This window comes from Pongo pygmaeus, chromosome 4, assembly GCF_028885625.2.
Source record: "Pongo pygmaeus isolate AG05252 chromosome 4, NHGRI_mPonPyg2-v2.0_pri, whole genome shotgun sequence".
Lineage (NCBI taxonomy): Eukaryota > Metazoa > Chordata > Mammalia > Primates > Hominidae > Pongo > Pongo pygmaeus.
This window is the reverse complement of record NC_072377.2, coordinates 96,347,501-96,584,544: the sequence shown is the minus strand read 5'-3', so window position 1 is coordinate 96,584,544 and position 237,044 is coordinate 96,347,501. Positions and strand designations below refer to the sequence as shown.

The following is a 237,044-nucleotide window of genomic DNA, read 5'->3' as shown; positions in this document are numbered from 1 at the left end:
AGTAAATATTAGCAAGAGATGATTTCAAAATGAAGAAACCAACTCAGAAGAGTAAAGAGTCATAACTTGCTGAAGAACCAGGTTTCCCCCAGTCCAGAGAAAAATAGTTTCCCTAATTTTCCTATAGATTTTTAGGGGTATCATTTCTAATGGTAGCCAGATTTAGTAGGCACAACTATGATTTAGTAGACATGTATCTTCTTGGGAAACATTCATGTTTCCCTTTTCATAAAATCAACCTCATTCTGCAGAGTAAGAAAGAAAGTAATAAACTTATGTCCTTGTTAGTCACTTTCATCATTTTTCCTTTCCAAACAAAATATAAATACATAGGTGTTGAGTTTCTGTTTATAATACCACCCCTTTAAAAGTTCAGTTATTCAGTTAGGAGCAAAAAGAGAGAAAACAGCAGCAGGCAAACCTGCTATTTAGTAATATGCCATAAGCAAAAGATCAAGTATATGGCTAAAATATCTTCACAATGAACACAAGCCAAGCATTCCTATTAAATCAGGTAAGCCTTGTATATAGGCCTGAAGGGGGAAAAATTGCAATGTCTTTTCAAAAATTCAAGTTGTAATGTGTAGTATTATGAGATTGTTAAAATTTGTATGCATAGCTAAATCCACTCCTTTCTATGAGTAGAACAATCAAGGTAATTTGGAATGTAAAATGGAGACCCTGTTGCCAAAGCACTGTTTCTGCGTGTGATGTGGAATATACCATGTTTCTAGCCATTTTAGTACTTTGCACATAGTGAATGCCAAATAAATGCTTGCTGAACCACTGAAGAAAACCATTTCTCCCTATACACGTAACTGCCCACAAATTATTGATTTCTGAAAGATTTTAGGTTAGTCCCTAAATATATACCATCCTTAGTAACATAGTCTATTGGCTTAAAACATGATAATGTAATAAAATGAAAATACCTGGCAGAGAGTTAACATAGATGTTACCTATGCCATAGATGGTTTCCCTGAACATTACAAGAATAAATGTAAGAAGGTCAGTAATGAGACCATTAAGTTACTAAGCATCTGGAGATGGAAGTGGTGTCACCAAGATAAGAAAATAATTTTTTAAAATGCAGAAACTGGTGACATCAAAGGAAAACTTTACTTATTTCTCACTTTTGGTCTGCATTGTTGATGTTCTCATTTAAAGACTAGATAGTGACTACAATCAATGATTTCAAACTTCAAAGTTCATCCTGAGAAAATTAATATCTGCATTATGCTATTGTAGGGAGGTGTATAGAGGAGTTAATATTAACCGACACAGTAGAAGGATAGCTATGAAAGCAGTGATTGTAGCCATGAAAAATACAGAGACTGCTAAAAAGTACCCTTTTCTTTGCTTATAGTATTGCTAAAGTAAAACTCTACTCAAAAATACAAATTATATAGCAATGCAGATGCAAAGCAAATTTAGGTGGTGTTTTCCCCAAAGTGTGAGTGCATTCTTAAAATATTGTAAATAATAATATTATGTGTAATGATAAAATAATATAGTAAGTGACAATGTTATACAAAAACTTTTCAGTGAAATTAACAAAAATATGCATTAAAAATCAAAAATTGTGAAAAAATTCTAAACTTAAGAATTATATAGCTGTAACATAAAACTACTAGGATATATCTAGAAATGAAATCATACTTAACACCCAATTTGCCTTGCTCCACTTTTATTCTTATAATCTTATCATCTACCATGCTCAAACAATGTGCCCAAGGCTAGTGGTTCTCTGAGATAGTATTTCTGGGAATGACCTTATAATACTATCAGACATATTATTGCTGCCAACTCTTGGTAATAGTGCATCGAGAAAGGGCTACAACTTTATTGTAGGAGCTGGGCAAAACTATTGGAAATGTTAAAATCTGGAGACCCTAGAACTTTTACTTCTCTATTTTTTATATACGTGTGTATGTACACATATACATAAACACAAACATATATAGCTACATATGTGACTCAACGAAAATAAACTTCCAGAGGTCAAGTACTCTATTATATACATGGCAATACAATTCTTTAAATAATTCCTATATAAAAAGTGTTTTATGCATTATATGTGCCTCATGGTACTCAGAACTCTGTAAATTCTCTAAAAATTTAACACCAATGATAATCCACCAAAGTTGGTGTTATAGGATATCCTTATATATATTTTTCCTAGTTTCTGATTTCTAAAGGGCTCCACAGGTCCTTTTGAATTCCCCTTCCTTTAAGCTCATGGATGATTACAACAATATCTTAAAAGTTGATGAGTCACTTAGAATCTGAAGAAGAAATTGATCTACTCAACATTTTTCATAACCAGCCTTGGGTCAGAAATTTGAAAAAGTAACAGAGACAATGGATATTTGGGTATTTTTGAGGGATGTCATTCACTAGACAGAGGAAACTAATACCAATTTATTTAGTTAATAAAAAAATCCAGACGAATTAAAATCTTTATTTTTTTCAGTTTTTTATTGATACATAATATTGTACATATTTATGGGGTACGTGTGATATTTTGTCATGCATGAATATGTAATGATCAAATCGGGTTATTTGGATACTCATACAAATACTCAAGATACTTACACAAATGCTCAATACTCATATAAATACTTAAGGTTATGGATATTTCAAGTCAGATTATTTGGGATATCCATGACCTTCAGTATTTATCATTTCTATATTAGAATGATATCCCAAATAACCTGACTTGATCATTACAAGTTGAGAACATTTCAAGCCCTCTCTTCTAGCTACTTTGAAATACACAATACATTATTGCTAACTATAGTCACTCTACTCTGCTATAATATTAAGACTTATACCTTCTATTTCACTGTATGTTTGTACCCATTGACCAATCTCTCTTTTTCTCCCTGATTATTGAAAATCATAAGAAAAAATTTGGACTAGAAAAATTTCTTCAAGTTCAAATGAAGTATGATAATTGCCCATTTCCTTCTTGGAATTAGGCTACAAGTTCCTTTTTTGCAGGAACTTTGTCTTTTTAATGATTATATCCCTTGCATCTGAGACACAATATTCAGTTGATATCAGCTGAAATGATGAATGAATGAATGATTGAAAAGCAATTGATATACTTGCTTAGTTCATCATCAAGTTGTAAATACTTGAAAGTTTTGCCCAGCCAGAACACATTCCATTATACAACAAATTGTGGGAATAAAATGGATAAGGTCATAATATTGTGAATGTAATATTTTTATATGGTGTTCATTCAAAATAAAATCTTTGCCTCAGGGGAAAATATGAATCAAATTATTTTTATCTTTTCACAATGTTATAATGCATATATAGACTCAAATGTTTTCATTTATTAGGGGGACAATTTTATTTTACTTAACCTTTCTCCAAATTTGTGTTAAAATTAAACATGGAGTATATTTTATAAGAAAACTCTTAAGTCAAACTTAAAAAAAAAAAAACTCAGATTTTCTGGTGAAAGAGAAAAACTTCCATGCTTGAACATTTATTTTGTAGCTTATGTTAAACGAGCATGAGATAATTGTGTGCTTAGAAAGAATGAATCAAGTAAACCCACTTGACTGTGACTTACAGATTACATGGTTTTCCTTCTTAGAGGAAAAAAACCTCCTCACAAACCACAGTCCAATTATTCAATTTCCCTTACTAATTATGGAAACTACTCATTTCTTGGCCTTAAGCAGTAGATGATACATCTATTAAGAGTGACACAAAATTTGTCACCATCTATGGCTCATTTTATTCAATATAAATGTTTTTGGAAAACAAAAATAAATAGTCTAGAAATTTCTGCATTCAATGTGTTTAAGATATGCATAATTTCTGCTGTGTGAATCTTGGTTCATGCGCTCCTCTAAACAAGGTTGTGGGGTATTCCTTTTGTCCTCTGGAACAGTAAAAATACAGAAAGACAGCAATTAAAACATATCTATAAACATGTTTTTTTCCATAATAAAAACTGATGTTTAAGACATCAATTAAGTGTAATTAAATTAAGCCCATATTTCATGTTTTTACAACTATCATTTGAAAATTATATTAATTTCTTTTCTATATCATACAACAGGAATATTGCAGAATTACAGAATGAAAAAAGTCTCTTTCACACCTTTTCAAATGTCCTCTGAAGTAGCTGAAGATTCAGGGTTAAATTAAGCTCTTCAAAAAATACATTTAAAATAGTTTTAAAAATTATATGGAGAACTAATGAGATGGTATATGTGGTATGCTTGCTTTGCATTCATGGAATCCTGTGCTAAATATAGTTACTAAAATTTCAAATGAGTTTTTCTGGCAACCAAAGCTTATAAGATATGGAGCTCCTGAATGCAGAATTATTGGGTAGGAAATAAATATTTTAGGAATGTGTTCCCTTTAAATTAGATATTTACCTAGAAAACTAGCCCTTAAAAAGCAGCTGTTCTTGATACATTTGCTTCTTTTTCCAGTAGTCATAACTGAATTGTTTCAAAGAGAATCTTGAGAAGTTATAGGCTTACTAACTTAGCTCATGAAAATAAATTGGTGTACTTTGAAAGTAGTAGTTACAAATCATGACAATCATACTTTTTATTTAACTACATAAGCTACTTAAGGAGTATGAGTTAAAAAATGGTGACAGTTAATAAATCTATTTATTTATTAATCATTTTCCTTTTGGTGGATTATGTTGAAGACAATTTGATACGATTTAATTCCTAGAATATTTTTATCACCCTCATCCATATATTAGTAAAACAAAACAAAACAAAAAACAAAACAAATTTTGTGAAATCAAGCAGTGCAATACTACTTTGAGAATAATGTTTAATTTGAAACAATGGGTCATTTTAAAGGTTTGAATGTAAAGATAAAGCTACTACTAATAAAGTAACTAAAATTCAGAAATAAATTCCTCACTGGGCCTTTTTGGAAACTAAGACTCACCCACATTTTAACAGCGATTTTAGTAATCACCAAACTAAACAGAGCACATGGATCAATACTATTCTAATAAATTCATTGCTTTGTAATGGTGTATTCAACAATATAGCAATAAAAGAGACTCAAGGGTAAGAATGTTAACTTGTTTGATCACATAATGTTTTGTGGAGTATAAATCACAATTACTTAAAGAATAGCAGGCACCAAAATGACCATTTATATAACGGGAAATGTACATGTAAATTAAATTCCTTCTTATAATTATGTCCAGTATGTGTTAGTTGAAGTGGAATCTTAATGTTTTATCATTAGGAACTATTTTAGGTCATAGAACATCAATCACTTTCCCTGGCTAAAATTCCCTTGTTATTTCCTTCCACTTTATATTCTAGGCAAAACAAAATTCACCCTTACTGAGCTGGAGACTTGTTACGAGAGCAAACCCAACTGGAGAAAGACCATTATATTAATATTTGTTGGATCATAAAGTTAATCATGGGTGCACTACATTCTCCTTCTATTCTTGTGCCCTGCCTTCATCTTATTCATATAATTTATCAATAACAGATATATAATAATCATTTATCTGTTTAATATATATCTCCTCTCACTAGAATGTAAGCTCTATGGGAATAGGAACTTCATCTGTTTTGTTCATTTCTGGATCCTCAGAACCTGGTCAGTAAATATTGAATAAATATTTGTGGGATTAAATAATTAACATCAAATTCATATGGATACATTTATAAAAACAGCTATTCTCTTATAAGAATAGAGGAAAGACATTTATTACTCTCAATGTGTGCCACAGGATCATGTTTCCTCCTGTTAGTTTACATTTATGAGTATATATACATGATTGGTGTATACAGATATTTTACAAAGAAATCACAGACATTATTTATAGGAAGCTCACAGAATATTAAAATTATAACTAGCTATTTGAAATCTAGAGTAAGGGATAGAAAAGGCATACCCAACACTAACAGGAACATATTTATTTTTGATAGAATTTGAGGTGGCTAATAATAGTGCATGCCCAAAATTATAAACTCGTATCTAGGGTATGTGGTTCCTGAGAGTGCTAGTTCTGTACAGAACAATATATAGCCTTTCAAAATATAACCAAGGATTACATTTAGTCTAGGTACTCCAGGTTAGCATAAAATACTTTTTTAGATATGAAGAAGAAAAAGAAATGCCTAAAAGCACATTTCTAAAAGGGATAGAAAGGGTTGGAACACTAAAAAATAAAAATTTTATTTGATTTTAATACTTGTAATACACAAAAGAACATTTTTATAACTTAATTTACTAACCATATCATTGATATTTAACATTTGTTTATAAATAACTGAAGCCTGTGTACTAAAAAATACCTTTCTAATGTCTGAATTTCTTACACTTTGTGGTATAATCATGTGTTCCTGCCGGTATTTAGAACACCATCAGATAATGTTATTTGACTTTTTACAATAGGCAAAGAAACTCCATAAATTCAGCTTATTGCTAGACTAAAATCACATATTGTTATATCACCTTATTTCATAATTTTAAAAAGACAAATTTTTGTTACCTCAAAAAATATGAATTCTCAAGAATTTCTCTAGAATTGGTTTCACCAAAAAGATACATTAGATAATAGTAAAAGTGCAATATTGACTTTTCTGTATGGAAGTTTTCAGTTTCTTAAAATTCTGCTCTAGTTAAAGAACTTTGAAAGTACACACAAAATGCTTTCATAATCCCCTAAAACAAAATGTTTCATTTAATGTTCTATGAAAGATTTGACTATTATTTTACTAAATTTAAATGAGTCTTTATGTCAAATTGATCAGATACTTTGATGTCATGAAGATATATCCTAAATCAGTAATTTTTATGAAGAAGTATAAGTAAAATCAAAATGGTAATTATTAGGTCTTTGTAATTATTGTCTGAGTATCTAGGCTAAAAGTGGTATTTTTTTTTTACCGTAGTTATTTTGACAGGTAACTCAATTATTTTATTTATTTTGAACATAAATCTAATGTAAGTAAATGTATAAAACTTTCTGTAGCTACAATTCAATTAATTTATCCCACATCACTGGAGTGAGATGCCATCTTATCATAGACATCATCATGATAAATCTATTTGGTCTGTAATTTTCAAATCTCACATGTGGTTAAAATCCACTGTTCTAAATATTTTATTTTCTTATACTGTGTAAGCGGAATGGGTATCTAAGTTATTACCTGTGGAACTTAAGCACCCACCCCTTTTGTCAACAAACACATTCTAGCTTAAAATATTTGTATGACTTCTTTACTTTACTGATCACTATTGTTATTATTTTTTGTTTAGGTATTTCTATACCAAGTTTAGAATTTACATTTCATACGTAGCTATTTGGGCATAAACTGCAACCTTCAGAAACGTCAGAAATCCATAGATCATTGAAAACATTGGAAGCAAACAAAGCAATGGGGGTGCTCTGTGCTGATTTTCAATATTTGACACACATTTAGCTGATGGTTAATTTAATATATATAAAAAAAGATGAGGTAGAAAGTTATTCACCAGGAGATAAGTGAAGACTACCAGGAATCAGCTAATAACTTGTTCTTAGATTAGACTGAACCTAGGTCACAAAGGTAAGCATCTAGCTATTATACGGCCAACTTTATATCATTTAAGTCAAGCTTGAAAAAAGCACGTTTCAGATGTTGACTTTTGCTTTCCCCAGATGTATGTGATCTTTGGAGGAGAAAAGGACAGCGTTAGGCCCTTGGTGCCTGCATTTTCATGTCTTTCTCAATACTGCAACCATGCTGTGTTCTTTGGAGATGTTCTTTTACTGGACTGTTCCCCAATGAAACTGGGTCTTGAAGTGTCAATGGTATCAAGAGAGATCATAGGGTACCCCTCTAAATCTGCCTCTGGTTGATGTCAGTCCTGCTAGCCCTGTGGATTCTGGTCATAGCTGCCAACTTTCTCTTTGAAACTTCTTCCTTTTCATTATGTTTAGGTGCCTCTCAAGTCACCGAGCTTTGGTCCAGACTCAAAATCAAATTTCTTTCTTCTCGTCTCTCCCTGACTGATCTCAGAGATATTACAAAGCACATTAAATCTCCAAAGAGAGACAGCACTTAAAAGTGCGATTTCACTTTTGTGTTAACTCACAAAAGTCAGTATCTCTGACTGATCACATATGAAAGAACCCTTAAAAAGAACAGTATCACATTTAAAAAAATTAAAGCATTTTAAACTGCTCTTTTGGGTCTATCTTCTTTTAGACTCTTCAACCTGATATAATGGTGGGGGTAGGTGGGTGGAAACTTGGTCTAAAAAATAATGATTAGCAAATTTAGGAAATTCTTTAACTTTGGCTGGATACTTTTTGCTTTGTCAGTGCTACTGGCGGTGTGTATATTTGATTTCTCATTTGACCAGTTCCAATTACTCTATAACAGTTTCTATTTTTGAAAAACTAGTCTCTTTTCTTCTCTTTTGGATAAAAAAATTCATAGTGACAATACTGGAGAGAGAAACAGAATTATATGTTTTCACAAATATACAATTAAGGAGTATTACTTTAGAAAAGGTATGCCAGCTTAAAAATTAAACTATGGTGGAATTTTATTAAAGAAAGAGAAGTTAACCAGGTTGGCTAAAACATGGAAATGATCTCAGACCTGTGATTATGACTTATTTTGCTTTTAGAGAAGAGGCCATTAATTTTAACATATTTACCAAGGATCTTGAACATCTTGCCAAATAGATAGAATAAAGCTTAGAAAAAATAAGTTGGTCCAACTTTTCCAAAGCAGTATTTGTTTGTAATACATAAATTGTAAGGATGGAATCCAGAAATCTTCAAGTAGCTCTTATAGCACAATGTGGAATACCAAGCAAAGGTATGTGATTAATAACTGCTTTTATTCTATCAAGGGAAAACTAGGTAATTGTCAATCTCACATGCCATTAAGAATCATCAATGGCTGGGAAGTCATATATAGATTTGATTTCCATAAAACATTTCTTATTACTTAAATCTCTCCAAACTTCAGAAATTTTTAATTTGATTTTAACATTTCATTATGGTGTGTGTGTGTGTGCGTGTGCGCGTGTGTGTGTGTGTGTGATTTTAAATTTCTGGTGTTTGTTAAGATGATATTACCAAGAAAAGAAGTGAAAATGTAGAGACCAAATTTTAGAATATCTGGTACACTTAATGTGAATTATCACTATTGCTTCTCAATTAAGATTGTATTATGCATCATTTTTCACACAGGAAAGGCAAGCTATGACTACAAATATTCTTTCTTCAATAGATTTTATGACTGGTGTCAAATTGTATTTTCTTCTTCTTACGTGTTAAGTAACTGTTAGAAACTTTTATATTTTAAACCTTGAGGCAAGATGCTTACAAGTATTTCCATCCTATGGAACAACTTTTAAACTTTTTATGCTATTGGACAGAATAGATATAATATGGGAGTTTAAGAACCCTCTTGGAGTTTACTGAATTCTTATCCATGTATATAGTGTGAGGGTTTAGTTGGTAACTCAATTTTCTCCAAGTCAGAGTAGTTGACATTTTGATTTTGACTGTCACATATTGAAAAGCTGTTCCAGATTCTACTTTCTAGCTGGTTCACTTGCATTGACTTTTTTAGATGAACAAGAGCACGCTTCATTGACAGGCTTTCCAAGACTTTAGGTAGGGTAAATTCAAGATCAAACTCAAATTTATGTTATTATAATCTCAGTCCAATAGATTATATATAATCTATATATGTAATACATATAATCTAGATATATAATCTATTGGACTGAGAGCACAATGGAGCACAAATATTATCACATCATATTATAGATGAATTACAATATCAGGGTCCACTAAATAAATAGTATCACTGGATAAATAATTTTTCTGGCCTTATAAGCTCAAAAACGTCTACCTATATGGTATTTAAGACACAAGGATCTCACATATACCATGGCCATCATGATAGAAAAATAAATAAACAGCACTAAATCAAAGTTTTTATGTAATTCGAAACTGGCAGACTGTGTGTCAAGTCTTCAATTTAAAAGATTTGTAAAATAGGATTTATTTCTAAAGCATTGTCCTCTTGGTTATTCTTAAAAGGTGATATATCTTACAAAATAGCTAAGATTAGTCTTCTGGAATTAAATATTCTATCTTACATAAAAATATATATTTTAATTTTTGGAAAAATAACAGTGACTTCTTTCAGATATATCAAGTTAACTATTGTTACCTATATTTGTAGCAAAATAGCTGTTCTCACCAAAATTAACCCGGTAATAGCCAATGTTTTTTTTTTGAGCAACTGTTACATTCCAGATACTGTTTTATGCACTGACAAATATAAACTCATTTCATACTCACAAGTGCTCTATGTGGTAAATATCATTATGAGATCATTTCAAAGATAAGGAAAGTGGAGTATAGAGGTGTGAAAAAAAATTCCCAGTGGTACACAGCTCATATATGTTGATTCAGAACCTATTCCTTTACCCAGTGATTGATATTGCCTATAAAATTTTTTGGTATTTTTCTTTCCTGTCTTGGATGCCTCTTTCCCTCAGTTCACATTACTTCTCCAGATGACAAATATTGAGATGTAAGTGAAAAATGTAGTTTATAATTTAAGATTTCTGATATTTTTTACTAAACAAGATAAAAATGAGAAGCTGATTTTATAATGTGTTTTGTTTTTGTTTATTGCATTTCAACAAGATTTGTGGTCCTATACCAACATAACTTAAACAGTTTAAATGGAGGCAGGAATACCTTCGAGAGAAAAGGATTGGTTGTACACACTTCATGACTGTGTATATTTGTTCTCTGGGAAGTTGGCTTCCTTTAAAAAAAAATTCTTAAAATGTCCTTTAAAAATATATTAGAAAATATTTTTGTCAGGAAGCTATGTTAAAATATGTGAAATATTGAGGTAACCAACTTAAATGATTAGTTACAATCTTAATATTTATTATCATAGAAACAGAATCCAATATGCCTGGTAAAATAGAGAGGAAAACAGCATTATTTTGTTATTTCAGTTTAGGAACCTACAAAGGAAGAAGTTAGGCCTGATGAGAACTAAAGATGAAAATCAGCTCCAGAGGGGAAAAGTGCTGAAATGAACAAAAGTTTTTATCAGGTAGCACATTAAGTTTTATGCAATAAACTAATTAACTAAAAAAAAAAAAAGCAATTTACACAGATGCCCCGTCAAACACTACAGGGGAAGCACAGATGGGACACTATCAAGTAGCATAATGCTCTAGTACTCATTTATAAAATCTGCATAATTCTTCCAAACATCTGAAACCGTGTAAAGAAACACATGCTGAATTAAAAAAAAAATATATATATATATATATAGCTCTAAATTCAAGCACTCTTTTACATGCTGCAATATATTTGAGTGGGTGAAGTGCTATTTGTGGTTAGTATTTGCCTTAAAAAACTAGAAATGGAAACAAACGTATACATACAGGGAATTCCCTTGAATAAACGATATATTTGCCTTATATTACAACGTGCACTATACTTTTGTACATTGCTTTTCCTAATTGGATCAAGATAGATTATCTTCCATAGTTGAACTATTCACTTATTCACAAAGAGGTATAAAATTCAGGAAACTTTATCTACTCTGTAGTGAAGATTTATTTTCTTCTTTTAAATTATTTTGTTTTTCAGGATTCAAAAGCTCATTTTATTCAATTCATACTGATGTTGTGGTATAATGTTTTTTGGCGCAATGTTTGGAGCAAAAGTTCTTAAATTTAATAATCACTGCTAACTGCACCCATGCATTTTCCTCTAATGATATTAGTGGACAAATTTATATTGTTTGCCTTTATGTGTATCTTTTAAAAATGTGTCTTTGAAAATGACTCTAGTGCCCTGAGCAGCATGTAAAACAAACATTAAATGCCTCACTCCTCTTTCTCAGACTTACGCCTTATCGTCTTTCTTGCCACGATTTTTGGTGATCCTTTTTCATTTTATTCTTTTGCTTTTTTGTTTTCTTAATGATCTAAGACAACACCAAAAAAGCAAAAATTGGGGGCAGGGCATAAAAAAGCTCCATCAGCATTGCTTTATTTTTCCCCCAATCTCTCAGCTACCTCTATTTAAAACATACAATATGCAGTCTCATTGCCTTTGACCTTATTGGTTTCCCTTTCAAATGGGCACTAATAATTAATACAGAGGCATTGAGTGATGCGAATATATTCTCCGTTGTATTGTTGAGCATGCTAAATAATTTAAAATGCCAGAAGACTCTCTAATGCTTTGTGGGGGAGGTAAAAATTATACCCATTTGGAGGGGTCAGGGGGTTGGGGGGGTCTTTGCTTTTTTGTTTCTATTGAATGCATTTCGGCTGTACAGCTGGAAAGGGCATTCCTATAGGACTTTAAAGGCAAAGTAGAAAAATGACATAAAAGCCTTGCTTGGATTTGATTGATGCACTCTCATATTTGAAGTTCACTCAGAGCTTTGTGCTAGAAGGCCTGGGTCACTCTATCCAGTGCTCTAATGAGACTGTGTGTGAACACTTCCAGCTTTGTAGACCTTGCTTTAATCAGAGATTGGAAAACACTCCTGACTGATAGGCTCCAGAATCAGATCTAAACAGAAAATAACATGCTCGATTTGGCCTCTGAAGGTGGGTTGAGCAAATCTTTGTGATGTATTGGAGCATTTGCTGAGTGCAAGTGCACGTGGGGTGGTTCCTATTTCTGTCGGCAAATACAAATTTTTCACTCAGCAGGCATAATCAGAGCTAACTCGAGAGGAGAAATAACAAAAACTCAACAGCCCTTAGCAACTCAGCATGGTATAGAGGGATTTAAGACTTTAGCATTTTATCTCCATCAGTATGAAAATGTATGAGGAAATCTGAACTTTGAAAGTGCAAATAAACACATTTAACACTTTGCAAGCCACTGATTTCACTGGGTCTTTTGCTGGGCACCTTCATTTCTTTCTTTATCATTTTCACTTAAGATTTTCAAATTTCATAAAACTTGCTTCCTAATTTGCACCATTTAACCAAGTGAGCTCATTTGGATGAGCTGAGGATAATGTGAGTACAAGCTCCCAATGGTTTACTAGTGCAAAACGATATTCCAAAGTTAAAAGTTTTGTGCAGAATGACAAAAGATAGTGTGCTGATAGTCAAACATTAATCTTACCTTTTATAAGACTAGAAATCCCTAATACTCACCATTCATGGAGACCTGAGTCAGAGAAACTTTTGGATCTTACTTTTTCATAATTTTAAAAATGTAATGCAATCATGAAAATAACCAGTAAAGGTTATGTAGCCAAAGGTTTATTTTCACCAGTTACACAAAGCATACATACTTAGTGCCTTGTTCACACAATTTTTACAAAATTTCATTACCTTAGGATTTTATCTTTATTAATATCATTTTTAGAAGCAGTTGAATATCAAAATATATCATGTCATCATTTGATATTGAGCCCTATGTCATTTTATCATGTCTGAAAATAGGAGGTTCACCTTAGAATACTATATGCCCATATTGCCCAAGCATCTATGATCCTAAAGTCCTGTTAGTAGGGTAACCATGTGTTTTATCATCCAAACTTAGACTGCTTTTGAACAAAATGGTACTATTATTAATAAAACCAAGAAACAGGAAAGATGTTGTGAAACATACTGGAAAAGTGAGGACATATAGTATCTTACCTATAAGGAACTTTCTTTATAATATATAAGTTGTTCTAATAAATGTTAGAATGATAATTCCTCCACAAGACAAATTTTATGTATTATATTTTTCATAGCCAGTAGTCTCCAGTTAACTTTTTTCCTACCAGCACTCTAGAGATACTTGGCTCCATATTTTAGAAATATTTATCAATTACAATTTCAGATGTGATTATATTTGAGAGTCTTAAAAAAATGTCAACAACTGGCCAACTAGCAAGTCCATGGTACACCCCACCTGCCCATATTCATCTTGATTCCTGGAAGATCTAGGGTGACACAAGTGGTTCAAAGGATATTGATTTTGCTCTGACTTTAGAGCACTTAAAACATTTTTTAATTCAGAAAAGTATCTATTAGACACCCAATTCAAGAGCAGGAAATTAACAAAATTCCACACTCTCATCCTGCCCTATGCTCTACTCCTACTTTTTGCTTAAACCACTGGGATGTTTATTATGAAACCAAAGAAACTGCCAGATCAGTGGATTCTGACCTCACTTTTCTTCTCACAGAACCAAAAGCATACTGCTACCAAAACTGTAAATGTTGGGATCAAATGTTCTAGGCAAATGTCTACATTCACTATTGCCTGGTTATTCTCCTCTTTTCCCCAGGTCAGAATGGAGGTGAATTATTTGATGCTAACTAAATTGTTTCTTTGTCTCTGTCTCTCTTTTTCTCTCTCCAAAAATGTGTTAAAATAGTAAACCTAGAATGAGGGAATGTTGTAAGCCTGTAATTCCCTTGATTTTTATAATTTCATATAAAATTTGCATAAATGTTTATATTTCATAAAATGATAGTTTGTTGAATGAGTCAATAGATAAATAGAACCAAATTAAAAGATTAATGCGCTCATTTTATTGTATGCTTATTAATAATTATACAAACAACATTTCTAAATATTATAATATCTCTCCATAAAGTGTTGTTTTTGGTTTGACCCTGTCATTATTAAGACTGGGAAAAAAGTTTATTTGTAAGTTATTGGGTATTTTCTATGTAATTGATCATTTGGCAAGTATTGATGATGCCACACAGGCCATAATTTTTCTTATTTTTGGACATTTTTGTTTTATGTAATTTTATAGAAAACAGCAATCTTCTTTAAACTTGAAAATTATTAGTAAAAAGTAAAACAGTTAAGAAAAAATTATGCTCCCAGAAAAATGAGAAAAATTGATTGCATGTCAAAGTATCATCATGGTGTTTGAGATTACATAAAATATTTAGATAAATTAACTTCTGTTTATGACACCTTCTTCTTTATGCTATCATTTCCTTATATTTGGGTACATAGTGGATTAGCACATGTAAGGAAATTAAATGTTGCATTTAAATAATTTGGTAGGATTTATATACTGCTTATATCTTTGACTACCACTTCTCCCTTTTCTCTCACAACCAAGCCAAGACTAACCTCTGTCCATTCTACCTTGTAAATAGCTGTCAGATAGGGCTGCTTCTATCTATAATCACCGTCACTGTGTTAGTTTAGACTACAATCATCTCTCCTGTATGAACTCCTTGCCTTAAATTTTGTCCCTCTTCATTCCCCACATGGTTGTGAGAAGATTCCTGAAATGCAAATCTGGTTTGATCATTCTGCTGTTTAAAACCATTCAATAGCTCTCCATTACCTCTGGATAAAGTCAAACTCATAACGTGACTAACAACTTCCTTTTATATTATGGCCTTTGGGGACCTATTACTTTCACCCCATTCCTTCTTCTTTCCTCTATTGCATTCTCACATTGATTTTTCCTTTAATAATAGTCTTTTTTTTTTTCAAATCCCTTCCTCTTTCTTTCTACATTATTATTTTTTCACTCATTCAGGCCAGTTTTACCACTTATCCTGACCGTCTTCCAAGATTAATGAATCTGGGTGAAGGGGTTCCTACTATATGCAATAGTAACCTTCTCTTGCTTTATCATACTTGTGGATTTGTTTACCTAAACCTCTACTATGGTATAAAATTGCTCACTTTTCTTGCCATGTTCACAAAAATAAGCCAGACTTGAATACAGCGCTTGCTACATAGTAGTTGTTCAACATTTATTTATTTCAAACATTTCAAACATTTATTTATTTATTTATTGAATTATTTATTCATTTATTGAATCAAAAAAATTTATTTATTTATTGAATCAATCAATGAAATACGTATTGACCTCTGTGAGAACAATTTGCTATTAAAGACATATGTGTTTCCACTTTGTCAACCACATTTCCTAACACAATTCTATGTAAAGAAACAAACTCATCATTTGATTTCAAATCTTTAGTAATTTTTTTTTAATATTTATATTCTTTTTTTATATACTTTAAATTCTGGGATACATGTGCAGAACGTGCAGGTTTGTTACACAGGTATACATGTGCCATAGTGGTTTGCTGCACCCATCAACCCGTCATCTACAATAGGTATTTCACCTAATGCTATCCCTTCTCTAGCCCCCATCCCCTGACAGACCCTAATGTGTGATGTTCCCCTCCCTGTGTCCATGTGTTCTCATTGTTCAACTCCCACTTATGGGTGAGAACATGTGGTGTTTGGGTTTTTGTTGCTGTTTTAGTTTGCTGAGAATGATGGTTTCCAGCTTCATTCATGTCACTACAAAGGACATGAACTCATCCTTTTTTATGGCTGCGCAGTATTCCATGGTGTATATGTGCCACATTTTCTTTATCCAGTCTGTCATTCATGGGCATTTGGGTTGGTTCCAAGTCTTTGCTATAGTGAACAGTGCTGCAATAAACATACATGTGCATATATTTTTATAGTAGAATGATTATAATCCTTTGGGTATATACCCAGTAATGGGCTTGCTGGGTCAAATGGTATTTCTGGTTCTAGATCCTTGAGGAATTGCCACACTGTCTTCCAGAATGGTTGAACTAATTTACACTTCCACCAACAGTGTAAAAGTGTTCCTATTTCTCCACATGCTCTCCAGCATCTGTTGTTTCTTGACTTTTTAATGATCGCCATTCTAACTGGTGCGAGATGGTATCTCATTGTGATTTTGATTTGCATTTCTCTAATCACCAGTGATGATGAGCTTTTTTTCATATATTTGTTGGCCACATAAGTGTCTTCTTTTGAGAAGTGTCTGCTCATATCCTTCACCTACTTTTTGATGGGGTTGGTTGTTTTTTCTTATAAATTTAAGTTATTCGTAGATTCTGGATATTTTCATTACTTTATACATACATGCTCACCTCTCTCTCTCTTTCATTTTATGTTTCAAAGTAAAATATGCCCTAAGTAGGCCACAGAAAAAAAAAACCCAGAAGGCTGTTTTTATGAAATATTTGGGAATGATATTTCAAAAACCTTAAAGAAAGAACGTTGAATGGATTCTCATTCTGGATTGGTAGTCATTATCAGAGACATTTACACTAATCTATTCTTCTAAATAAAAACTGTAGGAAAATATATTACTTTTTCTTTGTCAAGTAACCATAATACTTGGTTAATTTTCTATTAAACAATTTATAAGAACAACAATCATTTTGTGTTTTCTCTGTTTCATACCTGTAGGTGTCAAACTTATTTCTGTGTCTAAAATGATGTTTAGAGACTTAACTAATAATTTGGTTGTAATATTTTCATCTCTGCAATTTTGGCACAATAAAATTAATGGGAGAAACACAGCTCACTGCAACCTCCACCTCCCGGGTTCAAGCGATTTTCCTCTCTCAGTCTCCCGAGTAGCTGGGATTGCTGGCCCATACCACCATGCTCAATTAATTTTTGTGTATTTAGTAGAGACAGGGTTTCACCATGTTGGCAAGGCCAGTCTCGAACTCCTGACCTCAAGTGATCCACTAGCCTCAACCTCCCAAAATGCTGGGATTACAGGCGTGAGCTACCATGCCCAGGAGATATCTTGTTTTCTATATTAATTTTATTTTCACCTTCCAAAAATAAAATGAAAATGGAGAAATTGATATTGAATAAGAAAAAAATCTTATCTTACTAAGCATAAAGTTAGAATAAGAGAAAAATTCTAAATTTAGGTACATTCAATTTTAAAAATTAAAAGAAAAAATGTTTCATGTATTAAAGGAAATAATTGGTCTGAAAGAGTTCAAGCACTGAACAGGCCAAGGGACACAGGAAAAATGTGATTAATGTTGGATATAATTTCTAAGCTTATTATGTTTACTCATAGGCCCTGTCCCCTTTCTCTTTCTCTTCTATTTTTGGATCTGACTTAAGGAATTGAAATGTTCCAGTACAGTTTAATTAATACTCACAGGTGATTTAGAAGTTTTTTTTTTTTTTTTTTCAGGCAGGCTTTTTTATCTTTGATGGGACCAAAATTATTAGCTAGACATTTTTTATTTATTTATTTTTTTGAGATGGAGTCTTTCTCTGTCGCATAGGCTGGAGTCCAGTGGCGCGATTTCCTCTCACTGCAAGCTCCGTCTCCCGGGTTCACGCCATTCTCCTGCCTCAGCCTCCCGCATAGCGGGGATGAGAGGTGCCCACTACCACACCCGGCTAATTTTTTGTATTTTTAGGTGAGACAGGGTTTCACCGTTAGCCAGGATGGTCTCGATCTCCTGAGCTCGTGATCCGCCCGCTTCGGCCTCCCAAAGTTCTGGGATGACAGGCGTGAGCCACAGCGCCCGGCCTAGCTAGACATTTTTATTGGGTGAGCAAAATGGCTCTAGTTCCAATGATACAAAGGAAACGTTACATTTACTTGGCCAGCTCCTGCTTCCCCCAAATTGCTTAACCCCAAAACTGCATACTCCAGGCTCAAGGTATGTCTCCATTGCTTGGCCACCTACACAAATTTCAGGTACCTGTGGGCAGAGCATGAAGGATGCATTCGAGGGCCAGATCAGCAGCTTCAAAATAGATTTTTATTAGTAGTTCAACAGTTGGCTTCCATGATATAAACCCTAGAAACTTAGAATAACTACATTTAATTCATACTTCCTCTGCTCTCTTATTTAGTTATGTAAATAAAAACTGTTTAAGTAATTGTTGCTATCCAGGTCTGTGGGAAATGACTACTAGTTTTTGACTAACCTCTGGGGATTGCACTACTAGAATCTGAAGAAAATTCTAAAGATCTGGTCATCACAGTTCTAAAAAATCTCTTGGAAAGCAAAGACAAATCCACATTTTTATGTATTGCTGGGGAAAAATTTCATCAAACCACATTATTTTGTTCGTATAATTCAAGTAATTGTAGGTAAAGTCAGGTGGTCAGTTATCAGGCCATCTATACAGAGCTCACTTTCTAAAGTCAGGTGACTTCTTTCCACTTTTAGTAGTTGGAGTCTGACAAAGTTAAAATCACGCTAAACATATTTCTTAAAAAAGTCTTTATTTCCTCTTCTTGTTTTTTTTTTTTTTTTTACAGAAATATCTGTTTTCTAACAGTACTAATAGTACATAGTTTTGAAATGCCACAGACTCCATTAATTTTTAACTAGAAGTTCAGGATGTTTCCAAAGAGCAGATTAATTGAATTATCTTTTTTAAGCCAAACATTTCTAGTAAATAATATAAACATAATAATTTGGATTTCTCATGTGGCTTAAAGAGATAGATTATTTGAAAGAGAAGTTTATATTTGGTAAATAAGTAGAGGTGACTGGCATCAGAAAAAATCAATGTTGTTTTTGGTTTAATCACTTTTATTGCTTTATTGCTTTTTGAAAAGTATAGTTTGTTCTTCTAAATCAATACATCCTATCTACTGTGTTGTAAGATGATACAGAAAAAAATAGCCTAATAACAAATGAAAGAACAACTTATATTTCTTATATTTTTTCTACCAAATTTATACTAAATATCTCTACTTAAATATTCTACTGCTTTCAAGTTATGTTCTTTTTTTTTTAAATTTAGGCAAATTGCGGAAAGCATTGGACTATGGTTACAAGGGATGGAAATGTATAATTGGTGTAATAGGATTCATAATCGTTAAGCTAGGGAGAAGAGAAACTGAAATAAGTTAATTCCTTTCCAAAGAAAAGGATCCCAGTGTTTTTAAACCAAGGGGAAAAAAGCAAAGGTCTGTCTAACTGCCATGTAAACTCATTTTAAATGTTATGTCTTATTACAGCCTAATAATCGGAATGCCTATTTCCCCCTTTTGTTTGAGCCATCAAATTTGTCAAAATTTTATGATAATTCATTCCATCATTCCTTAGACATTTAAATGACAGAGAGTCCTAGTCAAAGGGGGGAAAGCCTCTGTAATCCTACTCCTCATAGTATAGCTGCCTCCAGAGAGATTTTTAAAATATTCCATATCATGGTATAAGCAGCAGCTAAATTTCTCAATTTCACTGTGATTTCTTGCCGTTTTGGAAAGTGACAATAAGTTGGCTACCTACCATTCTTGACCTTTTGACTTCAGAACCACTGCTGACCAAATCCTAGCTTGCCTTGTTTAAGTCAGTAGTTCTGTTATCACTCTGATCCTCTCCCAGAGGGTCTGAAGCTTTCACTCACGCTCCTGAACGGGTAAGCTCCCCCTCTAGTGTTCACTGCTCATCAGATTATTCCTCCAACAAATAAGACAGAGAACTGCCTGTTTTTTTGGTTCCCTATCGAAGGACGGAGCTTGGGCCAACACTTATAACGGTTTAATGACACAAAGAGTAAAAGGTAAGTATAAATCCTACATTAAAAAAAAAGTTCCTTCCTTTTGATTCCTTTGAGAGCATTGCTACTGTTTGGTTATGAAACTAAGAAATGTTGCTTGTGCTGCCTTGCAGGCAGAATGCATGGCTGAATAGATAGGATGAGTTTGAAAGATGTAAGATGATCTTGGAAAAAACAATCCTTTCTGTTGGGAAGCTGAATGTCTGGTTATGAATAAATGACTTTTCATTGGAAGCTGACACTCAGGAGCTCTTTATTTGTAGACCAATTACCAGCAGAGGAGGAGGATAGGGGAGGGGGTTGTTCTAGGGAACCCCAGCATATTTTTCTTCCAGAATTTTAAAAAAGACCAGTAAAAAATGAAATGCCTTCCATTTGTTTTTACAAAGAGCTTGAGTAAATAGTCCCCCACACTAAAAGACCCTCACTATATTTGACACAGAACTACAGAAAAAAGCGCAATAGATATTGGTGGTAGTTTTCAAGTGTGTTGAACTCAAAGGTTAAAAGTTCAACAACTTCATTAAATGTAGTGTTGAAGCCTTAGTGAGGCATAATCCAGAATTTATCATGCAATTGAAAGTAAGAAAAAGAAAAAAGAAAGAAAGAGCAAAAGAAGGAAAAAAAATGAAACAAAAAGCTGATACAGTTCTGAGAGGTTAATCTTCACAGTTGGTTACTAAACTAAAATCTAGAAGTTTTATTTATTAATTTTCAATCATGGGCATAATTTTAAACTAAAAAAAAAAAGTGTACACCAGATTCTACAAAGAAGGCACAGATAAACTTTCTATTTAATTGTCTCAAAGTGTGTTTGAAACAATTGTGTATGTCTTGAAATAGGTCATATAATTTATTTGAAATTCAGGTTAGAAATAATATGACCACATTAAATTACAATTGGTTTTAATCTTCTGAATTTTGAAGAATAAAATAAGCCCTCAACTAAGTTTTTCTTCATATTGATGATTCTGAAAATTAGGTTAGTTTTATTCTGGTATTCTAAGTTAACATGTCTTTCTTAATTAAAATACTAGCATTTTTAAAATGTGGTAAATAAGTATGACCACATAAACAGAAGGGAAGAACTTCCTTTTGCCGTATTGTTTTCATATTCTTTAATAATCAAAATGATCACTATTCTCATCATTCTCACTAAGCATGTATTAAGTACCTACAAATTATACAAACCTACACCCTGTCAGAACTCAACTTACATTATTAAATGTAAAGTTTGTTATGGCATTAAAACTGAATTATTCTGTTTTGGTCTAATAAAGACCTCAAAACATTTTCTAAAGTACAGTAACCCATTCCATAAAAATATTCATTACCTTATCATTGTTATTTTTCTCTTTACTGGGTTAAAACTAGGTTGCTTGATATGGCAGAAGAAAAGTAATGCTTTCTAGTCCTGTAATATTAGAATACCTTAACTTTTTCCTGTTTTCAATTTTCTAGGTTCTGTGGTGTTTTATTAAATTCCATTTTAGTGCCCTACTTTAAAGCTGACTTCAGGGTGTTGTTAAAAAGGTCATCATTCATGAACTAATGGGACCAGGTGACTAGGACCTATCTTTAATCACAAAGCAGTGGCCCCTTTGAAGGTTCAAAGGATTAATATTGTCTGAATGTCCATTCAGTTTTGAGCTTCTTGGATGACACAACAACACATAGGATGGCCATTTCTACTAGGTTGAGAGATTTCCAGGTGGACAACTGTCTTTTCTGAACTGGACTCAGATCATACATACTTCCCTCTGAGCAGTTGTTTCACAGGAGTATCCTTCAATCACATGTCTTATGCTAAGACTCACTGTGAGACACACAGTTTGAGTTGGAGGCCAGCACAAATATGAATGTCACCTTCTTTAATTTTATTTTTTTAGAGGCTGCTCTAAATTGCTGGTTCAGGCAAAGTCTAAACCACTAGAAAAATTCTAAAGTAAATAGATTGCCATTTATAATGGAAAAATTGAATTGTATGAAACTTTCATAGCCCACGTTTCTAGTTGTACAAATTTCACATAAAAATTTCTAGTAGGAAGGAAGTCATGATTTATATCAGTTTGACTAACTTAATTGCTAAAGATTATGCAGCATTGCAAAGGACAGGTAAAGAGGCTTCTGTCAATCAAAGTGGTTATAGAAAAACACACAGAAAAAAATGACAACAAAAATTTAAAGCACAACGTACATTTACACAGAACCCTTAAGATCTTTGTAATATAAAGTGATTTATTATAGGATTATAAAATATAAGAATGATAGGGTCTTTAGAGATGATCTCACCTACTTTTCTCATTGGTCAATGGTCAAGCCCCAGGCCCAGGAAAACTTGGAAAAATAGTTTGTCTGTTTAATGGCATATGGCGAAAAAATAGAGAACAAGGCATTGGATCTTGGCCTGTGGGTTTCAATTGCAGTGCACTTTATGCCAAGTGAGCTTCAGTCATGCTTTCGAGGTAACTATGAGTGCTTTCATAGAAATAGGAAGAAAAATACATCTTTGGAAAGTTTGGAGGAAACATGAGTTATTTTAGGAGATAGTACTTTTTTTTTTTTTTTTTTTTGAGACGGCCTCTTGCACTGTTGCCCGGGCTGGAGTGCAGTGGCGCGATCTCAGCTTACTGCAACCTCTGCCTCCCAGGTTCAAGCGATTCTCCTGCCTCAGCCTCTTGAGTAGCTGGGATTACAGGCACCCACCACCGGAGTTTCACTCTGTTGGCCAGGCTTGTCTCAAACGCTTGACCTCATGATCCACCTGCCTCAGCCTTCCAAAGTGCTGCGATTACAGGTGTGAACCACCACGCCCAGCCCAAATTAATAAACACAATTTTTATACACATGATGAAAAGTGGTCATGTGGGCTTACTTATTTTTCAGAAGAAATTAAGCATTCATTGATTAATCAACAACAATTCCAATGATTATGAGACAAGAGTAGGTGGTTAATGGCTTTTAAATTATAACAGCAAGTTAAAAAATTTTTTTGAAAGTAGGTGCACTATTTTCTTTGTTAACCCTATCATCCTAAGCGGGAAGGATAAATTAATGTCTTGCTTTATCTTTGTTATGGATTGTTTGTGCCCACCCCACCCAAATTTCATATCTTGAAATATAATCCCCAAAGTGATGCTTTTTGGAGGTAGGGCCTATTGGAGGTGATTAGGTCATGAGGGTGGAGCCCTCATGAATGGGATTAGTGCCGTTAAAAAAAGAGGCCAGAGAACTAGCGGAAGGATTTAAGGTGAAGTTGGCTTTCTGCAGCGGGGAAGATGGCCCTCACTGCCAGATGATGCTAGCGCCCTGATCTCAGATTTTCAGCTTCCAGAACTGTGAGAAATAAATGTTTGTTGTTTAAACTACTCAGCCTAGGGTAATTTGTTATAGTAACCTGAACTAACTAAGCCTTTCTGAGACAGCCTCTCAAATCAATTTTCAGATTTCTAAAGTGATTAATGAGGATTCATACATCTTACCAGGAAAGTTAGGTAAAGTAACCAGATTTTAATGTCTTTACAAGCTTAATTAACAAGGTTAAAATGGATCTTTTATTAATCTCACTTAGCATGTGAAAAAGTATGTCTCTTTCTTTGATCTCAGTTGAACTTTTCTGTATTCACCATTTATTCTATCATGTTCCTAACTGTATATCTGTGATCTAATTAAATATTAATCCAATCTATACACATAGATAAAAACCCTGAAACTATACATATATTCACATATAAACAGTAGTTTTACCTTGGTAGAGTGAAATTATACATGTTTTATTTCTAAATTTTTTGCAATGAACATGTATTTCTATCCTAATGTTAAATAATCTTTCTCATATAATGTCATTGAAAAAAGAAATTGACGTCTAGTGAAAAGGACAGAAAGAATTAAAAATACATTGTTCATGTTTTTAGTAGTCTCTACCTGTTTTCCCACAAAGTGGGAAGTTAACAATGTATTGTTTTCAAGTATTTATTGAGTGCCTATATGCCACTGGCACTGTTTCAGAGTTTGGGATATGTCAGTGAACAAAACAAGTGAGAACACTGCTTTCTTAGAGCTTAAATTCTAGTGAGAATCAATTAGAAAACATTAGGAAAACAAGAAAGTTTATAAAGGTAAGGCTATAAAAATTGTCCATGAGGAGATTGTGGTCAACTGTGTGTGGCAGCAAGGGAAGTCATAAAAATAGGAAAATGTGGAGGAATATTGAATCTCCTTTGAGTACAATTTTGGTGGCTACGTTGATAACAGTTTATATAGGAAAAAGTCTGAATTTAGCCAAAGGAAACTGGTCATAAGGAATACAGATGACACTTTTGCGGGTTTGAAATCATTAAGGAAATAAAGAGGAAAACCTTTACCTGTAGGGAGCAGAGGCTTCAAAATATGGTTCATTGATCTCATTGTGCTGCCGAAATATTTACATGAACTAAATAAGAAGCAAGAGTATTATTTGCATTTGCACTTAAAGTTCGTGAGTTGCAGGTAGTTCTTTAGTATAGGAGCAAAGAACACATACATTAATCCTGAATTAAATTGCTTGAATCAACATTAATTCATGGAAAGTATTAGTCCACATGATAAAAGCATTATTGTGAGCATGTTGGAATTTCATCATTTTGAACATCCTGCCTTACTTCTCTTTACTTTTTAAAAATTCAATTCATTAATTGTCTCCATTTGGAGACTTACTTTGATTCTTTTTCTTCCCTTGCTCCAATCTCTGTTAGGAGCATAATTCTGTGCTATATTTAGTTAGATGCTAGTCCTTCATACATTCTGATTCAATTGTAAGTTTTCTTATCCTATTTTGCCAGAGAATGCTCAAGAGCAATGATTGCACCTTTTTCTTTTCTGCATCTACATCTCTATTCTCAGTGCCATAACCTTCCACCCATGAATAAATAAAATAATTGTTGTAAAGATGGTATGAAAGAAAACTTGAGCTTCCTAGTCTTCATTCTACAGCTTGATCATTATTTTACAGATATAGCAATAAATTTTCCATGATAGTAAACATTTTTTCAAGGCGAAAAGATGTATTCTAAATTAGAGCCACATATGGAAATTAGGACTCTTGCCTCCAACTCTAAACTCATGCAATTGTAAAATCTCTTTGGTCTAGAATGCCAGTATCATATCTGTTTTAGAAAGTGTCTCTCCAAAAGAGATATGATATTGGCATTTTCTAGCAAAGGAGTTTTACAATTGCATAAGTTTAGAGTTGGAGGAGGCAAGAATCCTAATTTCCATATGTGGCTCTAATTTAGAATACAACTTTTCGCCTTGAAAAAAATATCTCTCCAGCCGGGCGCAGAGGCTCATGCCTGTAATCACAGCAGTTTGGGAGGCTGAGGTGGGCAGATCACAAGGTCAGGAGGTCAAGATCAGCCTGGCCAACATAGTGAAACCCCGTCTCTATTAAAAATACAAAAATTAGCTGGGCATGGTGGCGTGCTCCTGTAATCCCAGCTACTCAGGAGGCTGAGGCAGGAAAATTCCTTGAACCTGGGAGACGGAGTTTGCAGTGAGCTGAGATCGCACCACTGCACTCCAGCCTGGGCAACAGTGCAAGACTCTCTCAAAAAAAAAAAAAAAATGGTGTCTCTCCAAATACTATATGATACTAACTAAAGCATTTAAATCTTACTATATTTTCTGTGCTATATTACCAGTTCATATCATTCATTCTTATTTGAGGAACATCATGATAACACAATAGTTACCAAACTTTCTTCTCTTCATGAAACTTACATACTAGGATAGAGGCAGGTGATAATTAAAAGAATGTGGTATAAATGCACTGAAAGAAAAGAATAACAGAATATTGGAAATAGAGAATGCTAGAAAAGGTCAACACTTGAAGCCTTCTTTGTGTCATCTGTAAGTTTGACTGTGGTAGTTTGCCATCAAAGCTCTGTCTTTGCTTATGTAAAGTTATTCCCAACAGGCAACAGTGTGCCAAATTTTCTACCTTAATTCTTTACAGAGGTTCAACCCAAGGATATCATGGTTGAAGTTCCAGTGTGTCTTCAAGTGTGTGTTAATGTGTCTCACATTACAGCTTCTTGAGTATTCTGCTGTATGTATCCAAACATATTCAGGTCAATGTGATATGTATTAAAAATATTACTTTAATATAAGGTTTTTCTGGGGGAATGCCCAGATAATACTATTAGATACTTTGATTAACAAAGGTTATGATGAAGAAAAAATAAAAGGGGTTATAGGAGGTCCCCAAAAATTATTAGAAAAAAATAGGGAAAATGATCTGTTACAAAATTTACGTTTCCAGCTAGGTATCAGGTAAACTGGCCACACTGAAAACATTATATTATGTACAAACCTGACCTATTGTAAAGGATGCAAAGTGATACTGGTTGCAAATTAGGCATTCTATTTCCAATAAATTCTGAAAACCTTAGTGAGGAAATGTAGTCAATGTCATTTAAGTAAGAATTAAAAAAGAGAACCAACCATGACACAATTATAGATGCATGGCATTTCAGAGAAGAAATGAATCTTATAAGGACATTTAGGTAACTTTACAGATGAAACCAAATGTAAGGGGCTGTTGAGTATAGATCACCTTAGCAGACAGAAGATCTGGATAATATTGTCTCTATTCAGATTTTAATATAAACTTAGCTCCCTTGTTTATTTCTCTCATACCACTATCACTATATGAATGTGAACTTCTAGATTGCTCTCATGTATCTCTGAATCACTGTTTAGCACAGAGTCTGGCATAATAATTCTATTATGTGTGCTTGCTTGCTGCCTTACTTGCTAAATAAATGAGTGAATGAATGATGAATGAATATATGGCAGACTCTATGCAGACTATGGTAAGTCATGGAACTAAACACAGAGCATCTGACAAAATGACTCAACTTTTGGGAAAAAAATCTCTCTCAAACGTCTATGGAAAAATAAAAAGAATCACAAGTTCGATCTCAATTCTAAGTAAACATAAAGTCAAAATTATTGAGTGCAAAGCATGTGCCAAACTGTTTTACTTGTGTTAAGTTGATTCCCATAGCAATCCCCCAAAACAGATATTATCCTTAATGAGAAGAAAAAGTAACTGAGCCTAAGGGAAATTAAATAAATTGCCCAAAGTGACATAGCTAAGACAAAAGAGCTAGATTTGAATGCAACCCTAGCTGACTGCAGAGCCCATGCCCTTTCTACTCTGCCATTCTTCCTGCTATTGAAGCATGATTTGGAAAAGTGGTGTTTGGAAATGCGAGATGTTGTGATATTATTAACACAGAATTTGTAACAACTATGGCAACAAACACTGAACATAATTTAACCTGCACCCTAGACTTTAGGGTAACACTTTAAAAATGTTGAGAGAAAAAGAGTCTTGATTCCATGGCCATTCATTTATAATGGAAGACAGATTCAGTGCTATAAAGACTCTGAAATATGAAGTTAAGAGTAATATCACTGAACTGGCTTCTTCTAAATATCCTGGCTTTATCACTTACTGAAGGTATTATTTTGGGGACATGATCTCTCTGTACCTCATTTTTCTAATTTGTAAAATGGTGATAACAGCAGTACTTTTTCTTGTATGTCAATTGGAGGATTACATGAGATGCAATTGTAAAGAAATGCATATTTAGAATAGTGGTAGACACATAGGAAATGTTTAGTGAATGGTAGCTATAATATTGAAGATGAAGAAATGCAAGGAACCAAAGGGTTCCTTCATAAAACAGAATCAGTCGAGTAACACAGGAGAAAAAGGGGCAAGTCAAGACAGCATGGGACAAAGGCCAGTAGATCCAATTGGCACCAAAAATTCTCTTTAGGGTGAGGGTTGAAGTAGCGTTCAAAATCTCTTAAGAATAAAGTTTACCTGGAAAAGGTGAGTACAATTTGGCATGGGTCTGCTTAACATAAATGGTATGGTCTGCCTGGCCATACCTTTTCAGTGAATGAAAATATCAGGAATCAAAAAGAAGTTAAAGTATAAGAAAAACTGACTAAAATGTACAGAATTAAATAGAACAAAATGTAAAAGTCCAAATTTAGGCTCAAAAAGTCAAAATAATCTGGAAAAATTCAGCATTAGTTTGTGAACAAATTTATTTAACAGTTAATTATAAAATATCTTAAACTCCTTTATATAATTATCAGTATATTGTATATTTACTTACCTATTTATCTACATGTGTATGACATCTCTTCCCTTACTAGGATGTACGTTTCTAGACAGCAGGGAGCTCATGTGTCTTGTCCACAGCTGCCCACAATGTGATTCTCACAATGGCTGGTACATTGCAGTTACTCCATACATATTTTTCAACAAATATGTTGATTTTTAAAATAAATCCCCTTTAGTTAACTTTTGTGGAGTATATTACTTAATCTGTCTTAGCTGCTGAGTGCTTATCTTCAAAATTGCTATAATTAATGAGACAATATATGTAAAGTGCTTGGCCTGATGCCTGGCATTTTGCAGCTTTTCATAAATGTTAATTCTACTCTTCCTGCTCAGTTCTTCTGTGTAGAGGATAAATTCCACAGATGGTAGAGGTGTTTCCTGGTATGGAATGACACAAGACTGATCTTTAGATAGCATGCTTCAACAGATTGTCCTATCTTTTACATATTTTATCTTTTACAGAAATTCCTAAATTATTGGTACTATGAAAGTTTATACTTACCCCTATATCTAGTAAAATATTAATAAAATTCAAAGAAATTTAATTTTATGAAATTTCATAAACACTATTGATCTTTATTATATTATATAAATATCATATCATCTCTGTTTTCAAAAGACTGTATGACTGAGCTGAGTGAACTTAGATTAAATAGCCATATTACAAGGAATACGGAGAAACCATTTTTTCAGTATAAATTTTTAAGTAAAATTAACATTGAACTCTTGGAGACATCAGTTTTAATACTAATAATTGTATATTTAGAGTTTCTTATAGTTAGACAAAAGCACTGCACAGCAGTAGAACAAATCACAAAGGGTTATTTCACTGCTTTTACTTTTTATACATTAACTCCAAATGAAGACAATTGTATTTGAGATGTGCATTTAAGAATCGGGTGAATCATAAGGTCAAATGATCTTTAAACTAAAATCAAATGACCATTGAAATCTCTTACAAAAGACATTTGGCTTAGGAAAATTGTTTTCTTTTACTTGAGAGTTGGCATTTATACATTTGCTGCTTTAAAATTACTTCTAAAGATTACATTTGTATTATAATGGAATTGTTGTGCAAATCTGGCTTAATACATAAAATGAACGCTATTATAGTGTCCCTGATTGTTCCATCATGATCCATGAAGAGTTCTGACCATTCTCACAGGTCTCTGTACAGTCTGCCCTCTGGTGCCCTAGGCCTGTGCTGCCAGTCGCATTCTCCAGCTCATCAACTCTGAAATAAAAAGCAAGTTCCTAGCTCAAAAGGAGACTTGATAGAAGTAGCCTGAATTCAATTTCAGAAAATCAAATACTGTCAAAGACTGATTTTGAAAGGTTTTCTACCATTAAACAAGAAGCAAAAAACAAAACAAAACAAAACAAAAAACCCTCTTAAAATGCCAGTTGAGCATAGCTCTAATTATCAGGAAAAAGGTATAATGTGAAGGAAACATTTTCAGCATACTATAGTTGACATTCCACAAGGTTTATAAATTGATTTTAGATTTTCAGAAACTAAGTTTCTATTGGGAAAATGATCTATACATGGAATGCAGTTATTAATGAAAGTCATCTTCATTATTTCACATATTCCTTCCTAGGAAAATAAGTTATCACCAAGTTATTTTTTCTCCTCACAGTATCTTTAAAAGTTAAGCAGAGATTCAGATAAAGTCTACTTACTGACCCTTACATGCAACATTTCTTTTTTAAGCTTGGTGTCCCAAACTCTTCTATAAATAAGATTGGAAATAAATTTGAGGAAAGGAAAAGCATATACTAAAACTTTAAAATACAGTTAAGAGTTTATAAGTCATATGATGAAAATTTATTTTGTTAATTTTAAAAAGCTGCTAGTCTTTATGGAAAACATTTATATTCTAAAAATTGATTTTTAAAATATAATAAGTATACAGTCTTATATTAACCTATAATGATAACATTCAGGCTACTTAATAATTAATTGTAATCAATTGAAAAAGATCACTAAATTTGGAATCCACCAGTTGAAAAGGGGATAACAGCAAACATTTTTGTGGCATTAACAGTTTATAATAAATGACTTTCACACATACAATATTATTTATATGAATAGCACTCTTTGAAATGCATAGCAAAGTTTTTATCTTGTAGAAGAATAGTCAGCATTTAAAAAATAAGCACTGGAGAAACTACAAATCTGAAAATTTTGCATTAATTAAAGTATTATGAATTCATTTGTTAAAGGGAAAGTAGAGTTACAGCTGATTTTAATGATGAGCTATATTGAATTGCTTGCACAATAGCACACATGTCTTTGATGATACCAACCTCAGAAATAGATCATTTTAAGCAGCAAAGGCAGCAATTATAGAACTATGTCAGGTTACAAAACCTGAGCAATTAGACAAGAATTTATCAGGGCATGATTCAATGTAGGTATGGTTTTTTAATATTAATTTCTGTTATATCTTTTTATAATAAAATATTTTAATCTCTCTCAAGATCTCTCCAGTTTAACTAAATCCTCCCACCAGATATGCAAAATAAAACCATGCTAGTCATTTTGGAATTGTGAAAAAAAAAAGGAGGTAATAGCGTGTTGTGTTCAACTCTACTGCTCCAATTCATTTCAATGAGAATCAGTCAATAAAAAGTCCCTGTTTCAGCAAAGGCGGGAGAAGAAACAAAAGGACTTAATGAAATGATCTGTTTACAAAATGCTAAGTGAGGGTTCTATGAGAAAACAGCATTAAATCCAATTTTGGTTTCCTAATGCAATTTAGGAAGTCTTATATGCTCCCAGTTTTTGCTTGTCTTTTTTTTTGTGAATGGACTGAGGCACATGTGGTCTTTTTTCTTTCCTTAACATTAATTTTTTTAAAGCTATTTAACTTTCTTTCTCTTCAACTTTGCTACAGTATTTCTAAGTAGCCCAGAAAAGATAAATCAATGCCTGAACTGCAACCTTACACTTATATACTTGTTAAATGACTTTTTTTTTTTACAGTCTGTTATTGTAGAAATTGGATTGCTTTTAAACTAATGCTGTCTGGCGGGCAAAAGTGAGTGAAACCGCAAAGCCTGGAGGAACACTAATTACTTGTTTTAATTAGCAGCAACTTTCACTAGAGTATAATCTCCCTACAGGCCACTTTTCGGTAGGTGTAGAAAAAAAATCATGTAGGAACAAACTGATAATCTCTTACTTGCCCCTAAATGAGAGCAGAACTCTGATTCTAGTATAGACATATCATTTGTACAAGCCTCTAAGCCCTCAGGAAACAGGGCCTACCAGGCTAGGCTACCCAATTCAAAGATCTTTAGCAATCAGTTGTACAATAGAGCCCTTATTTTATGCTGCTACATCATAAAAGTGGTCCTTTTGTTACATTTCCATCCTTAAAAGGGTCTTAATCCCTTTCTTTTCAGACCAGTCTATGGCAAATTCCACTGGGACATCCCATTCGCCACAAGGACTGAAATGACCCACTCCGAAAGCAGCATGTGAAGCTTTGAGTCTTTCTTCCCCCCGCCACTCTCCAGAGAACATTAAATCGTACTTTTCATTCCCCTCACCATAGGGGGAACCCCCTTAATGATGACAGAGAAAGAAAAATTCCATCACACTGTCCTATGATACCATTCGGCTGTCAAGCAGGCGTTTCCCTGGTCAGAGAATCAAACATGGCTTCCAGCAGGTGGATGTTGCTGAAGGTCACAGACAGCAAAATGCAGAGGTTACACATGGAGGAAGCACAGGTTCCCACAGCAAATTAAGTCATCTATGAAGCCTTCTCATTTCCCAGCAACTAAATTTATGACTGCTTTTAAGGGTCATCATCGCTTGCATGCACATGCACTTTATTGAAAGTATTTGAGATTTTGGAAAAGCAGGGTTGTCCCAATTAAAAATACATACATGAGCTACAGGTTTAAAGAAAATGGGGAAATTTAAAAATGTGTTTATGTAACTCTTTTAGTAATTTTAAAACAAAAGTGTAAATGGTAGATTGAACATGAGCATTTTTTTTAGAAAATCTTTAATAATGATTTATTACTTATTTCTTGTTTTTAATTATACTTAAAGTTCTAGGGTACATGTGCAAATGTGCAGGTTTGTTACATATGTATTCATGTGCCATGTTGGTGTGCTGCACCTATTAACTCGTCATTTACATTAAGTGTATATCCTAATGCTATCCCTCCCCCAACCCCACGACAGGCCCCGGTGTGTCATGTTCCCTTCTAAAGTAAAGGTGGTAGTCTGGGAAATAGTAACATTTCGCCTTGATAGGAGAAAATTATTTTAACTTTTTACATCAAAGGGCCTGAAAAAAATCCACAGTATTAAATTTGTATAATGTTGTTATAAATCTTGATTACTATGATATGGATTCCTGTAAGGCTTGAAATATGCCTTTTATTAAAACAAATTTAAACTAGCAAGTTTTTTATAAAATAAAAATATGGAATAGTAAGTCAGTAATTTTTACTAGATTCAATGACCTGTAATTTAATCCAAATTAAAAATGAAGTTTTCTCATAGGTTTTACCACTATTTAGTTTTCTTATTATTTAGTATGTATTTTAAATTATACTGCAGTTTCTTCTCAAATGTTGAGAATGAATAGAATCTATTCTATTTTATATAAATGTCTCAGAGAATTGTGTAATAAATCTTTGCAAATGTTGACATTTCCCACTGTAAATGGCAATAGCATTGTAAATATTTTTTTGACCAGATGATGATATTTTTCAAAAAATTAGAAATTCATTGTTTTATTGGTTTTTTTATTAATAACTTAGAAGAAGCTTTAATTTAAAAGCTACACCCCACTCATTTTCAGATATAACTTTATATATAAACCACATATTCTAGGAAGATATCATATGTACAAATAACTCTATAGGGTAATATCATATACACACATTCATTTATTTCACATTCAAAGATTTAAAAATTTTGAAATTACAGAAACAAAAACCTAACAATCAAGCTCAAAACCAAACATAGCAATTTTATAACATGACAAATATTGGCTCTACCATTCTTAATATTACTCAGGTGGTAATATTTGCCCATATGTGATTATTTGAAATATTAAGATGAAAGAATCCTCTAAATGCTTATACTATAACTTTAACTTGTTATTACAGTAGATTTCTCTCCAAGAGCTTTATTTTAGCTTGCACAAGGGTGCGTTTGGTTATTGTTTTGTAAAAAGTGAAAAATTCACAAAGCATTTATGCAAAATTATTGAATCTGTCTCGAGATTTGTTTTCTTCTATGGCAGCCTTTGTGGGTAGCTTGTGTTTGGGGTCCAGTCTGCTGGAGGGTTAGAAATGCAATGCATGAGATAGCAAAAAGAGACCTGAATCAGAAAAAGTAAACATCTAGAATAAAGGACAGTTGAAAGGGGCTTTGTGAACAAGGGGTGTTGCAGTAGAGAATGGGTTAGGGTGAGGCTGCCCCGGTTCTTTGTTCCTCTTCACAGTGGTGGCTCTGAGGGACATGCATTGTCCCCTGAATGAACTAACCATCTCTCAAACAGCCTAATAGCCACCCCTGTAAGCACACTTAAACTATCAAGCCTAAATATTTAGAGTTATTTAGGGCTCTTTTTTCATTAATTAGTGGCTACCTACCTACCATTCCTTGATTTTTCTGTACATTCTCTTTCCCTAGTACTTTCTACAAGAAGCATTCTGAAATCCAAGACTAAATACTATGGCTGAAACTTGATTCTCTTTAATTAAGTCTGAAGAAAAACTGTTTATTTTATAAGACTCATGTTGTGTAGAGAACATGTGCATCACGTGAGATGCAAACTCAAACACAGTTTACTCCGACTTTAAGATTCTAGGCAGAATATCTTTTTTGCGTATCATTTTGTTTTCCTTGCTCTTATGTGTAAAAAGAAAATCCAGGTCTGTAGAGGTATCATTCAGAATCTATACACTACAGGAGGAGAAAAAACTTTACCAAATGCGGGTTGGAAAGAGGAACTATTAAAAAAAGAAAGAAAAAAACATAATTTTTTTTTCCCCACTAAATATCAAGGTACGTGTGTTTTATAATCTTGAAGATTCTCTAGGTAGATGTCTTGATGGGAAATAAAACTTGAATGTCCATGAGGGATTCAACCACAATTTCAAAGTGTCATTTAAATTCCATTATTAACTTTTTCAGTGTTGTGAGTGGTGATTAGCCTCTTAGGGAAACACTATTAATACAATGAGTGGATTTAATTACTGAAAATCCAAGTGTAGAATATAAGCATATTTTTATCATTATTTATATTACTATATGTTAATACATGTGTTATATAGCTTACAGTTTATTTTATAAGGTCTTATAGAGGTGGTAGATTTTTCTTCTGAGATAACAAGTGATAAATCTTAAAAAGATTTTAGTCATTGACTTCTAAAGCAAACACTTAACTCTGACACAAAGCACCTTTCCCAATTATGCATTTGGCAAGACTATGAAAGTGCAGGTATACTTACTATATTTTAGCAATTTAATTATTTTGCCTTTGAAGAGCATTTGCTTTTGACTTTAAAATATAAATGCCAAAACAAAGGTAATTTTACACTTGAAAAGATGTGTTAATACAAATAAATATTTTAATTATAAAATAATTTTATCAATATATAATATGGATTCTGATTACACAACTGCGTTCAAATTATAAAAATTAGTCTAGGTGATATTTATTATTTGTGCCTTTTTCAGTATGTATATTTTATTTTAATGAATATCCTATTCAAAATTGTATAGAATTCCCAGAAACACAGAATTTCAGAAATTACTTGGGAAATTATTTATATAGATTTCCCAAAAGGTTATTAGTTTCGAATGGATAACTTTATATTCAGATCTCATCCTGACAAGGTGGAAACATTTGACCACTCCTTTAAGCATCTTTAAAAAGGGTATAAATGATAAACATGAAAAAACTCTGTAAACCAAATGCAAATTGTAATTATAAAGTATTGTAAAAATGTTATAGGGGATAGCAAGTTGCATGAGACAAGATTGCTGACTTCTAAGATCTCAAAGTACAGAAAATAGTCCGGCATATTCATATCTAAGCGTGCCAATTGTTCTGATTGAAATACAAAGAACCATGAGGTTTATTTGATAAACGCTTACCGTGTGCCAGTTATTGCTCTAAGAGTTTGTTTGTTTGAAGACAAGGTCTCGTAGTAGCATGATCATAGCTCACTGCAGCCTCAAATGCCTGGGCTCAAGTGATTCTCCTGCCTCAGCCTCCTGAGTTTCTGAGACTACAGGTGCAAGCCACCACACCTGGCTAATTTGTTTTATTTTCTAGAGACAGTCTCACTATGTTGCACAGGCTGGTCTCAAACTCCTGGTATTGCTGTTATAAATATACTCTGTAGTTCACAAAAATCTGTTCAACTGATGGTTCAGATTTCTGGCAAAACTTATGGATCATATTTGCTGTGTTTTATGTTTTATGAAGTACTCATTATTTTCACTTCTATCTCTTGGTTCTTAAAAAAAAACTTTAAAAAGAAGTACTCATTATTGAATATCCATTTATTGAGTATGTATTCTACCACATCAAAAGCTTGCACTATGATTATTAGGCACACACAGTCTAGCAGAAAAAATATGGAATCATTGAATATATGATGATAAATCATATAGTAAATATACTTTCATAGTATTCTAGGAGAAGAATAGAAAGGTAGATTTGTTCTCACTAACAGATTTAGGAAAGACTTCAAATTAAAAATGTTACTATTTAATCTGAATTGATGATTAATTTTGATTACAAGATTGACATTTAATCTGGAATCTAAAGATGAATAAGATTTTATGAGTAGACAAGAGAGGGAAAGAGATGCTCTTTCTTGAATGTTCCGAATATCCATGTAAAGCTGTATTTACACTCTGTGGTATATGTTTTTCTTTCTTGAACTGTAACTGTTATGGGACAATTCCCCATTATTCTTATATACCCCTTAGGAGTAAGGCTGTGATTTCCAATTCTCTTTTATCCAGAACTCAATTAGCATAGCATTTGAGAATGTGAATACTATTGAGGTTTTAATACATGGTTGCAAATTCTTTGACACTTTTCAATGGAGAGGTAGGGTCAGTTCCCCTCCCTTTCAATCTGGCTGGGTTTTCAACTACTATGAACAATTGAGTATGCTAGAAATGACACTTAGGACTTCCAAAGCTAGTTTACAACAAGCCGTGATGCTTCTGTCTTGTTTGCCGGAACACTTGTTCTTGGATGCTTGAGCTACCATATAAAAAGCCTGACAAACTAGAGGCCTCTGTGTTAAAGAGGACCCAGTGACCAAGCCCAGCTGAGCCTTGTCCTCCATCTTCTATTCCCAATCTAGGTGCTACAGCCCATCCATCAGCTGAATGCTGCCAAGTAACAGCCATCCATGGAACATGGAAAAACGAATTCACCCAGCCAGGCTCCATCCAAATTGTCGACCCACAGACCATGAGGTATAATAAAGTGGTTGTTGTTTTCAGCCACTAATTTATGAGATAATTTATTACATAACAGTACAGAGCTGGAAAAAAACTAGAACAAATATGTTCAATTTTTTTTTACATATATTAAAATGCTTGACTTTTCAGATCTAATTATAATCTTATCCTTCTCATTCCTTCTCTAGATTTGTTTAATGAGTGAATATAAGATTGAATTAATAGTACAAGCTTTTACATTAAACAAGCAAAATAAATATATTATAATAAAATTTGATAAATACTATGAAGTAACCTAAAAGAGTGTTAAGAAACACATATACTAGAAGAATCTAGTGCTCAGGGAAGATTTCTCTTCAGAAGTGAAATTTAAGCCAGACCTGAAAGATGGGAAGGAACAGGCAAGGGAAGATTGAAAGAGTGAACTTTCCAAGAAAAAGGAGCAGCTATGTGATAAGTCCCCGAAGTGAAAAGAGCTTGGAAACTCTAGAATTCATAGGAAAATGAAACAAAACAACCACTACAACTAAAGCAAAATAAGAAAATGAGAGAACAACTCAAAGCAAATTTGGAGATACGGCTCAAGAGCCATATTAAACAGAAAAATTCCTTTTAAAGAGTTTAGATTTAATTCCAAATTCAAAGGGAAACTACACAGATGTTTTATAGGAATTAGTCATTATTATTTCTATTTATACATAAAATATTCATCAGGTCTCCTTCTACTAAAATATTATATTTATGAGAGTAATACAGCAGATTAACTTTTATTTTAACCTTTATTTCTTTGTGGGAATTAACTTTGAATTTTTACTTGTAAAACAAAAGCATGTTCTCAGCAGGAAAAATTGTGACATTCTTTTTTTACAATTTGTCTCCAAATAATAACTCTCCAAAGAAGTCTCTATAAGCTACAGTGGAATGAGGAGTTAAGTGGAGAAAGGAAAAAGGCTCAAGTAGAATACAGAGTTGAAGTTCTGTCTGTTCCCAACATTGAAAAAAAAGTACGTTTCCAACTGTCATAGTAAAGACTAAAACAGTATTTCTCATGGCAGTTGTAAGGCTTAAGTAAAATAATCCATATGCTTCATTCATGACATGGTGTGTCATATAGTGAAGTTTCAATAAGTGTTATTATTGTTATATTGTTATATATGTAAAAATTTGGCTAGGTGACTTTTTCCTGAAATGATATTAAGGATGCTTGCAAGTTGGACTTTCACAAGTTGAGTAGTCCTTGTCAGTAGCACCCATGTATTTAGAGAGGCGAACTCTTCTAAATTACATGGAATACACCTGGCAACCACTGAATAGAACCCTTGTTTCGAAAACAAGCTAATTAACCAAATTATAAGCCATGATAATAAAAAACTATTCCTTAAAATAGGAAGTTTAAAACATTTCTCTTATAGCTCATAGTACAGTGATACAAATATTACTTGGGATTGTGTCACACAAACTTGGATATTTAATATAATCAAAAAAGACTGAAGCAGTATGGGCTTTTTCTTCTTTACTTTCCCACTTGAACGTGCCACAGGTATTTGAATTTTGCTACTTTTCTTTCTCACTCTCTTCTTCCATCTGCAAGCAGATGCAGAAGCTCTAACCAAGGATTCCCAGAGAGAAAGAGTAGAGCCATGAGATGAAGGGAGCCTGGGTCCCTAAATCACCATATCAGAGCTCTTCAGCCAAAAGCTGACATTGAGCTGCTATGTGAGCAAGAAAGAGACATCTTGCCCAGTAAGACATTTATTGAGCTTTTTAGATTGTGTTTTACCAGTTGGAGTAACATAATTAATATGATCACATATTCTCCATCCACTGCAAAAAAATCTCTATTCTCTTAAAAAATAAGCACGTTATTTAAAAAATGTCACTGAAAATTACCATCTTTTTCTCAAGAAATCCCGCTCCTTAGTTGCCTCTTTCTTTCTTTTAACAGTAAGGCCATTTTCCCAGTGTCTCAGCCTCGAAGTCTTGGTGCTCGTTGTCACTGGCTCCATCTTGCCCCTCATCTGTAGTCAGCTACCATCTTCAGTAAAGCCTGAATTCTCAATGATCCTCACATCTAGCCCTTCCAGCTGACTTAGCAGTTTAGACTTTTAGCACCTTTCAATGATCATTATGTCAGACATCTAACCCCAATTTACTTGGCTCTCAATCCATACTCAGCATTGTGCCAAGAAATATATTAGTCAGAGTCCAGCCAGGAGATGAAAGCCACACCTGTAATTTGAACAGGGTATATATAAAATAAAGAATTGTTAACTAATAAATACAATTAAAAAAGGACTCCAAGTCAAGTGAAATAGTAAATGCAGAAAGCAGCTACTATATCTAAGGCTAAGGGAGAGGGAACAAGAAGAAACTAAGAACGAACTTAAAAGAGGAATTCTCTCTTAACGCCAAGACTCAGAGCTTATGGGAGAAAGTATGACTGTCACAAAAACAAATGGCTTGCTGATGGTTAAGAAACTTGCTGAAGAAAAAAGTGATCCATAGAGGGGTTGAGAAACCTGTGGGGTAGTGTGTCACTCAGCATTAGGAATGTCCCATTGAGTGACTGAGAGACTTGCTGGAGGGCACAGGCCCGACCTGTTCCCTACAATAGGCTTCCCAAGTGGCCAAGAAAACAGTCGGAGGATATGGGTGGGCTGGTCCCTGAGGAAAGTCTGTTTCTAATATTTGCTTATGTTCCTGCAGAGCTCTCTACTAGCAGGTCTAACACCGAGTCACTGGGCAAAGGAGAAAGGTTGACATGGTCCGGCTATATATAGTATTACAAAGCAGGGAAAGAAAAATGGATTTGGAACTGAGAAAGAATAACATAATAAGTAGCACAGAAAATGAGAGAAGAACAGCAAAGTCCCCATTTTCCATTAGCTCAGAAACAACTAGAACTGAGATTAAAAAGTAAATATTTGTAATAGATTTAGGTAAGTGCTATGATGGAGTATACAAAATGTTCGTAGGAATATAGAGATATACATAATTCAGGTTAAAGAAATAAAAGAATGATTATGGAAGAGCCAACGCTGAGTTTCAAAGAGTGAGTTGGCATTAGCTACATGGGAAAGAAATCATAAGGAGAAAGCTTTTCAGATAGAGGAAATAGCAAAGGCAAAGGTTAAGACTGGGCCAGAGCATTGCTCATATGTGAATTACAAGTTACATAAATTGCAAAATATGGCCAAAAAAAAAAAAAAAAGATCTTAGCAGGTAAGCATGGGCTAGATCACTTATTTGTCCTGGTTTTGAAAAGGTTGTTCTAAGAAGTTTGAATTTTCTCCTGAAGACATTGGCGAGCAAATTAAGGATTAGAAAGTTAGTAGAGGAGAGTCAAGATCAGAATTACCATACTGAAAATCCATTGGCTGTGTGAATTCAGTGTCATTTTAGAAGGACTGATCTGTCTGTCTGCTGGTGAAGCCCCAGTACTAATACCTTCACCTGGCACATAGCTCAAAATACAAGCTCAGAAACTATTTGTGGAATAAGTGAATAAATGAGAGTTCATTTTAAAGATGGTGACTAATCTACTTGAGTTAGAGGTGTTTGAATATTCAATTGTGGAAATTTAAGAGCCAGGTGAAGGCAAATCTCTAGGTCAAAAGAGCGTTCTGCAAAGATATTTAGTGTTGGGAATTGCCAAGATATAGACAGGATTTGAAGCCTTGATTCAGATAAATGTATGTAAAGAGAGTGTAAATGGAATGATATAAAAGGAGGCTAATGAAGAACTTTGGAGACATCGATAGTTAAACAGGAGTAGAGAAAAAGGTGTCAGAAATAAGACTGAAAAATAACCGAGGATTTTTGACAAGAACTTGAGAGACAGGTAACTTTTTAAAAAAATTTTATTATTATTATACTTTAAGTTTTAGGGTACATGTGCACAATGTGCAGGTTTGTTACATATGTATACATGTGCCATGTTGGTGTGCTGCACCCATTAACTCGTCATTTAGCATTAGGTATATCTCCTAATGCTATCCCTCCCCACTTCCCCCTTCCCCCACCCCACAACAGTCTCCAGAGTGTGATGTTCCCTTCCTGTGTCCATGTGTTCTCATTGTTCAATTCCCACCTATGAGTGAGAACATGCAGTGTTTGGCTTTTTGTCCTTGCGATAGTTTGCTGAGAATGATCGTTTCCAGTTTCATCCATGTCCCTACAAAGGACATGAACTCATCATTTTTTATGGCTGCAGAGAGAGGTAACTTGAAGAAAAAAGAAGAGAATGGGAACTCGATCAAAAAAGAAGTAATGATCAATAGCTTCAAATGCAGCTGAGGAGTCAAGTAAGAGAAAAATGCAATTTGAATGCATTTTTAACTGCCTTTCTCTTCCTAAACCTATGATATAACCCACATGTTTCTCTGTCGAGTTTTATTAAAGTCTAGCTCTAATCATTTAACTCCCTCTTTAAAAATTTTCACCAATTCCCCTGAAATCAATTGCCCTTAAGTCCCTTTCAAGAACAATCAACTAGTGCCTATCCTCAAGACTGGTGTGACCTCTCCATGCTTTGAATCCCATTGCATTTCACTGGGATTTATTACGTTCAGCTTTTTGTATTAATACATGTGCATTTTTCTTATCACATCGATAATCTCTCTCAACTGGGCTGTAAGTTTTCTGACAATAGTTGTGCCTCACTCTTTGTAATTCTGTAGATTTAGCATGATGATTAAATTTTTTGAATTGTATTAAGCACTCATCATATTCTGAACACTGAACTAGATTGCTTTTACCAATAATTTTGTTAACATTAAAACATAATCCAGTTACAAATATTACCATTTTACCTACTTGGTGAACTTAAAATACCTTTTCAAATAACTGCTAAGTGAAAATCTAGAATTTTAAACCAGTCCTATATCCCTGGCAAGACTGTGAAATACTTTTGTCACACTGTACTACCTTGAAGAAGGAAGGAAACATATAAATATTTATTTTATTAAGTTGGTTGAAATGATATCAGTCTTGCAAATGGTTTCAAACTATGTGGGACAAATAGTTTACTCCATCTTATTGCATATTTTTAAATTATATAATTTGGAAAACAATATAGAAAGCAATGGTAAGGGATACAGTGAGGGAGTGATAATAAGTTGTAGATGACAGAATTAGCATTTGCAATGATACTGACAGATTGAAATGATGAGTTAAAATAAATGAGATGAAATTCGACAGGAAGAATTCTGGAGGATGCATTATTATGGGGGTGGTAAAGAGGTGAAAGAGCAGGTAGGATGGTTTTAAACAGTTCAGGAGAAAAGGAATGAGGACTCAAACTCCGTTAATGGAAATGGATGTGAGTGACACAGAGCATTTAGAATCTACATAAACCTTGACAAGTGAATGGGTGTAAGGATGAGGCAGAAGGAATGAAATAGGGCTGTAAATATTTGAGCCTGTGTAACCCAGAAAGGTGAAGACATTGAGAGAGAGGTCAGGAGGACCTGGTTTGGGAGTCAAGTAGAAAGAAAGCATAGTTACTTCAACGTTGAGTATGCATGTTATTCAAGTGAAGATAATGCCATCTTCTTTTTGAAAACTGGGAAACTGTTGATTCATTTCCACTCTTTATTTTAGGCAAGGTATTCAGTCATTCATTATTTTTAGAGCTACCTAGTATTGAACAAGTGCTTTGTGTCAAAAACAAAGCAGGGTGCTTTATATGTATTATCTTGGTTAATTGTCATAACCTGTCCTGAAAGTCCATTTATAGCTGAGAAAACTGAAGCTGACAAATAGAAAAGACAACTTAAGATATCCAAAGGCGTTTGAAGACATCCAAATACATTTGTGGAGATCACTAAAACTCAAATTAGATTCATTACCTAATTGCTCTATTTTTTGTGACGTTTCTACCTAATATGAAGGGTCACTTATCCCTTGTTTTCAGCTCACTGGACTTGATGTGTGAATTTGTCTCCCATTTTGTCCCTATTTTGGCATTTACTCATGTGCTAGATCTACCTATTTCTGGCCTCCTTGCTTAGGAGGAGCTCTGGCATATGGAACTAAAATTCTGAGTTTGACCTATCTGGCTAACTTAGCTCAACTGACCCTATCCCACCCCTGTGTAAGAATGATCGTGGATCTCATCTCACAGGAGTGTCATCTTGAAACTCTCTCACTCACTCTGAGCTTTCTAGAATTGTTTGAACTATTTCTTGAAGGTTGTGTGGGAGTTAACTGAGTGAAGAAGATAAGAAAGGTATTCCAGACTGGAGAAACAGCATGTGCAAAGCACCATGCAGGAAAGGCACAATAGGTACATGTAACTGTCTTGATGATGTTTGTTATGCTCTTCTCAATATCAAGAGTCTTTATATTGGAGGTTAAAGATAAAGAATAAGAGATGGGTAGTTGTGGGTTTCACCTCCATCTTCCCAAACCAAGTGATTCTCTCTTTTTGCTCATCTTTGTATATCAAGCACAGCTAAAGCTGACTTTCCTGTTTTCAATATTATCCCTAAAACTTATCTCTCCTTTGACGTTCATTTCTTAGTGTTAGTCTTAGAGGTCTATGAAATTATCTTTTATTTATAAAGATGAGCTCTTCAAAAAATCCATATGATTTCTATAGATATTCCTTCTTTATTTATTCCCTTAGATATTTCTTCTTTATTTATATATAGATTTCATTTTTGTTTTGTTTATCCTTTCTTCTCTTAAAAATATTTTTGGTGGTGGAAAGGCAAAGGAGGAGATTCTAGACATCACATCATGTGTATACATTGCCTCTTTTTAAATAAATGCTCTCCTAAAAACCTACATGTCTGTCTGAGAATCTCCAATAGACAATTTTTATACTTTTATGAACTCCTAGGTAACATGGCAGAAACTGCTGCTTATGTCTTCCCAGTATTTAATATTTTTCTTTATTTTCTGAGTGAAAAAGTCCACAGATTTTACCAGAACACATAATAAAGACCATATTTTCAGTCTCTTGTAGCGAAGCATGTTCTTGGGCCTAAATTTTGACAAATTTAATGTAAATAGAGATTATGTGTATGCAGAAAGTGTCCTTAAAGGAAGATGACATAAGCTTCTTTAATGAGGATGAAATGATTGGAGCTTTAGCAGCCATCTTGGACTAGGTTGAAGAGGAACACATCAGAAACGCAGTAGTAATAAAGAAGATAAAGACTAATAGCAGGCAGTATATTTAGTACTTACTATGTAGCAAGAATGATTCTTCACATTTTATATGTATTAATTTATACATGCTTCACAACAATCATATAAACTAGGAATCTCAATTTCTTCACCCTAAATAGTACTTAAGAGCAGGAATCATGCAGACACATTGCCTGGGCTGGCGTTTTGATCTTGCATTATACAATTGGTACCTTATTTAGCAAGTAAGGAGTTAAGAATAGAGTCTGAAAATGAGAAGCACTCATTAAACATTAGCTACTATTACTTTTGAGTAGTTATTGCAAATTACTATCCACAGTTCCAATTAACAATTTTCATTAAAGTAATTTATAGTTAGTGATTATAAATCTATTTACAGATGTAGAAATCGAGGCAGAGGGAGATGAAGTGACTTGCCAAAGATTAAATAACTAGGAAGTGGTGAAGTTGGGCTATCTGTGCTCTTAACCTGTTCTGTTCTGAATGAAAAGCTGAAAGGAGCCTGGGACCTGCACTAATTTGTGATCTTGCTACATGAAACCTGGAGAGCTGACCTCTGGACCTTTTTAGCAAAGAGTGAAATCTCATGCACTAAACTAGTTAATTTGGGTTTTCTGTTGCATGCAGCTAAACTTAATTCTAACTATAAGATGTCTTAATTTCCCCCAAGATTGCTGTCACTGCTAGATCATTAAGCAATTCTTCCTTATATCTCAAAGTGAAGTTCAGAGTAACAATTCTTGTTACCCCTTCTATGTTTTGTGAGATAAAATTATGAGCAACATTAGTGAAGAATCTCACAGGAAGTTTGTTTGAGTTTTAACAGAGTTGGTGTTCCCACAGCTATGTGGATAGATCCAGGCCCCACAGCTGTATCAGCATCTTTCCCAGCCCATTTTATCAGCTGTATTAGGAAATAATCATTCACATTCCCTACAGGCTCAGACATTCAATAGTACACTTCTCTCAGTGTAGCACTAGAGTTCTCTCACTTTTTATTTTCAATCAGTTTTAAGAATATTTTTATCTTTTTTAACATAGGTACCTGACTAGTTTATGTCCAGGGCTTCTTGTTGCTAAACTCATGCCTTAGAATTCAGTGTGTTTTGAGAAATGATGGACCTCTTCATTTAACATAAATGCTTAGTTCTTCACCAATTCTGCTGGGATTATCTAATAAAATATGATTGGATTTGAGTCTTGCTTTTCAATTTTAGGTGTCAGGTCCTGTTGAAAAATGTTTAGTATAAAATAGCATAAGTAAAAAAATAGAGTAAATTTAGAGGTATAGTGAAATCTAATCTATTACTTTTTATTTGTTCCATCTGATGATGCTATTAGATAATGATCTTTAGCTGTAGCATAGAAATTCATCTATAGCTGTTATAATTTTAGGCAGTTTAAATGATCTAAGCTAGATATAGAAATTCACATTAGCGCATTTTAATAATTTGCTTCTTAATTTTATTTTTATAACTCTTCTCAGAAATGTGAAGCTGGGAAATTCATTGTCAGCACTTGAACATGAGGTAAAAATGAAAAAGAACTATTTGGTGTACACTTTATTTCAGAATAACCAAATAGAGTATCTTTTGAAAGCTCATCTGTTTTCTGTTACTGCTTCTTAGGCAGATAACCACAAGTATGATTTGATTTAAAGTAGAATCTTCTCAGATATACTCTGAGGTGTGACACTAACACACTAAAGTAAATACCACAAAAAATCTTTTGCCTTTGAAACGTAACTGCTGTCATAATGACCATCTGCTGGATGTAGGTTTTGAACACCCAGTGACCTCTGACATTTATGACAAATTATGTACCAAAGTGCTAGCGATGCCTTGTTAAAATGAAGCCAGAGGCCCTCAAGTTCTCAACCCCTCTTGTCTTTAAAAGCATAGGTTAAACGGCAGCAAGAGGCAGATTGGACAGAAAACAGACATGGCAAAAGCTAAAAGGAAATAAAATCCTCATCCTCTAGCCTTTGACTTTTGCAGCTAACTGCACTGCAATGTGCTTTCAACCATTAAACTACCTTAACCTTCGGAAGAGCCAAGCCAGTTAAAATTGACTGAAAATTTGTACATTGCCACACAAGATTTGATTGATTCTTATTTGAAAATTGCATGGAGGACAGTCACTTACTGTAATATTCTTAACCAACAAAATATGTTTCTCAGTCACCTCTGGTGCACAATGAAATTGATGTCATATAAAAAGCAACATGAAGAACACTTTTCAAAGTCAGAAAGTTAGTCTTGCTGCAAAACACAGTAGCACCAGTTGAATTTAGGCAGAGCAGGCTAAAGTGTAAATGTTTTTTATAAAATACATTAAAAATTTATGTTTTGGACCACAATTCCAAAGATACACACACTAATTGTATGCACATGAGATAAACCAAAGTTAGTTTGCATTTAGCATAAAAATATCTGTATTTTTTGTAAAGGTAATTATTTTATTGCTATCTAGTCAGAAAAAAATGATGTAAGATAAGGAGGGAAAGGATGGATTTGATTCTCTTCCCACTAAAAAAAATTACTTGTAGGAAAATTAGGGGTTCTAAGAATAGAACATCTCACCTTTTTGTTTTACTTATTCATGTAAAACAGACTGTATGGCCCTTGGCATCAAAAATTAGAATCTGAGCAAGAAAACCATGGAAAACTAAGGCATTTACTTATGCAATGCAAAAACCTACATCATACCTCCAGGCTTGTCTAAAAAGTAGTTTACCTATTTTTTTAAATGAGAAAACTTTTGTAACTTTGTTTTGTTGGAGATATCATTTATAGCTTTCAGAACTGCTTTAGATAAAATGCTGGCTTGTTCAAAGGAGGAGAATTCATTAACAAGAAAAGCCAACTTATAATTAAGTTTAATACTGTGTATGGGGAGGAAAAGTCAAACCTCAGTCAACAGGTTTGACTTTTCAGATTGGATTAAATGATAAATAAAATGAATACTAGAATTACCCCCACAATCATGATTCTTTTGGGTATGTATTTTAAGCTGTATTTTTCTTATCTTTTGTCTGGACTACTTTTAGAGGGCATGTACCACGCATTTAGATAAGTTTTCACTATTATCTCTTAATATAATTTTATAAGTCATGGGTGCCTGTATAAAACATGCACATAAATATATGACTATGTCTGTATAGATGTAGACATATTTCATAATTATAACTTCATCGTGTTTTATTTGGCTGTTCTAATGGGCATTTCAGAGACAAAATGTTATCTTAGGCAGCTTGCCTGCGATATGTTTCCACTTCCTTTCTGCCTTTAAGTTTCAGCAAATTATCTTACTCTCATCCAATGCCTTTGTCTACTTTGTCCCTACAAAGACCACTGCTTCCTTTTGCCCTTTTCTCACTATCTATCTTCAAAATTGGCATCTGTGATGCAGTCCCCAGGACACATTTTCGGTTTGGATCACACCAATGAGTACAATGGGCCCTTAGAGACTTTCCATGGAATTGTTTGATAGGACTTTTAGAGATCGTGTAAAACAGTGATTTTCCACATATGAATTTTTTAAATTAATGGAACTCCTTTTACTTTTCCAAAGATATCTGTGGTTGAAATATAAGTGAGAGTATTAAGGCTCTGATCGTTCATCTTGACTTCCTTCTTCATGAAGTTCTCTCCAGCTAATGTGGCTTACAAAGAAATCTATGAAAAGAGTTTGAAAAGCCCTGATATAGTCCAACTGTACAGACAGAAGACTAAATTTACAAAGAGTGAAAGGACTTTGGCTTCTTGTCTGAAATTTCCCCCTTACTCAACCTCATTATATTTTAACACTCCTTTTCTGGGACTCCTGCTCCGTCGTGACCTCACTGACTCCTCTTAGATAAAGTCGTTGAATACTAGTGTGTTGTCATACACTTTTTCTCAGAGTTTTTAAAGAATACTTCACTGAAATGATGCCATCAGGAAAGAGATATTTTTACCTCTATCACCTATCAATGTGAGACCATAGCAGGTACCCATTAAATGTTAACATAAATCATTATTTTCTTTAGAATTGACAAGAATTACTATACAGCCTGAGACTGGCAGAAATAGAACTAAAGTGAGCAGTTTTCCAATCTTTATTGTAACAATTTATTATGTGATTTTACTTGAGACACCTTTCCAATAAGACTTGTGAATCAAGAGCTTTATGTCAGTACCCAACTCAGTAAGGTTGTATGAGAATTTCAAATGTGAAATAAAATAAAATAAAATAAAATAGATTTACCTATGCTAAAGAAGTTACATTGTACCTTGCTTTGTGGCTAAATTTGTCTGTTAACACTTGTGACTGCCAAAACTATCTTTTCTCCTGGGGATTTTGTTTTCCTACGTTAGTATTTTCCAATCTTAGTCTTGGCTGATGGATTAGAATATTTGTCCTACCCTCCTCATCTGCTATAACTGCTGTTTCTTATTCTGTAACAAATGTGCCTCTACCATCCATTCCTAAGACTTTACACCTGTATTGTCTACCCATTGGCTCAATACTATGGAGAAAAAATTGTGGTACCCTAGGACTGTCTGAAATAGAATGGGTTCTTTTAAAATATAAAAATTCCTTCTTGTTGGTGGGTTCAAGTAGAAGGTGGCTATCCACTGTCTGGATAGGAATTTATTCTTCAAGTCAAGAGGCAAGCACACGTTTCCACTATTAAATGTACCAATATATTCACATCTATATCTAAAAGCTCTGCCTTTCCCTGTTAAAACAGATAAAATCTGTATTCCTAAGGTAAAACTCTGCACTTGCACCCACATCATATCTCTCACCTATTCAAAGATATCACTCCAGCAATTCTCCCTCTATCTTCTGCATCTTTACTGTTCCCTTCAACTGTACAAATGCAGTGTAACATCCTCTGCCTTTAACACAAATCCTTCCTTTGAACTGTCTTCACTGCCTATCTCTGTCTACTTACCATGCCATTTCTTTCCTCTGCCTTGCAGCAAAACTCCTAGAAATAGATCCAAGAGGCATCTCAATTTCCTCTCTTTTCTTTCCATTATTTTTCCTTGAATCAACTCCAGTCAGCCTTTTTGTTATTCTGAAACTGCTTACAGCAAAATCACCAGGATTGTTTATGGGCTAAGCCAATCTCATAATTATCTTGCCAAAGAATAGGAGACTGAGGCCTTTGTAATCCCTGTATCCCATCTTCTCTTTACCAAAAATTACCTCTGTGGTCTTTGATTCCATACACCACCACAAGAGCTGAGTGAGCTTTTCTACTTTGGAAGAAATCTGGAGGCAGTAAAGCAGAAAAACTTGGAAGGTTGTTAGCATGTACTGAAACTGTCCACCACAGCTCAGCTGAGCCTAAAACTTGCTCAAGGAGATACGATAGGACACAAAAGGTACCTGCTTAGACCCTTTTTCTGTTTGCCTTTTTTTCTCTTTTCATCAAACTTCCTTCTCTCCTAACCTTTAAATTAGTGTGTGCCAGGAGTGAATCTTTAGACTTTTTCTCTTTTCTAATTGCATTCACTATTTATGTTACCTTACTCAGCCCAATGACTTTAAAATCATGTTTATGATGTTAAATTCCAATTTTACATTTTCATTTTTTTCTGAACTCTAGATCCATATGGCAGGTACCCACTCAAAATCTCTACTGGAGATTAGTTAAAAACCAAACTATTGGCATAAATTTACCTTATAACCCAGAAATTTTCCTCCAAGGAATCTACCCAGGAGAAGTAAATACATACATCTATATGCAGCCTTGTACATGAATGTTCAATGTTGCATTATTTATAATAGTTGTAAACTGGAAACAATCCAATTAGTGATATATCCATACAATAGAATACAATTCTGCAATAACAAGGTACCAAGAGTTGATATATGCTATAACATGGATGAACCTCAAAACATGATACTTAGTAGAAGAAACTAGGCACAAAAGACAATATATTGTAGATTCCATTTACATGGGATGTTCAAGAAAGACAAATCTGTAAAGATAGAAAGTAATTTTGTAGTTGCCAAGGGGCTGATGTGGATATACAGAATCACTGCAAATGGGCTAAAAGAATTTTTTTTCGAGAGGGGGCTGGAAATATTCTGCAATTAGATTGTATTGGTGGTTGCACAACTCTAAATTTACTAAAAATCATGAAATGCTATTCTTAAAATGGATGAAATTTATGGCAGGGAAAATATACATCAATAAAAAATCTTAACTCTTCATCTTATGCATCAGTTTTTTTCCTTCTCTAATCTTCTCTATTTCTGGAAATGTCAGCTCTGTTTTCCTAGTTACTTAGGCAATAAATCTTGGAATAATTTTTGACTCTGTTCTTTCTTTTTCATCACAAATCTAATCTGTCACCTCGACTACTAGTAACTTCCTCACTACTTTATACTGCTACCCTCTCTTCTCCACTACCGCTCTGGCAAGCTTGCCTTGACTGTAACAATAGCCCCCTCACCAGTCTTCGTGTGATTATCCTTACCACTTTATTATTTATTTGCCATAAAAGCAATTATTCTACTTCTTCATTCAAAATACTTCAGCACAATTCCTTGTCAGAGTAAAATGCAAAGATGTCACCATGATAAAGTTTCCAGATAAAATACAGGACACCTTGTTAAATATGAATTTCAAATGAACAACAAATACATTTTTAATGCCTGTGTGTGATACAATATGAGAGACATAGATGTATGAAAAATATTTGCTGTTTATCTAAAATTCAAATTTAACTGTACACTCTGTGTCTTTATTTCCTAAATCTAGCAAACCTACATCTTGGTCAAAATGGCACATGATCTGGGCTTCCATTTTCTCTCTGGTCTCATTTTCCTCCTCAAGCCTCTTAATCAAGCTAACATTGGTTTTCAGACAGGCGAAGTATATTCTTACTGTTGGACTTTTACATTCGGTCTTCCCTGTACCTGCAAAACTCTTCCCCCAAGTATCAAGTGTAGTTTGTTCTCCCATTTCATTTAGTTTTAGGCACAAATGTCAGCTATTCATGGAGGTCTTTCCTGATCAACCAATAGAAAATAGCTCCTGCAGTCTACAATTCTCAATGGTCTCATTAAGCATTATTGATCTTCTTAGCATTTATTACAAATGAATATGCAATATACTTTTTGTATATATCTGGCAGTAAAGGCAGAAAAGTTATTTCTTTTTCATTCCCATGTAAGAAAGGACTAGAATGGTATCCATCCATTCATTTGTTCATTGATCCATTCAACATTTTTCCTTTTCTAGGTTCTAGGTTTCAAATCACATGCAGTGACACTGTCAATGCATTAAGTCATGTATTTTTGGGAGGCAAGTGTGAAAAGAAAAGTACGTGTATGGTGAAGCTAACAGAGACAAATTGGCAGACAGAAAAAGATGTGTGTCTGTAGACTAATAATAGAATGAGTTGGATAGGAACATGGTTGCATCACTTGTGGTGTTTCCCTGAGTGACAAGCCCACCCACTCAACTGGAATTCAGGGAAGAGGTCAAGTCAAGAGACAGTATTTGGGACTCATCTGCCTAGGGGTGCTAGTTAAAACTGACATATCCTGAGCTCCTGTCAGCAGCTGCTCCTACATACTCAGGAACTCTCCATTAACATTTAAACTGACTGTCAAGTCCATAATTTTGTCCTTTCTCCTCCATCAATTACCCTCTTCCTTCTACAATGTTGAAGTCCTCCCTAACCACTGAACATTTACCATTGTCTACATAGTTCTCCAGTATTGTCCATTTTTAAAAGGATTTCACTTTACTATGCAGTCTTGCTCCATCTTATTTCTCTTTTCCTTAATTCCTTTACTTCCTAAGTGTATTATCTCACCTCAACAATTGTATTGAATTAAGGTCACCAATCACAAGTCCATTTATATTTTTTCAATATTCATTCCTCTAGACTTCACAATAGAATCTGAGACCATTGGCCACTACCATTTTCTTTGCATTTTTCGTGCTTTGTTTTTTTCCAATGCTACTTAACAATGTTTCATTTTTCTTCCTATTGCGTATATGTCTTAGTTTTTCTCTAAATAACAACTTTTTCCTCTATGTTTTTGTCATCAAATGTGAATACTTGCCCAAGTTCTGTTATTAACTCCCTGTCAATCTTTCTATAGTCTCTTGTCTTTGAAAACTTCATATAACCTCATGACTTTGAATTTCAACACTAGATATATGCCTCCCTAACCTACATCACCTGCTTTGTTTTCTTATTCCTCCAGCTCTGATAATGCATCACTATCTGCTTATTATGTGTATTTATTTAAATGTACTGCAGATATTTAAATTTCATCATATTTAAAATATAACTTAAAAAATGATATATCCTGTCTCCTCTAACAGCTTTTTATGTCACTTAGTAGACAAAGCTCTGACCTACACTTCTTTCCAAAAACTGTTTTTAAATATTTGATAATTAGGCAAATATTGTTTTAGATACAGAGAAAGCTGAAAGGTTTTATTTATTTATAAACAAAATGTTAAAGAACATGCATAAAAATATACCAAGGTATTTTCCTTTATTATTAGTCAGCTTATTCTTACCAGTTTGAGACTTAAAGTATCAGTGATACTTCAGAAAGCGGGATGGTAAAACTGTAGATATATATACACATTTACATCCATACTCACATTTTTCTCTTTGTTCCTTTAGCTGTACTAAATATCATATTACCTTCATATATTCTAGAACGCCCATCAAATCACATTCTAAACCTGTGTCGTATGCTCTCTTCTTATTCTGTCCAATTCCAAAGAGAGCAATTGAGCAGCCAGGTTGGTTGGGGGAACTCTGATTATTGTCTCTGGTCAAAACCAATCTCCCTCATTTCTGGCAATTCCCCTCTGTGTTTCAATATCTAATAACCTCTCCATAGGTAGCAGGATTTCCATGCAATAGAAGTTTGCTACAGTTGACCATATGTTTCTTTTAAAATGTTTAGCATTTGTATTTGTTTAAAAAGTTTCAGATTTCAGAGAACATAAACATGTTGAAAAAATTATTTATAGAACTTTATAAGGAAAGATACAGTTAAGTATGGGATGAACAAAAATTAGTTCTTAATCAATAAATATGTTTTAATCTTAACTATCTAAAAATGCAAGTTAGAAATAAATGCATGTTCATTGGATTTATAGTCTGGAGTAAGAGAAGAAACCTTAGAATTTTGAAGAGAGATGATGAAAAGGTGAGAAGGGAGTTCCATTTTTTTTTTTAAAAGGCAAAATTAAACAGAAGACATGGAGAATAAAGGGAAGAGGGAAATGAGCAAATTAGGAAAGAGGAGAATTATCAGAGAAATTAATAAATCCACAGATTCATAAGGTCTGACAGTCTCATTGTAGGGCTGTGCTGTAACTAAAGCAATGCAGTTTTGAATTATGATAAAAGAGAAAAATCACATAGAAAGAAAAGCATAATGACCAAATACTCAAAAATACGTTAGTGATACAGATAATTGATTTCATTTATGTGAGGACAAATAAAATAATTTCAAAAAGTGACATGACACGAAATAGTTCTATAGCTGCCTAGATCCTTAGGTGAAGATATTTATGTGTGCACAAACAGCACATGCAAAGTTAGATAGAAAACCATCAAGAATGACAGCTAGTGATTTATAGTAAAGTTAGGTGTTTAATGTCACTTAGACATAATTTGACAATTTGATGGAGGTTTCAAAAGAGAGAAACTATGTATATATGAATACATATTTACCTGTTAGATGTTTATATAGTTTGGCTGTGTCCCCAACCAAATCTCATCTTGAATTGTAGTTCCCATAATCTCCACATGTCGTGAGAGGGACCTGGTGGGAGGTAATTAAAGCATGGGGGCGGTTACCTCCATGCTGTTCTTGTGATAGTGAGTGAGTTCTCACAAGATCTGACGGTTCTGTGGGGGGCTTTTTCCCCTCTCTGCTCTACACTTCTCCTTGCTGCCACCACGTGATGAAGGACATGTTTGCTTCCCCTTCCACCATGATTGTAAGTCTCCTGAGGCCTCCCTAGCCATGCTGAACTGTGAGTTAATTAAACCTCTTTCCTTTGTAAATTACTCAGTCTTGGATATGTCTTTATTAGCTGCCTGAGAACAGACAAATGCACATATGCATATATTATATAGGTCTAAAACATATGCATATATATAATATATGCATATATGTTATATAATTATATCACTATATATCATTTTACATTTTTGGAGAATAGTTTTATATACTAGAAAATATCTTACATAATTGGTATCTTTTTAATGCTTATACAATTTATGAAATGTGTTTATTATGATTTTCACTTTAACAATGAGGAAAATAAAATTAAGAGATGTTAAGCAACTTCTAGATTACACAGTGCATGTTAAAACAAGGTCTCAGTGAATCATAAACGTCATGTTCTTTGTATTATAATATATTGCCTCCCTATATATATGAATGGAAATGAGGCTATAATTTGCATGAATTAAGTGTCTGTATATTTCAAAATGTAGCCTGCAATTATACTTAAAAACACACTGTAAAAGACTGGTTTATTTGGGCTAAAATTTGTGAATCTAGGGTTCCACAGTTAAAATGCAAATATTGTTAAAATGCTAACGTGGTTATCTTTGACTATCAAATTTCCTAGCCCACAGTAATTTACCAGACCAATATCTAACAGTGGCAATAAAGAGGGAAGAAGTTATATGGAAAACTCAGGAGTACTGGCCCTACCTGGAATAGGAAGCTCAGAAAGGACTGTCTGCAGGCAGGACTGTGTGAGTATGGAGAGGGCTAGAAGGTGGTGTGGGGTGAAAATAAGGAGGAAACATTGAGCTCCTTAGCTAAGAAAACAGACATCAAAATGAAAATGAAAATGTGAGAGCACAAAAACAACATTTTTAAAATTTCTTTAAGTGCTTTATATTTTATATTTTATTTTAAGACATAAAGCCAAAATTCAAGTTTGTATAACCACCATACTTTATTGATTTGAACATGCATATGTTTTCACATTTTAAACTCTTTGAAATCAGGGGTTTATATTATATTTTAGCATTATTTCATAGTTAAATTGGCGGCATTTTTAATTTCTTAATGGCGGTGTATTTTATAATTAATGGCACCTTAGATTTGATGAAGGATAGTAATAAGGTTCATCTAAGGATCAGAAGAAAACGTGTGTGAGTCTAAGGTCTTCCACTGATACCCAGCATTACTTCTGGTACAAATGCTGTTCTGATCTAAATTTTCTTAGTCTTTAATTACAAGACTAATATCTTTTCTAAGTATGACAGTCAAGTTCCTTGTCTGCACCATTTTCCTATGAAGATGGTATGATAGTAATTGAGAAAAATAGTTAAAACATCCCATTTATATAAACAGTATATATAAAATCAATGAAGTCCTCATGGCATTTAAAACAGAATATTAACCTAAAGTATAATAATAATAATAATAATAATAATTACAATAAAAGAAAAAAAAAGAAAAAAAAAAAAAGTGTTTACAATTAACTAATTATGAATCAGCTGTCAATTAGCATTCATTGCATAATGTAAAGCCAAATGTCTCCAGTGCAATTCTTCAAATTATGAGAAACTTTAACAAATTTTAAGCTAAAGTACAAAAGAGAATATGAACGTCAATATAAAATGAGACTTCAAGTAAAAATAGGAAAAAAAGTAGGCAGTATATGTTTAAGCTTCTTTTGGAAAATAAATTCATGCTGAATAAAAAAAAAAAAAAAAAAAAAAAAAAAAAAAACAGAATATTAAAAATCTCACAGGATTCAAGGCACTTTTAAACAGTTTTGAAAATTATGCAAGATGTTTGATTTTTGTAACCTTCTGTAGTCAAAGGAAATATTTTTATTTAAGTAGCTGGTCTGAGATGTAAAGTTTCTGTTCAATCTAAAAGAAAGTCTTTAGTCCAATAAATTGAGTGTTGTTAAGCTTTGAAACCAAAAGCTCTGAACTGTATGTTTCTAGCTGAATTCTCAGTTTTTGTTTTGTTTTTTAATAAGGCATAGTTTCCTATGCAGTAACATATGGTTTCAATATTTGAGCATTCTCAGCCATTTTCCCCATATGTTTGTTGTAATCAACTAACCACACATGGCCAAATCCTGCCCTTAGACAAGCATAGAGAATGCTCACTGAGGTCCAGGAAAACAAGCACACTCCATGCAACAACCCATGGTCCTAAATCAGACTTTTTTGACTATTTGCACAATATTTAATGGTACAAATAAATGGTTATTAATATATTTTGGAAGTGACTTGGATTGTAGAGGTTTCTTTAATCTGAGAATGTCCAAGATTAATCTTGACAAAGGAGTTGCTGAACGACTTGGAGAACGTTGTGTGCAAAGATATGCATGTGTTAGGTAGTGGGGTGGGGAGCATCAAACCTAATGTCAGAGTTATCCAAGGCATTATTCATGTATTTTATTCATTCCACAACTTTAGCATTCTTCAAGGCACATAGTATACATCATCTGCTCTCATATGCCTCTATTCTAGAGGCATAATATTAATGCCAACAATAAACAAGTAAACTAATAAATAACCCAGGAAATTTATGTAAATAAATTAATCTGATTAAACAGTATAATGTTATTTAAAGTAATAGGAGTATTTTTCCTGGCATTGTTAGAGAAAATTCTTTCCCTGAAGAGGTGTTACTTGACCTGAGATCACAAAGGTGAGACCCAAGCATGTGAAATCTGGAGTGAAGGTAACAATGTACTAGAAAAGGGATGACTCTAAGGCTTGAATGAGCTCATGATTCTGGAGGAAAGTAAGATCAGAAGTACAGACAGGAGCCAGAACATACAGATTTGTGTAGACCATGTTAATTTTTATGGATATTAGTCTAAGCACGTGGAAGTGTTTTAAGCAAACGAGTGATGCAAACTGATTTATCTGCAAATTTGTATTTAAATATCTCATTACAGTTGCTTTTTCAAACAAATGACTACAACAACAATAATTTAGGATACTAATGGCAGATATAGAAAATTTTATTATTTATTGAGAATAAAAATTGTGACACTAGCAAAGCCATTTCAAGGATATATGAAAAATCTGGGACATAATTTTGGTCTTGATGCATAGAATCCTCATCTACATATACACCATCCAAGAAGAAATCTTCCTGTGAGCCTTAAGGGGGAAGTTAAGCTACAAAATCAATCTCATGTGAACGTCACATAATTAACATAAACACACTTACATCTTTGATAATTCTTAGAAAAATTTAAACAAATAGTGTGTTAATAGTACTATTGTGACAGGTAAAGATTTTGGAAGTAGGAAAAAGGATATATTTTTGAAATTATAAAGTGATTTGCAAAAATGAAGTTTGGCAGATGCATATATAGTAAGCCTTTCACCAACCTGCTGCAATTTCAATTTGCACGAATTTTATTCACTTTAAATGTGACACAGTGATATTCATACATCAATATTAAGGATATTAGGATTATTTGAAAGGTTTACTTTTCAAAATAGCAAAAGGAAATGATTTGATGTATAAGAAGGTAGTTGCCCAGTATCTAACCTTTCTCTTTTGGTCCTCTAAGATGATGAGAAAAGTAAAGTCAAAGGAAAATAAATAAGTAAATAAAAGTTTAGAAACATCTAACAAATATTTCCTTATAGATTTGTTTTCCAAATATCTAATTGTTTTTTGGTTTTACAGTCTTCAATAAGTTCTATGGCATTTTTAAATAGTTCCATATGTTCAATGACATATAGAGTTGATCTCAAACCAGGATTGCCCTTTAAAAGGCTAAAGAAATTGGTAGTCATATATTCTCAGGTGATTGGACTTTGGAGATTTTAACACAGCATGAATTTATTTTTTTTGTTTTGATGCTTTTGTATCTCACTCCGTCTCCCAGGCTGCAGTGCAGTGGAGCAATCTCAGCTCACTGCAACCTCTGCCTCCCGGGTTGAAGCGATTCTCCTGCTTCAGCCTCCCAAGTAGCTGGGATGACATGCGCACACAACCAATGGCATGGATTTCTAAAGTAATTTGTAGACATTTCCTACTCATTAGCTGCATTAGTAAGGTAAACTGATTTATGCTGTGGTAACACAACAACTCCAAATTTCAGTGGCTCAAAACAAATTCAATTTCCCCTTTATTCTCTATGTGGTTGACAAGAATATTCTGCTTTTCATAGTCACTTGGGAATCCAGGTGGATGGAGGCTCCATAATTCCTTTTCAATCGTTTTTATTGAGGAAACATTCATATAATATGGAATTCACCATTTTAAACTATACAATTCAGTGGATTTTAGTGTATTTGTAATGTTGTGCAACCATTACCACTGATTCTTTCACCCCTAAAAGATACACTATATCCATTAACAATGACAACCAATTCCCATTCCCCTCTCCCCTGTCAAACAATTCTTTACTTTCTGTCTCTACGGATTTACTTATTCTGAACATTTCATATCAATGGAATTATATAGTAGGTAGTCTTTTGTGACTAATTTAGTACAATACATTCAAATTTCTTTCATGTTGTACCATGTATCAGTACTTCATTAATTTTGTCCAAATAATATTCCATTGCATGGATATGCCACATTTTATTTATTCATTAATTAGTTGATGGAGATTTGGATTGTTTCCACTTTTTGCATATTGGAAATAATGCTGCTGCCAGCATTTGTATACATATTTTGTGTGCATATGTTTTTAATTCTCTTGGGTATATACATAGAGAAAAAGAATAGCTGTGACATAGGGTAATTCTGCTTAACTTTTTGAGGAATTACCAAACTGTTTTCCACAGCTGCACCATTTTACATTCCCACCTGCAATGATGGTTCCAACTTTATATCCTCACCAACACTTTTTATTTCTTTCTCTTTTAAAATAATCATCCTTGGAGGTGTATGGTGGTACCTCACTGTGGCTTTGATTTGCATTTCCAAAATGACTAATGCTGTTAAGCACTTTTGTGTTATTGACTATTTGCATATCTTCATTGAATCAAGGCCTATTCAAGTCCTTCACCAATTTTATAATTGGGCTATTTCTCTTTCTGTTGTAAGAGTTATTTTTATATTTTGGATATTAGACTGTTATCTGATAGATGACTTACAAATATTTTCACTAATTCTATGGTCATTTTGCTTTACTAATCGTGTCTTCTGATGCACAAAATTTTTATATTTAGGTAGAAGTCTAATTTATCTATTTTTTCTTTAGTCTGTTGTGCTTTTGGTGTCATATCTAAGAAATCTTTGCCAAATCTGTAGTCCTGTAGATTTATACCTATTAATTCTAAAAATTTTTATAGCATTAAGCCTTACATTTAGGTATGTGATTTTTTTGAGGTAATTTTTGTTTATTATCTTAGGTTTTCGTACAAATTCATTCTTTTGCACAAGAGTATCCAATTTTTCCAACACCTTTTGTTGAAAATTTATTTTTCTTCATTGAATACTCTTGGTACCTTTGTTGAAAATTGATTAAATATAGAAGAATGGGTTCATTTTTTGAATCTCAATTTTATTCTATTGATTTATATGTCTAATCTTATGCCTGCACCACAATATTGATTACTGTAGCTTTGCAGTAAGTTTCAAAATATGGAAGTGTGAGTCTTCCAACAGTTCTTGTTTTTCAAGGTTGTCTTAGCTATCTAGCATCACTTGGAATTTTTTATAAATTTTCAGATCACTTGTCCTTTCTGGAAAAAAAAGCACTTGGAATTTTGGTAAGGATTGCATGGAATCTGTATATCATTTGGGAAGTACTGCCATCTTAATAATAGTAAGCCTTATAATTTACTAACAAAGGGCATCCTTCCGTATGTTTTATAAATTTCAGTGTACAGATCTTGCACTTATTTGGTTGAAGTTTTTCCTAAGTATATTTTTCCTTTTGATGCTATTATAAATGGAATTGGGCTGGGTTCTATGGCTCATAATTGTAATACCAGCATTTTGGGAGTCCAAGGCAGGAGGATCGCTTGAGACCAGGAGTTCAAGATCCACCTGGGTTCTACCAAAAATTAAAATTTAGCTCGGTGTGGTGGTGTACACCTGTACTCCCAGCTATTTAGCAGGTTGAGGTGGGAGGATTGTTTGATCCCAGAAGTTCAAGGTTGCAGTAAGTTGTGTTCAAGCCACTGCACTCTAACCAGGGCAAGAGCGAGAGAGTCTATTATACTAATAATTAATAAATTGAATTGTTTTCTTAATTTTATTTTCAGATTGTTCATTGCTGTCACATAGAAGTACATCTAAATTTTGAATATCAATATTGTATCACATAATTTTGCTGAAGGATTTACAAAAAAAATACATTAATACTGTCTTTTATATATTATATTCTTTTATATTTACCCGTGCTGGTTGCCTTACCAGTGTTCATTTCTTCATATAGATGCAAGTTATTGTCTATTGTCCTTTTATTTAAGCCTGAAGAACAGTTCGTAAGGCACATATACTAGCAACAAACTCAGTTTTAGTTTATTTGGGAATGTTTAAATTTCTTCACAATTTTTGAAGAAGAGTTTTGCTGTGTATAAAATTCTTGATTGATGGGTTTTTTTCTTTTGATTCCTTGAGTATGTTACTCCATTGTCTTCTAGCCTCCATGGTTTCTGATGAGAAATCAGTTCTTAATCTTATTGATAATCCTTTGTATGTGTTGAATCACCTTTCTGTCGCTGCTCTTAAGATTCTTTCTTTCTTTTTGTCTTTAAGAGTTTGATTATTATATGAGATTCTTTTTCAATTTATCCCATTTGGAATTTGTTAGGCTTCTTGGATGTGTAGATTAATGTTTTTCATCAGTCATTTTTTTCAAATACTCTGTCCCTTTTCTTTCATATCTGGGACTCACATTATATATAAGTTGTTATGCGTGGTGATGTCCCACAGGTATCTTAACCTCTTTTCATATTTTTAAAAATCATTTTTTCTATTTTTCAGACTGGATAATTTCAATTGACCTATCTTCCAGTTCACTGATTTATTATTCTGCTGGCTTTAATCTGCTATTCAGCACTGGTAAACAATTTTTCATTTCAATCTTTGTAATTTTTAACTCTAGAATTTCTTTCTGTATGTATTATATATGTGTATATATATATGCATATGTATGCATATATATATTACATCATCTCTTTTATATTCTTTACTTGGTGAAATGTGATTCTTAAACTTTTATTAAATTCTTAGACATGGTTTCCTTTGGATCTTTGAAAATATTTAAAATAGCTTATTTAAAGTCTTTGTCTAGTAAATCCAATGCATGGACTTTCTTGAGGGAGAGTTTCTATTAATTGCTTTTTTTCCTGTCCATAAGCCACACTTTTCTGTTTCTTTGCATGCCTTTTAATTTTTTGGGGGGGCTGAAAACTGAACATATTTAGTATAATAATATTATGCTGTAACCCCGGGAATAAGATACCTTGCCCTATCTCCCCCTGCCAGAGTTTTTCTAAATTGCTTTAGTACATTTACATTGTACATAGAGTATTAAGTAGAACCTTATCATTTTTCCCAAACTCTCATAGCTTTTCATAACATAGAAATACTCTGTACAAAAGAGTAAATTATTTCTAGTTATTGCTTTACTTTTAAAGGTAGCTTAGTGGTTTTGTGCCTCTAAGAACAGAAATACTTTCTGAAGGTATTCAACTTTACAACAATAATTTTGTCACAAGGTAGAAAAAAGTAATATTTATATGAAATGATTTATTGGTACCCTATGTAAAATGTGTCATGGTTAAGTACACATTCCTAGGTAAAGGTTATAATTTTGATCCAATTCAGATGACATCTGGTTGAGGTTTAGAAACAGGTGATGTGACATGTTGGACTGAGTTCTAAGATAGATGCAGAAAGTGTTCTCAGCTCTGGCATTGGATTGTTAGAGGAGTTTTGGAGTTTGGTCTCTTTGAGTCAATTTTCTTAATTGTATAATGAACATAGATAATTTCTAACACTCTAAAATTTGAATCTACAAACCCCTAAATTATCTGGAGTGCTGACTATTGGCCAAATTATGCCTAAGAATTTATTTCTCATAGAGTAGATTTCTCTGTTCACAGTGGAGCTTGTTCAATACCTGACCACATCTCAAATTTTATAGCTATTAAAATAGAATTCTCACATCCCTGTTTTGTCCTTTCAGGTCTATATTTCTAACTCTGAAGATAAATGAAAACTGTCTATTTCCTGCTTTCCTCTAAATATCATATTTATTGTGTCCCCTTTCCATGTACATGACATGTCTTGTTCTTGCACACTGTGATGATTCAGCATTGAAGGAAGAGTTAGCTCTTAAGTGATAAGAGGGTTAAATGATCAACCTAGTAGTTATCAGGGATACTGACAAGCATTTTGTACAATAGAGATCTTCAAAGGGGGAAAAGCAGCAAGATCTGTGAAGCTGATATCTGCAGCTCTAGCAAGACCCTGTCCAACCCCCATCACTACCATCCTGCATCCTCTTTATTCTGTCCCCATATCCTGTGAAGATAGTGTAACAAGAGGTTATTTGAGGGGAAGGATAAAAGTGAAGATGGTGCCTGCTCTAATTTTTCTGTCAAATGCCACTACAGACAGGAAAACACATTCTCTAATGTCTATACCTCCATTCCAGCAGGTTATATCTTTACTTCTCCACTGTCCCGCACCTCCCTAGCTCCAGTCTCTGCTGTCAGGCCCTGGTGAATGAGAAGAGTAAAACATAGATACTGCCTATAAAAGTGTAGAGTGATTGAGTAGAGGGATTTTAGTTGAGTCTCCCTTTCTCTCCATTGTCATAACATGTAATTGTAAGACTTTCTTCATCAATAAGTGAGGACCATGTGCAAGTGGGTAAATCTCCCATTTCTAAAGATTTACAAAAGATGAAATTCCAAATTAATTTTTAATTTAATTTTTTCCTCTCTTTATTTATTAATGGAAAAATAATATTTTCCTTAAGCAAAATAATTCACAAGAACATCAGTTTTGCATAGAAACCAGTCATCATTTTCATGATCTCTTCAATGTATGTTCTTTCCACTAATGCTTACAGTTCAATATTTTGCTGTCACAAAGCAGCATAAATAACCCTGACGATGAATCTATCGAGAAAGTTCCAAGAATACAAGAATAAAACCTATTTAATTTAGCAAACCTGACTGGGTGCCATGCACGCCCTGAGCATAAAGTTAATGTTACTCAAAATCTGTACTCCCTCGTCCTAATAGTTATCGTAGAGATGAGGGTTTTATTTATTTATTTAAGAAAAATCAGTCTTCACAAATAAAGTTAAAAAAATGGCAACTGTGGATACTTCACAATCAATTATGCAAACATTCTCACTAAAGCTTTTATGATAGTTTCTGTGCTATAGGATGCCATGCCCCAGTCCAACTGCCACCGCAGCATGGCCCCAACATGTACCAAAGTGACATCTTTAATATTCAACATAATGAAAAGGGCCAAGCTATATATATTAAAGTAAGGTGACTTAACACATATTCATTATATTTTTCAGACTAAGCTACTTTTGCAGATGAAATGAACTTAATAAGTAATATTATATTTTAGTTTTTATAGAAAACTTTAGGGGCCAATGGTTTCCAAAGCATCTACACAAATTCTTGAGGTAGTAACTTTGGTACTGAGGGGTGTGGATGTACTCATGTCATAATACTTGGGAAAGTTTATGAAAAGTATATATAGAGAGCACAGACTATGATCCATAATGGTACTAAATCAAAAGTTGATGTGTTGCACAACAGGTGGGAACTCCTGCATGCTAATAATGATTGCAAAGGGTTAAAGCGAACCTCACTTAATGCACAGAAAAGAGTTAATCCTGTAGATAGGGATGAAAGTCCTTCCATAATTTGATGCTTTGTACACAATGGTCATTAACTGAATATTGTGGCTGCCTGAAATATAGTGAAAAATATGAGGAAAAAGTGACAGGATTTTTAAAAAATCTGTTTTGGCCCTGACAAACAAACAAACAAACAAACAAAAATCTTGATCACTCTTGCTATGCCAGGCTTTATAATAATTCTTTCATACATTTTAAAGATAGAAACACTTTAAAAAATCTGTATTTAAGAGACAAGCAAAGGAAAGCAACCAGGCAAAGTTCCCAGAGAAGGAATGTGCAAAGCAGTTTGAGAAAAAGTATAGCATTTAGAAAAGCCTGGGAGAAAGGGGGAGAAAGGGGAAGAATATGTTTCGATAACAATGGAGTCCTTGCACGTGTCAACTTACACAGAGGTCAAATAAGAGAAAGACTAAACCTTATCCATGTGCAGCCTTGGTGACAGCAATTTTGGTCGAGTAATGAAAGTTGCAGGAGAGAGGGGAAAGGACTTGGCATAGGTATCTGCTGGATGTCAGCGAGTGAAAGGAGTTGACTCTTGATGACTTTTATTTTCCTTACTGAGTGGGAGTAAAGGTTATGTCCTGAGGCTGAGGGATTGGGGTTAGGGTAAATTGTTTGGAGAGAGGGAACTGAGTTTGAAACATTTGTTGTAAAGAATGGGTGAGAGAGCTGACCAGAAAAATCAAAGAACTTTCAGGCAGCCTTGTGGACCTGATTGGGATTGCAGACCCTGACAACAGAGGGTTATAAACGCTTTAGTGGGACTCCAGGAACTGCTGTGAATTTTCCTGGTTAAACTCTAAGTTTCTCTTGAAGACAAGGACTATATCTTACTTAGCTTGCTGAACTCAGCAGAGAAAATAATACCTGAACTCTAATTAATGAGCTACAACTATTTACTATATGAAGAAATATTCATCTATGTGATAGGATGGCAGCAGAAATTATTGATTTTTATTCACAAGTATGAGCAGATAAATAAACTTCCCTGTTTTCTGATTGTGCCAGCCATATCCCCAAATTCTCACACGTAGTTTTCCCTTCTGGTATCTCTTTCTTTCTGGCCCAATATTTGTTCTGTCACATGATAGCAATCATAGAATGCTAATTATTCACCGAATTAACAACTGCAAAATCTTTACAGTGGAGATTTTTGGTATAGCTGTATTAAGGGAAATATCCAAAAAATCTATTTTCTATCACATCAATGTAATATTTCCTAATGGTAAACAATTAGAAATTCAGTTTCAGTTTGTGAAATCAATATCTCTAATGCTAAATAAATGGTATTAGAACTTTATATTAAATATCTTTTGCTGACCAAATGGTGAAATTCTAAGTAGAGTTAATTCACAGCTAAAACTTGAATTAAAATTCTAAACCAATTCTGTTAAAGGAAACCAGTGGTTAGGAATGTTATGTTTCTCACTGTTTCTGTTTCCTTAACACCTAGTGATAACCTTTTTTTTTTCCATGTGTGATTAGAAGTAAGCAATGATACTTACAAAAAGGTAGAAGAAAGAGTGAGGGTTTGTCAGTAGACTAATATGAAGGGATGAATCTGGATACATGATGGCCAATCTCAGTCAAGCCATAAGACAGCTAGGACCAGGCATTTTTCACATCAATTCAGAATAATCTTTGTGCTTTTCCATTAATGTTAGCGATATTAATGAATAGAACAGGCTGGCACTCAGGAACATCATATAGATGATAGCTTTCAAAAGGAGACTGTATGGGATGTATGAGAACGTCAAGCCTTCATCCTAAATTGTGCAGACACTAGTCTTCACTTAAAAAGTATGCCAGAAAAAAAAATGCCTGATCACAGTCATGTTTTAAGATCTTTAATGCTTGTCTATGATTAGGGGTAAAATACCTTTAAAAACTTTTTTTTTATAGAAATTCTGGCTTTTCTGTGAAGATCAGCCTCTTCCTAAGCTGCATCAACTTCAAATATTCTGCTGGCAGTGTCTGTACAAGAGGCTGCTAGGCTTCAGTCTGCCACAGGCCCTAGGATTCTACAGGGTCTAGAATCCTATGGTGTATGTCTATTCATTTCAAATGGTTTTCAAAAATAGAAAAATGTGAGAGGATGAATGCTTAATATTAAATAAAAGGGATCCTGTGCTACAAAGCATACATTCTACCTCTGTTGTACAGAATCATAATTTTGAGGTTGAAATTTATATTCTTAATGTAATTTGAAAGTGGAACATAGCTTTTAAAACAGTAAAACAATAAAGGTGGCCATGCATAGCTTACAGATAGCGCTGTGCTGATAATGCCTGCACAGAGGTGTCAGAGTTCTCCATGAACAGGTTACTTTAAAAACCAGTCAAGATACCAAGATAAGTATTAAAACACTTGAACCGTAGTCTGAAAAAATAAGGAGTGAGAAAGAGAGAAAGAGAGAAAGAGAGAGAGAGAGAACTACAAGTTTTGCATCAACACTCTTGTAATATTGAGACTTAAATTCTCATTTTGTTTCTGCCTGGGTACTCCAGGCACTCTATAATGTTAATTATATTTTACAACTCCAGAATATCATTAAGAATATGTGAAATCCTCATTTATATTATTTTGAATTTGCATGTATTCTTATATATCTTTAGGGCTTGAATAATACTAACAGGTAAAAATAAAAAAGTCAAACAAAAATCTCATTATGAATGACAATGATGAAAATAGAATATGTACTTGCTAGTACCCTGTACCCATTTAATAGAATTTGGTGTTTATAACTATAGTCACCATGTGTTTTATTTTCTAACCACAGGATGGAAGACTATTTATGGATTTTTATTTTCAAAAGAGGTATTTTTGCAAATCAAAGAGAGTCAGAGAATGCAAATGAAAATTGCAGTAACTGATTATCCAACAGAATGCTTGCCTTAAAGGTGAGAGGCGGTTTTGGAAATCAGTTACATCAAATTTCATCATTCTTTACCTGGGCAATATTTTCAAGTGCATTAATTTCCAATTTAGGTTATTAAGTGTATGACAAATCTGAATATACATTGTATGTTTCCTCTCATATTTTAAATTTTGTATCCAATTACACAAAGAGGCAGATGCAGAATACTTTTATTTTAGGATCAATTATACCATATTGATAAATGAAAATGACATTGCACCTTATTATAATTATTAATAAAACTATTTCTTCAATGGAAAAATTCTATCATTTTTCTCAAAGGCTCAGGATTTTCCTTACTAAAATACGTCATGGGTCTTTCAGGGAACAACAACAACAAAAACGACAGAGAAATAGTTTACCCTATAACTTTTACCACTCCCTCCTACCATACCCGTCCCCTCTTGGCGCCAAAGCAAAAACACCAAAAAATTACTTGAACTTGCCGGACAGACTTTGCTGTGATTAATTGTCTCACTAGTGTATGTTCCACACTTCATTTTATGATTAAGATTTCTGACTCAAGAAATTGTGAGCAAAAGACAATCTATCAAAGTTTAAATATCAGCAATAAAACAGTACAAGAGATATTCTGTGACTACTTAGAACTGAAAGTATTTTACTGAAAAAGGTTTGTTTTCTTTGGCAGGCTTCCATGACCGCCTACTGTTGACAAAACCAGCAGCCTGTCCTGTTTGAAGTGTAACTGCACGGCAGAAGCCGCGGCTTCAGAGCACTTACAGGATTTATCTCTAAATTAATATTTTCATCGAACACACTCACGATATACCTTACATAATCTTTAAATTATAGGAAAACGCTAGAAGGAGGTTCTGAAAGTCAGTGGCTGAAGTCATGCCAGAGATTTATGAATCTCTCAAGTCGACATTTCTGACTGACCTACAGCACACCAGGGCTGCTATTTCCTTTTCCTGATTCATGATAAGTGCAACTGTCTCCAAATAAGCCTCCCGAGCCCATTAATGCTCAGTCCAGTTCCTTATGGTAAATATGCACATCTCCACTCTCACTTTTAACGTTCAGCTGTGATGACGTTGCATAGAAAATCAGTTTACAACCCTTTTGAGTGTATTTTCACTATAGTGTGGGCACCCCAAAGTCCAACTTACCTCTGGTTCTAATGAAAGGTGCTGCTTTCTCATGTATTTTGCTTATAAAGAATAGTAAAATTGTTTTTCCCTTACAACATGGGTTTTAAGGTCCTGGACTGTGATTGTGATGCTTTCCATTTTTCTGATGTCAGCACCATGGCCAATTAACAAAATTACATAAAGATTGATATGAAGGTAAATATTAAAGGCACAAAAGGGAAGGGAGGGCAGATTATTTAAAATGTCAGAAAAGCCAAGACATTCATCTTCCCTGCTGCAATTTGTTTTTCATTAGTAAAATGTACATTGTTTTCCGCTTAGAAAAGTTATTAGTGGCAACACAGTCTGCATGAAGCTTTGTCTCTTCTGAAATGAAGTCTTTGTTTAGACATCGGTGATGGGGGTTTTGTGCCATTGTCTAATCTGTCAGATTAGATGAGCAAGTGTATTTAGGGGTGCAAAGATGTGCAGCCACACCTGCTGTGCAAAGCTGTGAATTCACAACTCTTCTGACTATTAAAATGTGTTATGCTGGGAGCTCTTTTGTTGTAATGGAACTGTTGGTGGTTGCATGTTTGAAGTGGCGCAAGTGTCAGGCCTTATCACCATCATAATAATCACTCCAAAAATAACCTCATATTTTGACCATTTAATGTTAATATGCAGCAAATTAAAGGCTAAGCACCTAATAGGTTTGAGAACATTAAATTGATTTTACACTCAAATTTTCCTAAGCAAAAACAGAAGTCTATTAATGAAATAATATTCATGGTTCAGAGAAACTGTAGTCATTTAAGAGAGTTTTGAAATCATACAGAAAGCAAACAAAGAATGCACACCAAAATATGAAGCCAATATTGTGACAATAAAGTTATCATCAGGAGAATGATATTAACTTCAGTGCTCTTTAAAGAATGCTAATTATCATTTCTTTATTTGTTGATGTTTGTGTTTTTCATATGAATGTACCATGATATTTTATTCTTCCAACTAAATATTGAGTTCTGCCTAAATAGAGATAATGGATAATGCTCCTGCTTATCCCTGATTAAACAGGCCAGTTTGTTTAAGGTTTCTACTATTTTAATTTGCTAAAATTTAGCTGCTTTTAATACAAAACAAGATATTAACTGCCTCATTTACTAAGTTACCACGCAGTTTCTTAAATGTGCTTTTCTACCTAATTTTTATTTTTATTATTTTCTTGTTTGGAGTTTTGATGTTCTTAAAAGATTTGTTAAGTGTCTAATAAATCTATAGCAATTTCATCCTATAAGAATGCAAATTTTTGTAAGTTAGTAAAGTGTTTACTATAGAATGGGAAACTATTTTTTTCAATATTAAAAAAATGAAAAAAGAAAAGAAAAGAATGCTAAACCAAAGAGCCTCTGTTGTCACTTTTATAACACTAAGCAGCTTGTGGCAGGTTTAATAGACCCTAATCTAGAGAGGCCTTTTTCAAGACCTTAGACCTGTATGGCCTCATTAATTCAAATGGTACGTGACAGTTCAGAGGTATCCTAAACCAGCCATTACCTGCATAAACAGCTTCTGATGCCAGTGTGGCACGTACATTGTCCTCAGATCAGAATTCCTCAGACTCAATAGCTATGATAAGAGAAAACCTCAGAAATATAAGAATTCTTTTTCTGTTAAGTACTAATTAAATCTGATCACAAGTTATAGCCAAGTCTCTTCCAAAATAGATTTTTAAATATTATTAATATTATCCTAGGAGAAAATATTGCAAAATTAACATGAGAAAGATATTGGTTTGAAATATTAAAAGCTATTGGCATCCTTCAACTCTCCAAAAATTGTCATTTTACCAAGACTCAGGCATATGATTAGGTTGTTCTCCGTTGACAATCATCATGATGCTGAGCCCCAGATTTAATATTGTGTAACATCTGGATTGTCCTGCCGATATAGCAGGGTGACAGCTTCACACATTCCTTGAAAAGAGGTGTCCACACACTGACAGTTACTCATCATTCAGAAAGTGAAAAAAATAATAAAATGGAAAAAAGATGTTCTTCCTGATCTTAATTTAGGCTAATCTATGTAAAATACATTATCTAATAGCAGCCAGCTATTAGATAATACCAGAACAGTTTTCTGGCACAATTGCAAATTGCAGCTGTCTGAATTATAGCAAGAAATGTTTACCTGTGATACAAAAGGCAAAAAGTTTTTACTAAAGGCCAAACTTCCCACAAAAAAGAAAATTAAGAATAATTAAAGATTTGGTTTAATTTAATTAATGTTCTACTAATCTTAAATTACTTCTCTTTTTTACCCCTATATAAGTGCCTTATGAAGACATTATATCTGAAAATGTTAAATCTGTAAACCTAATATTTTAATTAAATCAGTGTCAAATTAATTTTTAATCATCACTTGTCTAAAGAAGTCTCCTTGATAAGAGGATTGTTGATCTTAAATCTTTATGAAAAAATAATAAATATTTCTTTTTAAGATGTGCTAAAAATTTTCTCCAAATCATTTATATCCACTTTTGCACTCATTCTCTTTGAAAATATTGTTTTTTTGATCTTCTATATTTTCCTCAGAACTCTATGTCCTTGTTTTTAGCTCCAATTTTGATCTGGATAGGCAAAATACTGATGCTTTTTAAAACTTTCCTACACAGACAACATTTAAGGAAAGGCAGATACACAAAGATTGGTTTCCATATCCTGAAATTAATGAAAGTCACTGTATGCAGTGGGTCCTTAGGAGAGAAAATACATTATTTTAGGGGCGATATTAAAACAATGTTATGCAGACTTCTTTTGCTCTGCAGTATATCCAGTCCAGCTAAAAAGATTTGGTAGTCTGACTTACATTTTTACGTGCTGGATTAGTCTTTATATTTGTTTTGATAGAAAAGCAGGCAACAGCCTATTTCATGGACAATAAATTCAAGATAGTAATGATGAGATAGTATTGCCTCAGCTAAGTGAGCCCAGATTGGAGGGTCACATATTTGACCTCGATCTAGTATGGTCCTTAATGAATCTATATACTTGATTAGAGTTACTGTCTTTTTATGGCCCAAAATAGCTTTGCATGGAAAACTACCTCATTTTAAGTAGAGTGGGGAGAATCATTTTGCTTCCATCACATCCCTGAAACTTTTCCAAAGACTTTTAAGTACCTGTTCTAAAATGTCCACCTTACAGAAAGCTGTTCTTCTCGTTGCCAATTCTGGTTTTGTTTTACAACCTTCATTACACAGGCAAGACATACCTCTTTGTCACCTTTGAAAAAATTCTGATTTCTTAAATAATCAGCAGAATTAATGAGATGTTGTATTAAAGTGCCAGTCTAGCAGCTATTTCAGAATTTTTCAAAGCTTCCTTGCCTATCCCATTTTATAGAAAAGAATAGAAGAATTGATGTTGGCATGTTATCTTGAGATTTGTATAAATAACAGTAAAAAATCAGTAGTGAGGATTAGAACTCAGAGCCATTACATGTCTTTTATTTTTATTTTCTTTGCTTCTTTCATTCAATTATTTTTGTTAGTATTCTATCGGCTTCAAAATAACTGAGATTTTTATGGGTTCAAGTCACAGATAGCACCATGAATGTTCCCTTTTACATGCAATGTGCCCTCTTTATTAAGCAATGTGCTTTTACAGTCTCTCTGTTTGATGGTGTAGCTCTCTCCTTATCTGTGCAGAAAACTCCATCTATCTGTCTCTCTGCTTCTTCGACTACATCGCTCACTCTTAATTCAAGGAAGTGATTCCTTACTTCTTGTCACTCTCTTTCTTTCTCCCACTCACTCTCAATCTATCAGAATTCGTTTTCTGTTCTGTGATTACTCTGGCCTCGTGTATCTCTCTCTCTCCATTCCTCTTTGAAAAATATGACCAAGAGTTTTCTTTCCTGTCTCTTTTTTTTCTTTAAATGCATCTCTAGGAAACTCTTCTTTTCCCTCTTTATCTTTTCTTTACCTTTTAGGGCTTGGAGAGCAGATAAAATTAGATAGTAAAAATACCAATTCTACAGCACTATGTATTCCCCTGAAGAAATAAATATTTGGCGGGGGGGAGGTTTCCAAAAGTATTAAATGGTAGGCTTCTATGCTATTTAGCTCATTAACAAATACAGTGAAGGTTTTAAATCCATGATATTTACAGAAGAGCTACTAGATGTGAGGTATTGTATCTAAAAACCAAAAATTAGAATACAAATAGGCTGGCTCTTTATATTTCCAGCTATGTTTCTTATTGTTGGACTCAGGTTTCAATCTACAAAGACGAAAAGTATTGGAGTTTTAAGTTTCTTAGTGTACCACTTCATACACTTAGAATGCTTTCTTATTGTTACTCCTCCATATCTAAAATGAGTTGGTTAGATATTTCTTAATATATGATTTTGAGTGGAGGTATTTATTTCTGAATTATAGCACCAGAATAGGTAGGTCTTTTTAATAATAATAGAGTGTCACATGGAATTTAATAGCTAAAGGAGGATATTGTAAAGCATTATATTTTCCTCAGCACTTTACAATGAATGTAGTATAGGTCAATTAGTTTATCCTAAGTTTTAAAGGTAAAATAAAAGACAACTTAAACAGGGTTTAGTGCATCTACTCTAGAACTTCTTTCTTACTGGGATTACAAATAAGGTAAATTTTAAATGATATATCACCCAAGCGAACATTTCAGAAATAATCATTTTTACAGATATTTCAATTCCATATAATTCCAATTTTGAAGGTGAAATGTTAAGTAACTTTGTCAAATGAACTTTGCCTTTAAAAAGGCCAAAAACTATTGGCATAGAGATCTCCAAATATTCATGAAAATAAAAAAAACAAACAAACAAACTAGGAAACAGAAATTTAGGAGAAAAACAATCCTCACAGTTTAAACTAAATTAAGGACTCTACAGGAAACCCTACCATCTCTGTAATGTAATTTGTATTATCTTTTTCCTCAATGAAATAATAACTCATGCACCCTTCCAATAATTACTAAGGGGGAAACCCTGAATGATAGAAATGTAATTCAAAAGGAAATACATTGATTTTCCTTTGCTTCATGTAACTGTCACACAAGTAGGCCATAAGCTATAATGGAAGCAACCTCCATGGCTTATTGTAAGTGAGCTCACATTTCCATAGTCCATTTCCACCTACCCAAATAGATTGAAATATTTAACATGATGGTAAAGCTCAGTTTTTTTCCACCTCTTCTTGACAATAATTCTATAGTTCAATATCCTGTGCATTTTTCCTTGAAGAGGATGAAGCATTATTCTTTTTGAGTGATATTAATCTATTTTGCTATCTTTGCAAGGATACATTAACCAGGCCAAACTCTGAACATTTTTTTTTTCTTATCATAGAGAAGACAGCCTGATAGCTCATTAAAATATATGAATGAATAATAACTTCTTTCTTTAAATGAACTAATATCTATTTTAATGAAGCTTGGTTTATAGTGATTTGCTGGCTGACGTGCTCTTCTTTTTGCCTAATTATGTGCACAGCTTTCAGACAACAAGGAGTGTCTTTAACATTAGATAAGAACCTGGGCTTTTATCTCAATCAATAGTCTTTAGCCTTTGAACTCGTGTCAGTGGAAGACCAGTCCGTCACGTTCAGTTCTACCTGACCTCTTTTTCTTCTTTATGCATGCTGCCATTTACAAAAGAAACACACACACACACACACACACGCACACACACTCAAACATGCTCAAACACACCCACACACACACCTAAGATACAAGCAGGCAAAGTGTTTAGATTATTTGTGTGCCTGTGTGTGTATATGCATGCGCACAAGCACGCGTGGACAGGATCCTTTATAGCTGTAAAGATGTGTGACTGTAATGATGATGTTAAAATTTTCTTGTTTCCTTTCACTGGGCTTTGTGTATCTCAAAGGAGCCCCATATGGTGCTCTTTGTCCGTGTCATTACCTCGTTACAGCCACTGTCTGCCAGCCAAAGGTAGACCGAGCGCTGCAGCTGTAGACAGCGATACAACTGGAATTGTCTAAGGTCAACAGTGCCGTAATTACTTTAAAATGTCAGCGTACAATAAAATACAACAGTTCATCTGGCAGAAAGCAAATTAGCTTTGACCATAGCGTAATTACCCTTTTCTCAGCACCATTAGAAGAGATCAAATCTCCACATTCAGTGTTTGAGGAAAGGCCATCAGAGTACACTCTACCTGACAAGGATGCACATTTGCCATTTTGAGATGTAATTAATTGTCCCTATAATAGAAATTTTTATATTTGACTCTGGAATTGAAATGTGTAATAACCTGGCTTCTTCATTTTAACCATTTTGATGCTGGAAAAAAATATATGTTTTGCCAAGTACAAATAGGTAGTATCAGTAACACCCAGAACACATTTTTCATTTTGATAACAATTAGCTCTACTGCAGGAGTGATTTTTCTGAAGTGACTTGCACACATACTGAGAATGATACTAATGTCTAGATCCTACATCAGAGGAAACAAATTAAGAAATTAACATCATTACACTCTTCCTTTCATAGCTTCTTTTTCTTCTTTGCATGTGTATTTCCTGTCTGGCTGGGATAACGTAACCCGAAGTGTCTTTTAGACTTATTAAATTGATTTCCGCCACTGATCTTCATCTATACCTCTACCTCACACAGGAGGGCAATCTGGGCAAAAGAGTAATCCCGCTCCAATCTCCCACAGGATTAATGTGCCATTATGCCAAGAACATCCTCTTTCTTTCAGACACTGATCATTAATGATGAAGGGTACAACTGCACCAATGATACAGTAATTTGATTAACTCAGAAACAAACAGCAAGAAGCTGACCAGTGACAGCCCCTGTAGGGCAAAGTCTTCACTGATTGTTGACTTTCATTAATATTTAAGGGCGCCAAAGATGCTTTAAACTGATTTGAAATGACTTAGGCGTCTGAAGCAGCCTTTCTCCTTGTGCCTGGTTGTAGATACAGATGAAACAGCTGTTTTGTATCAGAAGAGCCTTGCACTGCATTTAGGGAATTCCACCACCATAAAGATGTTTACATTTTCTTGATGTTTCAGTCACTGTGTTGTGGGCTGCTTCATAATATTTCAAATGAAAGAGTGTTCTTCTTGAGGTCAGAAATTTCCCTTTTGAGCACAGATTTCCTGGGGGGAAAACTATCTAGGCAACCAACAAGGAACTTTATAGTTGGTAAGAAAATTCTTAACATGACCCCTTTTTATTGAATCATTGCTAGTTTTAATGTGCTAAAGCTAAAACAACAAACACGCTATCTGGCAAAATCACCACAGCATGTCATTGATCAGTTTATCTCTTCAGAGCAGAAAATTATAGCACATACTGGGCTTGCTCCCCAATCACTGGGTTGCTTTTTCTTCTTCAATGTATGCACAGCTCTTAGAATGTAAGAAATAATCATAGTAGAGAAACATTTTAAAAACAAAATGGTCAGATAAAACTCTTCAGTGTAATAGAGGTGAACATTTAGGAAGAAAGGAAAATTCTTTCTTTGAGGTCCATCTAGTCCTAGATTAAATCAAGATGCCTGTAAATAATATATTTAATGGATAATTTGTGGAATTCAGGGAAGTAAATATCACATGGTGAACTTGGAGGGACCAAGTTGGGCTAATACTTTTAAGTTGGCAAGACTAACCAAACTAGGACTTCTGGCTGCCCCTGAGCGTAAATTAATGACTTGCTGTTACTTTGAAAAAGAAGTAATTTTCTTTCACCCACTAATTCTCGGAAGAGTCCCTGGCAGGCCAGTCACATGTCATCTGGAACAGTCTGAAGTTTGCATTAGCCCAGAGTTTAAGGTTTTTTTGCAATCTTATCTAAATTCACCTTTTCTCTTACCTTTTCCCAATCCAAATTCTGTATTCCAGCTAAACTAACCTTCCCTCAAGCCATGCCCCTCCAGGTAACAATAGGTCTTTCCACCTCATTGCCCCAATGCCTTTTCTTCTGCTTACTACCTCTCCATGATTTTTATATTATACTTATTTTTTTTCTCACCAGCATGTCTATAATGAGGCTGTCCTTTTCCCTTTCACAATTATTTTCTTCTGAATATCTAAAAATTTTATCATCTGTTAAAATGATCTAGCAAGTAGATTGTTTGTTTTTAAATATTCTTCCTTTTATTTCATTTGCATAAATCTTGTTTTAATAACAAAAATTATTTTTTCATAATGTCAGGAATCATATATTATGATATTACTTGTTGTTGCTTTCATCACTGGTCTGCCTTGACATAATAGAATTTGGAAAATTCCACTTTTATGTGGAATGTAAAATAGTTGAACTCATACAGGTAGAAAGTAGAATGGTGGTTACCTGAGTTGGAAGGGGTGAAGGTAAGGAGACATCCATCAAAGGATACAAAATTTTAATTATACAGGAGGAATAAGTTTGTGAGATTTATTGCATAGCATGATGACCACACTATAGTTAATAACAATGTATGTTAGTGTGTCCAGAATTGGTGGGTTCTTGGTCTCACTGACTTCAAGAATGAAGCCATGGACCCTCGCGGTGAGTGTTACAGCTCTTAAGGTGGCGCGTCTGGAGTTTGTTCCTTTCGATGTTCGGATGTGTTCGGAGTTTCTTCCTTCTGGTCGGTTCGTGGTCTCGCTGGCTCAGGAGTGAAGCTGCAGACCTTCACGGTGAGTGTTACAGCTCATAAAAGCAGTGTGGACCCAAAGAGTGAGCAGTAGCAAGATTTATTGCAAAGAGCAAAACAACAAAGCTTCCACAGTGTGGAAAGGGACCCCAGCCGGTTGCCACTGCTGGCTGGGGCAGCCTGCTTTTATTCTCTTATCTGGCCCCACCCACATCCTGCTGATTGGTAGAGACCAGTGGTCTGTTTTGACAGGGCGCTGATTGGTGCATTTACAATCCCTGAGCTAGACACAAAGGTTCTCCAAGTCCCCACCAGATTAGCTAGATACAGAGTGTGGCCACAAAGGTTCTCCAAGGCCCCACCAGAGTATCTAGATACAGAGTGTCAATTGGTGCATTCACAAACCCTGAGCTAGACACAGGGTGCCGATTGGTGTATTTACAAACCTTGAGCTAGATGCAGAGTGCGGATTGGTGTATTTACAATCCCTGAGCTAGACATAAACGTTTTCCAAGGCCCCACCAGAATAGCTAGATACAAAGTGTGGATTGGTGCATTCACAAACCCTGAGCTAGACACAGGGTGCTGATTGGTGTGTTTACAAACCTTGAGCTAAATACATAGTGCCGATTGGTGTATTTACAATCCCTGGGCTAGACATAAAGGTTCTCCACCTCCCCACCAGCCTCAGGAGCCCAGCTGGCTTCACCCAGTGGATCCCACACGGAGGCTGCAGGTGGAGCTGCCTGCCAGTCCTGCACCCTGTGCCCCCACTCCTCAGCCCTTGGGTGGTCGATGGGACTGGGCACCATGGAGCAGGGGGTGGCGCTCATTGGGGAGGCTCCGGCCGCACAGGAGCCCATGGAGGGGGTGGGAGGCTCAGGCATGGCAGGCTGCAGGTCCCGAGCCCTGCCCTGCGGGAAGGCAGCTAAGAGCCGGTGAGAAATCGAGCGCAGCGCCAGGGGGCTGGCACTGCTGGGGGACCCAGTACACTCTCCGCAGCCGCTGGCCCGGGTGCTAAGGCCCTCATTGCCCAGGGCCGGCAGGGCCCGCCTGCTGCTCCGAGTGTGGGGCCCGCCAAGCCCACACCCAACCGGAACTCCAGCTGGCCCGCAAGCGCGGCGAGCAGCCCCGGTTCCCGCTCGCGCCTCTCCCTCCACACCTCCCTGCAAGCTGAGGGAGCCCGCTCCGGCCTTGGCCAGCCCAGAAAGGGGCTCCCACAGTGCAGCAGTGGGCTGAAGGGCTCCTCAAGTGCCGCCAAAGTGGGAGCCCAGGCAGAGGAGGCGCCGAGAGCGAGCGAGGGCTGTGAGGACTGCCAGCACGCAGTCACCTCTCATTAAGGTATTTCATATTTCAAAATGGCTAAAATAGTAAATTTCAAATGCTTTCACCACAAAAAATAAGTAGGTGAGGTAATGGGTATGATAATTAGCTTGCTTTAATTATTCCATATTGTGTAGCTATATCATAATACCATGTTGTACCCATAAATACATACTACAATAATTTGTCAGTTAAAAATAAATACATAAAAAGTTTAGAAAATTTAGAAGAAATATAAAGGTATCAGTCCCTATACAAAATTAGTGAATATGTATTACATATGTTGAAAACAATTAAGAAAAAACAAGATGTGACAGTCTTACACCCAAACACTTTCTCAAGTTCAATTTTTTTCCTTTAATTCAATGGTATAAAATAAATAACTCAAAGTGAAAATGTTGTCTACAAATACTACAAATGACACTAAAACAAAGAAAATGTAAATTGAGGGCTAATATAGGTTGCTGTGTTAGTATATTTGGTGTCTGGATAAAATAAAAGCAATTCATAAGGAAATCACAAAATAAATTGATCAAAAGATATTGTAAAGACAAGATAGAGATAAATCTTGCAAAAAAAGAGATCAATATTATGTGCAACAGTTAGAGTCAACATATTTCTTACAGAATTCAGCCTGCATTACAGAAAGGCAAAGAACCTGAATAGAAAACAATATACATCAGTTTTTTATAATCAACTTAGCAGGCAATCATTGTAAAGCCATCCATTTTATTTAATACTTCCTTTACATTAGTAACTCAAATAGTTGAAGTTCTATTTTTATCATAAAATATTTGTTAAAACTATCAGCTCCCTTGACTTTTTCCTTTAAATGCTGACATCTAAAAGCATTTGTTTTTAAGTAATTGAAGTCATTAAGTCTGTTTTCATTTAAACTTTGAGTGAAATTGGACATGCAAGGCCGAGTACTGGGCTTCAGATTAAAAAATACAGATAGGTATCATGAGTGAGTCAGGTTGTTGTAATCTATATATATTTATCTTTTAATTATTTCCACAAAACCCCTTATTTTGAAGCTAAGTAATTTGATAAGAAATGCCTAGAAATTTTAATAGTTTTAGGAGTCAATTCGTTCACTACTCTCCAAGATAACTATTTCATATCTTTACTACTCTTGTTAAACCTCAAGACCTCCACTTCCTCTAATTCTCAGCTGATGACCTTGCTTTTATTCCACTGACAAACGCAAAACAAAACAAATAAAATGGGACTTCTGCCTCTGGCCAAGATGAAATAATGGAGACCAGCTTTACTTTCCAGACCCAAATAACTAAGAAACAGGCAAAATATATTTTTTAAAAAATTTCAAAAGAATGTAATGAATCTAGCAGCACAGGACAGTGAGAAACTGGAAATCAGTGAGGTAAGCCCTACTCTTGACACAGTTTACTGCCTTGAGAGATGGCTGGACTGCTACAGGGAGAAAAAACACAAGGGAATCCAGGCAGAAACCAGCATACACCCTGCATTGAGCAGACAGAGCTGAGAGTCTGGAGAGATTAAGGTGGGTAGATTTTCCAGGCTGAAGTTCCAGAAAAAAGGCGATCTGCGTGAAGAGAGAGCCCCAGAGAGCTACAAAAACTATCCAGTGTCAATGATGAGAACTTGCATGTGAAGAAACAACCCAAGGCAAGAGAAAGAATCAAACAGAAGGGATTGAAGGAAACCATGCCAAGGAGCACATACCTTTGAGAATAATGCCCGATTCCACTAGCTAGACTGGAAAAACTCATAATTCATGGGACACTCCAAAGATGACTCAGGAAGGTCTCGATTCAGTAGTGAGGAATAATTAGCCCTAGACTAAGCACTGTTCCATATCTGCCTTAAAAGTTATAATAGAATATCTAAAAGGGTCAAACTGTTTCCAAGTAACATAATTTTATTCCAGTGTAAAACTCATGAATACTTAAAGGAATACAAAATATTCAGCATACAACAAGGTAAAATGAACAATGTCTAGCATCCAGTAAAAGATTACAAGGCATACAAAGAAGCAGGAAAGCAAAATAAATAATGAGTAATCAATTTATCAAAACCGACCCAGAACTGACATAGACATTAGAATGGCAGACAAAAATATTTAAACAGTTATTATGATTATTTTATAAGTTTAAGAAAGTTAAGGGGAGACATGAAGTATATAAAATGACCATTAACCAAACAAGACACCCAAAGCAAACTTTTATGAATGAAAGCTAAAATATCTGACATAAAAATTACACTAGATGAGATTAGTGGCAGATCAGACTTTGTAGAAGTTAGAGTTAGTGAAATTGAATAAAAAATAGCAACAGAAACTATCCAAAAGGAAACATACAGAAGAAAACAGTTTTTAAAACTGAAAATGACTTCTGAAAGCTGCGAGACAACTTTAAGTGAGAAAATAAACATGCAATTTGAAACCTTAAAGATGAGTGGGTGGGAGATATTTGAAGATGTTGTGGCTGAAAATTTTTCCAATTTTATGGAAACTGTAAACCTACAGATCTAAAAAGTTTAATGAACCCCGAGCACAAGAAAAGAAATGTAAAGAAAACTATACCAACAAACATCATTAAAAAATTGATCAAAACCAGTGAGAAAGAGAAAATCATAAATGCAGTCAGATAAAAAGACATATTACCAACAAAGGAACAAAGAATAGGATGACAGCAGATTTTTTTTTGTTGTTGGAAATAATGCAAGCAAGATGCCAGAAAAGCACTATTTTCTAATTACTGAAGGAAAAAAAAATTCTGACAACCTAAAATTTTAGACACAGTGAAAATACATTTTCAAAACAAAAGTAAAATACAAAATTTCAGATGAACAAAGCTAAAAGCATTCGTCAGCAACATACTTGCACTCCAAAATAGTAAAGGAAGCCCTTCAGGAAGTAAGAAAATAATACCAGATTGAAGTAAGGGTCTACACAAAGGAATGAAGAATATAGACAATTTTAGCTACATAAGTAAATATGTAAGTTTTTTTCCTCTTAAGATTTTTCTTATATTTCTTACATGTCTTATTTTAAAGGTAATGACTGATTAAACAAAAATAACAATGTATTTTGGGGTATATGGCATCTAAGAGCAACATATATAACAATAAAAGTATGAAGGTCAGAAGGGGAGAAATGGAAGTACACTGCTTCAAGGTTCTTATACTATATGTAAAGTGAAAATATATCATTTGAAGGTAAACTGTAATAAATTAAATACGTATACTCTAAAACCTAAATCAACCATTAAAATAAAAAAACAAGAAGTCACGAAAAAAAACCCAACAAAGGAGATTAAATAGTCATAAAAATATTCAATTCAAAATAATGCAGAATGGAAAATCTGTATTTTACTAGTCAATAAAAACAGCTAAAGTGACTATATTAATATCAGACAAAGTGGATTTCAGAACAAATGATATTCTAATGATAATAAAATGGGTCCTTTCATAATGATAAAAGAGAAAATTAATCAAGATGATAGAAGAATCTTAAAATTTTCTGCACTTAACAGAACGTTAAACACATGAATTAAAAATGTAGCCGTAAGGTGAAATCGGTAAATCCACAATTATAGTCAGATTTCAGTCTCACTCTTGCCATACCTGATAGGACAGACTGACAGAAAATAGACAAGGAGATAATAATTTGAACAATATTATCAACCAGTATGACCTAATTGACTTCATAAAACATCCCATCTGAAGAAACAGAATGTACTTTCTTCTCATGTGCCCATAGAACACTTATCAAGACAGATGATATACCGGACCATAAAACAAGTCTCAATAAATTCAGAAGGATTTCATTCATAAAAAGTTTGTTCTCAAACCACAAAGGAATTACCTTTCAAATCAATAACAATACAATTTCAGAAAACTCTCCAAATATTTGGAAACTAAATAGCACACTTCTAAATAAAGTATGAATCAAAGAAGAAATCCAAATGGAGATTAGAAAGTATTATTTAAATGAATGAAAACACATATCAGAATTTGTAGGAAGCAGCTAAAGCAGTTCTTAGGGAAAATTTATAGCACAAATTTTCACATAGAAAGTCAAATTAGTCACTTAGACTTCCAACTTAAAAAACTAGAAAAAAGAACAAACAAACTCCACAAAGTAATTAGAAAAATAGATAATAAAGATGAAAGAAAAATACTGAGAAACATTAGAAAAAATCAGTGCAACCAGAATGTGTTTAAGAAAAAAGTAAACCTCTTGTTAGGTTGTTCAGAGAAAGTAAAAAATAGAGAAGAAACAAATTATCACTGCCAAGAATGAGAAAGATGACACTATAGATTTTAAAGGTATTAAAAGGAAAATGAAATAATATAGTGACCAAATTTATTCCTATAGTGACAAATCATATGAAAGAAATATTACTTAGGCTCACTTAGTAACAAATAGCTTTAATAGCTCTCTATCTATTAAAGAAATTTAAATTGTGTCTTAAAGTTTTTCAAAAATGGAACTCAAGACCTAGATGATTTCACTGGTAAATTCTACCTGAAAGAAAAAAAATACTAATTAGGCAGAAAATATTCTAGAAAATTAAAAATGAGAGAATGCTTTCCAAAATTGCTCTGCTATAAAAACCAAAAACATAACAAGAAAGGAAAATTACAGACCAATATTTCTCATGAACATAAATATTCTAAACATAATTTCAACATACATCCAACAATATATTAAAAAGATAATACATCATAATCAAGTGGGGTTTATCCCAGGAACATAGAATTGATTTATTATTTAAATATTAAATAATACAATTCACTATATTAACAAACTAACAAGAAAAAATAATAATAATCTCAATAGATGAAGAAAAAGCAGTTGACAAAATTCAATATTCACTTATAAAAAACAAACCAACAAACAAACTCTTCACAGACTAGGATTGAAAGGGAACTTCTTCAACCTGGCAAAGAGCATCTTTAAACTTATAGCTAACAACTCATTTCATGGTGAAAGACTAAATACTTTCCTCATAAGAACAAGAGGTGGCTCTCCATGCACCCCTTCTACTCACCATTTTCTGGAAGTGCTAGACAGTGAAGTCAGGCAAGAAAAATAGAAGGTGTTCAGATTGGAATAGAAGTAAAATTGCTGTAATTTATAGATTACATGAGCATCAAAGTAGAAAATTCCATGAAAACTAAAAAAAAAAAATGCTACAAGTACTAGTGAGTTTGACAACACAGTCTATATACTTTGCTCACATATAGAAATGTAATTGATTTTGTGAGATTTGTAAAATAAAACTATAAAACATTTCTGAGAGATTATAAAGAATGCCTAAAAGAATGGAAATATTTAAATTGTTATAGACTGGAAGATTCAATATTGTTTATACATAAATTATTTCCAAATTGTCTATAGATTCAATGCAATCCCAATAAAAATACTAGCAGATTTTTTTTGTAAAACTGGTAAGATTATTCTAAAATCATATGGAAGTGCAAAGGACCTAGAATTGCCAAAGTTACTGAAAAAGATAAACAAAAAGTTGTGTGGCTAACACTACCTAATCTCAAAAAATCTTTTTGATCATCTGTTAGCCCAAAATTTCATAGATATGACGTTAAAAATACGACACATTAAATAATACTTTGATGAATTAGACTTAAAATTTAAAACATCTGCTTTTTAAAAAACACTGTTAAGACAATGAAAAGTCAAGCCACAGAGTGAGAGAACATAATTGCAAGTAATATATCCAGTGAAGGACTTGCATCCAGAATATATAAAAAATTCTAAAAACTCAATAGTAAGGAAAGAAATCATTCATTTTTAAAATATGGGCAAAATATTTGAACTTTACCAAATAGGTAGATTAAAAAGATATATGCTCAATATTATCAATCATTAGGGAAATGTGAATTAAAACCAAAATTAAAAAACACTACAAACCCATTAGTACAACTAAAATCAACAAACATGATCATACCAATCACTGGGGAGAATGTTGAGGAACTGAAACTCTCATATACTGCTGATGGAAATATAAAATGGCATAACCGTTTTGGAAAACAGTTCATTTCCTTAAATGTTAAAATACATCTATCATCTGATTTATCTAGTCCACTTCTAAGTGACTAGATAAATTTTTCCAGGAGAGAAAAATAAGTATACAGGTATACAAATATTTATATAGGAACGTTTATAGTAGCTTTATTTGTACTAGTAAAAAACTGGAAACAATCCAAACATCTATCAACAAGTGATTAGGTAAACAAATTGTGTTATATCCATATAGTGGAATACTACAAAGGAATATAAAGGAATGAACTATAGATATATACAACAACATGGATGATTTTTCAGAAGAACTATGCTGAGAGCAAGAAGCCAGACAAATCATATATTTACCATATGGTTCTATTTGTACAGAACTCTAGAAAGTACAAAATAATTTATAGTGACAGAAATTTGATCAGTGGCTGACTGGGGAGAGCAAAGATGGAGACACAGAAGTTCAGGGAGAGATTATAAAGGGTCATAAGTAAACTTGTGGGAGTGATAGATTTATTTACAGTCTTGATTTTCGTGATGGCTTCACTGAGGAATGCGTTTGCCAAAACATAACAAATAGTACACTTATATGTAGTGTGTAGTGTAGTATATGTGTAGTGTATCCCAACTATATGCCAACTATACCTTACTAACTGTGGAAAAAAATAGAAACAATTATAAGAGAAATAAATCACCTTTTCACCATGGAATAAATCAGACTACCTGCATCTTTACCTGATACTCAGTCTAGTCTTCACTTACTATGGATGAACTGCTCTGCTACTATCTGTGGCTACTCTTTCATATTTGTTTACTTATCCCTCTCCACCTAATCAAGGTAATCATTCTTGTAATTTTTTCCTCTATTTCACCAATTTTCTCTCTCTACTGAAGAAATCTATTTGCATACAAACATTCTCTGATAGCTCCCATACTACAAAATAAACCCCTTTGACCCCACATCTATCTATTTTGTTGTTCCTTTTTTTTTTCAGCAAAACAGCTTAAGGAGTTATTTTCCCCCATTTTCTTACTTTCTCTAGCCCATATGAATTGGAGTTTAACACCCATTACTCCACTGACACAGCACTTTCTAGGGGCATTATCAGTTCCCATCATGCCAATCCAGGGTTCAGCTCTGTGTTTTCAAGCTAATTCATTTCTGAGCAGCTTATAATGTAGTTAATATCTTTTCCTTCTTGAAACACTTCATTTGGCGTCCCATGTTATCCTTCAACCTCACTGAAACTTGTCATTCTCTTTTGCTGACTCCTTTCCTTCTTCTAAACCTCTAAATGTTGCAATTCCCTAACATTTAGATATTAACCGTAATTCTAATTATACTCTCTCTGAGTGATTTCATCCAGTCCCATGTTTTAAACATCATCTATTTGCTGGTGACTTCCAAATGGGTACTTTCAGCTGTCACCTCTTCCCTGAGCTTCAGACTCATTAATTGAACTTTGAGATTTAATAATCTGTTTAGACTAACAAATCCAAAACAAATTCTTAGCTTTATGACTCCTAAAGTCATCCTGTTCTTTGACTCCATGATACTATCACCTTTCATCCAGTTGCTCAGGCCAAATCCTAGAAGTCATTCTTGTTTTCTCTCTTTTGGTCAAATTTGATCCTTCTTCAAATTATTTCAACAGTACTTTCCAAATATATCCCAAATACAATTATTTTTCAGTTTCCAGCACTAGCACCCTAGTTTCATACTTTGTTATCTCTCACTTGGATTATGATGGTTTCCTAACTAGTCTCCTTATTTTTTTCTTCTGTCCCAATACTGCCAATTAGAAAGATCATTTTTAATAAGGTAAATCATATCATGTTTCTTCTATGCTTAGAACATCTCATAGCTTCCTGCTTATCTTGGAATAAAATTCAGCCTCCTTACCATGGTCTTTGATGTCCTAGATAATTTGGGCCTGTGCCTACTTTCCTGTACTCATTCCTCTCCATGCTAGAGTTTACTCAGTATGCTCCAGCCACACTGGGTTATTCTGTGTTTCACAAAACACTATGTTTTTCATAGCCTTAAAAATTTGTACTTGCTTTTCTCTGTAGAAGCACTTTTGTACTGTATCATGGCTAATTATTGTACTATCCATATCTCAGCAGAAATGTCACCTCCACTGAGAACTCATTCCTTATCTCCTGTCTAGAATAGCCACCACCACCATCCCCTGTCACTTTCTACTCTCACTAGAATTATCTTCTTCAAAGCTCAATTACTGTCTATTTATTTATTTTTATCTCTTCCACAAGATGGCAAGCTCCATGAGAGTAGAGACTTCATTCATTTTGTTCAATGCTGGTGTCCCAGTATCTAGAATAGATTCGGAGCTAGTAAGCACTCAACAAATAGAAAATATGTACTTGTGTTAAGTGAATAAATGAATGTCTATTTTATATTATTTGGATAGCATACTTAATGCTCAATAGTTCCATTTCAAGGTATTAGTCAATTTTAAAAGAGTTTGGCTTCCTGTCTTGAGATTTTTCTTAAAAAATGTATTCCCCAAATAGACTCAAACACGGGCAGTTCTTACTTATCTCTATGGCGTCAGATAATGAGATAGTATCCTAATATTTCCTGATTATGGTCTAATCACATAGTGGGGTAAAAATGGGGGCTCCAGGAAATGTGTTTACCACCACAGTGAAGAATTCTGTACTGCATGTATGCCTTATACTGGCTAGTTTTTTTTTAATGCTATCTCATTTATTCAGAAATACAACCATAAGTATTTACTTATTCTTACCATTTATATTTTACAGACAGAGAAACCCAACTCTTAAAGTAAAAGATAATTAACTTACCCATTATAACAGAGAAGTGTATGAATTACCTGGGGCAGATTTGGGGGTCAATGAGACCTGAGTTTTACCTAGCAAATTTTCACTATAACCTCATAGGTTTTGGGAGATGAAATAATAAAAATATTAATTGGATATTGCTCTCCATATTTAAAGATAAGTTGTCTTTAGTCAGTCTTCTATTTTTATGTCTTTGTCTTTTTCTCTTTTTTATTCTCTTTTACTCATTCACTCAAAATATAAAATGATTCCCAGTAAAGGCCAACAGAAAAATTTTACCTGATAACACGACCAGATTATTCAGGGATCGACTTTTTTTTTTTCTAAGAAGAACCAATATAGGACTACAAAGATCAGGATGACTGTGTTGATTAGAGACCTAGAATGAAGGAAGTGATGTTTCTGATTCATTATTATTTTACACAAAATGTTTCTTCTGTTTCACTTATGGCCTACTGCATCCATGCAACCATGCCACCGATATATGCAACTGTCCACAAACTACATTGAGTAAGAGATGGTGAATAGCTGTAGATCTCTAAGGGTAGTCATCAGCCTCAACTTCCTTTGCAAAATACTTTTGAAGTCTTTGTGCTGAGTACCATTTTAAAAACTAGGCAATTTTCTCATGGATAGAAAGAATCAATATCATTAAAATAGCCATACTTCCCAAAGTAATTTATAGATTTAATGCTATTGCTATCAAACTACCAATGACATTCTTCATATAATTAGAAAAAAACTATTCTAAAATTCATATGGAACCAAAAAAGACCCTGAATAGCCAAAGCAATCCCTAACCAAAAAGAACAAGCATCACATTACCTGATTTCAAACTATACTACAAGACTACAGTAACCAAAACAGCATGGTGCCGGTACAAAAACAGACACATAGACCAATGGAAGAAACTAGAGAGCCCAGAGATAAAGCCATATACCTACAACCATCTGATCTTTGACAAAGTCAACAATAACAAGCAATTGGAAAGGACTTCCTATTCAATAAATGGTGCTGGGATAATTGGCCAGCCATATGCAGAAGATTGAAACAGGACTCCTTCCTTACACCATATAGAGATTTAAATGTAAAGATTTAAAAATTTAAATATAAAGCCTACAACCATTTAAAGATTTAAATGTAAAGTCTAAAACTATAAAAACCCTTGAAGAAAACCTAGGAAATACCATTCCGGACATAGGTCCTGGCAAAGATTTCATAATGAAAATGCCAAAAGCAATTGCAAGAAAAACAAAAATAGCCAAATGGGACCTAATTAAACTAAAGAGCTTCTGCACAGCAAAAGACACTATCAGAGTAAATAGACAACCTACAGAATGGGAGAAAATATTTCCAAACTATGCATCCAACAAAGATCTAATATCTAGAATCTGTTAAAAAATTAAATAAACTGACAAGCAATAAAACAAACAACCCCAAAAAGTGGGAAAAGGACATCAAGAGACACTTCTCAAAAGCATATGAAAAAATGCTTAACTCACTAATCATTAGAGAAATGCAAATCAAAACCACAATGAAATACCACTCCACACCAGTCATAATGGCAATTATTAAAAAGTCAAAAGATAACAGATGTTGGTGAGGTTTCAGACAAAAGGGAACACTTATACCCTGTTGGTGGGAGTGTAAGTTAGTACAGCTACCATGGAAAGCAACTTGGTGATTTCTCCAAGAACTTAAAATAGAATTACCATTTGAACCAGCAACCCCATTATTGGATATATACCCAAGGGAATATAAATCATTCTACCATAAAGACACATGCACATGTATGCTAAACGCATCATTATTCACAATAGCAAAGACATGGAATCAACCTAGATGTCCATCAATGGTAGACTGCATAATGAAAATGTGGTACGTATACACCATGGAATACAACACAGCCATAAAACAGAATGAGATCATGTCCTTTGCAGGAATATGGATGGAGCTGGAAACCATTATCTTAAGCAAACTAACACAAGAACAGAAAATCAAATACCACAAAACTACCATCAGATAATACTATAAACAACTCAATGCAAATAAACTAGAAAAGCTAGAAGAAATGGATAAATTCCTAGACACATACACCCTCCCAAGACAACCAGGAAGAAATCGAGTCTGTGAATAGACAAATAACAAGTTCTTAAATTGAGGCAGTAATTAATAGCCTACCAACCAAAAATGGCCCAGGATCAGATGGATTCACAGATGAATTCTATTATAAGTACAAAGAGGAGCTGGTACCATTTCTTCTGAAACTTTTCCAAACAATTGAAAAGGAGGGACTATTCCCTAACTCATTTTATGAGGCTAGCATCATCCTGATACCAAAACCTGGCAGAGACACAACAAAAAAGAAAACTTCAGGCTAATTTCCCTGATGAACATAAATGCGAAAATCCTCTATAAAATACTGGCAAACTGAATCCAGCAGTACCTCAAAAAGCTTACTCACCACTATCAAGTCGGCTTCATCCCTGAGGTGCAAGGCTGGTTCAAAATACACAGATCCATAAACATCCTCCATCAGATAAACAGAACCAATGACAAAAACTGCATGATTATCTCAATATATGCAGAAAAGGCCTTTGATAAAATTCAACATTCCTTCATGTTAAAAACTCTCAATAAACTAGGTATTGATGGAGCACATCTCAAAATAATAAGAGCTATCTATGACAAACCCACAGCTAATATCCTACTGAATGGGCAAAAGCTGGAAGCATTCCCTTTGAAAACCAGCATAAGACAAGGATGTCCTCTCTCACCACTTCTATTCAACATGGTTTTGGAAGTTCTGGCCAGGGCAATCAGGCAAGAGAAAGAAATAAAGGGCATTCACATGGGAAGAGAGAAAGTCAAATGGTCCCTGTTTGCAGAAGATGATTCTATATTTAGAAAACCCCATTGTCTCAGTCCAAAATCTCCTTAAGCTGATAAGCAACTTCAGCAAAATCTCAGGATACAAAGTCAATGTGCAGAATCACAAGCATTCCTATACACCAACAACAGACAAACCAAGAGCCAAATCATAAATGAACTCCCATTCATAATCACTACAAAGAGAATAAAATACCTAGGAATACAGACAACAAGGGATGTGAAGGACCTCTTTGAGGAGAACTATAAACCACTGCTCAAGGAAATAGGAGAGGACACAAACAAATGGAAAAACATTACATCCTCATTGACAGAAAGAATTAATATCATGAAAATGGCCATATTGCCCAAAGTAATTTATAGATTCAATGCTATTCCCATCAAACTACCATTGACATTCTTCACAGAATTAGAAAAAAACTACTTTAAATTTCATGTGGAACCAAAAAAGAGCCTGTATAGCCAAGACAATCCTAAGCAAAAAACAAAGCTGGAGACATTACACTACCTGGCTTTAAACTATACTACAAGGCTACAGGAACCAAAATAGCACGACACTGGTAGCAAAACGGACATGTAGACCAAATGGAACAGAACAGAGAACTCAGAAATAATAACACACATCTACAGCCATCTGATCTTCAACAAACCTGACAAAAACAAGCAATGGGGAAAGGATTCCCTATTTAATAAATGGTATTGAGAAAACTGGCTAGCCGTATGCAGAAAACTGAAACTGGGCCCCTTCCTTACACCTTATACAAAAACTAACTCAGGATGGATTGAAGACTTAAATGTAAAACCCAAAACCATAAAAATACTAGAAGAAAACCTAGGCAATACCATTCAGGAACTAGGCATGGGCAAAGACTTCATAAGAAAACACCAAAAGCAACTGCAACAAAGGCCAAAATTGACAAATGGAATCTAATTTAACTAAAGAGCTTCTGTACAGCAAAAGACACTATCATAAGAGTGAACAGTCAACCTACAGAATGAGAGAAAACTTTTGCAATCTATCCTCTGACAAAGGTATATTATCCAGAATATACAAGGAACTCAAATTTACAAGAAACAACCAACCAACCCCATTAGAAAGTGGGCAGGGGATATGAACAGACACTTCTAAAAATAAGACATTTATGCAGCCAAGAAACATATGAAAAAAGCTCAACATCATTGATAATTAGAGCAGTGCAAGTCATAACCACAATGAGATACCATCTCATACCAGTCTGAATGGCAATTATTACAAAGTCAAGAAACAATAGGTGATGGTGAGGGTGTGAAGAAATACGAATGCTTTTACACCATTGGTGGGAATGTAAATTAGTTCAACCATGGTAGAAGACTGTGATGATTCCTCAAAGACCTAGAACCAGAAATACCATTTGACCCAGCAATCCCATTACTGGGTATATACCAAAAGGAATATATATCATTTTACTATAAAGAAACATGCACGTGTATATTTATTGCAGCACTATTTACAATAGTAAAGACATGGAACCAACTCAAATGCCCATCAGTGATAGACTGGATAAGGAAAATGTGGTACATGTACACCATGGAATACTGTGCAGCCATAAAAAGGAATGAGATCATGTCCTTTGCAGGGACATGGTTGAAGCTGGAAGCCATTATCCTCAGGAAACTAACACAGGAACAGAAAACCAAACACCGCATGTGTTTACTCATAAGTGAGAGTTGAAGAATGAGAACACATGGACACAGGGAAGGACACACTGGGGCCAACTGGGGGCTGGAGGGTGAGGGGAGGGAGAGCATTAGGACAAATAGCTAATGCACGTGGGGCTTAAAATTTAGACAAGAGGTTGATAGGTGCAGCAAACCTCCATGGCACACGTATACCTGTGTACTTGTATCCCAGAATTTGAAGTAAAATGAAGTAAAATAAAACAAACAAACAAACTCTTAGGGTTGTCAAGTGCAAGGAAAGTCTAAGAAACTGCCACAGCCAGGGGAAGCCTAAGAATAAATGACAATTAATGGAATGTGGAATATTGAAAAACAAAAAGAACTTCAGGAAAAAAACAAAACAAAGACAGCTGAACAAAGTGAGGACTTTAGTTAAAAAAAGAAAAAAGAAAATCAAATACCACATGTACTCATTTTTAAGTGGGAGCTAAACATTGATTACACAGGGACTCAAAGAAGGGAATAATAGAAACCAGGGCTTACTTGTGGGTAGAAGGTGGGAAGAAGGTGAGGACTGGTAAACTACCTATCAGATACCATGCTTATTACCTGGGTGATGAAATAATCTGTACACCAAACACCCATGGCATGTAGTTTACCTATATAACAAACCTGCACATGTACCCCTGAAATTTTAATAGAAGTCTGAAAGGAAAAAACAAAAACTAGGCAACTTTTTATTTATATTTTTTTCCAAATTAGAAAAAAATTGAGCAATGTTTTTCTTATCACTATTCCAGAAAAGATGGAAATACCATTTACTCAAATATATGTGCTTAATGTACATTTGTTCCTAAATGATACTATTCTCTTGTTTTAAAAGCCAATCCTTGTACATATCCTGAAATGGAGGTATGTGTTAGCAAAAGACCAATGGAAAAAATCAGGTGCATATACTTAAGTGAAAAAACTATGTCAGAATACATTTCATACTGATAGAAGGTAATAGAGATGGGCAAAGGAAAGCCAAGCACCACATGGAGCCCATTTGTTCCTTCAAAGCAAGATGCAGATTTGGACCTTCAGATAAAAATGTACAAGCTGCCAACTTCAAAGGAAAGAATCAAAAAATAAAAAGCAACAATTGAGAATTATACTTTGCATACATAAACACTTAGTGTGCACATGTGTGTTGGTACCTCACAATCATAGAGTATATCTGATGTCAAACCATATTATCCTAATAGCTGAATTAGAAGATAACTGTTAAAAACTCTGAATTCATAAGGCTTGGCATTCATAAAAAAATTCGTAAGGTTCTGCAGAAATCCTGGCATATACAACATTTAACATTATTTACATTTAATTAGGCAAAATCAAATCCTACAAAGTCAGTTTATTAGATTTCTCCAAGGCCAGTTGTTTATGTAAGTATTGAATCATTAACATGCAGCTTCTTCCATAATTATCAGGCTGTCAGATAAGAAACCTGCTGCCTAGGACAGATAAAGAAACTTGGAGATAGTCACAGATATAAACCCCAATTCACACACTAGAGCATTTGGAAAAGGCTTACATGAAAATGTGAATTACTTTATAGAGGCAAACTACAGGGACTCAAATGGAGCAGTGAAAACCAAATTAATGTTGCTTTGTTTTCTTCCTCTTTTTTACATGGAGAATTAAGTAAGAAAATCAAATAGTGAAATTATTTACTAGATGGAGCATTGTTTTTATTTAAAGAGTTATTGCAATGCTGAAAAATGTTTTTTTAACATAGATATTTAGATGAAAATGGACCCAAGTTATATTATACTTCCATGGATGATAACGATGGGTTAAAATGTTACCACCCTGTTATTTTGAGTACTATTCCTAGTGTAAGTTTTGGAATGATTTAGAAATAGGCATATCTGCAGATTTATTGAATTCTTTAATGAGAAGTTAATTATGATGAGTCTATTTTCTATAATGTCTCATTTATGTAAATTCCAAACAATCATACTTTCAATGACACCATTTTCAGACCTGTGTGTTGATTCTCATACAGCTTCTTCCCAATCTCCTTTCTTTATTACTGATGGACTTCAACCAGCTTTCACATCTAATGCTTTCTTCCATACCATTTCAGTCAAACCCAGCTCAGCCCCCTGGGTTCCTCAGACTCTCTTGTCAAGCAGGCCCTCCACTATGTCTTTCTTCTTTGCCTGGTGACAAAAATCGTGCCACTAGAACAAAATCTTCTTTGTTGCTTCACCTTTTCCTATATATCTCCACTTGATTTAGTATTAAACTCCCTATGGTCCAGGTCATTGAAGCCTTAATTCTATTCTCTTTTACAGAGGATGCAGTCAAACTTTGACCTCTCCAGGGCAACTTGAGCAATATTTTAACAGTTCCTTGAGAGGTTCTAGGGAAGAAAAAGATTATATTTCTTAAATAAAATATATCATATACCTCTCTCTCTTAGGGTTTCACAATGTTAATTAATTAAAAGTGCTGAGAGTACAGAGAAAAAGAAACCTGATTTTCTTTGTTAACCTACTGTTTTCTAATATATTAGAAAATATAAATTATTTTCATATGATACCTAAGAAAAATTGGGAGAAATGGATTTTAAAATTATTGCTCTTATTGTTTTACACCGTGAATGTTCTCTTTAATAATAACTTTAGGAAATACATCATCTTTTATTTTTTTCCTATGCAGTCCCATCATCATCCGTAATTTTCACATATATTCAAGTTGTTCATGTAGTAATTAAGCCTCACCATATCCCACTCTCTTTAATTCAATTTTTATTTTCATTCCACATCAACTTTGTCAACAGCATGACTACACCCTTTACTTCTCTACCTGAAAACGATACTTTCATTTCCCAGTCTCCTTATCTTCAATTCTGATTCCTTTGCCTGACATACCTCCATTCATAATATACAACTGCCAGCACCTTATCTACTTCAGAAACTCTGGATTTGTAATTCTTCTTAGCTAGCCCAATGCATTCAGTCCTTTCTCACTATGCTGCCAGAGTTGAGCTCTACCATCAGTAATTTCAGGTCTGCCCATCCTCTCTCCTAGGGTGCTATTGTTCCCTTAACTTTTCATGACTAATCTTCAACTCTTATTTCTTCTGCCACTCTTTATTTTTAACTTGCTCCTGCCCCAAATTAATTCTAGAATAATTTAAAGAAACTTCTAGATATGGTCATTTTAACATGACTGCACCAGGTATTACTGGTATAGTAACTTCACAGCATTCAGCAGGATATTAGACATTTGTTATTCTAGTGTTGGCTTTGGCTTGCCTGAATAATGGTTTTGGAGGAGAGATTTCCAACTCAAAGATACATCCATCAGAATTCACGAATTAGAGATACTCCTAGATTAGTGAAAGTATCCCTATATCTTCTGGAGATGATTTAAATTACCAGTTTCTCTCAGTTTCCTGAACTTTAATTTGAGAACCAGATTATCTCCCTCTTTGGCTAGAATGAGGAAAGAGAAAAAAAGAGAATAAATTTTAGCATTTTTGAAGGATTGACAGAAACTCAAGACTTAATGAAGATCTGCAGAAATGGATTGGGTGATCAGAGATCAATATATGCACATTAGTCTGAAGGGTAGAAATAATATGTCTCAGAAATAAAAGCAGTCAAAGGTAACTTCCCCTAATCTACAATTCTGGCAGCTATTTTTTATATTAACTGTCCTACCCACATGTTACAGAAAAAAATATCTCCTGTTCCTGGTTATCTAGTAGTTAGGATTAAAAAACAATTACCTGCTGGATGTTTGTAGGCTCTCTCACAGGAAGTGCCAGTGTTTGCATACTCTTTCATCCTCTTTCTAACTCTCTGATATTTTCTTCCCATTTATCCCCATAGCATTTCTCCAAGATTCAGGTCTCCTTGTTCGACTCTTCTCACTCTTTCTTTTAGTGATTTTCTTTAGTCTCATGGCTGCAGATAGTACGTTTATCATGATGATTCATAATAAACTGGCCTGGTCACCCCTTCCAGTTCTAGTCTCTGGTTTCCAGATCCAACTCCAGGCTCTAATTCTTACCTCAAGTTAAACAGATCAAAAGCAAGTTCATCTGACCCCAATTTTGTCTTTCTTCCCATTATACCTTTCTTCTCAATATCAATGCCATGGTCTTATTTTTGATTCTGATTATCTCATATTTGTAGTATATCAATAACAGCCTAAATAATTACCCCACTCATTCTTTTTATTGTACTCTATCATTTATCACATTGTTTGATTTATCTGTCTTAAACATCCCATACCACTTTCCCCCTTGTACATTTTCAAAGATATGGGACATAAAACTAAAGCCTTTAACCCTGCACTTGGGCCCTTTGTAACTTGGCTTTCTCCTAAGTTTTCAAATGTATAATCATTATTCTTTACCCATAGACTTCCTTTCAGCTAATTCCATCTAGTCAGTCTCCTTCAACTATGCCTTGCTCATTGCTACCTTGCTATGCCTTTGCTCCTCACTGACCCTGTTCAATAGCCTAGTCCTACCTTTTCTTAAATTTTTAGCCCAAGCATCAACCACTTCATGAGCCTTCCATGACTTTTCCAGGCCACAGTGGACTCTCATTCTATGAATTCTAAAACATTTATGGCTTATACCATTTGTTCATCATTAAATATATAGGGCTTTTATGGATATTTGTGTTTTCCTTGTATGGATATTTGCATTTTACATATGTGTATATGGTACTTTAAGAATTAATTTGCGTTCTCCAAAGCTTATGCACATGTTACATATAAAATAAATGTCAGTTAAACGGATTAATAATATTAAATGTCCGCAGATACCTAAATTGGGTCACAAAGGGACTTGTGCAAATTCAAAGACAGGTAACATTTAGGACTCTTTTAGTATTAGTGATATAACATTTAAAAAATGATAATCCATGTAAAGCATAGTAATTCTCAACCTATTTGAGACCAAACTGTAAGGTGACAGGAACTCCACCTTCCTCATCTCTTTTATATCTACCACCTAAAGTGTGAACACTCCAATGCTTAAGTGAAACAGTATTCTTAAGTACTCCACACGTTACTGAAACTGAACAAAAAGAACTGCAATTTCGCAAAGAAAAATGACCCTGCCATTTTGAACAAAAAATAATAATAATAAGCCCAGAGCTTTATCAAAGATGTAAGATAAAAATGTACATTTTTGAAGGAATAGAATAGCCTTGTTTAAAACATTGCCTAGGAAGATGAAAATCAATTCTATTTACTATCAATCAAAAGCTTTCAAAATATAGGCATATTTTAATGCAGTTATCACTGTACTAGAGAAAGGTGATTTTTAAATAATTATACATATAAGGATGCTCATTACAGCACTGTTTATGATAGCCAGAAAAAGGAAACATCATAATATCTAGTGATAGAAAATGCATTACATGTTTAGGTACGTGTATACATCAGCACAAAATTGAAATATGATCATATGTCATATTAAAGTCATTCTACTGTGATCATGGATTATTTGTATAATTTAAAAAATCAACTCCATCTAACACTGAGACAAGGAAAAAATTATGTGATGATTTGGAGATAGCAGTTGATAAGTGTTTAAGGAAAAGAATTAATAATTTCTTTTCATTTTTATTTTAATATTGACCTACATATAATATTTCAATTTATACTTTCTATTTATAAATCATTAAATACCTTTATAAAATATACCTAATTTGCTGAACATCCATTAAGTTCTAAAGTAAGGTTAATATATAAAAGACAATGTAAATGTTTTTAATTGGAATTATATTTCTTCTTAGAGAATATAATGCAGGTACACTACATCCCATTTAGGGATCAAGGGATTAAAGGTTTAAATAATTTAATTGCATATAACCCAGATAAATACATTATAAAGTCATAGTGGCAACACTGACTCTACCCAAAAAGATTACTTAAATAAATTTATTTAGGAGTAGGAATCATCCATTGATTAAAAAAAAAAAGGCATCTTTTTTTGGTTTGATATTTCATAAGTTGTACACACAAGTAAAATTGTTAATTATTATCATGATTATGATAATAGTAGTAGCAGTATTTTGTACTTACTACAATGTAGCTAAATATCATCTTTCAATAGAAATATTCTCATTTTAAAAATTAATATTATTTATGATGATTTTAAAATTCATATTATTTACAATGTTTCCTGCTTTTGGCTATTATAAACAGTACTGTAATTAACATCCTTATATGTAAAATTATTAAAAGTCAACTATTTCCTTATTTTCTAGTAAGGTAATCACTGCATTAAAATGTACATATATATCTACACACACACACACACATGCATATATATATATTTTTTTTTAGTTTAATTTAATTTAATTTTATTTTAAGTTCTGGGATACGTGTGCATGACCTGCACATTTGTTACCTAGGTAGACATGTGCTATGGTGGTCTGCTGCACCTATCAACCCATCACCTAGGTATTAAGCCTCACATGCATTTATTTATCCTCATACTCTCACTCCCACTGTGCTCCCCCTGTGCAGGCCCCAGTGTGTGTTGTTCCCCTCCCTGTGTCCGTGTGTTCTCATTGTTTAGCTCTCACTTACAAGTGAGAACATGGGGTGTTTGGTTTTCTGTTCCTGCATTAGTTTGCTGAGAATAATGGCTTCCAGCTCCATCCATGTCCTGCAAAGGATATGATCTTGTTCCTTTTTATGGCTGCATAGTATTCCATGGTATATATATACCACATTTTCTTCATCCAGTCTATCACTGATGGGCATTTGAGTTGGTTCTATGTCTTTACTATTATTAACAGTGCTGCAATGAAGATATGTGTGCACGTATCTTTATAATAGAATGATTTATATTCCTTTTGTATATACCTGGTAATGGGATTGCTGGGTCAAATAGTATTTCTGGTTCTAGGTCTTTGAGGAATAGCCACACTCTTTCACAATGGTTGAACTAATTCACATTCCCACCAACAGTATAAAAGTGTTCCTATTTCTCCATAGCCTCACCAGTATCTGTTGTTTCTTGACTTTTTAATAATTGCCATTCTAACAGGCATGAGATGGTATCTCATTGTGGTTTTGATTTGCATTTCTCTAATGATCAGTAATGTTGAGCTTTTTTTCATGTGTTTGTTGGGCACATAAATGTCTTCTTTTGAGAAGTGTCTGTTCATGTCCTTTGCCCACTTTTTAATGTTTTTTTTTCTTGTAAAAAATACCCATATTTTACAAGCTTTTGATTGATAGTAAATAGAATTGATTTTCATCTTCCTAGGCAATGTTGTAATCAAGACTATTTGATACATTCAAAAATGTATGTTTTATCTAATATCATATTATTTTTGACAATTATTTATTATTAACATTGATGATAAATAGTATTGTGTTAATATATTATTTATTGTAATTAGTATATATTAATTTATAAATACCATTAATGTTATTTAAAATAAAATTAATATTTTTATAATGAAAAATATTTATATTATTTATGATGAACATATCTATATTACTTTCAGTTAAGTAACGTAGATAACTATTGTCTTTACGTAGTTATCATCAATACAACAGTTTTATAAATCAGAAAAATGGCACAGTCTTGTTAGTACTTTGGTTTATTGATTAGCAAATAAAAATATGTGCTAAGGCTTAAATTTATTTTTTAACCAAAGAATTTACTTTATTATTTTGGTAGTCAAAATCTTAAGTACAATCGGTTGTAATTTGAGCAAATTAATGCTAAAAATGCTTTCAAGTACTGACCACATCATCTTAGGTTCTCTATATGTTTATGTCTGATGAACAAAGGAAAAATGTGTTTTTTTAAGAACAATTTTTTGCAAAGTGTTGTTTCTGAATTGACTACATCAGAATCACACAGGTGTTTTTTTTAAAAAAACTTGTTGCTTCTTGAGCAAAGTCTGAAGAATGGAAAAATAATCTGTATTGTAGGACTCAGATATCTGAATCTTTGACAAGCTTCCCAGATGACCCAAGGTCCACAGTCAAGTCTGAGAATTAGTGCCCAAGAAGGTACTCTTACAGGGCACCTAATTAAGATCTCAGAAGCTGGTTGTAAAATGTAAAATAAATAAATGTGAATTTTAAGAATTTAGGAGAGTCTTGAGAAAATGTCTGTTTATAAATAAAAGAACTCACCAGAAGGAGGCTTCCAAGAATCTAATAACCCCAATGACTTCCTGCCTTTCTTTTTGTACCGGAAAATGGTAGAAGTAGAAAATAGCTTGTAGGCTCCCACATCAATACATTATCTAAGCACAATCTTTCATTGAAAGCCTTCATTGCCTCATGCAGAGAACTTTGCTACAACTATGCTCTGCCCTAAAGATATAACAGAATATTATCAGTTTTAACCTGCAGGGCTGCCAACATTCCTGACTTTTCAGATCTCAAGGGATGGGAAAGAGCAAATGGATAACTTTAGATTACATTACAAAGCAATTATCGTTTTAACCTAAGAATTGTATTTCACTATCTTGGCTGTGAATTATAAAACAAACTCTTTTTAAAAGTAGTAGAAATTACTTCTACTGCTAAGTTACTTTTTCAGTTATTTTCATCTTTTAGAATTATTTTATTAATACTCATACTATAGTTTAATATAGAGTTACAGAACAGAAATTCTTTTTTTTTTCAAGAACCAAACAACAGCAGCAAAAGGGAGTGAAAGATTGGAGCTTACGGTAAGAAGACAAATACAGGTATACAGTTGACTAGGAAGGCTTAAGGGAACCTAAGCCAGTACTCTCTCCATCTTTTATTTTTGCACCTCTCTGGCCAATTACTTCTCTCCTTTTGCAGACTGGCTTTTTCTCCTTGTCCAGTTTTACATAGTGACAATTATAGTCAGTAACAGATTCGGAAAGTAACTGGTGGCTGTTTTCTTTTTCTCTTTGAATTAGACTATATTTTGTCATAAGTGATAGCCCCACACAAGGGGTAAATAACCGTTAAGGTGTTGGAAGTTTGGGAGAGGGACTCGGACTTGCCAATCTTGGTTCTAGTACCATCCTTGGATGTGTAATTGGGAGGGTACAGGCAGGGAATGGAGAGAGGGATGGAGATGGAAAGTGGGGATCACACTGTATAAACATGATTGCAGGACATCCTGAGGTTTAGGAGAAAAGGGCAATGACAAAAGAAAAGGAATTATTGTGAAGCCCCTATAACAGAGTTGATGTATTTATCAAGAAGCCTGATGACCAGAAAGCATAAAAAATCTGAAGCGGCTTGACCTGTGAGGTATGAACAAGAGGCTTTTTACTCATTTATGGATTTTGTCTAAATTATACAAAGAGATCCTTAAAAGACAGCACAACATAACATTATTAATAGGAAACTTTTGTTTTGTCTGCTATAAGCCAGGTGCTTTATATACACTATTTTATTTGTTTCCTGCAACTGAATGACCATCCCCATTTTACAGATTAAAACATTTATGTTCAGGTGCTACATAAGCAATGAGAGATGAACCTAGGCATCTAAACCGGGTCTACAGAGCTAAAAGCCATGCTTACCCCACGACAAGATTTAGATTTTCTGAGTTCAAGACTGCATTCCAAATCAAGCTAACATTTTAATAATAAAAACCAGTAGTCACTATACATATAAAAGAAATGATCAGAAAATAGGGTACAAAATATGATGGAATCATTGTTTTCTTGGCCCCAAAAAACCCTCTACGTTTTAGAGAAAAACTTCTAAAAATAAGGTCCATATAACTATCTCCTCCCTTGCTCATTTACCTGGATCACTGATGTAGGGGAATATTGCTTATTTTGCGGAAGAAGAGATAAGGAAAATATTCTCCAACTTCTTTGAGGGATAAAGCTGGTATTTTGAGAAGCAGATTTGTATGTTGCTTTGCAACATTCAATGGCCTAGAAGAATGTAGTGTCCTGAAGTACTTTCTCTATTTGACTAACTTAGGTACTAGGAAAATTTGTCTTCATTTGTATCTGTACTCTGAGAGTGGGATGTGTTGGGTACCAATTTTCCAGGCTGCTATTTTCGGAACATATGGGCAAAGCTGAAATATATGAACATATGTATGTATGTTTGTGTACGTATATGAGCATGTATATTTGTATAAGCAACCACATTTTTATTCTCCCCCTCATCCTCCCTCCCTCTTCTACATTTGGAAGATATTTGAAATATGGAACATGTGTTTGGTGGGCAGGCAGTTGTATTATTTTATAATGATCCACAATCGTGTATGTGTATGTGTGTGTTTCCCTTAACAAATCTGCAAACAATTAATGTATTCTGTAGCTAAAAATTATTCCTTAGGAATTATTCCCATTTTCTTTGTGAGAATGCATTATATGTCCTTCCATGAGGGCAGAGATCATATGTTATAAACTTGTTAAGAAGATTTGAGTTTAAATCATTGCATATGCACTAGTCGAATAAGAATTTGCCAGAATTTAAAAACATACAAATGTTAATAATTATGATAACTGGCAGTATTATTTTAAGACATTCAGTGTAAAAGCACAGACTGTAGCAATGGGTTTTGTGCATGTGTGAATAAGCCCATGTTGGTGAGGTATCATCTATGAGTATAAGAGTAAAAAGAGTCTGTGATGTGAGTTGTTCCACAGGCAGACATTTTTTGTTTGACAAATTTTGGTGGAATTAATAATTTTCTTAACCTTTTAAATACTCAGTTATATTTATAATATGTAATATTTGACAGTGTATCCAAATATCAATAGGTTATAAAATTACACAATTTACCCTTCTCTAGTAATGTGTGCATTCTTCAAAATGATCCATAGTTTACTATGCCTTCCTTTTCCTATTTCATTTCTCGGTCCTTTGCTTTTAAAATAAATACATTAAAATGGCTAAAAATATGGTTTATTTTTGTAATTTTAAGTCTGGATGGTTCATTTAAAGTCTCCATATCTCAAAAAAAAGTCAAATTTCACCATTAACCATTTTAGAAAATAGAAATCTATTATTAAAAAAAATTACATTAGAAAGAACAAAATTTTACTCCACAACTACTTACTAGAAGCTGTTGATATTACGTGTTCATTTAAACATTTTATGGCATTGCAGGTATCTTATATGATGTAAACATTTTGCCCTCTGAACTGGGCTCTTAATGTTTGAAAATACTAAGGGAATAGATTTCTGGCTTAATCTCTGACTTAATAATGTTCACAGTACCTCACTTTTCTATATTCAGAATATAGCCATTTTCCAAATATGAACTACAACATACAATGCAGTATGTGTAGTGTATATGCATGCTTCAAAGAATAATAGCCATTTGTTTCTCATGTATGTTGGAAAACCAAGACGAAGAAATGAAAATAAACATGCAGTGTAGTCCTTCACTCAGCACATCTCTGCATGCTGAAGGTGTTTAGGTGAAGCTGTTTTACTCGAAGACCACTTTCCCTTTCAATAAGTCAACATATTCTTGGTCAGGATTTATCCAATCTCAATTATTGTTTTATCCTTAGAAAACATTAATCTGCATCTTTTAAAAACAGCAATCAGAACAAGATTAGTATATTTTTAATGCAGAAATAGCATACATGTCAGCCTGTTACCCAATTTCTATGGTTCCTATTACAGTTCTCTTATTACAGGCTCACAAGCACTGTTTTCCTAAAAGCACCTTTCAAGTCCCCTGCCTTTCACTGAAATGTGGCTGCTACTGTGTACTTATTTTAAAAATGGCTTGACAGAATTGCTAATGTTCTCATTCCTTCAGGATATTTCCTAATACTTGTAGCCTTTTCATGTTTCTAATTAGGCCAGTAATGGTCCCTGAAGTTAAACCAATTAAAATTATTTACTGTGACACACAGTGTGGAGATAATTATCTGATATCTGAATCCAACTTCTGCTTACTTCGCAACATTACTTAATAGAAAACAGAGAAACTGATGCCCATGCTTTAATTTTACTTGTCTACCAAATGTGTTTGCCCTATAGCAAACTGTTTAAATAAAGCATTAAAATCTTTGTGGTGCTAATCAAAATGTTTAAAATCCACTCACACTCCCTTTATAGTTCTGAAAAGCATATAAAAACTCCTACACATTACCTTTTACATTACAGTTGCTGACCAATGTAGTATTATAGCCACATTATATACAGATAATGCAGCTTTTGCATTTTCTATCAGGCTTACTTTTCTCTATTCCTCCACTCGTTTCATCTAATTATTATTTTTTTCTTTTTAGCATTTCTCTTTTTCTTTGCTTTGCTTTTTTTCTTTGCTTTGTTTCTCCATGCTTTGTTTCAGATTATGTGATTCACTATAAGGGGCACAAAATGAATGCACTTTGAAATATATGTTTCATATGAACAAGAGATAATTCTGTATAGTCTAAACAGTTATTAAGCATCAAACAAGTGAGATTTATAATCATTTTATTCTTTGCATAGGGTTGGGGGTTTGGAAGTTTGAAGGTTTACAAAGATTTTAATTGACAGCAGAAGTTTTAGCAAAGTTTAGTTCGTATTTAATGTAAAGCAAAATCCTGCTAGAAAAAAAAAGACAGAGAGAGCAAGTAAATCATGTCATAAAGCAATGCTTTTCATTAAAAGTTGGCTGCCATCATGTAGAGAATTTGGATAAACGTAAAGACTGAGCCTGTAAGTTAGGCTTGCATATGCTGTAGTTAAATGCCAAAGTGCAGTCTCATAAAGAATTATAGCTTAGACACTTTGAGAACATTTAGCCCATAATCCCAATGCAAATTATTCTAAGAGAAAATTGAGTTTCATGCCAAAATACTACCTTGAGACTGGCAATGTACAGTTGGACATTTAGCCTGATCTTAGCATGGATTCCTTTACTGTTTCCTGCTTTTTTTCCCCCAAATATTCATGAACATCAGTACAGATACAGTACAGACAATTTTCCAAGTCACCATGTGCCTAACTGGAGGCCCCTGGCAGTTTATAATAACTTTAATTTGGAGAAACAAACTGCAACAGGGAGAATTTGGGCATGCCATTCAATTCAGAACCGTAGCCCAAGAGCTTGGTTTGGATCCTGTTTGAGAATTCCTGCTTATGAGGGATAATCTGAGATGCCCAGTAATTTTCCCCTGCAGGTAGTAAGGGAAATGTTTGCCTGTATAGTCATATGCTTGAAAAGGCATGAGGTCAGAGGAGTGCCAGGAAAAGTACTAGAGACTGTTTAGAGAGACCTTGAGACCACTCAAATGTGGGATGCAATTCTTTGTACAAGCTCTCCTTCCTCTGGCACTGCATTTAATCTTAGCAGAACTAATGTGTTCTTGGTGGTTTATGATTTAAAAACTCTGTGCTTCTTTTTCTCCTATACCACGTATTTTGCACATACTTTCATTAACACAACAAGTTTATTGCATTCTAATTATTTGTCTACGTTGGTGATATGGTTTGGATTTGTGTCCCCACCCAAATCTTATATGGAATTGGAGGAGGGGCCTAGTGGGAGATGACTGAAGCGTGGGGGCCAATTTCCCCCTTGCCGTTTTTGTTATAGTGAGTGAGTTCTCACGAGATCTGATGGTTCAAAAGTGTGTGGCACTTTCCCCTTGGCTCGCTCTTTCTCCTGTTCCATCATGATAATACGTGCTTGGTTCCTTTTCACCTTCATGATTGTAAGTTTCTGGAGGCCTCTCAGTCATGCTTCCTGTTAAGCCTGCAGAACTTGAGTCAATGAAACCTTTTTTCTTCATAAATTATCCAGTCTCAGGTAGTTCTTTATAGCAGTGTGAGAACTGACTAATACAGTTGGTAAATAGATCTTAAATTTAACTACAATCAAAAGCATTTCTTCAAAATTAGTGATTTTTGGAATAGATGAGGGTACGGATAATTAATTTTAAAAACACTTAAAAGATCAGCAAAAGATAGATACTCCAACTATTTTTACTAATCTAAACTTTGCTATCTTTTAAATTTTTATGTATGCACAATATTTTGTGTTAATTTATTTGATACCATATGTACTATATCAATATTATCTTTGTTTTCTCAACTATTTCAGGATTGTGGTCCAAGTAGCCACGGCTTAGAAAGCATTTAATACAGAGAAGTTTACATAATAAATATTCAGTTGTTAAATTTTATATGTAATTCAAGAGCTATGGATTTTGTGCTGTGAATACAAGTGCTTAGGGATAAATGGGATGCGGGAATAAATAAAAATGACTGAGTCCCTCTCCTCAGGGTTAAAGTCTGAGAGAAAGAGAAAAGACAATAAGCATATTAATAAATAAGACTATATCAGGCACAAATAAATGCAAAGAAAAAATTAAAGCAGCATAGTGAAGTAGTTACCCATGATAGGAGTTGATATTTCATTCACTATGGTGGTTGGTGCCAAACTATAAGAGAAAGTTATGTGCCAAGGTCTGGAGAACAGAATGAACTTGGATTGTCTGGGCAGTATCGCTAAAGGGGAAAGAAAAAGAGGCAAGAAAAAGGATTTGAGTTTAGAGATATAGGCAATATCCAGATCATAAAGTATTTATGGATTATGCTAAGGCCTTGAAATCTTACATTGATGTCAGGCTGCAATTGGAAGCCACTAGAGAATTTTAAGCACGGAAGTGAAACAATCTGAATTTACTTTTAGAGAAAACGGGAAGCTCATAAAGGTTAAGTAATACATAGCCTTTCAATGTTGAGAAAAATGGTGAAAATTACTGAGTGAAAAGTTTTAATGTTTGAAAAAGAAAATGACTATAATAGATTACTTAATAATTTAAAAAAGCAGCTACATCTGTGTACAAATAACTCTATTAGTTTGCTAGTGCTGCCATAATACACTAGGTGTCTTAAATAACAAAGTTATTGTCGTACAATTCTGAAGGTTAGAAGTCTGAAATCAAGGTTTTGGCAGGGTTGGTTCTGCTATGGACTGAAAAATTGTATCCACCCAAAAGGCATATGTTGAAGCCATAACCCCTCATGTGATGGTATTGGAGGTGGGCCTTCGGGAGGTAATTAGGTTTAGATGAGATTGCAAGGGTGAAACCCCCATGGTAGAATTGGTGTCTTTATGAGAAATGTCAGAGACCGGACAGAGCTTGCTCTCTCTCCACCATAGTAGGACACAGTGAAAAGGTGCCTGTCTGTAAGACAGGAAGAGGGCACTCGCCAAAACCTAATCATACTGGAACCCTGATCTTGAACTTCTCCAAAACTGTGAGGATTGCATTTCTATATGGTATTTTGTTATAGCAGCCAGAGCAGACTAAAACTGATTCCTTCTGAGAGCTATAAGGGAAGAATCTGTTCCAGGCCTCTCTCCTTGGCTTGTAGATGGCCATCTTTATTTTCACATGGGCTTCTCCTTGTAAACATGCCTAAGTCCAAATTTCCCCTTTTTTATAGGACAACAGCCCTATTGGAGTTGAGGCTCACTCCACTTCAGTACGACCTCATCTTAACTGATTACATTTGCAACAAATTTATTTCCAAATGGGGTCCTACTCAGAGGTACTGAAGATTGATACTCCATCCTATTTATTTGGGGGGCGGATGTAATTCAATTCATAACAATAACTGTTTCATTAAGCTGAAATTATTAAAGTATAAGAAGTAAAAAAAAAAAAAATTCTGTGTTAACAACCCTTTAAAGTTACTCTGCAGAATATTTCTTCCTTACTGCATAGATGAAATCTTGATCAGATTCTCTAGTCTGGCTTTTTTTTTTTTTTCTAGTTCATGTGATTTTTTCATCTCAAGAATAGCATTATTTTAAAAATTAAAACTTCTACCTCGTGGTATAATTGCATAATTTCTTATATGTGCAATGTAAAATTTCTTCCTTCTTACCTTATTATCTTTTTAACTGAGGAAGCCTAGAGGATTTTACTCTAATTATACTCTCCTAGGAGAAGGAGGGTATAGTCAGACATTCTGACTTTCCTAGCTCCAACTCCTACTCTCCCTGTTCGGTTGCCTGATTTCTGATCCCTTCCGTGTTTTACCAAGGTGGATAGAGTGATTTAAGGGAAAGGGTCTTATTAGGGACCACAACTGTGTACCAGGCTAGGGAGATATTTAAAGCTGGCTTTGACTTTTTGGGCTACTTTTGTAGGTTAAAAAACAAAGTTGGCCGGGCGCGGTGGCTCATGCCTGTAATCCCAGCACTTTGGGAGGCCAAGGCGGGCAGGCCATGAGGTCAGGAGATCGAGACCATCCTGGCTAACACGGTGAAACCCCGTCTCTACTAAAAATACAAAAAAATTAACCGGGTGTGGTGGTGGGCACCTGTAGTCCCAGCTACGTGGGAGGCTGAGGCAGGAGAATGGCGTGAACCCGGGAGGCGAAGCTTGCAGTGAGCCGAGATCGCGCCACTGTACTCTAGCCTGGGCGACACAGCGAGACTCCATCTCAAACAAACAAACAAACAAAAAAACAAAGTTATTGGAACTTCCCACTGCAACACCATGGTAAAGGGAAATAGGGGTGATTTACTGTCTTAGGACACTGGCACTCAGTTCCTATGTGGTTTCTATCCAGACCATTTTTGTGAAGGCCATTTCCCCTTTACATGGCTGTCTTGAGCAGAGTCCTATTTCAGATGGCTCTAGGCTTTTGTGTTAGTTCATTCTTGTGTTGTTGTAAAGGAATACCTGAGGTTTGGTAATTTATAATGAAAAGAGAGGTTTTATATTGGCTCATGGTTCTGCAGGCTTCACGTGAAGCATAGTGCTGGCATCTGTTCCTGGTGAGGGCCTCAGGAAGCTTACACTCATGGCAGAAGGCAGAGGGGAAGACAAGGCATCACATGGCAAGAGCAGGAGCAAGAGAGATGGGGGAGGAGCCAGGCTTTTTTTAAAAAAACAACTGATTTGCATGTGAAGGAAAAGAGCAAGAAGTGCCTTATTACCATGGGGAGGGAACCAAGTCCTTCATGGGGGATCTGCCCACCCCCTGTAACCCAAACACCTCTCACTAGCTCCCACTTCCAACATTGGAAGTTTCAATATGAGATTTGGAGGAAATAAATATCCAAACCATAGCAGCTTTCTCTTGTAGTCAACTTTCAAGGCTCTTGAAGCACATGCATTTTCTCTGCCATGTGACACTAGGACAGTTTGCTCCCAGTGAATCTCACCATATGTCAACTAAGAGCCATGTTGCCTTTTTTGTTTGGATTTCCTAAATGAGAGTCAGAGAGTAGACTACCATATCCCAATTCTAGTGCTCACAACACCAGTTATCTGAGTAACTCCCTTAAAGCCTTCTCTGTGGTCTTTAATTTAGAAGAATGCAGCCTCTACAAATTTCTCATGGGGAGGGCTTGGATTACTGTTTAGAAGAGAGGAGGATGGGAAATTTTTACAACATTCTCAGATTTTGTTTTGGAAAAATATTTCTCTTCCTGGTGCTGTTTGATTTCAACATTTTATTATTTGCTTACAGGTGTTGAATGAAGGGTCCCCTCATCACATTTAGGGAGCCCTCCTTTACAGGCCTGGCATGCAGACGAGATGACACCAATTCTTTTGTTGTGAAACTTCATGGTCTCACTTGAAATAAAGGAGTCCCATTTTGTCATGTGACAGATGTTCTCATGTTACTCATGTGACAGTGAAGTTCAGGTTATAGGAGGAAAGGAATCAGCTAGAGTCACACACAAAGTACTTTTGGTTCATGGAGGTCCTTCTGCCTGCATTTGAAGAAGTCACCAATAAGATGATTTTCTGGTGTATGTCTATCTGTAATTAATAGAAGCATCAGATTTGTTTTGATTCCCTCTAGAGATACATGTACCTCAAATATTCTGATAATACTCTTAAAATCAGGGGATCTTCCGTAGCACACAGGTGATGTATTGCTCCAGATCTTCATCCATGAGCTTTGGGAAGGCTTAAGGTGAATGCAAAATGTCTCTCAACATATTTTTGGTGCTCTGCTCACATGCCCTTTCCTGGCTGGCTCCCCACCGGCTACTGGAGTGCTGGAGCTAATCACTTTCACCTGTGGTCCCTGGAGACTTGCCTTTGCCTGACCATAGCCCGCTCACTGGAGATGGCTGGGAAATTAAACCCTCTACCCAGGGAAAGCCAATAAATACTAGGGTAGAAAAGCCTGGCCTTTCTACTTCAGGACCCATAAGCTTGCTGTGTCATTATGCTTCTGGGCTCCTCTTGCTGTTGAAGCCAGTGTTAGACTTTACCTGAGACCATAACTTGCTTCACTTCCTTTCCCTTTCCTCTCCCTGTTCCTTCTTCTTGCTGAGAGATTTTTCCTGAAAACACATTTCTCCTGAATGGGGAGATTTTAACCTACTTATTCTGTTTACATAGTAGCTAAAATTTCTAGTTCTCTTTGGATTCAAATGTAATAACGTCTAATTTTCTAAGAATGTGTCTATTTCAACAAATTTAATGACAAATATTTTTATGATATTCTTCTATGCTATTAATCTCCACTGAACCTGCAATTATATTTCCTGTTTCACTCCGAAAATTATTTGTACCCATATTTATTCCCTTCATTACAGAGGTTTTTGTGTTTTATTCTCTTTTTCTAAGAAGTGGTTTTGGCTTTATTAATTAACTTTAATATTAGATATCTATTTCCTTAATAACTTTTCTTTGTTATTTCTTTTCCTTTGCTTTCTTTGCATTTATTCTTACTTTTTCTAAGATGTTACCTGTTTTATTTTCATGATCATTTGTATTAACATAAATACTTAAGCAAATACATTTCCATTTCTGAACTGGTTTTTCTGCTTCCAACAAGTGTTAGGCATAATTTTCTTCTTTTTCACTTCTGAGTATTTTCTAGTTTTCATTATAATTTTCTTTGATACATAAGTTGGTTTTTTATTTCATTTCTAACATATTTTGAGGTCATTGATTTCTTATGTAATATTTCAGTGGTCCGAGAATACAATCTATACAGTATCAATTTTCTCGATTTTCTTTAGAACTGCTGTTGGCCTAGTATATGATCAATTCCTATAAATCTTTCCTATACCTTGTGGGTGGAAGTGTATTCTCCAGTTGTTGCTCTTGCAAGAAGTTATTATATTTAGGTTCATTGATCTGTATGGTGTTGTTTCTCTTAGTTCTGTTTGATTGTTTGTCTGTTCAATCTATCACTGAGAGAGATATGTTAATATGCCTCTTTATCACGTTGGATTTAGCAATTTTTTCCCAACAGCTTTATTGATTTTTGCTTTATGTATTTTGAATCTGAATTTTAGGTTAACCCTGGTTTAAGAATTATTGTACCATCCTGGTTAATTAAAAGTTTTGGGCCGGGCGCGGTGGCTCACTCCTGTAATCCCAGCACTTTGGGAGGCCGAGGCAGGTGGATCACGAGGTCAAGAGATCAAGACCATCCTGGCTAACACAGTGAAACCTGGTCTCCACTAAAAATACAAAAAATTAGCCAGGCGTGGTGGTGGGCGCCTGTAGTCCCAGCTACTTGGGACGCTGAGGTAGGAGAATGGCGTGAACGCAGGAGGCGAAGCTTACAGTGAGCCGAGATCCCGCCACTGCAGCCTGGGCGACAGAGCGAGACTCTGTCCCCAAAAAAAAAAAAAAAAAAATTTTGGCAGTGCATTATTGCTGTCCTTACCACCAATGCTTATTTTTTTCTCAGTTTGTTGTGGCCTTTGATTGATATACCAAAATCTCACAAATCACCACTAAACATACAGCTATCTTCACTCTCCTTTAGTTGCTATTTGCTTGATATATCTTTTTTCCATCCGTTTTGGTTCTTATCTTCTGTAGCCTAATGTTTTAGATTTGTCTTTTTCAATCAACATATTTACTTTACTCATTTTGGCAAACAATTTTTATGACTTCCTTCAGATAGTAAAATATTGAAATTGGAGTACAAATAAGCCAAGAAAAGAGAGTGGTTCTCAGTCCTGCAACATTTGAATAGGTTAACACACCTAGAATTCATTCTACTCTTTCCTTTGCTCTTTTCTTTTGCACTTACTGTTTGTACTATTCTTTCTTGCCAGAAGTGCTTTTTGATGGTTGCTTTCTTTGTCCTCAGATATGAGCTTAAATGTCACTTTCTTAGTCATCTTGACTACATTATAGAAAATAGGTTTCCACCTGTATTCTCTTAGTACCTCATTTTTTACCACCACCAATTACCTTCTGTATTAATTTCATCTATTTTTCATATAGCATTTAGAGTGAATACACTCCAAGTTCCACAAAAGTGGGTCTTTTTATCTTTCTTGTTATCTGTTGTAGTCATAGTACCTAGTAGAGATCTTGACACACAGTAGGCACTCAATAAATATTGGCTAAAAATAAAATAAATCATATTTAAAGAAAAGATGGCTATTTTAAAAAGAAGTCAATACCTTGGGAAATACTGTAAATGAGAATCATAAGCACAGATTGGCAATGTTCCCCTCACCCAAAATTTTCCAGGATACAAGGTCAGTCTAGCCAACAGAGACTGAGAATATCGGCCCCAGGCAAATTTATTCTCCCTCTGCCACTTCCTTGCTTTGTGATCCTGAGCAAGTTAATTAACTCATCTGGGCTAGTTTCTTCATTATAGAGATAATAATAGAACTTCTTACAAGCATTTTTATAAAGATTAAATGAACTAATTCATATAAAGTACTTTAACAGTGGTTGGCACATAGGATGTATTCCATAAGTCTTAGCTACTAATATTATTAAACTCATCTCTATTGAGAGATGGATACATTATCATGCTCTACTAGCATGATGATGTTAAAACATTCAATCAATCTAATTCCCACTTGCTTTGATTCCATATTCACAAAATAATTTCCCAGTGATTGTTTTGCTTCACTTTTTATCTGCAGGTAGGGGAAGAACTGTCTGGCCCCTTGCTTCAGATATATGACTGTTAGTTTCATTGTAGATTCACAAAGTAATATTATGCTGAATTGACTCATAAATCTGTCCATACGGGGAAATTATCAGGGCAGACATCTAAACATAGAATATTCTGGTTCCCAGTGTCAGTTATTTTTTGTTAACTAATTAATATGAGGCTTTATTCATAGCCACATGAACTTTAAACATAAGTAAATCCGAGGTTATTAATCTGCTTTGGAGTTGTTGAGAAAAGTAGGTTGAACTACAGATTGGTGACTTTCTGGACAATGAAAGTAACTGTCTTAGGAGAGAGTGGGCAGCCTTATCCTAGGCAGACAGAATATGATCTATTTACGCTGCCATATGCAGAGCTTTTTGCTCATTTTCAATTTTAGAATTTATGCTATTATCTTTGTTTTATAGATGGTGATCAGAAAGTAAAATAACTTGCCTAAGGTCTCAAGAGCATAAGTGGCAGAGCCTATACTCACACTCCACTCACCAATAGCAAAAGCTCCTCACTGTATAAAAATAGTTCCAGTAATAGTAAATAGAAGGTTGATCAGAAAAAAAACTCCCTTTAATGATAAGAAAGTAATTTACAATATTTGTTTAATAGTGATAACTTTATTTTAAAAACCTTTGCAAAATCAAAAGAACGTTTAAAAATATCCAAGTAGACTGAACAATACAAGTAGGCTGAAATGCCAGGATAGAATTCTATAGTGAAGAATAATGCATAGTGATATCAACAAAAGGAAAGAACCGCAAATAGATTTTTAAAATTGCTGAGCAATCTGGAAAACAGTAATAATAATAATGACAAATAAAGCTCAAGGACAGTGATAGAAAAAGTAAATATTTACTTGAATGTGATTTGGAAAGAAAAGCCAACATTTTTAAGAAGACATATAAAAAGGCTAACACTAAAAATAAATTTGTCTGGGTGCGGTGGCTCATGCCTATAATCCCAGTACTTTGGGAGGCCGAGGCGGAGGGATTGCTTCGAGCTCAGGAGTTCGAGACCAGCTTGGGCAACATGGCAAAACCTCGTCTGTAAACACACACACACACACACACACACACATTATTCAGGTGTGGTGGTGCATGCCTGTGGTCCCAGCCACTCGGGAGGCTGAGGCTGGAGAATCACTTGAGCCGTGGAGGCAGAGGTTACAGTGAGCCGAGATCGCACCATTGCACTGCAGCCTGGGTGACAGTGAGACCCTGTCTCAAAATAAATAAATAAAGTAAAATAAAAATAAATTTGAAGAAATTTTTATAGTATCCCTAAGGTTTTTTTTTTTCAATTCTACTACTGTTCTGCTTCAATTTTTTCCTTCACAGCACTATTGCTGTTTTGTTTTCTCTTCTAGTCATAGATCTTTTAGCAAATGCTAAAGGTGCAGTCAAAATAGTCCACCAATATCACCCCCATTAGAAGACCATCTACTCTGCTCATTCCTTTATTTCTCACTACCTGTGTCTTCTTCGCAGTTAAGATGTTCATCAGATTTTTCCTTGTGAGCTTATTTGTCTTTCAGCTCTATGAAACAATTTTTTAAACATAGCTTATTTTTATATTTTAGTATCTTTTTATAGTTTAAATACTTAAATAGAATTTTCCACAATAGGATCACTGCATTTCATGTAGAATTTTCAGTTTGTTTAAGACTAGACTCTTGGCCCTAATATGGTTAAAGAAATTGAATTATATACAAATGTTAAAGGAGAAAAACCTGCCAATATGTGCTTAAGTAATTGCCAAGGAAGGCAAAAAAATGAAGATCGTAGCAGTAGAAAGAACATTTTCAAAAATACGGACTGGTACCTAGTTCTAAGACTTTGGGCAAATGTTTTAACAGTTTCTGAGTAGCAAAATGGTGTAAATAATGCTGAATTCATACATATGATCCCCTAGACGTACGAGAATTTTTGCTTTATAAACAAACATTTTTGAATAGAGCAAACGTTTCTTACTACTTTTCTGATTTCCATTGTCTTAATCAGATTGTACCTCTTCTATAAAGACATATTTCCCCATAAGAATTCTCTTTTATGAAGTTTTTAGTGAATGTTCTTTTAAGAGGGTCCTACTCTACTGAGAACAATAGGAAAATGTGAAATTTAGATGGCACAGATTTAGAAGAAGTAATAAATATGGTCTCTAAGATACAGCCTAAGAAACAAAAAGCTCTATTTTCTACCATTATACCAATTAAATGACAAAGACAATCACTACAATATAGTAATTTTAGATAATATTTCAAAAAGTGTATACATTGTATTAAACCTATTCAGTCTATAAAAGTTTTTAAAATATGCTTTCCATAATACTACTAAATGGAATGCATTGCACTGATAAAAGTTATACAGTTCTGTAGATAGTCTGTCAATGTAAGCAAATGACAAGAGATTCTAGTCCTAATGTCAGCCTGCTAATCACCACTGCTAATCAGACCTGGCATTCTCATGGTTCAGTGGCCAGCAATGGAGTAAATGGCCAGTCCTTGGCATTAAGGAGTTAAATACTCCTTAGTCCACACTTTGAAAAGTTTTGCTCCATGCCCTTTTAGACAATGACTAGCTGTTAAGCTCAAAACTAATTAACATTTCAAAAACTAGTATTAATCAGTATTAGGAAGACTCTAGGGAAACACTTCCCTGCAGAGACCCTTTTCTTCCTTTGCTTTAAAGCAATAACTTGTAAAATATTACTTTAATTTTAAGTTGTGTTTGGCACATAGTAAACAAACCTGAAAAGAATGTAAACTAAAAGAAATGGAACCTAGGTTGGGTTCCTTATTTCTTACTCTCTTGAATAGAGGCAACCTCTATTTCCCTGATTTTACTTACCTATAGAAACCAATTCTAATAAGTACAATAATCTTGCTCTTAAATATGGGTTCACAAACACATACCCATAGAATGTAAGAGTGGGTTCAACTTAATTCCTTATAGTATTACTCTATCACTGCTGTTATCTGCAGATTTAGTAATAGGGCTGTAAGAATGTCAAGTTCTATAAGATTAATTTAATCTGACTTAAAAATTAATATTTAGACTCAAAAACAGTTTTTGTGACCAAAATTCCTGCCCACTCCTTTATTTTACACATGCAAGAACTGAGGCCCAAGATCAGAGAAGTAGCTATGGATAGACATCAGTTTTGAAAATCTACTCTCTACTCTCCTCAGTGGTGAGTATTTGATCAAATGATAGTAATTGTGTGTTTAAAATTCTAGTTTCATTTAGTTGGGGTATGTAAGTAGAAGTAAACCACTATTTTCCTAAGAATATATATGTAAAATATTTTTAAAGATTTTTTTCCATAGACATATTCAGAAGGTAACATGTTTCCTTGCTATATGCAGTTTTGTGTAACACTTTTAATAAGGACTTGGTGGCATATTGGATTACATATGGACTCTGGAGTCTCTGGGCTTATTATGTTCTTGATCCTCCATGTGGTAGCCATGTGTCCTTGCAGCCAAGGTCGTCCTGCTGTTTTGTTTTCACATCTGAAAAAAGGTAGATAATAATAATACTTACCTGATGCTCACTGTGAAGCTGAAAGGAAATAGTATACATAGTCTTGCTGGGCACATAATAAAAGTTTAATAAAGTACTAAAATAGATAAAAAGGTATTTAGATGGCAAGAAGGTCAGGACCAAGTGGAAAAATCAGCTCATATCATGGAACATTGAAGTACTATAAGATGCCTCTGAAACCATGGATACATTTGTGGGGGTACTTTTCCTTTTGTGGTAGTTTTATCAAAGAAGCTGCATGTGACAATATAGATATGAAGTGATGTGTTCCTTGTTACCTTGCCTTTAAAAAATGAAATAAGTGGTTCCAGAGAGTTCATGGGAAAAAAAATAATCTGAGAAAGGACCTCATACCTGTGAAGATTTCAAATAGGCACAGTGAGAGCGATGGAAGTCATCACCGACACTTTTTTTTTTTTTAACCTTACAGGTTGCATCTCAGAAGCTGAGTAACAAATATAATCTTGAAGCCTATAATGATTTGAGGTTGTGGGGAAAACGATACTGAAGACTTCTGCTTTGGTTGGCACAATGTGCTCATCTAAAAGCCCTCTATGAATTGTCTTTCTTCCTGGCAGTCCAAGGCTCTGCATTGCCTTCATGTAACCTTGAGAGCTTTGCAATAGATTTTTATACTTAATGACATGCAGTCCAACCAGCTTACAAGAACATTTGGTCTGGCCACCCAAGCTGAGACAACTTTTCTCCTAAATTGAACTCATTACTAACAAAGGAAGTAGTGTTCTATGGATTTAAGTGTAGCTAAGAAAAACTGAGATTTTCCTCAACCATTGTATAAAGATATTTTGCCAGCCGTTTTAAACTCAGTCTTGAAATGATAAAGGTGGAAGAAGGAATAGTGACACTGCCCTTCATACCTCTTTTTCTTAATTCTAGTAATTATACTCTTGTAATTACAAAACAACAAAAATTGCAAGATAGTGCTCCGTTCTGTCTTCACATTGAGATTTTTGAGGCCTGAAACCCCACTGACCTCATCTACCCTGGAGGCTCCAGGGTCCAGCGTGCGTGTGTGCCACACAGTAGGAACTCTGTAAATATTTATGGTTTCTGTTCACTTCATTCATTTATTCTATCTAAGAACATACAGGGTAGATCTGCTTCCCATGTGTGTGATAACTGGAAGGTCAGGAAAGACTGGGAATAGTGGAAGAAGACAGTCTTTCAAGTTGAAAAGCTTACCTAATTCCAAAGTTTTGTGACTTTGGGGTAAACTTGCCTCCTGATGTTTAGGCAATAGGCAAAAACTGGCTAAGAAAGGATTATTTAGGAGGCAGAAAGGGTTGTAGAAAAATTCCAAAACCAAGAATTAAAGCATAAGAACCAATAGTAAAGAATGGATGATGGATGGCCTTTTGTATACAATTCTGTGTACATTTATTTAAAAAAACATTCAAGTTGAATAAAATTGATTTTTTAAAAACAAAAAGTAACTATGTATGTCAAGAATATCCACTGGGTGAAAGCAAATTACAAACATTTCTTGCAAAATATATGGTGTGTATAATATCATAAGTTATTAGAAAGCATGGTTTTATATGTACAGGAGAATAATGAATGCACCAAATGTTCAATAATGTTTATCTCAATGGAAAGAGTTGATATCTAAGGGAGGAGGGACTTTTTCTTTCTTTCTTTCTTTTGTGAGATGGAGTCTCTCTCTGTCACCAGGCTGGAGTAGCATGGTGCAATCTTGGCTCATTGCAACCTCTGCCTCCTGGGTTCAAGCAACTCTCCTGCCTCAGCCTCCCGAGTAGCTGGGATTACAGGCGCGTGCCACCAAGCCTAGCTAATTTTTGTATTTTTAGTAGAGACAGGGTTTCACCATGTTGGCCAGGATGGTCTCGATCTCTTGACCACATGATCTGCCCACCTCGGCCTCCCAATGTGCTGGGATTACAGGCGTGAGCCACTGCGCCCGGCCCTGGACTTTTTCTATGGAATGCCTACTTATAATGTCTGAAACTCAGCAGCAACTATGATTTACACTTCTAATAAGATAGTAGTGAAGAGCACAAACTGTATTTGGATTTTTTGGGATCTTCTGATTACTAGTTAGTAGTTAATATCTGCATGCTTCTGTTTCCTCATCTGTAAAATGATGATAATAATAATTCTAACCTTATAGAATTTTGAAGGTTACATGGGATAAAATATATAAAATTTATCCAGTGGTGACTGGAAGGTAGGAATATTCAGTAAATATTCCTTCACTGGAATATTATTTATTATTAGTAGTATCATTTTTGTTACTAACCAGGAAAAGCAGAAACATTTTAAAAGACTAAAAATACACTTAGAAAGCATCTGATTAAAAACATTAATTTTAAAATTACTTTGTGTAACATCTATTAGATCTAGGTCTGCATAACCTCTCCCTAGTAAGAGCTTCCTTGACTATTTTTTCAAAGTGTGTCCCCTAGTTTTTCATCCCAACATCAGGTTCATTTTCTTCTTTACATGTCTCATTTGATCACTAACTACGTATGTGTTTATTTATTTGTTCATCTGCTACCTTCTTTGGGAAAGTGTTAATCCCATCAGGCAGTAACAACATTGCACAGCAACAGCATACAGCTCTGTATACTCAGTCTTAACACAGGGTCCAGCCATACTACATAGACCATTAACATTTGGGTCAATGTTCTTTGGCTTCATGTGACATGCACCCAGTTCCAATTTTCAAAAGAGAAGGATCTATTGGCTTGGGCAACCAACCATGGAAAAATATGAGTATAGTAGGCTTCCCTGCAGTCTAGATTCAGGGACCCCACTGTGTCCATATGCTGTCCCTCTTTCTCTTTACCTCTTTTCACCTTTTGAAAGCTTGTTGTGTTGCAGAGGCCATGATTGCTGGCAAGCCTGAGACCACATCCCCATAGCTTGTCCAAAGAGAAATAGAGAACTTGACACTAGCCAAGCCTGGGTCACATATACAATTCTTGGTGGGAGTGGGAGTGTGCAGACTATTACCCCCTGAACCCAAGGAACCCAATGCTGTTAACAGATTTTTTTTTTTAAGGAATGCTAGAAAGAAAGGGAAAAAATTTACTTTCAATGAAGTCTGTTATGTAAGACAGTATAGTTGCTTTCAGACTTTATAAGCCGGAAGTGCTTTCAAAGATTTTTCTTAAGAAATAAAATTTAAATATAAATCTCAGGCCACATTTACATAATCTAAACAAAATATTTTATGCAGTGGTAGAGATGAACATAAACCATTGATATCGCCAGCCCACTTCTCCATTGTGGCAGGAGAGCAATTGCTGAATGCAGAAATTCAGACCTAATTGTCGGGGGCCAAGGTGATAGATCATGGGTAACTGGAACTGCTTCCAATGACATGCTAAAAGTCTTCTATACTTCCATCCTTGGGATCCAAGTCATGGAAGCATGGAAGAAAGAAAACTCAAAAACTGATTCTTCCATAGCAATTTCCAGGATTAAAGTGGCATGAAAACCTCATATGGCATTAAAAATCCAGTAACACAGAATTTTGTCTTTATATGAGATTCTATTATATATTTATTACTTGGAAAAGAAGCTCAGGAAACATTCTCTAACCAAAATAATATTATAATTGAATCATGTTTAAAAGAAATGAGACGATATGATGCCCATCTTTCTTTTTCTTTTTGTTATTATTTTTACTCTTTATCCACTGCTGCTCCACCTACTATAAACATAAAATTAATGAGTCTGGATGACTGAATCAAGAAATTAGTGAAACTTAGCTTCTGAAATTTCTAGCAAAGGTTTTTCAGAATTAAAGATGGTTGTCTTTGAATGCCTAATGTTTATATTGAAATGACTTTAGCCTTTGATCTTATAAGGTTATATAAAAATTTGTGTGGTTTTGTACTTGATAACCACATATTATTTTTAAAAAGTAGTTATGAAAGGTGATGGTAGACTTGGTGTTGTTCCATGATCCATGAATGGACACACAGAAGGTCGTTAACTGATGGAGGAGGCTCACCAGGGAAAATCTACTGCTTTGATAAATGCAGATGATGATTAAGTATGTGACATTGTTCCCATTTATTTGGTGCTGAATCAATCAGTGCCCCAAGTCAGCCTGATGCAATGGGCTACTCTAGATGTGGTCTTCTGAATAAGGCAGAGTGTTAAAATGAGGTCATGACCACTTTTCATGCTACTTTTTTTGCTTGGCTACATTCCAGTTTCTCTAATTAAAGTCTGTCTTTCTAAGACCCCTTTACAGTTTTAATTGGGTATGTTATTTCTTCTGAATTGTATGGAATTGTTATTCACTGTCATAAGCAGTGGCTGTATTTCACCATAGAGGTGGTTGCATTTCATCATAGGGATCAAAGGAAGGGAAACATGAATATAACTTTTTTAGGAGCACTTTGCAATGCTTTGAGCTCTTTGGAAGAAAGCACTATAAAGGAAAATAATGGTGTTCTTAAAATGTAAAGTATTGCTATTATCATTTGTGAAAGAAAAGCTGGAGATTGAGAATGTGTTTTCTAGTGAAGTTCAGGAAAATATTATTTTACCGTTTCAGAAAAAGGACATAAATATGATTATTATTTGCAGATTTATGAAAAAATGTTGTTGTTATCTCTAAGAAGTCTCTTTTTTATCTGTGTTTAGGGAAAATTGTTGGAACTCCTAAGCCTTTATACTAGTTTCTTAGTGCTGGGAATCCTACTATTCCTGTCCCTTAGTTTGTATGTTAGCTAAGTTTTTTTTACAGTTAATTTTGTCTTTCTTCTATACAGACTGACAATCTATATTGAACAAATATGCTCTTAAACAAATAATAAATTTTCACATCACACTGAGCTTTTGTTTAACCTATTTTAATTGCCTTAATTGATTAGCTGAATTACACCTCTTGGGGGGTGCACACCCACACACATATACATAAACACATACAAAACAACAGACTCTTTAGTACAATGTTGGATGGAGGAAAGTGTAAAATATGGCTTTCTACTCCAGATATAATAACCAATAAAGTTATTGACTATTTTCCATGTATTTTTATTTATTATAATTAAGAAATGAGGATGATTTAAGAGAAAACAGTAAAACAGAATACATTAAAATTGAGGACAAAAAAGAAATATGACTAGATATATAGAGAGATGGAAACATGCTTACTATAAAAATTAACTCAATGATACATATTTGCTACCGGTAGCTCTGTGCATTTTAACAATTAACACAAGACACTTAAGCAAACAAAGAAAAACTTAGTTGCATAGTTCACTTTATCACTAAGATAAACACAAATTGCTCAGGAATATAGAACTATTCCTGTTCCTGAAATTTTTGGGGATTTTGTTTTTCTCCTTGGCATTCCCACAAAGAAAATACTGTACAATTTAAGAACAGCCTCAATAACATCCTTATAGGAGACATGATGATTTTCTGAGGGTTGTTCATTGCAAAGACCTTAAAAATAAACGTACAGTATTGCACAGGAACACAATCCAGTAGAAGACTTTTGGCTTTTGCTACCCAGATAGCACATAGTATAACTCACTTTTGTGCCACACTTGTCTGATGGCTAAGTTCATAATTGCCACTTTACCATACTATACTGGCCAATATGGCTGCATGGAACTCAGCATAATGCTGAGTTCCATGCAGCCATAAATACACGTGTGTATACACACACACATACACACACATCTCAGGAACATGGAATTAGATTTATCATAATCCTTGGTTCTTAACATACTACCATCTTCGTTCCTTGCATGATCCTCATTTTCATGCATTAATTCAATCATTTGATCAAGACATAATCAACAACCCAAATGCAATATCCAACCCGTATGTCTAAAACAATAAAAATAAGCTCCACTAATGTGTTCTTTCTCTTTCTATCCTCTTGCTTTCCTCAGAGACAGCTAAACACCATCCTAAACTCTGTGTATATTATCTTCTGTTTGAACACACACACACATGCACATGCTCAATGATTTTTAAATTATTTTTTAACTTTATAACAAGTCTTTATGATGAATGACATATTCTGAGGCCCACTTCTTGTGCTCAAGTCCAATCTATCCATGTTGTTGCATGTTATTGTTGTAGTTATTTGCTTCCTGCACTGCATAATATCCCATAGGGTCAATATCCCAAATTCGTTTTTAATATTTGCTACCTATGGTAGGTTCCAATCTTCTATTATTAACAGTGGTGTTGTGTCCACTTTTGTACACATTTCCTGGTGCAAATGTGCAAAGGTTTCTCTTGAGTTATGTACCTACGAATAGAAATGCTGGGTTACAGGTTATGTTCAAATTACAAGTCAAAAACAAATGGTCATACAACTTTCACTTCTCCCAGCCATATTCAAGATATCTTGTTGGCCTATCATCTCTAATATTTCCATAAGACTTCTTAACATTTGCCAAACAAATGAGTATTAAATGGTGTTTACTTTTGGTGGCATTTCATTATTTATTTATTATTTGTTTCCTTCCATTAGAATATAATCCTCATAATCCTGGTAGTTTGTCTTTTTTGTTATTTTATTCTCAGAACATATTATAGTGTCTGATACCTAAGACATGTTCAATCAATAATTGTTAAATGAACTAATATGAAATTATGCATAGTTGATTATAAATTGATGTTGGTTCTATATTTATATTTGACAAAATATACATATAATTAAAACATATAGTAAATTCCTAAAAATAAATGTTTATGATAAAAGAAATCACAGTCCATTTTTTAAATTTCATAAATATTTATATATATATAAAAATGTGCGTCAATTCTTCTAACATCTTTAGCCTGCTTACTCAACTTCTTTGTGCATTTCCCCGGACAGAAAAACTATGAGACCATTTAAATTAAAAGTGCTTAGTGATACTGCTAAAACTAAGGAGAAAATATTTCCACTAATACATCCTCAAAAGTTGCCACAAAACACACACACACACACACACACACAATATCAGTAAAGAAGGCACTAGATTACGGTTGGTTCTCCAAAGACCTAGAATATCTGCCAATCATTAACACAAACTGTTTTAATACTTGCCTACATAATTATTCAAAGACATCTCAGAGTTTTACAGCACTCATTTATCATTGTGGCTGTAAGTTTATACCAAAAATAATTAATTCTTTATAACTGTTACAAAATAACTTTTCAGTTCTTAATCTGTAAATTTTGATTCAGTTAATACTAAATGAAATGTGCTGAGACAATTAAGTGAGATTTGAAAAGACATTCTCTAAGGCAGTGATTCTCAAAGTGTGGTTTGGGGAACTATAGAATTTTTCATACCCTTTTTAGAGATTCACAAGGTCTTCCCTCTTCCAACTATATATCCATGTTAAGGCCAGGTTGTTTTCTTATGCTTTATCCAAAGTAACATATTGCAACAGATTAAATGCTGAAGCAGATTAAGAATTTAATTATCCTCTATAATCCAGACATAAAAAAGATTTGTAATAATATAAAGTGATGCTACTCTTCTCAATTTTTTTGTTTTGGAAAATATAAATATTTTTATAAATTTATTTTGCTAAGTTTTAACGGATTTCTTTTTGTTTTAAGATAAATTAATAAATATTTTCAAAATAGTTCAGTTTTAATTTCTTTTTTTTATGATACTTTAAGTTTTAAGATACATGTGCACAATGTGCAGGTTTGTTACATATGTATACATGTGCCATGTTGATGTGCTGCACCCATTAACTCATCATTTACATTAGGTATATCTCCTAATGCTATCCGTCCCCACTCCCCCCACCCCACAAGAGGCCCTGGTGTACGATGATCCCCTTCCTGTGTCCAAGGGTTCTCACTGTTCAGTTCCCACCTATGAGTGAGAACATGCGGTGTTTGGATTTTTGTCCTTGTGATACTTTGCTGAGAATGATGGTTTCCAGCTTCATCCATGTCCCTACAAAGGACATGAACTCATCCTTTTTTATGGCTGCATTGTATTCCATGGTGTATATGTCACATTTTCTTAATCCAGTCTATCATTGTTGGACATTTGGGTTGGTTCCAAGTCTTTGCTATTGTGAATAGTGCCACAATAAACATACACGTGCATGTGTCTTTATAGCAGCATGATTTATAGTCCTTTGGGTATATATCCAGTAATGGGATGGCTGGAACAAATGGTATTTCTGGTTCTAGATCCCTGAGGAATGGCCACACTTACTTCCACAATGGTTGAACTAGTTTACAGTCCCACCAACAGTGTGAAAGTGTTCCTATTTCTCCACATCCTCTCTAGCACCTGTTGTTTCCTGACTTTTTAATGATCGCCATTCTAACTGGTGTGAGATGGTATCTCATTGTGGTTTTGATTTGCATTTCTCTGATGGCCAGTGATGATGAGCATTTTTTCATGTGTCTTTTGGCTGCATAAATGTCTTCTTTTGAGAAGTGTCTGTTCATGTCCTTCGCCCGCTTTTTGATGGGGTTGTTTGTTTTTTCTTGTAAATTTGTTTGAGTTCTTTGTAGAGTCTGCATATTAACCGTTTGTCAGATGAGTAGATTGCAAAAATTTTCTGCCATTCTGTAGGTTGCCTGTTCACTCTGATGGTAGTTTTATTTTGCTGTACAGAAGCTCTTTAGTTTAATTAGATCCCATTTGTCAATTTTGGCTTTTGTTGCCATTGCTTTGGTGTTTTAGACATGAAGTCCTTGCCCATGCCTATGTCCTGAATGGTATTGCCTAGGTTTTCTTCTAGGGTTTTTATGGTTTTAGGCCTAATATTTAACTCTTTAGTCCATCTTGAATTAATTTTTGTATAAGGTGTAAAGAGGGCATCCAGTTTCAACTTTCTACATATGGCTAGCCAGTTTTCCCAGCACCATTTGTTAAATAGAGAATCCTTTCCCCATTGCTTGTTTTTGTCAGGTTTGTCAAAGATCAGATAGTTGTAGATATGTGGCATTATTTCTGAGGGCTCTGTTTTGTTCCATTGGTCTATATCTCTGTTTTGGTACCAGTACCATGCTGTTTTGGTTACTGTAGCCTTGCAGTATAGTTTGAAGTCAGGTAGTGTGATGCCTCCAGCTTTGTTCTTTTAGCTTAGGATTGACTTGGCAATGCGGGCTCTTTTTTGGTTCCATATGAACTTTAAAGTAGTTTTTTCCAATTCAGTGAAGAAAGTCATTGGTAGCTTGATGGGGATGGCACTGAATCTATAAATTACCTTGGGCAGTATGGCCATTTTCACAATATTGATTCTTCCTTCTCATGAGCATGGAATGTTCTTCCATTTGTTTGTGTCCTCTTTTATTTCGTTGAGCAGTGGTTTGTAGTTCTCCTTGAAAAGGTCCTTTACATCCCTTGTAAGTTGGATTCCTAGGTATTTTATTCTCTTTGAAGCAATTGTGAGTGGGAGTTCACTAATGATTTGGCTCTCTGTTTGTCTGTTATTGGTGTATAAGAATGCTTGTGATTTTTGCACATTGATTTTGTATCCTGAGACTTTGCTGAAGTTGCTTATCAGCTTAAGGAGATTTTGGGCTGAGACGATGGGGTTTTCTAGATATACAATCATTTCATCTGCAGACAGGGACAATTTGACTTCCTCTTTTCCTAATTGAATACCTTTTATTTCCTTCTCCTGCCTGATTGCCCTGGCCAGAACTTCTAACACTATGTTGAATAGGAGTGGTGAGAGAGGGCATCCCTGTCTTGTGCCAGTTTTCAAAGGGAATGTTTCCAGTTTTTTGCCCATTCAGTATGATATTGGCTGTGGGTTTGTCATAAATAGCTGTTATTATTTTGAGATACGTCCCCAGTAGTAGACATGACTCACCTAAGCAAAAGCTCTTTGCAAGTCTCCATATTTTTAAAGAATATAGACAAGTCCTAAAATGGAAATGTTTGAGAGCTGCTGCTTTTGGGGAACACGTTTTTAATAGATCATAGTAGATACAAGGAAGTCTATAAGATGTCATAAAAATTGATACAAATAATTGTGCTTATCCTTAAAAGATTCACTGATATATTTATTCTTTCATCCAAAATTTATGGAGCTCCTACTGTGTGTCAGGCTCAGTGGCTTGGTGCTAAGCAGTCAAAATACAATGGAAAATTAAATATATAATCATTTCCCTTGTAGAGTACCATTGGCCTAAGCCAGCCCTTACAAAGCAGTATGATAGCCATGGGATCAAATAAGAAGAGTTTTAATTTGCCAATATTGTTTAAATTATATTTTGAATTCCTGGTGTTATGGAAAAACATAGTTACTGAATAATGTGGGACAGATAAACATACCTTTTACATAATATATGTTTATGTTCCTCTCTTTACACATAATCAAACAAATGTTTTTTAAAGTTTTTTAAAAAATCAGAGACATGAATCTGTTTAAAAGCAATTATTTAAATGTAACGCCTTAAAATAAGTAGAAGTGGAAAGGCACATAACTGTTTTAGGAAAAAATTTCAGAAAATCATAAATAGCAAATAATACGCAAAAATTACCGTTATGATTAGAAGTTTAATGAAAACCTTTTCCCCATTAGATATAGAAGCAAATACACTATTACTACTCATTTATTGCTCCATATTTTTGACTTATAATAGCTTAGTTCCTTAAAAATAGAATATTTAAAAATACAAACCTGATAACATGATGTCCTAGCCTACCTACTGAGCTGTAACTGAATCAAAATAGATTTTTTTGGCCAAAAGTAGTCTTAAATAAACATATAACATATTTCCAAGATATTTCTGAAGGTAGAAAACAAAACACTAAATCAGAGAAGAAAAAAGAACATATGATGAAAACAAATATATTGATTGGAAAAAAATTCACTTACTTACATTCTTTGATTGTTAATTAAAATCTACATAGCAAGCTTCATAAGCCTGGGAAGAAGATTCTCATCATATTCTCTCATCATGTCTCTATATTGCTGCAGATTCCTTAATCTACAGTGAAATGCATGTTTGCTATAAATCGAAAGGGTTTTACGATCCTGAGGTGAAACCAGAGGAGGCTGTAATACTCACTTCATTACCCTGTTGCCATCTTGAATTTTTCATGCTGTTTTATATATTGACTTAGTGCATTTTTACCCTATTGATATAGGCTTCTTATACCAAATGCTTCTCCATATTCTGTTTAGCTAACCTCCTAGGTATTTTTAACTGGATGTAAAGGTAGGGCATTGCAATCCATTGTCTAATTATAATTATAATTTCTTTTATGACTGACATCTTTCATGTAGTAAGAGAGTGTAACCACAGGCTTACCATTAATGGCTCTTAAATCATCTCTACCCCAAAGAGGAAAATCTTGTACTCAGCATTATGTTTGGAACACAAAAGTGTGGTTTCATGCATTTGAAACCATATTGGCAGGTTCATGCTATTTTATTATGTACTTGGCTTTCTACCTTCTTGTTCATTGTGGTGATCCGCTTGTTCCATGATATCCACCCCCATCCTGTCTGGCCCAGTATCTGAGCCAAGCACCATGGGCACCCATGGGGCAAGCTTGGCAGCTTTGAAACCCAGATGCTGAGTTCCAGTATGTAATTTTCCAGCAACAGCATCTGGGTGTTTCGTTGGCCTTTTATCTGGCTTATGTTGTCTGTCAGAGTGTAGAAAGTCTGTGAACCTGGCACAGGATTCTTCTCCTTGTCTGTGGGACTAACTTGCCCATAAAAAATGTCATTTCCTATTTATTCTCATTTGGTGTTGTACAGTTATCCTCAGCAGTACATCTGGATAAAGAACCAGAGTGAAATTCCTTGGAAGTCACCTTACACATATACCCTTTTCATGTCTTCCCCTTCTGAATTCCCTGCCCAATCACATACTCTGTATTTTCTGCTTACATTCTGTGGTCGTACGTATACTCTTGTCCCCATTTCCGCTGTGAATCAGAAAGTGTAATAAAATGATTCAATGGCTGGCACATGTGTGCAGGAGGCATTTCCCTGTGATTGGACCCCTAGGGCTCTACAGCTCCTTTTGGTTTCAAGTTCTAATTTTAGAACCCAACTATCAAAATACAATTCATATCTCTTATACCATATTCATTGTTTGAATCAAAGAACAAGGTTATTAAAGTTAAAATAGGGTTGGTCTTTTCATCAGAATATACTGTCTGTGATACTCTACTTCAGCAAATACAGAATAATACCTTTTCATTTTATGTCTCTTCAAAACAAGATAACCTGATTTTAAAAATATTTTTTTTTCTTTTTCCTCTTTCCTGGTTTTAATCTCAGGGAATTGAAAAAAAAAAAAAAAAAGAAACAACTCTCCCTTTTACTAATGATTTAATAGATTATGTATAGTTCATTAGTAAAATGAATAATGAGCTCAAAATAATAATCACCATAAGAAAATGTGGTAAATTTATTAAAGTTGGATGCTAGAACAACCATTCTGAGATTGGGAAAACTGGATTTGATTTATTTTCTCTATGATCTAACCTAAGAAAAAAAATAATGTAGGCACACAGTTGTCCTTGATGTGAAAGCATAACTCCCTATACAGTAAGATATGTGACAACTTTCCTACAGACAAGGGCTTACAATCCTGTTCATTAATTTTATCACTAACATAAACTTTCAATATGCATATGATCAGAATATAGGACTTCCAGGGCAGCTTAAAGTGACTGTAACCTGTAATTACTGTTCCTGTACTTGATTATAATAATCTGATTGCAATTATTCAGTGATTTTAATACAAGCCTCAAGCTACATAACAATAATTCAAGAGCAGTGATTGGGAACATGTTTCTGTTTGGCTGTGAAATGATGTTTTAATCCATAGTGATTCAAAGATCTGACTATAGCTCTGTTCAGGTAATTAAAGCACATTTATACTGTCAGGTAAAATAACCTTATTTTGAAGTAGATTAATTAATGCAAAAAATCCATATAAGTAAAAATATATCATGATAATACATTCTTTAAGAAAAAGTAATAAAGCAAAGATTCTTATGGTTGGGAAAATTGACCTTTATGACCATCTATCTAAAAATTGCAAATGGAGGTGAAAGAGGAGAAGAGGTGGAGCCAGCCAAAAGACGTATCTATTATAGCACATTAATGCTACCCTAAGTATTTCTACTGAATATGGAGCTTGAAAGGCTCAAAGGCCAAATGAATAATGTATAATTTATTCTGTAGAAAAAAAGTTTATGAATACCAATATTTAAGGGAAATATTTGGTAAATGAATAATTGCAAACTATAGGAGGCAAGTGTAAGGGGCAAGGACAGAAATGCACTGTTGTCAAATATTTTGAAGGAAGCTTTTCTAGAAAATACCAAATCTTCGGAGCTAATAAAAATATATTGCCTATGAGATCTGTGACATTACGCTGGTTTTTATTTTGATGTTTGTTTCATTTCCTTTTCTTTTTAAAATTAAAATTAGGAAGCAGTAAACCTTGATTTTAAAGCAAGAAATGTAGAACACCAAATAGTGCTCCCAGACACTTAAATTTAATCTAATGGTAAAGCAGTAGTTTGAAATGAGAGATATACAGTGCTATGAGAGAGAGAATAGTTTTAAGAAACTGCCTTAAACTAGAATGTCAGAATTACTGGACTGCCTGAAGGGGTGGAAGAGGCAGACCCAATAGACTTCCTTGAAAAATGTATCCCTAAGGCTCTTCAACTCAATCTAACAAGCGACCCAATTTTCTTCTAGAGGTGCTTAAGAATTCCAGGAAACAAAGGAACAAGGAGACAAAGCGTAATCCTGACTTTTAAAGTCCCCAATTGGAGAAATAAAGAGTGAATTATCATCTCTACGTGTGACAAATGAGGTGCACATTATGAAAAACACAAAGTACTTTTCCCTTCTCATACTAAACCCACGTTCAAGTGAAGGACCAGGAAAATACCTTTCATGCTGGCTGATGAAAAGCTGTATTACAAGGAGGTAAATGAGGGTAAAAGGTACTTCTTTTGGATTAAATATAACATTAAAAGCATAAAGTCTGGTCAGTAGAACAAGCAATCTGTTCAAGACTAAGTTCCAAGGATAACTCAGGAATCAAGGGAACATTTCTAAACAACTGACCATGATCAATTGCAAGTGATTTTTTTATAGTATAGGAGAAATTTGGTAAAAGATCACCAGATGCAGTTGGCAACATTTTTGAACCACATTCCCAAGTGAATTTATTTCCTTTTCCTTTGTAAGTGATCTTTAAAAAATATGCTTTACCAGCCTTTTAGTTTTGGTCTTAGTATCAAATCATCTCTATCTTTTTGCTAAAATGACTTATGGCATGGGATTTTATCAATTAAATTCTTAGGGTTATATTCCTTGCCTGGTTTTCCAAATGGGAAGGGGGAGTCAGAAGAGAAACAAAAAATACACTTTATTGTGTAAACTATGTTCTTTACAGCTGAAAAAAAAAAAACTCACATTTTTTATAGGACTGTTAAAGCAGTGAAAAAAATCGTAAATTTTAAAAATGTAAAAAAAATTTTTTTAAATTATTATATAAGCTTGATGTTTCTCTCTATGTTTATTCCTTAACATATTCAATTTCAAAAAACTACGTGTCTACATAATTAGAAGTCCTGTAGGGAGGCATTCTTGATCTAATAAAGTTTACCTAGAGATGAAAGTCTCAAGCCTGCTGTTCATTGCTGAGCCATGAGGATCCTATTCGTGGACTCCATGTTCACAAGAAAATGCAAGAATTTCTTCAATTTGTGGGCCTTCGCTTTTCATTCCTAAATATGACTCAAGGCTACTTTCTACTAACCTACTAGATAAATTACTCCAAAATTATAAAAATTTGGTACTGATAAGTAAAAATAGTCTAATTGTGGAGCCTTCTGGAAAGTTAATTCTGAATTCTACTAAGTGTAGCTGCCTATAGCACATGGCAAAACTGCAAAGCTCATGCTGTAAATTTGCATGTATAGATGGCTCTGGGATTCCTGTAATTCTCTGCAAAGATGTTTTGTTTTCAGCGAATCATCAATATTTTCAAATTAGACATGATTTCTAACAAATAGGTTATTTTCCTTTTTTTACTTTTTAACTATAACCCTTTTTGGTTTGGTTACATCATCATCTAATTGATTTATTGTCCATTGTTTGGTTTACTCGGAAGTTTATAGTGATATATTTACACTTACTGCATTTTCATACAAATTTTTCTAAAAGCTCTATTTTGAGACTTATAGGCATTATAATACACATACATATCATTCATCCCTTAATTTTTCTTACTACTTATTCTAAATGTGAGGATCAATATTTTTATTTATGAGACTTTGCTAGTTAAATCATTGTCTTAAAATCTTAGTTCATTTTTTTCTTTCTAAGACCACTATATACAACAAACTATTTTCCTAAAGACAACTCTAAAACAATGCCTTTGAAAATGATATTAAGGAAGGAATAAGTAACTGTATGCAAATTATATAGCAAATTATACAGTTAGTAAAATATAGCAAATATAGTTAGTAAATATAGCAAATTATACAGTTAGTAAATTTGTATAAAAATCTCTTATGCTGCTACTGGCAAAATCATAAAATTTTTAAATTATCTCCTCAAAAATGAAAAAGGATCACATCCTATGAATGTATAATTTCTTCTAAGTATTAGCGATTTTAGAGTGAAGAGGCTAAATCTATGTTTGTTAAGCTGACATACGATTGAAATCCAATAACACCCTCCAGTGGAAAAAGAGCCATAAAGTGTTCAGTGACATCTCAGTCACTGCCCCTTTAGCCAAACATCCAAAGGCATTTGCACAAACTGTAATATTTTGTATCATGTGGCTATGTCACTGAATGGGCCTAGTATCAGATCTCATCCAAATGTAGCCCAAATGCCAGACGTGAGGGAGAAAAAAGCATATCAAGTAACCATAAAAAAAAAAATTCTACTGGCCGGGCGCGGCGGCTCACGCCTGTAATCCCAACACTCTGGGAGGCCGAGATGGGCGGATCACGAGGTCAGTACATCGAGTCCATCCTGGCTAACACGGTGAAACCTCGTCTTTACTGAAAATACAAAAAAATTAGCCAGTCGTAGTCGGGGGCGCCTGTAGTCCCAGCTACTCAGGAGGCTGAGGCAGGAGAATGGCGTGAACACGGGAGGCGGAGCTTGCCGTGAGCCGAGATCGCGCCATTGCACTCCAGCCTGGGCGACTGAGCTAGACTCCGTCACAAAAAAAAAAAAAAAAAAAAAGAAATTCTAGTATACATCATTGTAAATGATTGAGTTAATCAGACCTTTCTTTCATGGGAGTATAAAACTGAGATTCACAGAGAGGGAGTAGAAATTTTAAAAAGAAAACTCTATTTAGAGAAGTGAGGAAGAAGAAGCCGTGAGGTAGAAGTCAAGAGCTAGGAAAGAAAATGGAGAGAGCAGTTGGTAGCAGAGTAGGAGCTGAACTGGGCCATGGAGAAGGAACTATTGAGAGTAGGTGAGTGGCTGGTATGTTCACTTCCCCAGAGTAGAGCTCAGTGGAGGCCCAGTCCTGAGAATTTGCCCAATTGAGCTGCCAATTTCCTGAATGATGTTGCAGTTCTTCATAAAGCCTGATTGATAAAGTGCCGAAGCCGTTTTCATTATTTCTTTTCTCTCTGTCAATCCTTAACATAAATCTTCACCATCTGCAGTAATGTGAGAAAGGTCCAAGAATAATGGAGAGGTCTGGGAAGAGGGAAAAGAGAGAGAGAATGTGAAGAAGAGGGGCAGGTCCATGAGATGTGATCACTGGTATGCAGTTTACAAAAGATATGGGGCTGTCCAGTATTTTATTTAGTAATTATTTTGCTGAAGAAAATCCTTTTCTCTACTGTCAAGCCTTTATTAAAATTCTGCTACATGCATTAGCCTGTGCTTATGATTACTCTGGGATGTAAAAGGAAAGGCATCCCAGACTCACATTAGGGCCAGGGCAACACAGAGAAGACACAGCCACAAGAGGCAGAAGTAGAAATATGCAGCCCAAGAGGAATGGGACAAAAGTGAATTCCTTAAGGTTACAACACATTGTAAGTGAACATTATGATACAGAGGCTTCTAATATTTATATAAGATTTCACAAAGCTAGATAGAATATTTCAAGGAATACAAGCAGCCTACCTTTGAGTATATTTGAGGCCTAAAACAAAACCAAAGCATGTTTTCTAATTAGTTTTCAGGGAATATATAAATAAAGTAAAAATAATGAAGAAAAATAAGAAATAATTTTCTATACTTTATGACACAAACTTAAAAATTAATATATTAGTAATTTTTCATCAGTGATCAATATTTAAAAGCCAAAACAAAATAATTTCGGTTTCTAGGTTTTAGAAGAGAAAAGTAATGATGTATTTCATTAACAGTTATATTTATGTAATTGCAGTTCAGGCTTCAAAACTGATTGCCTCTAGGCCTAAGGCTGCCCATTACCTAGGAACCTAAGGAAGGATTGAAAGGTCATGTATTTCTGAATGTTCCATGGTAAATTTTAGAATCATGGAGGTCACGAAGTGACTGTTGATGGTCTCCATTATCCTAATGACATGGCATCTTTGGAATGTACCTTTATGCATATTTAAGCATATCTTGGTATATTGATCTTTCTGTGACATCAGGTTCACAGTTCTAATTCTGCATAAAGATTGCCCATTGACAGTATGAAGTTAACTTCAGGCAGTTGGTGGCAAAATTGTGAGCTACTCTGTGGAAATTAACTGTTACCTCATTATATTAACAATAAACCACAAGATAACCCTCAAAAATTGCTGCAAATTTAATTTCACCACATAAAGAATTAACTTGCTTATAGAAGCATATCACATAATCACAGGATTTTGTTGCAAAAAGGAAACTACAGGTATCAAATAATATCTAAGGTCACATTTTCAGACAACAGAAAAACCAGGAGAGCCCAGGCTTTCTGATTTCTTGCTTAAGATATTTTTAGCTCGATCCTGTGGCCTTACTCATATTCCAATATTAAATAAATTATTATTATAATGTATAATTTTATCATGTGCTTAAAGCAAATAAAAAGTACTAACAGGAACAAATAAATCTAACAAAAAATCCCTTGATTTGTATTTTTCTAAAACTAATACATACATATAACATAAGAATTCAAAATATAAATATAATTTATTCCCGAGTTGTTTATTATAATTATTCACTTCATTACAAAGTAAAGCTTAGAAAAGTTATACAATTTTCTCTTATCTTTATTCTTCCTCAAAAGCTATCACAAGGCAAAAGTCCCTACTATTATGATGATCTCAACAAATCTGTAAGAATCAAAACATATTAATGGGAGAATCCATAATATAATTTTATTCCACACTTATTACCTTAAGATAGTGTCATGAAGGCCAACATTTGTAGCCTAAAAAATAAACTAAAGAAAGATGCTGAGACCCATCTACTACTACTGTATTTTAAACTACTTATGAGCTGTGAATACTTTAAATATTAATCTCACCCAAGCCTTTTTTTTCCCCATTATGCTTTAATAGACTGGTTTTTATTCATTTGAAGTGTTTTCAATTTCCAATAGTGCATCAAAGTCAATAAAAGAAACGGATATACTGCACCCACTTTTAAATCTCTAGAGCTTTTTTTCCAAATCATTAACCAAGGTGAGCATCTTACCACTGCTTCCACAATTGCTTTTGCCTAATGACTCTTGGTGAATATCCAGCAAAAGGATGTTTCTATCGTAACGATAAACCATTGGTCACAACTGTATATCATAGTATAGGAAACCACATTTTCATTGACCACAACCACCGCAAACTCAAATTTTGACTTCCTTTCTTTTTCTGCATGAGCAGTAGTTTGTTCCAGACTCATATTTGTTGCATATTAATATCTTCAGCACTTAAAGTTGGAATGCCCAGCTCTATCTTAACCCACATGTAGTAATTTTTAAGAAAAGTGCAACACCTGTATATTTGTAAGTCTGGTTTTAAAAATAAAGGCATTTATTTTGAGAGGAAGAACTATCTTATTTAAAAAGAGTGCTGGACTAAAAGTCAAAAGATGCAAATTAAAGTCCTCAGTTAAATAACTAGGAAAGTCATTTAACTTCAGTATGGCAAATTGTATTTTCTTCCTTTTCCCATCATTAAATAGTGCAGACATACCTTGAAGGTTTTAGTACTAAAACATGTATAATCATGCTATGAATTTTAAAATTATGTACAGTGTAAGATATTGCATTTATTGTAAATTAAGTATGAATTTAAAAGACTAAAGATTCATTGAATGGAGAACATTTAATTCTTAAAATTTGCGTTTCAGGTTTCTCTTAGTATTGCTATTTACTCATGCTTGAATGCAGAGAAAATGCTGCCCAGAGCAAGAACATGTCCATCTACTTCTTAAAGCTAATCTCCTACTGGCTTGTATAGCAGATACCACCGCGAAAACTTCTTAACAACATGAGAGTACCCCCGCAGTTTAGAGCACTTGTTTTCAGAGCGTGGTCCCCTAATCAACAGCATCAGCTTCACCTGGAAACTTGTTAGCTCTGTAACTTCTTAAACCTAGATCAAGATCTACTTAATCAGAAACTGTGTGACTGGGACATGCCAATTGCTTTTATTAAGCCCTTCATCTTATTCTGATGTCCACTAACATTTGAAAACATAGGTTTAGATAAGTATCTGAAAACTTCTTTGTAAACGACCAGAGAATAAAGATTTTAGGCTTTGCAGGTCATATTATCTCTAAAGCAGCCATCGACAATATGTAAATAAGTGAACATACCTATATTACAAAAAAAAAATTTACAAAAATAGATGGTAGGTTAAATTTGACCCTCAGGATGTAGCTTGCCAACTCCTGGTTTGGAGAAACTTTTTTGTGAGGATTTGAATAGTTCTCTGCCGTCAGCTAGTTGACTCCTTATTAGAACCTAAATGCATCTATACCGGTACCCCAACTATATCTACAAATCTAAGGTAATTGACGAACGGCTTTGAAATACAGAGGGCATGTTCATGGAAAAGATTACATGGGGTGGGCATTTTGAGTTTGTAGGAAGATGATAGCTGACTTAATACATGATGGTTTGGCCTAAGACTAGCCCTGCATTGATGTGAGCAGTATTACACACGTAATGGTAAGAGTTGTGTGATTTAATCCTGTAGTAATTGGATTATCACAACCGGGTCATAGAAAACCATAGTTTGCTTAGATATAAGATGTGTTTCACATTTATTGTATAAATTACTCAGTGATACTTTTTCTATTTAGAAGTATGCTTTGAATTATTATTTAGATTTAAATTTAAATATTGATTTGGAATATACCTATCAAAGTAATGTAGGCATTCCTTAACTTGGAATTACTTTAAGGCCACTTACATTGGCATTGCTTCTTGTGTAGTAATATCTGACAGATCTTTTCTCTATCTTCTTGCGTAGACAAAGTAACATACACCCGTTAAGAGGTAAAGCATGGTAGAATCCAGAATTGCACTGGTCTCCAGATTTCCTTACCATGCTCAATTCTCTGCATTTTGGAGTGCGCCTTTCCAAAGACAGGCCCATTTTGGAATGGGCATTTTTTGTCTAGAAAATGTCCAGAATATTAAATTTCAAACTGATAAGCTAAACAACACAATATAACTAGTGTTTGGTTTTGCTTTTTGGGGCAGTGGGGTGAGATGAGGAGTGGAAGGTGTGAGCCAGGAATAGAGTGAAATCTCAAATTTTTCAAGTTGAAATGCCAGTAAATCCCAGTCGTAACACAAGGGGAACACATTCCAACTTGAAAAAGCAATCATAGTACATTTGTTGTGATGTAAACTTTGTGGATTATAAAGAACTTTAATATGCATTATTTTAATTCAAATCCAAACACATATTTTGGTATAGGAGAATGTATAATGAGAAATATAAAGCAGATACATTGTCTTGTGCAATTTTCTCAAAATTATTAAGTAGGTTTAACTCTCCCATAAAATCATTAGATCATCATTAAAATTGTCCTAGAGATATTATTTAATATTTTGTGATGCAAGTAAAAAGAGTTCAATTGGAGATTGATTCTTTGAAGTCAACTAGACAAACTAGCCAAATTTTGCAGTTAAAAACATATTAAATTAAGAATTATAAATGTACTATCAAATGGTCTATTACAAAATGGTTACTCCAGTGCACTGTCTGATTGAAGTACACATTTTGAGAGCTTTAAAATTTCCAAGATGATAGTAAATCAGTTTCATTTAACGAAATAGGCAATTTTGCAATCAGTTCTTTAAAATAGTAGATCTAGAAACCTTAGTGAGAAATTTTCAACCCCTCATAATTATTTTCTATGTGAAGTGGGACTCAAGCCTGTATGAATAATAATATGAACTTAGTATACATTTACATAAATGTCATGCAACTTTGGATTACAACCTTACATTGTTTGCTTGTCTGTAAACAGAAAACCCAATAGATAGTCATGGCTATCATTAGAATGAAATATTTTCACAGGTCACATCAAACAGTACACCAATAATAAAGAAATACATGACTGAAGTAAAGAGGAGTCCCACACAAAGGTAACTGAAGGAAATATCTTAAAGCAGAATTAAACTGGAAACCAATTTTTACACTCACAGCCTTACAACTAGAGAGCAGAAAGAATCACCTATGGTCACTGTGCACAGCAGCTTCTGGCCTTGTTTGACTAGCAATGGCTTTGAGTTATGTTTTACCTTAAAGAACATGACAAGGTCACAAACAAAATTCTGGAACTCCTCCAGGCCTAGTGTTTCTAATTTCCAACTGATATTAACCTTTAGTATTTGGGAACAAGAAATTGGAATTCTTAAAAATTATTGGGAATAATGAGATCATGAGTTATTCTTTGTTTTCCACAACACTTTTTTACATGTTTCTAAGTATTAATGATTGAATAAAATAATAGTGAAACCTTTTTACATGCCAAAATTGTACTAGAAGTTGCAGAAGTTTTTAAAAGAAGCAATGAATAATAAATGCACATTTTATTATTATGTATCATTATGTTGTGACAAGTTTAGATATTCCAATAATGTTAAAATTATATATATCTGCAATAGGTATTTGATAAAGAATAAAGAAGGAAATATTAATGTAAAATCAATGCCAAATAAAAATTATTTAAAACATTGAAAATAATCCAAATATTTAATATTTCTATGTTATAATACTTAAAAGTAATTTCAAAATACACAAAGTGGGAGTAAAACACACAAGTACTTATTTTCCTACCTTACAAGTACTTACATGATAAATATTCTAGATGTAGAAATATTTTGTATTTTGTTATTGACATTGATAAAACTGTTATAAGTGCTTCCAAAAGCATTTACAACTTGGGCTTTAGGGTATATGTTATTTAATATAATCTCTTTTTTTTATGATGAAAACATCCTCTGATTTGATTTTAGTATTAAAATAAATATACTTTTACCAACTTAGATTTTAGATCGGTTTTGGATTTCACCTTGGAGATTCTATACCATTCTTATCTTCTTTTCTTTGTATTTCTTTTGTTAAAATATTTCAGAGAAACACAACCTATAGCAAATACTGAAACACTGAAAATTACCACTGTACATTATTGGGTAGTATATTAGTCTGTTCTCACGCTGCTAATAAAGACGTACCCAAGACTGGGTAATTTATAAAGACAAAGAGGTTTAATGAACTCACAGTTCCACATGGCTGGGGAGGCCTCACAATCATGGCGGAAGGCAAAGTAGGAGAAAAGACACCTCTTATATGTGACAGGCAAGAGATCATGTGCAGGGGAACTGCTCTTTATAAAACCATCAGATCTCATGAAACTTATTCACTCTCATGAGAACAGCATGGGAAGAACCCACACCCATGATTCAATTACCTCCCACCGGGTCCCTCCCACAACATATGGGGATCATGGGAGCTACAATTCAAGATGAGATTTGGGTGAGGGCACAAAGCTGAACCATATCAGGTAGTATTTTAAAACAATTAAACATTTGTATCTCCTATCAAGGTTAACAGCAGTGCAGGTGTAGATTTCAATTTAATGATTTATTTTACTTTCAAGTCAAATTGTTTCTTGGAACACTATTCATAGTATTTGCATAAAGTATATGATATGTATTAACTTATTAATATTTATTTATGTTTTAAAAATGACTTATTGTAAGCTGCCAACAGCCCATGAACATTTTTATCATGGCAATAACCACAAGCAAGATTGACTAATTAGATTGTGACCTCTTCTTGCCTATGTGTTCTTGTCCTGTTTCCAGGACATATCGACTTTAACTTTTGACTGACTGTCAAGGTGTCTCACTTTTGCTTTTAACTTGATGTCAATGGATTCCTTCAAACCAATAACATCTCTGTGATGATATTTAAGCTTTAATTCTCACAGATAATTATAATACTTGTTTTTAATTTTTTAACATTTCTCATTTAATAATTCTCTGGATTCAAGGTTTGAAAAACATAAATTTCCCAAGAAAGCCTGAGAAGGAATTCCCATATAGAGACAGCATCCAGGCCATTTGTACTACAGTGAATATTCATAATAGATCCTGTCTCAGTATTTGCATACAGTCCACCTGCCTTCATGTTTCCATATTTAAGATCTCACAGAGCAAGGAAAAGTGCCATCTATAAAATTCTTTTTTTTTTTTTTTTGAGATGGAGTTTTTGCTCTTGTTGCCCAGGCTGGAGTGCAATGGCATGATCTCAGCTCACCACAACCTCCACCTCTTGGGTTCAAGTGATTTTCCTGCCTCAGCCACCCGAGTAGCTGGGATTACAGGTGTGTGCCACCATGCCCGGCTAATTTTGTGTTTTTAGTAGAAACGGGTTTCTCCATGTTGATCAGACTGGTCTTGAACTCCTGACCTCAGGTGATCCACCCACCTCGGCCTCCCAAAGGGCTGAGATTACAGGCATGAGCCACCATGCCAGGCATGATAAGATTATTTGACTTGTTAATGCAAAATAAGATTCAGTCACCATCAGAAAATTACTCCTAGATATTAGTTTCAAAAAAAATCATGTGTCTAATGACTTACTATATGTCTAAGAGCATACTATTGAGAATAGAACACATTGTTTATGAAAAGATACTCAGCTAGTCAATGAGATGAGGTGGTAAATGTGTCAATAGTGACAGGCTCTGCAAACAAAAAAACAAAATCCAGTAAGTGGGGAAGAGATTCCAACAGTTTATTGTAGGAAATATGTGATTCCTTTTAATTTCAACCTTCCTCACTTAACAACAATGTCAAAGTAATGATTTACGTGTACAAAAGACAACATCATGGTGAACAATAAAATTAGTACCAAGAAGCACAATTCAGGAACTCCAGCTACATTTGTTCCAGGACCATTCCCTACGGCAGTGTGTTCTTCCCCACTTATGTTACTAAAGTGCAAATATCACCAAACAGACAAAGAATCTTAAAAGATAGATTGTCAAAATCAAAGAGAAGAATGCAAAATACATGCCCCAGAAAATGATACAAACTGTTTTTTTTTCTTATGTTATACATGAAAGTGAAGATATTCCATTCAAATTTTCTTTTTCCTTTAGCACCAGCACAGTGAAAACATACAAATTTTCTGCTGGAGAAAATCAAAAGCTAAGTTAAACATCCATGCACTGAACTCTGAACTCTTTGATCCATATGACACTGAAGATTCCAGAGGTGATTCCAAAATTAATACTGTCACTGGCATATTTTTCTCAAAGAATTCCTCAAGTTTTTGGTGAAGGCTGAACTTAGTTACCATGTCCTTAGCATATGTTCTTTTGAAAAGCAGCTGTTCTACAGCTTTGCAAAGCGAAAACCACAAGACTAATATGAAATCTAAAGCAAACACAGGCATGGTCAAATGGTCAGTTATATGTCAGTTACAGCAGGCTGGACAATCCTCCAGGGCATCAACCCTACAGTGCCCAATTCCAAAGCAAATGTCAGTGAGAACTATATCTCCCTTGTCCGCTATAGGCTTTCGCTTAAATTATGTAAATACTGAGGAAGATTCATGAAGTCAAAGTTTTTTTGTTTGTATTTGAAAAAACAAGTTCAGTTATTTCATGTAATATGATGGACATTGAGTCAAGAATTGGGCTTATCAATTACTGACATCTAAAAATCACTAATTTTGTTAACTATTTAGGTAGTTTATGTGACTTAAAAATATTAACTATTATTTCTTCTTCCTGTGTATTCCATAGTTATATTTGCTAATGAGGTACTATAACATTTTGACAAAACCATTAAGTATGTCACAATCTAAGGAAGATCAAAGTCAAAGTTATAGTAATTTTTACTTTTCCTACAAGTATCATTGGAAGTTGAAAAACTAGCATTATAAATGAACCAATCACTGAAAATCTTCTCAAAATTAATAGAAAAATAACTTTTATTTTATTTTGGGGATCTAAAGAACTAGATAATGGCAACTTCTTAAACATATAATAAAAATTCTTATTTTACCATTCTTGTATTTTCAAGTGTAAAGCTGTTTACAAACTTTGCAGGCTGATGCCACACTGAGATAGTTAATGTGTTGCCTCGTGGTGGCAAACCATTAGAATGTTCTGCATTATAGGGATAAGGGATTTTAAGATGAGAAAATTTCACATTTTTTATCTAATCGAAAATTGACTCCAATTAATATTTCCTCTAAGGCAAGAGAGAGATTCCACCGAGACATGTACCTTCTTTCACTCAAAGGTAATTATCAAGCTCCAGAAATGATTGGTTTAATAAAATTTCTAGTGATCATATAGAAAGTATGTGTAATATAAATCAGAAGACTGAACATTCCTATAAATACTGCCAGTACTTAAATACTTGTGATGGAATGTATCCATGCTTGCTTTCAGATTTATCTACAACATATGTCTCAGTTAAGAATTTTACAAATACATCCAGCTATAGGCTATTGCTTTTGTCTTTTAAAAAAATTACTAATTTTGGAAAATAATATGTGTAAGCATAACCATAGATTCTTAAATGATATGGCACATATTAATAATATGTATAATTATAGATAGATTTATATATGTGTTTATATACAAATACAACACATTTCTTATAACTTTCTATATCGAGGTTTTCATTAATATAATTTGATTTCTGAAATTCTTTTCTATTTAGAATCACTGGAAAGAGCCTTTGACCTACTGGGAGAGATACTAAAATAGATTCCTATATGGAGAGAAAATAGAAGGGAATATTTTCTATTCATACTAATCCTGAAAATGTTCCAGGTCACTGACCCACACTGATAGGGTATACATTAAACTCCACCTATCGTTTCATGATACATTTAATTTCTGGATACTAAATCTTAAAATGTTCCAGTTGTAACCTAATACATTGTTTTTTCATCTTTCAAGGGGAAAGAAGATACCATGCAATTCAAGCTTTTTGCACACAAAAATGAAAACACTGGACGCTGTAGATTGCTTACTATCTTTGTCAAATTTAAATGCCAGTGTGAAATTAAATATAATGTTAAGTATTTGCTACTTGCCTTTGTTTAGAAGAAAGAGAAAATAACACCTTTTGTTTTTGTGGGCTCAGTAAATAACTAGATAAAAAGTTTAGGTTATTGACAGCACAAAGATTATTTTAACTTAAACTAAGTTTTTTTTAAATCATCTTTTGTTCATTAACCACCCTACACGTGTACTCTGTGGGTATTATACAGAAGTGTTTCAGTCCAAGGTCTGTAAGGAAGACTTACTGAGAAGAACTGTGTATTTTTATTTATAAACTTGGGAATTGTGATATGGGGAAATGAGTATTTCAATCTTTTTAGAACTTTAATGGGCTCATTTTAAGAGATTAGTAACACCTCTTCAACTCACCCAACTTCTCAACCCTGCTCTAAGGGAATCACATGAGCACTTGACCTCAGTAAGATTTTAAGAAGAAAAACAAACTTCATAAAACTTAATCACATTAGTTGAAAGCTGGAAGGATGTTTTAATGCTTCTCCTAAGCCACCAAGTTCCATTACCTGAATCTCATCAACATAATCCTTTCTAAGGAAGAAAAGAATGAATCAAATGGAAAAGATTTGTAATTGAATTATCTTCAGTCTCAGCGCCAATTAGAAACATTTTTTATTGGCACACCTAGATATAACCTTGACTGTTTCTAATTAGTCCATCAACTCAGATAATAAGAAATGCAGGAACATTTTTACAGTGTTATAAATTGAAGAGAGTTCATATTGTGTATAACATGTGTACTACCCATATATGAATGGATGGATAGGGAGGAAAGAAAGAAGTGTATTTATAATAGGGTAAAGTGTTATCCCATAAAATATTTCCATTACTGAGTAAAGAAGGTCATTCCTTTGCATAGAAAGAATTATAATTCTATTGCTGACTATGCCATATTCATTTTAGCTGTTACCATGTTTTAGCCAGTTGTGCTGTTTGAGAAAAAATGAATGTGGTATATAGTTTGTCTTAAAGTAGACCTATCAATACAGTAAAGATTTTTGTCATCGTCTTCCATAAAATAGTTGGTGATAAAATTGGATCTTGGGAGTGATGGGAGATGTGCACTTCAAACTGATTTCTGTGTAGTTAGAACATTTTTAGGTGTCAAGGTTCATTTCAGAAGTGTAACTGAATGCAAAAGGAAGCATATTTAATTTTCTATTCTGATATTCTGAAACAGAAACACAACATCCCTGTGACTTCCTTTCTTAGAAGGCTTGATAAATAAACACTCTGGGTTCTCCTGAAAAGAGAGAACTTTCAGGAGTTCTGTGTTATAGAAGTAGACAAAAAAAATGATTATTTGCTGCACAGAATATTGTTTGTGGGTTCTTATTTTTATTTAATACTCTTTACACATGATATGTATTTCTCAGCCCTGGGTTTTAAGAAATAATTTTACTTCTCAAAGAGCAAAACTTTTTGGCCAGAAGTTTTCCATGTGTACCTAAAAAAAATGCAATGGTTTTGGTAAAAATATATTCAATCTATTTTAATAATTATTAGTGAAAAAGGTTTTTTTTATTTTAAACTAAGATGACTATAAGCAATTTCTTTAACCAATCTGATTATTTGGTGGGCTTTTATTTCCAAGCATAAGGATCAGTTCAATTGTCTTTGTGCTTCTTCTTCCAGGTGTATAATTGTAAACAGTTTTAAAGCAAACTGCATGTATCTAATTAGGGCACTTTTATTCCATCCTATCAACGGTACTTATTGAAGATCTACTGGAGACTAGACACTTACTATAGATGAGTGTAGATTAAAAATAAATAAATAAATAAGATCTGCTCACTGAAGTCAAGCAGTTTTTGCTCTAGACATGTTTACTTGAATAACTTAATGTGAGAAAAACTTTAGTGTCTAAATCATAATAGTATTCACAGAAGTTAATAAAATGAAAGTCAAGTTTGAAACAATATTTAACTTTTTTCAATCTTTATAAATAAATTTTAATCTATTTCTTTAAAAAATGCTGTAACTATTTCTTACATGCTGTTTTTCGTTATTAGACTCTAAAGTTTGTCACTCACTCATGTATTTGAAATAAAAGCAAATCTTTACAATAAAAATAAAACATTTCCGTACTTAAGAAAATGCCCATTTGCCAAATTGGAGATACAATAAATCAGTTAAATGTGAAAAAGGAATTTTATATTTATCAAAATACATGCTGTATTACCAACTTAATGGTAAGATAAAAGAATTACTTTAAAGTGTTTTTGCATACATTTTTATTCTATATAACTTTCAAGGTCATCAAAAGAGTTATAGAGCTGTAAAGTTATTCCAGACATAAGAATTTTACCATTATCACTTTTCACTTTATGTAAATTGAATGAATTACATTATCATAGCTAAAATACTTAAACAATAATTAACCCTATGATTCAGTACCTACTTTTAATAGCACATTTTCTTCTAGATTGTTAGTAACTGTATTGATGGTTGGTAGGGGGCTACCATTTTTACTAGTTACCTACATATATTGTACAGCACTATCTTTAGCAATTTCTTGTTATGCTTGCATATACTAGCTGGTTAAGGGTGGGAATAGTAACAGGGAATTCCCAATTGCTCTTATGAATTTGCAGTTGAGAGATTGCAATTCTAGGTTCTGGCTCTTTTGCTACTAGAAACACATAATCATTTAAAAATATATGGACTCTTATTGGGTCATGCTCTTTCTAGGAACATGTAGGTCACATACCATCTCCTGATATCATTCCCTTGCACACAATACCATATATATATATATATAAAATTATGAAATATGACTTCATTCTTTGCCCCTGGGGAGAATAAAAAGTTATACAGCTATATAAAACTGAAATACCCCTTTCCAATCTATGACCAAGAGAGTGGTTTTTTGGGAATGGAGAAAAGGAAGAGACTGTGAGGAATTAAATTTAGGTTTAATATTGCTCTAAGTTTATTAATTTAAAAGGGAGGGTAAGTTTTCGGTTGTTTGTCTGAAATGGCAACAAATGTAAATAAAATTTTAAGATATAATTTTATCCCCTAAGTTTATGATAACATTATGTTTTTATTTGTACTTACATTATGATAATTACCTCAAAAAACTTAAGAAACTGAAGGGAAAAATACGTCTAATATAGCTAATAAAAATAGTTTTGCTTGGATGCTAAGAATTAAACAGGTGGTATTTTGGCATACATTTGTTGGTGAGAAAGAAATGGCTAAAATACTAATTGTCATTTCTTCCCAAAACATAAAATTATCTGTCTTTTAAATAATTTTCTCATTCACAATTATTTCTTCCAAACATTCTTATTGTACAGATGTAAAATGTCATCTACCTTTTGAACATCTCTGAACATTAACAGAAGATATAAAGATATTCAAAAAGGGTAGTTGTTACAGGTACTTTGAAGCCAGTAATCACATAATTGTGTTTGTTACTGATGTCTTAATGTCCCTAAGTTGCTCTAAGTAGTTACAAGAACACAGAATAAAAATCATGAGCTTGGGCAAACATATTTTCTACCCAGTAGAACATCAATATACCATAAATATTTTCTCTACTGACAAACTGTGATGAGGTAAAAATGCCTTACTGCAGTAAAATCTTACCTTAAGGTTAGATGCCATCTATCTGTAGCTAAGGCATCCAAAACAAAACAAAACAAAACAACAACAAAAAAAACCAGTGTAATTCTTACCAATACAAAAAACAAAACTCAAACTATTGTAAGAGTCTGCCATTTTTCATAATAATTTTATGTTTAATCATAATTTTACCGTTTGTAATCTGTTCAATTTTTCTGCTTTTTCTATTAGAAATGAGTTTTAACATTACTGGTGTCCAAAACAAGTAAAAGAAACAGGTAAAATATAGTAGAGGAGATGAAAAATATAGCAATGATCTCACATTTGTGTAGTTCTCTAGAATTTACAAAGCACTTTTGGATAGAACAACAACCTCAAATTGAAGCCCAGATTAGAATATTAAATTGATCAATTCTTTATTATTATTACTAACATTGTTTTACAAACTGTGAGGATATTCATTACACAGTACAGAGATCTGGTACTCATTTTGAGGAATGAAATGTAATGACTAAACACAGTATAAACAGTACAACCTATTTCACATTTCATAGAAAAGCTATTTACTTTGGGTAAGTAAATAAATCCTTTTCACTCAGAAACAACTGTTGCAAATATGTAAATTTTAGATAATCAAACACTGTCCCTTGAAATAGTCTATTTATTGTAACTCTAAAAATCATTCTGGGGATACTTAGCTTAATCTCAGGGTACATTATACATTTCACACATTTAACATTTTATTTTGTAAAAAAGGCAATTGAAATTGAGTACCTCTTTATTTTGGTGGAGGGTATTATGATCATTTTTCTCTAACTTTTAGATGTCAGGGAATAGTACTTGGATTTTACATAGATATGTTTTATTTCTTCAGACTGCAAGCTCTGATTTCAGATTTAGTCAGAAAAGAGATACACATAAATCTGTATGACCAGAAGAGATAAGTAGATCGTAAAAAGTCCACACACATCATAACCCTGCACATCTAACACACAGATAAGGACAGTTACAGATTATTATGGCATGGATAACTTGATAATCTATGGTGAATCTATGATAAATTTCAAACTGTAACAAATACAATGACTCATATTTTTTAAGGAAACAAACCACGAAGGCATAAATTTACCCTGAGATTTGTGTCACTAAGAAACTGAATAGTTCAAAGTCAAACATTATATGACATGCTTTAGATTGCTCTTAGGAAAGGCACTATAGAAATGTCACCCTATTATAACCTACTGTATTTAAGAATTAACTGCAGCAGAACAGCCACAGGAGATGAATATATACTGATATGATCATCCCCTCCTATTACTCACCAGTAGTTAATACAAAGCACGCTTTAGAAAAGAATCTATAAGACAAAGAAATAAACACATTGTTAAAAAAGTACTGCATTTAATATCAGGATTTTTAAATTAATTCTAACAAACCCTTATATTATAGTATTTTATCTTTAATGATAGGAGCCTTTCATTTAAATGATGCAATCAGTATGCCACAAGCGGGTTCTTTCTTTAGTGGGAGGAGTTAGCAGCTCCAACATTCAATTGACCTGTTTCCAAATAATCTACAGGAAAAAAATGAAGATTAAGTCCTCTAACAAGAGCAGTTTTCACAGCCTTGCATACAAAGAGAAGGATTCGGTAAAAAGATGAGAGGGCAAGCCGCATTGTGCTGGCCCACTTAAATCTTATTTCCAATTCACTAAATGTGTTATTTGACTTGGCAAGTGAACTAGTATGTGTATTAGATCAGCAGGGAGCCTAATCAAGGAGATGCCAAGTTTACTGCAGCCCCTCTGAGCTGCATTAGCCTCAACTAGTGACCTTAAGCAAAGTGGGTGGTTGAACCCAAAAGAGAATAGCATTAACTTTTGCTTGAAGTTCAGCCTGAAGTCTCCTTTTGTGCCTTATTCCAAAAAAAAGAGAAAAAAATGCGAAAAGCATTTAACAGAATTGAATATAACAGAATTGAATCTAGTCTGCTCAGCACCATCTTCACACGCAAGGCTTCATAGAAGCTTGCCTCCATTAATGCTGACACATGCAAAAGAAATGAAAAGCATTAACTCAGCTGAGGCACTTGATTTTGCAGCTGCAGAACAATTCACTTTGTAACTCAGTAACTAAGATGGGGTTTTTCTGCCCAGATAAATTGCTAATTTGCTAATTGATACAAAAAGTATTTTCAAATATTAAATAAACTGCAAATAAAGCAAAAAGAAAAAGAACACTAAATTACAAGGACACCTGAAAAATATATAGCTTAGTATTAACAGATACACGTATTTTTAAAGACCTATTTTACCTTGTACACAGCATTGAGCATCCATTCCCAATTGTATATAATAGCTTGGATGTGTAAGTGTACTCTTCAACGATATATTTGTACCGAGTAAAATGCAAACCTGTGTAGTTAAAAAATGTTGTTATATAATAAATTCAAGCAATAGATTTATCTTTAGAAACATCTTTGTTCTCAATTTAGTTTCCCTATTTTAAACTTTCCGTCTTGTCTGTATACTCAAAGACTTCTAATAATGCCAGTTTTACACATTGTTTAGAAATACTTTGGAATCTATCTTTAATTCAGGATGTTTGACTCAGAAATACTCATAGAACAAAAATTGGTTGGATATAAAGATTATAAAGTTATTGAAGCTCAAAGACCTTCTGTAATGCCTTTGGTTGTAAAAGTTTTCTCTTTCCTCAGGCAAGGTTCTTTTCTTTTCTTTTTTTATTCATCCTTCATTTTCCACTGTTTGTTCGGCTTCCCTCCTCAGATCTGAAATGAAGCCAAGCAAAGCACCATCACCTTCTGGGAAGTGCAGAAACTGCAATCAAGATCAACAAAGAAAAGCACCCTTCCCATAGATTCATCTCTTTGGCGTTTAAGTGTTGGGGTGAGTCTACAAAACTCAGATTCCTCATTTAACTAGATGTTCCAGGTCACGGAGATATTCTACTGAGGCAATTTTCAAAAGACCATAAAACCACCGCATCAATTTATGCTTGCAGGTAGTATAATTGCCTTTGTATCATGTATTTTTAGAAAAAGTGGCTTAAAACAATTTGAATAGTGCTTTAGAAATAAGACCCTTAAATAATTGACGCTGGTATTGCCTTTCTTAACTCTGGGATTTCAAAACATTTTCCAAACATTAATTGCAATGGGACCCCGGTGAGGCTGATATTATCATACCTATTTTCCAGGACAATAAGCAGGGATCGCAGGGCCCATTTCTTGTCTTGCCCCATGCCCTTCAGAGCTTGTCCAAGCTCAGAGCTCCCTTAAAAACCATTGGATCAGCTCCATGGGAGCACAGAGGAAAATGAGAAATGGGCTCTTGGAGATTTAAGGGATTTTGTAAGGTCGTGTGTGAGTGAGCTGTAGCTAAAAGTCAAAGCTGGAAATCTAAGATTCCTTATTCAGTGCTTGGATATATTTCCTCATTAAGACAATTCATGTAGAATATCAGGCTTGCAGGAATATGCTGGTAAGAAGTGGACTCTGTTGCTGTTTGTTTTTGAGTAACTTATTTAATAACAAAAATGCCTCCCTTTGATTTGAATAAAAATAAATGGCTGGATTTTCACAGGCAGCATGCATAGAAGACCAGCAAGGGCCAACAGTAAATTTCAACACTGACTTTTAAAAATTGTGAAAGAGATGCTAACAGCCTAATTTGCAGTGGAGACTAGATTCTGTGGCTGTATCAGGTGGTGGCATAAAGAAGAGCCATATACAGAAGGTGAAATGAGGGGTTAAAAGTCATGCTAAACATGCTGCAAGGACCTGTGGGCATCCCAACCTTTTTTTCTTTAATTGGGAGGAGAAGAGCTTTTTACTAAAGAGTAAGTTCCACAATGTAGGCCGGTAGCCCAACTGGGAAATACTCTTGATTTGAACAGTTTGCAGCAGTTCTTTTCTGAACTCTTTATATAGATCCTCTTTCAATATGGGGACACATATTTTAAGGTAAAAAGGGTATTTTACTAATTTTTTTAATGAAGCTTTCACTGCAAGCAATACTTGGAGTTAGTAATCACCGGCTGGTTTCTTTCCCTCCTGCACTGCAGGAATGAGGCCACTTTCACAGCTGGTTGTCAGCACATCTCTTATTACTAACACCAATTATTGATTTTTAAAAGGCCTACGCTATTAGTATCCTGCTACATCTCTTCACGTACAATATGTGTTTTAAAAATTCCTTTTGTAAAAATATAAAATCTGAGTCCAACCTTTCTATCATCACTGTGCTTGTTCTTTACATTTTATCTTATACTTTCACAGGAAAGCAAACCAGGAATCTTTTTTTTTTTTAAACTTTTGGGCTAATTTAGAAGCAGAAATACTTTGCCCATATGATCTCTCTGGCAGGTATCACATTATAAAAAAGCAAATGGTGCGTAGTGAGGGAGGATGAAAGAACATAATTAGAGGGTTTAGGATCTTCTATCCCCTTTTCTCTGCCTTTATTTCATGCTATCCCAATCTGTGTTTAAGCCAATCATAAAAACTCACCTGGCCTCATCCCCACTAGGATGCCTGCTTTTGCATAGGACTGCACCCCAAATTGGACTTTTCTCTTCTCTTTGAAAGTTCTCAATGAAGGTCAATTTTAGGATTTCTTTCAAAAGATACTATTCACACGTCGGTCACTCTAGTTGTTGATATATTGTCCAAATAGTAATAGTAGGCGGCTCTGAGAATATTTATCTTCAGCAATATTTATAGGTGTATTAGTTTTGTAGAGCTGGTGTAACAAAGCTCTATGAAAATGCTACAAAGCTCACCAAAAACTGGATGGCTTAAACAGCAGAAATTAACGTTCTCACAGTTCTAGAGGCTAGACATGCACCATCAAAGTGTCAGCAAGGTTGGTTTCTGCTGAGGGATGTGAGGGAGAATCTGTTTATGCCCATTTCCTAATTTCTGGTAGTTTTCTGGAAATTTTGGCATTTTTTGGATTATAGATGCATTTTCTGGTATCTTCCTTCATGCTCACATAGGATTCTCCCTGTGTGTGTGTGTCTATGTCTGTGTCTAAATTTCCCCTTTTTATAAAGACTCAGTCGTATTGATTAGGGACCACCCAAATGATTTCATCTGCTAGGACACTATATCCAATTAAGGTCACATTTACTAAGAGAAAGCACTTCAACAACTTTTTGGGCAACATAATTTAAACCATAACAATGGTTTGTTAAATGACATGTATATGATACTATATATATATAATCATTATTATCATTGATTATATATATAATCAAATACTATTTTATTATTTACAAAATACATGGTGATCATAAGAGAATATTTTACAAATTACAAATGGGAAAAATACATGGCATTACTAAAAAGTCAGTGCCAATACCTCAGCAGAGAAAAATTAATGCATTAATTAGTTACCCTCTAATGGATAGTCTTTAGGTAATAGAGACAGGTATTGGTAAGGGAAATGGAATTTTAATTTCATGAGGATGCTAGAAAATTGCAAGTTGGAAGATCAATTTTATTTACTCCATCATTAACATGTGCTAAGTGAATATCTAAAACAAGCTTGTCCAACCTGCGGCCTGTGGGCTGTGTGTGGCCCAGCATGGCTTTGAATGTGACCCAACACAAATTTGTAAACTTTCTTAAAAGATTATGAGGGTTTATTTGCGATTATTTTTCTTTTTGCTCATCAGCTATTGTTAGTATATTTTATGTGTGGCCCAAGATGATTCTTCTTCCAATGTGACCCAGGGAAGCCAAAAGATTGGACACCCCGACCTAAAGTATAATCCATACTCTGATAGATGGTTTTCAGTAGCACAAATTCAACATAAAACTGAACATACATTTTCATGAGCAACTACTAGGTTCCAGGTACATGACTGCTATAGAGCATTAGAGTTCTAATACTAAGTAAGGCAGAGTGATTTTTAAAATCTAAATACAGTTTAGCCAGGAAGAGTGAAATATAAACCAATCATCAAAATTTAGAGGGCACTGTAAAGAAAACCCATATACATGGAAGAAAGAAAAGGCAGGGTCAACTTCTTAGTTGTGAGGAAGGATCTTGAAGAAAAGATTACTCTGTTTTTGCATTGCCATAAAGAAATACTTGAGGCTGGGTAATTTATAAGAAAAGAGGGTTAATTGGCTCACAGTTCTTCAGGCTGTACAGGGAGCATAGTGGCATCTGCTTCTGGGGAGACCACAGGAAGCTTCTAGTCATGGCAGAAGGCAAAGGGGGAACAGGCACATGGTGAAAGCAGGAGCAAGCGAGAGCCAGCAGCAAAGTGCTGCACACTTTTACACAACCAGATCTCCTGTAACTCACTCACTATCATGAGAACAGCAGCAACGGGATGGTGCTAAACCATTCATGAGAATCCAACCCATGATCCAATCACCTCTCACCAGGCCCAACCTCCAACATTGAGGATTACAATTAGACAATTCACTTTGAGATTGGGGCAGGGACACACGTCCAAACTATATCAGATAATGATAATATGACTTAGAAAAAAAAGATCTGTATAGTCTCACCTAACAGTAGCCTGCCTGGGGCAGGAGGACAAATGGAGTTCATGTTTCTAAATATTTACAATTATAAATTAAGGTAACAAAATTGCTACCCAGAACATATTCAAATGTCCTACCTTGTCAACTATAGCTTTTGAGCAACAAAATATAAAAATAAGTGCATGAATCAATGTTTATATGACTGGAGAAAGAAAAATATTAAACATGATGGAATTTGATTATTTCCCATATTTAGATCTTCTGTTTATGAGTAAGGACATTTAAATTAGTAATAAAGGAAACATACATAGTTTATAAATATATGTAAACATTTTATAAAATTTGTTTTTCCTGCCTTCATTTCAATACAATTCAGTAATTTTACTCATATTTTCAGATTTACACAGATTATGAAAAAATTTTAACCTGAGATTTTTAGTTTTTTAGTTCAAAAGTATATTTTTAATTAAATTTAGCTGTTTTAATAACATTTAATCCACATTACCATCATATGTGCCAAAAAGTAAGGCTAAATTTGATATGTGATTTGCTTTTCAAGAAATAAATTTAACCATCTGGATAACTGAACAAGAGAATGCTAAATATACACTTAAGAAGATAGATAATATTGCAGTTCTTTATTTTTCTGCTTATTATCTGACTTCAAAATGATGATTTCCATAAAATTTCTTGGTAATTCTAAAAGATAGTAGAAACAAATCAAAATGAGAAACAAATGAATAAATAAAATGCAATATTTTATTTGACTTTTGAAAATATATGCAGTCTTAAAGCTATAAACCTTATAACATCAGACCTCCAAAACATCTGGATATGAGGTATTAAATAACATATGGATATCTGATTTTTTTCACATTTCTCCTAGTTTTGGTATAGTGCAGATGCAAATTGCAAAGAATCAACGAGGTCTTCGTGATCTATATATATTTTTTCTCAATAGTTTTCGAGGAAAATGCAGCCAGGCTTGGTGGTCTGATCATTTGAAATCTCTAAAGGAGCTTAAATATAGGTAAACGTCAATGTGAAATCATAAAAACAAAACTGATTGTTATTTTCAACTGCAATGATTCAATGTTGATGCCCACCCAAGGCAATCCCTTGGTTCCGTCTTCTGACATTGTATTAGAATGTCAACTTGTGTATTCACTTTAGCTGTTAATAAGAAATTTTGTCTTTATTATGAAGATTGAATCTTGGGTCCTCATGTCAACATCAAAATGGTAATAGAGTGATGAAATGCAAAATACCTGGGAATATTATAGGATCTTCTAACTGGGTACATAGATACTTGAGCACTTTAAATGAATTAGTGTTAATCATAAGTGTATTATGTAACTCAAGTAGATTGTGTGGCCCTGAAATTCCTGAAAGTTGCCTGTTGTTTCACATGCTGCCAGAACTTGAATGCCGCAGCCACCCTCCCCTCACCCCACTCCCTGGGGGCCTAAGCAGAGATTATTAGACTCTAACTTCCAGAAAAAGGGCTAAGTCTTAAACATATCTAAGATTATTACTATAGAAATGTTATTGCTTAATTTTAATGACTATGTTGACCATTTAAGTTGACAGTCCTTGTCCCAATTTATCAAAGACAAATTAGCATAGTTAGAGTCACCAAAAGGAAACTATTAAAACGTAAGTGTTTTCACTTCTTCTGATCTGGCACTTTTCCTATAGAACTATATATCACTTTAGTGCTTCTTAATTAAAAGTGATGTCTTCCTCCAACTTAGATCTGTACTGCAAGCATTCCCTGTCCCATGTTTCTTTTGATTTACAAAGTACAATATAAAACTGGATTATATTATGTTCAAATAAAATCAACACCAGTGATGTTGCTTTGAGTGGTTTATAACAGTGATTTCACTAGATGCAGTAAAAATGCACAATACCTGGGAATTAGAAATTTTCTCTTTTCAAATATTGAAACACTTCCTTTTCTTCTAAATTAACATTATATTTTATTAACCTATAAAATCTCATACTATATGTGTACTTGACTTCTAATATGCTAAATTTAGGATATCTCTTCTTACTAGGTATTTATTATCTATTAAATATCTAGAGCAGTTATTTAAAAATGCCTATTCCTTTTGTAAATTTAGAGGCTATAGGTAGATCAAATTATAATTATGTAACATTTAATTTTTAGATGAAAATTTTACTGAGATAATTGTATATTCACATGCAGTTGAAAGAAATAATAAAGAGATACAGTGTATACTTTACCTAGTTTCTGCTAAAGGTAAACTATAGTATAACATTAGCCTAGGATATTGACTTTGATATCAATTTTATCCACTTTCTTCAGTTTTATTTGTACTCATTTGTGTGCGTGTATATTTAGTTCTATATACTTTTATCCATATATTGTTATTAATATTTAATTTTAATATGTAAATATTTTCTTAAATTTTAAGTATCAACTGTTGTTTATGAATTATATGACATATAATCGATCCTTAAAAATATAAAATAACTACTAAAAATAGGTTTCTTTTAGTATTCTAATTGATAAAAACATTAAATTTAGACTTGGCTAAATATTACTATCAAGTAATTTGTAAAGGTTGATTAATGGTTCCCCAAATGAATAGTTTAAAAACACTATTGACATTCTTTTTTCCTTTTGAATTCACACCACAGTTTTTAACTAGAGGTTCAAAAGAGGTTAAGAAATATTAATCCATTTTCAGTATTTGGGACATCAGCTCATTAAGAGTAATAGAGCAGGCTTCCAGTTTGAAAAAGGCACTGACTCAAATGTGTAATGATTTCACTTTCAAATTTCTTTTATCTCAGCTGCTTCTACTTCAACAAATACAAGTGCTTCAGATATAATAAGAAGACTAATGAGGATTGCAGATGATTACAACAATATTATAATACTTCCCAAGGCATAATGACATTTTTTCCCAAATTAAGGAAAAAAAGGTTTTTTCTTGTTAGAGTCTTTATTGCCTGAATATGACCTCAGTTAAAACCAGGAACCCAACTTTAGAACAAATCTATGAATAAGTATTTTTTCAGTAAGACTTCTTAGCTTATAAGGGAAGTTTTATTAACTTTAGCAAGGACTATGTATGTGCTACAGGATTACATCCTTAAAATAAAATGTGCCAAAACGGGTCATTTGACATCACTGCCTCATTGCTGTTCAGAGTTGGCATTTTGCTGATCACCTCACCGTGTACTCTTGGGTACTTTCTCTATAAAGTGGTTACAAGTCCAGCCTTCTGATGTTATAGTTGGATGCACTATATAAAAGGGCCATTTTCTACTAAGTACCTTACTTGCTTCAGAGCCAGAGTGCAGCTCTTTCATCAGTCACAGTTTTCAAACAGCAGGGGTACAATGTATCAGTTTGTTCAAAGTAGACATTGTGCTGTTTACAGAGAAATTGTGACAAATCAGGAAAGAATTTATAACCAACGCTATACAACATAACTTAAAAAACAAAAAATAAAGTGCATAATCTGACTCACAAAATGAGACATCTGCAAACCACTACAGCAAATTGTGTAATGAACAGCCTCTCCAGGGTCTTCATGTAATTCAAAGCTGTTTTTGGCTCCCTTTCATTCTGAGTTTGAAGACAGATTATTTTACAAGGTACATCAGCCTTTAGGGAATAGCAATTTCCTCCTTCCCTCAGCCTTGCCTCCCCACAACACAAATGTAACTTTTTAAACTGTTTATCTTTGATCAAAAATATATTACTTAGCATACTAAGTGAACAGCCGAACATTTTGCTATAGAAATTATTGCTTCCTGTGGCTATTTTTAGTGGCTTTTTCCCCCCAACATTTTCTGGGCAATTGGTAATAAGGCTGATAACCCTGCCATTTGTTTCTGTAATGATCTCAGAAAAACATTTTGAAATACGATCTGCTCTTTAGTGTAATGGATAAACTACTATGCTGCCAGGAATTATACCCAACTTCCTCACTCAATAGTCATGGGAACTTAGGCAACAACCACAACCCACACACATAATGCAGGAAACGATACGGAACACATATATTATATTTCTGTGGTGATGTGGTTACCAAGAACGGGCACTCTAGCATTGCTGAAGCACCAGAAATATTAAATCAAGATGATGCAAAATATGGAAATGCTGATATCCTATACTCAATTGTAAATTATCTTGCTTTTTGAAACAGTTTGCTAGCCACCTATTAAATGATGAATTTCCTCTAAAATAATACATTTAAATATAAAAAAGAAAGCATTTTAAATAGAATGCCATTCAATTTTGCTTTTTGCTGTTATACAAAATCATTTTCAGTCCTATATATATTCACAATACTTCTAATATTCTTGAATACAGCTTCATTATCTTTATCTTAATTTGAATTTGAAAATATTATAATAAAACAATCAGCATGCTTCTATTATTATTTATAAATTCTTTTTAATATCAATATTAGAGAAGTTTTATATTTGTACATATTGCCTGTTTTTTTCTGTTTCCAACATTTACTGTGGATGATTTATTATTTGTATATATATATTTTTTAACTATAATTTTGGAACTATACTGCATCTTTACATTTAGAATAGACCTAAAAATTAGGGGTTATCAGTTCTCCTTGTTTCTTCTATGTCTGACATATAGCCAGAGCACATAAAACAAGTCTTTACTTGTTTTCTAATACTTACTGATTGCACTGTGGATAGTTTGAATTTAGAGACAAATATTTACTTCATTTTTATCAAAAATATATCTATCATACTACTTCTTATATTTAAATGATCGCTTTTATTTTGTTTCTTAATATAGAAGTACCAATAATTCCACGAATGGTGAAAGAAAAATAACAGTTTCGTTGTTTCTCTTCTAATATCTGTCTTAATCACTAATCTGATAATTTTAAAAAAAAGTATATATTTATATACATATATATATAGAGAGAAAGAGACAGAGAGAGAGAGAGAAATTTCATGCTCCATACTATGTTTCCCAAATCCTATACCTCTTAAAAAGATTATGGAACCTGGAACCTGGAGAGAAAAAAAAATGAAACCAAACAATATCTCAGAAACGTAGAGACTCGGGATCTGTGAAGTCACTTCTGATGTGGAGATGCTTTTTGAAGATTTAAAATGACAGTGTTGAAACATCTCTCTGCCTTCCCTTTGCGCTCTCTTATATCTGCTTAAGTGTCTTTGTCAGAAGTATTCTTCTGGTAACTATGGCTCAAGCCAAGAATTCTCTAGAGAGTTCTTAAAAATATTTGTTAACAAATGAGAAAGTTTATTACTGAGGGCAGACCTCATTTTAAAAATATGTTATTCTATTACTAAATGTGCAAAATTGGATATATATATATATACATATATATATGCACACAATTGCTTAGCAATCATGTTACATGTTCCTCAAAATTGCATTTATCTTTATGGCGTAAGACTATCTACAGTAATTCTCAAGGTCTGTTTTCTGATGAAGAGAAGGTGGAGATGTAAAATGATACTATTTTTTCTTCCTAAAATTGTCATAGAAACATGTTAAGTCCTTAGCTTTCTGGTCCCCACTGAGGCCCAGAACATATGAGTAGATGATGTAGCAAAATCAAAGATCACTTGATTTTAAAAGATAAGTTTCACATCTTATATTTTACAATCCAAAAGGAACGTAAGTTTGGAACAATAATAAAGCTAATATTTATGTGTTTTAATTAATAATCTTGTTTAATCTGAGCATATGTTGTATTTTAGGAAGCAATAGTTGAACTACAGAATTTCAATATTATAAAGAATTATAGAAATTATAATGTATGACAAAAGAAAAAATTCTATATAGCCTCAATTAGATTCAAATTAGTATGATAAGAAAAATATACAACCAAAGGTATAATTTTGTCATCACTTCAAATTGTCAAGCACAATTTAAGAAATGTAAAGATTACGTCTGGGCAAAGAAAATCTGGCAATGCTTTTCCAATTTTCCTAACGACTAGGTTGTAGGCAGAACATACTGATGAAAAACAATTACCTAATAAAATTCTGCTATAAGATATAAGAAAATAATCCTGCTTAACAGAAGTGCAACTTAATCATTCAATTTTATTACATTCTTTATATTTTCAAATTAAAGTAGAATGCTTAAAAACAGAGAAGTAACTCTGAAATATTGTGAATGATTAAAAAAAAAATAGTAAGTGAGAGAAATTCCAAAGGAAAATGGGTGTAAATTAATGCAAACAGTACTTGAGAGACATTGTTCTGAAGGATAGCTTTTTGTACAGATCCATTTTAAAAATCTCAATTATTCAAGGATTGCATTGATTTTAACATCATTTTTTTCTTCACAGGCTTTGTTATGAAAATAGGTATATATAATGAAGTGGGCTGCAAGGAAGTTACATTTTGCAAATACTCTCCACTTATATCAAAGATAAGGGCCATTCAAGGGTCTCATATATTAGACTAGCTTTGTCCCAATGGAAACATAAAGGAAATTGTGACAAAATATACATTTTTCTTGATCAGTTAAGACTGTACTCTAGTAACTGGCATTTTTTCCCAAAATAAAACTTTGTGCGCCCCTTTAACTCTTCCACAATGCACTTCCTATTTTTCTGTGTCAGTAGCTGCACATCAAGGTGCACACGAAGGCAACTGGGATTTCCACGTGCTCTTGTCTGGCTCTATTCAATCAATCGCTATGAGATTCAATTTTGTTTTGAGGAATACCTGGAAGAACATATGTAAAAGTCTCTAATAATACCTGATCCAAAACTGGTTTTTAAAAGATAACTATTTTGTTTTGCTTCTTGACATGTATTCAGAGATCTTGGTATGGTTTGATTCAGTCTGTTATCTTTGTGTATTCCTCCCTGTCAAATTCCTTAATCACACAAAACCTATGTTCTTGGAATGAACAGTTCAGTGTCTTTATAGGATTTTTGTCTTTCTTAAATCTAGCTCTCTCATGATGAATACTAATATCTACCATAGAGTACATACTTCTATATGCCAAGTGCTTTGTATATGTGGATGTCATGATCCCTCTCTTCTATTATAATGAAATGAAGGCTCAGAATGTTTATTCCAAAAGCCTCAAACCACCCTGCTGGAAAGTTTCAGAGTCAAAATTCAAACCTAATCTGTCAGATTTCAAAGCAGGTTCTCCTCTGAATATGACACACTGACCCCTTTGACATATTTGTCCCATTATCTCAAACTGTGTGAAATGTAAAAAGTTGAACAATTCTAAAAAAAATTTAAATGTCCTCATATTGATGCTCACTGCTTTCTTGTATAGGCTGCTTAGAAGTGTTTCTTGAAATTCAAATGTATTTTCTTTTGCATTGATAATCTTCCATTTTGTAGAAACTATTAAGGGTTAACTGAGTCATTCTAAAATAATAAATTCCCCCATACCACAACACAAAACGAAACAAAAATGAACAACTCAACTTCTTTAAATATTAACTTTGTTCTATAATGTTAAATATTATTTTTAATTTAGGGGATTTTGTAAGGGTGTTAAAATGTAAGTAAAGAGATAACATTCTTATTTTTTGCATTGTATATAACTTTCAAAGTGACTGGGTGAATAAAATAATTTTAGAAGTGAAATTTGTATTAATCATAGAACTTCTAGGAATGGCTGGCAATGGGGAAAAAAAAGATTTTCAGTCTAATTTCCCTAGGATACAACTTACTTCCTTCAGAGAAAGCTAAGCCAAGTGATCATGGATACAAACTGGCTGTGGTTGGGCAGGCAGCCACTTAACATATCCCTTAGCTGATAATAAAGTGTATGGTCAGCAGCTGTTTTTAAAAAAGACAGAAAGAAAGAAAGAATAAAGAGGGAATGGAAGAAAGGAGTAACAAAAGCACCACTAGAAGATACTATGAGGGTGATAGAAACAGGGATACAATCTAATGTGCCTCAACATTGGATGTCAAAACATTTAAATAAAACAATTATACTTGTAAATACATCTTTATTATAAATAAATTCTTTAAAAGTTGTCCAACATAGAGCAGATACTATTAAGAAAACTTTAATTATCTGCTGTACTATATGCTCCTCAATAATACAAATCTTTGTCTATTTTCTTCACTGATGTGTGTAAAGTGTCTATCAGGCCTGGATCTTAGTAGGTATTCAATAAATATTTTATGCTTGACTTAATTATTTCATAATATTCTAATCTTGTATTCTGATGTGAATAAATAAATTCAGGAGAAACTTAAGTTTTACTTTTGAATATTTAAGCATTTTATGTGGAATTCTAATTTTCATTTGAATAAATGTTTAATATTATGGATATCAAAGCTACTCTACCATATGGGATCTTGTGCTGTTTTAGAGTGAGGACCCTGTAGTCAGACTGTCCACATTAGCATCCTGGCATTACCTCATAGTAACTTTGTGATCAAGAGAAAATGGCAATTGACTTCGGACTTCGTTTGTTGTCTACACAAGATAGGTGTTATTAAGGTATCTATCTTATAAAGTTGAAAAACTACATATTCAAGAGGGATTTAGGTTCTAGAATTGCATTCTATTTGATATATAAAATAGATACTCATTCAGTGATGTATAAATGTGGTACCCATATATAGACAGTCTTACAAAAAACTAACTGAATTAAAGGATCTGAAGGATTTTTAAAGGGTCGGCATCTTAAGAACATTCTCAATATCTTTGTTTTGGGGATTGAAATGTACATATTGGTACCTCTTTCAGGATATACAGCTGATAAAAGTACACATTAAGCCATTGCCAGTTCAAACAACACTTCACATGCATTTGAAGGAATGCCTAGACAAGAAGCAGAATTGGAAGATAATAATAAAAGCTAAAGTTTATTGAGCACTTTGTAATGCTCTAAGCCGTCAAATGTCAGGTTAAGTTTTAATGTGATTTCAATGGGTCATAAAAAGGACATTGCTGGGGAAGAGAAAAATCTCCATAGAAGTAGGTCCAAGTATAAAACCACAGACAAGTTTTTTTTTTTTTTTAATGCTTTAAGTTCTAGGGTACATGTGCACAATGTGCAGGTTTGTTACACATGTATACATGTGCCATGTTGGTGTGCTGCACCCATTAACTCGTCATTTACATTAGGTATATCTCCTAATGCTGTCCCTCCCCCCTCCCCCTACCCCACAACAGGCCCTGGTGTGTGATGTTCCCCACTCTGTGTCCAAGTGTTCTCATTGTTCAATTCCCACCTATGAGTGAGAACATGCGGTGTTTGGTTTTCTGTCCTTGAGATAGTTTGCTCAGAATGAGGTTTCCAGCTTCATCCATGTCCCTACAAGACAGATATTGAAGCAATTATACCATATGAGATGTTGAGCTGGTTTAAAATGAAGAGCCTAGAAGTCAGACTGCCTGTAGTATTAATAGAATCTTGGCATCACAACATACTGATTTCATGAACTTGGAAAAAATTACTTTATGTTTGTGACTTAGTTTCCTCTCTGCACAATATGTTTTCATGTGTGAGAATTAGGTATACTGTAAATTGATTAGAAGAGTTTGCTGATAGAACTTCAATAAATGTTAGCCACTAGTGCAGTCAAGAAGGCCCCATTCTCACAAAGGCCTGATGCTTAGGGTCACTATTTTGAAATTCTTAATAATTTTATCTTTTAATTTGTTTTTTTGTAAGGGTAGTCAAATGGACAATGGAGAAAGTGCTGAGAGACTTGGAGTCCCTGAAGCCTCCCCACCTCCCCAGAACAGATTCTCAGACATCAACCAGCATTCCAAAGCTGTCCTCCACCCACTGCAAGGCCTGGGCTCAAAGATGAGGCAGGATGGTGTTGGCCACATGCACTCTGTGGCATCTAGGTGGGGCCTGGAGGCAGCCAACCCTATTCCCCAGGATGGCATGTTCAGTGGGCACCCTGATCCAAGAGCTGAGTGCATCTCAAATGTGGAGGTTGCAATCCTTCAGGGATCTCACCTGCTGCAGATTCTGGTAGCAGGCCCATGGGAAGCGGTTATTGACTTTCCCTCCCTTGCCAGCAACACAGTGTGTCAATCTAGCAACTAATGCCACTAACAGTATGGACCCCCGAGAGGCTGTAATCTGCACTCACCCCCTAAGTATCCTATTCCATGGGAGCATGACAAATAGCACAGAGAAGTTGAGAAAAAATAAATTCTGAAAGAAAAGAAGTTTTGTGCCTTAGTACCTTTAATGGTACTCTTTCCTGTTCTTTGAACTATACACCCTATGTTTTTACATTTTAATGAGTTTTGAAAATTATGTAGTTGTTTATCTTAACTCCTAATTACTGAGTCTGATAAACAAGTTTGTTTATAGAAAAGTTCTTGAGCATGTAACATATGCCAAGAACTGACAAAAAGGGAAACTGAGAGGAAACCTGTGCTTGTCTAGGCTTTGATAGGTGGTGGTGCACCTTGCTTTTGGCTTGCAAGGCATGTTAAAAACATTAAAAACTGCTGATCACTTTGTAAATTACTTGACTGATCTCTCTGTCTCTCTCCCTCTTAACGAGGGTTTGGCTGGAAATAGTTCTATTACTAGAAACACTTAGAACAAAAATACAGTTGCTGAGAACTTACATTTGATTTATTCAGCAAACGTCATATAGAAACAGCTTCCTGGCTTTGCTGGCCTAACACCATCTCCTCTCTTTGTTTCCAGCAAGGGCTATAATTTCTAATACTTCCAATAGTGTCTCAGGAATCAGAACTAATACAGAAAGAATATCAAATGTAAATACAGAGCGGCAAATAATCGCTTATATGAGAGACAGTGTAGAAGGCTTGATGGAAAACCTTAAACAGTGAGACCATGGTTACATAATGAAATATTCAACTCAGTAAAATTATGCCATCTCATTGATGGCTAAGGGACCAGGGTTTCTTCCAAATTCAGGGCAATCTTAGTAAATGTGTTCATTTCATATTTAAAACAAAGGACATGAATAGTATTTCTTCCATGTCAAATACATAACGTAATAAAGCTTTCATTTCATGTAATGGGTTCGCTTAGTAGTTAGAACTTGAATCTTTCAAGTGAGTTTTGAATTTTTGAATTGCAACTCAACACTAACTGCTTCAGTGAGTTAGGATTCTTTTGAACTAAGAATTATGACACATTTTAAGAGACAATTAGGAAAAACAAATCCAAGTGGAACTAAATATCTAATAAGAAGCATAAAAGTTTATGTTAAGAGATACGTTTTCTTATTTTTCATCACTGTATGTGATTGTATTCTATTCATGGGTGGGCAAACTCTAGTCCATGGGCCAAATCCAGCCGCCATCTGTTTTTATACAGCCTACAAGCTAAGAATCATTGTATTTTATGTGGTTAATAAAAAGAATATTATGTGACATGCAAAAAATTCAAATTTTATTGTCTATAGATACTCATTTGTTTATGTATAGTCTATGTCTGCTTTCTCATGACAAGACAGAGTTGAGTAGCTGTGACAAAGTCCGTATGGCCCACCAAACCTAAAATATTTACTATCTGATCCTTTGCAGGAAAAGTTTGCTGACTCTGTTCAAGCTCACCTACAGATCTTTCTGTGAAACAAAGTACCACAGAAAATGAATGCTTGCACAATAGTCTGAGTCCAGGCAACTTAAGCAAAATAACTGTTTTCATTCTCTCTAGTACCTTAATTTTAATCAATGAGTAATAAAAATTTACAAAGTAGTTATTGCACCAGTAGAAAAGCAATGCTAAAAGTGAAATAGATTTTTGCAGCTTACAAAAGAAATATAGCCACTTCTGCCCAAAAAAGTTTTTAAACTTTATGCCCAACTTCAATCTAGACATGCCATGATTCCAACAGTGACGGCATATCATAAGAGAGGACAGAGTTGGCAAAAATCTGACTTCAGACCAGCTGCATGAATTTGCTCCAATATTCCAGTGGGGCCCTGGATCAATAGATCTCTGGTGAGAACACAGATTAGAGAGATTGTCTACTGAGGAGAGATTGTCTCCTCAGTAGAGATCTGCTTTCTATTCTGCAAGCTACTTGACTTCACATAATTTAGAAGGTCATTTTTTTTCCTGTTTCTTTCAGAGCCAGTACAACCATCCATTCTCAAGTATGTACCAATTCATCATTGGAATGTAAAATATTTAGTTTCATGCAAATGTGGGCATATATCTGGAAACTTCTGGTTCCAACCTAATGGGCCAGGCTTTGAAAATAACTTTCTCAATGTGTTGAAGAATGTGTTCTCCATTTTTATGGCATTGCTTTACTTACTGTTATAGTGATTGTTGTACACCATTACACTTTAAATATATATTTATATCTTTACACACTTTGCTCATCATATGCACTTTAAAAAGATGCTTCTAAGTAGAATAAAAATATTTTTTCATTTATGACAATTCTACTCTGTGAGGCAAAGATGAGAGTTTGAATTCTTGCATTAAGAGCCTTAAACAAACTTTTTAACTTGCACTTATTTCACTTATTTTTCTTTAAAATAATTACTTTGTAGGCAGAAGTTAATATCTTTTACTTGTAACTTAAAGAAGTAAGACTTTCACTAGCACTATAAAGTTACGGCATTGCTTTTTAATTATAGCTTGTAGATTTACTAGACTGTTGGTTGAAATGCCAAGGTAAATTTAGAGTGCCACTTAGAAAAATCATTGTCTTTGAAAAACAAATAGATCCTTAAAATCCTTATATGACCAGCTTAAAAAGAAATGGGGGTTAAAAATCAGATATTTTTAAAAAGATGTTTAGGTCTGAACCTACTGAAATACTTAAACTCTAAGTCAAGTGCTTAGATCATAGGAAAATAGTTCCAGGCCAATAGGTCTCAAGCTGTTCAAACACTTCCTAGTATGTAAAGAGAAACAATTTTAAAAAGAAAGTTTAAGCAACAAGTTTCTATGGTACATAGCAAGCCCTATATGTATAAAACCTGCAAAGATTTGAGGGCTGCTGAATTCCAATCTCACATATACTTTTAGATGGGATCTAATTTATAAACATAAAACAAGTTTACCAGACTGCCAAGCAAATTAAAATCAGAAAAACGAAACCAGCCGCTTTTTTGCTCACAAGGAGACACAGGATGAGAATCTCATTCTTGCTCTGTTACTAATAGAAATTCCGAGTTTATAGCCTTAATGTTCAAGTTTGGCCGTATTTATTCTATTTTTAATGTATATATGTTTTCCAGAAAAATTAACTCGATAAGTAATTCCCTTTCTTTCCCAACTGATTGGTCTAAATTTCTGTTATAAAACCGAACAGGCGGCCAGGCACTGTGGCTCACGCCTATAATCCCAGCACTTTGGGAGGTCGAGGTGGGCAGATCGCCTGAGGTCAGGAGTTTAAGACCAGCCTGGCCAACATGGTGAAACCCCATCTCTACTAAACATACAAAAAAATTAGCCGGCCGTGGTGGCAGGCACCTGTAATTCCAGTTACTCAGGAGGCTGAGGCAGGAAAATCACTTGAACCTGGGAGGCGGAGGTTGCAGTGAGCTGAGTTTGCACCATTGCACTCCAGCCTGGGTGACAAGAGCAAGACTTCATCTCAAAAAACAAACAAACAAACAAACAAACAAACAAAAACAGGCATTTCTTATACCATTGTTGAGTTGGAAATGCCAGTGAATTTGAACGTATTCATGATATCTCTTATCAGTTGGCTCTCTCACCCTAAAATGAGAACTTTGGCCACTTGGTGAACATCTGTTCATTCCATCATTAGTTATTAGCTTTGCACTGAGACTCATTTTTTCTTTTTTTAAATTATACTTTAAGTTCTAGGGTACATGTGCATAATGTGCAGGTTTGTTACATAAGTATACATGTGCCATGTTGGTTTTCTGCATCCATCAACTCGTCATTTACATTAGGTATTTCTCCTAATGCTATCCCTCCCCTAGTCCCCCAACCCCAACAGGCCCTGGTGTGTGATATTCCCCGCCCTGTGTCCATGTGTTCTCATTGTTCAATTCCCACCTATGAGTGAGAACATGCAGTGTTTGGTTTTCTGTCCTTGTGATAGTTTGCTTAGAATGATGGCTTTCAGCTTCATCCATGTCCCTGGAAAGGACATGAACTCATCCTTTTTTATGGCTGCATAGTATTCCATGGTGTATATGTGCCACATTTTCTTAATCCAGTCTATCATTGTTGGACATTTGGGTTAGTTCCAAGTCTTTGCTATTGTGAATAGTGCTGCAATAAACACACATGTGGATGTGTCTTTATAGTAGCATGATTTATTATCCATTGAGTATATACCTAGTAATGGGATCACTGGGTCAAATAGTATTTCTAGTTCTAGATCCTTGAGGAAACACCATACTGTTTTCCACAATGGTTGAACTAATTTACACTCCCACCAACAGTGTAAAAGTGTTCCCATTTCTCCACATCCTCTCCAGCATCTGTTGTTTCCTGACTTTTTAATGATCGCCATTCTAAGTGGCGTGAGATGGTATCTCATTGTGGTTTTGATTTGCATTTCTCTGATGAGCAGGGATGATGAGAATTTTTTTCGTATGTCTGTTGGCTGCATAAATGACTTCGAAGCTCAATTTTTCCAAATATAGTGCTGGGCATTTTTCATTTTTCTTATTGGGATCATCCTTTAGTGCCTTTGACTTTGCATGTGCTGCCCTGGTCTTCTTTCCATTTCAAGCTCATTCCCTACATGTAAAAGGGGGGAAGAAAACCAATTTTTTTTTAAGGTACTGAAGTTATGCTCTGTATGAGAGAATGGAGAATTGTTCTCTCATGAATTCAGCCACATTTTTGTTACCTCTCACCGAAGCTTCTTTTCATATACCTGGTGTCTCAGAAAACCTCTCATAAAAATAGTTCCTCTGACTTTGTTTATTGTGGGTTTTTTTAACTTTTATTTTTGGCTCAGGGGAACATGTGCAGGTTTGTTATACAGGTAAATTGTGTGTCGCAAGGGTTTGGTATACATATTATTTTGTCACCTAGGTGATAAACATAGTACCCAATAGGTAGCTCCTCCCACTTTGAATGAACCATCCATCAATCAGCCCTCCTCTGCCATGCTTGCATTCCTGCCACCAATCTAGAAAATAAAAGTTGTTGATCGGCAGTCATCTGTCATATAATTATTTTTTATTTTATTTTTGAGGAAGGGTCTCACTCTCGTCAGCCAGGCTGGAGTACAGTGGTGCAATCTCAGCTCACTGCAGCCTCCACCTCCCATATTCAAGCGATTCTTCTGCCTCAGCCTCCTGAGTAGCTGAGATTACAGGCCTGCACCACCATGCCCAACTAATTTTTGTATTTTTAGTAGAGACGGGGTTTCACCATGTTGGCCAGGCAGGTCTCAAACTCCTGACCTCAGGTGATCTGCCCGCCTTGGCCTCCCAAACTGCTGGGATTACAGGCATGAGCCACACAGCCCTGCCTGTCAGAGAATCTTTTTTAAAGGAAAAAATTGCAAATCTTTATTACTGTAGAATAAGTGTATTGATTATATTTTTATTTTCTGTTTAGCTATTTATTTGAGAAATGCAGAAACTGGTAAAGATAATTAGGAGAAAAATAATATACTATTTTTGTGAAAATATAGTTAAAATGAAATTAAAGCACCATATTTGTGATTTGTAACAGAACATTGGATAACTTTCAAAATCACTCAATTCAAGAAGTAACATTCTAAACTGGATTTGAACTAATGACCTAGATATAAAGACTATGTGAGTCACTAATTGTAGCCCTTAGACACCAAGTCCACTAAGGATAAATAGTGTTAATTTGTGTGATCTTTAGGACAAGAACACTTAGATAAGGCAATACATTTACCAGTTGAAATTGATACAATCAGTTGATTGTATTGATTTTCCAACACATCACATACATTCTTTGAAGCTCAGCATGTGTGAGTGGTATATCCACATACATGTATAGTGTATATAATTTTATAAATTCTAATAAATTTTATAAATATAGTCTTTTCAGAAAGAATATAAACTTATTTTTATTAATAATTAATAAATAGTCTTCTGTCACAATAACCATTTTAACAGGATTGTTTAGTTCGAAGCATAAGGTGACGTTAGTAAAGGGCTGGTTTTCTATAAATATTGGATTTTAGGACTGAATGTGAATAGAATTTGTTGGTATCCAATGACAGTTACAATTACAAGGCATTGCTACAACATGTGGTATGTGAAGTTAGAAAACCTGGCTTTTTAAATACCTGTTAGAGCAAATCAATTCACTTTATTTAAGTTGCTTTGATGGTAACATTTTTATCAGTTTTAAGGCAGAGGGCTAGACAAGGGACTTTTGAAAGTATATTTCATTTCTAAGATACAAAAGCATATGGTTTCAAATGACATTTCAAAATTAAAATTTGTATCAAGCAAGAATTTAACAAAACCAGTTCCAAATAAAATTATATTTGTTTACCATTTTTTCTGCAGTTTAATTTGTGTGCTAAAACATATGAGGACCAACATTTATTTTATTTTTGACTTCTTTTGTTTAAAGTAAAGGAAACTTTTGCTAGCAGACATTTTATAAAACCATGTACAAATACAGTTTTGAGAACTGGATCAAAACCGATGTCATTAAATTGAAAAATTATTGGTTATTTATGACAGTGCAGAACAGATGCAAAGAGTTAAAACAGGGCTAGAGTAAGTGAACATTTCCCAGCCCAGGAACTTTTTAATATTAAAGTCCATTGAAAAAATGGTTTTAAAATGTTTTAAATGATTTAAGTGAAATTCATCTTAGTGGTATGCTGAACTGAGGAGAAATTTTATACAATTGTTGTGCATAGAACTCTAGCCAATAATTTTGAATGTGAAGAAATGTTCAGTAAGAGAGAAATAATCCAAACAGTTAAAATAAGAAAAGGGAAAGTGAAGAAATTGATTTACAGATTCAGTTCCTTTCAATAATAGAAGAGTTCAGTTTCTTTTAGTGTCTCAAGAGGGTGGCATGGAGGAAAGGGATAGTAAAGAAGAATCAAGTTTGTATTCATTCTCTTCTGAATTGCATTTGATTTGTTACTATGAATATGAATTTCTTATAATTAATAAAAGGCACATGCTGTGAGTGATCCAAATGAATCAAAGTTCATAATCTAGGGGATTATTCTCTAGGAGAGAGACAGAACTATATGTAAAGGAGATATCTACTATACACCTGGATCAGGATATTCCAGAATGGTTAATTTGATTCAGCAAGGCCGTTGCATTAGTCAGCTTTGACTGCCACAACAAAATACTGTAGGCTGGGTGGCTTAAACACCAGAAATTTGTTTCTCATAGATCTGGAGGCTGAAAAGTCCAAGATCAGGTACCATCCAATTTGGTTCCTGGTGAAGGCTCTCTTCTTGGCTTGCTGTATGCTTAAATGAATACAAACACACACACATACACACACACACACACGTGCACTCACACAGAGTACTCTTCCTCTTCTTATAAGACCACAAAGCCTATTGAATTTAGATCCCACCCTTATGACTGCATTTAATTCCTCTTCTTATAAGACCGCTAAGCCTATTGAACTAGGATCGCACTCCTATGATTGCATTTAACCTTAATTACCTCCTAAAAGCCCTAGGTCCAAATACAGACACATTGAGGATTAGGGCTGAAACATGAATGTGGGGAGGGTACAACTTAGTTCATGAATGGAGAGTCTTTTAGACATGAATGGAGATTCTCTTTAGCTTTAGGTTTGTCCTGAAAGTTGTGCACATAGGGCTTCCATCCTCATGGGTCTGATTAATGTTGTCAGAGAATATTCATAACTTAGGAGTTACTGCTTCTGCTGCTCAATGCTAAGGCAGCTGGGTACTTGATGAAGTTGGTGTGACATTCTCTACAGGTAAGAACCAATGTTGTAAATAGTTAAAATTTCTAATCCAGCAAGCATGATTTGGGTTACAGAAAAAAATAAAACACCTTGATTCAGAAATTCAAATACTAAGAACAGAACAAAAAATCCAAAACAACAACAAAACTGAAAGAAATAAAATATTATTAATGAACTCGGGAGAAAAAAACAGAAAAATGATATAGGAAATGAAAACTAAATTACATGGGGCCCAACGATGAAGAAATACAAACAAGAAGTTAATAAGATGCTTAGAAGAAAAGAGGAGAAACAACAGCTAGAATGACAATGAGATGAAGAATAAAGAAGGCACCAAAATGAAAGGAAGACCCTAAAGAAGATAAAAAAGGATCTAATTTAATATTTAAACCATAATCCAAGAAAACTTTCAGAGAATTAAAGATAGGACGTTACATATTGAAAAGGCCCAGATATTTCCTGAGAACACAGTCACAGTTATCAATTCTGGGCTACACTCTAGTATATTTTTTAGATTTTAAAGATGAAGTAGAAAATCCTCAGGGCCTCCATACAAAGAAGCAAATAATTTACAAGGACCAAAAATCAGACTGGCAGCACCATTCTATTCAAAAGCAGCATACAAATCAATATAAAAATGAATCAGCATTGCAACACAAATCAAGATAAGGATAAATCAGTATAGAAGAAGCAGAGGAGAAGGAGGAGGAAGAAGAGAAAGCAGAGGAGGAAGGGGAGAGTGGGAAGGAAAGAAACAAAAAATCAGTGTCAACTAAGGATTTTATTTTTATTCAAGCTGTCCCTCTATGAACAAGATTTTAGACAGACAATCATTTTTAAGCATGCGTGAACTCAGGAAATATTGTTCCAAAGATTCATCGTGGGAAATTTGTGGGTGTGTGTGTCTATATCTTAAAGTTAATTTATAATCTTTATTCAATCTTACTATAAACATCAACTTTTTTGTAGCTAGTCAGGATATTAAAATTCACATGGAAAATAAACTTGTAAGACTCTCTAGGAAAACACTATCCAATTGAAGCTATGAGACAGACTGTCTTACGATATATTAAAACATGCTATAAAGCCTCTATAATCAAAATTGTATAATTGTATAGCTCTGCCTTTGAATCACGGATCCTCTTTACTTTGCCATATCTAATCTTCTGTTATGAAAAGCAAGTAAATTTTTCCCTCCACTTCAGTTATTATACTTTTTAATTCATTCTAGAATTTTTAGTTTGATTTTCTTTTATAGTTTTGATTTCTCAGAGAAGATTCCTTATTTATTCACTCATTAATACCATATTTTTCTTTAAATATATACATGTGTGTATATCTATGTATGTATGTATGTATGTATCTATCTATCTGTCATAGCTGTGTGTGTATGTGTGTGTGTGTGTGTGTGTATGAAATAGCTGCTTCAAAGTAATTATCTGTGAAATCTAGTATCTGAACTACCTTGGGTTACTTTCTGTTAAACTTTTTAACTAGAGGTTACATTTTCCTATTTACTTAGATGTTGAACACTTTCAGATTGTATGTTGAACTTTTGGGGTGATACGTGGGATGATGTCTCCAAAGAGTTTTGCTTTGTTGTTTGTTTTCTGGTTGACATCTTGCACAGAGATCCAAATTAGTGTGGATCTGTAGAAAGCCCAATGTTTTTCCAGGTTCCTTTCTTGGTGGAGCTCTACTTCCAAATTCTGTCTCCCTTGATGATTTTGTTAAGGCTTAGATTTGGGCTTTGTCATGGCTAGTCTAGTGTCATGTGATATTACTATGAGTGTGGTTCTGATTCCTAATTTAGAGCCTTTTTGGGGAGTCAGATGGTTTCTTCTTTTCTGGCTGGGTCTGGAATTCTCATGTCTTTAAGTACTATCTAACTTCTATGTGGTCTGTGTTCATCCCGTAGCAGCGATTCTATGGTAACCTCATGTCAGCATCCCACTCTGATCTTTGCTTGATCTCCATCTTGCTGTAGAGATTCAGAACAATCATGGAGCTCATTTCATGAGTCATGCTTTTCTCAGGAATGGCAGTCTGCCCTGCCTGCTGTTTAATGTCTGAAATGGTTGCCTCATACATTTCCCCCCAATGTTGTGATTGGTTAGCATGCCAGGGTGGGTTTTGTTCCAGGTATTTTCTCAGAAGTAGAAGTCCCTTGTTTAGTTCTTAATTGTCTTACTTATTGGTATTTTGTAGATCTTATTCAATAAATTGAAATAGTTTTTCTGCTGTAAGATTCTTGCATTCTTAGGATTAAATCAAGATTGGTCAGGTTGTGTTTCTCTTCTTATATGCTATTGGGTCAAATGTGTTAGTATTTTAACTGGTGTTTTATATAATATTCACAAGTGAAATTAATGTCTAGATCAATTTTTAGTGACTTTTTTTCTTTGGTGACAGAAAAGTGATATCTTCAAGAATAAACTGGAAAACTTGTTATGTGTTTTTGCATTTTAAAATCATATATACAAAAGTTATTTCTTTGAATAGTTGATAAAATTTTGCATATCATTTTAGATATAATCTTACTTCAGGGGTACATATTTACAATTCTTTGTTATTACAAATACTACTGTAATAACAATTCTTTTATGTTATACAAGAGTTTCCTTTGAATACATAATTGGATTTGGAATTGTGATTTTATAGAACATAGACATATTACCAAAGTTTTCTCCAAAATGGTAATAGCAATTTACATGTCTACCAGTAGAGTATAAGCCTATCTCTTTATCCATGATGCTCACTCATATTTGTTATAGTCACTATTATAATTTAGAGAAATTTGACAGAAAAGAAATATTTTATTCTGGTTTTAATATACATTTTCCTGATCTAGAGTGAAATTGAGGATCTTTTTATATTTTCATTTTACATTGTTCATTCTAAACTTTTACATAATTTTCTATTAGGTGTTTAAAATATTTCTTCCTAATTATTAGGCGTTCTATATAAAATCTGAATGCCAACCCAATGGCAAACTTTTCCCTTGCAAATATCTTTTACCACTGTGGCTAGTTTTTTACTTTGTCTGTTTTACTGGAGGTTGTTTTAATTTCAATGTAGTCATTTTTATAAATAATCACTTTCCCATTTCTGGCTTTGTTTTCAGCATTTCTAAGAAATCCTTTCTTATTCAAAGGCCATAGAGACATTTTCTTAAATTTTCTTTTAAGATTCGTAAATTTTTATTTATAAGTTTATTTCTTTACATGTTATCTTTTTATGTTATAGGTTTTGATTAAATTTTTATATGCATAATCAATTTTTTACCCCTAGTTATTAAATTGTTCACTGTAACCTCTTTAGGTTGATAACATCTCTGATACAATTTCTATACAACATGGTATATTTCGGCACGCTCAAGTCTCTTATATTTGCCTTTTTCTCTGAAAATATTACAATATTTAATTACTAATGTTTTACAATAATTTGGATATTTGGATGATTAAGTATTCCCACTTCATTTTCCTATGAAATTTTCTTGCCTATTCTTGGTCCTTTGCTCTTCCTTGGGGATTTCTGGAATTTGTCAGGTTTCTACAAATGATTATTGTAATTGCACTAAATGTATTGATCATTTCATAGAAACTTGGTATCTTATTGAGTCTTACGTTGTATGAAAATACTATCTGTTGAAACTTATTTGGGATACTGTCTTACGTCACCGTATTATATTATATAATTTTATCCACAAAGTTCTCACACATTTTTATTGGATTTAATCCTAACTTTGTCGTGGCTTTTGTTGTAGTGGTAAATAGGATCATTTCTTTGTAACATTTTGTAGTTGGTTTTAATCAGTACATAAAGTGATTCCAATTTTTGAATATTAATTTTTCAATTTAGATACCCAGTTTGTTATCTTATTAAGATATAATATTTTGTTCAGAGATTGGCTTGATATCCTACAGTATTAACTGCCATTCAAGATACTTTTTTCCCTTTTTTTTCCATCTTATAAGTAGCATGTTTGCTGCAAGAAGAGACATAGTACCTTACAAAAGTAAGGAGGACTGGGAAATGTAGCCTTCCTATATACTCAAGAACGGTAAATGGGAACGGTAAGCATTCAGCCAGTGTCTCCTACTATCTGCCCTTTGGTAACCAAATATGCATCTCTCTCTGCCCTCCCAATTATGTACTCACACAAAATAAACTGCCTAACATGTCATCCAGGCGTTGCATTAAGTTCAAAGTCCAAGATACCTCTTTTGTGCCAGTGTTTGACACTATAAAAAAAGATACATAGCACCACACCAAGTATATAGTGGTGGAATGGGGACAGGATCATTATACTAAATGCTTCTGAACTTAAGGGAGTAAACTGAAGAGTAATTGAAATAGAGTAATTTGAAGCCATTACTGGACCAACATTGTGAAGGCTCTAATTTAGCTTTCTAGGAGAAACTTATTTGCCCATTGTTTTCTGTAGCTTTAGTTTCTCTTATTTTGGAGGCATCTCCTTGACCTCATCAGAGATGGATATTGGGAGCCTGGCTTCTTTGAAGACTATACAGAATTCAAAGTCTTCCTCCTGTTCATGGAAGTTTGAGGGCATAAGCATTGTTTTTAAGTCTCAAAAAGTCAAAGGCTTTTAAAAAATCAGAGCTTGTTTCTTTGGCATAGTATTCATTCAATGGTGTAGCAGGCAGCCAGGCGCGGTAGCTCACGCCTGTAATCCTAGCATTTTGGGAGGCTGAGGCAGGCGGATTACAAGGTCAAGAGACAGAGATCATCTTGACCAACATGGTAAAACCCCGTCTCTACTAAAAATAGAAAAATTAGCTGGGCGTGGTGGCATGTGCTTTTAATCCCAGCTACTCAGGAGGCTGAGGCAGGAGAATCACTTGAACCTGGGAGGCAGAGGTTGCAGTGAGCAGAGATGGCATGACTACACTCCAGCCTGGCAACAGAGCGAGACTCCGTCTAAAAAAAAAGAAAAAAAAAAAGTGTAACAGGCATCTCATCAATTTACTTTAGGATAGCAAGTGCATTAACCACATCCACATCTATTGTCTTACTTCATGTTCTCTCATGCTGTCTCTCACGTGTTCTCTGTCTTCTCTCTCTATATATATATCTATCTCTAGACTCATGGTAGCTACCATGAGGCTATCTGGAACAATAATAAGGTCACAAACTTTGATCTGATTTTTGCCTTTGGTCTTTTAACTGAATTTTACTTGGCACCACACTTTTAATGCACTATTTGCCACGTCACTTTATTCAACTGAAATATTTAGTAGAGCTGTGTCACTTTTGAATTTGTCACCTGCCATTTGGACTCCAGAAGCAGCTAGCCTGTTGGTGAACTCCACAAGGCCATAGCCTTGTCTCTGTTCTCTTTTATATCTACTGGAAAATGAGCCGATTCTTCACTGAGCTCAACTTCCTCTTGTTCATTGGCAATTTCAGGCAAAAATAGTCAACACATATAGTCTTCTAACTTCTTTTAATGCTACAATTTCCTTAGCAATGTGATCTGCCTCCCAATTTATCTCAGGAAGTAATTCTATCTTTAGTATTCCAACTGCAAAACAAAGATCACTGGACTGCTGTATTAAGTATAGGCTATTAGGGTAAGTGGACTAGTAGGGAGAGGCGAAGGCAGACAAAAGTGGAATCACACAGTAAAAGTCAGGAAGCAATTGCAATAATTCAGGAAATAAATAATAGTGACTTTGACCAGTATGATGATAGTAGAGATAGTATGAGGCCATCAAATTCTCATTATATATCTAAAATGGAGTCTACATTTTTTGGTGATAGATTGAATAATAGACTGGAGAAAGAGAGTGAGGTATGAAAGGTGACTACAAGGTGTATAGTCAGAAAAACTGGAAGGATGTTTTTGTCATTATTTCAGATGAGGAAGATAATGGAAAGATTAGATTTGAGGGTAGGTAAATGTTAAGAGCTCAGTTTGGGAGAAATAAGATGGATATACCTGTTAGATAGTAAAGTGGGTATTGAATGGAAAATTACATATACAAATCTGGAGTTCAGTGAGGAATCCTAAACTGTAGAATTACATTTATAAATAAGAGCATCATTGGTATTAGATGGAATTTGAAATCATGAGATTACAGTCTAGAGAATGAATGTAGATGAAGGGAAAAACACACATATATATCACTATCAGTAGGGCTTATCTCCACTCTGAACTCTTTTCCTATTCAAAAAGACTTAGATCTTTTCTACGTTTTTTAATTTAAAAAAATCTATTGTAGTATTTTTATTGGAATAAGTTTAAGTTTGTGGTTAACTTAGGGATAACTCATATCTGTAAGACATCTTTCTAAAACTCAGTATGCCTTTGCATTTGTTCTCTTTGTCTTCACAGTCATTCTAACAGTTTGAAGAATTTTTATATAGATTTCTATGTATTTTCATTAGGTCCCTTCATAAGTATTCTTTTTCATATTTTAAAGTGAGATCTTTTATTCCATTTTATCTTTCAACTGGCTATTGCTTGTATGTAAGAAAAGTATTGATTTCTATTAATTTTATATCCAGAAATGTTAAGTTTTCTTATTGGTTGTAATAGTTTTCCATCTCTAGTCTTGTGTTTTTCCTTTTCAATGTTAATACCTTTTTTCCTTTGTCAACTTATATTGGCTAGTTGCTCCAGAAAAAAAAAAAAAAAATGAGACTGGAAGCAAAGAACGTTCTCATCTTACTCCTGCTTTTAATTTTAATAGGAATGCTTCTAGGGTTTCTTCATTAAGTATGAAGCTGACTTTTAGAATGATAAAAGTACTCATCTATTTCTATTTTTAAAATAGGTGCTGAAATTACATCAGATATATTTTTAACATTTATGAAGGTAATCACATCAGTAACTCAAAACTAGTTTGAGCACTTACTATGCCAGGCTTTGTTCTAAATGCTGGTGATATAGCAATGATTAAGAGTCGTAGTCCCTGCTCTTAGGCATCTAGCATTTCAGTAGAGGAGACAGATAACAAAGAAGTTATAAAAAGATAAATAAAATAGGGTTAGGTTGCAATTACTAGTAGGCAGGTAAATAAACCGGATAAGGGGTTAGAGAAAGATGCTAAGTGCTCCTTTAGAAAGGGAAGTCCATTAAGGCCTCTCTGCAGAGGGGACATTGGAACAAATACCTGAGGGTGAGCTTGAGCCTTCAAAATATATGAGGGTGAGGAGGGTGTTCTCGGGAAAGGATACAGCAAGGGCTTGATGTACTCATATAATTATCTTAACAGATTTCCTAATCTTGAACCATTCTTGCATTTCTGGATGAAACTCCACATAATCACAGTGTATCCATTTTTTGTTTTCCTGGAAATTGTTTCTTCTTACTCTTTCCCAGTTTCATTGCCTTGGTGCAGACATTCTTTATTCAGACTCTTCTAGTTTGTTTTCATATAGTTGGCTCTAAACTGTTTTAATAGCCTCTTATCAAGTTTCTTATTTCTATTCTTTGTTTTTCATCTCTTATACAATTAAGATTTTCTTTCTAAAACACAAACTTTGTTTGCATATCTACTTAAACAACTTTTTGCAGCTTCCCATTGCCTCACAAAAAATCCAAATGCACCAATGAAGGCATTTGGAGCTCTAATGTATCTTTTTTGACACATCTGCCGCCTCTCCCTCATGCAGCATCCCTTCACACACGTGACACCTTGCATTTCTGTGATGTTACATGCGTTAAGCTCCATAGATGTTGTGCTAATTCTTTTGATAAAATAGTTAATGAAGCATAGACCTTTCCTTCAGGAATAAACAGTATGGAAGCAGAGACAATATAGCAGGTAATCTGTATATAATATGATCAGCATTTATATAAAATTATTCACTAGGTGGTTCAGTGAATTCTATATTATAAAAAAAATCATGCACAAAGTAGGCTTAGTGTTTTATGGATTTTTTTTAACATAACTAATCATCTTTTAATAAATACAAAAGATCAGATATTTTTAAAAAATTGCATAACCAGAAACCTACTTTATTCTTAAAGCAAATGGAAATCTAATGACATTTTATTTTTTAAGTTTTTTAAAAATAAAGAGTATATATTAGGTTTTAAAATAAATAAAATAATGCATTTTTCTTGTTTAATTATTTGCATACCTATATTTTCTATATTTTAGATATGAATTGCCTTTAATTTAATATGAGAAAAATTTAGTAACTGAGGTCTATACTTTTGTGCATGCCCGTAAATCCGTCAGCTTAAAGGACACCTCTGGGAAATTAAACAAATGAAGAACAAGCAAAACTTATTAAAAGTCACCAATAGAATGGGAAAACTGAGTGAATCTACTTAACTGTAGCAGAGGTGACCTTTAATTTTTCCATATTTAGGTTCAGCTATCTTACAGTTTCTTTCCAAAGGTTCTATCTAGAGGAATAGAAGTACTTGGATGGCCAGAGAAGGATCCACAGTCCCCGAACTTTCAGTGTAAGATTATGTATTACTGTGAATATGTTATTTTTCACAAAATCAAAATCTCGAAGGAGTTGGTGGCCATACAATATTAAGATGCATTTGAAAGCATTTAGTATCTCTTTTTTCCTTCCTTATCTCACTAGTCCCCAGATTCTGGCTTTCAGGTGATAGGGCTGGCTATGATGGGAGACTAAAAATGCATTCATAAAGAGTAGCTTCTTAGAAAATCCTTATATTACACAACCTTTCCAGTTCATGAGACTGACTCTTGTTTTCTGGAGGTGTTAACCTATTTCATTTACTGATTCTGCTTTCAAGAGAAACATCTGCTTTTTAGTATGGGTTTTAGCCAAGGATTCCATCACCTGGAGGACTGGTTTTGGCCTTAATCCTGTGACTGAATTCCTTGGTTGTGATTTAAGTTGTCTAATTTCCTCCTTGTCTGTTCTGATCTCAGTCACTCACTAGACCCCTCACATAACTCAATCTTGTTGGATTATTTTGTGTTTTTCCTTAATCCTGCTTTGCTGCCATAACCTGGTGATGTTGCTTCCACAGACTACTCTTACAGATCTTATCTTTTATTTACAGCCTATAATTTTTTACACATAATCTTTCTAGAATTCTTACACTAATTTATAGACTTAAACTCCATTTCATTCAGCAAACCCTTATTAAATACTAAATAATGTACCAAATATTAGGAAAACAAATATGAATAAGTCTCAGTGCCTTTCCTTCCAGAATTCATTTTTTATTCAAGAAAATAGATATACAACTAGATAATCACAGCACATGTAAGTGTGATTATATAATTATTAACAAGTACCCTGGGAGTACATGGGAGGGAGTAGGTAACTTTACCTAGGCAGAAGAGGAAGAGGATAAGACTTTGCAGAGATGGTGACAGAGTGTAATTTTGACAGATGACAAGGAATGTGCATAAGAGGTGGCCAGCATGGTGGCTCATGTCTGTAATCCCAGCACTTTGGGAGGCTGAGGTGGGTGGATCAAGAAGTCAGGAGTTTGAGACCAGCATGACCAACATGGTGAAACCCCGTCCCTACTAAAAAATACAAAAATTAGCCAGGTGTGGTAGTGAGTGCCTGTAATCCCAGCTACTCAGGAGGCTGAGGCAGGAGAATCTTTTGAACCTGGGAGGCAGAGGTTGCAGTGAGCCAAGATCATGCCATTGCACTCCAGCCTGGGTGACAGAGCGAGACTCCATCTCAAAAAAAAAAAAAAAAAAATAGAGGTTTCGAACACTTCGTAAATGGAAAATTCTATCTCTTATCTCGGAGATCTCTATTGCCCATATTAGTAGTCTTCCAACAGACATAAGTGCCACCTCTATTGGTAGCAATTGTCAACATTGCAATCTTATGAATTGGTTTTTCCTTCGTGTTAATCTCTGGGATCAGAAGATTCCTTGTTGGCTACTAGCTAGCTCTATGAATGTGGACAAAAAACAAAACAAAACAAAAAATCCTCCATAAAATCTCAGTTTCTTTTGTACAAATCAAGGTGTGAACTCCACTATTGCCTAGGTGGATTTTTACCCCCAGATCTATGATTTGAGGAGAAAAAAAAATCAAAGGTAAGTTGAAAATATAATTATTCGTAGATAAAATTTATGCATTGATAAATTTTATTTGTCATGAGTAAAATTGTATTAAACATTATCAGAATTTTCAATAAACAGATAGTTCATGCCATATTTTTCATTTCCTTGAACAGATTTCAGTAGCATAAAATGGTGAAAAATATTGACAAGCTTTATGAAAAAATTATCAAATTAATATTTACTATATTATTGTATTGAAATTAAAATACTATCATCTTTAATAATTTAAACAACTTTTATATTTCTAAGATTATACTAATTTGTTGCTAGAGATGAAATGACACTTTCTTTATATTGTGCCTGAGGAACGGCTCAATTGTAATTTATGTATGTTTTAAAGATATTCATATAAGAAAATATTGAGCATAGATAAAATCTAAAGTATATCACACCCCAAATTTTGGAGCTGATTTGCTATGTGAGATCATCCATAATAAAAAGCAACAGTGAAATGATCTGGTTTGAAAGTATCATAAAACTCAAAGGCAAATCTATTTTTGGAAAATTCTAGTGATGTTTTGAAAACAACTGAGATGACTCATCTAGTGAGTGAGATAGTGTGGCTTCCTCAGAATTCTGAGCATTTGAGTACCTTCTTCACCTCACTCTCCCAACCCACCCACCCCTTTTTCCCCCTTTTTCTGTGCTTTTGCATCCTCATTGCCAGTGAATGGATAGAGGCTCAGGCACTTTCATGCCCTACCCTTTAACTTTCATATTTCCATCCCTCTTCAGTTTTTACTCTCCTTGGGTTGTGTATTTACTACTTTGGAATTAAAGCCATAGTTGTAGAAGAGCTTTCTATAGAGACTGAAATGATACAGATGGAAGTTACAGGATTACAACATGGCTTCACATCCTGGTTTCATGTGATCATTGATAAATCATCTAACTTTACTGGGACTAACTTCCTTCAGCCTATTTAAAATTCCTTATTTATGACTCCTTCAGTGATCTCAGTTTAAAAAAAGTTTACCAGACATGAGTTAAGTGCCTACCAAGTACCCTGTATTGTACAAGGACACTGATGCAGTCCTTGGCCTCAAATAGCAAAGATCTCTCATCAAACTGTGTGGTCCAGACGTCTACTGTTTCTTTCTTTCACCTATTGCAAGAGGGAAGATAACAAGAGAAAGATAATAAAGGGCCTTATTAGATATGGCAGGAGAACATCATGTATCGCTCCTTTCTGTGTATATAAAATAGGAAAATGTCTTATTTGTGTAATAATAAATTACATTATTAATTTACATAAAATAGTTACTTGAGCCAAACCAGAGAGCCTTCTAAAACAGAACAAAATTCGAATTATTTTAATGAACTTATGTTTTATTTAGTTTTAATTACAAAGCAGTTTCTGTTTTTTTCTCCTAGAGTTTCTGAAATGTATTAATCCATTTTTTAAATGTTTTGGTTTAGAATGACTCATTTTGCTAGACACTTTCTCAATAATGTTTAAACTCCTGTATATTTTAAAAGAAATGTATTCTATGTGTTTCTGATTCCTTTTACTTAATTTCTCCAGATATTGTTGCCTATGAATGTGCTAAAGAAAAAGGAACTTCTTTTATTTGGTGTTTGAAATGCCTTAAGATACCAACAATTTGTCAAGAAGTAAAGTAGCATCTAAAAGTTTGAAATTCTTGCTGTCTATGAAACACATATCGCTAAATTTATTCAAGAACTTAGTTTGAGAATCCTCACAAAAATAAGAACCACAAACTTAGCTAAATCATGACCTTGCATTCCCTTTCCTTCCCTAACTATATGGATCTAATTTCCAGATATTCATAATCAGACTTAACAACTTTCTTCATATTCATTTCTCTGTGTTTCAGACAATAAAAAGAAATCTAATGCATTCCTAAAAAGAAACTGACTTCAGTTGAGAATAACTGGGAAGCTGAATATGACTAGAATGGAAATGCTATTATTTCCATATGCCAGAGAATATTATTCAATTAACATAAAAATAACAAGGAGATAACAATATGCCTTCTTGAAGTAAGTGCAAACTTTCCCATGCTTTATTTCATGTATCTGCTGAATATGAGCAACCGTGGCCTTCTCTTGCTTTTTTTTTTTTTTGTTTCTCTAAAAAAACCCTTTTCTTCAGTTATGCACATAGATTCAAACAATAACAACACACCAGCAAGAGCAAAAAACCTTCATTAGGAGTCGGCTAACATGATGTAAGAACATGAAGAGACACAACTCTGTCCAAATCCAGCCTCCATCATTTACAAGCTGCTTGATATTAGAGGAGTCTTTCTAAACTTCCTGACATCCTCAGTCTCTCTCTCTCTTTTGTTAAAATCAGTAGAGATAATAATGCATATGATTGTTTTAAAAATCGGGAAAACTACCTAAAATATTATATTCCCCTCACTTCCTTTAAAAAATAGACCTTATTTAGTTCTGGGTGTTGATAGGCTACCAGATATTAGCTAATTCCTTTAAACTGTGTGTCTATAATAGATTTAATTTAATTATATATATATATACACACACAGACACATACATTAAATAAAACAGTAAAGTTGCTGTTGTACTTTTATTAGTTTGTATGCTATATTTTCTAGCTAGATCACAGGACACATTATTATCTTAGTTACAAGTTTTTCATTGCAACTAAGGCAGAATTTCTAAAGTTAAAAGATTGCTATTTTTGTGAGTTTATGGATTGAATTTCAATCAGATCAATTGGTAGCTGTCTTCTTTCAAACTGTCCAATTTTTGATCAAAATCAATTTAACTTATATTTATAGATCTGAAATAGCTGCTCAAAATTCGGATTGTGGGCAAAGCTAAAAAAATTGTATATGATTTCTGATGAGAAAAAAGTCCTTCAAACAATATTTGAGTAATTAAAAGTTAAAAGAATAACAAAAGGTGACAAAAAACATGTGCTAGCTGTCTTTTTTTGAGAAAGGTTCTTGCAAGTTGCCATCAAATCTTTAACTTGCATCTCATTGGCCAGAACGTAATTACATGGTCACACAAAGATGTTTTGAATGAACTCGAAAATGTAATTTGAGTGTTCATGTGCCCTGCTGTCTAATACATTAAACATGGAAGAAGTTCAGAACAGATATTGTGAAATAATGTGCCTCTTGTCACATGACCCAAGCTTGATTCTTTTAAAAAGTCTCTTCCTAAAGTATTTCCTACTCATTTTAGTATAAGGCAATGCAGAAAAACTATCTTGTTGTTTTAAGAATTTAACACTTCACTGTATGCTGAATCTCCATTGAAACATATAGAGGACACATATATTCAGTAAAAAAAAAAAGGGGGGAGGATGCAAATATATTCTTCTACTTATCATATATATTACTAATTGTTACTCTTTTATAAAAGAACAAATATATGACTAATTTGTCCTTAAAATTTGTTATCATCTCTCTTTGGCCTTCCTAGTCAGGCTGATTATGTTTTTCCTACATTTTCTCACTCTTTTTTTCAATTTTCCTCCCCTTTTTTCTGCTTTGATATTATAACATTTAAAAATATTTATCACTAATATCTGCATTTGTTTTCCAACAGAATAGCTTTTTTCTGCTTTGATATTATAATATTTAAAAATACTTATTACTAAAATATGTGTTTATTTTCCAACAGAATAGCATAGTGGAAAATTTATTTTCATAGTGGAAAATATTTGTCTGCCTGTCCACATTATAAAATTAATAAAATATTACTTATTTATCTAGAATAAATAGTTTGATTTACTTGCTATGGAGAATGTTGAAACGTACATGCACAAAACACATAATGAACAATGCATGATCTTGAATGTGACCATGCTGAATTCGGGGGTAAAGATTAAAATTCCTTCATTTATTCTTGAATAGGGAAATACAAAATAAATACAGAAAGACCCCTAGAAGTAGGATTTCAAGAGTTCTTCGAAGAAGGGCCAGATAGTCAAAAAGGAAAAGCAAGGACATTTTTGGAGATATGAATGAAATGAACAAAATAATAGGGGTGAGAGTGACCCAGTCAAGAAGGAGGTTACTCAAGGTTCTATCCAGACTAATGGAGAAGGCTGTGGGGAAAGAACATAATTTTTATAGGTGGTATGGATAGAAAGCCTTCAAAGATTCTGAGTTTGTCATTCATTCTGAATAAAACTAAAGTTAATTTTTTAAAACTTTTAAATTTTAGATTGGTGTTTGATTTACAAGAAAGTTATAAAGATAGTACAGAGAGTTCCCATATACCCATACCCAGTTTCCTCTATTATTAATGTTTTATAATAGTATGATACATTTCTCACAATTATGGCTCTAATATTGATACTTCAGTACTATATAAAATCTATATTTATTCAGATTTCCTTAGTTGTTACCTAAAGTCCTTTTATGTTCCAAGATCCCTCCAGGATGCCCTATGACATTTAGCAATAAGGTATTCTGAAGGATACCTTATTACATTTAGTAATCCCTATTACACGTAGTACCCATATTCTTCGGGCTGTGACAGTTTCTCAAACTTTCCTTTCTTCTGATGACCTTGAAATTTTGAAGAATTGGTAAGCTATTTTGCGGAATGTTCTCAACTGAGATTTGTCAGATTCTCTTTTCTCATGATTATACTAGAGTTTTGTGATTTGGGACGAAATACCACAGAAATAAAGTGCTGTTCTCATCACATCATATCAAGGACACATACTATCAACATGACTTATCACCACTGAAGTTAATGGAAATCACCTGGCTGAGGGGCTTCTCCGCTGCCAAATTACTTTTTCCCACTTTCCCTACTCTGCTCCTTGGAATGAAGTCATTTTCTGCAGCCCACACATAAAAAGCAGGGAGCAACATTCCACTTACTTGAAAGTAAAGAAACCGTATAAATTACTCAGAATTATTTTGCATAGGAGATTTATCTATTGTTTCTCATTTATTTAAATAAACAAATCATTCTGTCATTCATTTATAATATTTTATATAATTACAAAATCAGGTATATTTATTTTATTATTTGGGATACAATCCAGTATTTCCTGATTTATTTTGTTCAAACTGTTCTAGCTTTGGCAATAGAGAACTATTTCAGGTGGTTCCTGTGTCCATTTAACTTAGACCCTGTCGTTTTGGGCTTTGATTTTGTTTTTATTGTGAACATTTTCTCATTTTCTGTACTAAAATATACTCCAGCTTCACCCTGTGCATTCCTGGCCCTAGACCTAGAATCAGTCATTCTCCAAGGAGCCTTGATTCCTTTTATTGGAGAATAGTAAGAGAAACCAAGGTCTGGATCCTAGGTGTGTATTATGGGGCTGAATTGTGTCCCCTACCAATTCATGTTGAAGTCATTTCATTTTTATTTAATATATCTTGAGATATGTGTCTCTTTCACATTTCCTGTCTCCAAACACACAAACAATCAAACATATCAGCACCATCGCATATAATGTTTACTTTTCCAAAACCAGATTTGGATACTAAGAAATACTATTTTCGCCCAGTATGTTATATGGGTTACTAACACATTGCCATGTTTCTATGTTTCATAAATTCTTGGTAAGAAACAAATAGATTAATAAGAAGAAAAATCAGGGCCCTAAGTGTTTTACACAAATGTGACAAAGGTTTTTCCTTTCTAAAATAGGAGTGTGGTGGGGGGTTGGAAGGGTAGAAAGCACATAAAGTTTGAGTGGGAGAGCAGCAGGTAAATGGGCTACAAATTCCTCTTTAAAAATCCTTCATTTATCTTCCAAATAAGGTCCTCTATATAATCGCAGCATAGTGGTAGATGTTGCAGAGCACAAGAGCTGCAGGTGCTCTGCACCAGACCAAAGTGTCATTACTTGAAGAACTGTTTGCTGTTGGAGAACAAATAGTTGGGCATGCAAACTAAGAAGCTGTTACGACCTTCTACTCTCTGGTCCCCAGGGAGGCCATTTTTTTAAAAAGAGGGAAACCATTGATTTTTTACATCAGACAGATACATATCACAACTAGTAGTAAATTGCCCATGATTCCCTGTATTATCTTCCCCAGGGAGTCTTCTGTAAGGGGAAACCAATGATTTCAACTTTTCAGTTGTGAAGTTGCCCTTAAATTATCTCCTTTATACTCTTAGTCCATACTGTGTCAATAACAGGAAAACAAAAGCGAAGGTAGTTCAAACATATGAAGAATGGATATTTGGTAAAAAAGAACAGGACAAAAAAAATTACTTGATGTGTTTAAGGCCACATTTCAACACAACTCAAAATTATTTTTCTCCATAAGTATATGAATAGTTTTCGTCCCAGTGAATACATATATTTGTAATAAGACAGGATTAACCATAAATTGGGTTCCTACTCATCATCATCATCATCGTCAAAGCATAATCCAAAGCTGGAGTGTTAAAATTGACCAAACATTTTAAAATTCTCATTTCTCATGAAATTATTTGAGTTCTCAAGTACCCCGTTCTGTGGCATCTTAGAATAACTCTTATTCAGAAGAATTCTTAATTATATGTTCAGCTTAAAATACAATGTGGATAGATGAAAAAAATCAAGGAAACTGAATCCAAAGACATACCTTCATTTACCACCTTATTTTTAAAATGATAGTGTTTAGAGTGTTGATCTAATATGTAAATAATGTAGAATCTGATTATTGCAATGGAGTCCAAAAATATGCAACTAATTAGAAACAATGCAGCACTAATATTTCTTAGAACTCTTAAAATTTGGCATCTCTTGAAAGACAGTGCTCCTCTCTTATTTCTTTCTGTGTATTTTCATGAATTCTGTCTTTCATAGGATAGCTCACATTATCAGGTGCTTTTCCTCTTTTTCACATGATGGTTTCCAGCAGTAATGCATCTATAATCTGTCCTGTTCACAGCCACAACACTAAGAGAGCTCCTGCATTAGGGATGCATCTGCAAAAGTCCTGAAGTTATTTCAGATTGGTTTGTTCCAGCGGTGGTGGCATGACATAATCATGGTGGCTCAGGTGATATGACATTTTTATTGGACTGGCCTGACTCTAACTAAATTGTGAATGTGATCAGCCCTAAGTGAAATGCGTGGGTAGGGATTTTATTTAAGATAAATCAAGGTACAGACATGAAAAGATGGGGAAATAGATGCTTGTCAGCTAGACAAGTTTTCTACAAGTTCTGATATTTTGAGAAATGGGAACTCTTGGGATTTGATGTAAGTATGGATTCAGCTGTGCTTATTTAAAAACAATTTCCCATCACCTATTTCTCATTATATTGTGAACTGGAGGCAAAAGTGTTATAAGAAGAAAAGTACCGACTGAGCTTAGAAATAGAAGAACTAAACACTAATTTCAGTTTTACCAATGAACTGGGTCAAGACCAAGCAACCGAAAAGAAGAGGAACTGCCATATGATCCAGCAAACCTACTTCTGGTTATATATTTAAAGGAATTGAAACCAACATATAAAAGAGATATCTGCATTCCCATGTTCATTTCAACAGTATTTACCATGCCAATATTAACAATCAACATAAGTGCTCATCAATGGATAAAATAATAAATAAAATGTGATATATATACATATATACACACAATGGAATACTATAAAGCCTTAGAAATGAAGGAAAGTCTGTCATCTGTGACAACATGGATGAACCTGGAGAACATTATACAAAGGGAAATAAGCCAGCTATAGAAAGAAAAATGCCATATGATCTCACTTATATGTTGGAGCTAAAAAAGTCTAAGTCATAAAAACAGAGTGGTGGCTACCAGAGGCTGGAGAGCAGAGGGGGATGGAGAGCTGCTGATCAAAGGGTACAAAGTTTGTTAGAAGGAATAAATATCCTATATCAATTGCACAGCATTGTTACTATAGTTAATAATAATGTATTTTATATTTCAAAATTGCTAAGAGAGTAAATTCCAAGCATTCCCACCATAAAAACTGATAGCATGTGAGGTGATGGACACACTAATAAGTTTAACTTAATCATTCCACTATGTATATGTTTATCATGACATCATATTTTACTGTATATACAATTATTATTTGTCAATTAAAAATAAAATTAAACCTATGTCATGAAAAAGAAAAGAAAAAAGGATTAGATTATTTCTAGGTCTCTCTCCATCCCTTAGGCTCTGTAATCCATGAATATTGTCAATGATCTATTACAATGAATGATCGAAGAAGGTGAAACCAGATGGGTGGCCTCAGATGAACAAAAAGGATGATGTCATGTAATCTTAATAGTTGAGAAAGAAAGACTTATTGTATTTGGGAGAATTCCAAAATTCATGTGTTATTCCAAGGCCCTGAATTTTTATTCATATATTCTTTATAATTTGTTGTAATTACTCAATAATTCCAAACACCACCCAAAATAGGCATTACAAGATTGCATTTTCATTTTAGTCTGCCGTGCTGTTGCATACCTAAAGAAAAATAAATAAAAACTCTGAAAAGCAGCCAACTCAAATATTGCACACCTGGCTCCCATTTGTTATAAGATTATCACTGAAAACAAAGATTCTTGAGTTTTACAACTCTCATTTGTGTGGCCTCCTCAGCAATACTCCCCAGTCTAACCTGGCAGAAACTGAACCAAGAACAAAAGAAACCCCTCAAAAAGATCCATATTATGATCTCCCTCTCCTGGTCCTTGAACTCAATGACAGTATTTAAAACAAAAGTATATGAAAAAAGAAACTATGACAGCAAGAAACATGTTGGGGTTCTTCCATCCTCCCTCCCACATGCAACAACAGTGAAACTAAAATACGACAAAAACATTTTCCTTTGGCAAGAGAAGTTTACTTTTCTTTTCGAGATACCAAGGCCCCATAAAAGAAAAACATTTCTCTCTTGAGTTTTTTTCAGTATTAAAAATGTTTAAGTTTCTTAAATATGCAATTGGATTAGTAACTCATGAAGAAAAACACAATAGAACAGAGTGCCAGAAGGGCTGCCTGCTGCCTAGGTGTGTCTACATTTAACCATCCCATTTTACTCCAGCTCTAAATTGTAATTTCTAATTACAGTAGGCTTGCCAGGTTCATTGGGTCTGTGAAAAAAGTAAACACAGAGAAGAAAATTCTAAGTATAGAATTCTGTTCAAAAAGACTTCAAGATCCCTAAGACCAGCCCTCTGGCTCTAAATCTGACTGCTTCTCAAATATTTCAGATATTGAGCAGTATGCCATTTATTCCCTTTTTCTTGATTGATTGAAGATCTAGATGCATATATTTGAATAATAACCTCATCTCATTTAAAAGCATCCACATGTCTGAAATCTTTACTGAAAGGAAATTGTACATTATAGTTCATGTACAGCTATTATGTCTTTTTAAACCTTTTTTTAAAAAAATCAACCCCACCGTATAACAGAACTACAATATTGTGTCTTTCTATGCTGTATACATTGTGAAAATACATTCAGGTATTACTTGTCTAATTGAAAAATCATCACCCCACACTTGGGCAAGCCTTTTGGTAATCTGTCAGATGCACCCAGCCCAGACATAGGATAAAGTTTTCTTTTTCTTCTCTCTCAGTATTCTAGATACACTGTTCTTGAACTCCCTACCTCCAATCTCCAATATAAGCAAGAATTGATGTTAGATATTGTGAGTAGTTCAATCAGGACACAGGGAGTGCTAAGTGAATAGTGGGTTTAAGAACTGTAAGTGACTGTTATGTAAAGACAGCGGGCAATATGGAAAACTTGCAGCACCGTGCAAACGGGGAACTAGAAACGTGAGAATAAACAGATGCAGAGGGGTTTTCTATGGGAGTTAGCCATTGAGGAAAGGCTGGAGGTTAGTGTGAATGGATATGATGCAGCATGACTTTTAAAGTATCTAGTTTTGCATGGATAAGAAAGTGGACAACAGGCTTTCAGGAATAGAAAGTGAAAAGTGAAGCTCAGTGTGGGAGTAGTGGCAGGTGAGGAGCCCCTTGTGGTGAACTGGAGTATATGCTTATAGTTGACAAGATAACAAAAGCTGAGCACAGGTCGGGTGGGAGCAGAATCTCTTCTATGAATTTACATTACCTCCTCTCAGTAAACCACCAACACAGGCTGATAATCACAGTTTCTTCTCTTCTTCGTGCAACAGTAAGGAGCTTAATTACTGTACAATATCAATAAGACTTCCTTGATTGAATCCAGGGATGGGAACTCTTGGTCAATTATCATATGTGAAATCTAAAATGGAGAGTAGTTCTAAGGGCAGCTGTATTTGCAAAAGGTCTTCATCTACAATGTTTTCAATAATTGTTTTTAAAAATATGAAACCAAAATAAAGTTTTATTGAATAAATGAATTTACATTTTATTAAAAATTCTAGTACCCAATGTTGCCAAAAATGAAAGACACATTATTTAACTTGAACAACATTGTAAGACCTAATGTCTTAAAAAAAAAAAATTAGCCAGGCTTGATGGTGCATACCTGTAGTTCCAGCTTCTTGGGAGGTTGAGATGGTAGGATGGCTTGAGCCCATGAGGCTGAGGTTGCAGTGAGGCGTGATCATGCCCCTGCACTCCAGCCTGTGCTATAGAACAATATTGTGTCTCAAAAAGAAAAAGAAAATACAAATCCAACAACATATTGTCATTTACTATTTAGTTGGCATATAATATCTGGATGACAACTTGTTAATATGCACAAACAGTTCTAAAAATACTGTAGCATTAATTCTTATAAAATTATCTTAAGAATTACATATACAATTTAAAAATTGTGAATGTGACTTTTTAATTATTACAATAATAATTTGTATCTGTAATAACAATTAGAGATACAATTTTAAAATTGTGTATGTGACTTTTTAAATTATTACAATAATAATTTGTATGACCAATTATTATGACCAATAATATATGACCAGTTATTAGAAATTAGATATTAAAAGTGGTTTATTCATGTTTCAGAATATTATCCAAAAAAGAATGCTTCTTGTATAATAAAAAGCAGGATATATAAATGTATATGACTTATACTCTTTTAAGTTTGTAAAAAAAATTGCAAAATATAAGACATAAACAAACCAAATCAATAATATTACTTATTTACTCATTGATGTACTCAATAGTTATTAAACAACTGGAACTGAGTATATAAACTTCTGCTTTTAAGAAATTTACACTCTCGGCCAGGCACGGTGGCTCACACCTGTAATCCCAGCACTTTGGGAGGCCCAGGCGGGCAGATCATGAGGTCAGGAGATCGAGACAATCCTGGCTAACATGGTGAAACCTCTCTCTACCAAAAATAGAAAAAATTAGCCGGGCGAGGTGGCGGGCGCCTGTAGTCCCAGCTACTCGGGAGGCTGAGGCAGGAGAATGGCGTGAACCCAGGAGGCGGAGCTTGCAGTGAGCAGAGATCTCGCCACTGTACTCCAACCTGGGCGACAGAGCGAGACTCCGTCTCAAAAAAAAAAAGTTTACACTCTCATAGTAGGTAGGAGATGCAAAATACAGTAACTTAAGAGAGGGGGATAGATACATAGATAGATATGTATAATAAATTTTACGTATGTGCATGTGTGACATACAATATTTTATCTCACTGAGTCTCCCTAATAGATGTAACATGGAAAATTATAGGTATCAACCTCATAGTAATGTGAATATTAAATAAATTAATATCTGAAAAGTACCTAAAATAGTGAACATGCAATAAATGTTATATGTTATTAGAAGTTTTCCCTTTTCTCTACCTACAGGTGAACTTTGTTTATTTATTTTCTGAGACTGAGTCTTGCTCTGTCACCCAGGCTGGAGTTGAGTGGCACGATCTCAGCTCACTGCAAGCTCCGCCTCCCGGGTTCACGCCATTCTCCTGGCTCAGCCTCCCGAGTAGCTGGGACTACAGGCACCCGCCACTAGGCCTGGCTAATTTTTTGTATTTTTAGTAGAGACGGGGTTTCACCGTGTTAGCCGGGATGGTCTCGATCTGCTGCATCGTGATCCACCCGCCTCGGCCTCCCAAAGTGCTGGGATTACAGGCGTGAGCCACCGCACCCAGCCCAGGTGAACTTTATAAATTAGGTCTTCTAGGCTTTGACTGTGGTAAGGCAAATTTGAGAAATTTCCACTTTCCATGAAAACTGGCTTTCAAACTTGTCTTGTTAATGTTCTAAAATCAACCTTCTTGTCACCTATGGATATGGACTTCATGAATGAGTCAGAGAAGGCTAAGCTACAGTCAATCTATTTAAAAGGGGAATTGAAATAAGTGAGCTTAATATTTGACAATTATTATACCTGGTACATCCTATTAAAGTGGATTGATATGTGGGTGATGGGTGAGAAAATAAGGAGAGAGATTTTTTTAAAGTTAAAATTGGGCTATAAAGAGAAAGAAGGACATAGGGAGAGATGGGAAAGGTTTGCTTGTGCACTTGCTGTTTGATGATGAGTTTTTACAGATGGAATACTGTAGTAGATATCTGTTAAATATAACAATCAACAACTTTCTTCCTCTTTTTATGTTTCCCCTTCTCATGCTTTCCATGAATTGGCAGAGTCTAGTTCCTTTCACCTTAAATCTGGGCTGGCCTTGTGACTTGCTTTGATCAACAGAGTGTGGTAGAAATGACACTGTGGAATTCCTAACATAGCTATATGTTATATATAGGTCTTGCAAAGACCTATAGCTTTCACTTTCACTGTCTTGGGATCAAGTCTTCATGAACAGAAACTCAGGCTTAACTCATGAAGGTGCACATGGAGAAAGAGGCTCAATCTGCCCCTATCTGTGCGGCCACCACAGGTGAAGCACCACATATGTGAGTGAAGCTATCTTGGCTTTTTTTTTTTCTTTTGTTAACAATTGAGCTTCCACTTGAAGACAATGGTATGAGTGACCCTGATTTATACCACACTGAACAGAGACTAACTGTCCACGATATATTCTCACCAAATTTTGGAATTGAAAGCAATTAATCACTTGTTGTTTTAAATGATCTTATTTAGATATCATTCACATACAATACAATTCACCTATTTAAAGTGTACCACTCAATGTATATTCACAGATAAGTGCAACCTTCATTACAGTCAATTTTAGAACATTTAGTCACCTCAAAAAGAAACTCCATACCCTTTAGCTATCATTTCCATATCCCTCATCTCTCTCTAGCCCTACGCAACCACTACTCTACTTTTTATCTCTATAGATCTCCTTATTTTAGACCTCCTTATGAAAAGAATTATGTAATACATGGATTTTTGTGCCTGGTTTCTTTTATTTAACATATTGTTTTAAAGGTTTATTCAAGTTGTAACGTGAGGAAAGAAAGAATAGCTCAGAAAAGTTTGAGCTATGTAAGGAATGCAAAATTTATTAGGCCTAGACAAATATGATTATGGGACTTTAGTTATGCTCCCCATCCTCATACCCATGCTTGAGGCAATTGTTCAAAGTCATTTTATTCCTTACTAGTTGCCTCACCCATTATCTTCTATGTTCCTAGAATTTGTGATGCAAAGAACAATATATAGTCAATCAATAGCTTATGTTACTTTATTATAAATTCTTGGTAAACAACTTAGGAACTAACTGCTCCTTTTTTGCCTTTAAAAATCTAGTGGTAACTGCTGCTAATTGAAGTGTATATTCAGGGCAACTCAAATCTATGCTCCCAGGTTGCAATCCTCAAAGTTGGCCCAAATAAACTCTCTACTTATGTTAATTTAGCTCCTTTCATTTAAGTTGACACATGTATCAGTTCTAACAATATTTCATTGTATGTATGTAAAATCTTTTGTTTATCCATTAGCTGTTGAGGGATATTGGGTTGTTTTGTTGAATTATTTTCACTTTTTGGCTACTATGAATAATGCAGCAATGAACATACATGTAAAAGTTTTTGTCTGGATGTATGTTTTCAATACTTTTGTATACATAAGGTAGAAGTGGAGCATCATATGGTAACTCTATGTTTAATCATTTGAGGAACTGTCAGACTGTTTTTCTTTTCTTGTTTTTATGTTGAGACAGGATCTCACTATGTTGCCCAGGCTAGTCTTGAACTCTTGAGCTCAAGCAATTCTCCCACCTCAGCCTCCCAAGTAGCTGGGATTATAGGACTGTGCTACTGTGTCTAGAAAGACTGTCTTACAAAGCAGCTGTACAATTTTTCATTTCTTCCAACAGTGTGTGAGAGTTATAATTTCTTCATATTTTCACCAATACTTCTTATTATTTGTCTTTTATTTTAGCCAGAATGGTGAGTGTGAGGTGGTATCTCATTGTGGTTTTGATTTACATTTTCCTCATGGATAATGATGTTGAGCATCTTTTCATATTCTTGATGGCCATTTGTATATCTTCTTTGAAGAAATGAAACTGCCTTTGCAAAAATTATAACAGTGAGATAAATCTTACTTAACTGACCCCATCTTGCTTCTAACATCACATCACAAGCTAACTGCCCATGCTCACTCCTGGGCATAGACCAAGCTCACTTTGTGAGGGATTTAGTTTACAGTTTAACTTTGAGACAAGGATGAGAATAATCCCTCCCAAAACTGACTTCCTCTGGAGACTGTAACTGTCTTCATAAGACTAATGAAAGGTCACAAGGTTAAGATTATGGGAGGGGCCTAAATTCTGCTAAAACATAGGTATAGTTAAATGATACCCGGCCATTGTTCCCTACTTTTCTTTTGTTTTCTCTCTTTTTTTTTTGGAGACACAGTCTTGCTCTGTTACCCAGGCTGGAGTGCAGTGGTACAATCTTGGCTCACTGCAACCTCTGCCTCTTGGGTTCAAGTAATTCTCATACCAAAGCTCCCTGAGTAGCTGGGACTACAGTTCCCACAATCATGCCCAGCTAATTTTTTTGTATTTTAGTAGATACAGGGTTTCACTGTGTTGCCCAAGGTGGTTTTGAACTCCTGAGCTCAGGTTATCTTCCTGCCTTGGCCTCCCAAAGTGCTAGGATTACAGGCACTTTGCTTTTATATAATTGCTTACTGATCAAGAGTCATGTAGCCAGAATTCACAAGATTTGTAACTTCCCCAGTTGGTCCTACAGATAACATCACTATTTTCAAACCTAAGATTAGTCTTTGAGATATTTTTCAAACTTTTACATTCAGGTGAACCAACTGATGCCACCCACACCTGTGACTCACACCAAAGAAGTGACTCAAAGAAATTACAGTCCTTTGAGCCTCACCTAGAAACTGACTCAGCCTGCAAAGACAATTTGCATACTCATATGATTTCATCCTAACCAATAATTGATACCCATTGCCCAGAAACTGACTCAGCCTGCAAAGACAGTTTGGATACTCATATGACTTCATCTTAGCCAATCATCAATACCCATTCCCTAGCCTCCTATTTGCCAAATATCCTTAAAATCCCTAGCCTCCAAGCTCTCAGGGAGGCAAATTTGAGAAAAATCTCCCATCCTTCTACTAGTCTGCCTTGTGATTATTAAAATCTTTCTCTGCTGCAATACCACTGTCTTAATGAATTAGCTTTATCTGTGTTGTAGGCAAGAAGAACCTGTTGGGCTATAACAGAAATGTCTATTCAGATCATTTATCCATTTTTAAATTTGGTTATTTTATTTTTATTTTCATTTGTAGGAGTTCTCTATAATAAAAATTCCTTGTCAGATATATCACTGGCGAATATTTTCTCTCATTCTGTAGGTTGGTTTTTTCACTATTTTGATATTTCCATTGAAGCACAAAAGTTTTTTGGTTTTGATAAGGTTATCTATATTTTCTTTGTTGCTTGTGATTTTGCATGTCACCTCTAAAAATTCTTTGCAAAATCCAAGGTCATATAGAATTACCCCTATGTTCTCTGCTAAGAATTTAGAGTTTACCCTTCTGTTTTCTTCTAATAGTGTTAGTGTACTAGTTCTTATATTTATGTATTTGATTCACTTTGATTCAACATATTAAATATTTGCTAATTTTTATATATAGTTTGAGAAAAGGGTCCAACATCATTATATTGCATGCAGCTAGCCAGTTTTCCTAGGAACATTTTTTTTTAAAGACTTTTCTTTCCTCAATAAATGTTCATGGCACACTTACAAAAAATCAGTTGGCCACAGGTGTTTGATTTTATTCTGGACTCTCAGTGTTATTCCATTTTATGTCTATCTTTGTACCAGTACAACATTGTCTTATTATTATTTCTTTGTAAAACATTTTGAAATTAGGGAGTATGAGTCCTCCTACATTTTTTTTTCAGAATTGTGTTGGGTATTCTGGGTCACTGACAATTCCATATGGATTTCAGAATCAGCTTGTCAATTTCTACAAGAAAGTTAGCCAAAATTCTAATATAGATTGCATTGCATCTATAGATCAGTTTGGAAATTATTGCCATCAAAATTTTAAAACTTTCAACCCGTGAACATAAGATTCTTTTGAAAATGTAAGTAAATTTCTAACATTTCTTTTTACAGTGTTTTGTAGTTTTTAGAGTATAAGTTTTGAACTTCTTTTGTTAAATTTGTTCTTAGATGTTTTATTCTTTGTGATGCTATTATGAATATAATTGTATTTTAGATTTAATTTTCATATTGATCATTGCAAGTGTATACAAATTTGATTAATTTTTTAATATTGATCATGTATCCTGCAAACTTGCTGAACTTGTTTATTAATTCTAATAGTTCTGTAGGGAATTCCTTAAGATTTCCTGTATATTAGATTATGTAATCTGTAAATAGAGTTAGCATACTCCTTCCTTTATAATGTGGATGCCTTTTACTTCTTTTCTTGCAAAATTGCCCTGGACTTAAATTCCAGTACAATGTCAAATAGATGTGGTGAAAGCACAACATCTATGTCTTGTTCCTGATCTCATGGAGAAAGCATCCAATCCTTCAGCATTAAGTACATTGATAGCTGTAGATTTTTTCATAGGTGCTGATATGGTTTGCATTTTTTTGTCCTTGGACCGAAACTCCAATACAATTTAGAATACATGTGGTGAAAGCAGACATCCTTGTCTTGTTCCTGATCTTATGGAGAAATCATCTAATCCTTCAGCATTAAGTACAATGATAGCTATGGATTTTTCATAGATGCTGATATAGTTTGGATGTTTGTTTGTCCTTTCCCAATCTCATGTTAAAATGTGATTCCAATGTTGGAGATGGGGCCTGGTGGGATTAGGTCATGGGAGCAGATCCCTCATGAATGGTTTGGTACCATCTCCTTGATGATAGGTAAGTTCTTGCTCAGTTAGTTCATGCTAGAGCTGATTGTTTAAAAGTCTAGGCCCTACTACCCCCTTGCTCCTGCTCTTGCCATTTGGCATTCCTATTCCCTCTTCAATGTCCACCATAATTGGAAGCTCCCTGGAGTCTAACTAAAATCCAGGCAGATTCTGGCACCATGCTTCTTGTGCAGCCTGCAGATACATGAGCTAATTAAAACTATTTTCTTTATAAATTACCCAGTCTCAGCTATTTCTTTATAGCAACACAAAAACTACCAAGCACAGAAAATTGGTACCAGGAGGGGCCTTTTTCTATGAAGATACCTGAGGATGTGGAAACAGCTTTGGAACTGGGTAATGGGAAGGGTTTGGAAGAGTTTGGAGGGCTCAGAAGAAGAAAGAAAGATGAAAGAATGTTTGGAATGTCTTAAAGACTTGTTAAGTGATTGTGACCAAAATGCTGTTAGAAACATAGATTGCAAAGGTTAGGCTGATGAAGTCTCAGATGGAAATGAGAAATTTACAGGGAACTAGAGTAAAGGCTACCCTTGTTATGCATTAGCAAGAGCATGGCTGCATTGTGTCCATGGCCCAGGGTTCTCTGGAAGGTTGAACCTAACAGTGGTGACCTAGATTATTTGGCAGAAGACATTTCTAAGCAGGAAAGCATTCAAGATGTGGAGTGGCTGCTTCTAATAGCCTACAATCAGATTCAAGTGAAAAGGAGTGACTTAAAGTAGAAACGTAAATTTAAAAGTGAAACAGAGAATAAAAGTTTGGAAAATTTGCAGTCTGGCCATGTGGCAGAGAAACAAAAAGGATTTCCAGGAGGGGATACAGTCTTTGAAGCAACCACTTCCTAGAGTGATTAGTATGACTAAAAGAGTCAAGTGCTAATAGCCAAGATGATGTGAAAAAGACCTCAAAGGCACTTCAGAGATTTTGGAGACTGCACCTCCCATCACAGGCCCAAAGGCTTAGAGGAAATAATGGTTTCAGGGGCCAGGCCATGGGCCCACTGCCCTGCTCAGCTTTGCATCAAGGCTGTTCCAGCTTCAGCTGAGTTCATGTCTCACATCCAGGGGACACTGGTACAAATGGCAGATTCCTAAGGCCTTGGACAGATCTGCCTCTGTGGCTATGCAGGATTCAGCTGATAGCTGCTCTCACAGGCTGGAATTGAGCGTTTATGGCTCATGGTTTTTCCATGCAGAGGGTGCAAGCTGCCAGTAACTCTAGCATTCTGGGATCTGGAGGACTGTGACCCTCTCCTCACAGCTCCACTAGGCAGTACATCAGTGCAGACTCTGTGTGGGGGCTCCAACCCCACATTTTCTCTCTGTACTGTCCTAGTAGAGGTTCTCTGTGAGGGTACTCCCCCTGCAGCAGGCATCTACTTGGACACAGGTTTTTCCATACATCCTCTGAAATCTAGACAGAGGCTCCCAAGCCTTAACTCTTGGACTCCATATACCTTCAGGCTTAAACACCATGTGGAAGCCAGGGCTTATAGCTCTCACCCTCAGAAGCAGTGGCCTATGCTGTACCTGGACCCCTTTGAGCCACAGCTAGAGCTGGAGTGGCTAGGATGCACGAAACAGTGTCTGAAGACTGCACAGGGCAGCAGGGGCACTGGGCCTGGCCCATGTAACCACTCAGTTCCCCTAGGCCTTTAGGCCTGCAATACAAAGGGCTGCCACAAAGGTCTCTGAAATGCCTTCAAGGCTTTTTCCTTATTGTCTTAGATATTAGTATTTGGCTCCTTTTTACTTATGTAAATTTCTGCAGGCTGCTTGCATTCTTTCCTTGAAAATGGGCTTTTCTTTTCTACCTCATGGCCACAGTGCAAAATTTCCAAATTTCTCTGCTTCCCCTTTAAATATAAGTTCTAACCTGAGGTTATTTCTTTCCTTACACATCTGAGCTAGGGTGTTAGAAGCAGCCATGCCACATCTTGAACACTTTACTGCTTAGAAATGTCTTCTGCCAGATACCCCAAATTATCACTTTCAAGTTAAAAGTTCCACAACATCCTAGGGCATGAACACAATCCAGCCAAGCTCTTTGCTAAGTCGTAACAGGAGGTTTTTGCTCCAGCTTCAGTTCCCAATAAGTTCCTCATTTCCACCTGAGATCTCATTAGTCTGGCCTTCACTGTTCATATCACTATCAGCATTTTGGTCCCAACCATTTAACTAGTCTGTAGGAAATTTCAAACTTTCACTTTTGGTCCCATCCATTTAACCAGTCTGTAGGAAGTTCCAAACTTTCACTCATCTTCCTATCTTATTCTGAGCCCTCCAAACTCTTCTAACCTCTGCCTATTACCAGTTCCAAAGCTGCTTCCACTTTTTCAGGTATTTTTATAGAAATGCACCACTCTCAGTACCAATTTTCTGTATTAGACCATTCTTACACTGCTATAAATATGTGAAACTGGGTAATTAATAAAGAAAAGAGGTTTAATTGGCCACCGTTCTGCAGGCTGTACAGGAGGCATGATGCTAGCATCTGCCTGGCTTCTGGAGAAGGCTTGGGAAACTTACAATCATGGTGGAAGGTGAAGGGGGAATAGGCATTTCAAATGTTGAAAGCAGAAGCAAGAGCATGAGGAGGGAGATGCCACACACTTTTAAACGATCAGATCTCACAATAACTCATGATCACGAGAACAATGTCAAAGGATTGGTACTAAATCATTGATGAGAAACCTGCCCCATGATTCAGTCACCTCTCACTAGGTTCCACCTCCAACACTGGGGATTACAATTTAACATGAGACTTGGGTGGAGACTCAGACCCAAACCACAATGATGATGAATCACATTTACTGAATTGCATCTGTTGAACCAGCCTTGCATGTCAGAAATGAATCCTACTTGATTGTGGTGTTATCAGCTTTTTGATTTGCTCCTGGATTTGGTTTGCTAGTATTTTGTTGAGGATTTTTTGTGACTATGTTCATAGGAGATATTGGCATAAAGTTTTCATTATTCATTGTGTCTCTGCTAGATTCTGTTATTAGGCTGATGATGGCTTCATAGAATGAGTTAGAGAGCAGCCTCTACCCAAATTTTTGGAATACTTTCAGTATGATTGATATAATTTCTTCTTTGCACATCTGGTAGAATTCATCTGGTCCAGGGCTTTTTGTGGTTGATAGATTTTTCATTACCGATTCAATTTCAGAGCTTGATATTGGTCTATTCAGGGTTCAATTTCTTCCTGATTCAATTTTGGGGGATTATGTATTTCCCAGAATGTATCCATTTTCTTTAGATTTGCTAATTTGTGTGCATAGAGTTGTTCATGGTATTCTCTGAGGAGTTTGTATTTCTGTGTGACTAGTTGTAATGTCATCTTTGTCATTTCTGATTGTACTCGTTTAGATCTTCTTTTTTAAGATAGCTAGCAGTCTATCAATGTTGTTTATATTTCTGAAGAACAAACTATTTCATTGATTTTTTTGGTATGGATTTTTGCATCTCAATTTTATTCAGTTATCTAATTTTAATTATTTCTTCATCTAGCTTTCAGGTTGGTTTTAAACCTCTTTTCTTTTTAAATTATCTGGCCTCAGATATTTCCTTATAGCAATGAAAAAATGGCATAACACAGATACTCTTCATTAGTTTTATAAATTTTTCTTTTATTTCAAGTTTCTTGAGAGTTTTAATCATGAACACATGCTGGATTGTGTCAAATGGAGTTTGCCCATTTACTGAGATGATCATGTGACTTTGTTTGCTTGTTTTTGAGACAGGATCTCACTTTTTCACCCAGGCTATAGTGCAGTAATATCATCATGGCTCACTTCAATCTCGACTTCTCCAGCTCAAACAATCCTCCCACCTCAGCCTCCCAAGTAGTTGGGACTACAGGCAAGTGTCATTACACCCAGGTAAGTTTTTGTATTTTTTGTAGATATGGGGTTTCATCATGTTGCACAGGCTGGTCTCAAACTTCTTGTTTCAAGCAATCTGTGTGCTTTGGCTTCCAAAAGTGCTGGGATTGCAGGCACGAGCCACTGTATCTGACTGATTTTTTATTTTATTCAAGTGATACAATGCATCCCATTAATATAGTTTCAGATTTTGAACTAACCTTGCTTTATCCTGGGCTAAATCCCACTTGATCCTGTTGTGTAATTTTAAAAATATGTTGTTGAATTCAGTTTTCTAGTATTTTTCATTGTGGTAAAATATATATAACATAAATATTTACATTTTTACCTTTTGTAAGTGTTTGCTCTTTGCATAATATATATTTTCCATATTTTTGTTGTAGGTCTATTCTCAATCAAAAGTGTGTCACCTTTAGATAGTATATAATTGAATTTTTTTAATCCAACTTGAAAAGCTCTGCCTTTTCATTACATTGTTTAATATTTTCACATTTAATGTTATAGATATAACTGGACTTATGCCAATTACTCATTGTTTTCTATATGCTCCAAGGTCCTTTTTGTTCTTTTATTTCTCTTTTATAGCTTTCTTTTGCATTAAGTAAACATTCTTTAAGTGGCATTTAATTTTTTTAAATTTGTTTATGGTTTATATGCTTTTAGCACTTGCTCTAGGGTTTACCATATACATTGAAATTTATCCAAATTAGCTTTAGATTTATCTCAGTTTGATTCTAGTGAGATATAGAATTGTTACTCCTATACAACTCTATTCCCTGCCTCACTTTTTGTAGTATCCTTTCTACACATATTGCATCTATTAATGTTACAAACTTAACAATACATATTTTAAGTATTATTTTACCTCTTTTGTAATTTTAGGCCATTAAAACTTTACTCCCTTCCACCTTATTTGTGCTCTTATTGACAAATATAGCACACATATTATATTTCTATATGCAATAGGCTCAATGGTATGTTGCATTATATACATATCATTTTATACCACTGCTTTTAAAATCAGGTATGAGAAGAAAGGAGGAAAATATGCCACTTTTTTAATAATTACATGATTTTTCTACAATATTCTTTATTTTTTCAAGTTGGACTGAAAATTCCATCTGGTGTAACTTGCTTTCATACTGAAGAACTTCCTTAAGTATTTCATGTATGGCTGGTCTGCTAGCAACACATTCTCTTAAGATTTTGTTTATCTGTAAAGGTCTTTCTTTCACTTTCACTTTTTGAACAAAAGCTTTCCTGAATAGAGGAGTCCGGGTTGAAACTTTCTTTGAGCATTTTAAATATATCATCCCAATGTCTCTGGTTTCTGTTATCTCTGCCAGTAAGTCAGGCGTGTTAATCTTTTTGGAGTTTTCTTGTAAGTGAAGGGACATATTTCCCTTGTTGCTTTCAAATGTACTCCTTGTCAGAAAGTTTCATTCTTTTTAATATGATTTGTTCATGGATTACTTTGTGTTTATACTACCTGGAGTTCATTGAGCTTCCTGGATGCCTAGGTTATTGTTTTTCAATAACTTCGAGTAGTTCCAGTAATTTTTTTGAATATTTGTTCTTTTTCTTCTGTCTCCTCTCCATGTACTCTTAGTACATGTATGTTTGTGTGATTAATAATGCCTCACATTTCTCTGAGGCTGTGTTCATTTTTCTCCATGCTTTTTTTCTTTTTCTTTTTCAAGTTCCATAATCTATATCCATTTATCTTTGTTTGCTAGTTTTTATTTTGCCTGTTCAATTCTCTGAGGAGCCCCCCAAGTAAATTTTGTATTTAGATTATTATACTTTTTAACTTTGGCATTTTCATTTAGTTCTTTTTATTAATTTCTACTTTTTTGTTGATTTTTTTATTCGGTATAACATTCCAACATACCTTCCTTTACTTCCTTAATCATTTCCACTAGTTTTTGTTTTTTACTATTAAATATGACATCTGTGTATTCTTCCAGGCAGTTTCTGTTTCCTGCTATTTCTCCCAGCATATGAGTCATGTTCCTCTATTTCTTTGCAGGTTTCATAATTTTTTATTGAAATTGGTCCTTTTAGACACTATATTATAGCAACTCTGAGTACTGGTCCTCCTGTTCCAGTGTTTCTTTGCTTGTATGTTTAATGACTGGCTGAATTATTTTACTGAAGTCTACCCCTGTCTCCTTAACTGTGGTAAGCCTTTGATGTTGTGACTCAGGGAAGTATAGTTTTGGGCATGCCCACAGTTATCTTGGGATGTCAGTTGTATTGGTAGGGTGCTCTTCCACTCTTTTCTGACCACATCCAGCTATTAAACTCCACTAGTAGCACCTACTGATGGCCCTATTGTTTTCATCAATATCCCGAGGCTTAAATGCCTCCATTAATTCAATCATATCAATCCAATCAAATTGTGGTCCTGTTGAGTGAATACTTTCTGAGGTTAGTGTTCCGTATTTGTTCTGGCCCCAGGAGTGCTCCTCCCAGCTGTCTTATCCTTGGGTTATTTTCTGCAAATTACCACCTTACATTCCAGGCTATATCTTTATTAGATCCATGAATCTTCAAATTGCCTTTCACCACAATGTCCAATATTTTTTAGAGTAGCTTTAGGTTCAAACTTCCCCATGCTTTGTTGCAAATAAAGTCAGTTAACTTGGGGACAGATTAGGAGCTATTGTTTTTTTGTTATGCTTCTCCCCCAGGCGAAATCTCTGAGCCCAGGCTCTGAAGCTAGGGGTGGAGACAAAGGCAAGTTTTTTGCTGAGTGACACATCAACTCTGGGAGCTGAGCACCTGGTGGAAGGGGAGGAAATAATAATGATGTCCTCTTTGCTTGCATTTCCTAACTTGGAAACACATGCTTATGAACAGGAAGAAGAGCTATCAGAACCCCATTATTCTTAGCATACTGCACCTGCTTAGAACCTACCTTTCATAAATAGTGGGTGGGCACTAAGAGGAAGTCTCCACCTGTGACCACACTCAGCCTCAACAATAGGCAGCTGAGGACAGAATGAATCTGAGAATCCTTTATCTTCCTAAGAAGAAAGCCCTATACTGGGAGCTGATGTTAGAGTAAGTCCTGTGTTCTAATCTGCAACAATCTTCATTCAAATACTGTGGACTGTTATCTCTCTTACTGAATTTTTGTAGATTTTTTTTCACTAGATATTTATTTGCTGTTTCCTTTAGGACTATTTCCAGAAGCTTCATACAATTGCATTGTCTGCATAATTTCCATCAGTTTTGTTGAGAAGTGGGTCAGCAGAGCTCTCATGTTGTTAAACCAGAAGTCAGTCCGTTGTTGTTTTAAACTATTCAGTTTGGGGGTAGTTTACAGAGACACTGTAGATATTTAACATGGGAAATAACACAATTGGAGGAATAACTTGGTGTTATATGAACAGTGGGGGAAAGTGAGATTACAGAGAGTGGGCAGGTTTTGAGATCCAAAACATAGTTGAGAGATTGGGTTATAATATGTGGATGAATAACTATTTTTTCCAGGAACAAATATTGGAAAAATTTATGACATAGGCTTTAATAATAGGCATATTTTAATTTTTTTTATTCTGAAATAGGTTCACTGAGAAGAACAGTAGATAAAATAAGTATCTGAAGTGTTTTCTCTGACTAGGGAAACAGAGTTGAAGGGCCTATAAAATTTGGTAACTGAATTTATGGGTGTAGTAACAGTATTCCAGGTGATGTTATTTTCTTCAAAGCAGAAGTATGGGAAATATTTTGGGTTATTCCTGGAATGGGATTTCTCCAAACAGGTATGGTGCAAACATATGAGCAAGAGAATTTAGGATATTAATTTAAAAAAAGTTAAATCATGAAGTTTGGGATACGATTTTAAAATAAAAATGTGTATTTACAAACAAGAAGAAAGTTGAGGATTGTTGCACTCAGGGTTCCAAGGAAGTCAAAAGAATAGCTGTTAGGGAAGAATGTGAACAAGTGATCTGAAATAAGCAGTTGTTAGATAATTGTTTATTTGGTTGGGTAACAAAACTAAGGCTTGATCACAAGAGTGTGTAGATAAGAGAGTGAACAAGCTCATTGGAAATGAGAGAAAAATCTATTTTAGGTATCGTCACATTGAAACCATTTTAGATAATGGGTGGTGTTGGGGTAGAGTGCAGACCAATGATCTGGGTTACAATATGTTAAAAAAGAATAAAGAGAAGGAGCAAGGTGTCAGCAGATGGCAGCAACAAGGGATAGACTGTAAATTTCTAGTAGCACACACAACAAAAGAAGAGCTTTAAGTCTAAATATTCAGGGATGTGGAAATGGTTTAGTAGGTTAAGATTTTTCAAACATTAAGATAAGAAGGTCCCTGATTTTTAACATAGAAAATTTCCTATTACCACTTATCCAAATGACAAACACAATATGACTTAATTTTTATAAAACTATAAATCAAACCAGAATGATGTTGACAGATAGGCTTATAGTGATAATCTCTCTGTAGTAAGACTTTGGCTGATCTTTCTTCTTCTATTTTAATATCTTGTTTAAAATATTTATAATGAACATATTATTGTAAAGTTCATCAAGGAAATAAAGCTATTTTTATTATGGAAAATAAAATAGAATTGACCCTAATCTTTCATTAAACTATTTATTTATTTTGTCCGTTGGAAATGAAAGTGGTAATCAGAAGTCATCTATATAGCTCTATATAAATTAGAATATAGGCGGGTGGATCACTAGGTTGGGAGATCAAGAACATCCTGGCTAACAAGGTGAAACCCTGTCTCTACTAAAAATACAAAGAAAAAAAAAATTAGCTGGACGTGGAGGCGGGCACCTGTAGTCCCAGCTACTCTGGAGGCTGAGGCAGGAGAATGGCGTAAACCCAGCAGGCAGAGCTTGCAGTGAGTGGAGATCACGCCACTGCACTCCAGCCTGGGTGACAGAGTGAGACTCCGTCTCAAAAAAAAAAAAAAAAAAAAAAGAAAGAAAATAGAAAAAGTAGTTTCAGGAAGATTATATGTCACAATAGAAAGAAACTTCATGTGCATATTACTCAAAAACAAGTAAATTTAATTACCATTTATGTGCATATCTTTTGCTTTTGAGACAACTTGAACAAGCAAATGTATAGACATCCTACTTTATCTAATTTGTAGCTAAATATCTATTTTGTCAACTGCAGATACATAATGGTAAATCTCTCAATAAAAATGGCAAAAAATCAATAGAATAAAATCAACTGGGTTGTTTTGTATCTGTTAATGAACATGTTGGAAACTAATCTTAAAAAATATTAGTTATATCTCAGGTTCAGGTAAAAGAAATTTAGTGACATACTCAGGTAAGGGATTATACAAAAATGAGATTACATATTCCAACAATACTGCAAAGTATTGTTGAACTGGGAATGTAAGCCCTGAACTTCTAAGTTCTTTCTTTCTCTAACATTTTCTTTCTTGAAGTTCTCTGGTGCACTTAAAAGAAACTAACCACCATCAGCATATGCCTTACTTTCACTATTATATTTTATATGAGTAACTAAAGTTTTGACACTCAAAGCTTTGCCTTCTACAGGTACTTTATTATAGGTATCTACAGGTGGTAATTAAGTATCTGATTTACCAGTGCTTCCCTCGGACTATGAGAGTTCCCTTCACAAATGGAAAAAGGATCATTAACACCTTTAATCTAGTCAGACCAGAGACCAATTCCAGAAATGTTGGAGCCAATTCTAATAACTCATTTCTAAGGTTCTATTCCTCTTGAATATTAGCGTCTAATAGAAATTCAAGGTGAGCTACAAATGCAAGCCACTGATGTATTGTTAAAATATTTAGTAGCCATATTAACAATGTAAAAATCAGCAAAATTAATATTTACTTAAATCAATATATGAAAAATATTATTTTAATATGTAGTTAATATATGGCCTATTAATGAGATATTTTCATTTTTTTCTTACTGTATTTGAAATCTGGTGTGGATTTTATAGATACAGCCATTCTCAAACCTTACTAATAATATTTCAAGTGCTCAATAGCCACAGTGGCTAGTGGCTACTGATCTGGAACCCCTTCCATTAGCTGTTTCTGTCTCAGTCAAGGTTCAATCAGAGAAGCAGAACAATATTAATGATATAGAATAAGGGATTTTATATGCAGACTAGGCCTCACACAATTATGAAAATTGGAATAAGCATCTCTGCAATGCAGTTGTCACTGCCTCTGGTATTGAGAGTGAAGCTATTAACCATCAGCCAGATTAGCAGTCAGAAAGGAAAACTAGATATGAAACACTCATGATAAGGGACTTACTACCTTAACTGGAACCCACATCATTCTCTCTCTGCCTTAAACTGCTGCAGGGTCGATATGCGGTGAACCTGCAGCTCTTTACCACAAACCTGCACACTCACTTGGTTCAGGACTTTAAAAAGCTGTAAGGAGGCTTTCTGATGGGGCCCATGTAAACCAAGTGAGACTACAGATCAGTGACAAGTGTGAGATGATACAATGGATGGTACTCTATACTAATCTACTGAGCATAAGAATATGGCTGCTGCTTCATTTCTGCCTCCTGCATTTATGCAAATGTCTTTGGTAGCCAGTATGAACCCAGAACCTTATAGGAAAGGAAATTTTGGAAAATATTTGCAGCCTGGCTAAGGTGACATAGTAATAAACCACTACAAGTATGTTTCACTAAAAAATTAAAAAAGAACAACAAAATGAGAAAAAAAATTGTACGAAATATCACAGGACAGATTAATATTTATGATTTTTAAATAACTCTCACTAGCCACTTAGAAAACAATATTAACCACCAATGAATAAAATGAACAATGCTTATTCTCAAAAGATAACAGAAGGTCATAAAGGGTCACAAGAACAGGGCCTCATTTCAAGTAAAAATTGCAAATAAAATATATAGCTAACAACTTTATCTTTTTGATGGTGAGGGTGCTTGAACCTACTATCATACATTGCTAGGTGGCATAAAAACTGGGGTAAATTAAACAAATAAGGAAAACATACTCATAAAATACATTTAAAATTATGTTAAGTGATAAAAGCTAGATACATTATTAGGTACATAGTTACAGTATAATCCCAATTAAACATTATAAAGGCATATTCTTCCACATGAAAAAATTATTGGAAGAAATATTTTAAAATGTTAACAGATATTGCTAGGTGATTTTTAATTATTTAATTATACTTTCTTTTCTAACATTTTTAAAATTTACATGTGATAGTCACTGAATTCTAAAAACTAATCAACATTATTAAAAAATTTACCTTTAATGGCATTTTTTTCTCAAACCGTTTGGTATACACCATATATTGTTATAACCAGTTCTGACATCTAATGGACCAATCCTTTAGCTCCATTGTAAACTTTTCATGGAAATCTGATGATTTGTCCATCTCCCTCATTACTTCAGTGAGTACAAATTATTTCCTTATGTGTAAAACTCCTTTTGGAATATATGTAAAATTGCATAGAGATTCCATATTTCACAATATGTGATCAGAAATATATATCATTTAACTTCTACCTGGAAACTGGGAGGGAAGGAAAGAATTATTTTCACTGAATAAATACATAAATAAGTCTGAAGTCTGTAAGTAAATGTCTTATTACAACTCAAAAATAAATTGTGTGATTTTAAGCAATACAAAAAGCACACAGAAGTGCAAAGTTATGAGTACAGATAAATATACTAGACTATTTTGACCTCCTACACCAAATTGTTCACACCCTTGCCTCTATAGTTTATTACTCTGCCATGCCATTCCATCATGGTCCAAATGTGAGGTTTATCTTTTTCACAAGATAATCTTGCTACAGACAATCTAGTTATTGAATATCTTCAGCTAACAACAATCTTGTTAATAGCTTCTTTGTATCCCTTCAAACCCATCTTACATCTGGAAAGCAGCTATATATATGCACTTATACATAAACTTTCCTTCTTCAAGCTGATGATTACTATTTTGTCTGAAGTCATAATGTTTCACAAAAACACTTTCTCAGCTGGTGTAGCTTTCTGAAGTCTTTGTTGTTATTTTTCCTTGAAAAGGAGATTGACAAAGGATTTATTCCAACAGCCAAAGTCTTTCTCACTCAGAAGCACAGAGACCATTTTTATAGCATTTTTTGAACAATGTTATTCTTTATATCAGACTGATATGAAAAAATAAGAACTTCCAAAGCATCTCCTACATGTGCAAACTTAAATGCTACTTACTATCATCACTCTCGTGTGTTTTCTACCTGAAATGAAAAGGTACATTTTAAGGCTTTCTCAAGGAAGGAAAAGACCAATGTTTGATATCAAAGGAGAAGTTAAAATTTGATCTTTCAGATAATCCAAAAGACAAACTACAGTTCCACAAGGAATACTTCCTGAGATAAGTTTACTTACTGTCAAGATAAATGGTGTGTTTGAAGGAGAGGGTAATAGCAGGTGTGAGTGTGGAAACTGTGAGCTTGATTCTGTGTCAGGGGACCAGTGGGAAGGTCTACAGTTAGTACACAGCAGAGGCAATCAGTTCAAGTTCCAGAGAGTGTGAGTGAGAAACACAAAAGAAAACACTCTAATAAGTAGAGAGTTTCAAAAAAGCATGGTGCATGACGTGACCAATGCATGCTGCCGAGTCTATTCTTTTTGGAGTAAGAGTACATGTTACTGACATTCACAGTGAAGCACTTTGAACACATGTGTTGCCCCATTGATCTTAGTGCTTTGTTTAATGGTCAGTTAAAAAAGTCAGGCATGAAAATAATTTCAGTGAAATTATCTTGTCCTTCTCTATATTCTTAACTCCTAATCAGTAGTATATTAAACAGCTTAATCCTTAATATTTCTTTGTTTCAATTTGATTTTCTTTATTTTAAAGAATATGTGTGACTTGAAACTCTTGAGATTTTCTCTGTTCTCCTAGATTAGGTTGGAGGGATGGAGTTGGGCATATCTAAGAAGACAGGAAGATTATTTTAATTAAGGCTACCAGACTTTCCATTACCCAAGTAATAGATACTTGGTGAGAATGAGATGTTAATTGTTTAGGCAAGAGAACGGATTTTGGAGGCTGATTAGAAATGATAAAGCAGATGACATGACAGAACAAATTGGGGGAAAATCAGATATTATAACATGGAATTTGATTAAGTTTCTGTTGTGTGGTATATAATATAAATTCTCTTGTCCATTGCATTATGGAACATTCAGTAAGATATTTATTTTTATTGAGATACTTTGAAACTAGAATTGCTTTAGGAGCTGTATCCAAGTGCTAAATCTTGAGTAAAGATAGGTGTTGGGTAAGAACAGAGGCAGTTCATAGGAACATTGGTAAAAACCAGTTTATAGTAAGCAAAATAGTTTCTCAGTAAGACTGACAGTTATATAAATATATAATCACGAATGCCATTACTAATTTTTAAATAGTAGCTAACATTAACTGAGTGCATATTATGTACTAGGCATATGCTAAGAACTTTCTGTGCATTATTTGATTTAATCCACACAAAAGGTCATCATAGTATTTTGCTACAGTAATGTCCTCTAGTGAATTATATCACTGTCTTTTCTAGTCCCTTCTAACAGTGACTCTAGCTTTGATAGTATAACTTATTTGAACAATATGACATCAGCATACAGGACGAAAACAGAGACTTCGTAAGCACTTGGACATTGGACCTTGCCCGCTTGAAATGCCGCCGTTATCACAAGGTGAAGAAGTCTTGCCTAGCCTCCCTAAGGATGAAAGACCCCAGAGAGAGTGAGGCCCAGCCACCCTAGCTGAGTCCTCATCCAATCCATCGTTTGAAAGTAGCTACATGAATGAGCCCAGACAAGATTAGCAGAATTTAATCTACAGAACTGTGAGAAATAATAAATTCATGGTGCTTTAAGTCATTAAGTTTTGAAATGATTTGTTACTTGGCAAAAAAAAACTGATACAGAAATGTGTACCATAAATGAGTGCCCTCTTAAAAAATCTAAATCATGTAGTATTGGCCTTGGAATGAGGTGGGAATAAAGGCTGGAAAGGAAAAAGGAGATTGTTATTGGAGGTGGTAAAATCAGTGGAGTAAACTACTGTTGGAGGTAGAAAGATGATGGCCCATGTTTTGTAGTAGTGAAACAATTGGCAAAATTATCAGCTCCTATTAAGTGGAAGATAGTGGTCTGACAAAGGAGATTGCCAAGCACTGTGTTGAAAATGCAGTTGACTTTCATAGCTGCATAGTTATAAATATTTGATACAATCCTATAGATAAATACTACTATTGTCTCCAATTTACAATTGAAGAAATTAGGCTTAAAGAGGTAAACTTACTCAAGGGCACTGCAATGTTATCTCTTATATTGCAGATTCAGCTCTCTTTGTGGATTAATGTTACAGTGTCTATTATAGTGAGGATTTATTTATAAAATTATATGAAGTAGTTATATATGGTTAAAATGTTGTGAGTCATAAGCCAAAAAGATGGCATAGTAGCAAAATTTGAATATAAATAAAAAGGTCGAGTGTTTCTTAGGTATTGTGAAATATTTTATGGTTATATCCAATGGCATATGTTGCTTTGTCAAGTTCTTATAAGAAATATTAAAAAATATATTCCTGGCATGTACAAGTCAATAAGATTTAGTCTTACATTTACTCATACTGTCTTATATTGTCTCTATTCTTTCATTAAACTAATACAGAGTCACTCAGCCACCTATAGTCTTTTCTATAGCAATAACTACTTAAGAGTCTTCCGTCTGCTCAAGTCTTCCCATGCTAGTTCTTGTTGAATGTCTTTAGAAGAAGATCTGAAAATACCATTTCTTAAAAGTCATATTTATGCTGAAACATTTTCAGCACTGACCAAATTTATTTATTCTAGCATTATGTAGCTCCTTAACCTGTCCTTGTCTCTCACTGTCCTTTAAGTAAGCTCTGCTTGTTTGCCAAATTGGCCTAATCATAGTTCCTTGGACCCATTTCTCATTTCCATGCATTTGTATATTGTATTCTCTTATCTAGAATGCCCCTCCACATCCTTTGTTAATCCTTATTGTCATTATTACCTGCTAGTATTCATAAGAACATAAGAGCTACCAAACTGGTTTTAATTAGAACACTTCCTATGATCAACTGGTGTCTCTTCTTGGACTAATGCTTTGAAATTATTTGCTATTATCACACCCATGATGAAGACAGATTGGTAAGAGACTCTGAAATTTGCTAAAAGCCCAGGGGAGAATAAAAACTATTGTCTTCATAGTGGTTAGTCTATTGACAAGTTCTGCTACAATATGATTTGTGAAGTAATTCAGAGAAAAGAGAGTAAATTTTTATGAGTAACAGGCTTGCTTCAAACCTTCTCTGATACTACTACAGATATATGGATGCAAATTAAAATTTTTACCTTCTTAGCATTTGGATGTTTAAAGTTACAAAGACCAAATATTCAAGATTTTAAAAAGGTTGACATTGATGAGATGCAGTCAGACATTATTTAAAACATTAGTATATATTAAATAATCATTGCTTGTTCAATGGTTAGGTAGAATTAGTTGACAATACTAGAAAGAGCTATAGAGAAATTTAACTTTACATTGTTATAAATATAGCTCAACCAAAAATGAAGTTTGCTCAAGAGAAAATAGAAAAAGTTAATACTCTTAAAACATTTCCACATTAAAAAATAGTTACTGAAATATTCAAAACAACAGAGATTTAGAATGGTACCAGTTTGTTTTTATAACAAAATATTAAATTGAAATTAAATCAAATTTTAGACTCTAGAAACTTCACCTTTCAGTTACCCTGACAATTTAAGATAACATAATTCTGAGGAATAAAATCTTTTTTTCACACACAAGATAATTTTGATAATAGATTTCTATTCTAACTATTCATTATTTTATATCAAAGCAACGGTAATGATAAAAGTATAATGGTAATGATAGTAATGAATTTCCTTGTTTAATTACTGTCACAGGTATAAAATGAATTAAAATTAGCAAATATATTCTTTGATATTTTTTAATGTCATGGTTGAAGAGAAAAAGGCAAGAAAGGGGGAAAGTAATGGGAGAGGAGGGAGCTCAAGAGAGAAGAAGAGAGTTAATTTAAAATATATCATAGCCAAATATTGCCTCCTGAGGGTTGTGTTTTAGAAATGGAAATAAACCATTAGCCAACTTTTTGAGTCAGGTGCTGTAAGCAATAGAACCTACTGAGATGACATTTAAAATATTGATCAGTGTTAAGCGGTTCATAGGTCTTTTGGAGAAAACACGGTCACTGTGTTCCACATAAAGGCAAGGACTCTGCATCGTACTTCCATATCCTTGGCCCTAGCACAATGCTCAACTCAGATGTGTATGTGCTCCACATATTTTGTGAATGAATAAATGATATTTCTGATATTGCATTCACATCCAGTCCAAACAAAAATGAATATTTCTGTTCAAATACTTAGCATAATTCAGGAACTTTTTATGCTGCAAAATGATTCACAAATATTTGCCTTCATTACTCACCAATATAGGAAGCGACAATGCTCATTTAAATATATATACACAAGTATATGTGTGTGTCCGTGTTAAAAATGCATGGATTAATCTTCAGAAAACTCTTTATTACTCAGATCAATCTGGCATATATACACCTTTCCCAGATTATCTGTTGCTCTCTTTTTTCTTACTTTCATCTCCCTCTGCAAATAACCAATAAATATCATCTAGAAAGAATTATAATTTGGTGTGTAGTTGCAAGCACTGCCTGAAAACTTGGATGCTTTTCTAATGTTAAAAGTTTTTTTTTTTTGAAGTACTAACATAGATGCAGAAAAGTTCACAAATAATAAGTGCACATATTGATTAACCCAGCAAATAAACAAACCCAACATGTGACTGGCACCCATATGAAGACATAAAGCAGTGCCAGAATCCCAGGGCTTTCTTCATGCCCAGATCACCCCAAGAATCACCTCTGTTCTGATTAGGTAGATATGGGTCTGAATTTTATGTAAACAGAATCATTCAGTGTATATGTTTGGCTTCTTTGGCTCAACATTATGTTTGTGAGATTCGTCTATGTAACATGTATAGCTGCAATTTCTTCATTTTCATTGCTATATGGTACTCCATTGGATGAATATATAATACAATTTATCCATTCTAGTGTTGATCAATGCTTAGTTATTTTATTTTATCTATATTAAAAATAGTATGCATACATGCAATTGTTCGTATTTTATGGGCATTTTTCTTGCCTTTTACAAGTAGTTGTTTAGGTTCTTTTATGTCTTTTGGAGAATGCATACCTGTGTATCTTTGGGAGAGGAGTTGTTGGTTCATAAAGTGTGTGTATAATCATCTTTAGTAGGTTTAGCCACGGGTTTTCCAAAGTGGTTGTCTCAAATTGTACACACGCTAGCAGTGTAGGAGGGTTTGGATTGCTGCAGAACTTGGACATTTTTCATAAACTCTAATCTTGATCCTCAAGTCTGCTGAGCTACAATTGTCTTCTTTCCTTTGGTCATAAATTAGAAAAGTGAAACTGGGCAGATGTGCATAAAGGAGAGATACTTTAAACTTCACTAAATTCCTGAACTCAATTAATAGAAATGTGCTATTTGCTCTGAAATTGGCTGCCTTTTAATTTTAACTATTTAATTAAAACAGATCAGATCTAATTAATTATTCAAAACAATAACAAAATGATTATATTAATTACTTCTATTTATTTTTTCTCTGTGAAATATCACACAAATATCTTTATCTAGATCCTGAGCATTCACCAAGTAAATAAGAGTCATTTTTAGTGTTTTAAAAGCCCCCACAAGATAAATAATACATATTCATAAACAAACAAAATTAGAAGTCAGTGTTCTGAAAAAAGGAGTGCTTGAAAAACACCATGATTTTAAGCTTTACAGAACATATCATTGTAGTCAGTGTAGGAGGTGAAGACAAGAGGCAATTTATTCTGCAGCTGATTTCGAAATAAACACAGCAAAGAAAGATAAGGAGTGAAAGAGGGATAAAGCCGCCGGTAGCAAACTTGATGGACAGACAGGCTGCCATTAACAATGCTGTTGCCTTTGTAAGTACAGAGTGATGTGGAGATACCCTGGCATTTATACTGTAGACGTGGTCCTTAAAGATTTTACACCTCCAATTCCTTAGAATTATCAGCTATCTCCAGCCTGTCAGTCATCCGAGCAATCTTAGATTTTTAGCTTGCAGGCCAGGCAGATTATTGACATAGCAATCCTGGGTGATATAACACACCCTGACAAACAACAGTGAGGGGATTGTGTTTACCTCTTTCACTGCACCAATTCAGCTAAATTAATTCTTAACACTGAAAGTAAACTTTCTCTTGATAACCATTCACTCCCTACCAGTGTTGTTTTGCTACACAGCACTAGCTCAAGTGGAGACGTAATAGAGACCTGATGCAAGTAATTTAATCTGGTGGGGACTAGTAGAAGCAGAAGGTATCTGTCTTGACAGCAAAAGGGTTAATGAGGGCATCTGTAAATATAAAGCTTTATGTTAGAATAGAGCTAAGGATTTGACTTAAGTATTAAAAAAGTGGGAGATTTCTAAATTAAGTCTGCCACTCTGTCCTTAGTTCACTCCAGGATCTATAGAAACTGAGCACACATAACTCCTAGATTATGTTCCAAGTCTAATAATCAAAGGTAACATAACAAACAGCACAAAACAAAAAGATATACAAACAAAAAAGATCAAATAAAATGTATCCTTAGCAACTTTAAAACAACAACAACTATATATATATATGTATATATTTGCCCATAGGCAGTTTTAGCATTTGAGTAATAAACTTTTAAAGTAGGAGCAAGGAGAGGTTGGAGGGGGCAAAAAATAATATTTGAAGGCAAAGCATTGACACACCGTTAATTTTAGTTGTTGTTTGGGGCATTGCAAACATTTGGAACTAATTTTTTGGACTATGTTAATTTTTCAAAGTATGTTACATGTTAAATCACTTATACAACGTAACTTCCATGTGTAATTGTTATATTGAAATTAATTATCTGGTCTCATAGTGTTTTTTAAGTGAATTTTAAGAGCATTAGACTAAAATTCACATGTTTTTAATGGATAATTCTAATGCTGTCATAATTATATGAAAATATGTGTTTCAAATGCTTTTGAAATATCTTGAGATATATATTTATGTACAGATGTTCCTCAGTTTTATAAAGCTAACATGAACATTGGCTTCTTTGAATCTAGAACTTGAACATAACTTTCATAAATGGTGAATTTTTATAGAATACATGAATACATTTGGTTAAAATTTATATTTTATACACAATCCCAACACAATGCATAATTAAGTTTTAGAGTCAGCTAAAATCAAGGTAATTAAAAATATGAAAATCAGAGAAATCAAGTGACTTGCTAAAATTTTATCACTTTAGATCCATCTCATGCTCATTACATTTTTGGTGACATCTAGGATTTTTATTTGTGTATCTATACCTGGTTCCACTTTCTCTTTAAATCTAACCTAGACAAACACCCACATATTGAGTAACCTTCAATACTATAACCTCACTGCTCTTTCTCATAAGTGCTAAGTATATTACCAACTTAAAACTGTTATGCCTTCCCCCTGCCATTCCCAGATCTTTGCATGGTTAGGTTCTTCACAGAAAGGAGCTGGAATTTTGCCTTGCCTAAGACATCTTTACCAATACACTAATTAAAATGCCATCTTTTATTCATCTTCTATCCCCTTACTCTGCTTTATTTTCTTCATGCATATATCACTACTCAAAAGTATACAATTTATTAATCTTGTTTACTTGTTGATTACCTATTTCCCCCACTAAAATATAAGGCCCGTGATGACTCTGTCTTATTGTCACTGGAGTGTGTCTATGATTGAGTGAATGTCAGCAAAACTCTGTTGAAAGAATGAGGAACTGATTCTGGTAATGTCAGTGAGAATGCACAAGGGATAAATGGTGAGAAAATTGGGATTGCATATTCAACACAATTTACTGACTAATTGTAGAAAGCAAGAGCGAGGAAAGTCAAGATTACTATGTGTTTTCCATTATGGCTACTTAGGAAAGTAGATAAAACAGTATACAAAACTTGTTTATTGAGAATATGATACATTTACCTTCGGCCATATATTGAGGCATCAAAGAGGCATCCATATAAGCATATCCTTAAAAAAGATTAGAAGAATGGTTCTCAACCAGGGGTGCTTTTGGACCCCAGAGGACATTAGGTGATATTTGGAGACAGTTTTCATTGTTGCAACTGGAGGTTGCTACTGGCATCTGGGGGGTAAAGGCTAGAAATATTGCCAAACATTTCACAATGCACAGGACAGCTCCCCACAACAAAGAATTATCCGGTTCCAATTGTCATCTAGAAACTGAGTTATAAAGCGAGATAATGCTGATATCAAGAAACTGGGTTAGAAATACAGGTAGATATAAGATTATATAAAGATAAAATGAGATCAGACAAGCTATCCAAAAGAATGACTGCAGATATGTAATAGTAATAACTGACAATTTATCTAACATTACTGACAGGCACAGGTCTAGACATTTTGCATATATTATCTCATTCAATTCATAAAGCAGAAATGTGACATAATGGTCATTATTATCATTATTTTTGAGATAAAAATATTAGAGCTCATAAAGTGAAGCAAACTTGCTCAAAATCATAAAGCTAGAAAATAGTAGCACTAAGACTTAAAACCAGAGAGTTAGACCTCTGATTTCAAACACAAGTTTACAAGTTACTTTTACAGTAACTTTTTTTAAAGGTAGCAAGGGAGATACAAATAATTAGTTAGAAGCTCAGAAAACCTATGAGACAATCTGGAATTGAAGAAGCCCCCAAATACTTCTAAAAGCAGCTATATTACTGTGTCAGATGCTTAAGAAATCAGAGAAAATGCCATTAGAATTGGAAATTGATCCTTGGTCACCTTCTGGAGTACAGTATTAGTCAAGGGCAGGTAGTAATAACCACCCAGCATTTAGTGAGTGTGTTCGTAGTTCTGAAGGAAATGTGATGTGCAGTAGTTTGAGGGAATATCAGGATGGGGGAAAGATATTTTGAGTTCAAGAATCTCAGTCTTGAGTAGCAGAAAATAAGATCAAGTGCTAAATGTTTTGGAATAAAATATGACCTCCAAAAGAGCAGAAAGCTTGGAACAATCCTGTGGAAAATGTATTAAGGGTCAATGTGAAGTACATTTTTAAAATGTGAGTAGGCAGGTAAGAGCCCAGATGAAATACAAAAGCATGGGTTTTTACAAATCCAAAACATCAATTTTCTTCCCTTTTCCTGGAAAGATGTAATTGATAGTGCAACTACCTGATGCTCAGCTTGACGTGGAGTATGATAAAGTGTAATTGGTAGAAGAACATCTCAATTGGGTCCAAATTCATTGATGAAATGGCTGGTTATAGAATGACATGATGAGAGGATAGTCTAGATAGAGGACTTGGCTGTGTAAGATCTGGTTCTGGAGGTTGTTATAATAAATACGAGTTAGATTAAGGGGACTGAAGGATGAGGTATGCATAGAAGTGTAGTTTAAAAAACTCAGTTTTCATAATTTTTTCCAACTCACTAACTGTGAAGGATTTTGATGTGTTGCTATTGAAGTCATAAAACCCATTAAACATAACAGCAAACTTTCCTCTATGAAATGTACTGACATGAGAACAGTTTAACATTTGAGCTAGATCCCTCTTACTTACAGTGTTTTTCTCTGACAAGCAACATCTTCGTCTCCTAGGGTAGGCATTACTCATCATAAATGCAGAACTTCAGGCTCCACCCCAGAACTACTGAATCAATATTGGCCTTTAAAGATCTCCTGTGATGTGTATACCCATTGACGTTTAATAAGCACCTGTCTAGGTTACTGATTTTTTCATACTGATTTTCTTGTATTTTTTCTAAGCCATGGATTCTTCTTGTGGAATAAAATATTACGTTAAATTGGGGATAGGTGCATGGCTAATGTCACGTCTTCTCACTCATCCATACTGCTGTCTGAGAAGCTCCTAGTGCTCTGCGAAAAAGAGTTTGAAAACCACTGTCCAAAGATGTTTCAAGATCCTTAATTGTAGGTTCACATGTTGTAATCTGCGACACAATACTTGTGTGACATTAGCCTGGCTATTGGAGTGCTAATTTTCCTTCATTCTTGATAACTGGATAGTTTTTAGTTGATCTGCTGTTGATAAAACTACAGTTTATCTTTTCTAATGTAACAGACCTAATTGTTAGACTTTAAAGTTATATGTAAATTGTTTTATTTTTCAACTGAACTCCAGACTTTATTTGCATTTCACCAGTTAGTCCTTAATGTTCTCTTTATGTTTCAGGTCTAATTCGGGGCACTACCTTGCACTGGGTTATCTTGGCTTCCCAAGCTCCAGTGGCTTGTGAAAGATTCTTAGGCTTTCTTTGTTTTTTATAACCTTGACAGTCTTCAGGATTACTGGCTAGGTATCCTGTAGAACCGTCACCCAATCTGGATTGGTCTAATTTTTTTTTTTTCTTAGATTAGTCAGTACATAAATTTTTGGAAAGAATACCAGAGAGGTGAAAATTTGTTCTCATCACATTATAGTGGCAGAACATGATATCTACATTAACATGACTGATAAGATTAACCATCATCACTTGGTAAACGTAGGTTTATCAGGTTTCCCTACTAATAAAAAACTCCTTTCCCTACCCTATTATTTGGGAATTACTCATACTTCAAAGGAGGTAACATTAAGCTCCACTTCTTAAAAGGTGAACTTTCATGTATGTACGTTTTTAATTTGGTTGCTTACAACAGTTTAATACTAGGAAGTGAGCTCTGTAGTTGATAGGTGGCCTCTTGAATGTAGGGACCTCCCCGTAATCTCTGCATCCCTAACTTTAGGCAAAATGCTAAGAATGCAGTGCATATTTCATAATTCTTTGCTGTTTGAATAAAAAATTATTTTCTATAAAGTAAAAGTGTCACAGATTACACAGCATTTCAATTTCCAAAACAATAGTTCTCCTCAGGTGGCAAATTTAAAAGGTTCATTGTGTGCCAGAAATGTTTAGAGTCCATGCTGAACATATCAACCAAAGGATTCTGTTGAAAACCGAAAACTTGTCTAAGTTAGCTTATTTATCACATCTATAGTTTTGTACTTACCGTTTTATAAAATATACAACATTGGAAAAATGGCCTAATGGTGTGTTACTATAGCAACTAAAAATCTAAAATGTTTTTCAAATTATTTAGTATAAATAAACACAGAAGAGTGACACTAATTTCAACAAAATAATGCATCTCACTATATCTACATTATATATAAATTTACAGATATATATACAGAGATCTATGCAATTAACTTTTTGAACAGTATATTGCCATTGATTTATTCTTAGGTATAATGGTAATTTAATTTACAGAATAGCTCAAAGGTTATTAAAACATATTTTAGTGGTGGTAGGTGTTGGAGTTCTAACTAATATTTTCCTTACATTCACTATATTTTGAAAAATAGGATCATAGTGTGTGTATGTACATATATAAAAACATTTATACACATATAGTAATACAGACAATGACATATTTCTTTATCAATTAGTATGACAGATGCAAATATATATGCTCATAAAGACATATAAGCCATTGTACAAATAAAACTGAAAGACATTATGCCTTTCCTTATGATACATTAGAATAGAGAAAATCTGTCTGTGTGGCACAAGGTTAATCTAGGGGAAAGTTTTCTATTATTTCTGACCTGTGAAAAATTTTCTAGTATTACTAGGAGCAATGAAAAATGCTATAAATTTCCTTAAATCAATATATTTTTGAATCTATCACCAATGCTCACAGAAAAGGAAACTGGCTATATTGTAACAATGAAAATTTGTATGTTTAATTATTTATAAGAATACAACAGTCAAGTCTCTAAAAATCTTTCCATAAATATTTCTCAATATGAATCTCTGTTATCACAGTAATGCTACTTCATCCTTGTTTCCAGCCGTATAGCATAAACCTTTTCATTAGTACATGCCTTCACTTAAGGGGACTGCTTTAACAAAGGGATCTAGCACATCATAATGACTTTTAGAGTTAAGAGAGGACTGTGGCAAAACAATAAATACCCCATCTTATTAAGACACGTCAGTTATGGCAGTACCGAGCTGTTTTATATTTGGTTTCCCCACAACGAATTTCAGTTCAGGCAGAAACCCAGGGATGCACTCCAGAGAAACACATAATGAGGTCAGATGGAAAATCTTGTCTTGTTTCGGATATGAATTCAATCCATCCTTCCTTTCATGTGAGACAATATTCACAGAAGCAACTGCTGCTGACATGTTTTAACTTCACTGACACTGAAAATCTTTTCTCCTCAGTTGGTGCTCTAGTCTTCACCTGGAAAAAAAAAAAAAAAACCTATGCAGAATATTATATTATTAGAAATAACCACAGATTTTAAAAAATCAGGTTGTGCCGGTTTATTCATTTTTTTTATATTCACTACACAATAACCTTGACTACCGTGCCAGTTAATTTTTGCCTTATAAAATATAAATAATGTAAATGGATGCTAGTTAAGGCCATTGTTGTTGTTGTTGTACTGTGTCTTTCGAAGTCTAGATTCTTGTAAATTGGGCAGGAGAAGCAGAAGATATAATGGTGTGGAAGGGGATAAAGAATAAAATAATAATGGTTTTATATTTTCAAAACCACAGCCTTGCCATTTAGCTGTCACAAGGAGGCTCTTCATTTTAAAACCAGCGCCCAGACGCATGCCGTGTGATTGTATGAAGTCAGCACAATGTGTCAAGACCTACTTCTCTGGTCTTTTCTGTAACTATTTGAAAAAGAGCTAAAGAAATAACTTAGCATTGTTTGAATTGAAACTACTTATATTAACATTCTAATAAGTGTTCTCTTGCACACTAAATGTAATTTTGTCCTTACTAGTAAGGAAAACTAAAGCAACCTGAATCCAGTAATCAAGTTGCCCATATGAGAACAGAGGAGATACTTGAGGCAAACATGGCCTTTGTTAGAAATTACATAGCATGGTATGGAAAGATGGTCTAAAAGGTAAAACATATTAATCTTCCTTTGAATGCACATTCCATGGTTCAGAAGAGATCTGTGTATGAAGATTTTGCCCTGTAAAAAAAAATACCAAATTGTAGATTTCTTTTGTGATATTCCTGCCTCAGATTTACTGTGTCTTTCCTAATTTGTGGGCAACATGTTCACAGGGATGGAATAAAAATAAGAAAAGGCTGGAATATTAGCATGGTTCCTACATTCCTACATTGAGCCTTAGAGTCCTAATTTAGCCTTCAGGAGGCAGCTGTTCAAGTCCCACTGCAGGGAGCCGGTCCTTGCCCTCTTGAAGTTTTCGCTTCTTCATTTGAAAAAACATTCTTTGTAGTGTTCTTTCTAGCATTAATACTCCTTTTTATTTTTATTTTAAAAGCATCCTAACTCTAGTGATAGAGTTTATTCTGTGAATGGAAAACTAAAGTAGAAATCATTTTTCCCCAAACTCTATTCTGTATGTGTAAGTATTGATGGCGACTTACTTAATCTCTGTATTAAAAACCAGTACAAGACCTATTTTAAATAAGGGCAGTGCTATAGTTTTAATATTCCCACCAAAACTTACATTGAGATTGAATTGCCATTTTACCAGTATTGGGAGTGGGGTCTTAAGAGGTGATTAGTTCATGAGAGCTCAGCCTTCATGAATGGATGAATGCTATTATCACCAGAGTGGGCTCTTGATAAAAGGATATATTTGACCCCATTTCTCTCTCTGTCTCGTGCCCTGGCTTGCCCTTCCATCATGGGGTGAGGCCCTTGACAGGTGCTGGATTCATTCTCTTGAACTTCTCAGCCTCCAGATATGTAAGCCAAATAAATCTCTTTTCTTTATAAATTATCAATGCTGTGGTATTTGTTATAGCAGCAGAAAATGGACTAAGACAGAGAGGTTTACTATCTACTGAACAATATGCCTTGAGTTTCATAGAGAATGTTGCAAATCATTTCAAGTTAATATCAAGTTATCTTGTCATTCCGAATATAATTTTGAAGATGTAAGTTTTATCTAACATTCATAGTGAATATTTCTGACCAAATGGTTCAATTCTAATACTTAAGTAAAATTAGTAGCATTTGAATCTGCCTACCTTAGTAGAGACTGAGACAAAATAAAAATATAGCCAATAAATGGCAAAGGAATGGAAGAGTCTACTGACGTTGGGTAAAAAATCTAGTTTTAAGTATATATCCAACTCTTTCTGCTTAATGAGTGACCAGATGAGAAAGTTGCCAGTGCAAAGGTTGGCCTTAAGTTAGTACTCAGTCAGCATGAGATGAATGAATACATGCTGAATACAATAAAGAACATGTATTAATAAATAGAAAAGTACAATAAAACTAGGAAATATACTTTTGTAGAAAATAGAGGACACCCATTATCTATGATGTCATCACAAAAATGTCAAGTTAAGCTGCAATCAATCTTTACAAATTTTATTTATACTTTTAACTCCATATTTTTATCATTAAATTTATGGTATGAGACCATTAAATAATCCATGTCATGATTCACAAAATTATGAAATAGTCTAGTTTGTTCTTAAATTTAAAAAAGTAGCATTTTCTTTATAAAAATTCAAATAGTTAAAAAATCATAAAGCAAAAATGTACATCCGCTTGACACCCTAATTACTTCTGGCTCACTTCCTAGAATTTTCTTCTCTAGTCATTAAGATTTGTTTTATAGGTATATAAGCGTATTTTAAATGATATTACTTTACATATTTTATTGTGGTAAAATATATACAACAAAAATTTTGTATTTTAATTATATTAAGTATGCAATTCAGTAACACTGAATTGATTCAATTTGTGCAACTATTGCCACTGTCTGTTTCCAAATCTTTCATCACCCCAAACAGAAACTCCATACCCATTACTCAACACCTTCTCTTTCTTCTTTACTCCCAGCCCATGCTAACTTCTCATCTACTTTCTGTGTGTCTACGAATTTGCCTATTTTATATAATTTATATAAGAAGAATCATAATTATCCTTTTGTTTCTGGCCTATTTCATTTAGCATAATGTTTTCAATGTTAATTTATATTGCAGCATGCATTATGAACTTCATTTTTTATGGCTAAATAATATTCCACTGTGTGTACACATCACATTTCTTTGTTGCTCATGCTTTTGCTCATGCCTCTTTGTTGCTCATCCTTTTGGTGTTGTACCTAAGAATTTGTTGCCAAATCCAGGATCGTGAACATTTGCCTATGTGATTTTCTCTAACAGCTTTATGTTTTTCAGCTCTTATGTTTAGGTAACTGATCCATATTGAGTTAATTTTGTATATACTATGAGGTAGGAGTCCAACTTTTTTCTTTTGCATGTGGAAATCCAGTTGTGCTTGCACCAACTGTGAGAGACTATTCTTTACTTATCGAATAGGCTTAGCACCTTTGTCAAAAATAAATTGGCTACAGATTAATGGTTTATTTATGAACTCTCAATTCTAGTCTCTTGGTTTGCATGTTTTTCCTTATGCCAGTACCTCGATGTTTTGATTTCTGTAGTTTTATAGTAAATTTTGAAACTGGGAAGTACAAGTCCCTCAACTTTGTTCTTTCATAAAACTCTTTTGTCTATTTGGTGTACCTTGATACTTTATATAAATTTGAGGATAGGATTTTCTATTTCTGCAAAGAAGGCTGTTATCATTTTTTCAGGTTTATGAAAGTATAATTGACAAAAATCATACATATTCGAGGAATACAATGTGATATTTTGATACATGTATACATTGTGAAATGATAAATACAACCAAGCTAGTTAACACATATATCACCTCACATAGTTACATTTTTGGTATGATGTAAATACTTAAGAAGTGCTTAGATGTATTTCTTAACAAATTTCAAGTATACTGAACATTATTATTAACTGTAGTTACCATGCTGTATGTTAGATCTCTGGAACTTATTCATTTAATAACTAAAAGCTGGTACCCTTGGACTAACATCTCTTCATTCCCCCAACCCCTTTATCCCTGGTAACCAACCTTCTACTCTGTTTCTATGAGTTTTACTATTTAAGATTTACTATTTAAGATCTAATATTTAGATCAGGCAGTATTTGTCTTTCTGCACCTAACTTATTTCACTTAGCATAATGTCTTCCAGGTTCAGCCATATTGTTACAAGTGACAGAATTTCTTTTTTTAAAGGCTAAACAATGTTCCTCTGTGTGTGTGTGTGTGTGTGTGTGTGCGCGCATGTGTATACACACACACACAATGGAACAATAGTGTAATTTATATAATTACACACACACACACACACAGAAACACACCACATTATCTTTTCTCATTCATCTGTCAACAAACAGATTGTTTCTATATTTTGGTTATTGTGAAAAATGCTGCAGTGAACATGAATGTGCAGATATCTCTTCAAGAAACTGGTTTCGTTTTCTCTGAATACATACTGAGATGTACAATTACTGGATCATAGGATAGTTCTATTTTTAATATTTTGAGAAACTGCCATACTGTTTTCTGTAATGGCTTTACTAAATTATAATCCCATCAATAGTGTACAGAGTTCTCTTTTCTCTAGCTCCTTGCCAACAATTGTTTTTTGACTTTTGAAAAGAGCCATTATAACAGGAATGAGGTGATATCTCATTATGGTTTCAATTTGCATTTCTCTGATGATTAGTGATTTTGAGCACCTTTCCATACACCTGTTGGCCATTTGTATGTTTTCACTGCAAAAAATGTCTATTTAGGGTTTTGCTCAGTTTTTAATAAGGTTGTTTCTTGCTATTATTTTTAATGTATTTTGTATATTAATCCCTTTTTATAGACGTGGTTTGCAAATATTTTCTCTCATTCTGTGGGTTGCCTTTTCAAATTGTTTATTGTTTCTCTTGTTGTGCCAAAACTTCAGTTTGATGTAATTCTGTTTATTTCTGCTTTTATTGTCTGTGCTTTTGGTGTTATACTAAAAAAAAATTATTGCCAAGAGCAGTGTCAAGGACCTTTCCTCCGTATTTTCTTCCAGAAGTTTTACAGTATCAGAATTTATGTTTAAAACTTCAGTCCATTTTGAGTTGATTTTTGTGTGTAGGGTAAGGTATACAATAAGAGTCCAATCTTAGTGTTTTTCATGTGAATAGCCAGCTTTCCCAAGGTCATTTATTAAAGACAATGTCCTTCCCTCATTGTGCATTCCTGGCACCTTTAACAAAGATTAGTTGACTTTATATGTATGGGTATATTTCTGGGCTTTCTATCTTGTTCCATTTGTTTATGGGTTTTTATGCCATTTTCAACACTGTTTCAATAACTATAGTTTTATACCAATAATATAAATTCATAATCAGGAAGTATGATATTTCCAGCTTTGTACTTTATGCCCTAGGTTGCTTTGGCTATATGATGTCTTTCATGGATCCATACAAATGTTAGAATTGTGTGTTAGTCCATTCTCACGCTGCTATAAAGAACTGCTTGAGACTGTGTAATTTATAAAGAAAAGAGATGTAATTTACTCACAGTTCCGCAGGGTTGGAGAGGCCTCAGGAAACTTAGAATCATGGCAGAAGGCACCTCTTCACAGGGCAGCAAGAGAGATAATGAGTGCTAAGCAAAGGGGGAACCGCCTTATAAAACTATCAGATCTGGTGAGAACTCACCCACTATTCATTCTATTAATGTGACTAGAATTTTAATACAATTTACATTAAAGTCAGGAGACTTTTTCGGTTGTATCAATATCCTAAGAACATCCAATCGTAGAACATATTTTCCAATCATAGAACATGGATGTCTTCCCTTTTGTTATGTCTTCTTTAATTTTTTTTTACTAATGTTTGTGAAGTTTTCTGTGTACATGTCTTTCATCTCTTTGGATAAATTTATCCCTGTGTATTTTAATCTTTTAGATATTATTCTAAATGAGATTTCTTTCTTAATTTTCCTTTTGGACTGCTTATTGGTAACATATAGACACACAACTGATTTTTGTGTCTTGGTCTTGAAACCTGTAACTTTGCTAAATTTATTTATTAGTTTTAGGGTATTTCTTGATTTTTTTTCATTCCTCCTATCTATAGGATAATATCATATGTGAACAGAAATAGCTTAACTTCTTCCTTTTCAGTGTGTGACTTTTATGTATTTTTCTTGACTTAATCATTCTGACTAGAATCTCTAGAGCAATACTGAATAGCAGTGGTGAAAATAGGCATCCTTGTCTTGTTCTTGACCTAAAAGGGAAAGCCCTTATTCTTTCAGCATTAAGGGTCATGTTATCTGTGGATTTTTCATAAATGCCCTGTATAATGTTGAGATGGTGTCTTCTATTCCTAGTTTCTGGAGTGTTTTTTGTTTATCACAACATGGTGTTGAATTTCTAACATGACTTTTTTGCATCAATTAAAATGATCATATGTTTTCTTGTCCTATTAATGTGCTGTATTAAATTAACTGACTGTCATATGTTGATCTAGTCTTCCATTCTTGAATAAATCTCCCTTGGTCCTGGTTCATAGTTCTTTTAGCATGCTTTTGAAATTGAATTGCTAGTATTTTATGGAGAATTTTCGTATCTATATTAATAAGGATTTTTTTTTGTAAATTTTTTCTTCTGATGTCTTTATGTGGCTTTATCAGGGTAATGCTGGCCTCACAGAATGAGTTAGGAAGTATTTTCTCCTCTTCCATTTACTGGAAGAGTTTGAGAAGAATTGCTATTAATTCTTCTTTAAATGCTAGATATAACGTACCAGAGAAGTTATCGGGTCCTGGGCTTTTCTTTGTTGATAGTTTTTTTGATTACTGATTCAATCACTTTGCTCATTCTAGATCTGTTAAGATTTCCTGCTTTTTCTTGAGTCAGTTTAGGTAATTTGTATATTCCTAGGAATCTGTGTATTTTATCTTGGTTATCTAACTTTTTGGCATATAGTTGTTCCTAGTATTCTATTATAACTCCTTTTGTTTCTCTAAGATCAGTAGTGATATCACCATTTTCATTTCTGATTTTAGTTATTATCATCTTCTATCTGGTTTTGTTAGTCTAGTTAGATGTTTGTCAGCATTTTGTACCTTTTCAAAAAAATATCTTTTGATTTCACTGCTATTTTGTGATCAAAGAAAATACTTTCCATGAGTTTAGTGTTTTTAAATTTATTAAGTTCATTTTGTGGTCTAACGTATTGTCATTTCTGGAGAGTGTTACATGTACACTTGAGGAAAAATCATGCCCTACTATTGCTAGTTGGAGTATTGTATATGTGTCTGCTATGTCTTGTTGGTTTATCATGTTGTTCAGGTACTCTATTTTCTTATTGATTTCCTGTCTACATTTTTCCATTATTAAGAGTGATGTATTCAAGTCTCCAAATATTAGTGTAGACTGTCTGTTTCAGTCTTCGATTTTATTAATTTTTGTTTCATTTATTTTGAGGTCTTGTTTGGTACATATGTTTGCAGCTTTTGTATCTTTTTGATGAATTGACCTTTTTATCAGTATATGTATTTTACCCTTACGCAACAGAGGTTTGAACTGCACAGATACACTTACACATTTTTTTTTTGCCTCTGTCACAACTGAGACAGCAAGATCAACCCCTCCTCTTTCTTCTCTTCGGCCTACCCAATGTGAAAACAGTGAGGATGAAGACATTTATGATGATCCACTTCAACTTAATGAAGAGTAAATGTATTTTCTCCTTCTTATGAGTGTCTTATAACATTCTCTTTTCTAGCATACTGTATTGTAAGAAAGCAACATAGAATAAATTAACATATAAAGTAAGTGTTACCAACAGTAGGCTGTAGTAGTTTAATTACTGGGGAATCAAAAGTTATATTTAAATTTACAACTCTATAAGGATTGGTTCCTCCATATCCAGTGTTGTTTGAGGGTCAATTATAATGTTCTTCTTTGTTTCCTGTAACAGGTTTTACATTAAAATATATCTTGTCTGATTTTAATATAGTCACTCAAAGTCTCTTATGGCTACCATTTGCATCCAATATTTTTTTCCATCCTTTTGGTTTCAACTTGTTTGTGTCTTGGATTGAAAGTGAGTTGCTTGTGGACATCATATAGTTCAATCATATTTAAAAACTTCATGCTGTCAATCTCTGCTTTTTGATTGGACAGTTTAATCCATGTACATTTAATTTAATTTAATTACTAATAAAGACTTACTAAGCTGAAGTCAGGGAAAGAAAACAAAATTACAAAAACAAATAAACAAATAAGTTAACTGGTAGATGAAGATCAGAATCTATTTTCTAAAAATAAATTTGAGCAAATCAGTTTCTACAATATGTGTGAATACATTTAATATTCCAATTTTTAAAAGTTGAACTTCTCAGATGAGATATAAAATACACAATAAACAGCAATCATGTTGGTTTTCCATTACTGCTATAATGAATTACCACAAATATAGTGTCTTAAGGCAATACAAATTTATTATCTTATAATCCTACATGTCATAAGGCTAACACGAGTCGCATGGCTCATCGTACAGCCCTGTTTCTTTTGGAGGCTGCAGAGGTGAAATTATTTTCTTGCCTTTTCTGGCTTATAGAGGCTTTCAATATTCCTTGGCTTATGGCCCATTCATTCATCTCAAAAGTCAAAAATGGTGAGTTAAGTCCTTCTCATGTTGCATCTCTCTGATCCTTCTTCTACCACTCTACCACTCTCTGGTCACAGCCAGGAAAGTTTCTCTGCTTTTGAGAAATCATGTGTTTAAATTGGACCTAACCTGATAATACATATTAGTCATCCTATCTCAAGATCCATAATCTCAACCATATATTGTTTTGCCAGGTATGGTAGTACATTCATAGGTTTTGGAGATTAGAATATAGAAATATTTGGGGCCATTATTCTGCCTACAACAGTCATATGCTGTATATGAGAGGGTAACTAAAATATCTTGACAGAAAATTTGAAGGTAAAGGAATAAAAAAACTCATAGTGTCCCAGTACTGGCCAAAATAATATTGGTGTTGATATGACATTATTAGATAAAATATTCTTTCATCTTAAAGCATTATTAAGGAAAAACATATATTTTCTTCATTTGATTGAGGGTACAGTTTAAATAGAAGTCAGTTTCCTCTGCTCACCTGCCTGAGAATGTCCAAGGCCTTACTTCCCATTTGTATACAAATATAAAAGCTCAAATACAAGTCATTGGTGCCCATTTTAAGGATCTTATGCTTTTCTGATCAAATTAAAGCTTTACTACACTAGTTTCACTGCTTGGCCTACACATTTGGCCTAAGGAATGCCTAATTATTGAGATTGTTTTGTTTCTAAAGTAATTTAGGTGTCATTTGCACTGTAATATCAAAATCCTTCAGCGTAGGGCCTAGAGAATGCCAATTGCAAATGCGATCAGTGCTACCTCAGAAGGTCATACAACACAAGGTGAAAAATCTGGGATTTGTTTCAAAACACTAGTTTCATTCAGTAAAGTAATCTTGTGAAAGTTAATTTCTTTGGAAGCTCACCTTATTTTTCAGTATGGTTAAAATTTGTAATGCAAATCAAGTAACCATCATCAATATTAAAGATGTTAAAGAAAGAGACTATAATGTTAATAATACATGAGATGTGTCACCTAGTATGGGAATATATGTGGCACATATTTTAGTGGTTAAGAGCATGGCGTCTGGAGCTAGACAGCCTGACTTTTAATCCTTATTCTTCTCCTTAAGCAGTGTGACCTTGGGTAAGTTACTTAACTCCTCTAAACCTCAGTTCCACACCTATAAAGTGGAGTTAACAATAGAACATAACTCATAGGATTATTATAATAATAAGGTATGTTACTATTCGCACAGCACTACTTGCAAAATAAGTACAGTATAAATCAATACACTTTCGTACTTTGATCAAAATGGCAGGCAAACAATAAGTCTTTTTTGAGTCCAGTACCTATTACTGCTAAGAACTGTGCTGGCTAAAGTGAATTTTTTATATATATGTATATATATATAAAAGATATTTCATATAAAACATGTCCTGAAAATGACATATATACTTTAAGTAGATTAGAAATATTCAGTTTATGAACTGTATAGCCCTAGATAAAATAGAATTCATAAATTTAGAGATTAGCTTAAATTTTATTATTTTATAAGGAGAGAACAATTTAACAGTATGTGGGGTCAGGAGGGTGCCAAAGGAAGGGTAGATCACTGCAATAAATCTATGGTGCATTCCTTTGCTCTTTTAATGTTTCTCAGGTGCTGTAACTGCACAGGTAAAAGGCAAAAAAAAAAAAAAAAAAAAAAAAAAAAAAAAAAAAAAAAAGGGGTGCTGTCAGACCCACAATGTATTAATAAGCCACATGTGCTTAAAGTAATAGCTGAGGCCTTTTTGGTGTAGGCAGCTATGTATCCTCCAGACGACAAGCAGAAAGTTGAACCTCTTACATTTAGCATACACTTGTAGGCCCAGTACTCCGTACTCAAGAATTTGAGGGATTATATAATAATGAAGGAAAACACATGGTTATTAAAGCTGAGAAAGGATAACAAAATGGCTAGAAGGATTTTTTAGGGGTATACCAACGATGTGTTTGAAACAATACAATAGCAATATTAAGTGCTTAGAAATGATGGTCCAGATAGACATCAATGATATCTGACGATTTCATCAAAGCAACATGAACACCCAAAGCATCCAACAAGTACAATGTCAGCAACATTCAGCAGCTGAAGTATCCTAATGTTAGTCCCTATAGATGATCATTCTTATGTAATCCAATTTAATTATTAAAGTTCTATATATTCACAGATAAAACAATACAAGTTTTCTTGAATTTCTCATTGATATCACTATCATCTATGCATGTAATTAGCATATCAAAATATTTACCCCAAGATCCTCGGGGATATGGATTCTTTCATTAGGTTTCCTAATTGGAAAACCTCCCTAACCTTAAGATTTAGTCACTTGCAAAATAATGAGGGAAAGGGAAACTATTTGGTGAAAGCTTAACAAAGTTCTCTTCTTTACCATTGTAGATTTTTTTTTTTTTGCATCGTGGAAATGCAATTTTAAAATAAAATCAAACTCCTCAAGAGCAACACACAATTGCAAAGCCTGTGTGAAATAGAAGATCAAGATGGCTACCCTGTGCTTCCCTTGTGGAAGTAAATCCTATTATCTACTATTTTCTATCAGAAACCCACAGAGGGATTTCCTCAAGGCCCAAATACTGCTAGTATTAAAAGCTCTTCTAATTCACTGAAAATATAAGCATCTTTATAGTTTTATCAGTCCATCTCTTTTTCCCCTTTCTGTCTACTCATGTGCAGAAAGCTTTTCCTCTCCTCTCTTCTCCTCTCCTTTTCTCCTCTTTTCGTTTCTCTGTATGTATGCATGTATGTATGTATATATATTTACACACATTTACATACTTTCTGTACATATAGATACTATATATACACATTTGAAAATATCTCTGCTAAATTTATGTAATGAAAAAAATCTAAGGTTTAAAGACCAATTTTTTAGATCTTTTATAAAGTCAAGGATGATATCAGAATATTGAAGTCAACTTGATGCTTTAAAAATTTTAAAAATGGAATACTTAAATTTCTTTCACCTTACCCCTCTTTTAACTTTAAAAAGATATTTTACTATATTCTTAGAAACTATTTGAGCATGAAAAACATTTACAATATAATTAAATTATAAACTATCTTAGTCCATTTAATGCTGCCATAACATAATACTTGAGACTTGGCAGTTTATAAAGAAAAGAGGTTAATTAACTCACAGTTCCAGAGGCTGGAAAGTTCAAGGGCATGCTTCTTCAACTCATGGCAGAAAGCAGAAGATGAAGATGGGTGTAAGATGGATACATGCAAAGAGATCATGTGGCAAGAAAGGAAGCAAGAGAGACAAACCAAAGAAACCAGAGTTTTCAGACTTTTTTTTTAAACAACCCACTCTTTCAAGAACTAATCCATTCCTGTGAGATCACTAATTTACATACCCCCAAGAGAAGACATTAATCTATTTGTGAGGAATCCACCCCCAAGATCAATCATCTTTCATTAGGCCCCACTTCCCAATACTGCCACATTGTGGATCAAATTTCAACATGAGTTTTGGTGAGACAAACCACATGCAAACCATAGCATTCTGTCTCTGGCCCCCTCAAAACTCATGTCCTTTCACATACAAAATACCATCATTTCAATCCCAATAGTCCCAAAAGTCTTAACTTGTTTCAATATCAAGTTAAATGTCTAAAGTCCAGCTATGAGCATATATATATAATATATATATATAAACAGTTTATTTACTTCCATGTTACAATTGTGGAACATACATAGGATAGGCATTTCTATTCCAAAAGGAAGGAATAGGCCAAAAAAAGAAAGAAGTTATAGGCTTCAAGCAAGTCCTTACCCAGCAGAGCAGATGTTAAATCTTAAAATTATAGAATAATCTCTTTTGATTTCATGTTCCACACACTATGTACACTGACACCAAGGATGGGCTCCCAAGGCCACAGGCAGCCCTGCCCCCATAGCTTTGCTGGGCACTGTCCTCATGGCTGCTCTCATGGGTTGAAGTTCAATGCCAGCTGCCTTTACATGCTGAGTTTGCATGCTGCAGTGGCTCTACAATTCTAAGGTCCCAGTAATGATTTTGCCTCTGTGTTCATTGGCCATTGTCCCGGTGGAGGCTCTCTGGCAGCTCTGACCCACATTTCCATTTGGCATTGCCCATTAAGGGCTTTCTGAAATGGTTCCACCCCTGCAACAAGTCTCTGCCTGGGCCTACAGGCTTTTCCATACATTTTTTTGAAATCTGGATGGAGGAATTCACACCTCCACAGCTTTTGCATTCTATGGGCTTGTAAAGTTAATACCGCAGGTGGAAGCCATCAAGGCTTACTTCCTGTGTTCTCTGGAGCAGCAGCATGAGCCACACTTGGGGCTGCTTGAGCTGTGGCTGCTGCAGCTACAGTGATCAAGATAGGGTGAGTAGCAGCACTCTGGGCCTGCCCCCACAAACCATGCTGCCTTCCTAGGCTGCTAGGCCTGTGAAAGGAGAGAAAATCTGAAAGATTTCTGAAATGCCTTTAAGGCCTTTTCCCATTATTTTGACTATCAGAACTTGGCTTCCTTTTTGCCGTGCTAATCTTTTTAGCAAGTGGTCTCTCAGCCAAACCCTTGGATTCCTTTCTTGAAAATGCCCTTTTATTTTCTACCACATGGCCAGGTTATGAATTTTCCAATTCATTATGCTCTGCTTCTCCTTTAATTATAAATTATGCTTTTAGGTCATCCTTTTGTTGCCATAACTTAGCATAAGATATTAAAGGTGACCATGTAGCTTCTTGAGCACTTTGCTGCTTAGAAATTTCTCCTGTCAGATATACTAGAAAATCACTCTTAAGTTTTACATTCCATAAAGCCCTAAGGCATAGACACATGCAGGCAAATTCTTTGCTATAGTGTAACAAGTATGGCCTTTTCTCTAGTTTGCAACATCCTGTTCCTCATTTCCATCAAATACCTCATTAGAATGGCCTTATTACATGTATTTCTATAAAAATTTTGGTTATGACAATTTAGTCAATCTGTAAGAAATTCTGAACTTTTCCTTGTCTTCTTCTGAGCCCTCATTAGAACACCCTTAATGTTCCATTTTTGGCAATGCAGACTTTTTCTAGTTTGCTCCTCTAAAGTCTTTCAACCACTGCTTATTGCCCACTTCCAAAGCTGCTCCTACTTTTCAGGTATCTGTATAGCAACACCCCACTTCTGGTACTAATTTTCTGTCTTATTCCATTTAGTGTTGCTATAACAGGACATCTGAGACTGGGTAATTTACAAATGAAAGAGGTTTGTTTAGCTTACATTTTTGCAGACTGAGAGGTTTATGGTGAAAGTGAAAGGAGAATACAAGTGCATGCAAAGAGATCACATAATAAGAGAGGAAGCAGGAGAGAGAAACCAAGGAAACCAACTCTTCTAGCAACCTACCCTCATGGGAACTAATCTATTCCCATGAGAAGAAGAATTTACTCACAGCCATGGGTCATTAATCTATTCATACTGGGTTCACCCACATGATCAAAATGCCTCTCACCTGGCTCCCATATTTCCCAACACTGCTGCACTGGGGATCTAATTACAACATGAGTTTTGAGGGGAACAAACTACATCCAAAACCATGGCTATCTTCTGAGAATTTTTGCTATAAAGTGAAATTGGAGTGATAAGATGCAGAACTAAGACATAAAAAGAAATGCTGAAACAATAAGTTAATGTATAATACACATTATTATATAAAATTAAGTTTACTTTTATTTTGTGTAGCTTATTCATTCAAATTACTTAATGTAATTACTTATTTTACCACTGTTTATTAAGCTTTGACTTGTGCTAGACACAATGCTCATTCCAAGAACACAAAGTGAACAATATATTGTCCCTTCAAGGAATATAAAGTCTAGTAGAGAGAACACAGACAATAAACCAATTAGAAAATTTTAAGTTGTTAAAATGAAAGAGATGCTTAACACAAAAGGGGAGTGGGAGAATGTAGTCTAAGAAAAAGTGACACCTAAATGACCTTAATATTGAGGGATAAGCTAGTGAAAGAGGTGATCATGCACCAAGTGCAGATAAAGAAAACATTTTGTATGGGAAACTGCAAATAGATGATCATAGTTGAAAGAGTAATATTGAGGAGTGAGTGATATAATTAAAGATGATACTGGTGATAGGTGCAAGATATAATCTTCCAAGAAATATATTATCTCAAAGGCATTGCTAAGGAGTTTTGGTTGTATCCTGTTGGTAATGATAATGGGGAGTTGTATCTGGAAAATAAAGTCCGGGAGAAACAAAGAAGACACAATGGCAAGGCATACAGTTAAAGTGCCTAAGGCTGCAAAAGGCCTAATGTAAATAATACCGCATGGAAATATATAATTTTTTCTGAACTGGAAAAATATATTTGTTTCAGTCACTTACAGAAATATATCTTGCATTATAAGGAGCCTATAGTTATGGAGATAGAATGATATTACACATTCAAAATGACCCTAAAGTTTTTCTAATCCCATGAAAAACAAAGATGAGAGTGAATCATAGTTTCCAGACAACTCGGTATGTATAGAGATTACCTAATGAGCATAGTAGTGTAAATCTAGGCAATAAAACAGCTCTTTGTATGGGTCTTTTTTATACTCGTAAACTATTAATCTCAAGAGTATCTTTGCTTTAGAGATTTATATAAAGGCATGTTTTATCTAGGTTTATGAAGTTTAAGTTATGAAGACTGAGTTTAGCACAAATAGCCCTGTTCCCATCGGTTGTAAATACCTGTACCTGTCAACTTCTTTTCAAGCCCATTTCCATGAGGCCTCTCCTGATTTCCCCAACTGGATGTCATCTCTCCTACCACCCCTAAGTCCTAGAACTTTAATGTTAGCTCTCTTAAAAGTATGTATTTTACTACTCTTAAAAATACGTATTTTACTTCACTTAAAAAATATATTTGCACATAAGATTTTAAATTTATACCCAGGTCGCAAGATGC

At 34.2% G+C, this 237,044-nt stretch overlaps 2 long non-coding RNA genes across 2 annotated transcripts in view; both read left to right on the top strand.

The window, feature by feature from the left end:
• The first annotated feature begins 20,243 nt into the window (after window positions 1-20,243).
• Window positions 20,244-155,532, top strand: LOC134739599 (uncharacterized). Its single transcript, XR_010126423.1, has 4 exons — window positions 20,244-20,350; window positions 36,897-37,011; window positions 148,641-148,875; window positions 155,198-155,532. It is a non-coding gene; the product is annotated as an uncharacterized LOC134739599 (long non-coding RNA).
• Window positions 155,533-201,214: 45,682 nt separating this feature from the next.
• Window positions 201,215-237,044, top strand: part of LOC134739598 (uncharacterized) — an 85,694-nt gene continuing 49,864 nt past the window's right edge. The window contains exon 1 of the long non-coding RNA XR_010126422.1: window positions 201,215-201,338. This is a non-coding gene — a long non-coding RNA (uncharacterized LOC134739598). The remainder of the gene's footprint in view (window positions 201,339-237,044) is intronic.